At 51.2% G+C, this 279,030-nt stretch overlaps 9 protein-coding genes, 1 long non-coding RNA gene, 2 other non-coding genes and 1 pseudogene across 53 annotated transcripts; 5 read left to right on the forward strand and 8 right to left on the reverse strand.

The window, feature by feature from the left end:
• The first annotated feature begins 1,810 nt into the window (after window positions 1-1,810).
• Window positions 1,811-21,591, forward strand: DYNC2I2 (dynein 2 intermediate chain 2). Of its 2 annotated transcripts, XM_027035304.2 has the most exons (10): window positions 1,811-2,011; window positions 4,976-5,050; window positions 13,161-13,409; window positions 18,075-18,184; window positions 18,674-18,831; window positions 19,420-19,529; window positions 20,007-20,174; window positions 20,378-20,610; window positions 20,893-21,050; window positions 21,251-21,591. In XM_027035304.2, the coding sequence occupies exons 1-10, from the start codon at window positions 1,826-1,828 to the stop codon at window positions 21,487-21,489; spliced, it is 1,686 nt and encodes a 561-aa protein (XP_026891105.1). In that variant the 5' UTR covers window positions 1,811-1,825; the 3' UTR covers window positions 21,490-21,591. The 2 variants fall into 2 exon arrangements, with proteins under 2 accessions (XP_026891105.1, XP_026891107.1); XM_027035306.2 differs by lacking the exon at window positions 4,976-5,050.
• On the reverse strand, window positions 21,589-83,056 carry SPTAN1 (spectrin alpha, non-erythrocytic 1). Of its 10 annotated transcripts, none has more exons than XM_027035297.2 (58): window positions 82,911-83,056; window positions 71,359-71,598; window positions 70,020-70,145; window positions 66,151-66,291; window positions 65,647-65,793; window positions 64,082-64,215; window positions 63,782-63,926; window positions 63,550-63,704; window positions 62,764-62,899; window positions 61,847-61,948; window positions 60,850-60,987; window positions 60,298-60,408; window positions 59,527-59,604; window positions 59,257-59,412; window positions 58,818-59,022; window positions 57,941-58,122; window positions 57,358-57,601; window positions 57,042-57,164; window positions 56,270-56,487; window positions 55,344-55,436; window positions 54,837-54,971; window positions 53,622-53,770; window positions 52,502-52,561; window positions 51,198-51,396; window positions 49,150-49,254; window positions 48,705-48,728; window positions 48,132-48,167; window positions 46,165-46,212; window positions 45,299-45,390; window positions 44,869-45,013; window positions 44,580-44,761; window positions 42,575-42,674; window positions 42,217-42,414; window positions 41,972-42,118; window positions 41,181-41,284; window positions 40,933-41,095; window positions 40,507-40,521; window positions 38,549-38,680; window positions 38,234-38,371; window positions 37,114-37,218; window positions 34,705-34,913; window positions 33,892-34,012; window positions 33,552-33,673; window positions 33,056-33,188; window positions 31,355-31,453; window positions 29,244-29,403; window positions 28,554-28,630; window positions 27,792-28,001; window positions 27,196-27,492; window positions 26,659-26,771; window positions 26,218-26,235; window positions 24,936-24,998; window positions 23,640-23,694; window positions 23,041-23,237; window positions 22,820-22,873; window positions 22,593-22,739; window positions 22,359-22,506; window positions 21,589-22,054 (listed from the first exon to the last, which is right to left on the reverse strand). In XM_027035297.2, exons 2-58 carry the CDS (start codon window positions 71,593-71,595, stop codon window positions 21,929-21,931), a joined length of 7,497 nt encoding a protein of 2,498 aa, XP_026891098.1. In that variant the 5' UTR covers window positions 71,596-71,598; window positions 82,911-83,056; the 3' UTR covers window positions 21,589-21,928. The 10 variants fall into 10 exon arrangements, with proteins under 10 accessions (XP_026891098.1, XP_026891095.2, XP_026891099.2 ...); XM_027035294.2 differs by lacking the exon at window positions 82,911-83,056 and adding an exon at window positions 80,204-80,251; XM_027035298.2 differs by lacking the exons at window positions 52,502-52,561; window positions 82,911-83,056 and adding an exon at window positions 80,204-80,251.
• Window positions 83,057-92,472: 9,416 nt separating this feature from the next.
• On the reverse strand, window positions 92,473-123,145 carry GLE1 (GLE1 RNA export mediator). Of its 2 annotated transcripts, none has more exons than XM_015062373.3 (16): window positions 122,959-123,145; window positions 116,945-117,166; window positions 113,961-114,071; window positions 108,790-108,938; window positions 108,487-108,547; window positions 108,038-108,292; window positions 104,757-104,985; window positions 104,092-104,204; window positions 103,861-103,930; window positions 100,107-100,249; window positions 99,818-100,008; window positions 98,490-98,619; window positions 96,848-96,952; window positions 95,591-95,673; window positions 94,620-94,683; window positions 92,473-93,661 (listed from the first exon to the last, which is right to left on the reverse strand). In XM_015062373.3, the coding sequence occupies exons 1-16, from the start codon at window positions 123,055-123,057 to the stop codon at window positions 93,593-93,595; spliced, it is 2,094 nt and encodes a 697-aa protein (XP_014917859.2). In that variant the 5' UTR covers window positions 123,058-123,145; the 3' UTR covers window positions 92,473-93,592. The 2 variants fall into 2 exon arrangements, with proteins under 2 accessions (XP_014917859.2, XP_026891094.1); XM_027035293.2 differs by lacking the exon at window positions 122,959-123,145 and adding an exon at window positions 120,379-121,115.
• On the forward strand, window positions 112,603-112,979 carry LOC106966298 (60S ribosomal protein L37a-like; annotated as a pseudogene).
• Window positions 123,146-125,688: 2,543 nt separating the features above from the next.
• Window positions 125,689-160,927, reverse strand: ODF2 (outer dense fiber of sperm tails 2). Of its 23 annotated transcripts, none has more exons than XM_027035276.2 (22): window positions 160,863-160,927; window positions 158,843-159,076; window positions 156,927-157,017; window positions 155,888-156,004; window positions 155,483-155,608; window positions 148,561-148,731; window positions 147,496-147,656; window positions 146,586-146,715; window positions 145,870-146,001; window positions 141,649-141,720; window positions 140,064-140,135; window positions 139,826-139,942; window positions 138,997-139,182; window positions 138,481-138,590; window positions 136,782-136,917; window positions 133,439-133,549; window positions 133,231-133,335; window positions 130,939-131,097; window positions 129,520-129,620; window positions 127,592-127,754; window positions 127,043-127,168; window positions 125,689-126,591 (listed from the first exon to the last, which is right to left on the reverse strand). In XM_027035276.2, the coding sequence occupies exons 2-22, from the start codon at window positions 158,881-158,883 to the stop codon at window positions 126,403-126,405; spliced, it is 2,616 nt and encodes an 871-aa protein (XP_026891077.1). In that variant the 5' UTR covers window positions 158,884-159,076; window positions 160,863-160,927; the 3' UTR covers window positions 125,689-126,402. The 23 variants fall into 23 exon arrangements, with proteins under 23 accessions (XP_026891077.1, XP_026891075.1, XP_026891079.1 ...); XM_027035274.2 differs by lacking the exon at window positions 160,863-160,927 and adding an exon at window positions 160,173-160,326; XM_027035278.2 differs by lacking the exon at window positions 160,863-160,927 and adding an exon at window positions 160,173-160,300 and having other exon boundaries at window positions 158,843-159,071.
• Window positions 160,928-169,341: 8,414 nt separating this feature from the next.
• On the reverse strand, window positions 169,342-187,672 carry CERCAM (cerebral endothelial cell adhesion molecule). Of its 7 annotated transcripts, XM_053204534.1 has the most exons (17): window positions 185,165-185,715; window positions 184,202-184,468; window positions 182,971-183,065; window positions 180,611-180,836; window positions 179,615-180,528; window positions 178,094-178,204; window positions 177,802-177,919; window positions 176,642-176,776; window positions 176,334-176,538; window positions 174,510-174,629; window positions 174,098-174,174; window positions 173,887-173,993; window positions 172,936-173,068; window positions 171,198-171,325; window positions 170,854-171,057; window positions 170,205-170,460; window positions 169,342-169,893 (listed from the first exon to the last, which is right to left on the reverse strand). In XM_053204534.1, the coding sequence occupies exons 5-16, from the start codon at window positions 179,809-179,811 to the stop codon at window positions 170,205-170,207; spliced, it is 1,791 nt and encodes a 596-aa protein (XP_053060509.1). In that variant the 5' UTR covers window positions 179,812-180,528; window positions 180,611-180,836; window positions 182,971-183,065; window positions 184,202-184,468; window positions 185,165-185,715; the 3' UTR covers window positions 169,342-169,893. The 7 variants fall into 7 exon arrangements, with proteins under 7 accessions (XP_053060509.1, XP_026891057.1, XP_053060511.1 ...); XM_027035256.2 differs by having other exon boundaries at window positions 169,342-170,014; window positions 180,611-183,065; window positions 185,165-185,719; XM_053204536.1 differs by lacking the exon at window positions 184,202-184,468.
• Window positions 187,673-188,006: 334 nt separating this feature from the next.
• LOC113592932 (small nucleolar RNA U3) lies at window positions 188,007-188,223 on the reverse strand. Its single transcript, XR_003412934.1, has one exon. It is a non-coding gene; the product is annotated as a small nucleolar RNA U3 (small nucleolar RNA).
• Window positions 188,224-200,545: 12,322 nt separating this feature from the next.
• On the reverse strand, window positions 200,546-215,839 carry URM1 (ubiquitin related modifier 1). Its single transcript, XM_015062374.3, has 5 exons — window positions 215,758-215,839; window positions 211,547-211,617; window positions 203,322-203,403; window positions 201,954-202,002; window positions 200,546-201,616 (listed from the first exon to the last, which is right to left on the reverse strand). Exons 1-5 carry the CDS (start codon window positions 215,790-215,792, stop codon window positions 201,548-201,550), a joined length of 306 nt encoding a protein of 101 aa, XP_014917860.1. The 5' UTR covers window positions 215,793-215,839; the 3' UTR covers window positions 200,546-201,547.
• On the forward strand, window positions 215,499-225,586 carry LOC106966276 (uncharacterized). Of its 2 annotated transcripts, none has more exons than XR_008290909.1 (3): window positions 215,499-216,665; window positions 223,572-223,673; window positions 224,156-225,586. It is a non-coding gene; the product is annotated as an uncharacterized LOC106966276 (long non-coding RNA). The 2 variants fall into 2 exon arrangements; XR_003412870.2 differs by having other exon boundaries at window positions 215,500-216,719.
• Window positions 222,157-235,283, reverse strand: SLC27A4 (solute carrier family 27 member 4). Its single transcript, XM_015062375.3, has 13 exons — window positions 235,109-235,283; window positions 233,621-233,787; window positions 231,637-232,031; window positions 230,069-230,227; window positions 228,900-228,969; window positions 228,709-228,800; window positions 227,791-227,900; window positions 227,371-227,580; window positions 226,950-227,076; window positions 226,164-226,301; window positions 225,821-225,985; window positions 225,581-225,727; window positions 222,157-223,033 (listed from the first exon to the last, which is right to left on the reverse strand). Exons 2-13 carry the CDS (start codon window positions 233,779-233,781, stop codon window positions 222,876-222,878), a joined length of 1,932 nt encoding a protein of 643 aa, XP_014917861.1. The 5' UTR covers window positions 233,782-233,787; window positions 235,109-235,283; the 3' UTR covers window positions 222,157-222,875.
• Window positions 235,284-235,759: 476 nt separating this feature from the next.
• On the forward strand, window positions 235,760-235,851 carry TRNAR-UCU (transfer RNA arginine (anticodon UCU)). Its single transcript is given in 2 exon segments — window positions 235,760-235,796; window positions 235,816-235,851. It is a non-coding gene; the product is annotated as a tRNA-Arg (tRNA).
• Window positions 235,852-241,492: 5,641 nt separating this feature from the next.
• COQ4 (coenzyme Q4) lies at window positions 241,493-252,715 on the reverse strand. 2 transcript variants are annotated; one of them, XM_027035252.2, is made up of 7 exons: window positions 252,441-252,715; window positions 252,208-252,339; window positions 250,427-250,523; window positions 249,805-249,907; window positions 244,585-244,714; window positions 243,978-244,071; window positions 241,493-243,441 (listed from the first exon to the last, which is right to left on the reverse strand). In XM_027035252.2, exons 1-7 carry the CDS (start codon window positions 252,508-252,510, stop codon window positions 243,270-243,272), a joined length of 798 nt encoding a protein of 265 aa, XP_026891053.1. In that variant the 5' UTR covers window positions 252,511-252,715; the 3' UTR covers window positions 241,493-243,269. The 2 variants fall into 2 exon arrangements, with proteins under 2 accessions (XP_026891053.1, XP_026891055.2); XM_027035254.2 differs by lacking the exons at window positions 241,493-243,441; window positions 243,978-244,071; window positions 244,585-244,714 and adding an exon at window positions 245,765-248,931.
• A 195-nt stretch (window positions 252,716-252,910) lies between these two features.
• Window positions 252,911-264,518, forward strand: TRUB2 (TruB pseudouridine synthase family member 2). The gene is given in 9 exon segments (XM_015062376.3): window positions 252,911-253,043; window positions 253,639-253,770; window positions 255,451-255,525; window positions 256,667-256,728; window positions 258,355-258,436; window positions 261,983-262,055; window positions 262,593-262,729; window positions 263,789-264,030; window positions 264,032-264,518. Coding segments are annotated over 9 exon segments (1,002 nt in total). The 5' UTR covers window positions 252,911-252,928; the 3' UTR covers window positions 264,116-264,518.
• The last annotated feature ends 14,512 nt before the right edge of the window (window positions 264,519-279,030 follow it).

Here is a 279,030-nt window from a genome sequence, read left to right on the forward strand (position 1 = left end):
ATGGCCACCTGAGATTCTATACCGTGTGTCAGAAATACGCCGTTAAAGGCCTACTATACATTCTTTCTCAGATATTTAGTGAACACCTGTTGTATGGCATGACTTTGCTTGGAAATTTAGGTTGACCGCAGGATCCTACTATTATCATGGTAATATTATTATAAATGATGTGTTGTTGAATATCCTTGGGGCTCAACATCTGTGCAGACCTGTAATTGTTGACACAGGAAAAATTCCCGCAAGTAAGATTTCTAGATTAAAGAGGAGACTTTAAGGTCAAATTACCCTCCAATTAGATTTTACGAATTTATACTCGTACCCACTTCCTGTGTTTAGCTGGTCAATAATGTCCATTACTTTCTATACTTCCTTCTTTCATTCTTAAACCCTCTGCAGGCTGACTTTTGTTCCCCGTATTCCACTGAAATTGTTCTCACTAAGGTCATCAGATATCATCCAGAACGCCAGTTTCAGTGGCTGATCTATTTTCTGGCCTTATCCTCATTGACCCGTTTGGGGAATTTAATACTGTGGACCACTCTTCTCTTCCCGAAATATTTTCCTTGGTCAGGTAAAGCAGGTCCAGTCTTACTAGCCTCATTTTACAGCTGGGAAACCGAGGCCCAGAGAATTACCAAGTCTACTAAAGAGGACACAGCACTATTCAAACAGTGTTCAAATCTAGGCCTCTTGACTCCCACAGCCTTGAGCTCCTTTTTGAGCGTGGTTTTTGGAATCTTTGGTGACATGTGTACATTCTTTAGCGTTAAGAGGGCCTCACAAGGAGAATTTTGTCTGGTTCTTTTTGGAAGAAATTTCTATTGCATTCCATCCCCACCCCCCGCCCCCAGTGCTGTTAATCTAATCAGTCTTTATGGCCTTGGCTGGAACAGGGTCCTAAATGAGGACTCAGTTGTGTGAGGGGGGTGCAGAGTTGGTGCATCCCTGAAGAGTTCAGGGATAGAAAGAAGGCAGCGCAGAGGACCTGGCGGGGGGGTACCCGCCAAGAAGCCCAGAAGCAGGCTTTGTGGCCAAGCAGCAACCTGCGGGGGCTTGTGCGAACGTGTTGTGGGCTTTATTGGATGAGCGGCGCAGTTACTTCTCAAACCACTGGCACCCTCATGGGACTTAGAGCAGTTGCTTCTTCATAGAGTTGTTTTGAGCATTTAATAAGTTCAATATACATAAATCTCTGGGCTCTGCCCGACCGACGCACGACACACACCCAATAACTGGTAGTTACTTGGGTCTTTAGTTTCGATGTAACAAGCAGTCTTCTGTATTCGACCTCATTTGGGCCTTCCAATGATCCAACCAAACTCCCGATCCGCATAGGGATATTTTAAATCACCATTCTATCGAGGCAGAAACTACGGAGCAGAGAGTGAGCACCAGGCCTCGAAGTGGCCGCAATCTGGAGCGGGATCTGCTGGGAGCGCCCAACTTTTCCGCTGGGCACTCCCAGGCCCCACAACTCATCAGCGCACTCTGGTCGCAGCCTCCAGTCTTCGCCTCTGCGCCCGGCCGCTCTGCGCCATCTTTGAGCCTGGCACGGTGCCCCACTTCCGCACTTTCCTCCCGGGCCAGGGGTACCCGCACATGCTCAGGCGTGCCCCTCCTGGGGATGGAGTATCCAAAACTGGCCGGGTTGGTCACACACTGGCCAAAAAGAATAATTTATCTCGTTCTCTCAGGTCTCGGAGGTGGCCGTCTGACCCATTAAAAAATGGTGCCTATAGCCTCACCTCCCCAGGCTTCCGCTCTGGAGGCGCAGGGGCGAAGGTCATGTCGCAGTGCGCAGGCGCGACAGGGCGGCGCTATCTCCATGGCAACCCGCGCGCAGCCCGCGCCGTTCCGCCGGGCGGGAAGCGCGGGAGCTGAGGCGCTGGCGACAGGCGGGGCTGCGAGCGCCGGGGGGCCGGGGCGGCCGGGGCCGCTGCAGGACGAGACCCTGGGCGTGGCGTCTGTGCCCTCTCAGTGGAGGGGCGTCCAGGGCATCCGCCGGGAGACGGTGAGGGCGCGGGCCCGACTCGCGGCGACGCGGGAGGGAGGGCGAGGGTCCGTCCGCGCGCGGCCTCCGGGCCAGGTTCTGGGGTCCCCCCGTTTTATTTTTGTATTTTAACCCACGGAGGCCCGCCCTTGTGGCATACCCGTGCCAGTCTCCCCCCAGACCCAACAACAAAAGGGGTTTTCCTTAAAAACATCTGAAGACCCCATGTTTTGAAGGATTTTGTGTGAACCGCAGTTTTCAGGCGTTTTAAACTAACTTTCCTTTAAAAAGAAGAAGGAAGCGCATTTAAGGTCGAGACACACCGGTTTTCCAGTGGTTTAATGAAAAGCACACAAAACGAGGCTTTTTAGAGGAGGCAGGGCTCCCGGGTGCCAGGTCTTCTCCGGAGGGGTCTTTGTGCGGACTTTGAGGGCCTGCTGTGTGCCAAGAGCCGTTCTGGCGCTGGGGACCCGTCCGTGAATGAAGTCCCTCCTGGAGCTGACCTGGGGCCGTTTGCAGGGCAGCGACCATAGGCAACTTACGCAATTAAATTTTGTCGTGTGTCAGAGGGCGAGTAGCGCCATCATGGACAAAAGTAAAAGAAGGGTGCGGGATCAGAAGGACTGGTTTGGAGAGTGAGAGGGTGGGTGGGCCTCACCGAGAAGGCGACAGTTGAGCAAAGACCGGGAGGAGTGAGTGAGCCAAGTGGATACCTGAGGTAGAACCGCCAGACAGCGCAAACTGCAAGTGCAAAGGCCCTGGGGTTGGTGTCGGAGCAGATCTTGTGTTTTGAGGAGGTGGCAGAGCTGGCGAGGAATGAGAGAAGGGGGAGTGGTCCCAGTTGAGGTCAGAGAGGGTCAGGTAGTGCCTTGCAGACCATTGTAGGGATGTTGGCGTCCCCTCGGTGAAAATGGGTATGGGGGGGGGGGGCGTTGTAGGGTGCCGCACATTTACCAGAAGAGGGAACCGAGGCTTAGCTTGCTGCGCGAGTGACCCCATCAGCAGACCTTAGGTCCTCCCGGACACTGGGGAGTTTCCCAATGAAGTCTGAAGTCTAACTCTGGAAGACCGGTTTCTTGCCTCAGGCCAGTAGTGTGCCTGCGGGTCTCGAGCCTGGATTTGATCTACCTGGAAAGCACTCCCCACTTAACCAGGCTGCACAGAAATGGTTCTGGTGAAAACCGAGGTGGGTATTTTAGTTGATCTCCGTCCTTATCACACAGCTCTTGCTTGCTGAAGATTCAGGTTTTAGAAGACTTTAGGCTGGGAACCGCTGAATCCGTCTTTTTTTTTTTTTTTTCCTTACAGAGAATGAAATTGAGGCAGGTTCATTTTCTTGTAACTATAGCTTTAAGCTGTAAGGTTCTAAGAACTAATTCTAACACTGGAGGTGTAAGCTCTCATCTGTGAGGGTGGTTCCCTTGAACTAGCATCCCCTGTCTTGCTGAAGCAGATTTTTTTGTTAAGTTGTAAGAATTTTGCAAGGGTCAGAAGAAGGTAAACGGCTTTTTCCAAAATAGTTTTTTCTCTTTATAAAAGTTGTGTGTCCAAAATTGAGAAAAAATCTGGATATGCAAAAAAAAAAAAAAAAAAAAAAAAGTGGAAATAAAAATCACCCCATTCCCCAGCCATTCGACTTGTACGTGTTTTGTCTGTTTGGCCTCATTTAAAAAAATTTCTTTAAATGTTTATTTATTTTTGAGAGAGACAGAGTGTGAGCAGGGGAGGGGCAGAGAGACAGGGAGACACAGAATCCGAAGCAGGCTCCAGGCTCCGAGCTGTCAGCACAGAGCCAGATGCGGGGCTGGAACCCCTGGACCACGAGGTCATGACCTGATGTCGGATACTGAACAGACTGAGCCACCCAGGCGCCCCTGCCCCATTTTAAAAATAAAAACGGAATCACACTGTGCACAACATTTCATAGACCCAGTTTTTTCACTTAATACATCCTGAACATATGTCCATGTTTAAAAAAATTTTTTTTTTCTAACTTCATTTTATTTAACCAGTCTCTTTTGATGAGTTGTTAGGCAGTTTACATTTTTTTTTCTTATCAGTAAGTCCTGTGATGAGTGTTTTAGCTAATTTTTAAATATAGTTTCTTAATTTTTTAAAAAGTTTTTTTGGAAAAGTTGGACAGTGGTTTTTGGCCCATGTAGTGGCGCAATATTGTAATGTACCTCCATGTTCCATTGATGGATTTTTTTTCTTTTTTAATTTTTTTAGTTTTTTGTTTTTTTCAGATTTTATTTTTATTTTTTATTTTTTTAACTTTTTTTAAAATTTATTTTTGAGACAGAGAGAGACAGAGCATGAACGGGGGAGGGGCAGAGAGAGAGGGAGACACAGAATCAGAAGCAGGCTCCAGGCTCTGAGCCATCAGCCCAGAGCCCGACGCAGGGCTCGAACTCACGGACCGCGAGACCATGACCGGAGCTGAAGTCAGACGCCTAACCACTGAGCTACCCAGGAGCCCCTCAGATTTTATTTTTAAAGTAATCTTTACACCCAACATGGAGCTTGAACTCACGACCCCACGATCAGGAGCCTCATGCTCTACCAAATGAGCCAGCTAGGTGCCCCCCCCCCCCCCGCTTTTTTTTTTTTAATATTAATGGTCTTTGGCCTGACCTGGCTTTTCTTGTCATATTCCAATCTGTTTACAGAGGGATAGGGTCCTGGACTTTGGTTCAAGTCCGGGGTGCACACCCTCTTTAGGGCTTTGGGCCAGTCGCATGATCTCTTCTTCTGCAAAATGGGTCCTTGGTAGAATACTTCCTGAGGGGATGAATGGATCAACCAACGGAACCTGAGCCACCCAGGCACCCCCTTGTGAGGGGTTAAATGAGATTGTGGATAAGAAAACAGTTTGAAAGCCTAGGGCTGCTCGGATGGCAGAGGAGTGTCAGGGACCAGTCCAGCTGCCTGAGATAGAGGGTGCCTAATCATCCCTCCTTGCTCATCTGCGGTTTCTCAAACCAGATGGTTGACACTGGAATGTCCTGGAAACTCCTGAAAAATATGGATGTCTGGCTCCTAGCTGTTCTGGCTAAATTGGTATGTGTTGTGGCTTGAGAATCTGGTTTTATTAAAGCTCCCCAGGTCGTTCTGATAGGTAGCAAAATTTGAGACCACCAATTGAATGCATCCTCCTTTCCAGCAGCAGCATTACCTTTCTGAAGCCAGCCCAATGCTGACCCTAGGAAAATGTGGGCTGTGTTTTTTTTTCATTTTTTAAAAATTGTGGTGGAGAGCCTGACTGGCTCAGTGGGTAGAGCATGTGACTTTTGATCTCAGGGTTGTGAGTTTGAGCTCCATGTTGGGTGCAGGGATTACTTAAAAAACAAAAATTGTGGAAAGATACATATAACAGAGGGACACCCGGCTGGCTCAATTGGTTGAGCAATCGACTCCGGCTCGGGTCATGATCTCACAGGCTGTGAGTTCGAGCCCCGTGTCGGGCTCTGTGCTGATGGCTCGGGGCCTGGAGCCTGCTTCGGATTCTGCGTCTCCCTCTCTCTCTGACCCTCCCCTGCTCGTGCTCTGTCCCTCTCTGTCTCAGAAATAAATAAACATAAAAAAAATTAAAAAAAAAAAGATACATATAATAGAGGGGCACCTGGCTGGCTCAGTCAGTTGAGCGTCCGACTTTGGCTCGGGTCATGATCTTGCGGTTGGTGGGTTTGAGCCCCGCGTCCGGCTGTGTGCTGATGGCTTAGAGCCTGGAGCCTGCTTCGGACTCTGTGTCTCCCCGTCTCTCTGACCCTCCCCCGCTCATACTCTTTCTCTGTATCAAAAATAAATTTAAAAAAACATTAAAAAAAAAAAGTTTGTTAAAAAAAAAATTAAAAAAGGGGGGGAGCCTGGTTGGCTCAGTCAGTTGAGCGTCCGACTTCGGCTCAGGTCATGATCTCGTGGTTTGTGGGTTCCAGCCCCGCATTCGGCTCTGTGCCCACGACTCAGGGCCTGGAGTCTGCTTCCGATTCTGTGTCTCCCTCGCTCTCTGCCCCTCCCCCACTCATGCTCTGTCTTTCTCTGTCTCAGAAACACATAAACATAAAAAACTTTTTAAAAAAAGGTACATATAATAGAAATTTCCCTATTTTTTTTAATTTTTTTTTTAACGTTTATTTATTTTTGAGACAGGGAGAGACAGAGCATGAACAGGGGAGGGTCAGAGAGAGGGAGACACAGAATCTGAAACAGGCTCCAGGCTCTGAGCTGTCAGCACAGAACCCGACGCGGGGCTTGAACTCACGGACCGCGAGACCATGACCTGAGCCGAAGTCGGACGCCCAACCAACCAAGCCACCCAGGCGCCCCAGAAATTTCCCAATTTTTAAGTGTACAATTGAGTGTGTCAAGTACATTCACAATGTGGAACCATCACCACTATCTGGTTCTGGAACTTTTCCATCCATGGAATGCATTTTGACATTCAGGTCTGTGTCCCTGGGACTGTGAGCTCCCAGAGGGCAGGGAGTGGGTCTTGTGTACTTTTGCACCTCCCGGAGGCACCCAGGAAATACTGGGTTGAATAATCTTCTTGTGTGCTGACATCCCACATAGGCTGCGACTCTCCTCCCCTGCTTGGAGTTCAACTAGCTGCCTGCCCACCGGCTCTTCCTTGTTCCCAGGCTGCCTCTTCGCCTTGGTGGCTTCTGTAGCCAATGTCACCCCCTGCTGGAGGGCGTTTGTTTTGAACCTGGGTCTGGCCTGTTACAAATTTTCAAGGAGAATTAAATCCGTGGTTCCCTACCTTTGGGTTTGCTACACAGTTTCCATACTAGATTTTTTTTTTCAAGGGGCATGAGAGCACACTGAAAGACCAAGACGACACCAAGGTAGTCAGCAGTAATTGCATCTCCAAGGTTGTGTAGCCTAACGCATCTCTCAACTTCCATGGAAACGTCTGCGATTGTCCTCTTGGTTGGCTCTTGGCTCCACGCTCTTCTCTGAGTAGCTGTTTGTTGCCCCGATATACTAAGAGGCAAGTTCACGTGAACCGGAGATTGTTCCGTTACTCTGCGTTCTCAGAGGCCTCTGGTGAGACAGTTGTCCCTGTATCCCACCACGAAACCCACTCAGCTGGAGGCGCCTGGGGGGCTCAATCGGTTAAGTGTCCAACTTTGGCTCAGGTCACGGTCTCACGGTTCATGAGTTTGAGCCCCGCATCGGGCTCTGTGCTGACGGCTCCGTCTGGAGCCTGCTTCTGATTCTCTGTCTCCCTCTCTCTCTGTCCCTCCCCTACTCACACTGTGTGTTTCTGTCTCTCTCAAAAGTAAATAAATTAAAAAAAAAAAAAGGAAACCAACCCACTCAGCTCAACTTCGCATCTAAGACATTCCTGTCTCACCTTGTCTGCTCATTAGCTGTGAATTGTGCCTCACACCTGGGTCAAATTGTGGTGCTCGCTCATGGGGTTTGCAGTGTGGGCCCAGAGACGCTGGCTCAGGCCGGAGTCCTCTCTGCTCCCATCACACCTGGGTTCTCATCAGGTGTGTGTGCAGGACTTGATGGGGAAGGGGGTGGAAGGGGGGGAGGCCTTGGGGGTGACGGCCACCTGAGGACAAGGGAAATTCTGGGGAGGAGGATCAGAAGTGGGCCCGCTGGATGTGGCAAGGTGACAGCGACAGGCCACACGCACCCCACCTGCCCAGCAGCGTCCTTCAGGTGGGCTTAACAGCGTCCCTCAGCCTCCTCATGCTCCCTCAGAGCATGGTCTGTGCTGTGGGGGTGGGGTGGGGGCAAGAGGCGATGGACTCTGGGCTGTGGCCCTGGGAAGCATACAGATGGGTGAGACCCACAGGTGGGGTCTGAGTAACAGCCCTCTGCACCTGCAGCCTCAGCATCATCCGGGGGCTTGTTCACAAAGCACACTCTCGGCCCCCCTGCTGGAGGTGGCAGCTTGTGTTTTAGCAAGCTTCTGAGGGATTCTGGGGCCTGCCCGTTGAGAAGTCAGGTCTAGAATGTCTTTGAGGTCCTTTTGCACTCGAGTCAGACGTGCTGGCCCAGGCTGGTTGATGAAATGAGATGCTGTGTGCCGCTTCTATTTGCTGGTAGTGGTTAGTACCCAAGGGACTGATGGGGGCTTGGCTTCCCTTTGCACATCATCTGAGACCTTCAAAGACGCATTCTCTCTGGATGGCGATGTTCCTCAGTCATAGGACACATCTTAAAAATAGGTGTGTTTCACAGATGGCCTGTGTATTTAATCTAGTTTTCCCCTGAAGAGCTATTATTAAACAATTGGAATGTTTTATAAACAATACATTGTAGAGTCGAGGAGATCTAGAATGTATAAAATTAAATAATCTCTGTACCCAGCATGGGGCTTGAACTCATGACCCCAAGATCAAGAGTCACGTGCTCTACTGACTGAGCCAGTTTGGCACCCCTAGAATGTATTTCTTTTTAAGAGTTTTATTTATTTATTTTGAGAGATGGAAAGAGAGAATCCTAAGCAGGCTCTGCACTGTCAGCCAGGCACCCCTAGAATGTGTATATGCATGTATGTTATGTATGTATGTATATATGTATGTGTGTATTTATTTATTTATTTACTTATTTAAGTTTATTTATTTTGAGAGGTGAAAGAGAGGGAGAGAGAGCCCCAAGCAGGCTCCATACTGTCAGAGTGGAGCCTCATGTGGGGCTTGATCCCACAAACTGTGAGATCATCACCTGACCTGAAATCAAGAGTCAGACACTTAACCGACTGAGCCACCCAGGTGCCCCTAGAATGTATATTTTTAGTAAGAAAGTGACTGTTCTACTCATGACTTTGAAGTACTCATGCCTCATAGTGATACCCCCTGAATACATTTTTCTGGCTGGCTGGTTTCTGAATGACTGAGTCACACATGAGGACAGTTAACCTGACATTGGTCAATCTCAGTCTGAACCTGAATGCAAGGCAGAGCCCAGTATTCTCTCAGCACACCCCTCGGGGGGGGCCTGGGGTGGTGGCTGATCACCTGACCCAGTGGGGCCGTTTCCTCTGTCATCACCAGTGTTCCTGAAATTGATCGGCCAGTCCTAGATGCCAGCTAGAGGCCTATTATTTCAGAAGTGAGGTGTTGAGGGGTATTGACCTGGGAGTCAGGGAGCCTTCCTAGGGGTCAGTGTAGGACTCTGATAGCAAGTGACAGAAACCAGCCCAAACCAGCTCCTGTCAAGCACTTCTCTTCAGGATGCCGGGATGTCTCCTGGGCCTCTGAAGGTGCAGCTGGTCCTGAGGAATCTAGGAAACTTTGGGGGTCCCCCACCTCTCAACTCTGATGTTACCATGTATCCCCCGAGGCCTGTCTCTGCTTGTCTCCTGGTTGTGGCCCTGGCTAATTGTTGGGGCCAACGTTTCCAGGTTTCAGTTCTAGGCATATGCCATCTTGTTAAATCTGTCTCTGTTGTGAATTTCCCTGAGAGAGCTTGATTGGCCCAGCCTAGGTTCGCGTCCACTTCTCATCTAGTCAGAAGCTACAGTCCTGGTATTGGGATACATTTGGTGGCTTGGGTAGGAGTCCTGACATTCTGGGTGTCTGCAGGCTCTCCTGGGGGCAGGAGAGCTGGGCTCCCACACTGGGTTCTGGTCCCTGAATCTCACTGCCTTCCTCTCTGCTGCAGGTCACTGGGACTTCAGACTCCACAGCGTGGTGACTGGTGATCTTGGTTTGGGAATTGTTCTGTTTCCCTTGGCCACACCTCCCAGTGTGATTAAAGTCTGGTCCCAGTCCCTCCTGTAGTACCTCTGCCTCTGAGGTGTGGGAGCCCAGCATCCTTAACACTCCTCTTCCTGACCTTGCTGAGGCCCAGGAAGCAAGGATCTCATTCTTCCCTGACTTCTTCTCTGATGTCTCAGAGGGCTTGTTATGGGAGCCTCAGTCCAGCCACACACTGCCTGGCACAGAAGGTACCAGTCTACACAGGGTATCCTTGGGCAAGCCCTTCCCTTCTGGAGGCTTTGGGGCTTCATCCCCAGATGGGATGGGATGTATGGGACGGATCAGGGTCGGGCCAGATAATCAGATCTTGAACTATGGGAACTACTTAGTTGTCCCAGAGTGAAAAGAGAATAATGATAGTAGCTTCCTACCAATTCACAGAAAAAATTGTGGGTGCAGCGTGTCATTGGTTTTAAGTTTTTTTTTTCCTCTGTGAATTTTCCCTAGTGTTTTGACATTTGTCTTTTGTCTGAATAAGCAAGCAGCAAAGAAATATTTAAGAAAAAATTTTAATGTTTATTTATTTTTGAGAGACAGAGACAGAGCACGAGTGGGGGAGGGGCAGAGAGAGAGAGAGGGAGACACAGAATCAGAAGCAGGCTCCAGGCTCCGAGCTGTCAGCACAGAGCCCATCGCGGGGCTCGAACCCACAAACTGTGAGATCATGACCTGAGCTGAAGTTGGACGCTCAACCGACTGAGCCACCCAGGCGCCCCAGCAAAGAAATATTAATGGAAGTAGATGGAAAGGTAACAGCTTGCTATCTTGTGGACATTTTTGTCTTAGATTAAGTCATTGGGGTAACATTCTTTTAGAAACTTTTTCTGAGTTTATCTGATGTGATGAGTGTCCAGGATGTTAGACTGGGTGAGAACACCATGGCTGAGGGACAGTTTCGTGTCACAGGTCAGACTGCCTGAATTCAAGCCCTACTGTGATCACCTCTTTGCCGTGTGGTCTTGGGTGAATTACTTCTTTGTGCCTTAGCGTCCATGTTAGTAATGCAAAAATAGGAGTTTTTTCATAGGGTGGTTGTGAGGATGAATAAGATATGGGTAAAACTTTTGGGACAGTGCCTGAGTTAGCACTTAGTAACTAACACTCTCGCCATCGTTGTGGCTTCTGGAAGTTTGATTTTCACCCAGTCTCTTAGAATTTTGGCTCAGGCTGTATACTTTCTTTACTTTCTTTTCTTTTTCTTTCTTCTTCTTCCTCCTCCTCCTCTTCTTCTTCTTCTTCTTCTTTTTTTTTTTTTTACATTTTATTTATTTTTGTGAGACAGAGAGTCAGAGCACGAGCAGAGGAGGGGCAGAGAGCGAGGGAGACACAGAATTTGAAGCAGGCTCCAGGCTCCGAGCTGTCAGCACAGAGCCCGACATGAGGCTCCAACCCATGAACCGTGAGATCATGACCTGAGCTGAAGTCAGATGTTTAACCAACTGAGCCACCCAGGCGCCCCAGGCCTGTATGCTTTCTGATCCTCATGCCCATCCACGAATTCCTCAGTGGGCACGCTCCCTTGGTGGACCCCTCCAGTGCTGTGGTTTCAAGTCACGTCTCTGTCGGATGTTCTCCAGAGCCTCACGCCTTGCAACCGCCCTCGGAAGCCTCAACGCCTCCGTGTGGATGGGAGGCATCTCGGTCTAAACGAGGCCCAGGAGAATTGCTTCCGTGTTCTCTTTTCCCAGAATTTGCCATCGCATTCCACTGGTCATCAGACCTGTCCTCTGCTCCTCACTTCTTCCCGAGCGGCCAAAAAGGCATGGCCCTGCTTACAACCCACTCAGGCCACACCTTGTGGCTCTCAGACACCTCCTGGCCTTGCCCTTTGCTCAGGCCACCCTCCTTACCCACTGTGGCCAGGCACGCCACCTGCTGTCCAGTCTCGGAGCACGGAAAGTTTTCCACTGCAAGGTTTTGCTCTGGCCTCCCCCTCCCATCTCTGTCCAGGCCCCTCCTCTGCAGCTCTCCCCTTGTCCTTCGCACCTCAGCCCAAGTGCCGTTTCCCCAGAGACCTCCCTGCTGTTCCCTTCTCTCCCACACATCTGCTGCACTTGGCACCATAGGTAGTTGGTGGGTATCTTCTTGTTCGTGTACCCCCAACCCCTGTGGAAGCTGCTCGGGCACAGGGATTTTGCACATTTTGTTTTCTGCTGTATCCACAGTACCCAGACAGTGCCTGGCAAGTGGACACTCAGTAAATAATGTGTGTGTGTGTGTGTGTGTGTGTGTGTGTGTGGTGTAAAGGAAATATATGTAAATAGTATATGTGTAATACATATAGTCTATGTGTGTATACAACATAATACATACAGTGTAGTGGAGATAGATATATAAAAATATATGTACATATATCTTGTCTAAATGGGCTTGTGCCGTGTGCCAAATATGTGCAAAGTGCTGTGGGTATAGAGATCAGACAGGGTTCTGATGCCGGAGGAACTCCATTTAATGGGAGGTGGATAAGAAAAGACAATTTAGTGGAATGTGATGGGGAGCGTGGGGACAGGTGTTTCATGTACTAGGAAGAGCTGCCCCTGTGTGGGGCCCGCTCCCTTCCTTTAGGCTTACTAGCACTGGCCTAGTGCACAGCCCTGCCCTCCCAAGCCCGAGCCAGGTGGGGGAGGTGCACAGGGGTTCCGGGTCTCGCCGTTGCCCTGCACGTTCAGGTGCCTGGTGAGGGGCTGTGTAAGCAGAGCCTCTTGCAGATGACGATCTGCTAGGCCCCCTCATTTGATAAATGATGGGTCCTGTCCATAAGAAAGGGAGGCTGGTAGTTCCTTCCCTGATCTGATGTCTATCCCTGTGGCCAGCTAAAGAGGGGACAAGGAATTGGAGACAGAGGGCAGGGTGGAGAAAAGAGGCAGCTGGGAGAAGCCTGCCTTCTTTCTACCAACTAGCTCATCACAGACTCACCTGCTTCCTTTGATCATGGGGGCACCTTGGAAGGGGCCTGCGAAGGGAGGGAGATGCTGGTGGCCAGGTCTGCGATGCTTCCCTGTGCTGGTTGGGATGACCACTGCTGGCTGTAATATTACAGGATTCTTATTGTTGTCAGGATCTTCAAAAGGGCACTCCAGCATCCCCTCCAAATGGTGTCCTAGTGTCACCGAAAGTCCTGGGTCAGGCTCTTACTGGATCATGTTGACCACCCCTGAACCACTCACTGTGGCCCAGTGCACATAGGAGGGTTGAGGGATCATCTTCACCCATAGCGCACAGATCGGGCTCCTCCTTTGAAAGATGGGCCAGTTACAAGAGCAAAGGGACAGACTGGGGCAGGCAGGATGACCAGAGGCCCATTGGCCCGAGGGTAAGCAGCAGCGCGGGAGGGGTGCTGTTTAGTAGGGGGAACAGAGTGCCCAGGCAGGCGGTCACTAGTGACCTGGGTTGACTGGTGACCACTGACCGCTGACCGGTGACCACTGGGTTTTGATTTTCTGCAGAAAAGTTGCCAGACGGCAAGCATTGCCACTGCTGAAGCGTCTGTCCAGACCCGGAAGCATGCGGATGCTGAGGTGCAGACCGAGGTCCCTGCACCGGTCAGCGCTCGGACTGTGGCCCAGCACGACAGCCCCAGGCTTGCAGCCTTTCTTCGGAGGGTGGAGGCCATGGTTATTCGAGAGCTGAATAAGAACTGGCAGAGCCACGCTTTTGACGGCTTCGAGGTGAACTGGACAGAGAAGCAGCCAACGGTAGGGAACTGCAGCCTGGGACGCCCTCCTCCTCTGCCCCAGCTTGAGCCTCGCCCGTCCCCGTTTGAAGTCCTCTTAGGCCAGATGCTGTTAATAGCAATAATAGTAACTGCGTTCATGGAGGTCTTACTTTTTGCCAGGTGCTGAGCTGAGTTTTATGAGAGTAAGTCATCGAGCCTTCTCTGCTGTCAAGAAGTAGTTTGTGGTTACCTCCATTTACAGCTGGGGATGGGGAGGCTCCTGAGTTGAAACGATTTTTCTGGGATCACATGGAGCTAGTGAGCAGTAGAGGCAAGGCTTGAACGTGGGGAGTCTGACTCTGGACCAGACTTTGTCCACTGCTCGGCTGTCTCCCCTGGCACCATGTGGTGAGGGCTCTCTGTGCCATCTCATTTACTCCTCAGCACAGCGGCATGAGGCGGTACTTGGATGACCTCTGTTTTATAGACAAGGCCCAGAGAGGCTAACTGACTTGTCCACGGTCACCCAGCTGTAACGGGCCAGGCTGGGATTTGAGCCCTGGTCTGTCTGGTTTCACTGCCATGCTCTAGTGACTTCAGTGTCTCTGAGGCTCAGCTCAGAGTGACCCTGTACACTTAGGTGTCCGGCCGCACAGGCAGGCTAGGCTTTGAGATGAATGGGGGGCTCTTGGCTTTTGCTCCGTGCTGGGCCTCAGCCTCCCCTGTGGACAGACTGCTCGCTCACGGCTGCGGGCCCTCGACTGGGGAGCCTTGGAGTTCTGAGCCAAACTTTTTTTTTTTTATACAGTGCTTTCTTCCTGTAGAAACAGATGAGTAACTATGTATTCAGAGGTCATAGCCCTGTTCTAGCCCCTCCCCCTCCTCTGCCCTCTTCCCACCAAGTCACTGGAAGGCATGGGAAAATCAGTTTGAGGGAAGTCCTCAAACTCACTCTGAAATGCAGTTGCCGAGGCCATACCTCAGTGGGCAGTCACTGACTCCTTATAAGCCGGGCACAAGAAGGGCTCAGGGAAGAGGAAGAGCCCAGCATGTTGTCTCTCCTTGCCATTGCTTGTGCCCCCCGCCCCCACCGCCCACCACCCAATTTTACAGAGGTTAAGCTTTTGTTCTTTATTATTAGCACGTTCCCACATTTCTATGGATTAACTTGGTCCAAGTGTGTGTTACTTTCTCCCCCTTTAAAAAATACGGTTTTTTCCTTTAAAAAATTTTTTTTAATGTTTATTTATATTTGAGAGAGAGGGCGAGAGAGAGACAGACCATGAGCAGGAGAGGGACAGAGAGAGATGGAGACCGAATCCAAAGCAGGCTCAAGGCCCCGAGCTGTCAGCACAGAGCATGATGCGGGGCTCGAACTCACAAGCCGTGAGATCGTGACCTTAGCTGAACTCGGACCCTTATTAACAGATTCAGCCACCCAGGTGCCAAAATATCTGTGTTCTGACTACAGAAGCAATGTATGTTCATTATAACAAGTCCAGAACATATACCATGTAGACAGTGGGAGGGGACACTTTGTTCCCACGCCCACACGCCTTTAGAGTCTTCTCTGTGTGACACTAACACAAGCATTATTACTAGTGTTGTCACTGAGAACGTTTTAAACAAGTGGAAAGCACTGTACGTTTTCCTGATGACCTTTCTCACTTCGAGCTTTCCATGTCAGTTCCTACAAAGGTGCTGTAGGCGTCCCAGCGGCTACACTGGGTCCCACTGCACGGACATGTCGTCCTTTATCTGAGTCCCCTGTGGGTGGACGCCCAGCTTCACTTCTAGAGAGGTATCCTCCAGAAGCGGGAGGGTAGGCGGGAGATCAGTCTGCACCCTTTGAGTGGCAGCCTGGTGAGCTGGCCCTGGACAGCCCCACATGTTAGCGGTGCGCGAGCATTGGGCAGAGGAGGGTGTTAGCAGTTTGCTGTTACATCACATCGACAGCGAGTCTGTCCTCCCACTTCTTGTTTTGCATCAGTTCTTTGTTGATTCCCTCATGATGGAATTACTGTCTTGGGGTTTTTCTCTCTACTTCTGTCAATGTGTTGGCCTTGACATTTCATCATTGTCCTTGGCACTGCTGTAGTAGCTCTGGAAGGGCTGGGATGCTGCTCTTAACGAGAAACCATAATGTTAGAATTCTAAAATCGGTGGGACAACCTTGTGGAAAGCTTAGAAATCGGAGACAAGGAAGAGACCACCCAGGGTCTCCCACTGGAACCGCCGACCTCCTGGTTCTGTTGTTTCCTGCCTCTTGTTTCACACGTGTGTTGACAGCTGTGAGTCACTGTGGCCAGCCTTGGGGTCTTTTCTGGTCGGGAGCAAAGCCTGTTCTGTGTTGTCAGGTTGCTACGGAGACTTCACACGTGTCCTTTTGAAACACCTAATTGGAGCCTGGGTGGCTCAGTTGGTTGAGCATCTGACTAGTGATTTCTGACTGTTGGTCTCATGGTCATGAGATTGAGCCCCACATTAGGCTCTGCACTGAGCGTGGAGCCTGCTGGAGATTCTCTCTCTCCCTCTCCCTTTGTCCCTATTTTGCTTGCACACGCTCTCTCTCGAAAAAATAAAAATAAATAAAAATAAAATGCCACCTAATGTTTCATCCATACACTTTATTTTTTTGAGCCGAGTTTATCCAGGTGTGTTCTCTGTGCAGACAGTTCACCCTTTGTGCCGGTCTGAGTCTTTTTTTTTCTTTTTTCTTTTTTTAATGTTTATTTGAGGAGGGGGGAGGAGAAAGCAAGCAGGAAGGGAGGGGCAGAGAGAGAGGGAGGCAGAGGATCTGAAGCAGGCTCCGTGCTGACAGCAGAGATCCTGATGCGAGGCTCGAACTCACGAACTGTGAGGTCGTGACCTGAGCCGAAGTCAGACGCTTAACTGACTGAGCCACCCAGGCATGGCCATGCCATTCTGAGTCTTGGCCAACACGTGTCTGCCACAGTGAAGGTGTAGAGAAGTCCCTTGTCCCCCTGCTTCTCCCACGTTGTAGGTTTATCTTCAGATTTTAAAGTGCACTGGGTATAAGCAGTGGGTTGCAGGTATACGTGGTGTTGTGACAAATAACTTAATGTCTGTGGTGCCTTTCTGATGTACACTTTAGTTGAACATGATGTAAAAAAGTGCACAAACCTCAAGTGTCCAGGCCTGTGGCTTTCCAAAGTAAAACATTTCTGTGGAGCCAGAACCCAGATCAAGAAACCGAATGTGATCAGACCCCAAAGGTTTGTTTCCTTCCTTTCTTTCCCCTTCCCTTCCTTCCTTCCTTCCTTCCTTCCTTCCTTCCTTCCTTCCTTCCTTCCTTCCTTCCTTCCCTTCCTTCCTTCCTTCCTTCCTTTCTCTTTCTTTCTTTCTTTCTTTCTTTCTTTCTTTCTTTCTTTCTTATTTTTCCTGATGTTTATTTATCCTTGAGAGAGAGAGATACACAGCATGAGTAGGGGAAGGGCAGAGAGAGAGGGAGATGCAGAATCCAAAGCAGGCTCCAGGCTCCAATCTGTCAGCACAGAGCCTGGCGCGGGTCTGAACTCAACAAATTGCAAGATTATCACCTGAGCCGAAGTCAGATGCCCAACTGGCTGAGCCACCCAGGCACCCCCCCAAAAAGGTTTTCTTGAGTTCCCTCCACCTCCTACCACACTTGACAGCTTTTTTTTAATCTTTAAAAAATTTTTAAGCAATCTCTGTGCCCAGCGTGGAGCTTGAACTCACGACCCTGAGATCCAGAATTGCATGCTCCAGGGACAGAGCCAGCAGGGCGCCCCTGTAAACGTGTGTGCTCAGTTCTCTTGGGCGTGTACCTAGGGGCAGAATTGCTGGGTTGTGTGGTGCCTCTATGTTTTAGCTTTTGAAGACCCACCAGACTGTCTCCCCACCGTGGCCTTGCCGTTCTCCGTCCTTGCTAGCCGTGTGTGAGGGTTCCCACCATACAGCTTTTTACACGTTTTAGATTCTTTCCATCGGGTAGTTTCTTTATATGGAGCCATAAGGTCGAGGAGTACGCAGCTTTTCACAGACGTTTTGATCTGTGTGGCACATCCCCTCCCAGAAACCTTGGGCTGACCGCTCACAGTGGCCAGCACTGCCAGCCTTTTCATTTGGTGTGCCAGGCTGCTATGGGCTGAGAGGGAAGCTGCCAGAGGTTTAAAAAAAAATTTTTTTTTTAATGTGGTAGAATATTCATAAAATTGTAACCATTAAAAAAATTGCTTTAATGTTTATTTGTTTTTGAGAGAGAGACAGAGTGCAAGCCAGGGAGGGGCAGCCCAGAGCCCGACGTGGGGCTCAGACTCACGGACCGCGCGATCATGACCTGAGCTGAAGTCGGACGCTGAACCGACTGAGCCACCCGGGCGCCCCAAACTGTAACCATTTCCAGGTGCATAGTCTAGTGGCACGTACAGCACCATCCAGTTCCAGAAGCCAGAGCTTTTAAAACTGTGTACAGAACAGGGTCTTACTCTGAGCCAGAACCTGGCATCTGTCTCGGTTCGTAAGATCCTTTCTTCTGGGTTTCTGGAAGTATCCTATTTGGGGTGGTGTTGGGATGAAAGCTCTACATTTCCCTCCAGGACCGGGCAGTGGACCTGGGTGGCTTTGGAGGTCCAAGCTTGTATGTCGTGTTTTTTAGGTGGCTACAAGGCCGCCTGTTGGGTGGCTCTGTAGCTCAGGGCTAGGGATGGTTTGTCTCTTTCAGGTCATGTGTCTGCACACCCTGGGCTACCCCGCAGCCCAGGGGCAGGGTCTGCATGTGACCAGTGTCTCCTGGAACACCACCGGCTCCGTGGTGGCCTGTGCCTATGGCCGGTGAGTGGCAGCAGGGGTGGCTGTGGGGCAATGGGAGGTCCTCAGACTCTGGTTTAAGCCTCTTTCTCCCTGTCTGTGTGGTGAAGGTTGGCCTGGAGCTTGGCCATTCTGGGAGTCTTTTTATTCTCGAGGCTGCCTAGGCACCAGGTTGGCTGGAAAGAGCAGCAGAGGGAGGGGCTTAGAGCCCATAGTCCTGGTGCCCACCCGCCAGCATAGGGCAGTGCGCCCTGGGCCTGCCCCCTCTTCTCCGTGAGCCATTTCCTGATGGGCCACAGTTCCCCCACCCTGCTATCGTGTGGACCCATCTTGGTTCTCGGGAACCCTTTTCTAGAGAAGGTCCTGCCACTGTGCTATGGAGGAACCTGTGCCACTACAGCACCCAGAACGGATCTGGGGGCGGTGGGTGGGTGGCGGGTCTGGTGCTAGGAGCAGGGCAGGGGCGAGATCCTGGCCTCGGGGCAGAGCCGGCTCAGGCATGTCCCTGTGCAGGTTGGACGACGGGGACTGGAGCACACTGAAGTCCTTCGTGTGTGCCTGGAACCTGGACAGGCGAGGCCTGAACCCCCAGCAGCCGTCAGCGGTGGTGGAGGTGCCCAGCGCCGTCATGTGCCTGGCCTTCCACCCCACGCAGCCGTCCCATGTCGCAGGTGAGCCGTCTTCTGCTCCCCACCCTGTGCAGGGTGCCCACAGGGGAGCTCTCCACTGGGCCCTAGGCCCCCAGGCACGGCTGGGGCAGGTCTGCTTGGGGAGCAGAGCCCTGGGCTCAGGTGAGGATGCCGTGCCAGTTGTGGAGCGTGGAGGAGGAGGATGGGGAGGAAAGGGGGGGGGGGGGGAGGAAGAAGGGGAGGGGGAGGAGGTGGTGGGGGCGTTGGCGGGTCCTCGCTGAGTCTTGGTGGGGTGTGGGCCATGCAAGGGTGCAGCCTGGTCAGGACTCGAGGCAGGGCGACATGGGCACCCTCGGGGAGCCATGGGTGGTGACAGGAGCCACACGTGTTGGGAAAGGGGTTGTGCGGGAGGGCACGGCAGGGTGCCGGGCCTGGAGATCAGCCTGACGGTGGGTGGGTGGGGGCACAGCAGGCCGGAGTGGGGGGAGGGCAGGACTTTTCCTCCCCCGGGCGACTCTGGGGAAGCGGTTCCCCGTCCTTGCACCCTGGGCGGGCGGGGCTGGTGCTGGGTTGGGGCACCAGGTTGTTGCGCGTGAGTCAGCTCTTGTCCGGGCGCGCTTGGTCCCGCAGGCGGGTTGTACAGTGGTGAGGTGCTGGTGTGGGACGTGAGCCATCCCGAGGACCCGCTGCTGTGGCGCACGGGCCTGACGGACGACACGCACACCGACCCTGTGTACCAGGTCAGAGCAGTGGGCCGCGGTGGGGGCGGGGAGGCACCTTCCCCTTCTCCCTGAGCTGAGTGCTGCTGTCGCTGGCCTGCTCCTTGAGGTGAAACGGAAGAGAGGGGGCCTGCTCGCACAGCCACAGCAGGTCACCAAGGAGTTGGCAGTTAGGGACAGAGGCCTTCGGCATTCTTTGGCATTCTTAGCTCCCCGGGCACGCCCAGGCCCTGGGCCATTCCCAGCTCCCCCAACTTCCGAGTGGCCATGTGGGGCTCCCAGCTATCCTGGCGTCTCAGGGAGGGAGCTCGGAACCCTCGGGTCTGCCCCCAGGTGTGTGAGGCGGTTCCGGGCCTCCCCCAATTCCCCCTTTGGTTTTCCCGCAAGAGAAGGGGTAGTTGGGGGATGAGGGTGACCGCCGGTCTTGCTGGGAAATGGGGGCAGCCTGGGGAGCAAGCAGCTCTTTCTTGACCTTGGTCCTGTACCCTGTTGTCCCAGGTGGTTTGGCTACCTGAGCCCCGGCACAGCCACCGCTTCCAGGTGCTGAGTGTGGCCACGGACGGGAAAGTGCTGCTCTGGCAGGGGGGCGGGGCGGGCCAGCTGCAGCTCACGGAGGGCTTCGCCCTGGTCGTGCAGCAGCTTCCGAGGAACACCAAGCTAAAGAAGGTACGTGGGGCCCCAGCTGCCGCCCCCGCCCGCCTGCCCACCGTAGGACCCCCGCAAGTGGGCCTTGGTGGGTGGCGGCAGGCGGCACGGGCAGCGGTGCTAGCAACTGAGGTCCCGTGGCTCCCGCTCGTGTGACCGGGCTCTTGTGGGACTCTGACCAGATTCCCTTGGCTCTGTCTGCCCTGCCATTCATTTCTCCACAGCCTCCCCGGGGGGAGACCGAGGTGGGTGCTACGGCGGTGGCTTTCTCCGGCTTTGACCCCAGCCTCTTTGTTCTGGGCACGGAAGGTGGCTTCCCGCTCAAGTGTTCCCTGGCAGCAGAAGAGGCCGCTCTCACGCGGATGCCTAGCTCTGTGCCCTTGCGGGCCCCGGCACGGTTCACCTTCTCTCCCCATGGTGGTCCCATCTACTCTGTGAGCTGTTCCCCCTTCCACAGGTAGAGGAGGCCACAGGGCACCTGGCACAGGGAGGGTGAGGAAGCCCCATAGAGCCGCCTACAGGGCCTGTGGTCTGGCCTGGGCCCAGGTCTTCGCTATTTGAGCCCTCCTACCCGGCGCTCGGGTGGTTGGCTCCCGGGGATTGGCCCTTCTCTCCCTAAGGGGATTCCCAGTTTGGGGGTCCACGGAGACTTTTCAGGAACGTGACAGCCCAGGGGGAGTTGGGCAGGACACCCGGTACTCATCCCCTTGCCTGGCTCTCTGCCCTTCTTCCGGTCCAGGAATCTCTTCCTGAGTGCGGGGACCGACGGCCACATCCACCTGTACTCCATGTTGCAGGCCCAGCCCCTGGCCTCCCTGCAGCTGTCCCACAAGTACCTGTTTGCCGTGCGCTGGTCCCCAGTGCGCCCCTTGGTGTTTGCGGCTGCTTCCGGGGAAGGTAGGAAATAGGACGATAGGCTCAGATCCATTTAAGTGATACGGGCCCAGCACGTACTTGGAATTCTGAGCTGGGGAGAGGCAGCAGGTGGGGGAAGGAGGGCTAAACCAGGTAGACTTCTCTTGTGCCGTGAGTTTCTCTTCCTGGGTGCACAGGCCACTGTTCTGGGCCTCTTGTCCCATGATTCTCTCTCCCTGCAGGTGATGTGCAGCTGTTTGATCTACAGAAAAGCTCCCAAAAACCCACAGTTTCAATCAAGCAAACCCAGGATGATAGCCCGGTCTACTGTCTTGAGTTTAATCGCCAACAGACTCAGCTCCTGGCTGCCGGTGACGCCAAGGGCACTGTAAAGGTGTGGCAGCTGAGCACCGAGTTCACTGAACAAGGACCCCGGGAGACAGAGGACCTGGAGCAGCTGGCAGCAGAGGTGGCCACCTGAGGACAACCGGGGTGGGGGTGGGGGGTTGGGGGCAGGAGCAAGCTGCACCTGAGCTGAGCTCTGGAGTTCCGACAGAGGCCGAATGAAGACAACACGAGCTTCTGGGGGAGTCAAGTCATTTATTTGTCTTTCACATGAAAACAAAAGGGAGGGGAGAGAACAAGAGGGGATCTGGCCCGCCGCCGAGATTGCCGAGTCGGAATGGGGCAGCGGGCTTCACGAAGGGAATCTGGGTCCCCACGGCAACGGGGCAAGTGCGACTTGACCGGAAGCGGTTTATCGAAGCACCATTTTCTACTAAGTCTTCTCCCAGGCTAAGCGGACTTAAGCTCACATCGGAAAGTAACACTGGAATATTTTAAGAGCACAGAGAGGAGGTGTCATGCAGCAAGGCAACGGCAGGGCGGGCAGCGTGGGCCGGGCGGAGCAAGGAGCGGGATCAGTTCACGAAGAGCGAGCGGGTGAACTCCACGTAGTCGAAGGCGGTGGGGAGTTCGCGGCCCTTGCCATCCACGTAGGGCTTCATGTGGGAGACGCAGTAGTCGGCTTGTTCCCGAGTCAGGTTCTGGAGGGGAAGGGACCACACCTGTCAGTCCAGTCCGCTGACACCCGGGGGAGGTGCGGACATCGGGAATGTCCCTGCCCAGAGACCACAGCCACTTCTAAGAGCCGCTTCAGACAGGTCTGGAGTGAGTTTTACTGGTAAATGGGGATAAAATGCCTGCACCCAGAAGAAGAGGGCTCAAAAGGGAGGTTTGTTAACTTAGACTCATTCTGACCCTGACCCTGACCCCGGGGCAATCTCAGGCTTTACTTTCCAAAGGAAACCTCAACCCTTGCCCCCAGGGTAGGGAAGCAGAGCCCCAGACCTGGTATAGTTCCTCCTTGGTCACGTAAGGCTTTCCCTCGGAGCTCAGGGCCCGGAAGGCGCTCTCGATCTCCTCGCTGGATTTGACGTTCTCCGTCTCCCGGCTGATCATGAAAGCCATGTATTCTTGCAGGGAGACGTGGCCGTCCCTGGGGAGGAGCGAGTGCAGTGAGCAAGGGGGGGCACAGGAGGAGCCGAAGACCGAGCTGCCTCCAGCACCATCCCTATAGCGCACCTGTTCGGATCCACAGTGTCTAGGATTGCCTCGAACTCGGGGTCTGGCTCCCCTTCCTCCACCATGGGCAGGTCATAACCCAGGGAGCGCAGGCAGGACTTGAACTCCTGGTGGTTCAGCCGGCCCGACTTGTCTTTGTCAAAGTGTCTGTAGTACAAATGGAGGACTGCTCAGCACCCAGGCCCCGGTGCTGAGCCCGCCTGCCCGGCAGGGGAGGCCATACTCACTTAAACATCATGCTGAATTCTTTGAGGGCCTCCTCAGTCACTCCTGTTGTGTTCCTAAAAGAACAGAATGGAGTTAAGGACCGGACCTTCCACCCCATTTGGTAGGTGGCGCGTTCTGCTCCATCCCCATAAAATGATGGGGGGGGGGGGTGGGGGTGGGCCTGCGGTCAGGTAGCTGAGACCCCCGCCTCCTCCCTTGCTGCCAGGCCTGGCTCAGGTACCTGGCCTGGATCTGCTGCTCCAGGTTGTGCTGCATGCGCATGCCCAGCTGGTCGAGCTGGTCCCACTGCTGGGCCAGGCCCACGGTGCTGTGCTCCGTGTACTTATTGTCCAGGATCAGGGCCTCCTCCATGGCTGCCCCCAGGTCCTCAATCTTCTTGAGCTGACTTCTCATGGCTCGAATCTCCTGGTGCTTGCGCTAGAGAGGGGGAGGCAAAGGTACAGGGGACAGGGGCTCTCAGCTTGGCGTCCAGGCCCAGGGGCCTGCTCAGCAGCCCTCCTGGCCTCACACCCACAGGGCCGTGCGGAATGGCAACGGCAGGATGGTGTGAAGTGAAATCCAACAGCCTCCATTAAGGGAAGGACTTCAGTGTCGGTCACAAGCCAAGAAAACTATACACTGAGAACCAAAGGACTCTTTCAAGTAAGACACCCGGCGGCAACCCTCAAAGACAAATGACGGGGCTTGGGGCTGCTTTCTGCTAAGAGAAAAAGGGCACCTAACCAGCCTAGCTTCATGCCTGACTTGGAACCACATGGGCCTACTGGAGAAGGCTGCATAGAGGGTCTGAGCCTGGCCAGGAGCCGTAGGGGCACTTACTTTGGTAGCTTCCAGCTGGGATTCCAGGGTCCCCGATTCTTCCACCATGCAGGACCTAAACACAGAAGCACAGTGAAGCAGGAGGACCTGAATGGGAGCTTGAATTAACTATCCCCAGTTAACAGTACCTGCTATCTTGATTTTTTTCTTTTGGAATTTCTTTTAAGAACACGAAACGTGCTACTGGCAATCTTTTTCTAAGTGGCCCTGGGAGCCGTGGAGGGCAGGTAGTATTTCTTCTGTTTCAGAGACTGCCAGCTGGTGCCCCAAGGTGTTGAGTCACCTGCCCAGGGCCAGCTGGTGGGCCAGGGCTAAGCCCCGCCCATCCTGCTCCCAGGCTAGGACCCTTTCTCATGTGGCTCCTCAGGCCCAGCCAGGCTGTGACATGGCACCTGACCCAAGCTAGGCCCTCAAGGGGCACCTTAGGAACTGCGTCGAAATCCCCTCAGGAGATGACAGAGGGGCTGCAGGCCTGACAGCCTCTGCAGTCACTGGGGAGAAAGCCACTCTGTGCGACCCTGCCTCCTGCTACCCAGGAGACCTTCAGGAGGAGGAGGCTGACAAAAGGAGAGCCACCCCCTAGAAATCCCTGGGGCCTCTTGCAGGTTCCTGAGGAGGGGAGCCACATTCTAGGTGTGACAGCAGTGGAGGAGATGCAGAGGACCCCTCAGACACGAAGGCGGGGTGCTAAGAGATCATGACCAGATACGGGTTTTGAAAGGGATTCTAATTCTGCCCAAAGGGGAGAGGTGGCTGTGATCAGGCTCCATGACACAGGGCCAGAGGCTTCCAGGGCCCAGTTCTGAACAGCAGGGAGCAGGGAGCCTCCATCTATCTGACATTACAGTGTGAGGTCACAGAAGGCCATCAGAGAACGAAGACAAGTTAGGGTTACGTGCGGGGACGAATCACACTGTGCGCATGTCCTTGGGGGGGATTTTAGCCCAGCCTCCCCGGCACCCACGTGTGCCCCAACCTACCCTTTCAACACCCAGCGAGCCAGGCTTAGCTCTGAAATTTCCCCAAGTTCCTAGTGTTCGAGCAAGGCAAGGCACCAGGCTTCCTCCTACCCCAGCAGGTCAGACTCACAGTCACGCCATGTCCCCCAGAGAAAAGCAACACCCCCAGGACCCAGGGGCAGGAGGCTGGGTGCCGGTGCAGTGGGAGGAGGACAGACCCCTCCTTCCCAAGCGGCCGAGGGCGGTGGGTTAGTCAGAAAGCGGAGCCGCCTGGGGAAGTCAAGAGTGCATTGGTAAAACCACAGTGAGGTAAGAAGAGAAATAAGAGGAGAAAAACCTTCCAGACAGATCATCCCCAACTTCATACTGATAGACACGAATGACCCGACGATACGCTATGCTAGTCAAAGAAAAGAAACCAAATGAATACACCGAAGGCACGGGCAGGCAAGAGCAGACCGAGACAGACACGCGCCACAAGGCCCAAGCTGGCAGTGCACAGGCGGGGCAACCTGGCGCCCAGGCAGGGACCTGGTGGGGCTGCGCTGCCGGGGAGGACAGGCGGCCTCAGGGCAGCTCACACTGCGACCAAGCAAGACGGGACAGGGCTGGGGAGGAGCCACGTGGTAAGGGGAGCAACGGCACCCACGGAGACAAGACCAGATTGGCAGACACAGCCACAGGGCTGGGGAGGGGAGCGGATGTCAGGCGGCTAATCAACTCCAGCTAGAAGCTGCAACCCCTAAATCCTGACCCCCTCTGCCTCCAGCACGGGTAGCTGGGTCAGCTGGTACTGGACCTGTTTCTCCCATTACCATACTTACACACCCCAACTACCCGTCTGTAGAACCCCTGGAATGCTAGACTCCGCCACTGAGGTCCCCTCAACCCTGGCTTTACATGGGCCTGGGGGAGAATGCACAGGTGCTGGACCCAGGCAGAGGCTGAAGCCTCAAGGAGAGGCCCCTCCCAGTGCTGGGCGGGGCCACCCTGCTTCTCCCAGGGCTCCTCCCAAGCCCCGCCTCTCCACCTCCGGGAACCCAGGCACTTCTGCCTCCTCTGAAGGGGCAAATGATGCTATGCCCCTTCCCCTGGGAAAGCTGTGGTATGGGGCACTGGGGGAGGGGCCAGTGCACAGCTGGGAACTCACTGTACCAGCCGAAGCTCCTACTTCGTGACCATGACCCCCTAGGAGCTAAATCTGGTCCCACCGGACACAAGGGGAAAAGAGGCAGAAAAGAAGTCCAGTAAAATCCCAATGGCTGGACAAGCACTGGGACTCTCAGAGGCTTTGGACTCCAGCTCTGGCCCTCTGGCTTGGTCACATTCCCTCCCTGAGAGGGCCCTTGGAATCTGAACAGGAAGGTGGGAGTGGCTCCCCTCCCCAGACCGCAAGCTGTCAAGGACAGTGGGCTGTGAGGCAAGGCACGCACTCCTTGGAGGGGGACGGGGACAGAGGTGGGGCGAGGGCGGGACAGGGGAAGTGCAGCCCGCCTTGGGCAGCAAGGCCCATCCTGGGATCCTCTGCAAGCCAGGCCACAGGGGGACAGAGGGCAGGGGACAAGCACAGGAGACACAACCACACCACGAGCCCGGAGAAATAAGAAGACAATATTAACCCATCGAGGAGATACGTTCTGTGCAGATGGGATCCAAGCAGCCGCAAGACAAGGTGGTGTCCAGATAGCAGCAATCGGGAGGTGGGGGACAGAGAGAGACACAGGAAAGAAAAGAAAAACAAAAGCAAGAACATCAGTACCTACACTGCACACGACCCTGTATCGTGAGTCCCTGATGTGCTGCTTAGGACCGACTGCCCACCACGCACAGTCCCACCCAACCCAGGACACCCCACAACTCGACCTTTGGGAACTCCGCCCACCCCTCTGGCTGGAGCCGGCCCAGCATACGCCCCTAACCCTTCCTCCCTCCCTCCCTCCCTCCCTCCCTCCGTCCCTCCCTCCCTTCCTTCCTGCCAGAGCGCCTCCGCCTCCGGGGTTGCCCACAGCGTGCCCTCCCCTGGAGCGGGGGATAGGGACGGGGAGCAGGGGCGACGGCACCTGGTCTCCTGGATCCACTGGTGGAATGCGTTGGCGTGCTGGGCGAACTCCTGCCGCAGCTTGTCGTTCTCCTCCTGCCGGCGCTGCTCCTTCTGCAGCTCCAGCTCCCGCTCCTAGGCCCAAGCGGAGGGGACGCCGTGTTACCGGTGCCCTCCTGCCGGGACTAGCTCCGGGGAGGGGTGGGGTGCCCTCGAGACGGACCAGAGGCCTCAGAATTTCAGTTTTCTGAAGCCGAGTATGACCAGAGACCATTGCGCTGGGAGGCAGGGAGGACTGGATGTTGACCTCAACCCAAAGAGGGAAGCCGGCGGACATCTAGGGAGCCCAGAACCCTCAGTTCCCTGGCTCCTCGGAAACCACCCCCCCGCCCCGCCACCCCCACGAACTCCAGCAAGAGGTGAGGGGAAGGCACTGATGGTCGGCCTCGCATGGGCTGCTGGCCGGCACCTGCTCCAGCTTCTGGAAGTGAGACCGACCCGCCAGCCCCCCAAGCCCTCGAGCTCGGGCTGACGGCTCTGGGCGGGGCGGCAGCGGCACCTTGATGATCTTCTGCAGGTTCCTCCACGTCTCCTCCAGGGCCTCCATGGTGAACCACGTGTAGGGGTTGGAGGCCACGCGGAAGCTCTTGATCTGGCGGTCCAGCTCGGCCAGCTGGCTGAAGTCGGCCTGCGCAGAGCTGAGGGATGAGCGGAAGGCGTCGTGGGCCTCCCGCAAGGCTCTGATCTCCTCCAGGGAGTTGCAGCGCACGGGGTCGGTCAGATCCTCCTCGGCGTTTTCAAACCAGCTGTTGAAGGCAGATGCCTTTTTGGCGAAGGTCAGGAAGAGGTCTTCCACCTGGGAGCAGAGCAGCCCAGCTCAGCACGGCCTCGAGGCTGCACGAGCCACGCTGGGGCCGGAGGCTGGGAAAGGCAGGTGTGCTTCTGGGCCGTCCGGGTGGAGCCGGTGCCCCCGCTTCTCCAAAGGCCTCCGACTTCCTCCCCTCACTGCACGTGAATGAGCAGCAGCCGCGGAGGCAAAGGTCCCCTTCTGCTAGGTTCAAGCCGACCCCAGGCCGCATGCAGAACGTCTGTGCGGCCGGCGGGCTTGCCCTGCGCGCCGGGCCGGCTGGGCTCCGCAGGGGCCCCGCCGCTTACCTTGCGGAAGTGACCCTGCGCCTCCAGCAGCTTCTTCTTCCGGGTGGCCGAGTTGGCCAGAAGCTGGCTCCATCTCTTCATGAGGGAGGCGTGCCGGGCCTCGATGGCCTTTGACTGAATGTGCTTGGCGGCCAGCAGCTGATCTTTGAGGGCAGTGATGTTGGCGATGCCCTCCTGCTGGAAGGCCTGCAGGCCGGCGTCAAAGGTTTCCTGGAACGAGGAGCTAACGGTAAGCCAATCTGTAGGGTTGGCAGGGACGCTGGAACCCACCCTTGCTGGGGGCCTCAGCGCAACGGCACCAGAGCCTGTCTCAGAGTCCGCCCAAGCCAGACTGTCGGCCCAGAGTCCCCACCTTCTCCTGACAGCCTCCTGCCCCACGGGCAGATTGAGGTGTGGGGCTCCCTCTATGTGCCCCGCTCGCCCCACGACCTCTGCCCGGAACGAGCGCCTGCCTCCCCACCTGACTGCCTGCAGTTTACCCTTGGTGACCCAGCTGAGCCGCACCCCTCTGGGAAGACCTTCCCCATCAGCCCTGGCTTTCTGGCACCCAGACACCGCTGGGGTGTTAAGTCCACAGCACACCCTGCCGTCGGGCCGGAGCACGGATGCCTGGTCTGGAAGCTCCCCGAGGACCAGAGCCGCACCCTGCTCACTGCTGAGCCCCAGGGGGTTTTCTCAGTGAGAGCTGCAGAGCACCAGCCGCCTGCAAGGACGCGCTATCTGCACACATTTCGGTCGGGCAACAAACGGGCCAAGACTGACCTGTTTGGTAAGGAGGGTCTGCACGGAAGACAGGTCGCGGCCATAATCGTCCGTCTTCAGGCTGTTCTCCTTCTCACCTGAGAAACCAAAAACGAGAAATAGGCCAGCCTTCTTGGTACAGTGAGGTGAATTAAGAAAACTGAGGCACGCTGTCACCCTGTGGATGTTTAAATCCCAATAACGCTAACAGCGGTCTCTGACCCCATGTCAGCCGGTTCCCACCTCCCTGCAGCCAGGCCCGTTCTCTAGCCGGGCCGGGACGAGGTCCTTCCAGCTCACCCTGGATTGTGGTTCAATTGTCGCTTAAGTGACAGCAACCACCAGGGTCACACGGGTCCCAGAGTCTGGTCCCCTCTCGCCCAGGAGCCGGACTGCACCCTGGGCCCGGGCAGCTAGGGGACAGCACAGCTGTGTGTCTGCTGCCGTGCCATTTTGTTTGTGCTGTGACGCCTGTCACTCCCTCCTGGGCTAAGGGTTTTTGCTTTGTTAACCCTTGTGCTGACCCACGGCCCCCGCCCTCAGCCTCAGGACACGGTGTCTTCTCAGACACCCCTGCAATAGATCCGTTTCTTCTCTGGAGAAGAAAACCAACTGCTGAGGAAACAGATGAGCTACGGCCCTGCAACAATCCTCCTGGCTGGGGAGGACGAGAAACTTGGGGCCAGGCTGGACGGGCCAGCGCTCACTCACCGATCCAGGACTCCACCACGTCAGCCTTCCAGTTGAACTGAAGGAAGGCCGAGTTCTCATCAAGCTTTGCCTTCCTCTGGGCAGCGGCTTTCTCCAAGTCTGACACCTTCCCGTTCAAGCCCTTCATCTTTGAAGAGATGTTCTCCTCATGGTGATTGTTCTAGGCCACGGAGAGAAGGCACAGCCTGGTCGGCCTCACCCCCGGCCGCAGCCACCACACCCGTACCCTCCCTGCCCGCGAAGGCCCTCCAGGCCGGTGAGGCGGGCCGTGCGCCCCGCTGCCCTCCTCCGGGGGGAGGTACGGCAGGGAAGGCTTCTCCACGGGCAACACGGAGTAAAAGCCTTGAAAGGGGAATGCTGGCAATTCCACTCACAGGAAGGAGTTCTGAAGAAACACTGAGGAACGTGCCTAAATGTCACAATGATGTATTTGTTAGTTTGTTTTTTTTTTTTTTTTTTTTTTTTTAAGTAAGACTTCACACCCAGTGCAAAGCCTGAACTCGTGACCTTGAGATCAAGACCTAAGCTGAGACCAAGGGTTGAATGCTCAACCGACTGAGCCACCCCCTAACGAGGGAACCCCTCGTTAGCATTCTTGATAGCAAAAATGGAGAAAAAGCACAGATACTTCCAACTTACTACACATCCAAAAAAACGGCTACTACACACATGCAACAAAAACAACGTTCAGAGGGGCGCCCGGGGGGCCCCGTCAGTTCAGCATCGGACTCCAGCTCGGGTCATGATCTCACAGTTCATGAGATCGAGTCCTGCGTCGGGCTCTGTGCTGATGGCTTGGAGCCTGGAGCCTGCTTCGGGTTCTGTGTCTTCCTCTCTCTCTGCCCCTCCCCTGCCTGCACACACTCTCTTTCTCTCTTAAAAATTAATATTAAAAAACAAATAAAAAACCCAACAGTTCAGAAAAAGCGGACACTGACAATTCTTGGGCCCCAAACACTCAGATTTAGTCTTGGATAAACTGCATTTGAAACCATACACAAGTCAGCATAAAACGTAGAGAGAAACTCAGGGAGGAAACAAAGACTGTTGCTGACAGCAATGCACCAGGCTCCGCTGGAAGGCTGCAGAATATTCGCAGTCACGGCCCAGGCCACAAGAACAGAGAACACGCAGCAGGGCTGCGTGTGCGTGGAGATCGTCTGCAGGTCTCATCTCTGTTCATACGTGGTATGTTTCTGAAATCAGCTTTCCTGTTGTTAGTTTATTGGCTCATAAGCGCAAGGGAGAAAAGCTCTGCAGTGAGCACGGACTTGAACATACTGCTACCTCCTACGGACCGGATCCCTAGTCTCAACCCCAGGCTTGGAGCAAATCCCGTGACGAGAAATCTTATCTACTTGTTGCGTTTGCAACAGGAAGCTACAGCTGTTAAAAGGTACTTGTCTCGTGGTACTGAACATCTGTCACCGCACCTAAGTGATCGTGTCACTAAGTCGCGACCAATGACAGCACCGCGCCTGGTCTGGAGCGCCAATACGCAAGTGACCTGACTTCACTGCTGGTGAGAAAGCCCAACACCCCTCCTGTCTGCCCTCCCTCAAGGGCTGCCGGACCGAAATAAACCTCGTGATTTTAACACATTTGTTTCTAAAACATCCTGGACGCAGCCAGGCTTCGCAGTGGGACATACATCGACCGAACTGGACCTATCCTATCCAGGGGAGGCTGTACGTGTGGAGGAGTCAGGGAGGTGAGGCATGCAGACCTCACTGGTGATCCATCCTTCTGGTGGCTTTATTTTTCTTGCATTTTCTAGTACTTCTGTAAAGAGCTTGTACCTCCCAAGAAAAACTAAGAGAGCCGCTACGTGGGAATGCCAATGTCGCAGAAAGACCATCAGGGATGCTTCTCTGCTTAACAGAGGCAGGGAATGTAAATGCTGTAGAGTAACTTTACCAACTGGCTTCGGAAAGGGGGAGAACACCCGACCAATCATATAACCCTTCTCTTCTTTATGGAATACGGGAATGGTATTGCTACCAGTCTCTATGCAAAAACCTTTCTTGGGGGAATATTCCAGCAGATGGACTTTGTGCGGGCATGCATCCCTCGTGTGGAAAATGAACATTTTACAGGCAGGCCAGGCTCACCTTCTTAACGAGGTCTTGTCCGTTACTGCAGACGTCATTCACACGGTCCTTGTGCACAGTGAAGTCTGTCTCAAAAGCTTCATGCTTCTTTAGTAAGCCCTGGAGTGGAAGCAGAAAGGCCAGCTGCTGAGGGCCTGGCATGTGCCAGTACCGGGCAGGGGGCACAGAGCACAGAGCTGTAAGCCACCTGACCTCACATGCGTCCCAGTCTAGCTGAAGGCTGAGGACACAGTGACCGATGTTAACAGGTAATTATAAAGGTGGTAAAACCATGATGTAGCAAGTAACTGGCAGCGCAGGCTGAGCTTGAGAAGGGACGTCAGGGAAGGCCTTACTGAAGGGGTTAACTCCTGCTAATCAACCACTACAGCGTCCCTCTTCCCCTTACAAGACCACACAGAAAACACTAAACCCAACACAAGCTTAAGACACACCCAACCAAATGGGGACTCTCAGGCTAAGGTTTCCCCTGGGTTCAGCTCCTAAGCGACCTTCCAAAGTCTCCCTCCCTCGGTACAAGTGAAGGGGCGGAGACAGGGCCTCTGCACGGGCCGGGACCGTGCAGAAGACAGACAAACCCTTTCCTCCGTCTAAACCACCCAAAGAGGACGCCCCCTCTGAGAACGTGGCTCGGGGCTACCCAGACTCTTGGGAACGCAAACTCTGTCTCCACGGCTGGTGGCCCAGATCCGGGAACTTCCGACCAGAACGTGTGGCTCCTCCCAGCAAGAGGGGAGGCGTTTATCCAGCCCGTGGCCCTGGCCTGCTTGCCACCATGTGGCGTGGATGGTGTCATGTGATGCCTGGGGCTAAGCCTCGAAGCTTCCACCTCTGCCACTTTGAATGCTGCCTATGGCAGCTGGGCAAGGCACCTGGAGGGAGGCGAAAGGAAGGGAACAGAGATGTGCCAGCCGCCAGGGACACTGTCGTGGTTCCTTGGCCCACAGCCCCCACCTTGGGGCTGTGTGAGGGGCCCCACTCGAAAGTGGTACAACCACGGATAACAAGCCACTGCTGCCTGTATGACTGTGACACGGCCACAGCCACCCGTGTGCTCAGGGTGTGGGCTTGTGTGTCCCCTGAAAACAAGGGCGTCCTAATCCCTGGCACCTATGAACATGGAACTGAGGTCTCTGCAGATGCAGGTATAACCAAGTTCACATGAGGTCACTGGGGCGGGACCTAATCTAGCAGGATTTGTGTCATTTAAGAGGGAAATTTGGGCACAGACACAGCCGGAGAGAAAGCCATGGGAAGACAGACACAGAAGGAAGAGCCACGTAGAACAAGCAGATTGCAATTCTACTGCCAAGAGCCAGCCAGGAATGCCAGGGAGAAGCTAGAAGAGGCAGGAATGGGCCTCCCCTAAAAGTTTCAGAGAATGAGGTTCTGATGCACCTTGATTTCAGCCTTCCAGCCTCCAGAACCACAGGCCCATAGATTCCTGCTGCTGTACGCCCCAAGCTGAGGGCCCCAGGGGACCAATGGGCACCAATAACCCGTGGAAATGGGGCCCCCTGACCGACCATGGGGCTCTGGTCACCAGGCCTGGCGGCCAGGGCAAATTTGTCCAGAGGGGCAGGGTCTCTCGCATGAGGTGGGAGGACTAAAACCAACCAGCGAGACCGTGACTGCTGGCCGAGAGCTCTCCCGGCGTGAACACAGCCACTGAACAAAGCAGCAGGCGCCAGCTTCTCTGACCTGGATCGCAGCAAGAGTGTCTCCGTAATCCTCACTGGCTACCAGGGTCATTTTCTCATTGATCCAGGCTTCTTCCTCCTCCACATTGGCTACAAACTGCTGATACTCCAAGGACTCCTCCAGCCGCTGGCCTCTGATTACAGGAAACGGAAAACAATCAGCCATTGCCACTAACTTCAATCCTGATAGCTAACGTCTGCTTACAAATATTCACACGTGCGGGACATAAATGGTTCCGTCAGGCCCTCTGCGTAACATGCAGCAGAGATAGTGTTGTTCAAACGTGAAATTTGGGAACCACGTGCTGGGTTCAGATCCACATCAGGGGACGAGCTGAGCACGGGCCTGTCGGAAGGGGCTCTGAATGAGCCAGCTGTGGTACTTGCACACCCAAGAAAAAGGTCCAGGAGGTGGCAGGAGGGCCCAGAAGCTCTGAGCCCGGCCTTGCACGCTGCACCCACATGCGGGACACGCGCGCCTTGCTCTGGCCGCTGACCTGGCTGCCGCCAGCTGCTTCAGCTCCTTCCAGTGCTCCACGAACTGGGCCAGACGCTGCTGAATCTCCTCCTTCCCAATGGTGTTGTCATCAGACAGCTTCTTCCCAGTGTCCAGGACACCCTGAAGGGCGAGAAGGATTAGATCAACAGCTATCATCTGCTTCTAGACGCATCCAGGAAAAACCTCAGCATCACATCCGCAACTTTCTTCCAGGTTTGGAACGAGGGGTCATAAACACCGTAGGCCTCAGTGAAATGAATGAGAGCAAAAGATTTCTCTGCACGTCCCCAGGGCCCATGTAGTCCCCGCCACCGTCTCGGCCGGAAGAGGTCCCTCACCTGAATCGCAGGCTCGTGTGCAGCCAGTTCTGCCTCCAGCCGCTTGTGCTTCTTCCTCAGGTTCTGGACGCCTGTTAGGTCCCGGCCGTAGTCCTCGGAGCTCACCAGCAGCTTCTTCTCCCTGGACACAAACAGGCACTCTGCACCTCCCTGTCTTCAGCTGGACAGGTCGGTCGCGAGCTGTGAACCTACATACGCTACGGTGTCCTCTGCCTACATTTACCCCTCTCTCCACAAAAATCCTTGCCAGCGTCCTGGGAGACGAAAGCCTCTATTTCCCAAACGAAGAGTGTCCACGTATGTATCTAGGAGCACCTACGCGGTGTCGCCCTGTCAATCCTACTTCACCCAGTGTGCACACATCACACGTAGAAATACATAAAGATACGGATGGAATTTTTTAAGGAAGCGAGGAACAGGAGACAGGATTTTGTCCTTAAATAACGGTGTGTTTACATAAAGCTACAGCAACGTTGTGACAGGGTAGGAATGACAAACAAAATCCTTCCTTCAAGGACTGATCCTGCTGGGCGATCAGGCTGTCGTCTCCGGAGGGGCAGTGGCCAAGTTCCCCAGGGATCCCAGCGCAGCTGTGAGGTGCTGCCACCACCCAGAGGCCATGGATGACCCTGTCACAGCACACCTGGGTGCCAGGAGAGGCCCGGCACATTCTGCCCCACTTCCCCGGAGAGGGTGAGACCTTGTGGCCAGGCGGTCCGGACACCTGCCCCGCCTGTGGCTCCCAGTGCCCGCCACCCGAGGCTCAGCGGGCGTCCCGGAGGACTCAGAATGGGAAGCCCCAGGGACACGTACTTGATCCAGGACTCCTCATCATCCATGTCCCGGAAGAACTGGTGCAGGCGATGGGATTCATTCAGCTTCGCTCGCCGGGAGGCCGCCATGCTCTTGATCTTCTGGAAACGACCGTTGATGGTGTCCCGCTTGTCCTTCACTTGGGACGTGTCGAAGGCGCTGCTGGTCATCAGGCTGTCTGCTTGGCTGTTCAGGTCCTTCAAGCGATCCTGGGGCAGGGGGCACAGCAGGAGGGGTGAGAAACCTGGGTTTCCCGTGACCATCTTCACAGACAGATTGTGCAGTACCGACGATGCCAAAGTGCAACACGTGGGGCCCTGGGGCTCTAAGGGATCAAAACTACTTTTTTAATGACACAAAGACACTTATGCGCCCCTTTCGCTGCGTGGATGTTTGCACCACGATACAACGGTGGGGGAGAGGGGGGGCGGTGCAGACGCCTCGGCTCAAGGCCGTACCAGCAGGAATCCCATCCTTCCTGGGCACGCGCTTTCCCTTAGGGGCATCCTTGTAAAAGCAGAAGTTGTTAGTGTCATTAAATATCCATCTTGGAGTACAGGCCACTTTTAACGTCCTGTGTGACCAAATACTTCTGCCACGTACTCCGGCTCGAGGACCGTCCTGCAAAGGAGCACGTGTCGTGAGCCCAACTAGCTGCTTTTTCACAGGCCGTCATTTTCATGCAAAAGAACGATGACCAGCAAACCACGATCATCCAGACGTCGGTATCTGACAAATACTTGTCGAGAACAAAGCAAACACTGTCACTTTCGGGAAGACGGAGTTTGCTGTGACTGATAAACCCGAACTTTCATGTGAAAATGAGGATTCCAGTAGCTGCACGTTCACCTCCACAAGCTCGACAGCTGCTCGATCTGTGAAGATTTTCCCGTTGAGACTGGCTTTGATGTTAGCAGACGGCACATGTGATATCACATAAAAAAATGTGCCAGCGTTTAGAAGTCCTGCATAACTCAGAATGTTTTCCAAACGATTTTGTAACATCACGCGTGGGTAAAAAACAACAACAACAACAAAACCAAAAACCAAAAAAAAAACCTTTCTAAGTCCAAGATGGACCCATGGATTTTAATATTAAATGGTATGAAACACTGATCGATAGAGTTTCAGAGTCCACTTTGCAACTCACCTTTACACAACTAGCATGTACTGAGTTTGGTGTTAGAGTATCTGTCATCACCTGGATTAAAACACCGTTCCCTTCCCTAACTCCCTGTGGGACGCTGTGTTTGCCCCGTGTCTGACACACTCCCATAAACTGAATTCAGAAGCAGCTACAAGAATCCAGCTGTACTCCATTAAGCCGGACATTAAAGAGATTTGCAAAAATAAGGCCAGTGCCCCTCTTCTGTTTTTTTGGTTTTGAAAAATATAATTATCATCCATAAAGCATGTTACTCATGTTAGGGGCGCCTGGGTGGCTCAGTCGGTTAAGCATCTGACTTCAGCTCAGGTCATGATCTCACAGTCCGTGAGTTCGAGCCCCACGTCAGGCTCTGTGTTGACAGCTTGGAGCCTGGAGCCTGCTTCAGATTCTGTGTGTGTGTCTCTCTCTCTCTGACCCTCCCCTGTTCATGCCCTTTCTCTGTCTCAAAAATAGGTAAATATTAAAAAAAAATTTTTTTTAAGAATGTTATTCGTGTTAATTTTTCATGAGCTCATTATTACTTTAGGTAAATAAACTCGTTCTCAGTTTTATTCTTTTTCATTTTGAAATAATTACAGACACACAAGAAGCTGTAAAAGCGGTACAACTTCTCCACCTGATCTCAGCCAAAGGGCCGAGAAGTGATAAAGCAGTACAACTTCTGTCTGTCCCTCATCCAGCTTCTCCCCACGGTAGCAGCGACCACGGCATGCTAGCAGAGCTGGGACGTGACCCTGGCGCCGTCCACGGGCCTTCGTCAGAGTTCACCAACTTCATAAGCGTCCACGTGTGTCTCTGGGAGTGCAAGTACCTTCCACGTAATTGGACCCTACGTGCAGATTCACGTAACCCAAAGCAAGAGACATTGTTCCGTGAGCACAAAGGAACTTCTCTGTCCCTTCCTCGTTTGCTGCACCCCACCCCTGTGCCTAACTCCTGGAGACTGCTGCTCTGTTCTCCATTTCTGATTTTGTCATTTTGAGGATGACAAAAAGCCCTTGAGACTGTTTTTTTTTTTTTATGTAACTTTTAAAACGTGATCAATAACAACAAATATGGACAGACAAAACCCACATAAACTTCCCAGGGCACCTTCAATCATAGTGCTGGGCATAAAATGGCCCTGAGGCCACACGCCTGAGATCGAGGCTTCAGCTGCCAGACATCACACTCCTTCCCCCAGTGTGCCAGTTCCAGCACAGCTGTGTCCCCGATAGGGTGCCACCGCCCCCTCTAGTCACCTCATGGGCAGATATGTCAGCCTCCAGCAGCTGGTGCTTCTTCAGCAAGTTGTTCACAGAGGCCAGGTCTTTGCCATAATCCTCAGATGCCAGAAGGGCCTCCACCTGGGGGTGAAACACAAAAGTGGGGGCTACCGTGTGGTGCCCAGCACTATATGATGCGTTGAGTGTTCCGGAAAACCCAGGACGCCCGGCTGTTTGGCCACGTCTCTGGACAGCTGCAAATGTGTCAATCACAGGTTACTGCTGTTACAGCGACTCTGCTTGTACCGGCCCGTGCGGCCTGACTCCTTCTCCCTCCCTGTCAATCAAATGCAGATTCGAGAGCCTAGGACTTGAAATACTACAGCTATAGGGTCATGGAGCCTTCACCGAGGCACAGGGGCCAAGTGAACAGCAATCCCACCTCGAGGAACCTCCCCCGAGGGAAGAACCGGCAGGAGGAACAAAGATTAATGTACAAAGGCGTTCAGTGCAGATGTCCCACCACAAAGCCGGGAACACCTGAGTGTCCAACAGCGTGGGAATGATAAAACCACGGCACAGCTGTGATGGACTCATGCAGTTATTCCAACGTTTAAGAAGACTTTGCAGTGATTTAGAATAGCACGCCCAACACGTACTAACGAGAAATGACATCGTGAGCTCCACTATATATAAAAATACAGCTACGCTAATGTTCACAGAAATACATACAGATGAGAGACAGATGTTACTAGTGGTCTCTAAAAAGTTTGATTTCTTTACGCTTCCCTTACTTCCCGAATTTTCTACCAACTCTGGCCTCCTGACCTAACTGCTACTGCTTTGGTTTCTATCTGGGCACAGACTCATCAGGGCTGCCAGCCACAGAGACCCCATCGTCACTGTCTATCTGCCTTCCCTACAGAGAGGAGTGAGCTACAGCCCAGTTCCCACCACACACAAACTCTTCTTGTCGCCTTCATTCTCTCTGCTAATAAATCCCCTAAAACGCACACCTCTTATCTGATAATGAAGATGTCTGTGAAAAGGGGCACCAGGGGAGCCCTGCCCTTTCACGGTCTGGGGCTTACTGACTGGCCCGTCATCCCAAACAACCAGAAATCCTCCAATGGTGGGAAGGAAAACCTGCCATTACCTCGGACAGCCAGAAGTCAAAGTCCTTGATTCCGGTGTTGAAGTTCTGCTGCTTGTTGGCCTCTTTCAGTTTCTGGCTCTTTTCAGCTGACTTCTGCACCAGGAACTGCCACTGGTCTGCTAAGGCCGCCAGACGGGCCTGGGGAAGAGAAAGGAGCCATGGGAGATGCTAAGCCACGGAGAGCAGCGCCCTCTCCTGAAGCCGAGTGACTGGCGGAGAGGGTGCCATTCTCCCAACGTTCGCCACCTGTAACGCGCACAACTCAGTTTACGCACTTAGGACTGTGTTTCAAAGTCATCGTCACACCCACCATACCTTGACAGCGTCCTCGCTGCCAGCACAGGCCCCGCGCTCGATGAGGGAGTTGCCGGTGTCGATGACACCGCGGATCCGGTCGGCGTTGGCGTGTAGCTCCGCCTCGAAGGCCTGGTGCTTCTGGTGCTTGCTCTGAAACACCAGAAAGACCGCCTTTCAAAACCAGGTCCTGCTCGGTCGCTTCTTTTTCAGGGATGAGGGATTGTCAGGAAGAAGGGAAAGTGGTAGAAAGCTGAAAGAACTGGGGGCAAGTGACGTTTTTTAGTGACGGCAGACACCAAATTTTGGACGTATTTTAGGGCTCAGTGTTGGGACTTTGGCGGAAGGTCTGCGCCAGGAGAAGAAATGAACCCGCTCAGGAGTAGGTGAATTGAGTCAGTTCTTAAACCAGCTGGACTGGCTATCTGGGAGCGAAGTCCTAGAATTATATACTTTTGAACATTCTGTATAAATCAGCAACAGGCAATTGCAACGTTTCATTTACTCGGACATCAATTTCTCTCCACGGCTGTCTCCTTAGCGCACAGAGCATCTAACAGATAACACACATCTGGCCCGCTCCTCCTGCAAGGCTGAGATCACTCTAGACGGTCAGGCGGACCCTCCACTGACAGAGAAGAATCCATAGCTGCTGTAGGCTGTGGCTTTGCTGCCCTCTCACGAGGTAGCTGACATTAATCAAAACTTGTGAATACAGTCAACATCCAAGCTTGACAGTAGCTAGCAATTTATTTTTGCTAGGAAAAGAGAGGGCCGGGAGAATGACGGGCTCCTGATGCTGGGGCTGGAAGGGAGTATTAAGAATGCACAGAGAGGGGCGCCTGGGTGGCTCAGTTGGTTAAGCGTCTGACTCTAGATCTCGGCTCAGGTCATGATCTCACGGTCTGTGAGACGGAGCCCTAGGTCAGGATTCTGTCTCTCTTCTCTCTCTGCCACTCCCCACCCTCTCAAAATAAACAAACAAACTTAAAAAAAAATCCACAAAGAAACAGAAGGTCTAGGAAACACCACAAGGAACAGTGCAAGGACACAGCTGTGGCACAATTCTGGGTGAGAAAGGGAGGGTCCAGGGGAAGGTATTATTTGGGGGAAAAAACTAAAACACAAAAAAACAGCACGGTCGGGGAAGGATTCTGCATCAAATGTTTCATTTCAGGGGCAGGAACTGTCAAAGGGTGGAGCCGCTGGGCTGGCGCAACGCGGCGCTAATGTCGAGGTGGCTCCTTCACGGACTCCGGTGCCTGAGCCCCCGCTGAGACCGAGAAGGGTCCAATCCCTCCTGACCTCAGTCCAATTCCCCTCTTCTGTTTCTCGCTCCCATCACTCCTCAAACCGCACCTATTCTGTTTCTTCATTGCTTCCATCTGTTCACAGAGACATCTGAGCTACATTTGGACTGAAAAATCCCCTTCACTAACCCCCTGAGTAATCATGTCCCCCTTCTTCCTTAACCTCTCACCCCTGGTCCCTGTTAGATTTGGAAACAGATCATCTGCTTCTATGTGGCTCTTTAACTGTCCCTCTCCAGGGACCAGCACCTGTGGATGGCAGCTTGGGTGCGTCAGAAAACACACTGCACTACAGACTCCATGCTCTCGGCCTCCAAGAACCGTGAGCACGAGTCTACACAGACAAAGCTGATTATTATTATTATTTTTTTTAAAGAAGTGCCTCTGGAAAGACAGCGGTTAACTACTGCCCCCAAATCAAACATTGCACAGAATGTGCCTAAGTGACACATGGGGAGAGGGAAGGGGGCGCAGGGCTGCAGGCTCATTAGAACAGAGAAAGCCACATCCCACAGGGACACCTGATGGAGTGTGATGGATCATTAGAAACGAGAAGCATGGGTGAGGAGACACGAGTGACTGCGTGTGGCCACAACAAGGATCTACGCAGAAGGACACAAACACTGGAGCGCATTTAACTAAAACTCTTTTAAAAAATTAAAAACTTACCAGCAGCTTGGAAAGCTACAAAAATAGATTAAAACAACAAGAGTTCAGTATACTGAGGTGAACGCACATCTCAGCCCTTAAACAGCAGCTCATTTTGCTGTCACACTTCCCCTGGGAAAGCTCAGCCTTTGGGGCAAACAAGAGGGGACCCAGCAGACTTTTCAGAGCTGACACGGGGCTTCAGAGCCTTCAGAGCTGATAGGCTTCCATGGGGAAACATGAGGAAAGCCCTTTCTCACGTCTGAGAGTCTGGTGACCCTCTTCCACTGGTTCAGCTTCTTAGAATAATTTTCATCGGCTCCAGCACAGACATAGAACTGGTTTTCTAGGCACAACCTCCTCCTCAAGACTCCTTCTCTAACAAAACCTACCCCGCTCACTGACGAGGGCCATCGCAGAGACGAGCGGCCGTTCGGACCCGCTCACCTGGATGTTGGTGGGGTCCTTGTATGACTCATCACTCGCGGTCTGTAATTTCTCGCTGATCCAAGCCTCGATCTCATCCACGTCCCGGCTGAACTGCTGGAGTGTCTGCGATTCTCCCAGCTTTGATCTCTTCTCGATCATCTGGGCTTTGAGGCGTCGCCACCTGACCAAGTGAAACCGAGCCCAAAGGTGAACCTCCCTCAGAATGGGACAGGCCGGGAGGCCGGTCAGCACCATGCGACACCCACCTGTCCAAAACCTCGTTGCGCCGACTGGAGATGTCGCCCTTGGCATAGTGGCCGGCGGCAATGAGCTGGTCAGCAAAGGACTGGAGGGCGGCGATCTTCTCTTCCTGGCGGCAAACAAAGGCGGGAGGTCAAGGTGGGTGGGACGGCCCAGCCTGGCCCGCAGGTCTTGCAAAGAGAATGGTTACTCTTGGGTGACTGGGAACTCGCTGTGGCAGGATCAGAATACACTGACACTTTAGAAGGCGAGTAAAAGGCCAGAAGAAAGCTTGATTTCGACCATTACGAGAGTAGAGTTTAACTCAAGAAGACGCCAGGTCACACTGGGGACAGGAGCTACAACACCAGAGAATGTCACACACAGAATCAAACTGGTGGGAAAAAGGAGTCAGATTTCAACAAGACGAGTTATAAACCAAGGTTCCTGTCTTCCTGAGTTGTTTCTGTTCACGCATTCTTTCCTTACTACACGTTATAAGTTTCCTCTCTGTGGCATCCCCATTAAAACCTCAGAAATACCAGAATTTATATACCTAAGTTTTAAAAACCATTTTTCCGTGTGTCCTTTTCCCTGGACCATACAGGTATCTGTTGGAGGTGTAGAGAGAACGGTTCTTCCTTTGTATATTCGATGTCAAGTATTCCAATTTAAGGCAGGGGCCAAAACTGTGACTCACCCAAGTCAGTGACTAGTTTTTATTCTAGTCGTTATTACAGAAAGGAAAATAAGCCAACAAAGAGAGACGACCATCTGGAAAAATCTACATTTAGACCTGAAGGTACAAAGGCCTCACCTGCACATTAATTGCTTTGTCGAAGTCCTCGTGTTTTTTGATCAGAGCCTCCACGCTGTCCAGTGAGTCTCCCTTGTCCTCAGTATTCAAGAAGGCCTCCCGGGCGGCCATCCAGTTCTCAGCTTGCTCGCAGTCCCGATGAAACAGCTACAGAAGGGGAGGCAGGTGGGAAGATGGGGCCTCTGGCAGTGAAACCCCGGCCAGAAAGCCCGTGGCAAACAGGGCGTGATGGCCCTCACACGTACCTGCAGTTCAAGGCACTGATCCAACATCATCCTGCGCTGAGCCCAGGCCTTCTCCAGACCTGCACGCTCCCGATCGAGAATATCCAGTTTCTCCTTGACCTCTGGGCTGGCATAGTGCCCATGAGCCAACAGCTGCTGCCCAAACTGCTCAAATGCCTGGAAAGTGCCAGCCCTGGCATCAATTTCCGTTCGGTGCTCCTGCCAAGAGGAGGGAAGGGGTTAGATAACCCGCTCTAGATGCCCACCATCGTGTCAACCACCGACTCACAGTGAAGGGTGGTGCTGGTGGCAGAGGCAAGGTCTTCCCGGCCCTGCAGTGCTACCTCCTTTCTGCTGCTCGGCCAGCAGGTCCACCTACCTGGTGTCGCTCCAGCAAGGCTTCAGCTCCGGTGACATCCTTGGCGAGCTCGTCTGAGGACACCAACCCTCGTATTCCATTGATCCAAGACATGAGGTCCCTGGCAAGCAGACCCACAGAGAAATGGCTATTACATTACCTGGCAAGTAGGCTTTCTGCCCAGGAAAAAAGAGCCACGCCACTCTGGTCTCAGAACATTATTCAGGGTGAACTAGTTAACCCACTGAATGATTATTCAGGGCTAACTAGTTATCTACGAACTAGCCAATCTACTGAATGGCTAACTAGCTCATCTACATCTCTGGGCATATTTCAAATCCTCTTGTTCGTCTTACCGAGACATTAAGAAAAACTGAAAGACAAAAAAAAAAAAAAAAAAAAATCAAGCGTTCCTCAGAAGACAATGAACGAAGTTTGTAACTCAGATCTTCTGTTTCTGCAGAGGAACAGGTTCTAACAGAGACAACAGCTATGGTTAAGTTTTCCAGGTGAAATCACTCTTCTTTGAGTCCACAGCTGTCCCAGGCCTCTGCACATGCTGAACCCAGGTTCTTACTGATGTCCGCACACGAGGGTGCAAAAATCAATGTGTAAAGGCACAGGTCCTAGGCTTCCTTCGATAAAATACACCCACAAGAGGCAAATCCAGAGAGATGGAAAGCAGACTCAAGGAGAGGGGAATGGGGAGTGATTCCTCATGGGGTTTGGGGTATTCGTCTGGAGTAGTGCAAACTGTCAAAACTACAGAGAGCTGGTAGTGGTATAATGCTGCAAACACACTCATTATCAACGAACTATATACGCTTTAGAATACGTAACCGTATGGGGGCATCTGGGTGGCTCAGGTCATGATCTCATGGTTAATGGGTTCAAGCCCTGCATTGGGCTCGCTGCTGTCAGCTCAGAGCCTTGAACCTGCTTTGGATCCTCTGTACCCCTGCTTTGGCTCTCTGCCCCGCCCCCACCAGTGCATGCTCTCTCTCTCCCTCCCTCTTTCAAAAATAAACTTAAAAAAATTGTAACTCTATGTTATGTGACCTTAGCCTCAAAAAAAGAAAAAAATAAAAAACAAAAAAAACCCAACTCCTGCCAGAGAACTGCCTGCCCTCTCCTATCTGTACAGAGGAAATGCCTAGATAAAATACACATGTACACGCACGCAGGTATGTGTGCAAGACCCTCGTGAGCACAAAAGCATGCCACAAAAAAAACACCTGTCCTGAATGGGTGCCAGGGACCAAGTCATAGATCACCCACCAGTGGAGCGCTACGTAGTCTTAAGACAGGTCCCAGGTCATGGGAGATTCTGCTAGACAAGTGGTCTGGACTTTTCAAAACCATCAGGGTCATCAAAGTGCAGAGGGATACTGTTCTAGGTTAAGGAGACCATTCTATCACTGCAACAGTAATTCTCAACTGGATCCTGGACCAAAAAATAAACCCTGGCTACTGAGTACACATTTGAGACAACGTGGAGAAACTGGACGCGGACCGGATTCAATACTGCTGGACTGGACTGGGTTAGACCGTGGGGTGGAGGACAGATGTGCGGTGAACAGGAAACCCTTGTTTGCAGGAGACACAGGTCCAGGCACTTAAAGGTAAAGAAAGGGCCACGGATTTGCAACCGCCTTTCAGGTGGGCCAGCAAGACAGAGTAATGTGTTTGGAGGTTAAGCCCAAGTCGTAAGAACTTCACTGGTGACTACAGATGAAGGATGTCATCCATGTTCACTGCTTCAGGCTATTTTTCTACAGCCTTGAAATTTCTCTAAATAAAACGACTGGAAGACACTAAGGTACATCTCTACTCTGAAAGATTCATCTGAGGAAGAAACAGAAGAGGGTCTGGCGGGAAATGGGGGAGAGATGGCGTGCATGTGCACATCCTAGACCGGGAAGCGGACACTTATTTTTTGACTTGCTGTCATCTGCTAGTTTGAGGGCTGCACATCAGCCACAGAGCGCTTTCCCAACGAGCACACCAACGCTTCTCCGCTCCATACCGGAAGTCACTGAGGAAGCGTTGTAGGTCATGGGAGTCGCCCAGCTTGGCCTTGCGCTGGTCCGCGCGCTTTCCCAGGCTGCTCCATGCCTGGTCCAGCTCGGTGCACTTTTCCTGCAGGTCCTCGGCTGACTCGGGGTGGGACTGGATCAGGCGCTCGGCTGTCTCCCCCAGGGAGTTGACCTACGGGAACAAGGTGGAGGGATGGCAAGTGAGGGAGCCGTGCTCTGCCTGGCGGCAGCTGTGCTCCATCTGGGGACAAGACAACAGAGGGCACTGCCACCTCTCACCTTGTCGCCAAGAGCCGCCAGATCTCTCTCGAAGCCCTCGTGCTTGCGCTGTAGGGCCTGGACGCTGGCCAGATCGTGGCCGTAATTGTCTGTGTTGAGAGCCTGATTCTTCTCTTCAATCCACTCTTTGGTTTCATCGGCATCTCTGAGGGGAGACACACAGGCAGTTAACGACCGCTGAGCACGGCTGCCCCGAGTACAGGACGAGACAGGAAACGGATTTAGCTGTGGTGCCTAGACACCAGTGGCTGCCATGAAAAACTCTAAAAGAGCAGAAGAACACACGGTCATTCGCTCACTCGCTATTTACCAAGCAGTCTACCCCATGACACGTGTCCCAGATGCCAGAGCCCAGATAGCGATCAGATCCAAGTCAGCCAGCTTAGGGACTGCCAAGGTCAACGCTCCCCCAGCCCTGCGCCGCCCTTACCTGTGGAACCTCTGCACCTCGTGGGCGCTGCCCAACAGCTGGCTGCGCTCCTCGGCCAGCTGTTGCAGGGACCGCCACCGTTCGTTCAGCTCCTGTGGGAGGACACGGTCAGCTCAGCCATCCTCTCCACCATGGGCCCAAGCCAGGCTCACATGGGGGGCAGACAACCAAAGCGCCGGGGCCTGGCTTGCGAGGAAAGGGTGGAGCCCAGATGGTCTCCCACTTCCGACCTTCCTGGCTAAGTAGGTTAGCAGACACCACAGCGCAAGTCCAGAAGGGAAGGACCTCGCCAATGTCAGCCACGTGTGATGGCGAGAACGCTCTGTGAATATCTGACCTAGGATCACCCCTGAAGCTGCAGAGACACGCAGCCGGCTCATCTTCCCTCGCATCTCCCGGCCTGGTGCCTGCCACGGAGCGACTGCTTTGTGAGCACAGCCGTGTGGATAGATCCCAGAGCCTACTTCCCCCGGGCACCGAGGGCAGGTGCACCGCAGGCCGCGGCAGCCCAAGAGGGGCAGGAGCGTGCAGGGCCCGGTGCTGGAGGAGACCAAACACCGTGGGGACCAGAATGAGGCCAAATGTCTCCTGTAAGGAGGCAAGGGAGACATTCCCTGCCTTCCAGACACTACACTTCGTGCAGCTCCCAGCCCCGCTACAACCGAAGGGAAGGCCGACTTTCCCGTTAAAACCTGGCGAGTTCTTGACCAGGAAAGCCGACCACACCGCCCTGCTGTGTGAGGAGAGTGGACATTTGCCCAGGACACACTCGGCCCCAGGAGAGTAACAAGTGCTACAGATGTAGTCAGAAGAAGGAAAACAGTGAAGGGAAGCGGGAGCCGAGGGGGCTGGCCGTGGTCTCTTACCTTGATGGAATTAAAGGTGGCCACGGTGTGAACCATCAGGCGAGCAGACTATGGAGGGGAGGGAAGCAGAAGAGCAACACTAATCAAGTGTCCGCCAATTAAGAGACAATTTTGAGAAGTGCCATTAGGTCCCGATTATCAACCAAAATTATCTTTAAGGGACACTGTCAAAATTCTGAGCAGCCAGTGGAAACGCATAAAGCACGACGTGATTAAGTTCACTTGCTGAAGAGTTAAGACGGTGAGTGGTGACAACCACCATTAAAACAGCGGGCTGGCGTTGGGGGTGGGGGTGGGGGTGGGGGGAGGGGGTGCCTGGCAGGCTCCATCAGTGGAGCTTGGAACTCAGGACTATGAGTTCGAGCCCCATGTTGGGAGTAGAGATTACTTAAAAATAAAACCTTAAAAAGAAATAAAACACCAGCTGGCTGGACAGAAAAAAGAGCTCAAAGACTAAGTATTCGTGTCTTCTTCCTGTTCATGCTACAGAAGAGTCCAGAAAACACCCAATTTAACAAATGCTGGCAAATGAGACTGAGTAAATACACCAAGAACTTCATATCTCTTCTTGGCTACTGGGCTGCTGTTCTTTTTAACAGTGTCCCCTCTGAACAAAGGGCAACAGCCTTACCAGATTTAAACAGAACAAAACAGTGAATTAACTATCTTCTCATCAATGTAGAAATCAGATGCCCCTTGGGATCTCAGAGCCCACTTACTTTTGTCTGAAAGAAACCCCCCATTACAACGCCTGTAACCTTCAAGTATGTTGGGAAGAGGACAGGCCAGACTGGGATGCAGGTTAGTCAGGCTCCTTGGGTGTTCCTGGGACACACCCACATGACACTTCCAACCAGTGTGGGCGCGTACAGGGTTCAGAGGACGCCTTTGTGTCTCCAATCATTTTCAGAAATGGAAGGATTTTCTGGTTAATTTTAAATTTTTGAGGTGGCATTGACGCTTATAAAGCCATCTGAAATACACTTCTGCAAAAAATACCTGTTACCAGGAAACTCTGCCAAGGGTTAGACAGGTAAGGGTGTTGCCCCGTCACATCACCACTGATCATATATTGTACAGAAGAACAATTAAGGCTGAGAAAAGGGGAGAAAGCTGAATCAAGGGGAAAAGGTACTCTCCCCGGAATATGGAGCCTCTTCAATGAGCAGAATGATCAGGGCCAGGGGGCCAGAAGCAAGAGACCCTAGTCAAGCACCCTCCCTGCATCTGTTGGGAATGATGTCTACTGTGGTTGGTATGTCTTTTTGTTCCTCCTTTTACATCTGTCTGCAGCACCTGGTATCTTCCAAGAAGCATTTCGTAGACCACCAGGGAAAGTGGCTAGGCAGAGGTAATGTCCTTGTTCCTGTTCTGGCCTTGGGGACTGCAATCCTGTGGGTGGGGCCACACCTAACTACACGGGGTCACCTCTGCAAAGTTTTTTCTGGCAGCAACATGGGTCATAAATGCCATTGTACTGAGCTTTTCCATGGAACACTTTGCTCCTCTAGGTTAAGGATCACATTAAAAAAAAATTTTTTTTAATGTTATTTTTGAGAGAGAGAGTGAGAGAGAGTGAGAGAGAGCAAGACAGTGCGTGTGAGCACGTGCGCATGAGCCGGGAAGGGGCAGAGGGAGAGGGAGACAGAGTCTGAAGCAGGCCCCAGGCATTGCACTGTCAGCACAGAGCCTGATGTGGGGCTTGGAATCATGAGCCACAAGATCATGACCTGAGCCAGAGTTAAACACTTAACCAACTGAGACACCCAGGAGCCCCAAAGATCACATTTTAAGACCTGACAGAGTCAAAGAGTATAAGGAGAGGATCAAAAAGAAACCACCCCAAACAAGTCCAGAAATGACCAAAGACTCCCTAAATACTCAGAAACAGACCCCCCGGAAAAACACAGAAAGTAGCTCTGTTCCTGAAAACCTTAGGAAATGATCATTTGCAAAGGGGTTCTCACCTTCCATGGGGAGGCTGTCTTTGAATCCGTTTCATCCTATTCAGTGGAGGAAGCAGAGTTAGACAGCCGTACAGGGCAGCAGGAAACGACACACCCCACCCTGTGCTGCCTGAGGCGGGGGTCCCCAGAGCGATTAGCCAGGGTGGGATTCCCTCTGGGATCCCTGACTTATTGCTGGCTCATAGCACTCCACAAGGCCGCTTAAGGGAAACGAAGTCAACAAAGAGGAGAGGAAAATTCTAGTCGTTTATGGAGTGAACAGAAATGAAGAGAATGAGGAAATTTAATAAGAAATCCACCAACTTTTCTGTGTCCTGGTCATAGGATTCCCTTTGAAAAAGGCTAATAAACCAACCTGAACTGTTGTGAAAAAGTTTTAGAAAACTAAACAGAAAAATCATTTTTATCTCTTGGAGAACGGAAACAGAAACCGATTTCTGCTATTCCCTTCCCACAGAGTTTTATAAACAAAAGGCATCTCTGAGGTTCAGGGACAGAAATCCTTAAGCGGCTCAGGATTATATTCTTCCCGGGACCTCATCCCCATCACGATCACGTTCCACACAGACTCACCCTGGGCATCGCGCCATACACCTCCTACAAGGGGAGAAGGAAATAACTTTCACTGTCACGGTGCACACACACCTGTCAGACCCGGACACGAGGAGAAAATTATAAAAAGACACACAAAGGCCACAGGCACTTCTTAAGAGTCTAACAGACCAAGTGTCTGTATTTAAAAACTTTTCCTCTGGAAGGGGTGACTTTACTGTTAAGGGCTACATAAACAGTAAACAACCTTCACGACATTAAATGGGCATGTGGAGAAGACAGGAGCTATTTTCCCCACTATGTGAAGGGAAACACATTGGTTTAGGATGGCAGAGGGGACCCAACCACGCCCTGGCTCCACCTCTGTGCTGGGGGGCATTACGGATCGAGGGTCGTGCTAGGAAGGGACCAGAAGCAAACTGCTTCCTGCCAGGAGCACGGCCTCCGCGCCAGCCCGGACACTCGCCTGTTGCTGTGCCGCCTGCACCTCCTCTGCCATCAGACCTTCCGACTCCAGGTCTTCAGCCACCTTGTTAATGTCCTTCAGCCGGGACTCATTGGCCTTCAGATCCTTTAAAGCCAAAACCACAATAACTAAGACTCCACGAGTAATTCAAAAGAGAAGGCGGGCAAAAAATGTTCATAAGCTATGGGTCGAACCTACAAATTTCTGGTTAACGGGTATCCTATGAGCTAGTTTTTCTATTACTTGGGCAGTCACCCAAATCAGAAATCCTGACGGTCACTATGAAGGAAGCCAGAAAATAATAGGGCGTTGGGAACGGTTGGTCTCAAATTTGCTACATTAATTGTAGTTCATAAACCATTATTCTGTCTGAATGGAACTCTGCTTTTACTTTTTTTTTTTTTTAAGTTTATTTATTTATTTTGAGAGACAGAGACAATGCCAGTGGGGGAGGGACGGAGGGAGAGAGAGAGAGAAAGAATCCCAAGCGGGGTCCATGCTGACGATCCCTTATGCAGGGCTCGAACCCACGAAATCATGAGATCGTGGCCTGAGCCGAAACAAACAGTCGGATACTTAACTGACTGAGCCACCCAGGAGTCCCCATCTTTTATCCTCCTTTGGAGGAGAGGAATGTGTTTTAGTTTTTTTTTTTTTTTATAGAAATTATTTATTTGGGAGACGGCACGTGTGCATGCCTGCAAGCAGGCAACCGGCCGAGGGAGAAGGAGAAAGAGAATGCCAAGCAGTCTCCGCGCTGTCAGTGCAGAGCCTGACTCACGGCTCAATTTCATGAAGCCTGAGATCATGACCTGAGCTGAAAGCAACAGTCGGACACTTAGCCGACTGAGCCACCCAGGGGCCCCGAGGGGATGTGTTTTTAAAATGTGATGAGGGGCGCCTGGGTGGCTCAGTCGGTTGAGCATCTGACTTCAGCTCAGGTTACAATCTCCTGTCTATGGGTTTGAGCCCCACATCAGGCTCTGTGCTGACAGCTCAGGGCCCAGAGCCTGCTTCGGATTCTAGGTCTTCCTCTCTCTCTGCCCCTCCCCTGCTCACGCTATGTCTCTCAAGAAAATTTAAAAATGTTAAAAAAAAAAAAAAAAAAAGTTAAATACGATGAAATTCTGATGTCAGCTCCTGTGGGAGAAAAAGCCCCTCAACCCACATGATCTGGTTCTACAACTCTTACACTGAGGAGTAGACACACAAAATGCAGTTTATGCACAACGATGGAATTCTATTCAGCCCTAGAAAGTCCTAGAATGTTGATACGCGATACAAAAATGAATCTGGAAAAACATTACGCTCAGTGAAAGCAGTTAGTTGCAAAAAGTCATATAACGTAGGATTCCACTTATACGAAACGTCCAGAGCATGTAAATCCAGGGACAAAAAGCAGACTGCTTGCTGCTACGGGCTGGGGGTCACGGGGAAGGACGCTCCGATGGGTAGACAGTGTCCTTCTGAAGTAGAGAAGGTAACAGTCGTCTAGCACCACGACGTGCTATATGCTTCGGAACTGCACACTTCAAAACGGTCAACTGTATGCTGTGTGAGAATTTTATGCCAATTAAAAAAATATTTCTAGAGGGCGCCTGGGTGGCTCAGTCGGTTGAGCGTCCGGCTTCGGCTCAGGTCATGATCTCACAGTTTGTGGGTTCGAGCCCCGTGTCGGGCTCTGTGCTGACAGCTCAGAGCCTGGAGCCTGCTTCGGATTCTGTGTCTCCCCCTCTCTCTGCCCCTCCCCTGCTCATGCTCTGTGTCTCTCTGTCTCTCAATAATAAATAAATGTTAAAAAAAGAAATTAAAAAAAAAAAACACTTCTACACGTTTTGGTATTTTACGTCCCAAGACATTCTTAGAAAAAGTAGAAAAAACCGCACGTGTTCCCTTGAAACTAGACTGAAACAGTTTCAAGTTTTTCCAGAGGGCTACACACAGCTGGCAGGGCACAACCTGTGCCACGCCGGTTCCAGGAAACTACAGTCACAGACGCAGAGAACCGAGTCTCCGATTTTTCAGCTCAGCTGCAAGACCTCCCGTACCTTCTGGAAGTCGTCAAACTTCTTCTGCAGCACCTCGACCTGCTCCAAGTCGGCGCCCACCTCCTCGCTGGTCAGAGCCGCCTCCTTCTCGTTGATCCACTGCTGCAGCTCGTTCGCCTCGCGGAACAGCATGAACCGCTTACAGCTCTTCTCCAGCATGCCCTTGCGCTTCTCACCCAGCTCCAGCAGAGAGCGGTACCTGGGTCATCGGACAGGGTGACAAGAGGGGGCAAGGCAGGCAGTCAGCTTCCCGTGGAGACTAACCTGAGGGCAAGTCACCGGGTGTCTCCGAGATGAGGGTCCGAGGCCATGAGTTGGTAATGACGGTGCCCAGGGGACAAGGCAGCAGAACGCGGATGAGGATGAAGCCCCCGGGGCCCCACACCACAGCCTCAGGGATGAGCGCCACGCTGTTCACACCTGGGTGGCTCGGACAGCCCGGCACACTCATCCCGGGGCCAACGTCACGACCACAAATGACTGGGACCCAGTGTGTAGCACGGTAACACAGGGGTCATGCGAGCAGAGCTGAGAGACGAGATGAGTGTGCTGAGCACAGCGTATGCAGGGCTCCCGCTCCGCTCTGACTCTCTGAGCAGCCCCTGGCGGCGGGCAAAGGCACACCGAACTTTAAAACAGCCTCACGCGGGACGTCAGCCTCTCCGAACAGCAGGCAATTTCTAAAGCGGTATCTCTATTTCTTGGAAAGTTTTGCCAACTTCAGAAGGAAAATTAGGTCGAGTACAGAGTATCTGTACCACGTCGACAGGTGGAAGACTTCTTCAGAATCAAAGAATGCTCGAACTCTTGCGAGCTAAAACACAAAGGGCTGAACTGCTCACTACCTTCGGAGACGTGCAAATGACAAACTTAGTAAGACTAAGGTAAAGCTTAAAGAAAAGCTACCATCACCATCAAATCTAAGCTTCTCAAAGTGAAAGAAAAAAGCAATGAGCTACCGAGAATCAGAGCACTTTAAAGGGAGGCGTTTCGTTCCTAGTAGGGAACACTCCGGCACCGGCCTTTGGGCTCGCTGCCGATAGTGGCCGCTCCACCACCCAAGCCATCAGGGTGTCGGAGAACCGACACCACTCTGAGCACACAGCTGCACACAGAAGGGGCCCGGGGAGGCAAGCGGCCACCGACGGGGCACAGCGGCACCAAAACCTCTTTCCTAGGAGCGCAGCTGCTGCAAGGCCTCACAGTCCCCCCCACCTCGTCTTTCTGGATGAACGAGTGCCTCGGAAAGAAGCGGCAGAGGGAGAACGGGCACGGGCGCTCGGCAAGGCCGCCCGCCTACTCACAGTTCCTGCACCTGCTTCATACGCAGAGACACACTGCCGGCCTCCTTAGTTATGCGCGTCCTGCACGGGGGCACAGCAAAAGCATGCACGAGTTAGTGGGATTAATCCACGGGAAAGGACAGCGGCAGCTCCGACTCGTGCCAGGATGCTTCAAGTAGGGGCAACTGAGGCGTCCGTCAAAAGCTCTCAGAAGCAAGCCAGGCCACGAAGGACATCAGTAAAGAAAAAGCCGGCAAAGTAAATTAGAGGGGTTAGTTCACCTTCATTTTCCTGAAAAATCTGCTGTGTTTAAGGCAGACAACTTTCCTGTCCTGGCAACACCAGTCATGTCACAGAGCAAGGCCAGGGGGACACAGGACTAGCATGAGAAAGACCTGGACTGAGAGCTTCATAGGCTCCTCCAGTCACGTATGGGGCCTGCTGCTTTGCTCCCACAGTTATGATCCAGGCCCAAACTGCTCTCTTGTCTCCATAGTAACAGAAAAGGTCTGGAAGTAGACAAATAACTGATCTTTTCAGGGATCGCCAGGGTCCCCAAAATTCTGTTGTCCTAAACTCTAGCAAGACATAGCTTCTGGATATTTTTCAAGTGTCCGAAACCTTAAGGTCATCAGCTGAGCGAGACATGCCATACGGGAGGGACACAGGTCAGTATGGGGGCTTAGCTAGAAGACAGGACGGGACATTTTATAAAAGATAACCTCCACCTCCAAGCACAAAGCACGAGAGAGAGCCGCTCTCTCAACAGCCTTTTAAAAGGCACAGAGTTGTAGGGGTGCGGAACCTCTAAAAACCAATCCAGAGCATATCCCCAACTGGAGGACAAAGGTTAAGAGAGTAATGTTTAGAAAATGCTGTTTAGGAAAAGACTCTTACAAAAGCCAGGAAAGAAACAAAACCAAGGAAAATAAAGGTATCGGTCAATGGTTTGAGGTCCAAATAGGACACTGGAGGTTAAAAGTGACTTGGGGACAGTGGGTAGAAGGTGTCCCGGGTACATGCGGGCACCAGAATGGCCGCTCCAGAGCCTCCAGACGCCACCTAAAGCTCGGCCTGTGTGGGGTGTGAACTAAGCCCCAAGTGACCCCGGGACCTCTGTGGTCGCCAGCGTGGCCCTTACTGGTGGTCAATCTGCTCCTGGCGCACGGCTATGCTGCCCTGCTCCTCCAGCAGGTTCTCGCGGGAGGCTGACTGCGCGGGGTCCAGCTTCTTCACGTATGCAGCCGGCACGAAGCCCTGGCGGTCATTCACCTCCACCTTCCACCAGTCCTAAGGAAACAGACGGAGAACTGAAAGCAAACTCCCGAGAAAGGGAGGAGCCAAGGAAGCCTGTGTGCGCGCACGTGAACACGACGGCTCTAAGCGTGGGAAGAGGATCCTGTGACCGCGGCAAAGTCACTCCGCACAAGGACGGACCTGCCGGTCCTTTGTGACCTGCCGAGCATGGAGTGGGTCCCCAGGGAAGCCGCAGTGACACCCAACAGAAAGGACACCCTCCTGTTAGACACGCCAGAATGGCACTGACGCTGCAGCCACTAGCCACACGTGACTACGTCCATTTAAATAAGTTAGAGTAATAACCACTTGCACCAACAGCTACCGCAGAGCCAGCACACACACAAAATGTCCACCGTCATAGCAAGTTCCCCTGGATAATGCTGCTGGGTAAAGCAGAGTCAGACCAGAAGGTCGGTTTAGCGTCTGCAGAAAAATACAAATCACCGGGTTTTTTTTGGTTTGTTTTTCTCAAACTCTCACGATTAGGGTAAACTGGGGGTGCAGGAGTAAGGGTCCTTAACAATGGCTGTGGACATTTCTCTAGCCTTAACTAAGACCTTGTGGGAATTATCAGATGATACATGGAGCACCAGGCACTGCACTTCAAAGCCACTGTCAAACCAGCACAGGTCAAGGGAAGAAGGCTGATGAACCAGGAAACATCAAAACATTTGAGCAGACAGAGCCTATGGGGTAATGCCACAGTGCTCTTCAACTATCTGCTGTAGCCACAGAGTCTAGATTAAGAACCAACAGTTCTTAAAAGGTCCTGAAAAGATGTGGCTCTAAAGAGAGGGAATTTCACCTCAAGGTGTTCAATCTTGAAGCCAAGCCATTCTCGAGACAGCTGCTTTCGGGCATTCAGGAAGATGGACAGATTAACCCTCGGGATCACACACGGGGTGAAGCGGTATCAAGGGGGAGACCGACTGGGAGGCTCTGGTCTCCTCGAATTCTAACCCAGCCATATTTTAGACACGACGACTCACAGACACGCAGCTGAGCAAAACCGGTAGTACTCGTGGAAGGAAACGCACAACCACTTTCGATGCCTTGCCTTGTTGGTGCTGTTGAGTAAGGTGAGAATATCCCCTTTCTTCATGGTGACCTCCCGAGGGCTCTTCTCCTGATAGTCGTAGAGAGCCAAGACCAGCTCCTTCCCGGTCTCATCATCCATGGGGGCCACTTGTTGCTAAAAATCCAAAGGAAGGGCACACACGGTTAAAGGCTGTCTGTGGCGTGTCACCGGAGTCCACAACAGACTCCAACTTCAATGGCCATACCAAATTTACCACATGCATATTTGAGAGCTCTTCTCTGAAGCTATCAGTAAAATCTGACCGACCCCAGAACTTAAGCTGTTGGAAATCTTTACTCATTTTAAACTGTTTACGCATCTTTGTGTCACAGGACTTAGCAGTGAGGTCACAAGAATGTGACCTACGACTGACACATCTGCCGGAAGTGCCCAGGCCCTTCAATTTCCTGCGCGCGCCCCCCCCCCCCCCCCGACTCCCCACCACCCCAGGCAACCGCTAACTGCTGACACAAAAGCCCGGCTCACCCGGCATGACTGAGCCTGGTCCCGCAGAGCCTGAATGCTGCTGCCGTAGGCACTGAGATCCGACATCAGAGCTTCATGTTTCTTCAGTAGAGCCTGAAACCAAAATCACACACTGTGACCATGCACAAGGAACCAGGGCGCCCCGTCCTTGCTGCCTCACCGACCTACCATCCTCCCCGGATAGCTGGTTCATTTACACGGGGATTTGATCACCTCCTGCTCCATACTTTCCCTCCCCATTTCTAATAAACATCATATTTGGAGAAAATATAAATTGGGACTTGTAGTATTATCTTTTCTCCCTGCCCCTGCATGACCATGCGGTCCTGGAAAAATACAAGGTCGATAAAGCACGGTATGGTGCACTTGGTGGCTCCCCCACCCACCTTAAGAAACAAACACTACCAACAAACCGAAGCCTGCCTTCCTTGAGGACGCTCCCCTCCCTCGCTACACGTAGTGCTTTAGCATCATCTACCACCACCACCCCTTCCAAAACTCTTCAGCTGTCCCCACCCCCATCTTCTGGGGGAATCCTGTATAGCACATGTCACCATTCGACTCTTCTGGGTTTTGTGAAGACTGGCAAGAAAAGAGGTAGGTGCTGGGGCCGCACCTAGACCTCTACGGATAAAATCTAAGAGTTTCGCTCAAAAACACCCACTGCTGGCAAAAAGATACGCCTGTGTATGTACGTGTGTACATGCGTGTGGAGAGCCAGACAAACAAGAATGGCAAAACGCTCGCAGTGGAAGGTAGGGACGGGAGGTCCCCTCTCTCCTTTGGCAAGTTTCCATAGTGGAAAGTACAAAATACTTTAAAACACACTAAAGAGCCAACGATGCAGACGCTGCACCTCCCACACACTGGTCACCTTCCCCACGGGCCCCAGCCCGAGCCCCGGCAGACTCCCCACACGCGGTCACCTCGGCTGAGTCCTCATCCTTCCCGTAGTCGGTGCTGCCCACGATGGGCTCCTTCTCCCGCATCCAGGACTCGGCCTCGTTGGCATCGGCAAAGTACTGCTGGGCCTGCAGAGAGTCTTCCAGGTCCTGCCGCCGCTGGGAGGCCTTGGACTTGAGTGACTCCCACTTCTGATTCAGTTCGCTGAGCTTGGCTTTCACATCTTCCGCAGCAAAATGGCCTGGAAGGCAGGCAGGGGAAAGGAAGACCACGCAAAGGAGGCCGACATGACGCCGGAGAAAAAGGTCCTCCGGGTGTCCACGGCACCTCCGCTACATCACTGTGGCAAGCCAGGCCCCTTCGTAACCCCCAGTTTTAGGAGAGGCTTGGGTCCCGGACTTCTAAGTAATTTGTCCAACTTGTGCATCCTCAAGCCTCCAGCCATCCAGATCTCTATCTGGACCCTACGAAGCAGGTATCCCAAGCTGGCACCAGTGATATGACTGTAAAGACCTAACTAACAACAGTAGCCCCCCCAGTCCTCAGTCACTGAGACACGTGCCAGGCTGTTCCACACTCCGTCCCACATGATCTCACTCGCTCCTCGCAACTATTACCCGCATCTCACAGGTAAGACATTCGGATCGAGAGGGCAGGGTCTAGTCAAGGTCATATAGTGAGAGACCGGGGATGGTCCTCAACCCCACAAGCCCAGTCTGACTCAAGTCCATGCACTTAACCGAGGAGCAAACAAAGACCAAAAGCAAAGCCACTCCCTGGGTGATAACCGCTTACCTTCTTCCACCATGGCGTTCCCCTTCTGAGTCACTGCCTTGATGCGGGGTTCATGCCCAGCAATTTCTGCTTGGAGGGCTTGGTGTTTCTTCAGCAGATTTTGGACTCCAATCAAATCTTTGCCTGAAAGCAGAGACCGCTCCCTGGTCATCCAAGCCATCGAGAGAAAAGTCAGCCCTGTCGCTCTTTAAGATTCCACTGGGGTTCCAAGTTTACCTTAAACTTGACCCTCCTTGCTCTGATATGCACCTCCTTTACGCTATGAGGGTAGGGCCCTTTCTCAAACTTGAATCTTACCTCAGGGAGCCAGACTGACCTCTGTTGGTGGACGCGGCAATGGGTTCTTTCTCCCGAATCCACGTCTCCTCATCCTCAACGTCACGGAACAGTTGCTGCAAACGCAGAGAATCCGCCAGCTTCTGCTTTCGGGCAATCATGGGTTCTTTGAGTGCCTCATAGCGAGCCACGAGGGCTTCCTGCTTCTTTTTGATGTTTTCAGCATCAAAATGGCCAGCATCCTGGAACTGGCGGGCCTGAATGGTGATGCCATCGATTCGATCCTGGAAACAGGAAGGGACAGAGTCGTGAAAGCTTGCACCAGCATGCTCTGGTCTGACTCTTAACTTCAACTGTGACTCGGTCACATATGAAGAAAAACCAACACAGGTGTCTTCCCAGCCTGGAGAGTAATCTTTCTGCCTTCTCTTTCCCTCATCTTGGGCTCCCAGGAAACTCTGAGGGAGGAGTTTGATTTGAGAACAAGAGGGAATACACAGGGTCACCTAAGAAAATCAACACCTTTTATCCCTCAGAAAAACAGCAGGGCCTAGAAATCGCCTGCCGTTTCTCCAGCTTCACCACCACCAGCGGCCCAGGCAGCAGCCCCCGGGTCCCACTACCTGGTGAGCAGCCACGTCAGCCTCCAGCAGGGCATGCTTCTTCTGGAGGTTCTGGACGTTGGTAAGGTCTTTGCCATAATCGTCCGAAGCCAGATGACCTTCCACCTCATACAGCCACAGCTCAATATCTTCGACGTTGCGGTTGAACTGTTGCTGCTGGTTGGCCTCGCGAAGCTTTATCCCTAGTCAAAGGAGCAGGCATGATTGTCCACCTGTTAATACTGTCCCCCGCCAGTGCTGCTCACTGACAACGGTACTTAGTGAGGAGCTAAGGGTCAGGGTTCCAGTCACTGCTTCACCCCCACCACAAAGGTAAAAACAAAACGCAGACTTGGAAGTCCTTTATTTTATTTGTCTATTTTAAATATTTATCATGAGAGAGAGAGAAGAATGCACTTGGCTCGGGCGTACACTGGAGAAGTGCACAGAGAGAGGGGAGGGGGAGGGAGAATCCCGAGATCCATGAGATCACGACCTAAGCCGAAACACGTAACTGACTGAGCCACCCAGGTACCCCCAGAAATCCTTTAAAAAGCATCCTAACCCCCATGAGAGAAAAGCTTTCAAGAATTATTAAAAGCCCTTGGCTCTCAGCCGAACTCCGATGTTCGGCGACAAGGACCAGTTAAGGGCAGGTGACCACATCACTCCCTCTCACTCAGGCTCCCCCACTACCCAGCACGTCAACCACATTTATCACATTAGCAAAGCATCAGGATCGCAAGCAAGGAACTGCTACACGGGAGAGGAGCGCGCAGGCCCGAGGCTGCCCAGCTCACCCGACCTATGTGGTTTGTGTCCCTACAACACGTCACCAGGAAGGGACACCTAACTCCCCAGCGGCCCTCACACTATCCGGGGAGGCTCCTTCTCTTACCTTTCAGTTCAGTGGCTTCCAGCAATTTCTTCCACAAACTGATGACCTCATTCATACGAGCTGCTACTTCATCCTTGGCATAGTGGTTGACATCAATCAGCTTTTGCCCCGCTTTCTCCAGGGCGTCAATGCGGCTCTGGTTGGCAGAGAGCTCAGCCTCAAAAGCCTGGTGCTTCTGTACTTTTCCTTGTAGGTTGGATGGGTCCTGCCAAAAAAGGAAGAAGGGGGTTCTACCTGGAACCCGAGTATGTCAAACTACTCTGTATTACCTTCCTGCTTCTCTTTCCTGGCAGGGGGCAGGGTGCAGAGAACGATAAGCTTATGTTAAATCGTGTGATTTTCAGAGCTCCTGATTTCTTTCTTTAGCCTCAATTTATCTTTGAGAGCTACATTTAGCTTCCTAGCCAAATGCTACAGCGCAATGCTGGCAGAACATTACTTTATAAGCTTCATCTGTGGCGGTTTTCATCTTCTCGTTGACCCAGCTCTTGAGCTCATCAGAGTCGCGGAAAAACTGCTGCAAGTGGAAGGAGTCTGCCAGCTGGGCCCGGCGACACATGGCTCTCTCGTGCAGGGCATTGCGGCGGCTCAGCAGCTGGAAGACAAGGGGCCTCATGACTCTCCCGTTCCTGCTCTCCAGAGACTTCTTCCAGCTCCAGAGGTTACACGGACAGGAGAGTGGGGACGGCGCGGGGAGAACGGAACGTACCGCATCTCGGCGGGTGGCCACGTCCTCCATTGCGTAGTGGTTGTTCTGAATCAGCTTGGTTGCAAATTCATCCAGTGCCTGGAAGGGAAGAGTAAAGGGCTCTTCACCAGCAAAAGCACGCGAGCACACAGCTCGGCCGCAGGAGCAAAGTAACTACCGTACAGGTCACAAAATGCTCTAAACCGAAACACAGGTCTAAGGTTTGCTGTGACAACATTTACCCCTCAACTTCTGAGTTTCTGGTTGACGTTATTAGTCAGATACGACAATGTTATGCTAGCTCCTTTCAGGACGTTCACTGCAGCTGATGTCATGACACATCTGATGTGACTGGACGGGGGTTCAGAACGGGTTAGCAGCCTGTTTGCAAGGGGAAAAATACCTCTTACGTGAGCTCCAACCACTTTTATTTATTTTTCTCAAGCTTTTATTTTTAAGCAGTCTCGACACCCAACGTGGGGCTCGAGTTCACAACCCTGAGATCAAGAGTCACACGCACCCCGACTGAGCCAGCCAGGCGCCCTGAGCTCCAAGTACTTTTAGTGAAAGGTAAATCTCAATGTGGAAGTTTACGCATCAGGGAAAGATCCCATCCCATGAGCGGAGGCAGGCCTCCCACCGGACCGTGAGCCGCCACCGTGAGATCTGAAGCCCCTACAGGAGCGCCTCTCACACAGATCCTCCGCTGCATCTGCGCAGAAACCCTTGAGGAGAACGGATGCTGGGCTGACTCTGAGGACCACCAGAAGGAACGAGAAGAGAGAGTCTTACTGTAATCTTTTCCTCCTGGGCGCTGAGGGACTTCTCGAAGTCCTCGTGCTTCTTGAGGAGCGCTTCCACACTATCCAAGGAGTCTCCCAGGTCTTCGTTCAACAGGAAGGCCTTGTGAAAGAGAACAAAAGCACTCAGGGTGACACCCTAGCCCTTTCATCAACTAAGGCTAGAAAGCAAAGGATATGCTGGCCAAAATACGAAAAGGAAGGAAGGAGATGCTATAGCCATAAAACTTCTCAGCTCTCTTCCACAAAGTCTGACATCCTTTTAGATTCACTCAACATAAATTCACCAATAGTGTGAGTGCTAAGTCCCAGACCCAAAAAAAAAAAAAAAAAGCCCTCTTCGGCAAAAGACAATTCCACAGCAGCAGACTCCTGTCCAAACCTGGGGCCGGTCCCGAGGGTCAGCCAACCCCAGCAGTGGGAGCAAGGCCGGCACAGCCGCTGGGCGCTCTTCGTCACGGCCTCGTCACCCGACTCACAACGGCAACATGGGCACAAGTCAGCCCCCCCCCAGGCAGCGCGGCGGACGGAGACGACGCGGTACCTCCTGCTTGCTCATCCAGTTGTCCACCTGCTCCGTGTCGCGGTAGAAGAGCTGCAGGTCCATGCACTGCTCGTACTGCTGCCGGCGCAGCTCCCACAGCTCCAGCAGGGCAGCCCGCTCCTCCGCCAGGACGCCCAGCTGCAGGGAGGAGGGGACACAGAAGCCGTGAGGGAGGGTGGGTCCTGCCGTGGCCCCCTCCCCCACCAGGCCAACAGAAAGGCTGCCCTGGAATTTCTAAGCCTCGTGCTAATCTTCCGGCCTCTCCTCTGGTTTGCAAAAGGGGACGAATTGCATTCACTTGTGGCAGCCGGCTCACGGGAAACCACACAAATCCTGAGCAGTTTAGGCTACATAGGAGGCAAGCGAGTTGATCTAGAATTAATTTACTGCCACGTTATCACAGGTGACTTAAGATCAAAATGGTAGGTAAATGTTAGGTAGAAGAGAAAGGGCATCTATCCAAAGGCAGGCAGTAAAAATGGAGGAAGGACTCTCAGCTGAGAAATGCCAACTCGGTGCGTCTTCCCATAAAACTGGTAAATTCAGGAATGCCCTAGAGCTTATTTTTAAGCTCCAAAGTTGACAATAAAGTGTCTTTGATTTCAAAGACTCTTTTTAGTCTACGCAGTATTAAAACAGCATCATCATCTTAATGTTCCTCAGGTATCTTTACACTCAGATGTTGTGAAACTTTGAAATTATATACGCTTATATGTATAATTTGAAATTCATCTCTTTCTTATTGGCTCAACTCCCTGCTAGGTCCCCTTCAGGTAGAAAATGTACCATAAACATCCCAAATAAATGGAACTTTCTTTCTCTAATCAATCACGATACTACAAATAGGTCTTCTTCTTCGGTCTCTTAAGAAACTGCCCTTGAACTTCCTGGCACAAGTTCTACGTCAGCTTTCTCGCACACCATGGTGAATGCAGCCTGGATGCTCATGGGTGGATACCAGCTTTCGGAGACTCTCAAAGAACCTCTCCTCTGTTACCTTCTCCCGCACTTCATCCGAGGCATAATGCCCAGCAGTGAGCAGGGCCTGTCCAGACTCATCTGCGGACTTAAAGCTGTCCTCGTGAGCATCGATTTCACCCTAAAGGGAAAAAAGGCATAATTTATGCCTGGCAACTGATAAAAGAAAACAGAGTGGTCGAATTTTAAATCGTTACAAATCAGAACATCCCATCTCCAACAAGCAGCAGGGTCAATGATGAGGCCAGGTTCCCTGACACCGGTCGGGGTTACCAACCATGAGGGCACCGTTTACTGAGAAGCCTCTTTGCCACTGGCTTTTCAGGCCACCTCTGTCCAAGCCTGCCATGTTCCCACACGATTAAGGGTCCGAGCCCTGTCTTCTGTTCCACTGTCTCTCTGCCCTCACGGTGCCGGATGGGCGGATTTCTCAAAACCCTCAGTCTCACAAACCTCAAGATCATGACCTGAGCCGAAACCAAGAGTCAGACACTTAACCGACTGAGCCTCTCAGGCGCTCCAGAAACCTTTCTTTTTAAGGTAAAGCCTATCAAAATCTCATAAAACTAGTTTTCTGTGGAATATACTTTGGGGAAAAAAAACAGAGTAAGAAACTTACACCAAATATGAAATTCAGCATTTAAACGAAGACAGTGTTTAAGATGGTTATGACTATTGTGCAAACTACAGCACTCTATCTTGCCAGGGCACAGCCCTTCATTTTCACAGACCACAGTTAATTTCCCAACATTTAACCCTCTTCACCATGTATGAGAAGCCGGCAGAGCCAGGCTCCAAAGGCAAAATCAACAATAATCCTATGGAGGGAGCCAGCTGTGAACAAAGTTTCAGCCACTCTGACTACAAATGAGAGTGATCAACCGATGCATTATAAGCTAAAATGTCTTTCCTTCTGAAAGATGTCGGAGATGCTACCTTGTGCTCCTGATGCCTGTCGAGCAGGGCTTCAGCCCCGGCCACATCATTGGCGAGCTCGTCTGCATTGATGAGGGCTTTCATTTCAGTCACCCAGCTGGTGAGGTCGCGGAAGTCAGCAAGGAAGCGTTGAAGCCTAGGCAAATCCAAGAAGAGCCATTAGATGTGCCACGTTCCCAGTGGAGAGCCCAGGATGGAAAATGCCTTCCTAAAGCTTCGAAGTCTACGTCCTCAGAGGCCTAACAAACCATGAAAACCCTAATCCTGGGATACAGAAGATTCTTCCATCTAGACTATAAAGGAAAATGAGAGAAGGCTGAAAGCAATCCTTTGAAATTTGGGTTCTGTCCATCATTGTAATTCCCCAATCTGGTCCCTCATTTCCAACCTCCTTGGCATTCCCAAGTTTGAGCTCTGGTTAGTAATTAGCATTCTTTCACGCCCCAATGCTTGATTTACTCAATTTTAGTGGTATATTTCCCTGGTGCTCCAATCACTAAGAAGAGATTCCCACTTCTATTGGTCATAACACAGCGATAGAAGCCGGAAGGATATTCATAAAGTCATAAATACTACGTGTGCGTGCGCGCGCGCACACACTACAGAGTTGCCAGTCTCCAAATGTAACACGGGTAGGAAAGTCACTGGCACTTTCTTTGCACAGGAACTGGCAGGTGTACAGCAGCCCTCTCTCAGTGGGTAGAAGTGATCCCTAACCCCGCCTGCCCTCTTCTCTAAGAGGGGTCCAAAGGCGTGGGTCGCTGAGCCCCAGGGAGTTCTTCCTACCTGTAGGAGTCATTGAGGCGGGCATGTCTCTCGGCTGCCAGGGTCCGGATCTGCTCCCAGTTGGCAATGAGCTCCTCCCGCTTCACTTGAATCTGCGCGGCGCTCAGAGGGTGGGACTGCTGCAGGCGGTCGGCCTCGGCACACAGGGCTTTGACCTGGAAACACCCTCCATCAGACAGCGCTCGTGCCCCTTGCTAACTTCTCTGTGGGACCGGCTACTTTCAAAACCTACCTTGTCCTCCAAAGCAGCAAGGTCTCTCTCCAAACCCTCGTGCTTCCGCAGCAGAGCCTGAACGCTTGCCAGGTCTCGGCCAAAATCGTCAGAGGCCATTAACTGCTCCTTCTCCTTAATCCAGCTGATGGTCTCGTCCACATCCCTATGGAATGGAGGCACCGGCGCAGCCGCTTACGGCGACTGTCTAGGGCTGGGAGTGCCGCCCAGGCAGCTCCAGCATCTATGTGGCACATGCCACATATCCACCAGGCCCCCCAGGTATACGCCCATGCCCAGCAGCCCTCTCTGGCTCGGTACCTGTTAAAGCGCTGGACCTCAGCCGCCCCAAAGAGCTTCCCCTGTCGCTGAAGGGCCAGTCCCTTCAGCCGCTGCCAGGCCGCGTTTACTTCATCCTGCTTGGTCTTGATGGTCTCCTCCTCAGGGTGCTGCTCCTACACGAGGGAGAACACAGACCGGCCTGGGTCCTGAGCCCCGGGCTCCTGACAAGTGTCTGCTTCAGCAAACCTTCATCTTTCTGAAGAAACACTGGCCTTGTGTGTGAAATGGAGTGAAATTTGTTCAAAATGAGCTTCCGTTTCTTCTTGTATAAAAAGGGGAGAGCCATTCTCTGTCCCTCCGAGCAGTGCGGACAGTCCATAAAGCGGTTGCGGGCATCAACACCTAAAACCTTCATGTTAACACATACCTTAACTGCAACTTTATGGTAGCTTCATCGATGCACCTACGTCCAATGCACCTGGTGCTGGAAAATCTGTCACCTCGGACACTCGGGAGCCTACCGAGCATTCCTGTCCATACACACGGTCTTCAGGGTGTGTTCCCGACTTCAGACTGGAGCTATTTCTTTAAAAGTACCCTTCCCCATGAACTACATTTTGGTTTTTGTCTTGACAAAAATGTGAAGTAATAAATGAAGCATTTTGGGGTTCTGGGATCCATTTGTGAGATCTTGGGCTTGGCCTGACTGCTCTTGTCAGCACGACCCTGGGAGGCCCCAAGATTCTGGGGCAGGGGGTAGGGCAGAGTACATCTCTCGCTGTGGAAGGATGAGGTGTTTCTGAGGAGTGCTGGCTCTTCTTTGGCACTGGCCAGAAAGGCAACAAGTACCAGCCCTGAAGCAGATCCATAAATTTAAGATTTATACCCTGCAAATCAAATCTCCCTGAAAGCAGAAAATCCAGTTCCTACTACTTGAAGCCCCTGGAGAGATTGCTAAGGAGAGATTTCCGCTTCTATTGGTCATAGCGCAGCAACGTTAAGACAGAAGAATATATATACATAAAGTCATAAATACTATGTGTGCACTCTGGCGCCTGTAGCAGAAGCCAGGGATAAAGAAGCAGCTCATGGGAATGCACACGTAGGCAATGGGGAAAGGCTGCACTGTCCCCTCTCGATGGCTCAGAGCCACCAGTGGAGAGCCTATTCATTACAAGGTTCCCCAGGCTCCCAAGAGAGCCCTGGGACTTCACATCAAAATCAAAAGGAAAGGAAGAGAGCAGTCAGGTGTCAGTGGACGCCTGCCAACTCTGAGAAGCATTCACCGCCACACCCTCACCTGACAGCCCTGGACGCCCAGCTTCAGCAGCCCCGTAAAAGCATCGCTGAGCCCTACCCGAAAGTGGGTGGAGGACACAGATGAAACGAACTCGGCCCTTCCTGCCCATGGCCACAAGTTAGAAAGCAGCTTCTAACTCAGGAGTAAGCAGAATTGCTGCCTTATCTAAACAAAACTCTGAGACACGCTTTCCAAACCGTGCTCACACAGGACTCAGGGAACTGATCACCGAAATTTTCTTCTGGGAACACCGGACAATTAGTATCATGATGGGGGAAGAAGCACGTGGTGCTCTGCCACCTACCTGAATGAGTTTGGCAGCAAACTGGTTCACTTCATTAACTCTTTCTTCATGGGCAGCCATATCTGTTTGAAACTCTTCAAATTTCTTCTGTAAAACCTCCACGTGCTCCAGGTCCTGGCCCAGCTCCTCAGAAGTCACGATTGCTTCCTGCCCGGGAACCAACAGAGCCAGAGTCACCAACTGACACTCGGTAACCATGGCTCCCACTTATCACGAGCGAGGCCCACCGGGCTGGGCCACGTTAGCTTTTGTGGATGCAGTTTTCCGTGTCCTTTGTGATCTGAGCTCCTCTTCCAGTTAAGTGGTTGAGCTCAGGGCATGTCAGGCTGAGCCTCCGGGTTCAGAGTTACAGAAGGGCGCGCGCTGTGGAGAGCAGCCGGGGCTGCGGCAACCCCACCACCAAGCGTCTTCCGCTGCTCACTCCAGCCCTCAGCTGGGCACACAGACACTCCTCCCGTGCTCTTGCTAAGGCTGACTCAGCAAACCTTCCTCCTGGAAACGTACCTTGTCATTGATCCAGTCCATCACGTCCTCGCACTCCCGCAAATACTGCACCAGCTTCTGCGCCTGCAGCAGTTTCACCCCCTTCTCCCGCATCTTCTCCAAGAGAAGTTCCCACTGGCGGTGCAGCTCCATCAAACGGGTCTGTGGGTGAGAAAAATCAGCCCCAGATCCCTATGGGATCTGGCTCCTCCACAGACTTCCCGCAGGTCAGAAACCTCACAAGTCGGAGGTTGGAATACATCTTTTAAAAGATAATCCCCCCCCCACCCCAAAGATCATCTCCGAAGGAAGAGGAAATCTAAGTTTGAGAACGGGAAACAGCATCCACTTCACAGTGGTTCGGTAGGTCTTAACAAAATAGCTGACCTTTCACAGGTGGATTTATTCTAGTTTACTTCAGGGGAATTATTAATCATCATCAACTATTATATAAATAATATATGTAAATAATACAGAAATGCATAAATGATAATTATGTTATTTATAATTGTTATTAGTAATCAAATCATTAAGTGAGATTCCTGGGTCGGAAAACTAGTGGGGGAGGAGAGATGAGGAATTAACACAGAAATAACAGAAATCACTGAAGAGTTACTATGAATTTGCAGAGGTAGAGGGAAAAAATAAAACGAGAGGTCTTATGGGCATCATGAATGCAAAGAAACAATGATGAGGCACAAATAAATAGGAACACCTTTTCATATAAATTAGAAAAGATGGGGAGGGGGTGCCTGGTTGGTTCAGTCGGTTAAGCGTCGGAGTCTTGATCTTGGCTCAGGTCATGATCTCATGGTTCGTGGGTTTGAGCCCCATGTCGGGCTCTGTGCTGACAGAGCAGAGCCTGCTTGGGATTCTTTCTCTGCCCTGCCCCCGCTCATGCACACACATGTGCTTGCTATCTCTCTCAAAATAAATAAACTTAAAACACGCACAAAAAAAGAGGTCCTGAAACATAATCAGCAATGAAAAGGATTCTTGGCAGAAAAGGTTTTGGCACTTCTGTGAAAAGACTGTTTGTGGTACATCTCAGGTAAGGTTCATTTCAAACCTCACCCAAGTGGTAGCCACAGGCCCAAACATATTCACTTCCCAGCATCTTTGGGTTCTCACTGCAAGTCCTAGTAAGGACGTGTCAAGAACTGGGGGGGAATTGATCATGCGTTCAAGCTGAGGGGACGCTTTCTGGTATCTAATCCAATCTTAATGTATTGACTAAGCCTCCCCCAAGATACTGGGAATTTCCGTGTTAACACTGGCAGACACAAGGAAAACAAACCACAAGGGGGGTGGACACTCACAGGAGAGAAATCTGGGATCCACCCATTGTTGAGATGCCCCTCCCAGGCAGCTAAAAACTTGAAGGCCAAGGGGCAGCCAACATGGGTGGATTCTCTTAGAAACAAGGGTGTGGGTTTCATGTAAAAGGAGAAAACAGCAGGGGAAATAAACACACAATTCACTTCCACCACCAATGGTTACGAAGAAGCCCCGCCAAGGAGAAGGAAGTGAAAGGCATTCCAAGGCAGAGGGGAAGGAACAGGCAAGCAGCAGCAACTCAACACTCCACCTACTCGGATGTGGGACCCAATGTGGGTGGCGGTGACTATGGGGCGCCACGCCGTCCGGTACGGTGTGAAAGTCTAAACCGGCGACAGACAGGTTATCCAGGACATAGAAGCAATCCTCACCATCCACCCCCGCCCCCACGTTAGCCTGCCTGCCAAATGAGGTTACTGAATTATGGGGCCAGATGAAGCACCAAGCCAGGATCACCATGGGAACTGGGAACAAGACAGCAAAGATTAAATGAAAGCCCTTTGCTCAAATTAAAAACAAGACCACCGAAGGCTCACCAAAAAACCTCACCCCCTAAGTCAATGGTCAGTCTCCCACATGTTTCATGTTCACGCTCTCAGGTAAAGAACTAGGACAGGCCCCGCTCCAGGGCTGGAACAGCCCTCCTGTTCCTGGTGCATCTGACCTCGTAAACACTGCAGGCTAGAGAGCCCAGATTCTCAAGCGCACCGCAGTTTGGGAACAGGAGGGAGCAGGCAGGCAGGGGCACTTGGGAAACACTGAAAGCTGACAGGGTGGAGAGGAAATCCTGGTTCTGACTCGGGTGGCTTTCTCAACAGGGGCATGAGAAAACAGCAGGAGGCAGAGGCAGCTGGCAGAGAAATTAAGGAAAGCGAACAGGAATGAAATATAGCTTCGAAAAATAAAGCAAATAGTTGTCAGCAAAGAAAGGCGTAGATTGGAATTCCAATTCTGTCGCCTACTAGCTGTGGGATTTGGAGAAGTTACTCAAACTTCTCTGAGCTTCAGTTTCTTCCCTTCCATATTGCGGGGATAAGGGCTACCTAGGGAGCTTCTAGTCAAGATCAGAGATTACATACGTCAAGTCCCATGGCAAAGTGTTTGCACATAAATGGCTACTCAACAAACAGTAGCTAGTAGTACTTTTAAATGTTGCTTTAATAAGATCTCCAAACAGGGAGGAGGGTATTTACTAACAGAGCAGAATGAAGTGAGCTTTGGGTCCCTCCCTCTTCAGATTAGCTACTATAAAGTCAAACACTTGATCTATTTCTCCTGTTCCCTATCTGTAGCCTGGTTATACTGCTGCAGAGCAATGCCACGCACTCTGAGAAAACAACTTTTATCCAGGAAATAATAAGGCATGCCACTTTCGTTTACCATAAGACTGTATACAAAACAGCGGGAAAATGAGCAGGAAGACATTTGTACTTAACGGCAGAAACACAGACGACATTACCCAAATGAGTCGAATATAATTAAACAGCTGGTCATATGGCATTTAGAATTTACTCTTATTTCCTATTTACAATCATTACTAGTAGTGATTAACTATTAATAATAAGCTAACTGCAAGTCTTCAATATGAGACTGCAGAGTATGTCAGTGCAAAAGAGACACTAAGTATTTACTATTACAAAACCACTAGGCCAGACCCCAGGGGAACGGAGGCTCTACAGGGGGTCAGGAAACAAGCAGCAGAGGATGTGACACTTCTAGCCGGGCTTTTGGATGTAGCTTTCATCTAAATCTTCAAGACGGCCTCGACTGGTAAGGACTGAAAAGGCCAGTCCCTCCATGGAACATGACTTTGGATAACAAAGAACACACACAGACAGGTATGACGTTAAGTCAGAAACAGTTAAGAACATCTGGTTCTGAGGAACTAAGCGTGCGTACTTCACCCTCAAGAGGTTTGCTTTCCCTTTAATACCCTGGTATTGGAAATGGCAGAGCAGGGAAGGATCAATTGTTGCCCCAGCTCCAGCGAACTGGTACCAAACAAGTCAAATCAAAGAACGTGAGGACACCTGCTTCAAAGTTGGCTCTATCACCATGGTCACCAGCAGGTGCCACAAGTCTCTGCTTACAGCTGGACCATAAACTCAAAACTTGCTCACTAGATCTCAGCAAACCAAGATCCAGACATCGAGTTTTGCCAATGGAGAACTTTATAGCATCTGTGAGTAATCCTACTGATCTTTCTGTCTTGATCTCCAAATTCACCAACTTCCCATCTAATTACCATCTGTAAATTTAAGTTTAATTTATGTAATCTTCTCTAAAGTATAATCGCATTCTAATTTGTTCTACAAAAAGAATTATTTCCCCACTGAGCATACACATACTTGTTTGTATTCACACTGAATCATCGTATTACAAAGGCAAGATTTGGGTAACTCCTTTCAGAGACTTCACAAATTCTTTTAAAAAGCTAGAAAAGTCTTTTTTAGAAACCCTAACTGGCATTTAATCCACACTCTTCCGCCAACCAGACAGCCACCCTTACCAGTACCAGATGGCCACCCGTACCAGGCACTACTCCTACTCACCCTTATGGTTTCAGACGCAAAATGCCCTTCTGAGATCATCAGGTTTCCAGTCTCATCCAGTTTAACAATGGCTCCCGAGTTGGCCTGCACTTCAGCTTCGAAGGCCTGATGCTTCTGAAGCTTGCCCTGTTGGTGGACCATGAAGTGAGCCACAGCTGCAATCACACAGCATTCACCATTCTGCCCCCAACCCAGGCCCCCTTATTCCTCCCCTCCTGAATCCAACTTCCTCTAATTATGGACACTCATCATTCCCCTCATCCCCTCACCTGCTCAATTACTCAAATACTCTCACCTCATCTGTACTGGCTTTCTGGAAGCTTGGCCACCAAGGACCACCAACTTTGCATTGCCTACTTCTACGGTCTACCAGGAAATTAGTCCTTGTGTGAACATCCAATCTCCTCTAGAAATACAGAGCCAGGGGTGCCTGGGTGGCTCCGTACCCAACTGAGCGTCCAACTTCGGCTCAGGTCATGATCTCACAGTTTGTGGGTTCGAGGCCTGCATCAGGTTCTGTGCTGACAGCTGGGAGCCTGGAGCCTGCTTTGGATTCTGTGTCTCCCTCTCTCTCTGCCCCTCCCCCCACTCATGCTCTGTCTCTGTCTCCCTCAAAAATAAACATTAAAAAAAATTAAATATAGAAATATAGAGCCACATCAACAACTTTCTCAGCACATACGATTTGCCCTTGAATAATAATCCTTCTGCATTCACTCATGACATGACACTTTCTCTTCTTAGACTAGTCTGGTAAAGTAAGAGAACCGTGCTCTCCACTTGATTAAAAAAAAAAAAAAAAAAAAAAGTCTTTCACCAAAACCAATAAGGCTTTGTCCTTTTTTAAAAAACAACTTCACTGAGGCATGACTTATGCCACAAAATTAAGCAACAATTCAATGATTTTTAAAGACTTGTTTTTGATAAGACTTACCAGTGAGTTGCTTAAAGAGATACCTAACTATAAATTTCCACCAGCAACACTGTTAGTATAACTTTCTTAAAAACACATATTCTAAGAGATCAACCCAGACCCTCCCTGAAAAATGGTGAAGGATCACCAAAGGTTGCAAGGCAATGGTTTGAGAACCATCAGCTTGAAGCATCCAGAAAAGATAACTACCTACCAGATTCCACAAATGCCTTTAGTGTATACAGTATAATACCTACTACACCAAGGGTTTTTCAGAACAGTGAGTCAGTCCTGACTTATGTCTGATCTACATTCTTCTTGCTGTCCAACCTCTCAAGGTCATAATTAAATGACCTTGGGTGATTTGGGGGCAAAAACATATGAACTCTTGAATTCTGGCAAGAATCTCAGGGAGATGAGACGCACCTGCAAGTTGGTTGGGTCCTTATAATTCTCATCAGATGCAATCTGAAGTTTCTCCTGAATCCATTTCTCCAGCTCCTCAGCATCTCTCTGGAAAAACTGGAATCGGTAAGAATCTTCAAGCTTCTGGCGCCTAAGGGTTGAGAGCTCCTTGAAGCGGTGGTATCTGTCGAGGACCTGCTGCCGCCTCTCCTGGATGTCCTCTGCTGTTTCCAGCACTTTAACCCCACTTGGGTCCATTTTCTGAAAAGACAGAATGCCCTGAAATAAGCACTACGAGACCAGAGTGGATTTAATGGAATCAGCCTCTCGGAAGGCAAAAATTCTCAGACAGCCCATGCAGATGAAAAAAAGTAATCCGTCCTCAGGATAGAACAGTGAGCCCAGATTCTATTCCTTTGTAAAAATTGGTCATCTACTGGCCTGCAACACCTGCCTACATGGCTCCCTCGGAGGATGTCTAACCAATACCACAGTGAAACCCAGCAAAAAATACAACCGGGAGAAATAGAGCTTACCAGCAATTCTACAAGGGCTTTGAGAATTTAAAGGAAATACCAAATTGGTACTCAAAGGATATACTGAGGGGTGCCTGGGTGGCTCAGTCGGTTGAGCATCCGACTCTTCATTTCAGCTCAGGTCATGATCTCACGGTTCGTGAGTTCAAGCCCTGTACTGGGCTCTGCGCTGACAGTGCAGGGCTTCCTTGGGACTCTCTCTCTCTCAAAATAATTAAATAAACCTTAAAAAAAAAAAAGGAATTATTGGGACACCTGAGTGGTCCAACTCTCGGCTCACGTCACTGGCCTCACTGTGGATTCAAGCCCCTTGTTGGGCTCTAATGGCACAGAGCCTATTTGGGATTCTCTCTCTCTCTCTCTCTCTCTCCCTCTCTCTCTCTCAGCCTCCCCTGCTCATTCTCTCCCTCTCTTTCTCTCAAAATAAACGAACGTTAAAAAAGAAAGAATTACTGAAAAAGCCATTCAAAAGTCCTTTCATCTGGTCTCTGCATTCTATCCTGTGGAGATGAGAAAGAATTTACTCTTACTTAAATCAGTTTTTCTTTCTCTCCAGTCTTAGCCTGTTACTCAATGAAGAAAAGGGTGTTACAAAGTAACCGAGTCCTTAACATCAATAACCAATAGAATTTACCTAGTCAGAGTCCCTGATTTCTCAGTTACTACGTCTTCCTCAGGCTGCCAGAACGCCTGAGCAGAGAACAGGTTGCATTTCCTGTGAACGTGCACAAAAGAAACTCATAGTGCATCTTAAAAATAAGAGGGGTAGTGAGAAACTAACGTAAATGGTATGTTAACCACACTACAGTTTTAAAAAAATGTAGGCTTAAGTCACAATGCTTGTGTTCAGTATATTTTACAGCAATGGGTGCTTTATCTACGTAAAAAGATTAATAGCAATTATTAAACAGGTAGTCGTACATCTCGATCTGAATCTGATGTAATACTAAAAAACAGAGAAATCTAAAACACAAGAAGGAAAAGGTGTGGTCAAAGGTGCACCCTGCTCTACTCCCGCCTACTACTGTGGACAGGACACTGCAAGTTCAGCATCAGTTTCAAGTTCACCACAACCGCAGGCTGATGGAGGCAGCACTCCCCATAGCTCTCAATTGGCTCCAACTTCAAATCCCCAGATTTCTGGACACTGTCACCAAATCTTTATGTCAAAAAGAAAATCTGGCCTATTTATGGGCAAAACCCAGAATATGCTATCCATGCTCATCAGGAGTAAGCCTCTAACCGACGGACCACAGAGGGAAAGAGGTACAGACCCAGAGCTTCTAAATGTGTCTGTACCACGTGACCTTGCACAAGTCACTTTCCTATGCCTCAGTTTCCTACAATGACCAAAATGAGGCATTCTCAGGATGTTTCCAAATGTAAAATTACATTCTACCAGAAAGTTCAGTTTGGTAAAAAAAAGCAGACCAGATAAACCTTTTAGCCTCTCTGGCTACTGTTTCATAATTTATACATGGGATAAAAACGGTTGTTGGTTACTCAGGAGACATTGAGAGCCCTCCCTGTTCACCTGGCCCGGCTAACAGGAAAGGATAAGCAGCCTGAGGGTTAGGCATGGAAGTCAGTGACAGTGCCCCCACCATCCAGATGGGAGGTACACAGCACCAGCGAGATGCAGGTGAGGTCAAAGTTTCCAACTCCTTAGGAATTAAAGCAGCCTCAAGAGGTGGCGAGAAAGCACTGTCTGCACCTGATCACCTCTGAGAACTACCTGTCTATTAAGACACCATCTTCCTAACAGGGAGAACAGGAGGGGAGTCTAGCCGTGTCACCATCCCTTCCAAATTAGTCTCCATGTAGTGACCAGTTGTTTTTGTTGTATTATGGTTTCCCCCCAAAGTCTGATTTATTTATTTTACTATAAAGAGAAGTTTATTCTTTGCCAGTCACTCCCATGCTCTAAAACCTTTTATGGCTCCCTTCTGAGGGAAGAAAAAAGCCACTGCTTTAGCAGGATGCTCTAATCTGGCCCCCAAAACGTCTCTCACCCATGTCCCCTACCCTCTGGGCATACTGAAGTATTCTTTCTCCTCCAAATACAGGATCCTCTCCAAAGATTCCCAGCTATCTTTCCAGGCTTCTTTTGTGTAGAATGTTCTGTGTCTCCTCTGCCCAGATAACTCCTATTTATATCTCAACACCCAGCCGAAATGAGCAAGCTGTACAATCTTGCCTCCTCACCAAGCCATACTCAATGCTCCCTCCTTCCCTCTTCTCAGATTTAATCACACTTTCTGCGGATTTACAAAGCACTTGTATATACTTCCCGCAGTATAAGCAGACCGACAATCTAATCTTCGTATCCCCGATTGCTGGCACACACAGCCCATTAAGAAATGGTTGCTGACAAATGACCAAGTAGATGCTGAGTGCTGTAGCTGCTACACAGATCTGGATTCATTTGTGAAGGGTGGGGTGGAGCTCTGTGATCTACCCAAGTTACCTGTCCCATACTGTGAAACGGGAATCCCACCCAGATAAAAGCAAGATCTGTGACAAGAACTGCAAAGGATGAAGCCCCACAAGTAGGTGTCAACCTACTGAACAAATGGGAGTTTCTAATCTTGGACTGAGCACGTGGCAGGGCATTGTGAGAAATGAGCTGGTCTCTTCACTCTGGCAGGGTGAGCCCTTGGTGAAACAGCTCAAGAAAGCAGTTCGGTTCCCTCCCTCTCTGTCCCCCTAGCCCCACTCGCCCTCTTTCTCTCAAAATAAATAAATAAACATTAAAAAAAAAAAAAAAAGGAGGAGGGGCCTGGGTGTCTCAGTCAAGTGTCCAACTCTTGATTTCAGCTCAGGTGATGATTTCACGGTTCGTGAGATCGAGCCCTGCATCAGGCTCTGCACTGACAATGTGGAGCCCACTTGGGATTCTCTCCCTCGCTAAATAAATATTTTTTTTTAAAAAAGGAGGTAGTTCTGTTATCATCAAGAGATAGCTGTGTCTGAAAAAAATATTTTTGATCCTTAAAACCAAAACCTGAGGGTGACAGTAAAAAATTAAATGTCTGCTCGTAGTGGAATTTCTGTGACAATACTTCATTACAAGGCAGTTCTGGTTCACACTGCTGCCTTAAGAATCTTAGCCTCTTCAGGGGCACGTGGGTGGCTAGTTGGTTAAATGTCCAACTTCAGCTCAGGTCATGATCTCACAGCTCGTGAGTTTGAGCGCCACATCGGGCTCTCTGCTGTCAGCCTGTCACCGCAGAGCCTGCTTCAGATCCTCTGTTCCCCTCTCTCTACCCCTCCCCCACTTGTGTTCTCCCCCAAAATCAATAAAATATTAAAAAAAAAAATCTCTTTGGGAGAAAGCGGACTTCTGGCAGGGATCTTGACAAGGATCACTACCATCACCAGCTACATTTACTAGAATGTAAACGTGACTTCACCCACTCCCCTGCATTGTCTGCTCCAGCCAGATCTCATATCAAACTGCCTGACCAACCCCAAGTGACAGGCCCTGCCAGGGCCCACGTCCCAGCTCAGAAGGTCTCCTTAGGCAGGAATGTCCTCTCCTACTCCCAGCTGCAGCATTTAACACCATACAAAGCTCTCCAAGTCTAAAGCAATGACCTTGTCTTCTCTGAAGTCCTAAATCAGAAGTCCTCACTGCCTCCATGCTCCTCTTAAGAGCACCCTCAACATTCTGCATCGTACTTAGTGTTTTCTCTCTGCCATTTTTCTAAGTTCTTTAGGAAATTTAGCGTTCCTAAGGAACTACAGAAAAAAGACCTTATTGGGTGGTTCAGTTGGTTAAGCAACCAACTCTTGATCTCGGCTCAGGTTATGCTCTCACAGTTCTCGAGATGGAGCCCCATGTCAGGCCCTGCACTGTCAGCACAGCCTGCTTGGGATTCTCTCTCCCCACCCACCCCTACCCCACCATGTGCACCTGCACTCACTCTCTCTCTCTCTCAAATACACTTAGAAAAATAAAAAAATAAAAAGACCTTATATTCCTCTTACTTTGACCACAAAACTGGGCACACATTAGAGCCAATAACATTCTGAACTTGCAAACAGAGAAACTGTGGTCACTTCATTATTAAATAGGCGGGAAGACACAGGTCATCTAATAACCAAGTCACGGAGCCCATTTAGGCTGAGCTGGGGTCCTCTGGTTCCCAGACTAGCATGCCAGAACAAGAGATTCTGCACATGATTGGAGCCAGCATAAACTTTACTGGTGGCTGTTTGGTTATTAATTCCTTTCACTATCTCTCATCTTTTCCATCACCACTTTGGAGGGAAGAAAGGAAGAGAATATATTAATTATTCAAAAAATAAAAATTGGGTGTCTGGCTCAGTTGGAGGGACATGGGGCTCCTGATCTCGGGGTCATGAGTTTGAGAACCACATTGGCTGTAGAGATTAGTTAAATAAAAAACGTGGGGCACCTGGGTGGCTCAGTCGGTTGAGTGACTGATTTCAGCTCAGGTCATGATCTCATGGTTGGTGGGTTCAAGCCCCGCATCAGGCTCCCTGATGTCAGGGCAGAGCCCATCTGGGATCTTGTCTTCCTCTCTCTCTGCCCCTCCCCCACTCATGCTCGCTCTCTCTCTCTCTCTCTCTCTCTCTCTCAAAAATAAACATTTAAAAAATAAAAACCTCAATTCCTTATTTAAAAAAAATTGATTTTGCTTATGTGAGACTGAGTCTTAACTTAGTAGACAATTAAATTAGTGTTAAGAATTTATATACTTCCTTTGCTCTTACCCTTTGGGAAACAGTTTAAGATGGATAAACTAGCAGGAATTTGTGTCTAATTTGCTTGCTCACAGAATTTTTTTGCAAAGAAACTTGCCAAAGAAGGTGTAGTTTTGTATAAAACCACCACGTTGCACGAGTTCCTGCAAGATATCTAAGTCTTCAGATTAATGTCTATGGTGTGTATCCTGCCTCTTCACACACAGCCTTCACTGCATCTCTAAAATCCTTTAGCTGCTATGGAAATTTCTAAGAAATCACATTGGGGAGGAACCCTTCGTGATGAAGAAAAGAATCCCCAGCACAATGCTGCCAGGGTTCCGCCGAGGCAAGTTGCCCTGCTTGGGTCCAGCTCGCTGATTTGACCCTACCAATCCAGGGAGACAGTCCAGTGAGGCCCTGCTGAAATTAACCAACCTAAAAGGCCCTCTTTGTCACCGCAGTGAAGTAGAACAAGTCAATTCTATACCAAGTGCTTTGGTCAGGCAATAATGGACTTTTCTTTCCCGCAGATCAGCTGACGTCAGTAGGTGGGAGCTCTGCCAAGCCACCACTGGCTCTCCCTGGGGAGCTGGGCATCTGAAAGTCATCAAGGCTCTCCCACTGCTGTGGGAGGTCAGGATTCTCATTTGCATGGTTACAGGAGCCTAAGATACTGAGTTATTAAGAGCTTCCCCACCCCTTAGCCTGATAGGGAGCTGTCTCTAGTTTATCTACAGAAGGTCCAGTTTCTTTGCTCCTAAAAGGGTCATCTCCATTGATTATATTAAACACGGGGAAAATGTTCACATCACCAAGAACTACTGCCACGGAAAGATGCGACAACCTCTCACCCAAAACTATGTGAGGGAGTTAATGGAATTCCTTGGGACCCTGCGGATGCACATGACATTCCCTCCAGGACTGAGGCTGCACTGCAGGAACCCCACCCCTGCCCTGAAATATGCAGTTGACTGATAAGGCAGACTCCACAGAGAACGTTCCAGGCCTGTTCTCAGCCGTAATGGGATTAACGCCTTTCAAGAGCTAGAAAGGAAGACTTTGGGAAACGTGCCATTAAAAAACAATCTCTAACCACACTAGCCTATCTATCTATTCCACTAACTGCCTAAAAACCCACAAAAAAACCAACTCCCTAAGACTGCAGTGGACTGTTTATCTCAAACCAGCCTACCAACTCTGATTTTGCCAATCAGGTCTCTGTCCACAGAGAATAAAGGAGGGGAAATGAAGTGCTAAATGTATTCTCGGTATGCTCAAGGACAGCTTCCCATTGAAGACAACCGAAGAAAAGGTCATATTTTCGCAAATATTCTGAGAAGACTGAAGGTGTGGACTATTTATAAATGCTGCAATGCAGCAGTCAGAATGTTAGCTGCATCATTCAGCAAGAAACGTGAATTGATCTCAGGGGATAAAACAGGAATTACAACTATGTCCTCTATTGTAATAAATAAAAAGAACTTGTCAGCATTCTTATAATACTGCCAGATCTGTGGGAAGAAAATGGGGGGGGGGGGCTAAAGATATGAATCTTGGGTAGAAAGTTCTAGTTTAATCCAAAGATAGAACACGCCTGAGAGTGACGCCTCCTATCTGACACAAATTTACATGTATCATCAACTGAAAATGGATTTCTACAAAAGAGCTGAGACACTAATTAACAACCCCGTCTTCTTGCAAATGCCAAGAGACAGCTGTCTGAGGCAGTTCTTGGTATTTAGGGAATTTTTAAATGCCTTGACCTCATCTACAGAAGCTGCGAGGCGATCTGTCTCTGGGGAATGTGAGAGGCAGGAGGGGAGGATGACTGCAGACAGAAAGGTTCTCAGGCCAAAGGGCAAAGGCTTCTGGCTCTGAGAACCCGGCACCTGCAGTGAGTAGTTTAGAGACGCCCTCACAAGGCTCTTGGAGAGTGAAAGAATTCAACACGATCTCTCTGTGGATCCCCCACAAGAGAATAAACCCATCGTGAAGATGAGAGGAGTCACTAAGACAAAGCACTGGGGCCTGCCACCCAACGTGCTGGATGTAAGAGGCATTTGGAAAACTCCATAATAAACTCCAATTTCACCAGATACACTGTTCTGCAAGGAAAGGCATTTGGGGGATGAAGGGGATGAACAGATCATTTGGCTCTGTGGGGAAATTCATAAACACCGCCTAAAGCGAAAGGTCAGAAAAACCATTCATCAGATTTACTTTTGTTGCTTAGTCAGAGCTCAAAGGTGCAGAACCGACAACACAGGTTTTTTTCCATGGCTTGGAAAGCCAACCTATTACCCAATGTTACATGTGCAAGGCAGGACAGCCACATCCATAGATGTGGAAATTCTCCGGAGAGCAACCCACCAAAGAACTGTTTAGCACCTATTAACGTTTTATATCCAGTGATTTTCAGATCAAGCAAATGAACTCAAAACCAGTTGAGCTGCAGATTTTAGCAGCAGGTCTGATGGTAAGCAGAGAGAGAAATAATACACAAATGAAGAGTTTTAACCATGAATAAAAACAACAAATATTTCTGCTTAAGCCACATTCCAGTCAGGATTGTGGATTGGCACATCAGCCTTCAGATTGATTAATTCATTTCAACTCATTAGCGCATTTCTGCAGAGGTGAGCAGGGACTTCGCTTTCAGAAAGCAAAAAATTCATACTGCATTGCATCAAAATCCAGAAATGCGGAGCAAAGTTAAGAAAACTTACTTCTGAATGCTTCCCCAATACTATCTCGTTGCTACTTACCTCTTAACCTGTAAAATTCAGATGAGAGGTATTTAAATGCAAAATATTATTACCAACAGTCAAAACAGGAAAAGGTTGTAACATGGCCCATTTTTATAAACCTCATTTCAGCAATTCACCGGTGTGATTTATAAAAGGGCTTGCCTTGGATTTATCACCCATAATCACTAGAAATGTGCAAAGTTTTTATTTCTCCTTAGGGGTTATCAAGACTGGAGTTTTAAGCATTTTTCTTTTTGAGAAAGGTCCAATTTAGCAAACACTCAAAAACTGTACACAAATAAGACATATATAGTGAGTTTTTTAGATGGCTTTTTTTTTTTCTGCCAAGAAAATGCAAGCTCCATTTCATTACAAGGATTGTGACAGAAAAAAATAAGTCAATGGGAACAGGAAACAAACCCAAGTTTACGATATTTGTCCAATTTAAAGACGCTACTTTCACTACACGTTTTCAGATCATCCCCCCTGCCCCCAATATCTAGGATAATCTGTTTAGTCCCTTGGTTCTTAAGAACCAAGTAACCATCAATTAAAAAATCAGCAAACGCTACATGCAAACACCAGTAGGGTGAGAAGAAATTAATATATTCATGCCTGAAAGAGAGGAAGGTAAAAAAACAGGAGGCTTTGGAAATTTCAGAATCAATTGACTAAGACTTCCGAAAAAAAAAAAATAGAAAAAAAAAAAAACACCAAACCCTAACCAATTTACTTAACAGAAAGGTCATGCAGGCAGGGTTTTTTCTCCCTCTCTTTGGATCATTCAACTTTTCTGGACACAGATGTGTCTTCACTGCAAGCCAGGCAAAACCGAAAAGGCAACACGTTTGCTGCATGCTGGTCAAATACCTGGACTCTGTGCTTACGAAACGATGACAACATGATGGAGGAATGTGGAGTCTAAAGGGAGGGGGGAGAGCAAGATAACAAGCTTCTAAGGGCAAACTGAACAACGTAATTTCAAAATGGAGAAAACAGACCATTAGGAACATATGAAGACAAGGAAACCCCAAATTCCCACTGTCTTCCCAGCACCTTGCTCATTGTGGAGATTCTGCATCCCACCGGGGATCTAAAATGGGGTCTTAGCAGTTCCTATTTGTGGAAATATGCTGCCTTGGCCAAGTCACACCCCCGCTCTGGGCCTCAGTTTCTCCACTTTCCAAATAAAGTAGTAACACTGACTGTGCTTTCTAACATTAAACTCGCCCTCCCCAGATCCCACAGTCCAATAAATTGAGACTCCTAGGACTGGCAGATACCTAAATCCCTTTTCATTCAGCATAAGAAAACAGCATGATTTCAGGACATCAGAGACAAGAAAGAACTCGAGCTATAGAAATCTGACTTGGGCCTGGTTTACTGGTGTACTCCCAAGACACTTATTTCCTGTTCGAAACCTAGGAGAGGAATATGCAAAAAAGGTGTGACGGAGGTAAGCAGCACAGCTGCTCCAGGCCGGTGGCCTCAGGCGGCAGCCGCCCGCCCGAAGTGATCATGGGCTCTGGGCTCCTCCTCTGCATTCCCGGAGTCAGCACTTGCCATCAGGGCCGTGCATTCTTCTACCTACTCTGACCACAGCTGCAGCAGCCCAGACCGCATAGCTAGCAGAGTCCTTGCATAGCCCACGGAGGATTGATTACGAGGCCGGCCTCGTGCCTACCACCCTTCGTGCAGGTTCGGCAATGCCAGGACTGTGGACTGCTCCTGACATCCACCGCACGGGTTCGGTTCGGTAGGCAGCCCCTCCCCTTGGGATGAAGGCAGGTAAGGCAAAGTAGAGCAAATTCTAACCCAGGGAACCAAAAGATAATACTTAAACACCAGCTCTCCCCACCTAAACCTGTTCATCAGATTATTTGACAAGCTCATATCAGAGCCTGTGACAGATTAGATTTCTCCAATTGTTAGATCAGTACAAAACACACTGCCAAGACCAAAAGCATATTCGAGAATGTTACTTAGCTGATGGATTACTCTAAGAACTGCCTCACACCTGTCCAGCACAGGGCAAACCTTCCCTCCGAGGCTTGTCCCTCCATGGAGGTCCCTAGGTAACAGCTAACACACTTTGAGGGTCCCTTTGAGTAATTATTGGCCCAGTTACTAAAAAAGGCTTATTGTTAATTTCCTGCAGAGGCCCTTTACTGCAGCATTTTTCCCTTACAGCACATTTTTAAACTTTGACTTCAATTTGACCTTTGAAAATCTAAGACGTTAGTGGCAACAAAAGGGAAAATGACTAGCTTAAGAAGTTGGAACCTTGGCTCAATAGCTTCATACAGCTGAGTGTTCCCACTGCTATTCCTAAGATTTTGTTTCCTGGCTGCAAGACACCCCCCCACCCTTCCATCTTTGATACATTCTGTTTTACTTAGGTCCAATTGCTATGACTCCGCAATTTCTCAACACATTATTAAAATACTTCAGATAGTCTCTCTTCTCTACCAGCCATGATGGTTAAGTTTTTCTAAAATACCATGATGAAGACAGAACAAAGAGCCTACGTATTTTAGAATCTATTATATAAAAGAGGTCTGACAAGGTGTGGCAATTCGATCATCTGGATCCAGCTTTCTGGGCTCTTGAGGTTTTTAACTTAAAACATATGCAACCCTTAACCTGAACAAGCCCCTTATTTAAAATGTTTTAACCCAATACATCAAAGAGACTCCGAAAGGCAATTTTCTTTAGGAAGCACATTACCCAATTCGCAGGGCTAGCTTCCAAACAAAAGGCTGCTCTATCATTCAATACTGGCGTGGCTGCAGAATTTTTGACAAATAATGTAAGGTGCTCAAATCGAAAGACCCGGTGTCGGGTGCGGCAGGGGCAAAGAACTCGTAAGCTGTTAAGTTACTGGATTTGAGTCTCACACAAAGAAAGCGCCGAATCTACCTGTTATTTACAAGCAAATCACAACTGGGTAGGGAAGAAACGTTTATTACAAGGAAGGAATAGGAGATGGCCAGTGTCAGACCTTTCTGCGTCTAGAGAGAAGGCCAAGAATCGCCATATAGGATGAAATTAAGGTCAAACAGCCCTTTCCTCTATGCTCTTGGCTCTTCCTCCATCAAGGGTTGGGCCGGCACCGCCGTGGGGACTCAGGAAAAGGAGCTGAAGTCGCTCCCCACCCAGGAAAGGGACTGGGGGCGCTGGGGGAAGCGCTCTGCAGGGAGGGGGATGGTGACGATCCGGCCAGGAGCCCCCGCCCCACCTGCGGCAGCCGGATGGGGCAGGGCGGGGCCGCAACCAGGCTTGGGGGTGGGGGAGCGGGACGGACCCGATGGCCTCGTCCCCCCTCCGCCCAGTCAATGACATTCCAGCGGCCCGCGCCCAGGCTCGGCCGGGCGGCTCCTCCGCAGCCCACGCTCCACGGGCGGGTCGCGGCCCGCCAGCCTGGCCCCCGCCCGTCGGAGGGAGTTGCGAGGCCGGCCGGGCTCACCTGTCCACGCGCTGGCCCCGCCCCACCCCACGGGCTGCCCCGCTCCCCACCCAGGGGTCTGCGGCCCTCAGGCCCCGCTCCCTCCCCGAGCTCCCCAGCTCCCCCTCTCACCGGCTCCAGGGCGGGGTGAGGGCAGTAGGTGCGCCGGTCTGGGGGAGTGGGGGGGGGGGGGTGCTGAGGGACCGACGCGCCTCCGCGGCCTCCCGCCTCGCCGTTCGCTCCGCAGCGGGTAGTGGCGGCGACGCGCGCGCCTCGCTTCTTTTATAGGCGGCCACGCGCGTTCCGGCGGCGGGCGGGCGCGAGCGCGGGGGAAGCGCCGGGGCGCGGCGCGAGGGGCGGGGGCGAGCGCCATCCGAGCTATGGGGGCGGAGCTCCCGCCAGCTCGCTTCCCGATCACGCGGCGGAAAGGGCCGAGCGCTCCCGGAAAGAGCCGAAGCACCGCTGCGGGGGAAGAGCCGAGTCGGGGGATCGCGGCGGGAGGATGGGAAGGCAGGGCGCGTGCCAGGGGTGGGGGCCAGTGGTGCAGTGGAGTCACTGCCACCGCCCCGGCGGGCCGAGATGCGGCAGCCGCCCCGCCCTCTCCGCACCTCGGATCCTCCAATCCAGCCCCTCCCCGCCCTGCAGAGAATCTTCGGCACCCCACCCCGCCCCTCCGCCCCTGGGAGGCCTTCCAGGACTGCAACGAAGGGCGGGGCAGGAGCCGTCGCTGCAGTCTGGCAGGGGATGCTGCGCGCCCCGGTCCGAAAAACGCCCAGTCCCAAAGGGCGAGGTCACCCACAGGATTTTCATTCTCTTGCCCCCTTTCCCTAGAAGAAGACTGAGGCCGAGACCCACCCAAGTCAGCCGACTCTGGTGGGGGCTGGGGTGCAGAAACCGAGGATAATTGGGAGCTCCAGGTTTGAGGCGGTGGTAAGAAAAGGCCAAATCGGATCCTAAAAAATAAAGACTAATTTGGAGATTAAGTGTGTCATTTGGGATTTGGAGAGATAATAATTTCTTTTATTCTTACCGCAAAAGCTTTCTGACAGGTCACGGGTGGAATAGGATGCATTAGTCGTATTTTATTTTTATTATTATTTTTTATTTTAAGAGAGAATGAGGGGGAAGGGGCAGAGAAAGGAAAAGGGGGCGGGGAGAGGAGAGAGAGAGAGAGAGAGAGAGAGAGAAAGAATCCCAAGCAGGCTCCAGCCTCAGCAAAGAGCCCTATTCGAGGCATCACAGGACCCTGGGATCATGACCTGAGCTGAAATCGAGAGTCCCTCGCCTGACTGAGCCACCCAGGAGCCCCGTTAGTCCTATTTTATAAATAAGACATTAAAGTTCTTCTGGCCACAATTAATTGAACTTTCCTTATGTACCAGGTGCTATGTTAAGCATCTCATGTTACCTTTTTTTTTCTTTAATCTGCAATAATTTTATGAGGTAGGTATTCTTTCCCCATTTTATAAGTGAGCACTGTGGCATGGAAACTAGGTCTCTTGCCCTAGGTTAGGCAGTTAGTAAAAAAAATTAGGATTTGGATCCAAGCAGTCAGAATCTTCTTTTTAATTTTTTTTTAAATGTTTATTCACTTTTGAAAGACAGAGAGAGAGCACTAGTGGGGGTGGGACAGAGACAGAGGGAGACACAGAATCCAAAGCAGGCTCCAGGCTCTGAGCTGTCAGCATGGAGCCTCATGCGGGGCTCGAACTCACCAACTGCCAGAACCTGACCTGAGCCGAAGTCAGACACTTAACTGACTGAGCCACCCAGGCGCCCCAGAACCTTCTCTTAAACCGTATGCTCTGTTGCCTTCCCCTAGGAAAGGGGGGCACTGCGATGATGGATGCCGAGCTGCTAAAAAAAGATAAACCAAGAGGATTTCTGGAGTTTCTGTTCCTTACAGCCTTAGCTGTTCAAGGGCCTGGCTCTAAACTCTGTTGTGTAGCCCAAAGTCCTCTGCTGGGAAGCCCTTTCCCCACCCCCACTCCAGTGACAGCTGGGCTGCAGCCATTGGGAGTAACACCCAGATCATTCCTGTGCAGTCAGGCAGACCAGGAACCCTGCAGTCCGGAAGGCCTCAGCCTCCTGGTTACCAAGCAGCCCTCCTCTTTAAGGAAATACAAAGGCACTGGGCATTGCACCAGAACTTGGGCCCAGGCCCAGCCCTCAGCTTCCTGGTCCTCTGCAGTTTGGTCCTTCTTCCACTGTGCCTGGGATCCACAGTCTGGTTTCTAAGCTGCCCTGCTGTAGCAATAGGAAAAATTCTCCTGTCCCCTCATCCCATCAGAATAGAGAGAAAAAAAAGGAGTGGCCACACCCCAGAAGCAGCTTTGCAGAATCTAGAGGAAAAACGTAGGAGCTAAGAGGCATTTCCTGCAATCTTCTATATAGAGAAAACAGGACTGGGTAACTCCTCCCTGGGGTGTGCGTTTCTGGAACAGTTGATGGCGTCGACAGCCTCTTCTCCAGCGGGTAGCAGCAAAATGTTTAATCACATATTCAGCTCTGGGTACAAAATGGCTTACACAATCATAGCTCTCCAAAATTTCTAAGACCTTCTCCAGCAAGGAATGGATCTCAAGGCCGTGGGCAGGGGCTATAAAAAGGGAGGATTTTTCTTTTAAATCACTCCAGCCTTCTGGTGAAATGGGGGTTTTGTTGCTTTTACCAGATGCAAAACAGATTTGAGAGCTTTGGTATTAGTACAGAAACTAAAATCTTATTCGTTGATCCTTTGTCTGATCTGAGACATGGCCAAAACCCATTATCTCTGGCCCTCTACACGTCCCACTCACTTACCCACCCCATTCTGCACTTGGCACTGGAAATGAGACATTGCAAAAGCCATTCTTTATGTGTCCTATTGTCTGCCTACCTCACCTCCCACCAGTTTCACCAGATGCCTAACACTCTGTTAGGTGTAGGGAGAGGGAGGTGACAAAGCAGATAATGGCCCTCTTTGTTTTTGGAGAGAAACTCCTTCAGGGAAAAAAACCAACAGAAAACAAAAACAACAACAAAAACACTGGACGGTATAGCAATCAACTCCATGTTCTCAGTGACCTCCTGAACAGCAGGGGGTAGGGACTGAATTCGGAGCTTTTTCTATTCCCCCAGTTCTCTAAAGGTTTGATATGCACCCTACACCTGGATGCCAGGCAGTCCCAATACCTTTTCAATTCAAGAGGTCAACTGATTGGAAATACACAAAATGTAACCATGTTTTCACTCGTTCCAGCCATGGAAAATTACTCGCCCAGTCTCCCTGGAGAATCTCCCTCTGCTTCCCTCTCCCGGTCTCCATCTCTCCCTCCCAATCTGCCTCCCCCTCCACTCGCAAGGCAGTCACCAAGCACCAAGCACTTCCACTATTTTTCCTTCCCGGAAAGGTATTGACTGAGAAGTTATGCGGGCAAGTGAACTGCACTTCTTTCCAGGTGACATTCTGCCTTGTCAGAACTGGCAAGGAGCACAGTGAGTGGATGAACACAGAGGACATTATGCTAAGTGAAATAAACCAGACACAAAAGGATAAATACAGCATCACTCCACTTACTTGAGGTCCCTAGAATAATATTTATAGAGACAGAAGGTAGAGCAGGGTTTGCCAGGGGCAGAGGGGAGAGGAGGATGGGGGAATGAGTGTTTAATGGGTACAGGGTTTCAGTTTTACAAGAAGAAAAAGTTCTGGACATGGACCACCATGACAGTCAGACATCAATATGCCGGGGCTCCTGGGTGGCTCAGTCCGGTGTCCAACTCCGGCTCAGGTCATGATCTTGTGGTTCGTGGGTTCAAGCCCCATGTCGGGCTCTGTGCTGACCGCTCAGAGCCTGGAGTCTGCTTAGGATTCTGTGTCTCCCACTCTCTCTCTCTGCCCTATCTCTCTTAAAAAAAAAAAAAAAATTTATTAAAAAAAAGAGAAATGGCTGAAATGGTAACTTTTGAATGCTGTCTATTTTACCATAATTAATAAACAAAGCAGAGATTCCTGGCTGGCTTAGCCAGTGGAGTGTGCAACTCTAGATCTCAGGGTTGTGAGTTTAAGCACACATCTCTACATTGGGTGTAGAGATTACTTAAAAATAAGACCTTTAAAAAAAGAAAAGAGGAGCACGTGGGTGGTTCAGTCGCTTGAGCATCCAACTTCAGCTCAGGCCACGATCTCACGGTTTGTGGGTTTGAGCCCCACATGGGGCTCTGCACTGGTGGTACGGAGCCTGCTGGGGATTCTACTTCTCCCTCTCTCTCTTCTCCTGCCCCACTCGTGCTCTCTCTCTCTCAAATAAATAAATAAACTTAAAAGAAAGAAGAATGCTAATAATTGTAAAAAATCGAAAACAACTAGTCACCAACTGAAAAATGGTTCATTCTGATTCGTAAGTTCAACAGACCATATTGTGATACAGTTCACACTGATGGACCTGAAAAGTATCCAAGATATTACTGAGTGATGGCAGGTTTCAGAACAACATGAGTACCAAGTCTATTTGCTTAAGAACTATATTTGCATAAATGCGTACATACACAGAGAGAACTGAAGAAATGGTCACAGTGGGTACCCAGAATAAAGGGATTTTGGGACATTTTATTCTCATTTAAAAAAAGTCTCTATTATAGGGGTGCCTGGGTGGCTCAGTTGGTTAAGTGTCACAGTTTGTAAGTTCAAGCCCCACATCGGGCTGGCTGCTGTCAGCATGAAGCCCACTTTGGATCCTCCCCTCTCTCTCTGCCCCTCCCCTGCTCATGCTTTCTCTCTCTAAAAATAAATAAACTTAAAAAAAAAAGAATTAAAAAAAATTTTTTTTAACGTTTATTTATTTTTGAGACAGAGAGAGACAGAGCATGAACGGGGGAGGGTCAGAGAGAGGGAGACACAGAATCCAAAACAGGCTCCAGGCTCTGAGCGGGCAGCACAGAGCCCGACACGGGGCTCGAACCCACGAACCACAAGATCATGACCTAAGCTGAAGTCAGCCACTTAACCAACTGAGCCACCCAGGCGCCCCAAGAATTGGTTTTTTTTTTTTAAAAGCTCTGTATAGCTTTAAGTATCTGGATCGAATACAGTCTCAAGATACTTTCTTGACTACCTTTACCTCCAAGTAAAGCATTTCAAAAAGTGTTTTCCCAGAAATACTAGACCTGAGAAGCCCTGGAAAAAGGAGTCCCACAGTCAGTTGGGGAAACACTGCACACTCCTGGAGGTTAACAATCCAAACAAACATAGTTACCAATAAGTCTGGCACAAGAAAGTCCTTTTGTTTTTTCCCCTTTATTATCTAAACATATTATAATGGAAGATTTCAACGATAAATCTAGTAAACAGGACAACGAACCTCCCTATGCCCATCACCAGTTTCAACAAATACCAACGTTTGGTCTTTCTTATTTTTTAAATTAATTTATTCTTGAAAAAAAAGAGTGGGGGAGGGCAGGGAGAGAGACAATCCCAAACAGGCTCCACACTGTCAGCGCAGAGCCTGACATGGGGCTCAAACTCATGAACCGTGAGATCACGACCTGACCCGAAACCAAGAGTCCTCTGCTCAACTGAATGACCCACCCAGGTGGCCTTGCCGTTATTTTATTCACAACTCTTCCTGGTTTACCTTCAGCACAGTCATTCCCAAACTTCTTTGACACCCTAACTCTTTCTTAGAATCCTGCACGAAAAATTCACAGGGCAAAGCTGACCTAAATGAAATGGATCTATCTTCCGAGCTCCCAGAACTTTTAGCTCAAACCAGAGCTCTCCCAAGATGTAAATCACATCCTCCATGAATTAAAATCCTACTAGGGCGCTTGGCTGGCTCAGTTGGTTAAGCTTCTGACTTTGGCTCAGGTCATGATCTCGCAGTTTGTGAGCTCAAGCCTCACGTCGGGCTCTGTGCTGACAGCTCAGAGCCTGGAGCTTGCTTTGGATTCTGTGTGTCTCTCTCTCTCTGCCCCTCCCCTACTCATGCTCTCTCAAAAATAAACATTAAAAAAAAAATTTCTACCAAGTCACCTATTTCACTTTAAGTAGGAAGCATTTTGCAAAATCTATTCATTCAACTTTTCACCCTGCTTATGAGATGCTGGCTTCAAGGTAACCATCACCACAGCCCTGTTCTCAGGATTGTAGGTTCTAGAGCTTGACTTTGTCACTTCATCAGAACTGTACCCATGACTTTTGTTTGTTTGGAGTTTTGGGGGGGAGGGGGAGGTTCACCTTTTACCTTTTCAAAAAATTTAAAGTTTGTTTATTTTGAGAGAGAGAAAGTGTGTGCGATCAAGCATGAGTGGGGGAAGGGCAGAGAAAAAGGGAGAGAGAATCCCAAGCAGGCTCCGCGATGCAGACACTGACTTAGGGCTAGAATTCAGAACCGTGAGATCATGACCTGAGCTGAAATCAAGAGTTGGATGCTTAATTGACTGAGCCACTCAGGCGCCCAGCTTTTTTATTTTTGAAATAATTCCAAGTTTACAGAAAAGTTACAAAAATAGAAGGAAATCCCATATACCTTTCACACAGATTCCCCCCCATTTGTTAACATTTGGACACATTTGCTTTATTATTCTATGTATGTATATACTTACATACACAGTAGACATATATTGTCTACCTGAATTGCTTAAGTTGCAGACACATTTACTTACTCCCAAATACTTCATGAGTATTTCTTAAGAACAGGGATTTTTTTTTTTTAATGTTTATTTTTGAGACAGTGTGAGTGGGGAAGGGGCAGAGTGGATCCAAAGCAGGCTCTGCACTGACAGCAGAGAGCCCGATGCAGGGCTTGAACTCACAAACCCTGAGATCATGACCTGAGCCGAAGCCGGACACTCGACAGACTAAGCCACCCAGGTGCCCCAAGGATATTCATTTTTATGACCACAGTATAATGATCAAAATCGGGAAATTGATCTTGACATAATACTACTGCCTAACTCATAGACCTTATTCAAGTTTTGGGTGCCTGGGTGGCTCAGTCAGTTAAGTGTCCGGCTTCAGCTCAGGTCACGATCTCACGGTTCATGAGTTCAAGCCCTGCATCGGGCTCTCTGCTGTCAACCCGGAGCCTGCTTTGGCTCTTCTGCTCCTCCCCCAACAACTAAACATTAAAAAAAAAAAAAGTAAGACCTATTTAAGTTTTGCCAATTGACCAAGTGTCCTTTATAAGACACAAAGATTTTTTTTTCTGTTACAGGTTCCAATTCAGGATCACGTACTACATTTAGTGTTAAGCATCCTGAAGAAGCTACAAAAAAAATGTTTCTTGAATATATCATCTGTATAAATGCTATTTTTTTTTAAATGGGGCCTAGGGGTGCCTTGGTGGCTCAGCCAAGTAAGTGTCTGACTTGGCTCAGGTCATGATCTGGCTGATTCACAAGTTCGAGCCCCATGTCGGGCTCTGCGCTGACCGCTCAGAGCCTGGAGCCTGCAGCCTGCTTCAGATTGTGTGTCTCCCTCTCTCTCTCTCTGCCCCTCCCCCACTCACACCCTCTCAAAAATGAATAAACATTTAAAAACAAAAACCAAAAAAAACGGGATGTGAGAGGCCAGGCCTGTTGAGGCACTGTATGAAGCTCTGCGGCTCCCTTGGCTGTCCTAGCACTAAGACAGAAGACACCCAAACCTAGTTAGGTCACTGCTTTCATTGCAGGACGCTTGAAGAGTAGGGGAAGGAACTCTCCAGAACAATTCCATTCTTCTATCCAAGGGATGTGCAGGCGTTCCCTCCTGTTGGAATTTTCAACTCATCATCAAATTTGTTTTAAAATGATGTAGGGACATGGGGCACTCAGGTGGCTCAGTTGGTTGAGTCTGACTTCGGCTCAGGTCACGATCTCGAGGTTCACGGGTTCGAGCCCCGCGTCAGGCTCTGTGCTGACAACTTGAAGCCTGGAGCCTGCTTCGGATTCTGTGTCTCCCTCTCTCTCTGTCCCTCCCTGGCTCGTGCTCTCTCTCTCTCTCTCTCAAAAACAAATAAACATTAAAAATGACGTAGGACAATGATACAACAAAAATATGGGCAGTCAGCCTGAGAAATGAGGTCAAGCTTAAAAGGAAGCAAGCAGGCAAGTGAGTACTTGAATTTAAAAACTGGATGCAGGCCTTAGTATTCCACTCAGAGGAATCTGATGCTACTGGCCACCAGGGGTTGCATCTATCAGCTGGCAATCAGTATCTCTGAAGGCAACACTATCAGAGTATCAAAAACCTGGCTTCCCTAATGCTCTCCTTTCTTGGTTTACCATCGAGAACCTATCAGGAATTCCAAGCATCAAGTGACATGTGCAGGACTGTTAAACATGTCTGGAGAAAGAACATTCAAATAACAGGAGAGGTGTTTTCTGTGGACTAGTGGATTCATAGTGAAACAGCCTGGGGCTTCTGCGTGGCTCAGTTAGTTAAGTGTCCGACTTCGGCTCAAGTCCTGATCTCATGGTTCATGGGTTTGGGCCCCGCGTCGGGCTCTGTGCTGACGGCTGGGAGCCTGGCACCTGCTTCGGATTCTGCGTCTCCTTCTCTCTCTGCCCCTCCCCTCCTCGTGCTCTCTCTCAAAAATAAATAAACATTAAAAAAAATTTCAAAGTGGAACGGCCCTCAGCGATCATTTTGGCCGGTGATTTTTTCACCTTTCACTTTTGGAGCTTTCCCGTATATGATCGTACCTAGGACTGCAATATAGCTCACATATAGCCAAAATGCTGTGGTACAGAGGATCACGGGATTCTCTTAGGGCTCCACATAAAGCCATGCAGACTCTCTAGGCCCCCTGCACCTTGCGCTACCACGGATTCGTGGTTCTATTCCAGCAGATGGCAGTAGCATCTTGAAGGAAGGGATGCCTTTTTAAAATCTGCACATGGGGCGCCTGGGTGGCTCAGTCGGTTAAGCGTCCGACTTCAGCTCAGGTCACGATCTCACGGTCCGTGAGTTCGAGCCCCGTGTCGGGCTCTGGGCTGATGGCTCAGAGCCTGGAGCCTGCTTCCGGTTCTGTGTCTCCCTCTCTCTCTGCCCCTCCCCCGTTCATGCTCTGTCTCTCTGTCTCAAAAATAAATAAACGTTAAAAAAAAAAATTTTAAATCTGCACAAAGCCTCCCTATGTTGACCTTGACTATAGGGCCGGGCCCTGTCCACTCAACACTAGGTCAGTGCTCCCTGACCTGTTTCCTGTCATGATACATAGACAATAATGCCATCTGTAAAGCACAGGTAAGAGGGCAAGTGCAAATAACAACTGGCCTTGGGGGCTCCGCCCACCTCAGGCCCCACAGGCGGAGACCTGTGCGGACACACTGGCTGGGAAGCTACAGAGCACTGAAAACTGCTCATCTCATGACTAATCCCCGTCGTGTGTTTTTGCAGGGGTGGTGATCCTGAGGTTCAGAGAATGACCCACCCAAGGGCACAAAACCCAAAAGTGAATTCACCAAGTCTTCTGACACCTTCCCCAGAGTTCATTCTGTTGTATCCACATGAAAAGACTTCAGTACTTTTCCATTTCTGCTAGATGAAACAAGGTCAGGTACATAATTCCGGAAAAGGAATGACAGAAAGAAAAATCTTCCTAGGTGAAGGTCAAGAAGACAAAATAGGGAGGAACATATACCATTCTATAGCTAGGCCTGTGCCTGACCATGTACACAGCTATGTACACAGCTCAGGGCAAAGGAAATTGGTCACATCAACCAGCAGTGGGTTTTTTAAAATCAAGCTTTATTACTTATTTTTTGGCACCATAGTCAACAATTCATAGAGTGTGTTACTTCAAGCCACTCAGGAGTACCAGGGAATACCCCCACTCCCCCAAAACACATCCCCACACACAACAGGTGGTACAGAGGGGTATATCCCTGCCTCTGCACTACAAAAGACAGTGAGTCTTTTGTAAAACAAATCTCAATTCTCATCCGAACAGCCGGGTTCTGAATTTCTGTCGTGGCTTTATTCAGGCAAATCTATCATCATTCTTCATTCAGGACATGTAAACAATTATAAAGCAGTTCTCAGTTCCTCCCGAACACCTTCATTTAACCCCTGAATCATTGCCTGTAGATGCTTGGCTCTTGTATAGTGTTGCAAACCCATCTCAGCTCAACTTAATTCAAATTCAGAAACAAACAAACAAACAAACAAACAAACAAAACCCCACACTTGCTCTGGCTCCTGCACCCCTAGTCCTTCAGGGGGCAAAGTCCCAATTAAAAGGACAAACAGTGCTTCCTGTTCAATATAACATGTATCAACAGTCCTAATCCCGGATGCTAAACTATCTCTGATACAATTTGGGGCTTAATCCACGTCTGCATCAGGCATTTCCTCTGAATTTACGATTACTCCACAAGCTGAGAAAACAAAACCACCATAGCCCAGACTTTCATGTAAGCATTTGGGCCTCAGCTATTAACCTGTACTCTGGGGAGGGGCAGCAGGGCGGGGGAGTAGGCGTGGGGGGCTTACTTCAGCTCAGAGGGAAATGGTTAAGGTACCACCTACTTTCTGAAAGACAGCAGAGACAAAGGAAATGAAGGAGGAGACCAAGAACTAAACACCTCACCATATTTGTAGAAGTGAGAAAAGCCGATTCCATTTACTCTGTCATGTGGATCCCTTAAGGACTGTCCAACCTACGAGAGACCTCCTAGATTCTGGGACCCCTGAACGATCTCCTCTCCTAGTCATGGGTACAAATATATAAAAGCACAGGTTGGTAGATTTCTAAATCTGATATGACTTCTCCCAAATGCAGCTGTTTTCAGTTGCTTTATTATTGTCCCTCTGCAACAGAACAGAGATGGTGGGCGCCGGGGTGCCATCAGGAACGCCAGAAGGAGGAGGTCAGAAAGCCCTTGGGGACAGGAATCTCCTTGCGCTGCAAACATTTCTGGTCAGGGAAAGATGGAGAAAACAATGATTTTCTGGTAACGTGCCTTCCCACAATTACCAGCTGGAAGCTTTGAGGGACAGCAAGCTTAAGTCCCACGGGACAGTGGTCAACACCGGGAAAAGACCAATGGCGGTGCAGAAGACTTCTCCTTCTGTATGAACTGCAGCAGAGGACAAGGGGAATGCTGCTGGTCATGCTGCCCCCGCCTCGTTTCCCAGCGCCCGGCCTTGTCCTTCATGACCCCCGTTTGCCCACTCGGGCTACTGGAAAGTGGAAGTCAGTGGGCTGTCTTGGCAGACCCACCAGAGGCTTCTACGGTGTCTGTCATACTTAACCTCTTTAAAGAGGGTTTCAGCACTGAGAAACAGGGGAGGAGTCTGGCTGAAAGTGCAGTCTCTTGTCATAGAGAAAAAGTGACCAAATTTCCCAGTTCCCCTGGCCAGACACTGAGAAAGGAACCAGGATGTTTTACAGGCCAGCCTGTAAAACATGTATCAGCGAGGGGCGCCTGGGTGGCTCAGTCAGTTAAGCAAGGTCATGATCTCGCGGTTCTGTGGGTTTGAGCCCCACGGCAGGCTCTGACAGCATGGAGCCTGCTTAGGATTCTCTCTCCCTCTATCTCTGCCACTTCTGTGCTCATGCTCTCTCTCTCAAAAATAAATAAATAAACTAAAAAAATCCCGCAAAACAAAAACATGTATCAGTGAGACCAGATTCATTAAGGATATTTTATTCATCCCTTAGGATAGCTTCCCCACAGGCAGTAGGGACAGTGACATCTAGGATGATGAAACAGCAACCCTTAAGGTTAAGGGGAATCCTGGACAAAAAAGTAGGGTTCAAAAAAAATAGGAAGAGACTGTAATCCGAGAGCATAGAGGTCCAGGACTTGTCAGAGACAGGCGCCTTCAAGGTCAACAACAGCTCGAAACATGTTGATCTAAGGACCTCTTACCTCTAAGAACTGCTTGAGGCGTATGAAGGAACCCATCTGTCCTGAGCTTGTGATGGCTTCAATCCTGCAGGAAGAGGAAGACAATATGCAAGTGACAGCTATGATTGCCCCGTCCCTTTTAGAGGAGTTAGGGGCACTGCCGATCTACGGGAAGCGGGAGAAGGGGGAGATCAAACGACTTGGGCAGAGGTCTTTTGGACCAAGGATGCTGTCATTCTTCCAAATGGTCTCAGCCTTCTTTTCAAACCAGGGGATAAAGGAGAGGACGTTCCTTTCCAAGATCTCTGTGAGCAGACAGGATAGATGCTGCCAAGGTCTCTCCCCCCCCGAAATGCCAGTGTTGAGAGGAATGAGAAGGGCACCCAGAGGCGGACGCCATGACAGTCAAGCAAACTGGCCGACAGATCAGTTTCTCCAACTGATTAAGGGAACTTGACTGTTTGGGTTTAATTCACGACCACATGTAATCACCATCCCTGATTGGCTGGGGGAGTTTGGAAAACAGAGTTAAAGACATGTCAGGTATCTGAATCCAGAATCTTCCTAATTCATTTTTTCATTTAGCCAATAATGTTTAAGAAACTCTCACTAGAGTTCAAAAGCACTTACTCAAATATCAAAAAGAAGAATAGGAGAAGATGTCACACTTAATACAATGGTCTTTTTTTTTTTTTTTTTGAGAGACAGGCACAGAGTGAGAGAGGGGGAGGGGCAGAGAGTGAGGGACACAGAATCTGAAGCAGGCTCCAGGCTCTGAGCTGTCAGCACAGAGCCTGACGTGGGGCTCGAACTCACGAGCTGGGCTGTGAGATCATGACCTGAGCCGAAGTCCGATGCTCAACTGACTGAGCCACCCAGGCGCCCCAATACAACTGTTTTTAACAGAGTCAAACCCAGAGGCACCCAAGGGTATTCGACACCATGGGTTTTACTCACTGAATCCCGTGGTGTCTGTTCAATAGGTCACATACCTGGGGAAGTAGTCCTCTTTGATGAGAAGTATCATCTTCCAGAACTGTACCTGGTACTGCTTCATGAGGGCATTCCCACACACCTCCAGGGGAAGACAGGCACCATCAGAGAAGAGAAGGCAAATTCACACTCACCCAAGAGACCCAAAGACCCATAAAGCACACCAGCCCTTTGCCTTTCCCTCCTACCAAGAGTTTCAGTCACAATGCCACTTAGCTAGCTAAGCAAGGGAACAAATGGAAAGACCCAACCTTCTTCTGAAGCATTTGCCTGTATAGGACAAAACCTCCGTGAAATAAGACAGCCAAGAAACCAGGTATTTTCACAAACCAGAGAATGTGAGTCTAACTTAATTGTTCTTCTTTGAGTCTACTGAATGGAAACCTTTCCAAAGGTGCGGTGTTCCTCCCAACCTTAGTAAGCAGGGCACCACCATGTTCTCAAATTTATTCATGGTCTCTGCTCACGTCCTGTGACTTCAGAAGCTCCAGGGTGACTGGAAGCATTTGGCATTATAGGCCGGATGGCCCACATCTGTTATGGTATGTGTCCTAAGCCTTTATCCTTTAAGAAATGTCTCCTGTCCACAGAAACCCTTACCCTCACTCTACAGTGGTGGCCCTTCATAGGCAGACAGGACCATATAGAACCTTCTGGATGAAGGAGATATGTGGCCAAGGCTAGTTGATCATATTTGCTCTCCTGGGAATGAGGGATTACAAAAGTGAGCCGCCAGTTCCATTACACTAGGTGACCGCACTGAGGCAGAGGGCTATAGCCCAGGATGGCCACCTTCTCCACCGTGCAGAGATCTAGAGAAAACTGGCCTAAGGAGCAAGAATGAGCAGCCTACGGGAAGAGCACAAGAAGGACCGTGTGGCCCCAAAAGGACTCTTGGTACCCGGTGACATTCTAGTTCCTAGTTCCAGGCCCACATGAGAGTCAATCATACATCCTACCCTTGGTTCTGGGAGTCACTTCTCTATCCTTGAAACGAACATCCCTTTTTGCTGGTGCTGGGATGTATAGTTTTTTCTTTACAGTGAGAACACAACCACACAGAGAAGGAAAACACAGTGGGAAGAAAACCCAAAAGCCAGGTTTGTCTTTAGCACTTGGGAAAAAATGTGTAAGACAGGATCCTAATGCTGTTCACCGATAGCCTATTTCCATGCTGCTTCCCGATTCACGCCACGCAGTGGCACAAGGCTGCTTCAACCACTGTCCCCCTCTCGTGTGATAACTGCATTACATACCTCCAAGAAGTCAAAGAGGAGAGTGGCTGTCACATCTGACAGGGGCTCCATATTTAAGATTTGTGCCAACCAGCGCCAGCCATGATTTAAGCCGTGAGGGTGAATCTGGGAGCGAAGACACTTGGTCATGATTTGCTCTCCTTGTATCCGGAGATCTAAACTCCCAAGGTTATCATCCAGCCATTTCTAAGTGACATGAACCCCCAGATCATCTCAATCAAGCAAGGCCGCAGGGCAGACACAGCACACGCCGAACAAATTCTGTTTTCAAATGTCCCAACACACCGGAACCCACACATTGCCTACAGGATCCCTTCAGTCCACATCTGACAGTTCTGGTTTCAGGGAGTCCGCTGACCAACAGTTATCCATACAGATGTTTTATTTATTATTCTTGGGACCTTTAGCACAGAACGTGGGACACAGCAGGTACACAATAAAAACTTGGATTCAATCAACTTACATTCCCTTCTCTTAGGTCTCTGAGTACATTAACTTCTCCATCTCTAATCTGTATCCTTTGAGAAAAGCACTAGGCTGGCAAGTCAAAGACCTGCACGCCAGCCGTGGCTTTGTCACTGACTATGTCACTATAGCTCGCTGGGACTCCATCTGCTCATCTGTGATGTGAGGCACCAACCAGGTCTAAAATGACAGTGACGGGGCACCTGGCTGACTCAGTCGGTAGAGCGAGCGACCCTTTTTTTGTTTGTTTGTTTGTTTATTTACTTTTGGGGGGGCCTGGCTGGCTCGTCAGAAGAGCATGTGACTCTTGATCTCAGGGTCGTGAGTTTGAGCCCCACATTGGATGTAAAGATTATTTAAAATAAATATAACTTTTAAAAAAGTGTTTATTTTTGAGAGAGACAGAGCGTGAACAGGGGACGGAGAGGGGCAGAGAGGGAGACACAGAATCGGAAGCAGGCTCCAGGCTCCGAGCTGTCAGCACAGAGCCTGAAATGGGCTTGAACTCATGAACCATGAGATCATGACCAGAGCTGAAGTCAGAGGTTTAACCGACTGAGCCACCCAGGTGCCCCAGAGCGAGCAACTCTTGATCTCAGGGTTGTGAGTTCAAGCCCCACGTTGGGCCTAAAGCTTACTTAGAAATAAATAAATAATAAAATGACACTGTGTCATTTTTATTTTTATTTTGAGAAACAGCACGAGTGGGGAAGAGGGACAGAGACAGAGAATCTGGAGCAGACTCTGCACTGAGCGCGGAGCCAAACGTGGGGCTCGATCTCACAACCCGTGGATCACAACCCGAGCCGAAATCAAGAGTCAGACACTCAACCGACTGAGGCACCCAGGTGCCCTGACACTGTCATTTAGACTCACTCCATCTAATAGAATCTTCTATAGAACCTTAATGAATGGTTTACAACAGACTCTCATCTCACAGACCCTCTTATAACCTCAGTTCTTTAAAGCCTCAGCTGACTCAATCACTGAACAAAAGGTTCTGATAGTCCAAAACTTCCTAATAGTTAACATCAACTTCCCTAGAACATACCTAGGGAGCGACAATACATCATCATGTAACCAGACTGCCCGCTTGGCAAGAAGGGCAACAGTCCCTGTGGACAGAATACACGAATACAGTCTGGCCCCTCTCTTGAGAGCAAGTCTTTTCTACCACCTGTTGTCGGCCTCCATACGGCCACCGGAGCTGGATGATGGCGGCGTAGAGTCGGATCATCCCAGACATGCGCTTTAGAAAGTTGTCCTGCTGTTCCACTTTGGAGTCTTTCACTTGGTAGCCAAGCGTCCTGTGTGGGAAGAAAAAATTCAATGTGACAAGGCCAAAGTGAGGGTGACAAATCACTTATTTTTTATGGCTCAAAGAAACAATCTAGTACTATTACATTTAGCATTATTATTAGTATTGTTACTTTAAATATTTATTTATTTTGAGGATAGGGAGGGGCAGAGAGAGAGGGAGAGAGAATCCCAACTAGGCTCCATGCTGTCAGCACAAAACCTGACACAGGGCTCAATCCCACAAGCTACAAGATCATGACCTGAACCAAAAGTAAGAGACGGTTAATTTTGGGGGCGCCTGGGTGACTCGGTGGGTTAAGCATCCAACTTGGGCTCAGGTCATCTCACAGCTCATGGGTTTGAGCCCAACATCGGGCTCTGTGCTGACAGCTCAGAGCCTGAAGCCTCATGCTCTCTCTCTCTCCCAAAAATAAACATTAAAAAAAAATTTTAAAAAAGAGTTGGACACTCAACCAACTGAACCACCCAGGTGCCCCTTATATTATTATTTTTTTTAAGTAAGCCCTAGGGCCCAATGTGGGGCTGGAAATCACAACCCCGAGATCAAGAGTCGCAGCCTCTACCCACTGAGGCAGCCAGGCACCCATTTTTAGCATTATTCTTCTTATATGATTACATATCATAACCTCTGCAGAAAACTTTGTTTGCAAAGCACACACATCCACAATCACATCTGTGCATCATCACATAAGCCTTGTGAGGTAAACTCACAAATTTTTTTTTAACATTCTGTTTTTAAGCATTGTCTGCACCAATGTGGGGCTCGAGTTCACAGCCCCAAGATCAAGAGTTGCACACTCTCCTGAAGGAGCCAGCCAGGAGCCCCAAACTCACAGGATTGATGGATGTTATGACCCCCGTTTGCAAATATGTAAAATGATGCTCAAAGAGCTTACATGACTGCCCCACTTTGCAAATGTATTAAATGATGAAGCAGGGCCAAATTCTAAGACCCCTCCCGCCCCCTAATTCTAGATCCAATATTCTTTTCCTTAAACTATATTGACTATTGCAGCTGAATCCACAAATTCCCAAAGCAGCGAGTTTGCATGAAAGACACTGGATTCTCTGACAGAAAGTCAAGGTACATATGAGGAGTTGTGAAGGGAGGGAGAGCAAACCCCAGTTCTCTCTGTATTTTATTCAGACCCCGGGGAGAGTGAGTGAGGAGAAAAACTACCTCACCTCTGGTAGTCTTCCAAAGCCATTCCCTCCTTGAAAGGTGGGTAGAAGGGAACTGAGTAGGGACACTTCCTGTGGAGATGTGCAAGAATGAGGTCGCCCACTCTGGGGTGGAGCTCCCAGATCCCAGACGCCACAACCGCAATGGGGAATGCCGCTTCGTGGTGAGAGGCCACCTCCTCCTCTCCTTGTTTCTGCGGGAGCAGAGACGGGACCCCTTGGTTACTCTGGAGAGAAGCAGAAGGGCTGCACACAGGCCCATCCCCATACCTCTGGTTACAAAGTTTCTCACCACAAACTTCTCTGCCAGCTTGTACTGGACAAAATCCAGGCCCTGTGGGTTAAGTGTGACGGACACAGAGCGCCCGCCAGACTGAACTGGTTTTCCGGAGAGCAGGTTGTGGATCTTGTCAAAGATCTCCTTCAGCTTTGAGCCTGGGTATGACAGAGATAAAGTCAGTTAAAAGATTCAACTGCAGGCCACGCTGCTTCTCATCACTGCAGTAAGAAAGCCTCTATGAAAACCCAGCCGGGCAGCCCCACACAAAGTCAGAGTCTAACGTCAAAATACTGTTGCAGAAAAGTACACAAGCAGGTGTAGATTGTCCCGGATGCAGGAGTACAGAAGGCATGGTACTATTTCAAAGGAATTCCTTATTTGGGAATGAGTGGGAATGAGCAAATTCTGAAATCGACATACCAGAGAGATAAACAGGATGGACATAGCTGTTAAATGGCCACAGATCCCATGGGCTACAGCTGGCGTCCCTAAAGTAGTCATTTGCATCTCTAGGAAAACCGTTCTAAAGGCTCTTCCCAGCTCTCAGTGACTACCCCCTCCTCTGGGACCTGCCCTCCATCCTCAGATGCACAGAAGCGGGCTCCTGACGGCTATATTTGTATTCCGGATCCTGTAAGCCCCAAGCCCACACTGGCTACAGTTTGATTAGGAGTAGACCAGCTGAGCCAATCAGCCAGCTCACAGAGTCATGTCCTGGAGGTGGCTGGCCCTGCAACACACACGCTCACGAACACCGGGGACTTGCATCTGCCAAATGGACCAAAGACCAGTGGTCTACCTAATAAGAGATGTACAGAAGGAAAATGAAAGAAAAGGGTCTGAAGGTTTCTAGCTCCTGAGACCTAGCCCCATTCCTGCCAGTAGATTCTGAGAAACACCCCTTTATCTTTAGATTAAATGTCTTTTTCTTTTTTGGCCTATGCAGATCTGAATTGGTCTCCATTACTCAAAACTTAACGAGCTATCAAAATAGTAGCACCCACTCCTGCTAAGTCATACTTCAGTACTACTTTACTGATGGTTTCAAAGGACCCCACTGGCCAAATTCCCTGTCAATTCCTTCCTCCATGCCTCTCCACCCCAACCCTAGGGCTGGCATGGCCTCCTACATCCCATATGCCACACCAGCACCAAAGAGATTAAATTCTGCTCCGAATCTAACCACTGCCTTTAAAGAGGCAGGAATTGGGGCGCCTGGGTGGCACAGTCGGTTAAGCATCCGACTTCAGCCAGGTCACGATCTCGCGGTCCGGGAGTTCGAGCCCCGCGTCAGGCTCTGGGCTGATGGCTCAGAGCCCGGAGCCTGCTTCTGATTCTGTGCCTCCCTCTCTCTCTCTGCCCCTCCCCCGTTCATGCTCTGTCTCTCTCTGTCCCCAAAATAAATAAACGTTGAAAAAAAAAATTAAAAAATGAAAAAATAAAGAGGCAGGAATGAGATAATTTCTTTCCCAGTCATTCAGCATGTACTGAGCACTAACTCTAGAGCAACTCTGCATCTGGCTCTTCAAAGACTCACAGTGATGGTGCAGACAAAGGGAACATAGTCAAGAAATATCCAGAAAAGTGAAGACCAGCAAAACTAGAGCCTGATTGGATGTGGAGAATGAAACAGAGAGAGCAGTCAGGGGGAGGACTCCCACGGTTTCAGCCAAGGTGCCGGAGTTGCCAGTGGTGCTCTGGTTCCTGAGAGCAAACAGGGGAAAAGGAGGCATAAAGGAGGATGGGGAGTTGATGTCTGCATACCCTGAACGTGGGGTAGGAGAGAGACACTGGCAGACGTCCCCCAGGGGCCAGAGCGAGGGGTTCTGAAGCTCTGAGGAAAGAGAGCACCAGAGGGACACTGGGGAGCCACCCACACAGAGACAGCATCTGAAGCCCTGAGGGTAAGTGGACTGGGAACCAAGGGTGACAGCAGACTCCTGGGAAGCACCTCCAGTTAGGGATTAGGGTGGGGACAGGAGACTGAGGAGCCCACAAAGGAGAAAGGGAGGTGGCAAGAGAACCTGGAAATTCATGTTGCCATGGAAGCCAAAGGAACAGAGTTCGTAGAGAAGGGAATAATCACCAGGACCAAAGAGAAACCTGAGGAAGGCTAGAAAAGACAGATCTTGAACCAAAGGAAACATACTTTAGGATGTGAGTAACTCAGCATGTTTAAAAGAAAAGGAGCCTGTAAAAGGGAGTAATTTTGCAGAAACCAGGAGATTAGGTGATAAGCGATGAGGCAAGTCTTGAAGGGGATGGGAGAGCAGGGAACAAAGGCAGAGGCAGAAGGGGAAGCGTGCACGGACAATGACTCCCTCCACATGCAAACACAGACTAAGAGGCAGGGGTACACGTGTGTATACTTGGAAAAGGCTGGCATCTGAGTGTCGCATCTGCTGGATTTTCCCGCTGAAGGAGGAAGCAAAGTGGTCTGTGGTTGGCTGAGGGGTCAGGACTGGGGACAACCCTAAGGACAGCAGTGAAGGGGAGGTAAGGCTATCAGGTCAACCTCGCCCCTGTTGCTTTGCCAGCAAAGGAAACAGCACTTTAAAGCCCAGAGGTGATATGCGGTTATTGATTTATACCTTGTCCTGATCCAGACAGAACCAGCAGGGTGATAAATAAGTTCCATCACAAGGCCTCTTGTGGGCAGGAATTATAACTTTTCTACGCTTTCCCGGCAACAAGTGAATTAGGGCAAGCGGGACCCATGCTAAGTCAGAGCAGCTTTTCAGCTGTTCGTGCTCCCCAGCCACTGGGCAGCATGGCCTGCAATTTGGAGGCTTCCACATCTTGAGCTCTACAAAAACGAACCTCTGCTTCTGAACGAAGAGGAAAAAAGGGACTTCCCCCTGTCTGGTTCTCACTCTCTAAAGCTCAGTCTCTGGAGAGAAAAGGAATATGTTCTAAAGTATGAAGGCAGGTTTAGGGGAGCCTGGGTGGCCCAGTCAGTTAAGTGTATGACTTCAGCTCAAGTCATGATCTCACAGCTTGTGTGTTTGAACGCCATGTCGGGCTCTGTGCTAACAGCTCAGAGCCTGGAGCTGCTTTTGATTCTGTGTGTGTCTCTCTCTCTGCCCCTTCCCTGCTCACACCCTGTCTCTCTTTCTCTCAAAATTAAACATGAAAAAAAAAATATTCAGGCAAGTTTCGAGCTTGGATAAGCTAATGGCTCATGTTGTAGAACAAAAGCAAAGAATGTATGTTACATCCTAGGCTCCCTGAGTGATGTTTTCAGCAGTAACTTTTTTTTTCTAAATATGGATTCTTGTGATATATTTTTTTAATGTTTACTTTATTTGAGAGAGTGAGAGCGCAAGCAGGGGAGGGGCAGAGAGAGGGAGACAGAAGATCTGAAGCAGGCTCTGTGCTGACAGCAGAGAGCCCAATGTGGGGCTCGAACTCCCAAACTGGGAGATCATGATGTGAGCCGAAATCAAGAGTCAGACCCCAACTGACTGAGCCACCTAGGCGCCCCTTCAACAGTAACTTTCAACTTCAGGTAAGACCCTTCTTAAATAATTTACTGTTGATATACAGCTTATTTATAAATCAAGTCAACAAACACGTAATGATCGCCTTCTACATGTTGAAGAGGAAACAAAAGAGAGTAAGACATAACTTATACGTGCCTGACCCAACGTCATGTCATTTGTTGGAACAGACTCTGTCTACGGGAACCTTACGGATGAGTAGATGTGGAGTCGTACAAAATAACAAAGTGAAGCGAAGGGCCATGTTCTGAACTCCTCTGACCAACCTGCAATGGTGGAGATTTGGCTCACTGGGATGGTGGCAGCTTTCTGGAGGTCCATCTTTACCTTTTTGGCCTGCCAGGAGAGAACAGTGAGAGGGCAAATAGTGTCCGGAAGAGTTGAGTAGATGACAGCAGGATTAGGGAAGGTGACGTGCTAGCAAAATTCCTCTGGGACACGGGGCTGTTCAGAGCACTCCCAGGCCCAGACAACTCGCAACTTACAGCCCTCCGTACCTGACTGTCTTTGCTGTTGGTCAGCTCCTCAAAGGCCAACACGCACTGACTGGAAACATCCTGCAGCTGGTGGTACCACCGCATTGTACTGTCTTGTACCTTTACTTGGAGGTCTGAGGAAGAGAAGAGAGGCTCTCGTAATCGTACTCACTGAACACTTCACGTGAGCCAGGCACTGTTCTAATCAGCTGATATAGGTATTAATGGCTTTCAAGGACCCTAGGAAGTAGATACCATCATTATCTTCACTTTCTACATGAGGAAATAGGCATAGAAAGGTCGATTTGCCAAAGTCGCATTGCCAGGAAGTAGAAAAACCACATTCCCATGGACCTGGCTCTAAAGCCAGCATTCTCAACCATTATGCTCGACTGATTCTCTTACATATGCAGTGAACATACACTGCGTAATATTTATTTTAAAAAGAGCAGCAAAACCTGGGATGACACATCTACTAGAATTATACAGAATTTCAAATCCTCGTGGCAAGTGCTGGAAGTCAGGCTCCGCATCAACCAAACTGAACGTAATTCAGTAAACATACAGAGTTTTACATTATGTTAACAGTTCCGGTAAATTGTCCTGAAGCTTAACACGATATTCAAACATATTCTTGTCTCCTTTCACATTCTGGGCTAAAGGACCGTATCCACGCCAACACCCACCTTCATTCTGTTTCCCTCCTGGACCCTGGCTGGGAGCTGGGGTCTCTCTGTGGACCTCTGGCCCCTGCTGCATGTGTGAGTCTTGCCGCTTTACCTGGGCCTCCAAATCCTGCCTCCTCTTGTCCTCACTGGCCCTGGCGATCTCCTGCTGCAAGCTTGTAAGGAGGTCCCGCATTTCCTGCAGGGCTCTCTCAGCCACAGCCTGGTCCTCTGCTGTGGGAAAGCCGTTCTGTCAGGGTGACAGAGACAGAGCTTAGCGTCTATTCCCCAGGCACCTGTGAAGCTGAATCACAGCTCACACAATACATTGCTAAATTGGAACTGTTGCACCCAATGGAGTACCCACATTCAACATGCTGATACCTACTGCGTTCCTGTCCTCTTAGAGGTAATACTGATTAACCATCACATCCACAGAGTATGGATTTTTCCATGCTCTCACCAACAATGCTGGGATAATTCTTTAAAAGCTTGTGACAACAGTCTAGATGAAAATGATACCATGTTGGGGCACCTGGGTGGCTCAGTTAAGCGTCCGACTTCGGCTCAGGTCATGATCTCGAGGTTTGTGAGTTCAAGCCCCACGTCAGGCTCTGTGCTAACAGCTCAGAGCCTGGAGCCTGCTTCGGATTCTGTGTCTCCCTCTCTCTCTGCCCCTCCCCTGCTCATGCTCTGTCTCTCAAAAATAAATACACGTTAAAAAAATTTTTAAGAGCTCGGAGCTTTTTACTCTTGGCTTTCTAGGTAGACAATCATATTGTTATCAAATTACATTTCCTCAAGTATTTCTCCTTTGTCTTATTACATTTTATTGGCTAAAACACATTAATGACATCAACAATTTGTTACTATTGTAGCAACATGGTACATTTTTATTTCTTTCCCAATTTTAATGGCATGTCTAAAACGTAGTCTATGTTTTTAATGTTGTTTTGAGAGAGTGAGAGAGACAGAGACAAAGAGAGAATCTCAAGCAGCCTTCACGCTCAGCAAGGAGCCCAAGATCACGACCTGAGTTCATATCAATAAGACATTCAACTGACTGAGCCTCCCAGGTGTCCCTAAAATGTAGTCTTAAATGGATACATAATCTATCATGTTCATGAGAAACATTTTTTTTTAAGTTTATTTTGAGAGAGACAGAGACAGCACAAGTGGGGAGGGGCAGAGAGTGAGGGGGAGAGAATCCCAAACAGGCTCTGTGCTGCCAGTGCAGTGTGATGTGGGGCTCAAACTCACAAAACTATGAGATCATGACCTGAGCTGAAACCAAGAGTTGGATGCTCAACTGACTGAGCCACTCAGGCACCCTGGGAACACATTTTAGTTTTTAATTTACTATTATTTTTTAATAGGAAAGGATGTAGAATTTCAGCATATACTTTTACAACATCTAACAAGACAAACATGACTTCGCTCCATTAACCTATTAGTGAAATTAAGTTCATGAAAAGACTTCATAACAATTGATCCAGCTTTTCATTATCCTTAGAATAATACCTCTTTGGTTATAGCACATTATTGTTTTGAGGCACTGATAAATTTGACTTATCATTATTTATTTATTTATAAATGTTTATTATTTATTTTTGAGAAAGAGAGAGACAGAGCATGAGCGGGGAGGGGCAGAGATAGAGACACACACACCGAGTCCGAAGCAGGCCCCAGGCTCTGAGCTGTCAGCACAGAGCCCGATGTGGAGCTCGAACCCATGAGCAGCAAGATCATGACCTGAGCTGAAGTCGGACGCTTAACCAACTGAGCCACCCAGACGTCCCTACTCATCTTTTATTTAGAATTTCTGCTCATAAATGAGAATGCATATAAGCCGGAGTGACGTTCCCATTTCTTTCAGTGTGCTATTTTGTTAGAATATGACCACCAGGATCGTAAGACGAATCGAGAAGTGCTGCCATCATTTTGTATATTGCCCTACAAATGTGTTTTGTAGTTTTGCCTGTTAACTCAACGAGGCCCCCCAGTTTATTAATTAAATAAATTAATTAACTACTGTGTACATCTATGTATGTAGGCAGGTGGGTCAGCAGACTCCATGCTCAACGTGGGGCCCAAACTCACAATCCCAGGATCAAGAGTTGGATGCTCCACTGACGGAGCCAGCCAGGCACCCCTTCATTTATTTCTAAAGATTTTATTTTTAAGTAATCTCTGCACCCAACGTGGGGCTTGACCTCATGAACCGTGGGATCATGACCTGAGCCGAAATCAAGAGTCAGACACTTAACCAACTAGACCCTCCACTGACTTTTTAAAACAAAAACTTGAAAAAAAAAAAACAAAACGTGAATTGGTACAACTTTTGGGTAAGAGTCAAGAACCTTAAAATTATTTCAGTAATTCCTTTTCTAAAAATTTATCTCAAAGAAATACAAATAAGACGTATATAGAATGGTATTACTATAGTGCTATGCATGGTAGTGAAAACACAGAAACTTAAATGTTCAACATTAAGCATGTCTTTTTCTATTGTTTTTTGGTATGATTACATGTGGGAAGTATCCAATTCCACATATTCATCAAATACCGAATATCTGCCATGTGTTGTGGCAATACTTGGCACTTTTTAACACTGCTTTAACTAAAAACATCAGGGGCACCTGGATGCCTCAGTTGATTAAGCGTCCAACTTAGGCTCAGGTCATGATCTCCCGGTTAGTGGGTTCAGGCCCTGCATCGGGCTCTGTGCTGACAGTTCGGAGCTTGGAGCCTGCTTCAGATTCTGTGTCTCCTTCTCTCTCTGCATCCCCGCCCCCCCCCCCCCCCGCCCTGCCTCTCTTAAAAGTAAATAAACATTACAAACATTCTTTAAAAAAACAAAAAACAAACATCAAAATATTTTTAGTGATTGTAGTAATTATGTGTTCAAAATACAATGTTAACTGGAAAAAAGCTATACACATTGTTGTAAGGTTTCAATTTTTACCATAGCACACCAGGTGTTCAACAAAATATTACTGAATGAACTAAAGTATTTTGCAATCAGAATAAACAATTATTTGTTTAACCTAAGATAAGAAACTCTGGATATATAAAAGTCCACTTTGGGGTAAGGGTAACCCCCCACATGCACACTCCTTGTCAGGGAAGAAAGAGAAAACGCTAATGGTGATTATTATCTCTAACAAATGATCTTGCTATTTTCTACAGTAAGCAAGCATTATTTTTTTTTTCCAGGCACTCCTTTTAAATCAGAAAACAAATCTGCACTAAGACTGTCCATTTCCGAGCCAGAAGACCAGGTCGCTCCGAAGCTCGCTCACCTCAGAAGTGGCCCGGATGATCCCCGAGACGAGGCCGCACAGTTGGTTGCCCCGGGTCCGGAAGGCGGACAGGTCCACCTTCAGCACATCTTTATGCTGCTCAGAGGCGTCCAGCTGCTGGTTGAGGTGCAGCACCTCCTCCTGCAGGCCATAGAGGCCCCGCAGGCGGACCTGGCCCTCTTCCTTCCGCAGCCGCTCCTGCTCCACCTGCTTCAGGCGCTGCTGCTCAGCCTCCCTCAGCTTCAGGTTGAGAATCTGCAGGAGGGGTTGTCCGGTTACCTCCCAGGGGCGCCGGGCCTTCTGTTTCTACATTCCCCAAGCCCCGGGTGGGCTACATATTTTACAGATGGGCCCCCCTCTCCCCAGCAGGTAAAGAGAGTCACAGGGAGGCAAGACCCGGGTTAGAGCCACACCAGGACGCACCCACAAGAAGTCTCCCAGGCTCTGACCTTTGCTCTGTGACGATGCTCAGCTTTTAGCTTCTCTTGGTGCCCCAGGGCTTCTCTGGAGCTGCAGGAAGAATGGCAGGAACATCAGGGATGCTTCCTGAAACTGTCTCACCTTACCTCTCCTAAAAGCCTCCCTCTCCTTGCGACACCTTGGTTACCTCTCCAAGGCTGGGCATTTTTCTAGGTTATGAGCTTCACTGGCTATTTTATTTCGATATTTAAAGGCTCAGTAGGTCAACTCTTTCCCTTGGGGTCTCATGCTGGGACAGAGGTCGGGCTGAGCACACGGACGTTCCCGCTCACCTCTTCTCCATCACTTCCCGTAAGTCCTGGAATTCTTTATGATGTTTCAGTTCCTTCCGTTCATCAAAGCGCTTCAGTTGTTCAGATGCCATCTCAGAGAGGGCTCGCACCTTCCTCTCCTGCTCCTCTTGCCACTGCCTCAGGCCCTCCTGAAAAGAATCAGCACCTGCTCTCTGCAGCTCTGTCGGCACCTTGCTCATTTACCCATGCGGAACATCCTCCCGTCTGTCCTTAATTCCATCAGAGATAGTCAAGGGCATGGAACCAGCTGCTTAGTTCGCAGAAACCATGCTCACGTCGCCTCTCCTCTCCGAGTGGATGTTTACACCTGGCTGTTTTGGAAAGTTCTCCCAATTTGCCCCTTGCGACTCATGTCACTCCAGTATCAGCTAGGAATGGACAGGTATTTACCATCGTGGTGTCAAAGAGCCCCGTGCTTTTAAGCCTCCATCCTGTGTACTCTGATTTTAGAGTAATCAACAGAAATACTCATTCTAATTCCATAAACATGCTATACACATTCCTATCTACTCCTTTCCTCACCTTATCATCTCTGCCTACATTTCCTCCCCCACCTCCACTTAGGAAAGTCCCCTTCCTAGATTCCTAAAGGTATTCCATTTACTATTCATGACAGTATTCTCATTTGGTCTTTAAGAGTGATGTGACATTTTAACTACTAAAATTTAAAGGGTATATATCCTTTGGCACTGGTTTATTTTTAAGAATTTATCCCAAGGAAATACTGAACGTGTGTGCAAAGATGTATGAACAAGGATGCTCACTGCAGTCCTGTCGATGATGGCAGTAAATTTAAAACAATTTACATTAACTGGGGATTGACTACACATATTATAGTAGGTCAGACTAGAGAACACTCTGCAGCCTTTGAAGAGGACAAGATGCTATATATGCTAGCATGAAGATACGGCAAAGTACATTGTTAGGATGTCACATTATTCTATTTTAAAGCTTCCAAGGGTGCCTGGGTGGCGCAGTCGGTTAAGCGTCCGACTTCAGCCAGGTCACGATCTCGCGGTCCGTGAATTCGAGTCCCGCGTCAGGCTCTGGGCTGATGGCTCAGAGCCTGGAGCCTGTTTCCGATTCTGTGTCTCCCTCTCTCTGCCCCTCCCCCGTTCATGCTCTGTCGATCTCTGTCCCAAAAATAAATAAACGTTGAAAAAAAAAATTTTTTTAAAGTTTCCAGTGCAAGAAGGCAAAGTGAATACAGCATCTATAACCTCTCCTCCGAGACTCCGTTTAAATATGAGTTGGGAAGGGAAAAAGGACTCAACAGCAGAACGTGCATGGGATTGTCAGAAGGGAAAAATTTTCACCATGCTTCTGGAACACAACATTTCTGTGGAGGAGTGTGAACTGACAGCAGAGCTGGGCAAACGTGAGGGTGCGTGCAAACACAAGCAGACTACGTCTCTCAGGGAGAGAACCAAGCTACCAGAACCTCAAAGAGGCTCAGGACTGGGCAATGCCAGATCTAAAACCAGGTGGGGTTCACGGGGCTGAAAACAGAGATATCAGCTGAATGTTTTCAGACGAAACAGTCAACTCAACTCTCCACCCCACCCCCCCAACCCCCCTCCCCCCGCCTCCTCCCAAATCATGAGATCAGAACAGTCGGTAGCCAGGCATGTGTGCTGTAATGATTTTTTAAAAACATCTTTTCGGGGCGCCTGGGTGGCTCAGTCGGTTAAGTGTCCGACTTTGGCTCAGGTCACGATCTCACGATTCATGAGTTGCGCATCAAGCTGTCTGCTGTCAGCACATAGCCCACTTTGGATCCTCTGTCCTCTTCTCTCTCTGTTCCTCCCCAACTTGCACTCTCTCTCAAAATAAACACTGAAAACCTCTTTTCATGTGCTTCTTTGTACCTTTGGTAAAGTATCTCTGTTTTTTGCCCATTCTGTACTGGATTTGTTTTTACTGTTGTGTACTGTGTAATGATTTAAAAAAAGAGATCTGCACAGGGGCACGTGGGTGGCTCAATCCATGAAGCGTCCAACCCTTGACCTCAGATCAGGTCATGATCTGACAGTTAGTGCGTTCCAGCCCGCATCAGGCTCCATGCTGACAGAGTGGTGCCTGCTTGGGATTTTCTCTCTCTCCCTCTCCCTGCTTGCATGCTCTCTCTTTCTCAAAATAAATAAATAAGCTTAAAAAAAAGAGAGAGATCTGCACATTCTCTGACCCTCCCACCTCCTCCACTTCAGCCCCTCATGACTGCCTTGGCTAAGAGAATGTGGAAAAGAGAAATAATGTTACATGATTCCTGAGACTAGGCCACGCAGCTCAGCTCGCAGCTCGGGCAGTATCTCTTACAATGCTTGCTCTTGGAACCCGACCTCTGTGCTAGGAGGAAGCTCCGCCACATGGAGAGGGCAGATGTTCCAGCTAAGTAACTCCAACAGCTACACAGGTCAGTGAGGAAGCCTCTGGAAGAATTCCAGACCTTGTCACTGCAGCCACAGAGACCCCAAGTGAGAACTACCTAGTTGAGCAGGTTGACCTCCAGAAACACGAAGGACAGGAATGAAATGTCAGTTGTGGCTGTAAGCCACAAGTTTGGGGGCGATTTATTACACAATCATGCATACATACTCCCAGCCAAAAAAACAGAGAGTTCTTCCCTACAAGAAAATGAATAAATTATCCAGAGATAACTGGATCAGCTAGTGTGGAGGCCGGTATTCCAGAACATATACCCTAGGAATTCTGACACTTAGGAAGTTCAAAATCATAATAATTTTGTTCCTGACAATGCACCTGGAAGCCTTGGTCCAACCACTGGTAAATAAAGATCGTTAGATATTTGAGGAAATTCTATACCCTAGAATAATGAATCTAGAAAAAACAAATTATTTCAAGGAATACAAATCTGAAAAAAACTTTAGTATGATATGAAATGAGAATTAAATGCTCTGAAAAAGGAACACACGGAGAAGAAAAAGCCCATGAAAGTCAAATATATAATTTATTTTATTAAAAAAAAATTTTTTTTAATGTTTATTTCTTTTTGAGAGAGAGATAGAGACAGAGCATGAGTGGGGGAGGAGCAGAGAGAGGGGGAGACACAGAATCCAAAGCAGGCTCCAGGCTCTGAGCTGTCACCACAGAGCCCGACATGGGGCTCGAACCCACAAACCGTGAGATCATGACCTGAGCCGAAGTCGGACGCTTAACCGACTGAGCCACCCAGGTGCCCCTAAACACATAATTTAAAAAACAGGTAGGTACATAGTTTTTCAATTAACAATGGAAGGATAAAATTAAATCTCTTGGAAAAGAGAAAAAGACAAAAGGAAAATGAGAGGAAGGATAAGAGAAATAGGGAATTAATCTAGGAGATCCAATATCTGACTAATAAAAGTTCCTAAAACGAGAGAAAAAAAAGGCAATGGAGAGGAAGAGAAACTAATCAAAGGGGAAAACTTTCCCGAAGATGAAGGGCATTAAGTGTTCAGCTGAAAAGGACTCCCCTAGCCAGGACCTGAGCATTCCTCACCATCCACCTTGCCAACACCCAAGAGGAAGCAACCAGACCCTTTCACTCAGAGTAAACAGTCTTCTACCTACATTTTACTTATTTCTCGTTTACTTCGATCTTTCCTCACCAGTACAGAAGCTCTGTGAGGGCCTGAATCCGCGTCTGCTTTGCTCACTGTTTTATCTAGACCTAGAATAGCGTCTAAGCGCTCCATAAGCACGTAAGTGCTCGGTAACTATTTGTTGACTCAATGAATGAACAAACGAGGGTAGATGCCAGAAGACTTTCACATTATAAACTCACTTGATCTGTGGAAATTTTTACAAAACCATGCGTTGTCTTTCTAATTGCAAAATCATAACGTCAGCTCCCTGGGCTCAGGCTTAGTTTGAGGCAACATGGCTAACGGCACCAGGATGGTTGGAATCCTCCATAAATATGGGAGCCATCATGGTGCCTCCCTCAGGAAAATGGTGAAGAAGACTGAAATAGGCCAGCCCGCCAAATATACGTGCTCCTTCTGTGGCAAAACCAAGATGAAAAGACAAGCTGTGGGGATCTGGCATTGCGGTGCCTGCATGAAAACGGCAGCCGGCGGTGCCGGAGCCACACGGCCACTTCTGCCGTCACAGCAGAGTCTCCCATCAGACTGATGGAGGTGAAAGGCCGCAGAAGCTACGCCACCTGAAATACAGCCAGCCTATAATAAATGGGTTCGTTTACATAACAAAATTACTTTGGTCTGTTGTTAAATTCATTAATTAGATATTCTCACTTGTGTTACATTAGTTTTGCTCTCTCAAAAGACCTGAGAATTAAAGTCCTTCTAATTTTTTTGAGAGAGCGAGCAGGGGAGAGGCAGAGAGAGAGAGAGAATCCCCCAGTGCAGGGCTCGGATTCACAAACCGTGAGATCATGACCCAGAATGAAATCAAGAGTTGGACTCTTAACCAACTGAGCCGCCCAGGCGCCCCTAAAATCCTTCTAATTTTTATTGGAAAAGCATGAAAAAAATAATAAAGTCAAATAAATTATTAAAACAGAATTAACCTTTCTTCAAGAGGCTGTTAAGATCCATCTTCTCAGTATAACCTTATCTGACAACCCCAGATCATCTTCCAATTCTGGAGAAGTAAATAGAAACCGGGAGAGCCTAAGTAATTTTCTCAAAGTCACATGCAACACGGAAGAGCTAGGATGTGAACCTGATCTATCTTCCTTCAGAGAGCTCACTTTTTTTTTAATGTTCATTCATTTTTGACAGAGAGAGACAGAATGCAGAATGGAGGGACAGAGAGAGAGAGAGAGAGAGAGAGAGAGGGAGGGAGGGGGAGAGAGAGAGAGAGAGAGAGAGAGAGAGAGAGAGAGAGAATCTGAAGCAGGCTCCAGGCTCTAAGCTATCAGCACAGAGCCCAATGTGGGGCTCGAACCCACAAACTGTGAGATCCTCACCTAAACTGACGTTGGATGCTTAATTGATGGAGCCACCCAGGTGCCCCAGAAAGCTCACTCTTAAATGCTACGTTACACTATCTCCCCAACTGAATCAGGAGCTACTAGCATGTGGGGCACAATGATTAGCACGAGGTGGGCATTCATAATGCCTGAAGAACTGTATTTAAATGTGGCTGCCGTGGGTCAAGCCTACCCTACTTCATGGGACACTTACTCTTCCTCTCATTCTGTGCACCAGCTCATACATCCGGATGCAACCTTCCACTTTGATCCCCCGGGAGGACTGAAGTGCCATAGGTTCTGCATGCTGGGACTCATGTTTGTCCTATACAGACAGAAAATGGAAAAATTAAGCATTTAAGATGGTAAAGTTGATGCTACCCCTTCTACATGAAAACCACATCCCTACCTATGAACAACCACCCAGAAGAACAACAACAGAACAATTTAGGTTAGAACCAGTGTGCTTGTCATGATATTGATCTTGTTCTCATTGTTTTCCGTTGTAAAGGGAATAATAATATAAATTACATTTATATAATAATATACAAACCAATAGATGGGTTATTTCTCTGCACAGTTTTAGTTTGCTTTGTTTTTTGGCTTGCTTGTTTTGATCTGCCCGGCAAATTGTTCCCCATTCTTCTGGTAAGAGTCAATGTGTGCTGGAGTGGTTTGAATGGAGCCATCCCAACCCACATCCCCAACTGTTCCACCCTCCTTCAAGGGGTAATCATGAGACCAGCCTACCGCTCAAAGTACTCCATCCCCCTGTGCCAAGCTAGGCCAGACTCCATCTCTGAACTTTTCTGATGGAGTTATCTGGGAAGGCTTTCTACCTCTGAGGATGCTAATCTAAGAAGATGTGTGTCTACGGTCACTAATGGCCATCTTGCCACATGGAGTCTATAAGAAGGATGGAACCAAGAAGAGTTAAGCAGAATTGAGGGGACAGGCAAAGCCCCGTAGGTGGGTCGTTGGATCAAGTCAAAAATAACGTAAAGCAGAGAGAAGCAGAAAGTATATTGCCCGGATCTAACCGATTCTATATGCATTCACAGACTTACTAGTCATGTGAGCTAATTAATTCCTTTTTCTCTTCCGTTTTGCTTAAGCTAGTTTGAACTGGGTTTCTCTCAAACCCCCGAAAATTCCTAAATGACACAATAATTCATTATATAAAGGCATCTAAAAGTTTATTTAAACCTCAAGAATGAGGGGTACCTGGGTGGCTCAGTCGGTTAAACGTCTGACCTCAGCTCAGGTCATGATCTCATGGTTCGTGAGTTCGAGCTCCACGTCCGGCTCTGCACTTAAGGCTTGGAGCCTGGAGCCTGCTTGGGATTCTGTGTCTCCCTCGCTCTGCCCCTCCCCCACTCATGCTCTGTCTCTCTCTCTCTCTCTCAAAAATAAATAAACATTAAAAAATTAAAAACACAAAACAAACAAACACCTCAAGAATGATGGAATTCTCTCTCTGGAGAGGACATCAGCAATTTGGCCCAGTACCAGGTTTACAGATGGAGACCGAGCCCTGGGGAGGGAAAGATGACTGCCTGTGGACATGTCACAGCACTGGCATGACTGGAACTGAGAAGCACTCATAGAAATTAAAAAAAAAAAAAAAAGTGTTTTTTAACTCTATAAAAAAATAATTAAAATAATTCTAATTCACAGAAGTTGTGAAAATTGGTACAGAGAGGCTGATGCACTCTTCACTCAGTCCCCCCCCAATAGTAACAGCCATAAATACAGTAAAATATCAAGAAAAGTAAACTGATGTTGGTACAAGCCACAGAACTTCTTCAGATTTTGCCAGTTGTACAGGAATTCATTTGTGTATGTGTATCGTTCCATGCAAGTTTATCTCATGCATAGATTGGAGTAACTGCCATCATAATCACGATACAGAACCGCCCTGTCACCACAGGCGTCCTATGCCACACCTACCTCCATACCCCTAATGTGTTCTCTAGAACACTCTTATTTCATGAATGTTAAATGGATGGAATCATACAGTGTGTTCCTTTATATTTGTATGCAAATGAACTACTTCTGGAAGGATTACTCCCCATGCCCCAAAAAAGAGAAAGAACGGAACTCCACCAGTAACAATTTAACTGCTTTTAAGGAAGAGAAACAAGCAAAGGCAGGGACAAAACAGAGTAAAAAAGAGTAAAAATGCATTTTTTTTCCACAAATCACAATTTTTTTTTTTTTTTTAAAGAACTAATGATAAGGTACATCTAGACAGCAGGTCTAAACTTTACTGTAAGCCTCCAACAGCCAACCAAAAAGGGAGACCTCATGAGTTAAATGCATGCAATATTCGTGAGAAAAAAACAATCCAATTGCTGAGGAAATTCATTACTATCACTGGTACTAAGAATAGAAGGGAATCTCTCTCCCCCCTCTTCATAAAGGGAACGCTGTGGCGTAGTAAATGGCATCTTTAAAACAGCTACAAGAAGGAGCCACCATTATTTTCCCCAGAGTAAGGTCACTGTTGTATGACAATCTTAAACACTTCAACTTTTTTTAATTTTTATTTTTATTTATTTATTTATTTATTTATTTATTTATTTAACATTTTATTTATTTTGAGACAGGGAGAGACAAAACATGAACAGGGGAGGGTCAGAGAGAGGGAGACACAGAATCCGAAACAGGCTCCAGGCTCTGAGCTGTCGGCACAGAGCCCGACACGGGGCTCGAACTCACGGACCGTGAGATCATGACCTGAGCCGAAGTCGGCCGCTCAACCGACTGAGCCACCCAGGCGCCCCTACTTTTTTTATTTTTAAGATTTTTATTTATTTTTAAGTTTTTTAATTTTTTAAATTTATTTTGAGAGAGAGTGTGTGCATGTGTGCAGGGGAGGGGCAGAGAGAGGGGGAGAGAAAGAATCTCAAGCAGGCTCCATGCTGTCAGTGCAGAACCCAACGTGGGGCTCAACCTCACAACCCTGAGATCATGATCTCGGCTGAAATCAAGAGTTAGACGCTTAACAAACTGAGTCACCCAGGTGCCCCAAGATTTTTATTTTTGAGTAATCTCTGCACCCAATGTGGGGCCCGAACTCATGACTCAGAGAGCAAGAATCGCATGCTCCCCCACATGAGCCAGTCAGGGGCCTCTTAAATACTTCAACTTTTCAGCCACCACTGCCTCCGATCTTAAGCTAATCACAAACCTTACCTCGGCTCCATCTGGTGTTGCTGAGGAAACTGGTGAGAAGGCAGGGGTTCTGACGGGAGATTTGGGAACACAGGAAGGTTGTTCAAGGTCTGAAGTGGATCTGGAGGATTCTGAAGTCTCAGAGGATGGTTGATTCTCTTGCATGTGGGGTAAGACATGGTCTACCACCCATCCGGAGTAGGAAGAGAGCTTGGGAACAGACCTACATTCTTCCAAAACATCCTAGAGAAAAGAAGAGGGTGAGGCCCAACTTGCATGTAACTGATCTAAGCAATCAAAAATAATTTTGTCCTTATAATCCACTACCTGCCTCACTGAAAACTCTAAGGCCTAAATACATACATACATACATACATACATACATACAAAGACCCAAACTAACTGTACTAACAATTAGAGATGAAGAGAAAGTAGTTTCTTCATAATGACCAACTCCTATCCCTTTTTTTTTTTTTTAAGTTATTTATTTTTGAGCAAGAGAGAAAGAGACAGAGCACGAGTGGGGAAGGAGCAGAGGGAGAAGGAGACACAGAATCCGAAGCAGGCTCCAGGCTCTGAGCTGTCAGCACACAGCCCAACACGGGGCTCGAACTCATGAACTGTGAGATCATGACCTGAGCCGGAGTCGGCCACTTAACGGACTGAGCCACACAGGAGCCCCATGACTCCTATTCTTTTAGAATATCAGACTAAATAACTCTAACCACAGAAAAAGGAACGATGCACAAAGATGGTCAATAAAGCATATCTGAAAGCAATTTAAAACATCAGAATGGAAAAGGACACGAGGAATTTTGAAGTAAACTACAGTATACACAATCAGTGGGATACCGGTCATTTAAAAGCATGGATTGTGGGGGGGCTTGGGTGGCACAGTTGGTTAAGCATCTGACTCTTGATCTCGGCTCAGGTCATAATCTCGTGATTCATGGGTTCGAGCCCCACATCAGGCTCTGTGCAGATGCTGTGGAGCCTGCTTGGGATTCTGGCTCTCCTTCTCTCTGCCCCTCCTCTGCTTGTGTGTGCTCTCTCTCTCTCAAATAAATTAAAAAATAATAATAATAACTTAAAAAAATGTAAAGTACAGATTCTGAATCCTATTTAACACCATACTTAAGATTCAATTTTTTTCCAGTCATTGAAAAATAATTGACATATATCACTGTGTAAGTTTAAAGTGACAGTATGATCAGTTGATTTACATATATTTCAAATGATTACTATAGCAGGTTCAGCTAACATCCATCTTCTACTATAGATACAATAGAAAGAAAGAAGAAAAAAGGTAAAAAAACTTTCTCCTTGTGATGAGAACTCTTAGGATTTACTCTTTTTTTTTTTTAATTTTTTTTTTAACGTTTATTTATTTTTGAGACAGAGAGAGACAGAGCATGAATGGGGAAGGGCAGAGAGAGAGGGAGACACAGAATCAGAAGCAGGCTCCAGGCTCTGAGCCATCAGCCCAGAGCCTGACGCGGGGCTTGAACTCACGGACCGTGAGATCGTGACCTGAGCCGAAGTCGCACGCTTAACCAACTGAACCACCCAGGCGCCCCTCTTAGGATTTACTCTTAACTTCCTGTATATCACAGCAGTGTGAGCTATAACTACATTGTACATTACATCTCCAGTACTTGTAAGTAAAAATTTGTGTCTTTTCATGATCCTCCATTTCCCCTTCCCCTGAGATTCAATTTTAAGTGAAAAAAAAAAGGGTATAAATAAATATCTACAATTATATAAAAATAAAAACAAATGCTAATACACTATTAGACATTAAGGAAATATTCTAGAGGTTGTGCTTGGGTAATGAGAGACATATTTCTCCTTGTTCTAATTTTCTAGATTCAATTTTATTTATTTATTTGTTGGTTTGTTTGTCACGCCCAATGTGGAACCCAACACAGGGCTTGAACTCATGACCTTGAGATCAAGACCTGAGCTGAGATCGAGTCAGACACTTAATCAACTGAGCCACCCACTTGTCCCTCTAGATTTCATTTTTAAATGAACATGTTATAATTTTTAAATTGAATATAGTATATAAAAATAGGCATAGAAAAGGGGTCACTGATGTAAAAGCCAATGGCTTAAAGCAAATGAGATTTAAAACAGAAACACTATAAAACAAGTTCTAGACATTCTTACCAGTTGTGTGTGGTGTTTTTTTTTTTAATGATTTATGTTTATTTATGTATTTAGAGAGAGAGAGAGCAAGCACGAGTGGGGATGGGGCAGAGAAAGAAGGAGAGAAAATCCTAAGCAGGCTCCATGCTGCAAGTGCAAAGCCTGTCAGGGATCCCAACGCAGAGTTCGGGGCTCAATCTTGAACCATGAGATCACTGAGACCATGACCTGAGCCGAAACCAAGAGTCGGAAGGCCCAACCGACTGAGCCACCCAAGCGTCCCTCAACTCTACCAGTTAATCATTATCTCTGTATATCTGGCATACAGCACGAGGCGGGAGGCACAGACAGAGAGGGGGACAGAGGATCTAAAGCAGGCTCCGTGCTGACAGGAGTGGGCCCAATGCAGAGCCCGAACTCTCGGACCATGAGATCATGACCTGACCCGAAGTTGGACAGAGCCAACGGACTGAGCCAGCCAGCTGGCCCTGGCATATAGCACTTTAAACCAGAGCAGCTTATGCCATTTAACTACAGTTAAAATATACAGCCATTCTGGCAAAGTTTACTCCATGTCAGGAAGATATTACCAGGAAACATGGAGACACGGTATGATAGTGACCAAGAGGACTGAGTTTGGAACCTGCCTTTCTTAATCTGAATTCCATCCCTGCATTCCACTCACCTGTACAACTATGGGCAAGTTACTTCTAAAATGGAATCATAAAGGATCCACCTCAAAAGATTTGGGAAGGATTAAATGAATGACAGCTATAAAGGGCTGAGAACAATACCTGGCACATAATAACTACCCAGAAACTGCAAGTTATTTATTTTACCTAGGTGAGTGGTTTTACAGCAGGATCAATTTTATCCCCCAGCAGATAGCTAGCAATGTCCGGAAACATTTTTTGTTGTCACAACTGGGAGGGTGCTATTGGCATCTAGTGGGCGGAGGCCAGGAATGCTGTTAAGCATCCTACAATGCAAGACATCCTACAACACAGCCCCTCATAACACAGAAGTTATCTGGCCTAGCCCCAAATATCCGTAATGCTGCGGTTGAGAAAGACTGATCTAGATTCTAGGTACATATCCCACGTGCAATAAACAGATATTCAACCCGTGGAGAAGAATCTGGACACAGAAGCAAACAGGTTATATGCACATTTTATAAAGTAATGAAACTCATTTTCAAGACATAATAGAAATACTGTTGAGCCACACCTTTTTTTTTTTCTCATTCCTTACACCAAAATACATTCCAGGGCCAAAGATTCAAATGTAAAAAATAAAACCACACATACCCAAAACACCATAAACAGGGGTGCCTGGCTGGCTCAGTCAGTACAGCATGCGACTCTTGATCTCAAGACTCATGAGTTCAAGCCCCACACTGGGCGTGGAGCCTACTTAAAATACAAATTAAAAGAAAAAAAAAAAAAACATAAACAGAAAAAATTCCAACTGACAAACTAGAAAAAATATATGCAATACATGTCACAGATAAAGGGCTACGGTTATCCTTAATACATAAAGAACTTGTAAAATCAGGGGGGAAAAAAAAACCCAAAAGAAAAATATAAATAGCGTGGCACCTGGGCGGCTCAGTGGGTTAAGCGTCCAACTTCAGCTCAGGTCATGATCTCGAGGTTTGGGGGCTCAAGCTCCACGTCAGGCTCTGCGCTGACAGCTCCGAGCCTGGAGCCTGCTTCGGATTCTGGGTCTTCCTCTCTCTCTGCCCCTCCCCCATTCGTGTGCATGCACACGCGCGCGCTCTCTCTCAAAAATAAACATTTAAAAAAAAGTAAAAGAAAAAGAAAAAAAAATACCAATAGCGAAAGACATAAACTGTCAATTCACAAATATATAAAACTGGCTCGAGGGGCACCTGGCTGGCTCAGTTGGTAGAGTGTGCAACTCTTGACAATGGGGTCGTGAGTTCCAGGCCCACACTGGAAGCCTACTTAAAAAATAGAATGCTATATTGGGGCGCCTGGGTGGCTCAGTCGGTTAAGCGTCCGACTTCAGCTCAGGTCATGATCTCGCGGTCCGTGAGTTCAAGCCCCGCGTCAGGCTCTGTGCCGACGGCTCAGAGCCTGGAGCCTGTTTCGGATTCTGTGTCTCCCTCTCTCTCTGACCCTCCCCCATTCATGCTCTGTCTCTCTCTGTCTCAAAAATAAATAAACGTTAAAAACAAATTAAAAGGGGTGCCTGGGTGGCTCAGTCAGTTAAGCGGCTGACTTCGGCTCAGGTCACGATCTCGCGGTCCGGGAGTTCGAGCCCCGCGTCGGGCTCTGTGCTGACAGCTCAGAGCCTGGAGCCTGTTTCAGATTCTGTGTCTCCCTCTCTCTGACCCTCCCCCGTTCATGCTCTGTCTCTCTCTGTCTCAAAAATAAATAAATGTTAAAAAAAAAATTAAAAAAAATTAAAAAAACAAATAAAAAAATAAAATGCTATAAAATTGGCTCCTGAATATATGAAAAAAAAAATGTTCGATCTCAATAAGAAGAGAAAGGCATTGCAAGACCATACCGAGATCTCATTCTTACCTATTAGACAAGCAAAAATTAAAAGTATAATAATGCAATTCTGTTGATGAGGCCGCGGGCAAAAAGGCAAGATCATGCATTGCTGACTGGAAGGCAATTTGATGCATCCGTTGTGGGGGGTGGGGAGACATCTATGTTTGGCTTCGACCCAACGACCTCAACTCTCAGAGTTTATCCTGAAGTCGCACTTCCCACAGAATGGAAACACTCACACACCAGCTTACGAGTAATGGGTTACAACTCACAAAACAGTGACCCATGAGTACGCCGCGATACAACCAATTAATTAAACAGGGGAGAAAAGAAAGCTCTTCCTTACAGGAGAATGCCAACTGGCAAACATAGAAGGAGTGGCTGACATTCAGGAAATGCCATTCGAGTACCTCACGAGAGTGACTGATTCAGGCAGAAAAAGCGAATGCCAACGACGGAGGTTTGACAAGGAAACCTCGATGCAATCTTGGATTACCTCCCCACAAGACACTCATCAACCTCAAAAGGAAAATCCATGAATTTTAAGTGCAGCTATCTGGCAGATAACAATGCGAGCAGGTGATCAAGGTCAGCATCGCCAGTGCTGGGAGAGCTTGCAGTATATGCGCGCTTCCCGATATGACTGACACAGCACAGCAACATTTCTCAGGCATTCCTGCCAGAAATGCAAAACGTGAGTCTACACCAGCCAGACCCATGTCTGTACGTATGGTCTGTATTCCCTAAAATTGTCAGAGATATAAAAGATAGGGAAACGCTTTTAGAATGGTTTCCCACGTAAGTCTAAAGAGACAAGACAGCATCCTATCTGTAGCTAATTACCAGCAACTCGGGTACTGTCTATGCCTTAATCCGTCTACATCCCTACATTCCTGTGGTCAAGTACATGGCTTTGAAAATCCTCGAGAGCGACCACGCCCCCATTCAACTTTCCAAGTCCGCCCAACGTCAATCTAAGATTTTGGTCCTTTCAGCAGGTTGGGCCCTATTAATCGTTCACCGCTAACTCTGGACCTCGCAGCACAAGAGACGGGCGGTAAATCACCTGACCCTGAAAGGGTTGCGTTGACGACAGCATAGCTGGGGCTGGGGGTGGCAACGAAGCCTTTCGACAGAAGAGCACCTCTGAAATTATGGGAGCTCGCTGAAAGGCTAGAATAGGCAGGAGAGGGCGGAAACTCTAGGACGGGGTGATGCACACACACAAGAGTCGAGAAACTAATGCGGGTTGTTAGAAAGAACGCACGTGTTCACAGCGCCGGCCGAGCCAGGGGCTAGGGAACAGCAGGGTACCACCGCGAGCAGACGGAAGGGCACCGCCCACTCCGGGGCCCCCCTCACCTCGCCCCGCAGCAGCCAGTCGCGGTGGTAGCAGAGGCGACCTTTGTCGGAACTGCGCAGCGCCTGCAGGGTCTCCCAGCAGCGACCCTCGGACGGCATGGCCGGCCCTGAGGGAGCTCTTCAGAGGCTCCGCTTGTGACAAAACAAGTCCTCGAATCAGCCGCCCGGAAACGGGCGCTCGATTCCGCTTCCGGGGCGCGCACGCAGCCACGCAGGGCAACCCCCGCCCCTAACGGCTGCATGGCTCCGCCTCCGGCGCCGGGCCTGGTAGCCAGCGCGCTTGCGCCGGCAGGGGTTGGTCCCTGAAGCTCGCTTGCTTGTACCTGGGAACCGGGGCTTCTGAAGGCTGGAGACTGCGGATTGCAGAAAGCCCAGTATGTGTTGATGAGGATGTGGAGAAACTGGACCATTGCTGATGGGCTCTAAAATGGGGCAGCGCGGCAGTTGCTCAAAAGGGTAGCCTTACCACTGACCCAGCAATCCTACCTCTTTTTTTTTTTTTTTTTTTAACGTTTATTTATTCTTGAGACAGAGAGAGACAGAGCATGAACCGGGGAGGGTCAGAGAGAGAGAGAGACACAGAATCTGAAACAGGCTCCAGGCTGTCAGCGCAGAGCCCGACGCGGGGCTCGAACTCCCGGACCGCGAGATCGTGACCTGAGCCGAAGTCGGCAGCTTAACCGACTGAGCCACCCAGGCACCCCCCCCCCAGCAATCCTACTTCTAAGAATGTATATACCAAGAGAAATTGAAATGTGCATCCACACAGAAATTCGTAGAATGTTCCTAGCAGCATTACTCGTAATAGCTAAAAGTTAGAAACACAAATGTCCACCAACTGGTGAGTAAATCAAATAGGGTGTATTCATACAATGGAGTATTATTTGGCCATAAAATAGAATACAAAAGCGTGCTACTACATGGATAAATCTTGAAAAACATTATTCTAAGTGAAAGGACTGGCCACAGTATTGTTGGATTTCATTTTTGTTAACATAACCTTGGAGACTTTGTTGCTCCCAGGGGCTGTGCGGAGGCGGGAGGGGGGGTGGCTACTAACGCCTATGGGCTTCATTTTGTGATGAAAATGGTCTAGAACTGGATAAAGTTTATGGCTGCACAGCTTTGTGAATATACTGAAAACGACTGAATTACACACCTTAAAAGGATGAATTTTCGGATCTGTTTGAGGTAGAAAATAACATAAACATTTAAATTTTTTATTATCTTTTTTTTTTTTTTTTTACAAACTCTCTGTACTGTTTGCAATAAATTACTTTACATGGGGCGCCTGTGTAACTCAGTTGGTTGAGTACCTGGCTCTTGATTTTGGCTCAGGTCATGACCCCAGGGTTGTGGGACTGAGCCTTGTGTTTGGCTCCATGGTGTGGAGCCTGCTTGGGATTCTCTCTATCCCTCTGCCCCTCTTAAAAAACAAACAAAAAACAAAAAACAAAACAAAAAAAGCTTTACAAAGGAAAATACAACATTGTTGAGAGTCTAGCGATAGACTCCAACAGAGGTGTTTCCCACTAGCGGGGTAAATAGCAGTGCCCTGCATGAGGTTTTCATTGGTTTGGCAAAAATACAAATGAGTTATACAGACATGTACCACATTGGTGTAAGTTTGCCAACTTCCCTTTCCTGGGGAAGGTCTTTTTTTTTGGAGAGAGCAAGCAGGGGAGGGGCAAAGTGAGGGGACAGAGGATCTGAACCAAGCTCTGCCCTGACAGGCTGACAGCAGCCAGCTCGATGTGGGGCTTGAACCCACAAATCTCAAGATCATGACCTGAGCCCAAATCAGACGTTCAACTGACTGAGCCACCCAGGTGCACCTTGGGAAGCTCTTACATATGCTGTAAGTTCAAGTCCGTTGATCATGAAGGCTGTGAAAACAGGCTTGGTTTTTGTGGCAGTGGTAGCTGATGCTTGTTTTTGCAGTGATCTCCCTTGGCAAAATGAAAAGCTGGAAACTACAAATGTCCCCAGAATTTAAGGGGGAAGGAGGCTTCCGGAAGCTGGATGCCTATGTGGGGCCCGTTGCCCTTGTGGACATAGGGGAAGTCTCTGGAGTTTTGTCCTTGAGTTAGAGTAGGCAGAACAAGACTGCCATCGCCCGGATGGCAAATACCAGCTAAAACAGAAAGGTTGGGATTCAGCACAGCACCCCATTTGTTCACCTCTCTAAAGAATATGTTGTTCTTTCTTTTAAATATAGGGAAATGGGAAGAGCACAGAAATAGCCCATCATCTTATCATTCAGAAACCAACTAACAGGGGCGCCTGTCTGGCTCAGTAGTTAAGCATGCAGCTCTTGATCTTGGGCTTGTAAGTTCGAGCCCCACGTTTGGGTGTAGAGATTACTTAAAAATAAAACCTTAAAATAAGTAAATAAGATCTTTAAAAAAAGAAGCCCAACTATCATTTTCAAAATAGTAATATATACACATCTTATCTCCCTCCATCCTATCCACTCCTAAAGTGCCCCTCCACCCCTGCCCCACAGACACTGAGCCAAGCCTTACAAAGTGTGTTTCCTCCAGTCATGTCACAGGATTATGTGAAGAAGGTGCACAGGGAAGAAAGAACCGACCTGGGCCAAAGTGAAATGAGAAGCCTCGTGTCCCATGTACCAAGTACTTGTTTACTGGCTCTCCTGCACCATTGTCTGTAATCATTTTTAGAAAAGGGATGGGGTGGGTAAAAGAAATCATCCAGTGGAGTCTTACATATTGACTAGAAAAGTTTTTTGTAAAACACAACACACATTATTTCCAGAATAAAGGCATTCCATAGATACAAATCTAGCAAACAGAAACACAAACCAATGGGATTGGGATTATACTTTTAAAAGGCCACTGGACACAAGCCCTGCAGTGTCTATTGTGAAGTGCTCAGGGGCAAGTGGCCTTGAGGAAACTTGGGTGTGAGATTTCCACCAGGCGTGGGAGGAGGGCCTTGGGGAAAAACACTGTACCCAAACAGCAGGTGAATGTGCTCACAGCCCAGGAGGGGTGGTGAGGACCTCTGGCTAACAGCTCCTGCTGGTGCTGGTCAGAGAAAGCCCAAGAGAGAGATTCCTCAGAAGAGGAGGGCTATAAGGGGACTGGAAGAAAAAGTCCAGTCCGGACATTTGCTCAGGAAAGGAAGGAGCAAAGTCATGGTGAGTTAAAATCTGGTACCCTAAGATCAGTAGATTTAAGGCCTGTCAAGGTAATTAAAAATTTCCATCAGGTGACTCTATCAGAGAGGAGAAAACTGAGTGGTTCCTGTTTCACCCCCCTAGTGCTTTAGGGACTTTTCTGGAGTTGGTAGCTAAGACAAGATCCTGAACACACTTCATCAGTGGAAGAGAGAGGAAAGCGGCAGGCTTTCCAGCTGTGGCTTGGCCACTCTTCAGTTCCCAGGACATCAGTTCGGGCTCCTGGCCCAAGACTGGCGGGCTTAGGTGGGAGGAGATCGGGAGCGGATGGGAGAGCTGGTGAGGAAGGTAGTGTAGGGACTGTCCCCAAACACGTTGGCATAAGATGACTTGAGGAACTGGACGTAGTTCTGCATGCTGCGATTGGTGCTCTCCGACTGCTCCAGGCGATCTTTGAGGTCTTGCAGCCGGCTCTGGTAGCGACGGTCAGCCTATGAGGAGCAACAAAAAAGGAGTCAAGTGTGTGAAATGTCCAGGGCGGATCCCTAGAGACTTGGTCAGGGGTTGCCAGGAGCTGAGGGCAGGAGAATGGGCGTGACTGCTAATGGGCACAGGGTTTCTTTCCGAGAAGAGTCTAAACTTAGATTGTGGTGGCAATGGCGCACCTCCTTGAACACACTAAAAAACACGGAATTGTACCATTGAAAGGAGTGAATTTTATGGTATGTAAATGACATCTTAACAAAGCTGTTGATTTAAAAAAAAAAAAAAAAAAGGAATCTGCCTAGGATATCCCTAAGGGATTGGAAAGTGAGTTGAGAAAAATCAAACCATGTCATATTCCTAAAAACCTCCATGAAACACCTTGCCCTGCAGGCCCCAGGAAGCTAAAATCTCAGTCCACTCCCTTCTCTCCGGCCCCCGCCCTCCAGCCTGACTCACGTCGTCTCGGCTCCGCCGCAGCTGGCTGAGCTCCGTCTTGGTCCTGCTCAGCTGGGTCTCAAGGTCCAGGATTTTGTTCTGGGCAGCTCGCTCCTTGGAGACTGCATGCTCCTTGGTCTGTTCCACCTGCCCAGAAGGCATGGAGGTGGGGCTGGCTTACCTGACACGGGGAGCACCTGGCACCCGGAAGGCTGAGCCACTCCCACTCTGGTCTCGCACATCACTACGGATGGTTCTCTGGTGCCTTGTGGCAGGAGCTAACTCCAGGGACTTCTGCAGCCCACTTCACCTGCCCTTTCCCCACACCCCAAGAATCATCACCTAAGCTGTGGAAAACCTGGCTGAGTCCCACGCAGGCAGCAAGTGAATGAGCCATCATGATCAAGTGCCAAAGCCTTTTACAGTAATTGCTCATTTGATCCTTGGGACAAATTCCCGAGGCAGGTGCCACTACTGCACCCCCTTTTTTAGATGGGGCAATAGGCTCTGAGAGGTCAGGTGACTTGGCCCAAGGTCACAGAGCTAGTTAGCAATGGATTCAAGACTGACCTGCCTCCTAGCATCTTCGATGGCGCTCTCCAACTGCCTGGCCAGGCTCCCACATTCCCGTGTTTTCTCCTCTAGCCGCAGCTGGGACTGGTGGATCGCTTCCTCCCTCTTGGCAATCACCTGTAGGAACTCGATATTCTGGGCGCTGGTTGCCTCCAGTTTCCTAGATGGAAGCACTTAATCAGATCTGGCTCGTACCCCGACCTGTCCTGTTCCACCCCGCCAGGAGGCTGCCAGCCACCCCTGGGCTGGGGGTCTCATCATGCCAAGAGTCTCCAAGGAACCACAGGAATAAACCAAAGAAACCTGCTGATCAGCAAGGCAGCAAGCAGGGAGCCGAGAAGCCAGGGCAGCTCAGGACTGTGTGGAGAGTGGGCGGGCAAGCACAGACGAGCATGCCTGTTGTTAGTAACACAGCACCTTGCAGCTAAGGAAGGTGGGCGCCACCATTATCCCCACTTTACAGAGGAAGAAACTGAGGCACTGAGGTCATTGGCCCAAGGTCAGCACAGCTGGCAGGTCTGTCACCAAAACCCATGCCCTCAACTTGTGCTCACTGCTGCCCCCTCAGCAGAAGGACATCAGCTGGTACCCCCTCTACTGCTTATGTGATCCACCGTGGGGTCGCAGTGACTCCTGATGGGCACACGTGGTCCCCACTGCAATTCCAGAACACCTTCCAATTGAAAGTTCTGTAAGTCCTGCTGAGTCCAGCTGCATGTTGGAAGCCAGGGGACCAGAGCGGAGCCTAGGAGCCCAGCCCAAGTCCCCACATGCAGGCTGCACGAGCCACCTGGGCAGCCAGAGCATCCCAGGGCCAAAGGCCTTGCATCTCTAACTAAGGCTCCAGCCCTCATTTTACAGATGCTAAGAGCTCCAGAGGAGGACAGTCAGGGGGCCTATGTCGCAGCTTTGCCAGATACCAGCTGTGTCACCCTGGGCAAGTCACTTAGCCTCTCTCCATGCTCGGTTTCCTCATATTCAACATTGGGATAATAGCAGCTAATACACACTAACTATATGGTGCATTTTTCTGTGCCAGATAATGCGCTAAGGCCTTTGAGGATTATCTCCTGGAAGACTTTCGATAACCTCATGAGCTAGATTGTTACCCCTACCTTGATCCCTTTCTCAAGGTGAGTAAACAGAGGTTCAAAAGGGTTCAGTGATTTGCTCAAGATCACAATGCAGGTTAAGTGGCCAAGCTGGGACCCAAGGCCAGGACTTCTGACTCCAAAAGCTGTACTCTTCACCTGACTGCCTCTAATAGTCCATAGGTAAAAGAGAAAAATCAGATCAGAAAGGTCTTGGGGATGGGGCGCCTGGGTGGCTCAGTTGGTTGAGTGACCAACTTGAGTTCAGCTCAGGTCTTGATCTCAGCTTGTGGGTTCGAGCCCCGCGTCGGGCTCTGTGCTGACAACTTGGAGCCTGGAGCCTGCTTGGGATTCTGTGTCTCCCTCTCTCTCTGCCCCTCCCTGACACATGCTGTTTTTTTTTCTCTCTCTCTCAAAAATAAACATTAAAAAAAAAAAACAGAAAAAAAGAAAGATCTTAGGGAAGGATGATCAGAAATGAAGAGCAGAATGAGGCGGGGGGTGGGGGGGGGGGGCACGGGAATGCCCCCTCACCGCCTTATATTGGTCCTGCTGGTTTACTCGGGTGACGTGTGCCTTTTTGGTAGGTGGAGCCTATGGGTGGTCTGAACTTGACCACACTGTTCTGGAGCATCCCCCGGTCAAAAGACCATCTTCCTCTCTCCCACAATGCTTACCACTGCAATGGAAGCAGCTTTTCCTCTGGGGTCTGCCCAGTACCTTCTAGGGCCTTGAGTCCCTCAAACACTTCTGCACACTAAGCCCAAAGCAGCTAAGTGGCTGAAAGTCTCAGGTCCTAGGAAGAGGACAGAGATGGGACCAAGTGCCTCTAACCTCTCCAGTTCATCCACCTTCAGACTCAGCTGTTTATTTTCCTTCTGGGAAGCCTGATGTTTCTCTCTTGCCATCTCCAGCTTGTCCCCCTGATGTTCGATCTAAAATGACAGGAACACAGACTGGTTTATGAAGGAACTTCCCTGCGCAGCCCTCCCTTCCCCCTAGGACCTGTCATCCACACCCAGGAGGGAGACACGCTGCCCTCAGCAGGCATCCAAGTCTCAACGCACAACCTGGACGAGAGAGGAGAGTGGGGACAGGTTAGGCCCGACTCCCGTGAAGGCCTTCCCGCACGTAGAGAAGCCAGGTTTGATCCCGAAGAACCACGGCGACGCTTTCTTGATCAGGAGAGGCCACTCAATGGGATCCGGGGCAGACATGAGAAGGCAGAAGCAGATGCTGGGCTAAACTGGCCCACACGACATGCCACAGAGCGTTACCAACTACACTGTCGGCACCGCTGATTTCATTCTCCCTTTAAATGGGGACAAGTACAGGCAACAGGAAACCTATCGAGTCTTTCAGGCTGGCAAGTTTGAGAAGTTATCCAGAGGGCTGCTGTACACAGAAGCTTCAGATATCAGGCTCTCGAGGCCCTGAGAATACTCAGGTTCAAGGGCAGGCAGGCAATTTAAGAGGACTGCGAATGTGGGCTTGGGAAGCAGGTGTAACTGGCTGAGTTCCAAACCCTGGTCACTAACTCTCGGCTCTGGGACCTCAGGAAATTAGGCCTCTATGCCTTGGGCTGCTTTCTGGAAAACGGAGAAAAAGAATATCCACACCTCACAACATTCCTGGGAGAATTACGGGGGAGAATACTGGCGCACAAAGTCCGTGCTCGAAAAACGATAGCTACTTTTGTTATTACAAGGAAGGAGGTCAAAACAGGGGGAGGGCCTCGCCCAAGGTCCCACTGCAAACGAGAGGCATGTAATTTCTTAGACTGTAGGCAGGATGCCAGTAACCCAGAGGCAGACTGCTTCTGGGAGGAAGGGAGCCCTCTTTCTGGACAGAACCTCAGGCAATGGACCTGGTAAGAGTCGGGAAAGGCAGCTGGAGCAAGAGAACGTTGGGAGAGAGAACATCCCCCTCTCCCCCCAGGCTGGGTGTCTCCCCCTGGGGGTGTGGCCGAGCACTGCAGCAGAGCATGAAGGGCAGAGGGACTGGAAGCACAGGCTGGGGGGCGGGGCAGCAGCGGAGAGTGACGGCTCCTATAACTACAATCACTTTGTGCAAACACAAGGCATTTGGCACACCAGACTTTTATTTCACAGCACTGATGATCGCTCACTCCTTTCAGAAAGCAGCAGCCAAGAAAAAGGAAGTGGTCCTCCCTTGGGGGGGGCGTGCAGCTCATCTTGGTAAGCGGGCCCCTGCTCTGGCCAGTTCGTGGGACCCTTTCTGCCAGTCCCTTACCCGGCTGCGCAGGTCTGATATGATGGCTGTGAGGTCGATGTTCTTCCTCTCGTAGCCCTGCAGCTGGTCCTGGCACTCTGCCAGCTTAGCCTCTGTGATCTTGAGGATGTCAGGCAGCTGCTGCAGGTCAGCCAGCTGGGACTGGAACTGCCTACGGGCCTGCAGTGGGGAGAAAAACCCACGTTGGGAAGGGCCCCCGCTGCCTGTGGGACCAAGCAGAGTCCTTTGGAATTAGGGCAGGGCTGCCGGCGGTCCCCAGAAGAGGATCCTGTGGGACAGCAGGAATGTGGCCTGCCCTCCCCACAGGCCACTGGCGGCGGCAGGCTCTTCTCCAAGGGACACAATGGGCCCTAACTTACCACCTGAGCCTGCCACTGCTTTCGTCATTGAATAACAAAGGCAATCACGTAGCAAATACCAGGACCTTGTTACTGTGCTGAGAGCTCCCTGAATTACTCAATGAATTCATACAACAACCTATCAGCTTGGTGCTGTTGTCCCAGTGGAAGGACTCTAAGGATCAAGGGAGGAAAGTCATTTCCCTAAGGCTGCTCAGCTAGAAACTGATAGAGACAGGGGCGCCTGGGTGGCTTAGTTAGTTAAGTGTCTTGATTTCCGCTCAGGTCATGATCTCACAGTTTGTGAGTTTGAGCCCCACATCGGGCTGCATGCTGACAGTGTGCACTGACAGTACAGAGCTTGCTTGGGATTCTCTCTCTCCCCCTCTCTCTGCCCCCCCGCAAATAAATAAACATTAAAAAAAAAATAAAAAAAAACAACTGGTAATAGAGCCAGGATTAAGGTCCAGTCTAACTCCAAAGCCCCTAGGAAGGCAATCCCAATGCTACAGCTCAGAGGAGAAGGTCAGAACTCTCTGATTTAGCCCATCCCTGTATTAACAAGGAGACTGGGGGCACCTGAGTGGCTCAGTCAGTTTAGCAACTGACTTTGGCCTAGGTCATGATCTTGTGATTCTTGAGTTCGAGCCCCACATCGGGCTCTGTGCTGACAGCTCACAGCCTGGAGCCTGCTTCGCATTCTGTGTCTCCCTCTCTCTCTGCCCCTCCCCTGCTCAGGCTCTGTCTCTCTCTGTCTCTCAAAAATAAATAAATGTTTAAAAAAATTTTTTTTTAACAAAGAGGCTGAGGACCAGATGGGGCAGGGACTTGCCCAAGGCTATGACACAGGTTAGTGGCTGGGCCTGGACTACTCAGTCCATCTCTAAAGGTAACAGTAATGGGAATGCAAGCTGGTGCAGCCACTCTGGAAAACAGTATGGAGGTTCCTCAAAAAATTAAAAATGGAACTACCCTACGACCCAGCAATGGCACTACTAGGCATTTCTCCACGGGATACAGGTGTGCTGTTTCGAAGGGACGCATGCACCCCCATGTTTATAGCAGCACTCTCGACAATAGCCAAAGGATGGAAAGAGCCCAAATGTCCACTGATGGAAGAATGGATAAAGAAGATGTGGTACATATAGACAATGGAGTATTACTCGGCAATCAAAAAGAATGAAATCTTGCCATTTGCAACTACGTGGATGGAACTGGAGGGTATTATGTTAAGTGAAATTAGAGAGTCAGAGAAAGACAAAAATCATATGACTTCACTCATATGAGGACTTTAAGAGACAAAACAGATGAACATAAGGGAAGGGAAACAAAAATAAAAACAGGGAGGGGGACAAAACAGAAGAGACTCATAAATATGGAGAACAAACTGAGGGTTACGGGAGGGGTTGTGGGAGCGGGGATGGGCTAAACGGGTAAGGGGCACTAAGGATTCTACTCCTGAAATCATTGTTGCACTATATGCTAACTAATCGGGATGTAAACTTAAAAAAATTAAAATAAAAAAAAAAAGATAAAGGTAATAGTAAGATGACCCCTTTGTCTCTAGGGATCCAAGCTGTCTCTAAAAGAATAAAGTTCTTTGGGGAAAGGGGAAGGAGAGACACATCTTTGGGTTGGTGCAGAACAAAACAGGCATGGCCAAGACCTGGCAGATCTTAGCATCTGAATCCACTTGGATTTGCTCTAAGCAGGGGAGATTATTTTAAGGAAACTGAAGAAGAAAACCAGGAGGAAAGCAGCAGCGAGACAGCGAGAGAGAGAGAGAGAGAGAGAGAGAGAGAGCAAGAGCAGGGAGAAGGCACATACACAGTAGTGTGGACCAGCCCAGCAAGGAGAAAACTCAATTTTCTGGTCGAAATCAAGGAAGCCCAGAGGGACAGACTGGCAGACCCAGGACTGGATGGCGGAAGAAAGCAAGGAAGGGGAGCAGTACCGCTTCGATCTCTTTGTTCATCTCATCTTTAAGGATCTTGTTCTCTTTGTCACAGCGTTCTAGCTGGGCGGCCACTTCATCAGCCTCCAGTCTGGTCTTCATCACCTAGGAGCCGCCAAAGCATTGGGCCGAGTTTCAGTGAAAAACACCTTTCCACCCGACCCTTCCTGGGAGAGGCCTCCTGGCTGACCTCGCGCAGACCACCTACCTGACTCTTATAGTTGTCGATCATCCCTTCATAGTTCTTAACCGACGCCTTCAGCTGCTGCACCTCGATGTGCGCCTGATTGAGCTTGTCCTCCATCGGGGCGAAACTAGCCTAGAAGGGGTGCCTACTGAGTAACCCGCAGGAAGCTTCCCAGAGCAGACAGCCATCCCACCCTCACCTCCCACTGCAAGTGGCCAGCCGGGGGAAGCCCTGACGCCTCACACCCACACCCGAAGTCAAGGTGCGCCAGGGCAACTCAAGTGAAGAAAGAACTTGACCATTGAGCGATGGGGGGCCTAGGGGCACCGACCTCCCACACAATCAAAAATGCACATAGAACTTTTGACTCCCCCGAAACTTAACTATTTCTAGTAACCTACTGTTGACCGGAAGACTTCCCAATAACACATAGTCAATTAATACCTGTTCTGTATGCTAGATGTCTTAGATACTGTACTCTTACAATAAAGTGAGCTAGAGCAAAGAAAACGTTGGGGAAATCATAAGGAAGAGAAAATACACGTATAGTCCTGAACTGTATTTATCCAAAAAAAAATCCGCATATAAGTGGACCCATGCAGTTCAAGGGTCAAGTGTAGATGCAAGAAAGCGACCCCTGTGTTTTCTTGTTCTTATTACAAAAGCAATACATAATTGTTAAAGACTATGGAGGTAAGACCAAGGAAAACTAATTGTGATGCATGATGATTGCACCAAGGGATGCCTTGATTTATGGCTTTCTGTCAGTAGCTGAGTACTTTTTTTTTTTTCAGCAAGAATGGGATTGATTATATTGTACTTACTGCTTTGCAACATGCTTTTGCAAGTAACAACGATGTTATACCTACTTCTCAAGTCAACAAATGTCCTCCTACAGCCTAAATGTTCACCTCAGTAGATGGAACAAAAGAAATCATTGTATATCAATACAGTAAAACAATATGCAGTCACTGAAAGAGATAAAGCTAAAAAACAAAACAAAACAAAACCCAAACCTGACCTAAAAAGATATCCGTGAAGTATGGTTGAATGAGAAAAGCAGGCTGCAGAATAATGGGTACGTATGTGTTTGAATGTCTATATTAGTATTGGGGGAAAACAACTGGAAAAATACCTATGTACAGTTAAGGAAGAACAAGACTTCCGCGTCACATTTGTGCACTGTGTTAAACTTCCACTGTGAACTTTGTAATCATCATCTAAGACAACAGACTCCTAAAAACATTATTTTGAATGGCCACACTGTGTTACGCTTCACAGACACACAGACTGTAACCAACCCCCTAACCACTTGTTAGGCTTGGAGGCTGACTTTCATTTCCCCAGCAACCGCCCCTCCCCACCGAGTGGCTCCAGTGGGAAAGGCTGACGGTACCAAGTGTCCCCGAGGAGTCACGGAGCAATTCTTGCCTTTCACACATCCCTGACGGGAAGGTGAATTTGTACAACTGCCTTATTCTGTGGTGACTTCTACCAAAGCCGAATTTATGCTCACTATCTGATGACCCGGCAACTCTACCTCAAGGTAGAATTTAATTTACAAATTCTGGGTGGCTCAGTCGGTTAAGCATCCGACTTCGGCTCAGGTCACCATCTCACCGTTCGTGGTTTGAGCCCCGTATCAGGCTCTGTGCCTGATATCGGGCTCTCTCTGCCCCTCCCCTGCTCGTTGGCTCTGTCTCGCTCAAAACATGAATAAACGTTAAAAAAAAATAAAAAAAAAAATACACCAAACAGGTGCACCCAAAGGTACACGAAGATATCCACTGACAGTAGAATGGATAGATCTACTGTGGTGTGGTCGTGCAACAGCAGACCGGACAGCATTAAGAATGAGACCTGTCACACGGCACAGATTGCTCGCAACCATAATGCTGTATGAAAGCCAGGCACAAAATTCAAAACCAGGCTAGCTAACCTGTGGTGACTGAAGTCAGGATAACGGTCACCTTCACAGGGGGGCTTATAAGCAGGTGAGGTCACTGGGGTGCTAATAAGGTTTGGGTCAAGGTGACTGATGGACAAAAATGTGTTCACTTCATGAAAATTCTAGAATGTGTGTACCTTGCCATACGTCATACTTCTTTTAAAATCAATCTGAACAAATAAACCAGTAAAAAAAAAAAAATTAATCTAGGGGTGCCTGGCTGGCTCAGTCGGTTAGGTATGTGACTCTCGATCTCAGGTTTGTGAGTTCAAGCCCCAAGTTGGGTGTAGAAATTACATAAAAATACGGGGTGCCTGGGTGACTCAGTCAGTTAAGCATCCCACTCTCAGTTTTGGCTCAGGTTATGAGCTCAGGTTTCGTGAGTTCGAGCCCCACATCGGGCTCTGTGCTGATGGCGCAGAGCCTGCTTGGGATTCTCTCTCTTTTTCCTCTCTCTCTGACCCTTCCCCACTCACTCTGTCTCTCTCTAAACAAATACACTTAAAAAAAATTATTTTAAAAAAGAAATTACATAAAAACAAAATATTTTAGGGGCTCCTGGGTGGCGCAGTCGGTTAAGCGTCCGACTTCAGCCAGGTCACGATCTCGCGGTCCGTGAGTTCGAGCCCCGCGTTGGGCTCTGGGCTGATGGCTCAGAGCCTGGAGCCTGTTTCCGATTCTGTGTCTCCCTCTCTCTCTCTGCCCCTCCCCCGTTCATGCTCTGTCTCTCTCTGTCCCAAAAATAAATAAATGTTGAAAAAAAAAAAACCAAAATATTTTAAAAAATAAATAAACAAGCCCACATGTCATTGTCCAGATCAATTAATAGGATCCAACCTGGCTCTGAAATATGAACCTTGGTTCAGGTGCCTCTCGTCCCTGCTGTGCTGGGTGTATAGCAAGTGGTTAAAAGCCGAAACTCCAGAACGAGAATCGGCTTCAAATCCAAACTCCAACACTTCCAAGGGCAAAATCTGGGCAACAAACCTGACCCCTCTCGAAGCCTGCTTCTTTATTCTATAAAGCAGAGACGACCACCCTATTATCAGGAGGTTAAAGGGAGAGTGGATACACATGAAGGGGCCAGCAGCCCCCCAGGTGTCAGTGTCCTCCTCCGATGGCTGAGTGTGCGTGTTAAGTGTCTCACATGCATTGCCACATTCTCACCAGGCACCCTTTCCTCCTGCTAAGGAAAACTCGGGGACAAAGGATGAACCGTCTAACCCGGGGCCTGTACTAGCAAGAGGCGGTCAGGACTTGAATCCAGGCCCGACTCCGGCGCACGCCCTCCTAATCAGGCTCCTGCCTCCAGGCCCCCTGAAGAACCCCGGGTCATCCTTAGGGCCCCATCGAGAGTACCCCACCAGCAGCGCCACTGTCCTCCACCCATGGTGCCAGCCTGCTCTCACGACAGACCTTCAGCCTCTCGTTCTCTAGCTTGAACGCGGAATACTCAGCAGTCTGCCGGTGTAGTCTCTCCACCAGGCTGTCCCGATCTTCCCGCATCTTCTCCTCCAATGTTTGTTGTTGGTTTACAAGATCTGTCACCCGGCTGGGAGGTCGCAGAGTGAAAGCAGACAAAGAGAAGCAATTGCATGGGTTCTGAGGAGCCAGGTCTTTGTGTGACGTGGGCCCAAGGGTTCCTCCCCAGCCAGTCCCATCTCTGTGCCCTGTCTGCCACTGTGGCGTTCCCACGTACCCCACCTCTTCTGACAGCCTTCAGATTGGTCTCCCATTCCACCCCCTCCAAAAGCCTTCTGTGTCCTGATCCTCCCATGAGGCCAAGACACTCCCTAAAGACAAGAACCAGAGACGGGGTCGCTTCCCAGCTCTCCATGGCACCCCCTGGATCTCAGTCCAGCAGGTCTTAAAGTCAGGACAGAACTCCGAGCCTGGGTGGTCAGGGACACCCCCAGACATTACACTTCCTTGTTCACAGGTGTGAACACTCGCCTAGCACGGGTGGGGACTGCAGTGAATGTGTACGGCACGATGGGAGAGAAGCCAACTGCCCCTGCCCTCGCTCCCTCCCCCTTCCCCTCCATCACTCATCAGGGCTATAATCCAGTAACGGAGGACTGTGGCCTCACAGGAGCATTCGGGCTCACAGATCCAATACAGGCATGTGCTCTCAGTAATGATCAATTACAGTTCATTCGGCAAATATTTGCTAAGCACAGACTAGGCCCAAGCAAACATATCCTGTTGTTTTACCCGGCAATCTCCTCCTCAGCCTTAAAAACCCAGTTCCGGGATGCCCGGGTGGCTCAGTTGGTTGTGTCCAACTTCAGTCAGGTCATGATCTCACAGTTTGTGAGTTCAAGCCCCACACCAAGCTCTGTACTGACAGCTTGGATTCTGCTCTGGATTCTGTGTCTCCCTCTTTCTCTGCCCCTCCCATCCTCCCTCCCTCTCTCTTTCTCCCCCCCCCCCCCTCTCTCTCTCTCTCTCTCTCTTTCTCTCTCAAAAATAAATAAAAACATTAAAAAAATCCAAAAAACCCAGTTCAGACTTCCCTTTCTCAGGGCATCTCTTCCCCAATGCCTCTCATCTGTATCACATGTCCTTCTACCTTCACTATCTGTAGATAATGAGTAGATGCTCAATAAATATCTTTCAAACGAACGAACACATGAATATAGGTGACACTGAGGACGTTTGAATGGTCACTGGTGCCTAGTGGCGAGAAAAGTGTGAGTTCACTCCCCGGCAACTTTAGGCCATTTTGGCCTCCTACTCTGACCTTCTGAGGGCTGGGCAACACAGCTGCCGTTTTACTGGGCAGACGATAGAGAGAAGACATGATCCACCCACCCCCACCCCCCCGGCACAAGAATGAGGACACCAGTGTGCATGCCCAGTTCCCACACTGTGCACACCGGGACCCAGCTCAGCCCGGGGACCGGCAACAGACTTAGCCCTGTGTGAGCAGAGAGTTCTGGCCCCTCCACGGCCCCCGCCTGGGCCGCCACACCTCAGCCCAGTGCGGCCCCTGACTGACGACACTACAAGGCAGCCGCGAGGGCGCTGGGGCCCCCCTCAGGCTGCCAGGCTCCTTCCACCCGTCTGCCTGCTTCCGTCATCAGCCCATGCACCGTCGCCTAAACGCACGTACTCATTCAGGACGATAATTTCCAGCTCCAGGTCTCCCTTGTCTTTCACAACTTGATTGTAGCGGCTCCTCCATGATTCCAGAGTGGATAAAGCTTCAGCGACATAAAGATCCTGGCAACATGGGACAACAGGGCCCGTCAGCCTGGGGTCAGCGCTGAAGCCGAGGCAGCTGGGGGCTGGGCTCACCCTGGACGACTCTTCACCCCTGCAGTCCCTTTGCAGAGAGCACCCAGGGTGATTACGTGAGCCCAGCGGCAGCTTCTCGATTTCTAGCCGTCACATGCGCCCTACTCGCAAATCCTTCCTCAACCATCATTCCCACCCACAAAACTGACATAGGCTAAATCCCCTCTAATCTCTCGTCTCCAGCCAGCCAGCCAGCCAGCCACCCGCTTTCATCCTTTTACCCATTTACTCACCCCCCGCCCCCCGGCTCATTCACCCTTCCACTATCACCATCCCTCCGCACCCCCATCGCCGGCCGCCACCCCGGCCGCCCTCAGGGAAGGCCTGCCACCTTGTCAGCAAGTTGCACATGCAGCTGCTCAGCATATTCCTCACTCTTCTCAGCTCGTTCCTTCTGGGCTCGGATGGCCTTCTTTAAGGTTTCTTTGTCCCGGTCCCCCTTTTGCTTTAATTCCTTCAGTTGCTCCATGATGGCCTCCACTTCTGCCTTGTGCTGGTTCCCACTGCGCTCCAGGTTCTGGGAAGGAAGGGCCAGGAAGGGTCGGGGGAGTGGGCAGGGGGCAGGAAGAGACAAGAAAGGCAGAGACGGAGGGCAGAGACGAGGAAAGGGGACGAGCGAAGAGAGGGGATGGGGGACAGGGAAAAAGAAAATGGGTCACCAACTGCGTGGGGCCTTAGGGCTCTCTAAATGCAGGCCAGGGATGAGGGCCATTCCCAGCTCTCCGTGGCACCTCTCTGGGTCACTGAACCCATCGGGTCTTAATGTTAGGACAGAACTCTTCCTTCAGCTCCCAGTGCTGTGGTCAGAAGGATCTCTCACTCACTCAGCAGACCTACGACCTCAGAGGGTCCCTAGCTCACACAGGCAAGCCGCAACTGAGACCGTTCCCTCCCCCGGGTAGTTCAAAGACCCAAGGACCTAAGGGATTAAGTGACTGGCTCAGGGTCACGGCACCAAACCCGGTCACTCCTGGGAAGGGCACCCAAGGCCTCCGGGGTCCACTGCTCTTGCCACTGTCCCAGAGTCTCTCTGAGGCAGAAGTGCCTTGGCAGCAAGTGCCCCATAAACCATTAAGGCAAAGCCTTACTGAGTGTGGCTCACCGCCCTGGGACTGCCATGTCCCGGCCCCTCCTTTTCCACCCGTGGGGCCAGCAGGTACCTTGATCTGCATGCACAGGCGACTGTTCTCTGCCTCTTTGCACCGGAGCTGGGCCTGCAAATGCCCCCGCATAGACTCCATGGATTTAGAAAGCTCGGACGCTGTCTTTGCTTGAGCCTTTGGAGAGAGAGAGAAAGTGGCAGAGCCAGCATTTGAACCCAGATTTCCAATTCCAGAGTGCATTCTCCCCACGAAACTCTACTGGCTCATAAGGAGGAGCAACTGTCAGGGATGGTACCTTCTCACATTGTATTTCCTGGAGAAGTTCTTCTACTTCCTTGTCCTTGTCTTGCAGTAGTAACAGCAGGCGCTAGAGAGAACACACACTGTCATGAGCTCCCTGGGAAGAGCAAGGGAGTCAGGCCCAGGGGGGACAGCCACTCCTGTGAGTGCCTGGGCAACAAGGCCCAAGATCCCGACTGTAACTGCCCATGTCACAGAGACCCTGGCAGGAAGCATCCAATATCTGTATTGAACGTTCAAGACAACAAATACGTATTGATCTTGCAATTTAAGATAAAGTAACGTTAGGGGTGCCTGGGTGGCTCAGTTGGTTAAGTGTCTGACTCTTGATTTCGGCTCAGATCATGATCTCACAGGTCGTGAGTTCAAGCCCCGTATCAGGCTCCATGCCAGGCATTCTTTTTCTCCCTTTCCCTTGGCTCCTCCCCTGCTCACGCTCTCTCAAAAAAATTTAATTAATTAAATTAAATTAAATTAAATATTAGTCATGGGAAACAATGAAAAACAAAACAAAATGCTAAATTAGAATCCCCATAATCCCCCAGGCAAAGAGAACCACTGTTAAAACACATTAAGAAGTCTTGGGGCGTCTGACTGGCTCAGTTGTGCATCAGACCTCAGCTCAGGTCATGATCTCACGATTTGTGAGTTCGAGCCCCGCGTCGGGCTCTGTGCTGACAGCTCGGAGCCTGGAGCCTGCTTCTGATTCTGCGTCTCCCTCTCTCTCTCTGCCCCTCCCCTGCTCATGCTCTGTCTCTCTGTCTCTCAAAAATAGTAAACATTAAAAAAAATTTGTTAAAAAAAAACACATTAAGAAGTCGTATGCAAAAATGTTCCTACAACATTTACCATAATGTGATTAAATCTTCTACACCTTTTGAAACAGCAAGTTAAAGTTTCAATTTACTGATGTATCATAATTTGGTTCCTGGCCTCTCAAGCTGGAGATGCAGATTTAGGGGTTATCCCCTTCATGCTGAATCCCCGACTGTCACCTTCGGAGAGGCCTCGGGGGCCGAGCGCCCAACCTTGGGAAAGATGGCTTTCATCCTCCTTCTCCCTTGGGAGACTCGTGTGGGCATTAATACCTCAAATACTCCAAAAGGTCTTGGGAGTTAACATGGTGAATTTTTTGTGCAGTTTCCCGATTTATGTGACCACAGATCACTCCCTGCTTTTGTTTCTGGCACCCATTAACATCGTCGAGGAACTTAGGGTTCCATGGACCAGCCTTTGAAGCGTGCTTCCTTGGGAGAGATTCCCAGAACTGGAATTGTTGAACCAAAAAGTCTACAATCCATAATGCAAATAAGGAAATTCAAGTAACAGACTGATGGTTAGTAACTCCATCAGCACGAGCAGCATCCCTCAGGTTGGGTGTTCAGCTTGGTGGTTTCAAGCTTACAAGTGATCAACTAGACAAGCCCAGTGGAGCAGGCAAGGCAGGGGACATCAGCCCATTTTACAGATCAGGAAACTAAGACCCAAAGAAATGTCAGAGCGAGGCTGCCGTGTCCCTCCAGCCCCTCTGCGCACTGTCGCCTAAAACCCACTAGATCCGCCAGGGGGCGCTGTGTTACCGCTTTCTCTGAGTCCGCCTCCGCCAGCCTTTTGAGTAGTGCTCCTTGTTGCTCCATTAGCCTTTCGGAATCCTTCAAGGGAAGGCACACAGGTCGTTAAGCAATGAACCCAGATGCCTACATCCTATGGATTCTTTCCCTTTTCCAAAACTTACATTTTCCAATTATAGGAATCATAAATAGATTGCAACCTCATTATAAAATAATCACCCTCATCCACCTCCAAACCCCACCCCATTGTTACTAGTTTGATGAGTGTCCTGCCTATCCTTTCTCTACACATTTATATATAGCTACACCTAGAGAAATGTTATCTCTTGGGGGGTTGGGATGCGAAGGGATTTATGAGTGATTTGACCCAAATGATAGCATATTGTATTTTTATGCTACAACTTGGTTTTTTATAAAGAGCTTGAGGGATGCCTGGCTGGCTCAGTGGGTGGGGTGTGCAACTCAATCTCGGGATTGTGAATCTGAGCCCCATGTTGGGTGTAGAGATTATTTAAAAATTTAAAAATCTTAAAAAAAAAAAACAAACCAACAGCTTTATTGAGCTGAAAATTCAGATACCATACCCATTTAAAAAGCACAATTTAGGGGCACAATTTAGGGGCTCAATCGGTTAAGCTTCCAACTCAGGTCACGATCTCGTGATTTGTGGGTTCGAGCCCCGCATCAGGCTCTGTGCTGATAGCTCAAAGCCTGGGGCCTGCTTCAGATTCTGTGTTTCCCTCTCCCTCTGTCCCTCTCCTGCTTGAGCTCTCTCTCTTTTCTCGCAAAAGTAAATAAATAAACATTTTTAAATAAATAAATAAATAAATAAAATGCACAATTCAATGTTTTTTGGCACTTTCCATTATTAATTTTTTAAATTGTGGTAACATATCGCTAACATAAACCATGCCATTTTACATTTGGTTAAGTGTAAAATCCAGTGGCATATATAGTATATCCAAATATTGTGCAACCACCACAACTCTCCAGTTCCAGAACATTTCCATCATCCCAACGGAAAGACCTGTTAAAACACTCTCCTTTCCCTCCTCCCCTAGCCCCCTGCAGCCACTAATCGGCCTTCTTTCTCCAACCGGCCACTGCATTTTTAACCTCTCCCCTTGCACAGCCTCTGGGCAAGGAAGCTGTTCCCAGGTTGCATAAATGCAAACACTGTAGCAATGTACTGTGCTGGGCCAGACGTGTACAAAGTGTCTCTCTCTAGGGTGGAGAGAGGCGGCATGCCTGGGCCAGAAGGTCTGTGATCTGCGGCAGCTGAAATGACCTACAAAATGCCTGCACGGATTTGCATGGCCACGGGCAGGAGGAGGGCCCTGGGTGGCGGCCAGTCTTTCCAGCAGACTCCTGCTGCTTTAGCTTGCATTTCCCCCATCACTCATAAGTTTATCAGCCACTGAGCTCCCTCTTCTTCCCCGACTGCCTGCTCACACCCTTGCCCATCTCTCCCAAACAGGCCGTGTCTGAGAACCATCTCTACTCTTCCGTAGAAGGGGAGGGGGCTCGGCTCGCCTTCCCTTTTCCTCTCAGGATCACAGGTCCCCTTCACAAGCCATGGCAGGGCTGGGAGTGGAGAGAGGCCAGCATCATGGTTTCTCCAGCAACAGGAAGAGGCAAAGAACACGGGATGAAAGTTAAGGCCTGCAGCTCCTCTCACTGTCCTTTACGCCGTGTCCTCCGAGCCTCCAGGGGGACACTACACAAACGAACACACAACTCTCACCAAATCCCCCATTCTAAGGAGCCATGGACTATGACCACCCCCATTTTAGAGAGGAGGAGATCGAGGCTGGGAGAAGTGAGGTGAGCTGCACGACATCACACAGCTGGAAATGGCAGCGGTGGGCCCTAAGCCAACCGACCCCACAGCCAGAGCAAACTCTCATCCACTGAGCATCCCGAGGAAGCACAGAGATGGGGGGTACCGTCCCAAGAGCCATGGGGGCAGGGGGAGAGGAGAGCCCAGACTCAACAGAGAGTAGCCGCTGTGGGTGGGAGTCCAGATTAGCTAACCCTTCATCTCCAACGGGAGATTCTGGGATTCTAGGACAGTAGAAGCTAAGGGGTCAAAAAGGAGACAAATTGAGTAGGAAGAGGTTTGTCTGGAGGCCCCAGTCCCAGGACAAACAGCAGCAGCCCCTACCACACCAAACAGCTATCATGTGCCAGGCAGTATGCCAATCCCCCATCCATGTCCTCACGTGATACCACGTGGAAGACGCTATTCCCATTTCGCAGGTGGGAAAACTGAGGCCCAGAGAGGTTAAAAATTGTCCAGCCAGGAACACCTGGTTGGTTCAGTTGGTTAAGCCTCCAACTCTTGACCTCAGCTCAGGTCATGATCTCACGGTTTGTGAGTTCAAGCCCTCTGTCAGACTCTGCGCCGACAGCACAGAGCCTGCTTGGAATTCTGTCTCTCCCTCCCTCTGCCCCTCCCTCCCCCTCTCTCTTTCTGTGTCTCCTCTCTCTCAAAATTAAAAAAAAAAAAAAAAAAATTGCCCACCCAAGCATATTGAGCCAGGCATTAAACAGGTATTAACTATTTTGAGAGTAATTTAGCTATAACTAATAAAACCGATAGAAATATATTCTAGAAACTCTCAAATACACCAGGATAGTATACATGAATGCCCCAAATAACAGTGCTTATTTAATAGCAAACAACTGAAAATACACCTCCATCAACAGAAGAAAGGATAAGTTGTGGAGTAGTCATAAAATGGAATATAGTGAAATTTAGTGAAATATAATGAAATATAGTGAAAATTAACTATCTTAGGTCTCAGGGACAAAACCGGATGAATCTTATAAAAATATTGAGTGAAGGGGTGCCTAGGTGGCTCAGTTGGTTAAGCGTCCAACTCTTGATTTTGGCTCAGGTCATGATCTCATGGTTCGTGAGTTCAAGCCCCACATCGGGCTCTGGGCTGACAGTGCAGAGCCTGCTTGGGATTCCCTCTCTCCCTCTCTCTGCCCCTCCCCCATTCTCTCGCACATGCTCACTCTCTCTCTCTCTCTCCCCCCCTCAAAAATAAATAACATTAAAAAATATTTTTTGAGTGAAAAAAGCAACTCAGAAGAACACATATGGAACAATATCATTTATGTAAGGTTTGAAAACATGCAAAACAATACTATATGTTGCTCAGATATATATGTAAGTGATAAAAAACTATCAGATTGGAGAGAAAGGATCCCTCTGATAAGCTTATCATCAAAGGAGACATTTAATGACTCAGACAAGATTTTGTTTGGAAGCCTGGTCTGTGAGCACACTGCTTATATTCCTTATTTTACATACTCATTGGGGGGCACCTGGCTGGCTCAATCAGTAAAACAACAACTCTTGATCTTGGGGTTGTGAGATCAAGCCTCCCATTGAGTGTGGAGCCTACCTTGAAACTAAATAAACAGGGGTGCCTGGGTGGCTCAGTCGGTTAAGCATCGGCTTAGGTCTCATGATCTAACTTCAACTCAGGTCATGATCTCGCAGTTAGTGAGTTCAAGCCCCACATCAGGCTCTGTGCTGACAGCTCAGAGCCTGGAGCCTGCTTTGAATTCTGTGTCTCCCCTCCTCTCTGTCCGTCCCCCGCTCATGCTCTGTCTCTCTCTCTCTCTCTCAAACATAAAATAAACGTTAAAAATTTTTAAATTAAAAAAATTAAATAAAAATTTAAAAAATAAACACAATGAATTAAATACTAATTTTTAAAAAATAAGAAGTTCACAATGCTAAACATAAAATAAAATAAAAATAAAATAAAATAAAATAAAATAAAATAAAATAAAATAAAATAAAACAAAACAAAACAAAAGACACTATGGTCTCTTTGATTTGAACCAAACAGGAAGATGGCTGTTTTTGCCATCAGTCTTTTCAGAATCATTTGCTAATATAGAATATCTTTCAGAGACCATCTTTTAAGAAAAGTGCAGCCCTACCGTTGGTACTAATCATTACCCGTCCTCCATTTAACCAGGGGCCGAGCCCATCCCGGACTCCTCAGGTCCTTCCTGAGCCACCAGGTCCAGCTTTGACAACCAAGGCAGCACCCATCAACCGGGGTGCCCAACACTTCACGTGAACGTCTCGTCAGGTCAGGCCAGGCACTGATAGTACGTTCATTTCCCAGACGAGGAACAGGGGGGACGGAGGCTCCGAGCAGATGGGCCCTTGGTGCCACAGGGTGCGGCTGAGTCCAAGCTCACCTCTTTGCAGTGCTGTTCCCTCAGCAGGTCTCGGAGGGTGCGGTTGGTCTCCTCAAACGTGCTCAGCTTCTGCAGGAGAAGTTCCTTCTGCCTCGTCAGGGTGTTGATGTCCGTGCAGGTCATTTGTTTCTCCTGGAAGACAGCAGGCAGTCTTACACGGTGCCAGGGGAGAAGGGAGGAGCCAGGCCCCTTTTAAGAGGTGCTGGTGCCAGGAAGCCCAGGTGAGAAGCCCAGCGCTGTGTACAGGGCCGGAGCAGTCAAGGGCAGGCTTCCCAGAGGAGGTGGGCCTGCAAGGATGGGGCAGGAGCTGAGAACGACAAGGGACAAGGGCCGGGGTGCCCAGCATGGGCAAGTGCAGTTAAGGCAGACTTCCTGGAAGAAGTGGAGGAGGAGGACGACACCTGGTGGCCGATACTCGCGGGAATCAAACTGTGGCTGACACTTGCAGCAATCAGACTTAGGCCTTGACTCACTGTGATCCCAGGAGACCCATGATGAGGTCAACTCAGAGCCCCTGGCCACCAGAGGTCATCCTCGGGGATCAGGCCCCAGAAGTAAGAGTGGGGGTGGGGCTCGAGGAGTCCAGTGTGCCCTCCCCTGGCCTGGAGATGTCATAAAGTCAGCCTGATGATGGCGTACAGACCCCTCCCCGGCTTGCAGCTTGCCCCTTTCTGGGCCCAGTCCCAGGGCTGAGTGGTTCTCTGCCTGCCACCTACTGTCTTCAGCTTCCCAATGGTGTCCTTCAAGGCCATGACTTGCTTGGCAGCAGCAGCCCCATCCATTTCAGCCTCTACCAACTTGGACATGAGGCACTCCTTCTCCTGCTGGAGGTGTTTCTTCTGAAGCCTGGGGCCAGAGAGAATAGGGCTCTGTGAGCCCTCCCAGGCCGCAGCCCACCCATAGCTCTGGGCTCGCCTCACAATGCCCTGCGAGGCTCATCTCCTGGCCAGGGGACAGTGGGGGAGGGGGAGGGATGGCCCCTGGGAGGCCACCTGGGCCCCACAGCAGCGCCTTCACATCAGGTGACGTTATGGCATCTGTGGCCCTGCTTGCCTCTTGGTCATTAGCATCATCTCTGTCCCTGGCCATTGCCACAGCCTCGAAGCCACCACCGTCAGATCCGCTTCTGAGCCTCTCATCCACTCTTCACACCGGAGCCAAGCCTGGCCGCACCGCGCCCTGCTTTGAACACCCCTCCACGGCCGCTCAGTGGAAACCCCTTCAAGCGACCGCTAAGAGCGGCCCCTGCCAACCTCCATGGCGCCCCTTGCCCTCTGCCCGCCCCCTCTCCTCCTTCCTGCCTGCCTTCCATTTCTCAGTTGCAAACTCCTCCGTAGGGGCTTTCACTCGAGATCCAGCATCCTTTCTTCCCCAGCACCTACTGCCCACCTCCCCTAACTACTCTGCAGGACTCTCCCTAAATGTTGCTTTTTCCGGAAAGGCTTCCCTGCCCCCGCTGCACTCTATGGGGGTCCTCGTCTCCCCTCACAGCATGAACCACGGGCGCCATAGGGTAGCTAGCCGTGTGACTGCCGGACAGCCGTAAGCCTGGGTATGCTGTGACCCGGGGGCAGCACCCGGGCCCGCCTGGTGGGAGGAGCACACTTTGGGGCAGGGCTGCCTTACATGGTGAAGTCCTTCTCCTCCTTGATGCGCTCGATGTTGTGCCTCAGCACCGTGTTCTCGTGCTCCGTCTCGGCCAGCTCATGGGCCACCTCCTCCAGCTCCTCCTTCCGCTCCTCCAGGAACCTTTTGGCCATCTGGCGCTCACCTTTCTGCATCTTGACCTGTGCAGGGGCACGCAGGCAGGGGCCACTGAGGGGAGGTTCCTCCTCCGCACATCGCCAGGCCCATCACTTTGGACCAGAGAAGGGCGCCTCCGACTGACAGACACATAGGTCACTTAGGTCCACTTGGCTGCAACCTCAGTTAATCATCCCACAGACTCTCTGGGCGGACGCTACTCATCTCGTTTCCTCATGACAGAGAAAACCGAGTACACAGAGCCTAAGTGACTTGCTGGTTGGGGACAGGGCCAGGATACAGACCGTGGTTCGGCTGGCACACCGCAGGAGAGATGTCACAAAAAGGCCCACGCACTGCGGGCTGTGGAGAAAGGGCTTGCCAGGTGGCCAGCCCCAGGTTCCCCAGGAGGGCCCACGGGCCCCAAGTGCAGGGTGGGGGATTAAAGACACAGGCCACTTTAGCACTCGAGACCCGAACTTTACGCCAGCTCCGCCACCCTCCCGGTTGGGGGCCAGGGACTTCCAGGTCGTTTCCAATTAAGGGCATGGCCCACCAACTGAGGACAAACTTCCTTCACCTCTTTGGGGCTTTGTTCTTTTTTAAAACTTTTGTGTCAACTGGGAAACAGAGGTCCCAGCGTCCCAGTCACTTCGTCTCCAAAACGGGGACAATAACACCACCGGCTTCATTTACTGTTGGGCCAGATCAAACCAGGGCTTCCGTACAGAGCACCAGGAGGGTCGGGGCCACGCCTGGGCTAAGCGCTTGATGGAGAGGGGTCCCAGGTTGCCCCGGCTACCTCCCCAGTGGCATCTAATGCCCTGGGGCAGCCTGCTGGGAAGGGCAGGAGGCCTGTGGGCAGGCAGCCTGAAGGAAGCGGTCACCAGGACCCGCTGCCCTTCACACCCTCAGGCCAACAGCTATTTTACCCCCTACCTCCCTCACCTCAGACTTGAGACAACCGACCGCGTTCATTAGACTGTCAATCTTCTTATCATAACGGTTCATTTTACAGTGACCCGAGTCGTCATCTTCTGTAGAGAGGTCACTTAACCGCATCACCGAGACCAGCTTTTCTGAAGATGGTGGCGTGATCTCCAGGCAATGAGGCGGATTCTGATGCAGAGGAGGGAGAGACACATGAACTCATAAGGCAAAGCCACAGCCATCAGCTCCAGAGCCACCTGCTTGTCCAGGGGAGGCAGGAAGGGCTAAAATGCCGAGGGCCGACCACAGGGACCTCAGGACGGAGAGCACACCGCGCCTTCTCGATGGACATTACCTACCCCTGTTTACGTGATGTTTCTGAAGATTTTCTACCAAGAAATAAGCCTGTGTTACAATGTCAAGTTTAAAATAAAGGATAGAACAAACTGACACAAATAGTCACAATACCCAAGATGGCAAAAGTTTGGGGCAATAGATGTTTTCATATACCAAAGGCAGAAGTGAAGTATGTCAAAAGCCTTTTAAATGAATATGAATGCATGACAGTGGACAGTTGCAGGTACCCCACATCTGCTATAAAAGGCACTCTAGGGACGAGTGGGTAAATGTGATGTGGACCAGATATATGATAAGAAAAAAAAAATTTTTAGGACTAATCATTGTTATTTTGGTTACGCAAAAAAAAAAAAAAATTATTAGAAACACATACTGAATACTTGAGGGGTAGAATGGTATGATGTCTGGAAATATTTAAATACATCAGCATAAAAAACATATTTTTTAAACAAAATGCAAGTGCCCCCCTGAAAAGATTATGTCAAGCTGTATGACTCTTTGCTTGTAAGATTCCAGGAAGAAAGACATTATAATCTGGGAGCCAGGGTTTCCATGGGTTTTGATATGTTCAACTTGACTCAGTCTCCGGGTTTATTCTGGTGCATTAAGTACTTGCTATTTCTTATTATTTGTTCAGTTCTGTGCTCCTTTTAAGCTCAAGTGCCAGATATCAGGAATAAAAGTATTCAATACTGAGTATAACTCAGGGCGCCTGGGTGCTTAGTTGGTTAAGCGTCATGATTTTGGCTCAGGTCGTGATCTCACGGTTCATGAGACTGAGCTCCACATGAGCACAGAACCTACTTAGGATTCTTTCTCTCCCTCTCTTGGTCCACTCCTCCCTCAAGCACATGCTCTCTCTCTCATTCTCTCTCAAAAATAAAATACACGTTTAAAAATGAAAAAAATAAAATAAGAGTATGACTCTAATACCAGACAAGTAGGACTTTCAGGGTACAATTTTAAAAATGCATGTGGGGGCGCCTGGGTGGCTTGGTCGGTTAAGTGTCCGACTTCGGCTCGGGTCATGATCTCGCAGTTCGTGGTCTGAGCCCTGCGTCGGGCTCTGTGCTGACCGCTCAGAGCCTGGAGCCTGTTTCGGATTCTGTGTCTCCCTCTCTCTGACCCTCCCCCGTTCATGCTCTGTCTCTGTCTCAAAAATAAACGTTAAAAAAAAAAAAAATGCATGTGCCCTTTGTCCCAGAAATTCTATTTCTAGGGACTTATCAAGAATGTCTAAGAATGTGAATCAATAGTTAATATCAAGGCAAGGATAAAGATAAATGTATGACAAGATAGTATTGGTTAAATACATCGTGGTACAAATATACCCACAATGGAATACTGTCTTTAAAAAAAAAAAAAAAGCAAGATACAATATAAATACAATCAGAGTGTGTTCAAAAAGAATACACTAAGTAATCCCACTGTTACAAAAATCAAAACAAGGAGTCTCTTCGTAAGAAAAGATCAGGAAGGCTTCCACCTAGAAGTTCCAAGGCGGTCAGGCACCTGTGTGGTTAAGTCAGTTAAGTGTCTGACTTTGGCTCAGGTCGTGACCGCTGGGTCCATGAGTTCAAGCCCTGTATCAGCCACGCATTGGGCTCCCTGCTGTCAGCACAGAACCAGCTTCAGCTTTGGATCCTCTGCCCCCTCTCTCTACCCCTCCCCTGCTGTGCTTGCATTTGCTCTCTCCCTCAAAAAAAAAAAAAAAAAAAAAAAGTTCCAGAGCTCTTCTCAGAGTGTTGGGATCACAGGTGTTTTTTTAACTTTCTTTCTTGTGCTGGTTTGGATTTTCTAATTTTTCAACAGTGACTGCAGATTGCTTTTTTAAGAAAAAAAAGTTGGCAATATTTAAAAGGAGGGTAATACGGGGCGCCTGGGTGGCTCAGTCAGTTGGGCATTACACTTTGGCTCAGGTCATGATCTCATGGTCTGTGAGTTTGAGCCCCATGTCGGGCTCTGTGCTGACAGCTCAGCGCCTGGAGCCTGCTTCAGATTCTGTGTCTCCCTCTTCCTCTGCCCCTCCCCCACTGTGCTCTGTCTGTCTGTCTCTCTCTCTCTCTCAAAAATGAATAAATGTTAAAAAAGTTTTTTACAAATAAAATAAAAAATAAAAGGAGGGTAATAGGACAATATATAGTATGATAACAATGGTATTTTAAAACCCAAAAGTATGCATAGGAAAAAGTGTGACAGTAAATGTACCAAAATATTAGCAGTCTCAGGAGGGTGGTTCCCCACAGGGGTGGTAATGACAGCATTAGGACCAGAGGGGAGCTTCTGGGGAAGCTCATGATGATGTGGTTTCTTAAGTGGTGTGGTAGTTAGTTACACAGATACAGTCAGTTTGTAAAAATTCATCAGTCAAGCAGTATACTTCTGATGTGTGTACTTTCCTGCACTTTTTAAGAAAAAGCTTTTAAAACTTAATAGCAGTCACATTAAAGTAGTAAAGTGACAGGTGATGGTTTATTTTTCTGAATTTTCAACTTTTCATAACAAAAACAGATCACTTTTAAAAATAGGGTAGAAGGGTGCCTCGGTGGCTCAGTCGGTTGATCGTCCGACTTCGGCTCAGGTCATGATCTCACAGTTTGTGGGCTCGAGCCCCACCTTGAGCTCTGTGCAGGCAGCTCAGAGCCTGGAGCTTGCTTCGAATTCTGTGTCTCCCTCTCTCTCTGCCCCTCCCTAACTCACATTCTGTCGCTCTCTCAAAACTAAATAAACATTCAAAAAAATTTTTAAAAATAATAAAAATAGGGTAGAGAAAAAAACCCACACCTCCTTTCTCCCAAAGGCAATCAATCTTATATACCAGAAGGGGTTTTAAAAAAATCGAACAAGGGGGCACCTGGGTGGCTCAGTTGGTTAAGCGACCGACTCTTCATTTTGGCTCAGCTCATGATCTCACCGTTGGTGAGATAGAGCTCCACATCGGACTCTGTGCTGATGGCGTGGAGCCTGCTTGGGATTCTGTCTCTCCAATCTCCCTCTGCCCCTCTCCCATGCTCACTCTCTCTCTCTCAAAATACATAAACATTTTTTAAAAAATCAAACAAGAACCCCCACGTATACACAGCAGCTTCTGGGGTCCACATCCAGCTCACCCCACATTTCCTTTCTCGCTTGCCCATAATGGGAAAGGTCAGGCTGGGTCTTCCCAGAAACACAGAGTACCACTGGGAAGGAGAAGGGCACTGGCTCAAGGGGACATCATGAAATACAGCTGCTGAGACAGAAGTCACCTCTCTGAGCTCCTCCATTTCTAGGATTCTGGGGCCCCAGAACTGAAAGTAGGCCAGGGGGGACCACAGGTCCTAGCAACCTAGGTCAGTAGGGAAGCCAGTTTCCATAGTGGCAGATCTTTAATGTAGACTTCAAAAACTACTAAGTCTTCTGTTTTTTAAAAAAGCATTTTTAATTATAAAACATAGTATGCTTGTTATAATGAAATTCAAGCAGACAATAAAAAATAAACCTTTAAGGTTTATTTTTAAACCTTCAAGGGCCCCCCAACCCCAGAGGTGGTCACTGCTTACTACTTTTTATTTATCTTTCCAGAAAATGTTATACATATACAAACACATGTATGTACACATGGATACAGACATCCTGTTTTTTTCTTCTTTTTAAGGTAAGCTCTACGCCCAACATGGGGCTCGAACTCAAGACTCCAAGATCAAGAGTCACATGCTCTGAGGCATCTGGGTGGTTCAGTAGGTTAAGTGTCTGACACTTGATCTAGGCTCAGGTCATGATCTTGAGGTTCATTAGATCAAGCCCTGAATCGGGCTCTATACTGACAGCAGGTATTCTGTCTCTTGCTCTCTCTCTGCCCCTCCCCCCGTCACTCTCCCTCTGTCAAAATAAACCTAACAAAAATAAATAAATAAATAAAGAGGGGCACCTGGGTGGCTCAGTCGGTTAAGCACCCGACTGTGGCTCAGGTCATGATCTCCCAGCATGTGACTTCGAGTTCGCGTCGGGCTCTGTGCTGATGGCTCGGAGCCTGCAACCTGCTTCTGATTCTGTGTCTCCCTCTCTCTCTGCCCCTCCCCCACGTGCACTGTCTCCCTCTCTCTCAAAAATAAACATTAAAAAAAAAAAAGTCACATGCTCTGCCTACTGAGCCAGCCAGGTGACCCACAGATGCCCTTGTTTGGACAAATAGGGCCAAACTCCACCCGCTGTGCAGCTCCGTGCTTCATGATCATGTATGAATATCTACGTCCATCACTGTAACAGTTGTATGGTATTCCACTGCATGGATATATCACAATTTAACCAATACCCTCCTGATAGACATTTAGGTTGCTTCCAAAATTTCTTTCTTACAAACATCTTTATACATGATATCTGTACTCATGTACCCCAGCTCAGTCGGTTAAGTGGTTAAGCGTCCAACTCTTGATTTCGGCTCCGGTCATGATCTTGAGGTTTATGAGATCGAGCCCTGCATCGGGCTCCATGCTGACAGCAGGGAGCCTGCTTGGGATTCTCTCTCTCTCTGCCCCTCCCCTGTGTGCTCTCTCTCCCTTTCTCCCAAAATAAACTTAAAAAAAACCCAAAAAACAAAAAAATCCCTACAATATCAATTCCTAGGTATAAAACTACAGGATCCCTGGGGTGCCTGGCTGGCTTAGTCAGTGGACTGTACAACTCTTGATCTTGGGTTCGTGAGTTCAAACCTCACACTAAGTGCAGAGATTACTTAAAAATAAAAAAATCTTAAGAAATATTTTTTAAAAATAAAACCTAGCATCAATGTTTACATACGTGCCCCAGAACTGTTAAATGATTTCACCAATCCTCTCAAAACAGTATAAAAAAGTTTGCTGACTTCTCCTACCCTTGCCAACATATCAGTAAGCTTTTCAGTTACAGTATATTCCATTCAATAAAAATGACAGCTTGTATTTTAAAACATAGTTGTTTTTCATTTACATCTAACTGATTAGTCAGGTACATGTGGTAAAAAATGGAAGACAGCGTTTTAATTCCAAGCTTTCTTTCCCTCTTGTTTAAAAGGCATTAAATTTTTTTTAAGTGTATTCATGTATTTATTTAACTTAAAAAAATTTTTTTTAATGTTTATTTTTTTATTTTTGAGAGAGACAGAGTGCAAGAGGGGGAGGGGCAGAGGCAGAGAGGGAGACACAGAATCTGAAGCAGGCTCCAGGCTCTGAGCTGTCAGCACAGAGCCCGATGCGGGGCTCGAAATCACGGACCAGACCGCGAGATCATGACCTGAGCTGAAGTCGGACGCTCAACCGACTGAGCCACCTTATCTAATTTTTTTAATGTTTGTTTATTTTTGAGAGAGAGAGCGTGCAAGTGCTAGTCGGGGGGGGGGGGGGGGGGGAGGGAGACACAGCAGCCTCTGTGCTGTCAGTACAAAGCCCAAAGTGTGGGGCTCCAGAAGCCAAGAGCAGGATGCTTAACGAACTGGGCCACCCAGGCGCCCTTAATTCCAATCTTTCTTATGTAAATACACACACACACACACACACACACACACACACACACACACACACAAACACACAAACACACACACTGGTTAGAACACTTCTCATTTACTCCCTAGAATACCCCATTCTCCCTTTATCTCTTAGGGAAAACTGATAAATCAGGGAGTCAAACCCATGAAGCAGGACTTCAGAGTAATTACTTTCACTTTTTATTTCTACTTTTAAAAGTAATAAACTATCAAAAACAAAAAGAAGTAACAAACTACCAGCAAAAGACTGTTTCAAAATGGCAGGCATCATCTGGAAGCAGCCTCAGGTCCTTTTTACCTGCCCCAATAATGAGACCTTTGTCTAAAATGCAGCCAAAAGGTCTTGTCTCGTCACTGACGTTTCTTGTTGCAATTGACTAGAATGTAAGCCTAAGGAGGGTGCACCTGCCAGTCTGCGGCTGTCACCCCAGTGCCCGGCAGTGTCTGGCCCAAGTCTCGATAAATGTCATGCCGCAAGAATCACTGCGTGGATGGATGGATGGATGGACGGACACGCAAAACACGTTGAGGCACGGCTAAAAAGAGGACAGTAATTCTCTTGGCACCTTCACAACTCATACGGAAGGCAATGATTAACCAGTTCCAGAAGCAGCCTGGGGGACAGCTGTGGAATACACGCATAATCTCTCGTGGGGACTGCCTCGAAAGAGGCGGTGCTTTCTTAGATAGGCACATTTCTGGTACACGTTTAAGTTACGCTTCAGATACGGTCCCAGTTACACGGGAAAAGACGTGGCTCCACACGTACAAACCAGAGAGGCCAAGGGTGCACCCTTCAGCATGAGACAGCCCTGAGCCCCAACTGAGGCTCTGCTGCTGCTTTCTCTGGGACTTCACCTCTCGGAACCTTGCTTTCCTCATCTGTACATTGGGAGAGCAAGACCTACCACACTGCAGTCTTGTGAGGACCCAAGAACATCATGTGCCTTCAGGGTTTAGCAGGACCTACTGGACCTACTGGACATCCCTAAGAGCTACCGCTGACCCTGAATCATACCGAGTTTGAGGCCTGCTAGACCCTGACCAGTCCGAGAAGGAAAGCCTGAACGAGAATGAGCCTACCTCCCACTTGCATCCCACATGCCGGGCGGATGATTTTCCAGGGGGCATCCAAGGTACCTTGGTTTTCACCCGGACACTCCGCCGCACATTCACGGTGTCCCCTTTCATTCCGCGCTTATGAGATTTCTGTGGAAAGGGACAAACCCAGGGTCACTTCCCCACACAGCCGGCCGTGGTGTCACTCTGGTGGCACCCACTTCCAACTCCGCAGGGGAGCCTCTTCTGACTAAGGCTGCTGCTGCCGTTTCTGGATCAAGGGCCGCCTACCTTCTAAGCAGGCAGCTGACCTCTGAAAGCAAGCGCATCTGTCTCGGAAACCTTTGGAGTTTGAGGCGCGAGGTGGCCGGGTTGGGAGGTGGCCCCCTGCTCCACAGCCTTAACCTCGCCCGGCCGGCAGGCTCCTACCTGGCTGCTGGTTGCTGATGGTTTCGGGAGTTTTTTTATGTGGACGTGGACAGGAGTGTTCTCATCCACGTGAACATGTAAGGGGGGAGTTGAAGAGCGGTCCTTCATGGTTCGCTTCTGGCAGGCGGGGGAGGACAACACAAAAAAGGTTGATCTGTGGATGAGTAAACGGGCATAAAAACCAGAGCTCAGAGCCTCTGGGGGCCACCGAAAGCCTAGCCAGCAAGCGAGCAGGACAGCTACCAATTACTGGCATGCGGGCAGGAACGAAGGCAGCGGTGCTGTTCCCGCAGGCTGCTGCAGAGATCCCAGCTGAAGACCACTGGGAAGATCTACGTCCACTCAAGAGAGGGGTCTGCCAGACCCGCACGTTCCGCAGAAGAACCCGAACCCAGCCCCAGGGTCCTCAGCGCTGAATCTCCATCCAAGCCTGCTGGAATGCACAGCTTTTCTTCAGACTCAGTGTAGCACAGTGGGAGAGGGCAGGAGAATCCTTCTGCACGGTAATCTGGGCGGGCAGATTAGCGCAGGAGACTCACAGAACGGTTAGAGCACAAAACAAATCAGGCAGCAGGCAGGTGAGAGAGGACGACCACAGAAAGCGATAGGAAATGCTGAGATGAGAAGGTTGCATAGATTCTGAAGAAAATATAAGCAGGGCAGAACCCCCAGCTGCACACCCCTTGCCATCCCCCCCCCCCGCCATCCCCCCAGCAACTATCCCTTCCCCATTCTTTGACTTTTTTCTTTTCTTCTACTTCTTCTTTTTTTTTTTTTTTTTTTTCTTTTTGGAAGTTTTCTCAAGCTTTTTGGAACTGGGAAGGATTAGGTTAAGACAACCTCCTCACACCCAGCAGCTGGACCACAAGCAAAAGAAAAAAAACCATCCCAGTCAATCAGCAGGACAGGCATGAAAGCACCCAGCAGAGCGAGGGGCCACAGTGGTGCCAGCAGGGAAAGGCAGGTACTGGAAAAGGTGTGCAAAAGCATTGGTGGTGGGCCGCAGACCCGAGGGCTGCTCCGTGTGCGCGTCACCTACCGTCACAGTCACACTGGGCGCAACACAGGGTGTCCGCAAGACCTTTTTCTGCGTGAGACTTGTTACTCCGTTCTTCCCACACGATGGAAACCTGCACCCAGGCACAAGAACCAGATTGTAAGCGGAAAAATACGGCTCTTCTAGTTCTTAGATCTCCCGAAATTACACACAAGCTTATGACTAGGAGAACCAGTCTGGAATCACTTGGCTCCCTTTACACGAGCACCAAGCACGCCTGGTGTGCCTGGCAGCGGGATGGAAACAGGGGGTGATGGGCATTCACAGGGCTGACCCTGTAACCTGCCACTGCATTGCACATATTGCGACCTTTTGCTGAAACGCCCAGCTGTCATCCTGTCTGTCGAGTGGCAAAAAGCAGGCGGCACGGGAGCCACGGGCAAGGTACTAACTTGGCCAAGGACGAAAGTGCTCAGGGACTGTGCCTAGAGCAGAGGCAGCCCTGGAAAAATGCTCAGTGAATGACAGACATAAAAAGAAGCAGGGGAGTGTGTGGATGGCTCAGCTCACCAGCCGACTCTTGATCCCAGTTCAGGTCAAGATCCCAGGGTCCTGGGATTGAACCCCGCATCGGGCTCCGAGCTGAACATGGAGCCTGCTTAAGATTCTTTCTCTCTTTTTCTCTCTCTCCCTATACCCCTCTACCCTGCTTGAGAGCTTTCTCTCTAAAAAAAAAAAACAAAACAAAAACAAAAACATAAAAAAAAAGACAAAAACAAAAACCCAGCAGGCCCAGGAACAAAGTCACTGTGACTCAAATTTCATAAAATTAACAAACATTCAAGTAAGATGAAGAAAAGTTACTATTTCCCCAAATATCCCTCTTTCTACCTTTTTTTTTTCCAACGTTTATTTATTTTTGGGACAGAGAGAGACAAAGCATGAACGGGGGAGGGGCAGAGAGAGAGGGAGACACAGAATCGGAAACAGGCTCCAGGCTCTGAGCCGTCAGCACAGAGCCCAACGCGGGGCTCGAACTCACGGACCGCGAGATCGTGACCTGGCTGAAGTCGGACGCTTAACCGACTGCGCCACCCAGGCGCCCCTCTTTCTACCTTTTAACGTCTTGAAAAGCAGGGTTATTTTTGTTTTAGAGAGGTTTTTTTTTTTTTTTAATAATATGTGCAATTCATCCTGCTTACACATAAACAACCCCATCACCAGATTTGCAAATATAAAAAAAGTTTAATCTCCAATATTTTGCAGCAGAGCGTCTGAGTCAAGAAGGCCATGACGGAAAGGGACTTGGAAAATTCATTTGATCCATCCCACTACCTCCTGACAGCCCCAAAATATGGCTTCGCCCTCCCCATCAATACTTCTGGGAAAATAATGTAACCTAAAGATGCAACATAAAAATTCTCGGGCACTGTAGCATGCATCTTGCTGCACGTCTATTACGCTTTGATGAAAAAGAAAAAAAAATATTTATTGCGCCCTACTAGTCATTTGGGCAAGGAATACCAAATCTGAGTAAGTAGACAGGTTTTTTCCCCCCTCCTCACTTAAAAGCCAACAGATTTGGGAAATCTCTCTCCCTCATCAGGCTTGCCATGCAATCACCTGGATTGCATCGACACCTTGTTAACTGACAAATCCACCTCCCACATCATTGTTATTTACATGCAGCCCTCTTTCAAAAAGGACCTGCATGCCTCCTACTCCAACAATGGTGACCCTGTTTGCTCCTGGGAACTGGGGCACCTGGGGAGGGAGGGCAAGAGGGAGCCAGAACTGGGATGGCCTGCCTGCACTTTTTTCCTCCTTCCCTTTCAAAATGATTTCTCAATGTCTTGGACCAGACTTTCAATACACAGAACAGGGAAGCTGGAAAGAGAAGCCCCCGGTGAGCCTGGCCTGAGGGCCCCTGACCACCTTTCCCTGCCCTTCCGCAGTACCTGGGGGAGCCGCCTGAGGATGAGGCAGACATGCTAGGCATCAAAGCCGCAAAGGTGGGCAATTGGGTCAGCAGGCTCTGCTCAGGGGGACCCAGAGGGGCTTGTCAATAACAATCTCAGGGGCCCGGCATCAAACGTCCTCTCTGAGGGGAGGAGGGTGGAAGCCTTGGGGGTGGCAGTTGGATGAAAACTTGGGAGGCGCTCCTCTACTGTCCAAGTCGCACAGCAACTGTCCTGCCAAAGTGGGGGGGGGGGGGGGAGATAGGAGAGGCTGAGCGACTTGCGGGGCAGTGCATGGACGGCCGGTAGGTGGGTAGGGGGCGCGGAGGAAGCTCCCCTCCCTGGGGACGGGCGAGGGGCGGAACTTCGAGGACAAGGACCACCACGCCCAGGCCCCATCCAGGAGTGGTGGGTGGCAGTCAAAGGGAAAACCTGAGGTGCTGGCTGGCGTGCGTGGAGGGCGAGAACCGCCAGGTCCCCAAGTGGGCCCCAAAGGGCCGGAATCCGAGAAGGGAGCTGGAGGGATATTCCGGGCGGGGCCAGGGCAAGGGTCTCCTAGGAGAAGGGGGCGTTCCCGGCAGAATAGAAACCCGGAGAGGACCAATAGTATTTGAAGGCGATAGGGGCGGCAGCTGCAGGAGAAAGGGGCGTTCGGCGACAAGTGGGTACCCCCGACGGCGAAGGGAAAATCCTCCCGGGCGCAACAGCCAGCGGCCGCCAGGACTTAGTATCCGACTTAGAGCGGGTCGGACGCCGGGTGGTGCAGGGAGCGGGATGGGACCCCCGGGGAGGCCCCCTGGGCTGGTGATCCCGCTCCCGCGGGGTTGGGCGGCAGGGAGACGGCCCCGGGGAAACAGCACTGCCTACGAGGCGCGGACAAATAACTGCCGAGCCGAGGCCCGCTGGGAGGGAGAGGCGGCAGGGGCGACGCCCACCGGCGGGCAAGGGGCGCGGGGCCAGCCTCCGACGGCGGGGAAGAGACGACGACCACCCACCAGCGGGCAGGAGGGGACCAGTTTCTGCCCATAGAGAGAAGGGCGAGGCCCCGCCGGAGGGCGGCAGAGGTGGGAGTAGAGTCCCGCCGGAGGCCAGGTCAGGTGGGAGGCGGCCGGCCCGCCCGTTAGCCGGAGGAGGAGAGGGCCCGCGCCGGGGGGCGGGGCGGGGGCCACATTCTGACGGGAGCGGGACGAGCGCGCCGGAGGGCTGGAGGCAGGGGCGGCCGGGGGGGAGGGGGAGCGGCGGGGGCCATCCCTCCCTCCGGGACCCAGCCCGGCGGCGGCGGCGGGGCGCCCCGAAGCGCCCGGGGTCCCGCCTGCCGGCGGCCTCTCACCAGGAGCGACACGGCTGCGCCCAGAAACGCCTCCTTATGAAGTCGTTGAAGTCGGAGGCCAGGGCCGTGCCATGGAGACGCCGCGGCGGATGCTGTGCGGCTCCCGCGGCTGCTCCTCCCCGCTTCCGCCTCCTTTTCCGACACCCGGTCGGCAGCTCGCCCATTGGCCAGTTCAAACCCCCCCAGGAGCCTCTCGGGTTTCGCCATTTAGACCCAGCCCCTGGCGTCACAGAGATGCCCCGCCCCACAGGAAGCTCCGCCCTTGTCTGGGCCATGCGTCCCGTCGCCGTGGAGACGCGCGACGCCACTAGAGGGCTTTGCCGGGGCTTGCCCCGCCGTTCAAGGCCCGGCTGGCCCTCCGCCATTTTCACCCCGTCGCGGCCCCCGTCGCCGTCCCCCTCGAGTCCCCTAACTGGAAGGAGCGTTAAAACTCTACCCCGGGCCCTTTGATACGTGTTGGGAAACTGGGCTCCGACTGGGGACACAGAACGAGTAATCGGCCGGAGCGACGCGCAGCTTCTGACATCCAGCCCCTTCAGTAGTCCGCTGGTGGCGCACACCACCCAGACTCTGATATCTCGCCCCTTCCCACAGCTCCTCCTCTATCCTTGTCCAGACCGGAGGAACGGGCCGCGTCCCCCTCGCTCCTCACCGCCCTCCTGCACACTGGGCGCTGCTGTGTGTACAGACCTACTTCGATGAGGTTCTCGCTGGGCCGCCATCTTCTCGACTATGCTTCACTGTGGAGCAATCAAGGGGGGCTGTCACGTGGCTCACCGCGCCGCCCTGGATTCTGGGAGACTTTAACATCCTCAGGCCAATCTGGCCTCGGTCGCTTGACGTCCTCATGTCCATGACTTTCCCTTGAACCTCAGCCATGCACCCTCAGGGTCACACAACTGGTACACGTGACATCTGAAATTCCAGCTCTCCACATAGTACTTGCTTTTCTGGCTTCGCTTTCATTTTCTTCGCATTGGCTAATGCCCACCATATTCATTCCCCGATGTTAGGGAGCCCTCCACGTCCATTCATCTTCTCCCTATTGAATAAATAACGGGTCTCCTGTTATCATTCAACCACCTGAGGTTCTGCAAGGATGAAACCCACACACCATGGCCTCCACCTTCAGCTGAGCCCTCATCACCACCCAAGATTGTTCCATTTGTCTCTAGATCCCTTCTCTCTCCAAGTGGCTTTACCAAACCTTTGCCTCTCCCGTCTCATATTCCCCACTCTCCTTTCTCATAGAGAAAAATAAAGCCATCAAGAATTTCGTCTACCTTCTCCCTACCTATCTGCACTCATTTTAAGTCCCCGCCTCCCCACCATCTTTTAGTTCCTCCCTTCAGAGGAAGTGATGTCCTTCTTGCTGCCCAAGGTAAACTTCTTACTGCCAGGCCTAGATCAAAGATCTCAGTAAAATGTCTCTTGCTACCCCCAGCACAGAATTGTTGGTCATTTCTCACTGCTCCCACATTCGCTGAACCAATATTAAGTCCCTGCTATGTGCTAAGCCCAGTTCAAGGGATGCTAGACCAACACACCCTACCTAGTCTTCAGGGAGCACACAGCCAACCTCTTGGACTTGACCAGATATCATGGTTGAAACTTTCCTCTCTCCACCCACTGAAGGATTTTGCCCATGTGATTTTGTCTGCTCTTCACCCTCTGAAGAGGGCCCTTCATAGCCAGTGCAGTTCTTTGGGGCTTTTGTGATGGAAAATCTGAGAATGGACAGAATTGAGAGGTCACCATGCGTGCACACACACACACACACACACACACACACACACACGCAGCACTGGGTGACAGGAAGGAGGAGGAGGAAATGCTTCTCAGAAGATTGGGAAGGGAGGGGTGAGTGGAAGGGAGACTGAAGAAGGGCACAGGAACCTCTGTAGTGTGTGGAAGATGTGGGATGGAGAAGAGAAGGAGCATATTTTGTTTTAATGTTTATTCATTTTTGAGAGACAGAGACAGACAGAGCATGAGCGGGGGAAGGGCAGAGAGAGAGGGAGACACAATCTGAAGCCGGCTCCAGGCTCCGAGCTGTCAGCACAGAGCTCGACGCGGGGCTCGAACTCACGGACCACGAGATCATGACCTGAGCTGAAGGCAGACGCCCAACCAACTGAGCCTCCCCATGCCCCTGAAAAGGAGCATATTTAAGAGTATAGCTGTGGTAGGGGGATCTATCCTTTTGTAGTGTTTGAGAAATGCAAGGAAAGAACTTGAGTTATTCTTATATTACTTTGTATTGCTGGACCGACGATGTTTTCTTTCTTTCTTTTTTTAATGTTTATTTTTGAGAGAGAGAGAGTGTGGGGGGGGGGGGGCAGAGAGAGAGGGAGACACAGAATCAGAAACAGGCTCCAGGCTCTGAGCTGTCAGCACAGAGCCCGACGTGGGGTTCGAGCCTCAAGATCATGACTCAAGCGGAAGCCTGACACGTAACCCACTGAACTACCCAGGTGCCCTGGACCATGTTTTCTGAGTGCAAACCACTTTGAGCCTGGCCAGCATTGACCACTTTTTTTTTATTTTTAATTTTTTTTTTAAGTTTACTTATTTATTTATTTATTGAGAGAGCAGGAGCAGGGGAGGGGCAGAGAGAAAAGGAGAGAGAGAATCCCAAGCAGGCTCTGCACTGCACCCAACCTGGAGCTCTAACTCACAAACCACGAGACCATGATCTGAGCCAGTCGCTTAACTGACTGAGCCATCTAGGTGCCCCTGACCACTTTTTTTTTAAGGGCAATACCCAGGGGTGCCTGGGTTCCTCAGTAGGTTGAGCATCTGACTTTGGCTCAGGTGATCTCTCATGGGGCACGCTGTTCTCAGCACAGAGCCTGCTTTGGATCTTCTGCCCCCCTCCGCCCCTCCCCCACCCACACTCTCTCTCAAAAATGAATTAACCCAGAAAACAAATAATCCAGTGAAGAAATGGGCAAAAGACATGAATAGACACTTTTCAAAAGAAGACATCCATCCAGATGGCTAACATACATGAAAAAAGGCTTAGCATCACTCATCATCAGGGAAATACAAATGAAAACCACACTGAGATACCACCTCACACAGTCAGAATGGCTAAAATTAATAACCTTGGCAACAACAGGTGTTGGCGAGGATGCAGAGAAAGAGAATCTCTTTTGCACTGTTGGTGGGAATGCAAAGTGGTGCAGTCACTCTGGAAAACAGTATGGAGGTTCCTCAAAAAGTTAAAAATAGGGGGCGCCTGGGTGGGTCAGTCAGTTAAGTGTCCGACTTCGGCTCAGGTCATGATCTCGTGGTTTGTGAGTTCAAGCCCCACGTTGGGCTCTGCGCTGACAGCTCCTGCTTCGGATTCTGTGCCTCCCTCCCTCTCTGTGGTTCTTCCCCACTCACACTCTGTCTCTCTGCCTCTCTCTCTCTCTCCCAAAAATGAATAAACATTAAAAAAAATTTTTTTTAATAAAAATAAAAATGTATGATCAAATAAACACTAAAGGAGCCACCATTCAGCTTTAAGAAATAAGAGATTAAAAATTTTGTAGAGGCACCTGGCTGACTCAGTCAGTAGAGCATGCGACTCTTGATCTCGGAGTCATGAGTCCAAGGCCCGTGTTGGGGGTGGGGGTACTTAAAACATCTTTTTTTTGTTTGTTTGTTTTAAACCAGTAGACATTATCTCAAAATGTTAATACGACCATTTTATTCTCCTTGTTCTATTTTTCCCAATGTCAACAACGAATGTGAGCTTCTTTTGTTAGTTAGAAACAACCACAGTTGGGGGAGCCAGCCATCAGCCCCAGCATTGGGCCCCCACCCTGCCAGCAGCTCACAGCGTAGGGAGACCCCTGAGTGTCCCCCACCCCCACCACCCCGGGCTTAGGCTCCAGCCTCTCCATTTGCCCAAGGGCCTGATTACCAGTTCTTTCCATCCAGGAGCATCTCCTCCAGGGCCCTGATGCAACTGCCACAGCCCTGCCCTGGGGAGAAGGAACCTGTGCTCCAGAGTGGGCTTGGCTTTTCCTTGCAAGTTTTGGGTGGAGCTGGGAGAGAAAATTCTCCCAGGCCTTATCAAGGCTTGCTCCTCTTAGACCCTTTGGCCAAGACCCTCACTGGCCCTGCCCCTCGGAGGTTGGATGGCCTCCAGTCTCACTGAGAGTATTGATTCTGCAGCTGTCCAAACCAGTGGTTCTCAAAGTCTCCACGCCAACAGCATCAGCATCACCGCGGAACTTGGTAGAGATGCAAACCTTGGACCCCACCCTGGACCTAGGGAACCAGACAGTCTCGGGATGGGGCTCAGCAACCTGCGTTTTAACAAGGGTGATTCAGGTATACTCCAGAGTCTGAGAACCACTTTCCGGACCCTCAGACTTGGAGGGCGAATCTAGTCATGCCTCTTCGTTTTACAGAGGAGGAAACTGCAGGATTTTAAGCAAGGAGAAGGGACCCGGCTCAAGTGGCAAAGGTGAAAGTGAAAGTTAGATGATCTGTTTCCAGAGACCACCCCCCACTCTCTTCTGACTCAGGCAGACCTCCTTAGCCCATCTGGATCCACTTTGTCACTGTCTGGAGGGTTGCCGTGAAGCCAGCAACCGTCAGTGCACCCTTCCCACTGTGCCAGGGACGGTGCTCACCTGCATGAGCTCAGCAAAGCCTCGCAACATCCAGTGAGCTCGGCATGAATGCTAACCCCATTTTACAGAGCTGAAAACTGAGGTGCGAGAAAGCTCATTACATTTGCCCAAGGTCACAGGGTTAGAAAGTGCAGACAGAACTCAAACCAGCTTTCTCTCCTACACACACACACACACACACACACACACACACACAGCCCCAGGGGCCTATGTCATGGCCAGCAGGAGCACACTGAGGTTTGCAGAGACTGCTGCCTTCAGGGAGGGCTCTTCCCCAGTGCTTACAATTCAGCTGAAAAACCAGCAAGGAGACAGAAATCTCCCTGAACGGGCAAAACAGTTGACAAACAGCCAATGCTCCAAAGCTAACTGCCATTTACTCAGAGGAAAGCCCTTTGTCTCTTGATTTGCAAACAATTGTACCAACCTTGCGGGGTGGGGTAGAGCAGATTAAAAGCAGTCCACCTCAAGGGAGTTATAGCAGTCGTGGTTCCTGCCCGCAGGCCCTCCTTCCCGCTCAGGTCATGATCTCATGGTTCGTGGGTTCAGCTTAGGTCACGATCTCATGGTTCGTGGGTTCAAGCCCCAAGTTGGGCTCTGCACTGACAGTGAGGAACCTGCTTCGGATCCTCGACTCTCTCTTTCTCTCTCTCGGCTCCTGCCCAGCTTGCACCCTCTCTCTCTCTCAAAAAGAAATAAACACTGAAAAAGAAAGAAAGAAACCATAATGTAACATATCAGGGAAGGTGTTCATGCTCAGTTTTGTATGAAACTTCCAAATAAAACATTTATACTGGTTAAAAGCAGACACAAGAGGCCACATACTATATGATTCCACCCACACGACGGTTGGGAAAAGGCACAACCACAGGGACAGAAAACAGATCTATGGTTTCAGGGGCTGGAGTTGGGAGGAGGGTACTGACGATAGGGGAATTTGGAGGGAAATGTACATATTCCACATCTTCATTGTCGTGGTGGTGACCTGACTGTTTACATTTGTCAAAGATCATCAAACTCAACTTTTTTTTAAAGCTTCTTTATTTATTTTTGAGCCAGGGGCAGGAGGGGCAGAGAAAGGGAGAGAGAAAATCCCAAGCAGGCTCAACGCTGCCAGCGGGGAGTCCGACACCAGGCTCAAATCCACAAGCCGATGAGATCACCAACCACCTGAGCTGACTTCAGACGCTTCGCTTCACCGACTGAGCCCCGCAGACGCCCCTCATCGGCATCGATTTTACTGTGTGTTGATTTAGCGGGAGTTCCCAGAGCAGTCAGCTCCTCGGAATCAGGAATCACCCGGGGTGGTTTCGTTCAGAAAGTCACGCCTCACCCACAGCCTACCTGGTGGTGGGGGGGGGGGGGGGGGCGGTGCAGAGGGAGTGGGATGAGTCAGTGATCTGCATTTAACAAGCTCCCCAGGTAACCAGTGGGGGGGGGGGGGGGGAGGGCGCGCGCGCGTGTGTGTGTGTGTGTGTGTGTGTGTGTGTGTGTGTGGTTTGGGGCCAGGACTTCTGGGTCAGGACGGGATTCCAAGCTTCCATCTGCAGCCCAGACCTGAACCCTGAATCCCAGGCTCGTACAAGCCAACAACCACGTGATGTCTGCACCGGAATCCTGACCAGCACCCCGAAACCAGCCCCACCCACAGTCTTCTCCATTTGACTTGATGACAGGTCCATTCCTCCAGAAATTCAGGCCCAAGGCTTCGACATCATCCTCAATTCCTGTCTCTCTTTCTTGTCATTTAGTTTTAATTTCATTATCCTAAACTTAGCCCTTGCACCAACACGGCCCCGAGGACGTGTCGTGAGAGCACGAAGGCACAGAGTGGTGCCAGCAGCTGGGGGCGGGAGGGGTGCCCTCCGGAGACAAAGCACAGACCAGCCTGTCAGCGCTGTCCACGCCCTGCAGTGATGATGTTGCTGGTCTTGCCATGCCTGGACCCGAGGCGCTCCATGGCTTCCACGACATCTGTGCCCTCTTTCACCCTGCCAAGGACCACCTGCTTGCCATCCCAGCTGGGCAGTGCAGATGAAAACCTGGGGACCAGTTGTGCTGCGCCCAGCATTTGCCATGGGAGAGATGTCAGGAATACATTCTCAACATCACATTCTCCCTGTAGATGGACGTTCCCCAGTCCTCAGAGCGTGCAAGTTTTCTGCTGTCTTGGGAACTTGTACAAACAGCTTGAAGGAGGTGCGGCCCAAGGGCTCAAGAGCACAGTGGGCTTGACCATGGCTAGGCAGCACAGGGAGGCTCTGGGTGTCCGTATCTGCAACCTCCTATCCTGCCTTAGAAATTCTGTCGGTTCTGCCTTATTACCACCCCACTGCTAGTGAACACCCTGGGCTGATGCATCATTGTATTGCAATGGGTTCCTGGCTCTCTGGGCCCACCTACAGTTTATTCTCAGTACAGTAGCCAGGGTGATCATGTTAAAATAAGTTAGACTGTGTCGTTTCTTTTTTTTTTTTTTTTTAAGAAGATTTTTTTTTTTTTAAGTTTATTTATTTTGTGAGAGAGAGGCAGAGAGATAGAATCCCAAGCAGGTGCCACACTGTCAGCACGGAGCCTGACGCAGGGCTCAAACCCACAAACTTCAAGATCATGATCTGAGCTGAAATCAAGACTTGGACGCTCAACTGACTAAGCCACCCAGGCACCCCAGACCATGTCGTCTCTTGGCCTCAAACCCTCTGGGGGCTCCCGGTTCCAGAGTAAAAGCCAGAAGGACCTCCAAGGCCCTCCTTGCTCTGGCTCTGACTTTGGCTCTATCATCTCCAGGCTCTGGCTCCTTCTTGCTCACTGCTCCAGGCACGCTGGCTTCCTTGCTGTCTTTTAAACCTGCCAGTCCTGCTCCTGCCTCAGGACCTTTGCACATGCTGTTCCCCTAGTCTGAAATGGGCGTCTTTCAGCTATCCCCACAGCTTGCCCCCTCACCTCTGAGCCTTTGGTCAAATGTGAACTTCTCAGACCATACTTTTTTTTTTTTTTTTTTTTTTTAATGCTTGTTTATTTTTGAGGGAGAGAGACAGAGAGTGAGCGGGGGAGGGGCAGAAAGAGAGGGAGATACAGAATCCAAAGCAGGCAGCAGGCTGCAGGCTGCAGGCTCCAGGCTCTGAGTTGTCAGCACAGAGTTGCTGCGGGGCTCAAACCCACAAACTGCGAGATCGTGACCTGAGCTGAAGGACACTCAAATCGACTGAACCACCCAGGCGCCCCATTCTCAGACCATACTTGATGTCTCCTTCCTCATTTTGCTCTACCACTCTCTAATATTTACTTATTTATTTTTGTCTATCTCCCTCCTAGAATGTCAGCTGCACCAGGTCAGGGATTTTTTGGCTACTTTTATTCACTGCTGTACCCCTAATGCCTGAACCTGGCCCATAAGAGGCCCATAATCTATGATTATTTTAATGAGCGAAGGGGACACCTCAAGCCTGGAGGGGAAAAGTGACTTGTCAAGGTCATAGTCATCTGAAATCAATGGCTTTCACTCTTGGAACGAAGCACCAATCCTATAGCTTTCACCCAAAGTCCTTCTCACAGACATTCCAGGTCCTGGGACCAAAGCCAGGCCAGCCGGCTAGATATCCCAGCCAGGGTAGAACCTAAGATAGCCCAGCCTCGGGGGGCGCCTGTCCAACTCTGCCAGGGCCCTGGTGCTTCCACAACCAAGTCAAGGAGCTGCCAGGGGAGAGGGGCTCCCCTGACAAAGGAAACCTAGGCATGCCAGTGCCAGTCTTGTGCTGGTGGAGGCCAAGGCAGCCATGGCCAAGGCAAGGAGCCACCGCCCTATGCCCTCCAGCTGCCTGAGTGCAGGCACTGGAGACGGCTGCTGGGCCCAGAAGCCTGACCCTGTGAAGGGCAGGTGGAGAGGGAGGAAGGCCAGCAGTTCTAAGCAGAAGAGCAGAAGACGCGGAGCTGCTGTGCGTAGCCCGGCAGCACAGGGAGGCGATTCCAAGGGCCCCAGGCTCCCTTCCCCATTGCTGGCTCCGTCCCAGCAGAGGGCGCCCCTGGCCCACAAGGTCCACATTCTGCTTTCTTTCGCCCTCTGGCGGCCACACTGGTTAGGGCCAGAGGGGAGTCTTGGACCGTTCCCACCTCTCCCAGGGGAAGGGTGGCACCTGCACAGGTGAAGATTCAAAGGGAAGGAGGCTCAGCAGCCCCGGGTCTGGGCGCACCGCCCCCCCCTGCCCCCCGACCATCAGGGTGAGGCCAGTGATGCCCACGACAGCCCCAAAGGGTGAGCATTCACTGTGGGCCGGGCCAGGCCATTCCATACCCACCCAGCCACGACACTTCCCTTCCATGTCCATTTCACCACCAGACTAAGACCCAGGGAGGGATGGCATCCACACCAGATCACCAGGCAAGGAGATGGTCATGCCCAGTCAGCCTGACTCCTCTTCCAGGCTGCCCTCCTCTCTCTGCTTCTCCAACTGCTCAGCCATGACACCTCCACATGGGCACCCTTGGTGGGAACCCTTCCCTCCCAGACCTCATGACACACAAAGAGGCTCATCCAGGAGTTAGACATATAAAGTGCACATACCAGCTGGCTTTTATTGAGGGCCTACCATGTGCTGGGCACGAAGTCTGCAAGGGCCCTCCTCTCACCCCCCCCCCCATACTTCCCACTGGCCAGGGGAGAGGGTGGGCCCAGGCAGGTGAGACCCAGGCGTCGAGTGGGGAGGGGACTGAGGTGGAGGTAGAAGATGGCAGAGGGGCCCCAGCAGTTGGGTCTGCGGGGAAGGCAGGGCTCCTGGTGTCGGCCCAGCTTGGAACTGAAGGCTGGGGAGCCCCCCACCTTCCCCCCACCCCGGATCCTGAGTCAGGAGGGTGAGAGGGCCTGGGAGCCCTGCCCTTTTGCTACGTGAACTTCGGGGAAGGGGACCCATCTCTGAGTGGTTTCTCCCCACGTAAGGTGGGGCCAGAGGGCAGAGTGGCTATGCCTAAGGTGACAGTCGGGTCTCTATGGGGTCTGTGGCTTCTGGTGGCGGCTCCTGCCAGCGATCTCCAGGTCCGCTCCCTGGCCAGCTGCGGCCTGCTCCTGAGAGCTCTTCTGGAGTCACTGCCTGGACCTGGTGGGACAGAAGGGGCGAGAAGAGAGAAAGAGAAAGAACGGGAGTGGGATATGCAGAGGCAGAGACAGGAGAAGACACAGAGAAGGTCCGAGAGACAGAGACAGGCAGGGAGAGGAAGCTTGAGGTGGACACAGAAATGCAGGGAGCCACACACAGAGACAGAGCGGGAGGGAGGGAGGGAGGGTGAGAGGGGAGAAGGCAGGCTGAGAAGGGGAACACAGAGACCCAGACGCAGTCAGCCTGCAGGGGAGAGAAAACCGAGGCACACGGCTGGGTGGGGGGGGGGCTCTTCCCAGCCCCGCCCTCACCTAGAGCTCGTCCCGAGGGTGGTGGGGGTGGAGACTGTGCCCGCTGCTGCCAGCCAGGTCCAGGGGGGGGCCACGCAGCGTCTTGTGAGAGCCACTCCAGCTGATGATGCGGCCGCTGTCATCGTCCCAGGGTGAGGATGTCTCCGTGTCACTGAGCCACTCGGCGTCCCCTGCGTAGTGGGTGGGAGCAGCGAGCAGGGGCCGCGCAGAGAAGGCACGCAGGTCCCGTGGCCAGAAGTGCGCCTTGTACTGCTCACTGTGAGGCGGGGGGAAGGCTCAGGAGGGCTGAGGTGGGGCCCCTGCCTGGAGCCCGGGCACCTCACCTGCCCGAAGCCCCTCACTGCCCTCCCCCTCAAGACCTCACGACAAATGACAGAAGCGGAGTTTCTGTCGTCTCCATTTTCCAGACGGGGAAACTGAGGCTCAGAACAGAGAAGTGGCTTGACTAAAAACCACACGGCAGCACAAAGTTTACACCTCGGTTGGTCTGACTCCAAAGCTAGGCTGGGCTACTCCTTGGTGACCTCGCATTAGTGACTCAGCCTCGCCAGCCTCAGTCTCCCCAGCCGCCCAGTGAGGGGACTTCATGCTTGTGGAGGTAGGCTCCCCGGGGTCAGGTGACCCTACCCTGCCCCCACCGGAGACTCACTTGGGGTGCTGGTCAAACATGATGGGTAGGAACTCGTCCACAGGCAGCATTCGGCGCAGGGGCTGGGAGGCCAGCAGCTTGCGAGCACCCGCCAGGCTCAAGACATATGCCAGCGTCCAGTAGGAGTACCCGGCCACCACCAGGTGTGGCAGCCCCCCCACGGCTGCCTCTTGCTCAGGGTTCACCTGCTTCCGGCCCAGGTAGCTATGGGCGACACCAAGGGGCCCGGGAGTCACTGTAGGTCCTAGGGTGTCAGAGGACCCCTTCCCCAGTTGCATCCCACAGGCCAGGCTCGGTGGGGAGGCCATCCCTCTCCCCTGCCCCTGGAGGCGCAGGCTGCCTACATCAGGTCCCACAGGAGCTTCTCTGCCTCCACCTCCTCCATAAGCCGCTCCAGTCGCCCCCTGAAGTTGCTCTCAAAGCGCACATCGTCCTCAAACACTAGGACCTGGGCCAGGCCCCTGGCAGCGACCTGTGGTGTGGGGGAAGGGGACACAACACAGGGGGAAGGCTCTTTAGATTCAGGCTGTCCCCTTCCACCTGCCTGACAATGACTGACTCTCCCTGGCCTGAGTTATATGCCAAAGGTTCAGCCCTGGCCATGTCAGTCACTCAGCTGCTCCAAAGCCTGCTGGGGCTCCCACCGCCTGGGGACTGAAATTCCAACATCTTGCTCTGGCATTCAAGGCCCCCCAGGCCCCCTCCCCTGAGGTAGAATCTTCAAGAGAATCATGACAGCCATCATAACCTTTGCTGTATTCACAGAGCGCTGCCATACCCCAGGGGCCACAGAATTACTGCTTATCCCAGGGACCCTCGAGAGGCAGGACACACGACGTCCCTGTACTGTAGTAAGGAGACGGAGACACAGGGAGGTACGACCACTTGTCCAAGGACACAGCCCGTAGCAGAACTGGGATCTGAACCTTCATCTACTGGACTCCAGGCCCAGTTCCTCACCAGGCCTCCTGGACTTTTCTGAAGAAAGACCCTAGCCCCCATGATCCCTAAGAAAAAGTACTTTTTGTAACTTCTGGAAATGTGAAAAGAACATGAAATCAGCACAGTCAACGGTGAAATAGAAATCACGTTCAGAGACAGTCTCAATCTGCTCAGAGACAGAGGGAGACAAACAGAAATATGAGCTCACATGCACTATTTTGGCTACGGTAGAAAATAAAAACAAGAAGCAGGCCTGGGTGCTGCCTCCTGGAGGGGGCACCGTCCCCTTGCAGGACCAGTCCCCTCATCCCTCCTCAGTGGCCAGGCAGTGACCTCTCATTGGTGCCCATACCGGCAGCCCTAAGCTGAGTCCTCCTGGCCAAGTCCCAGGCCTTTCTTCTTCCCACTTCTGAACATACAGTTCCTTCCTGCCTCAGGGCCTTTGCTCCACTGTTTTCCTCTGCCCAGAAGCCTCTTCTCACTGCCCTTCAATGCCACCCTGACTCCACATCAGTCCAGGAATCTAGGCTGGTCCACACTCTAGGACAAGCCTGTACATCTACCCTCCATGGCAAGCTTGGTTCTTCCTCGGTTTCTGTGCCCTCCTCTGGTCCCTGAGCCCCAAGAGAACCAGAAAGGCCTTTTTTTTTTTTTTTTTTTTTTTTGGTTTGTCTCCGTATTCTCAGAGCAGAATATCTCCTAGCACACAGGAGGTGCTCAACAGAGATGACAGAATGAATGAGATACAGGGATGAACACAGTTTAAAGCTGCAGGCCAGGTCTTGGGGCGCCTGGGTGGCTCAATCGGTTAAGCGTCAGACTTCAGCTCAGGTCATGATCTTACGGTTCGTGAGCTCAAGCCCCGCGTCGGGCTCTGTGCTGACAGCTCAGAGCCTGGAGCCTGTTTTGGATTCTGTGTGTGTGTCTCTCTCTCTCTGCCCCTTGCCCACTCACACTCTGTCTCTCTCTCTCAAAAATAAATAAACATTAAAAAAAAATTAAAAACAAAAAAGCTGCCGGCCAGGTGTTTAAAAATATATGAATTCACCCACGGATTCCCTTGGGTGCTGAGCACAGAGCAGTGAGTAGGGTGGCCCCGCTCTGCCTGTGGGGGGTGTGGGCCAAAAGGGGGTTCCTCACCTCCTCCCAGATGGAGTAGTGGCTGAGGAAGCAGCCCACCTCGCCCTTGGTCAGTGTGCGGCCTGAGTAGGGGTCCTGGTAGCCAGGGAGCAGGTCCACGCCGAGGCTCCTCATGATACTGCTGTTGAGGGTCCTGAGGGAGACGGGACTAATGGGGTACGGGGTGCCCGCCAGGGACCCATCCAGGGGCGCCTCGCCTGTGCCTGTTGGGGGCACCCTGGAGTTTAGTTTGAAGGAGATGTCAGCCTTGTTACTGCTTCATGTGGCCTGAAGCTGTCAGAAGATGTTCCCCAGAATGAATGTGGGGAACACGGTATCTACTCCTTGGGCAGACGCCCAGGGAAAAGATGGACATCCTGCCATCTGAAGGGCGGGGGGTGGGGGTGGGGTGTAAGTGGCAAACAGCAGTGGGCAAGTGCAGCCGTGTGACCTCTGGTTTCCCAGGGCCACATGACTGGCCCGCTCCCACCCCCACCCATCAGGGACCTAAGTCCAAGATGGAAAAGAATAAGCCTGATAATAATAAAGACGCCTAACTTTTGGAATACTTACTATGTGTCAGGCCCTGTGCAAAATCCTCACTGAGCCCTTACAAGTCCTAAAAGGGAGACACAATTGTCTGCCATTCACACAGCAGGGCTGAGAGGTGGCGGTAACTTGCCAGAGGTCACCCAGCTGGTAAGTGACAGAGCTGGAGCGCAAGCCTCGGGGCTCCAGATTCTGGGCCTTAACCACTGTACTCTCCTCCCTCCAGTAGGCTGAAGGAGGCCATCCTGTCCTATCGGGGTCTGCCCTGGGGTTCTCTATGACACAATGACTCAGGCCCTGTTTGAGTACCTCCTGGAACAGCTAACACTCAATTCATTTGTCTGCTCTCCCCATTCCTAGGGGGCTCCAAGGGACCACACTGCTCCCTCAGCTGCCCAGGGCCCCACCCCCAGGGAGACTCACCGGCCATCCACAGCATCCACCACGCGTCCAGATATCTCCATCTCCCAGAGCGAGCTTAGCATGCGTTCCCGGCGGTCGGGCCGGCGGGCCAGGCTGATGACAAAGACCTGGAGGAGGAAGGGGAGGTGGGTGCAGAGTCGGGGGTGGGTGCAGAGGGAGGGGAGAGGCCACCCACCTCTTCACCCTGCTCCTGTGGGCTGAGGGGACTTACCTCATCAAACCCCATTTTGCTGGGTTTCTTTGGGGGCCGGGACACGTGAGCTGAGGCCCACATGGGGGGCCCGTCCACTGCAGAAGAAAAGTACCCCCTAATCATGAATCCCTACTGGCTCTTGTCAGCAGTGACCCTGGAGTCCTAGCCCCCCACTTCATTTTTGCCCCCTCGGCAGAACACCCAGCAGGAAGAGCCCTCAGAGATCATAGAATTCACCTGCCTTCATTGTAGAGATGGGGACAATGAGGCCCAGCAGGGAGAAGGACTTGCCCAGAGACGAGGAATGAATTAGAGGTAAGGCTGAGACCCCAAGCCCACTGCCCAGTCAGGTCCAGGGCCTGGGAGAAGGGGCACAGGGGGTGGCAGGGAACAGTGGCAGCCGGCTAGCACCCCATCTCCCAGCCCTCACCTAGCGCCTCCAAGATCAGGTGGATGAAGTTGACCTTCTCGTCCTCCAGCCCCTGGTGGGATTTCACAGGCACGTTCATGTACCCATAACGGTGCTCGTTGCACACGTGGACCGCGACTCCTGTGGAGAGAGGCTGGGTGGGTGCTGCAGGCGGGGCAGGGCTCTCAGAACCCAAAGCATGTGTCTTCTTGGGGACTCAGTGTCCCAACCGTGGGGCTGGAGGGAGAAAGGGCTTTACTCAAACAGTATCTAAGGGACCCTTCTGCCGAGATGGTTTATTCATTCAACAGATGTGTCTAGAGTACCAGCTGGGTGCTGGGGGATGGTGGTGAGCATCCTGGGGAGGGAGGAGCAGACAAACTCTCACCTGACCACAGCCGTCGGGCCAGGCCAGCCCCACCCGCTAAAGCTCCCCCACCTATGCCCGTCCCTGCTACCCGCCTGGATCCAGCACCATCACCTTGTGCCCAGACCCCTCTAAGCAACCCCACACCTCCTGCCCCGCCCGCGCTGCCCTCCACCTTTTCTATTTCTTCAATATTTGTCACCTTTATTGTAATTACTTATTTCCCTTTTATCTCGTATGGACTGCGAATTCTTCAGCGACAGGCGCACAGTATTTACTTAAAAGTCAACCCCATGCCCAGCAGGGAGCACAGAGCCTGGTCCAGAGCAGGGACTCAGTAGCTGGGCGCCGGGAGCCTGAATGATACAGACAAAACCCCGGTACAAAATTCCTTCCAGCGGCTGCCCCTTGAAACAGCGGTAGCCCTGGAAAAGCAAGGGAACACTTCTGCTTCTCACGGATTCTCCATGACTCTGTTTTTCCTTCGCTCACTTTTTGCACTTGGTAAGATTTCCTATCTTGCCTGTCTGCAACGGACTCCACCAATACCCCTTGCATGAAAAAGCCAATTACCACACTTTCCCCTCTGGCCACTGTTGGCAGCCCGCTTGCTCATGTACGGCACTTCTGGATTAGATGGTCACTTCTCATTCTTCCCGAATTAGTCTCTTCTTAAGATTTTCTTTTCAACGCTGGTGTCTCTGTCTCACTCCCATCTCTGACTCTTTCTCAGGACTGGATTTAGCCCAATTCAGCCCAAACACTCTCCAGTAATTTCCATTTTAAAAATAATGCCAACATCAGAGTGTTCCTGGCTGCCCAATGTTCTCAGGCTAAAGACCAGATGCTTGCTGGTCAGGCCCACATAGGCTGGCCCCTGGCTCAGCCTGTACCATGTCTTCCTCACTTATTGGGGTCCTGTCACCTGCCTTCTTACGTTCCCTGCTACCACAGGGCCTTTGCACTTGCCGGTCCCATTGCCTGAAATGCTCTTTCTTGCTCTTATTGATGCTTTCCCATATTTTAGATCTCAGCCTCAAAGTTCATACCCTCCAGGAAGCCTTCCCTGACCAGATCTATTCTGGTCTAAGCTCCCTGAGCACCTAGAATCAAGAAACATTCCTTCCTGTCATGGCTGTGATTGCACATTGATTTGTGAGCTCCTTGGACTGACTGGACTAGAGGTTCCAGGAGGGCAGAGGTTGCCTGAGTTTACTCACCACTGTCTCCCCAGTGCCTGGCACATGGTAGGTGCTCCATAAACATTTGCCTAATGAAACAATGCATGAAAGTGCCAGGAATCCAGAAGAAGGACATCTAGCCTACTGGCATAGCGGGCTCAAGAAAGGCTACGACCTGGACCAACAAGAGTTTAACAGGATGAATTGGAGACTGGAGAAGGGTGTGCAAAGCAGAGGGAACAGCATGTGCAAAGGCCCAGAGGCCTCCAGGAATGCTCACAGAGAGCTGGTCCTCACCAGCAGCCTGGCAGGAGTAGGCGAAGACGATGATATCGTCGAAAGGCCAGGTGTAGTTGGGGTGAGGGGGGTAGAAGGCGAGTTGGGCTGCTCCCTCAGCCCGCAAGGATACCAGGAAGGTGGAATGGACCATGGGGACACGGAAGCAGCCCCGGCGTTGGCGGTTCTTGGTGGGGAAGTAGTCGGCTGTGCGGCGGTAATAGCCCTGGGGAAAAGGGTTGCTCTGAGCTATGACAGCGGCCCGTCCTCCCCAGAGCACTGCTCCCCCGCCATGGCCCACAGACCTGAGGCCTCCATCCCAGCCTTACCTGGGGGGTGATCCCACACCAGAAATTGGAGTAGTAGGTCTGGGAGTCCAGCATGGGGGCCACCACGGGCAGCCGCTGCTCTATCAGAAGCCTCAGTGTCTGGTTGTTGGTCAGAATGTTGTCTGTATCTGCAAACTTTTGGGAGGTGGCTGTCACAGGCCCCAGCCTTGTCTGGGCTACACCCCCAAGGATTCACTGAGTGGGATCCCTCTGGATTGCCAGAGACCCCATATATCTCCTGGGATCCGAAGGGTTTCCGTTAGAAAGTTCGAACCTATAAACAAGGTAAGTTTGTTTCTGGACCAAGGATCTAGTCTGGAGCACTGGTTCATGGATTGGGTCCAGGGATTAAACCTGAGTTGCTGATCTAAGAACTTTACTTAAACATTTTTTAAATGTTTATTTATATTTTTGAGAGGGAGGGGGGTGCCTGGGTGGCTCAGTCGGTTGCACGTCTGGCTCTTGGTTTCAGCTCAGGTCATGATCTCATGATTTTATGGGTTCAAGCCCTGCATCGGGCTCTGCGCTGGCAGCATGGAGCCTGCTTGGGATTCTCTCTCTCCCTCTCTATCTGCCCTTCCCCCACTCACACTGTCTCTATCTCTCTCAAAAATAAATAAACTTAGAAAAAAAATATATTTTTGAGAGAGAAAGAGCATGAGCAGGGGAGGGACAGAGAGAGACGGAAACAGAATCTGAAGCAGGCTTCAGACTCTCAGCTGTCGAGAGGGGCTCATCAGCTTAGAACCTGATGCAGGGTTCGAACTCCCAAACTGTGAGATCATGACCTGAGCCAAAGTGAGATGCTTAACTCACTGAGCCACCCAGGTGCCCCGTGAGAACTTTATTTTAGATCTGACCTAGGGAGTAGAGTCAAAGACCTACTCTGAGTTCTAGTCCAGGGAACCAGGCTCAGTTTACACTCTGGGCTCTAGGAATCTAGGCTCAGTATATACCCTGCAATCTGTCTCAGGGATCCAGGCTTAGTAGCTAATGTGAACTCAAACATGGGGATCCAAGCTCAATATCTGGTCTGGGTTCTGACCCAGGTTGCTAGCTGGAGGGTCCAGCCTACAGGTTTGTCAAGTCACAGCAAGATGTCTATCAGGGACTGATACCGCCGCCTGAGGGAAACTCCCATCGTAGCCAGGCTTTCTTACCAGGATGTAGTCAGCCCCCCAGTCCCTGGCAAAGGTCAGGGCTTCCTGTTTCAACTCCATCAGAAATTGGTGCCTTTCTTTGGTCCAGTGCTTGGGACCCTCTTCATCTGGGTAGGACCTGAGAGGGTAAAGAGACGAGATGTTCCCCTGGGGCAGGTACATGTGGTCCTCGTCTCTGCAGAGCAGTGGACAGAGCCCTGGCCTGAAGGCTGTGGCTTGGGGCTGTCCCCTTTCCTCTCTAGGTTATAGCTATAGCCCATCTCCCCAAGAACCTTGCCCCTGAGATCACCACCTGGGCGCCCCCTCAGGCCTCCAGACCACAGCTGCATAGTCATCACCCACAGCGGCTAGCCACTCCTGCAGCATCTGTGTGGTGTTGTCCGTGTTGTGGTCCGTGGCACACCTGGGGACACAGGAGGAAGAAGGGTGAGGGGGCGGAGCCACAGAGGAGCCAAACCCCGAGGCAGCCGTGACCCCTGGAGCACCAGCACCTGGGAGGCTAGACGACCCTTGGGTGCTGCAGCGGAAGGAGGTGTGCTACAGAGTAAGGCAAGCAGCCGGGTCCCAGTCACAGGTCTGTGACCCACTGCGGGACCTCAGGCAAGTCCCATCGGTCCCTGGGCTTCACTTTCTGCCTCTGTAACTGTAAGCTGTCCTGCGTGGCTCATGGGCTGAGACGACAGGATACGAATGCATTTGAAAGAAAAAGTACCTCAACTCTGAGGAACACACCTGCCACGTGCCCCCGATACCCTCCGTCCTCGCCAGGAGACAGGTCAGTCCCTTCCCCCTCTCAGGACTGGACAGAAGAGCTGCTGCCTCCCCTGCCCGAAAGTTGTGATAAGGACCAAGCCGTACTCTGAACATCCCCTGAGAAGGGCTGATGGGACGGAGCTCCCTTACCACAGAGCATAACCTCTCCTCTGTGGAAGGGACTCCCAGGACAGAGGGGGACGCAGAGGGCTCGGCCAAGACCCCAGGTTTTAGGCGATCCTGCCCCTTTAAGCCAGTTCCCCAGAAGTGAGGACTAACTACGTGTCACGTCTTGGCGGGGTGGGAACTAACTAACTCCCAAACTGTGGTCATTGTGGGCCGCCTCCCCAGGCCACGCTCCACCCCAAGCCCAACTTTGGTGTGTTGTGGGGGGTAGTTTGTCATTTCTCTCGGTTTATCCCCAACCTCAGCTTGGGACTCCTCCCTGTTCTGGCTTCCACAGACTGTGGCCTCTGATTCCAGCGCCCTGTGGGGACGGCTGGGGGAGAGATTCTAGGGAAGGGGCTCTGCCCTCGGATGGCAGGACCCACACCCTCCACAGAGAGGCTGGGACCTGCCCAGAGAAGGAGCAGTTCTGACCCCTCTGCAGAGCAGCATGGAACCAGACTGATAGCACCCTCACCTGCTCCCCAGGATCCCCCAGTCCTGCTGATCTCTGCCACGTGGGGACCCAGGGAAGGCCAGCTGTTCCTGTCTGCTCCACTCCAGGTCAAGCCAATCACAGGGCCCACGAGGCTTAAGTTTGGGCTCTGAAGCTAGGGCAAGAGGACCCCACTTAAACCCAGAGGAGGTCCCCATTGGAGGAGTAGGGGCCGGGGTGAGTGTTTCGGGGTCAACCTAAGTCCTCAGAGGTCAGTCCGCAGAGCCAAGGGGATAAGGGGTTCTTTCCAGGGGCTCGCGACTGCGGAGGGCCTGTCTGCCAGGGGAGGGGCCTGTCTGGGTGGTGTCTGGACGAACAGACGAGCCCATCTGGGGTGGAGGCTGTCCGTGGGACCCGGGGGTACATGCCCAGAGGGTGCCAATGCCCGGTCTCTCTCACCAGAGGGCCAGCCTGGCCCGGGGGTAGTCCAGCCGCTCCAGCGCGCCCAGGTAGTGGGGCAGTGAGTGCTCGGCATTGCGGGCCAGGATGGTAAGGACCACGGCGGGCAGCGGTGGCTCCACGACTCCCGCAGCCTGGAGCCTCGCCCCCAGCAGGAGCAGCAGCTGGAGCAGCGGGGCGGCGGGGGCGGCGCGCATGGCGGGCGCTCGGGCGGCGGCGGCGGCGGCAGCGGCCCCCGGGGCTCTGGCCCGGCCGAGGGGAGTGGGCGGTGCGGCCGGGCCGGGGCGGGGCCCGGGGCCGGGGCGGGGCCGAGACGGCCGGAGAGGGTGGGGGGAGCGTACCCCCGAAGAGTGGGCTCCCCCTCCCACCCGCTACGCGCCGATTCTCAAGTGCCCTCTCCTCCGCCAGGGGCAGCGGAGGACCAGGACCCGGAGACCCGCCGCACTCGCGACCCAGGGGCAGCGCCCTCCCGGCTGGGCGCCGGCGGGGGGAAGGGAGGCAGAGGGGAGGGTCCCGGGGGACGGCCTCCGAGCCGCCCCGGTGCCTGAGAACGCCCCACTCCGAAGCCCGGAGCGTTCAGCCCCCGGAATCCGGCTCCACTGAGCGTCCGGCGCCCCTGAGTCCGGAATCCCTGGCCACCCATCCGACCCTCGGACCCCAGTCGCAGCCCCGCGGGGCGGGACCGACCAGCAGCGGCCCTAGCCGGGCTCCCCGGTTCCCGCCCCGCCCCCGCCCCCGGGCGCCCTCTGGCGGGCCCATGCGGAACTTCTCAGACCTGCGCGGCGACTCCCGGCTTGGGGGGCGGGGCGGGGGTCCCCCGGCCCTGGGCGCGCCATCCAGCTGCGTCCCGAGCGCTGCGTCTTCCACGCGTCGTCGTCCTCGCCTCCGCCGCCAGCAGCGGCGGCGCTGCGGCCCTTTAAGAGAGCAAAGCCACTCTCAGGCTAAGTGTAGAGCTAGGGGGAACCCCAGAGCCCGCACCTTGACCCAGCCACGTACGAAGCAGGAGGTATAGCCTCCCCTGGGGCAGAGTCGGGGTCCTGAGGCCCCAGCTGAGATGGGAAGGGGGCTCCAGCTTCTCTTAGGAGAGGGCAGGAAAGGGAGGGGCCTGAAGGCACCAGCGGCAGGTTCCAGCTCAGTATCACTTTCTCTGGTCCACCTCTGGTCCTCCTCTGGGTGGGTTTGCGAGGAATGAATGCACTCCAAGCTTCTCTTGGCACGGAGCCTGGCCCCGGAAGAATTGCTGGGGCTGAAAGACAGCACTGGAGAAGAAGCCAAGCTCCCCTTCCATTCACCCCCCCCTCCCCACCGTAAAGGCCTACTTTCCTATGGCTCCTTTGGGTCTCCCTTCAGTCTCTTTCCAGGGTCAGGCAAGAGGGCTAAGCCTATACACACTAACTCTGCTGAGGGGGGAAGGGTGGGGAACCAGCAAGGAATGGACTTGCCTGAAGATGGGGCAAACTGGGGGGGCATTGAACCCTGGAGTCCTGGTCTCCAGCCCCACTCCAAAGCTTCTAGGTGGCTAGTGGTCCTACAATGAAAGGTCTGAAGTCCTCTGGGAGAGTCCCTTCCCTTGCATGGTAGCCTCTGGCCAGAAGGCACTCCCGGTCCCAGAATGGGGATTCCGTTTCTAAAAGGAAGCAGCGTGCCACTCCTCTCCCATCCTGGAGTCATCCCAGAGCCTCTGTCCATCCTGCTGGTCACAGGGGTTTCCAAATTCTTCTCCAGCCTCAGCTCCTCCTCCTCAATTCTCCTCCTTCTCCTCTGAATGCATTGACCCGTCCCATTGTCCCTCTCCTCTCTCCCCAGTCCATCAAGTGATCCAGCCTGTCACTGACTCCCTTGCCTGTGGGTTCTCCCATCAACCCTGTCCGGGAAAACCCTATAACCATCTTGCTTTTCGGCATGTTGGGGCTACTGCAGACAGGATTTCCACTCTCCACTGGACTCTGACCAGGCCCAACGGGCCGTTTCCCCTGTGCTGCTCCTGCCTCCTCTCCTCAGTGGCATGTCACAGCTTCTGCAATCTCTGCTCCAGGAGGATCTCCCTGATACTTTTTGGAGAAAAGAGAAGGCTTCACCTGGGAGCTCTCATTTCCAGGCTGCACACCTCCATCCCCTTCCCCCAAGCCTACCGCAGCTCTCACTGCCTGGTACCACGGGAAGAGGTACCCCCTCCTCAGGATGGAAAGGCCCTAAGCTCTAAATGCCCTTGTCCTTCCTGGAATCATCAGCCTCCCTCTCTTCTGGGTGCTTCCTTTGACATTCCAAAGGACTTGAATCTCCCCCAGTTTAAAACAGGAAAACACCAAGCTGTTTGCGGGCCCCCAGCCACAGTCTTATCTCTCTCTCTCTCCCTCCAAACCCCTTGAACGAGGATCTGTGCTTTGCTCCAAGGGTCCCTTCCTCATCTCCGTTCCACCAAACTGCTCCTGCCAAGACCAGAGTCCTCCTGGCCACTCCCCACAAAGGATATTACCTCCTCAACCAAGAAGAGGGTTCTCTTCAGCAGCTGACCACGTGGGCCACTCTGTCTTTCTGGAAAACCGCAAGTGTCTCCACTACCCATTTGGACCCACATTCTGTGTGTGTGCGTGTGTGTGTGTGTGTGTGTGTGTGTGTTAAACTCTACACTCAGGGGTAGGGCTCAGCCTTACAACCTTGAGATCAAGAGTCACATGTTCTGCCGACTGAGCCAGCCAAGTGCCCCAAGATTCCATTTGCTCAAAACAGAACTCTACCCTTTCCCCCCAACATCTCCCCCTCTGGTGGCCTCCCCAATTTAGAGAATGGTACCTCTGCCACCTGGTCCTTCAAGCTGGAGAGCTGGGTGTCACTGATGCCGCATCCCTCTTTCAACCTACTCCATCACCTCATCCTGGCAAAACCACCTCCTCAATATCCCTGGCACTTGGCCACCTGTTTCCTTCTGCTCTGCCGCTCGACTGGTGTACCAGTACCACTCACCTGGCCCACAGCATCTCCCAGAGACCTGCCCCCCACACTTTCTCCCTAAAAACCATTCTGCCCTCAGCCACTCTTTCTAGATGCCCTGGGTTAACACCCTTCAGGGACTGCGCACTGCCCTCAGTATAGGGCTCAAACCCCTCACAGAGCAGCGAGGCCCTGCGTGGCCTATGTGACACTTCTCTGACTCCTCTGACCTCCCCTCTCCTCTAATCTGCTCAAGCCGATTTGGACTAGGTACAGTTTTCCTGAACACTCCATGCTTTAGGACTGTCCCACATCCTTTTGTTTGTTTGTTTTTTCTCCGCCTGAACTTCTATAGGCCCTCCTGTCTCAGCCTTCAACTAACTTCCTCTGGAAAACCTTCCCCATGTCATGTCTGGGGGACTTACCCTGCCATGGCATCCTCTATAATCCCATTCATTCAGCAAGTATTTACGGAGCACATAGTGCATAAGACAATCTCTGCTTCTAGGGTGCTCGCATTCTGGTGAGGGCACAGGCAGGAAACAAACAAACTGATAAACCAATAGTTTCAAAGAATAGTAGTGCTATGAACAAAATAAAACCAGTTCATAAGAACAGAGAGTAGCTGGGGGCAGGGGGCAACATCGAGGTTATTTCAGGGCACAAGGGGAGCCTGCTCAGGCCAGTTCTAGCAGAAGAGTGTTCCACCTGGAGGGGACAGGTTGGGCCAAGATCCTGCGGGGGGAACAAGCAAGGAGGCCAGTGGTTGGAGCCCAGGGAGCAAGGGAGTATGGGAAGAGGTGAGGACCACCCAGGGCCTTAAAGCTGCATCAGGATTTTGGATGTGTTTTAAGTGCAACAGGAGGACACTTGGGAGTGCCTGGGGGGCTCAGTACGTTGAGTATGCAAGTTTGGCTCAGGTCATGATATCACAGTTCCTGAGTTCGAGTCCTGCATCAGGCTCTGTGCTGACCCCTCGGAATCTGGACCCTGCTTCAGATTCTGTGTCTCCCTCTCTCTCTCTGCCCCTCCTCCACTCACACTCTGTCTCTCTCTTAAAAATGAACACTAAAAATTTAAAAAAAAAAAAAAAAAGGAAGACATTGGAGAGGGTAAGCAGAGAAGTGATGTGATAATGCCTTAAAAAATTGCTCTGGCTGCCACGCAGAGGGTGGGCCAGGGGGGCAAGGAGGGAAGGAGGAGATCACATTCAGAGAGACAGATGACAGTGGGCAGAGAGCAGACGCACTATGGAGGCAGAGCCCCTGCCTTGTGGGATTCCATGCAGGAGACAGAGTGAGGAATCTGGGTGACTCGGGGCTTGCAGCTGGACCGGCTGGTGGGCTAGTTACTCAACGGGGAAGACCTGAAATGAAGCTGGTGGACTGTGACTCGAGGTCTGTCTGGACCTTCTTTCGAGCTGCCTTTTAGACTCCCAGGTGGGAAGATCACGTGCCAGACCCTCCTGGCTGTCAGTTCTGAGGCGGGGACCCGTCCATCTCGTTTACCATTTTATCCCCAGCCCTAGAGCAGGGCCAGCCGGACCTAAGGTGGGCTCTCAGTAGAAATATGGTGGGTCACGGACTGAGATGGGCTGATCATGCACCTGTACTTCCACTAATTTTTTTTGCCCCCAGATATAATAACAGGACATACTCTACAGAGGTAATAGCGGGCCAGATCCACAGAAATGCTAAAGCAGTGGTTGTCGGAACATGGTCCCCAGACCAGCCAGCATCAGCCGCACCTGGACATTGTTACAGATGCAAATTCCTGGCCCCTCCCACACCCACAGAGTCAGAAACTGTGGGAGCGGACGTTAAAGCCACAAGGCTGCCAGGCGGTTTTGATGTGGGCTAAACTTTGAAGCTGCTGTCCTATGGGGACTATGGCCTCATTCTCGGGGTCATGTAGACTCTATGCCTGGGAAAAAACAAAACAAAAGAAAAGATGGTTTGGGCCCTTCTTGCTGAATAGGTCCAGACCACCCTGGGCCAACATTTAACTGGGCTCTGGGCTACCCAGACCCCACCCGGACTCCCAGAATCCTCACACCCATCCCTCAGCCATTGTGGTTCTGGGCAGAGCCAGGTGGTGGCGCCAGCGCCTTAGGCTTCAGTCTGGCTTTGGGAGCTAGAGACCCCGGAAGAATTGTCCCCCTCCCCTGCGCCTTCTTCCCCGCTGGGAGCCTCTGCTCCAAGGCCTGTCCGCTGGCAAAGGCTTTGCACGATGGCCTTCATCAGGGAGAGGGGCGCTGAGGCTGGCACACCCAAGGTAGGGGCCGACCCCCTCTTCCTGCAGGTTAGGAAGGCGGGCTAGAGAAGCCCCCTTGGTCAGAAAGAACCTAGAGGTGTCTGGCCTGTGGACTTGGGGGTCAGAAGCCCAGGCAGGTGGCTCTGGTCCAGTGGACTCTGGTTACACCCGTGTTAACCCTCTGCCTACCCTGCCCAACCTCATGTGAGGTCTCAGGTGCTTCTTCCCTTCCAATGGGTGGGGGCAGCCTGGGGGAACCCCAGGGCCCAGACAGAGCCTCAAGGTTGGGGGTCCTCACAGCCTGGCAGCCAAGCAAGCTAGGAACAGGGGCCCACGGCAGGGAGGTTGCTTGGATGGAGCTCTTACCAGCTGCCAGCTTCACGTCTCCTGGGTTGGGGGCTCTCTGGGCCCCTGTCCTGCTTTGTGGCCAAAGGAGCCCAGCATCCTGGCCAGAGGAGGGGCCCATGCCCTGCTTCTGGTCCTGGGTGCAGCTCGGTAGACAGGAGTCCAGGAGACCCGCCTGTGCTCCTTCCTAGCTCAGTTCTGAGCCCGGTTCCAAGAGGACCCAGGGCTGAGTGCAGGCTCGACCCCCATCGGCTCCCCTGCCCCTCATCTTTCCTCTTTGAGGGGAGACTGAGACCCCTTGCCCAGCTGGAGTCGCTCTGCCCATTCTGCTTAGACCTAGCATACCTTGGCCTCTGCTCCAAGAATCCGCCCACACCCTCTCATCTCCAGGGGTCCCACCCAACGCCCACACCCACTCCAGAGGACCACCCTCTCCCTCTTGGCCATGCCCTCATCTCCCAGGACCCCAGATGTGGAGCTGTCCTCCTCTGAGGCTCTGCCTCTGTCCTCAGGAAGCTGGGGCTAGGCCAGCTGTTTTCCCCGGGTAGCCAGCTGTTTTGCCCATCAGGAAGCAGCTCTGTGAGAATTGTTGCTGTGGCTGGGGCTGCAGCGTGGCAGCCCCACTGGGCCAGGGCCTGGGAGCTGTTAACTCCTCTGGGCCCAGCCAGCTCCTTCCTACATCCACCACCCCAGCCCCCACCCCGCGGGAGTAGCCTGTTGCAAGACTTCCAGAGACCCCCCCCAAGAAGACCAAGCCTTGCTATGCCCACCCCCTCAACAGCTGCTAACCTGACATCCCCTCCTCTTATCGGAGCCTTGTCCTCAGGTGACCCCAGGTGAGAGGAAGTTTCAAAGGGACAAATTTGTTCAGAATAATAACAATAGTAATAAGAATAATAATAGCTATCATTAACTGCTGTGTGCCAGGCATTGTGCTAAGGCATTATTTAGTTTAATTTTCACCACATCCCTGTGACGTCGGGAATGTTTTCATTTTACAGATGAGGAAACTGAGGCAATGGCCAGTGTAAGTTGCTTGCAGGAGCCCAAGCAGAATTGGCGTTTGAAACTGGTCTGCCTGCCGCTATCCGGCCAGTCCTGGCGGTTCTGGAATCGCTGTTGCTGTTGCTATTTAAGTTTCTCCCTGAGCTCCTTGCCTGCCGCACTCCCCCCGACCCCACCAGGAAAGGTATCTGGGTATCGGTAGCACCATCTGTGAAATGGGATCACTGATGGGCGGAGTTACCACCAGCTCCCGGAGCCATGCCAGGCTCTGTGCTCAATACCTTCCAAGTATTTATTAGTAGATCATTCCTCTGGGTGGCTGCGGGTCAGCCTGGGCTAGAATCCCGGCTTTGCTGTTCTTGGCATCCTGGCTTTGGGCAAGTGACTTTACATCTCAGTGTCACGGTCCAAAACTGGAAAATGGACGTGAGAACAATATTCTGTGTCTTTGATTTTGTTGTGAAAGGATGGTGATAATGCAGGTGAGGTGGTTAGCCCAGCACCCAACCCAGAGAGGGGTGGGAAGTATCACCCCTTACTGTTGTGACTGCTAACCATAATCTGGAAGGATCTGAGTGGCCCACCTAGCACTGTGCACCCCCACACCCAGTAGGGAGCTGGCACATAAGGCTCTGGACCCTGGTCTGTGGAACCTCCCTCCATGGGGACAGCAGGCTGCAAGGGAGATACAACTTGCCCAAGATCACAATTACTGGGGTAAAGCTGTGGGGATCCCAAGGCCTCCTGCACTTAACTCCTGCACCCCTGTGGCCTTCCTTCCTGTGGCCCGAACCTGGTCTGGTGGGAGGGGGAGAAGGGACAAGGGAACAGGGACAATCCCAGGGCTGAGACAGCCCAGAAGGTGACTGGGCCATGGCTGGGTGGGATCTCAGGGTCTGGGAACGACCCCTCAGGAGGCAGTGACCCGTGCTCTCCCCCTTTGTCCTCTCCCCCCCTGCCCACCATGGGTCAGCTCCCTGGTCCCAGCCTAGACATCTGGAACTGGGGCAGACAAAGGACCGCGAAGAGGGACAATAACCTTCTGTCCATTTTCAGATGCCGGGCCGGGCCTGGCCAGGGCTGGGGGCCGGAGCCCCGGCGAGGCGGTGCCAGGCCCCCCGCGGGCAGCGGACAATGTTGGCAGTGATGGAGAGGAGGCATTTCAAAGCGTTTTGTTCCCGCTGACCCCCTCCCCTCCACATCTCGCCCCAGCTCGGGGTGAGGCCCCAGCCCCACCCCCAGCCACCCAGGCCCCTGCTCCTGGCGGCTTGGGGACTGGCCACATTCTTGACCTCAGGGGAAAAGTTTAGACTCTTGCGCCCTGGGCAACAATAACAGTGTCACAGAACTGATTTAGGGGGAGCACTTACCATCACAAAGCAGCAGACAAAGAGCCAGGGCTGAGAACGCGACGGCTTCTGCGCCTACTCCTCCAAGCACTGCGACTTCTCTCCTGGGCTCTGCCTGGACCAGACTGGGTGCCAGGGTGCTGGACCCAGGGGGCTCCCCGGAGGAGGGCCTGAGCTGGGGAGGGAGCGAAGGACAAGGGATGGGGATTCCACTGTGGATGGGGGGGGGGGCCTGGGAGCTCCTTCCTGCTCTGCCACCAATTTGCCAGGTGACCCTGAGCAAGTCCTTCCCCATTCTGGGCCTCAGTTTCCCCATCTGTAATGAGGAGGCTAAACTATAAGGCCCAAAGCATGAGGCTCTTATCTTACGAACAGACGGATTTCCATGATGATGGTGGTGATAGTGAGAAGTATTCACCACTTTATTCTGGGCATTTCACAGCAGGTGCCAGGCATGGTGATCACTAACCCCTTTCTGGATTTCATTTTTTTTTTTTTAAATGACAGAGACCACTCAGTGACATCCTCTCTCTCCTGCTCTCCCAAAGGAAGAGAAGGACAATTATCGATGGCAAGTGGCAGGTGCAGAAGCAACACCAAACGCTGGTTTCACATCCAGGAGAGAAGGCTGCCTCCTGCTTCTCTTGTGTTTTCTGGGGTTCCAGAAACTGGAGAAACTGAAACTGTCAATGACAGAGGATAGAAATGACCCCTGGAAACAGTCTTTTCATCACCTTTGATGGCTTAATACTCAGCAACCTCATAAAACAGGTGCATCATTAACTCCTGTTTACAGCTGATAGCTGATGCTCAGAGAGGCTGAGCCACTTGTCCAGGGCCACACAGCTTTGAGTCTGTGGAGCTGAGACACCAGGCAGGACTGGCTCACTTCTGATTACACCGCAGTGGGAAGGAGAGGGGCAATGAGGCAGCTGGACCCTGGGGAGTTCTGGGTGGGAGGGCCTCTCCTCCCAGGCCAGAAGGCTATGAATAAATAAATGTCTGATTACCCCCAGGGGGGATTCCACCCTTGGAGCAGGTGCTTTTAAAAACGAGATTGATTCTTGTCTGTGAATAGAGGTTGGCCTGGGCAGACACCCAGATGCAGGGGATTGGACGGAATGACCTCTGGTGGAGACCTCCTAAGAATAAGAAGCAGGATAGAACATTTAAGGGCCCCTGGCTCTGGAGCCAGGTTATGGGTTCCAATCCCCACTCTGATTTTTCCTGGTAGCGTGTCCATGGACGAGTTACTTCAACATTCTGTGCCTCGGTTTTCCAACCTGTAAAAGTGAACTCACCTTGTAGGAGTGTGGTGACCATTCAGTGAGGTACATAGAAGTCCTTAGAACAGTGCCTGACTCAGTGAGGGCTGCCTGTTTCTATTCAGTAAGATCCTTGCAGCTAAGTCCCATAGCCAGGGCACCTCAAGGTGGGCACTGCTAGGACCCTGTGGCAGTCAGTCAGCTGTTGACCTTGCTTTCCAGGAAGTGGTTGGATTTTGATTACAGCATGAGGGACTATGGTTAGACACTGCGAGCAAAGGGGACCTGTTCTCGGGATCTCTAAGGCAAAGACCAACCATGGCATTCCAGGGGCAATCAGAGGAGATTGTGACGGGGTGGCCCAGTCCTGGGCATGGTGCCCGGCTTGGGAGAGGACAGGAAAGGGAAGGAAGCCCTGGGAGGTGCTGTTCAGAGTCTGCTCCTCTCCACCCCTGAAATCCAGAGGGACCAAGCCGTACTCGGAAAGTGAAGGAGAGGTGGCCAAGCGTGGTGCCCAGGGTACCACCAGTACTGCCCTCGGGGTGCTAAGGGAGCCTGGTGGGTTTGAGTCCCAGCTCTGCCAACTTGGCTGTGTCACCCAGGATGAGTTGCTGCCCCTCTCTGAGCTCTTTCCAGAGTATTTTAGAATCGAAGTGATCAAAGGAGACCATCACAGGAGTCCTGCTCCCCAGACTCTAGCCCCTCCTGTCTCTCCATCCTCAGACTTCACCTCCAGCCTCTTCAACCATCCTTCCCTTCAGCTCCCCTCACCCAAGTGCCAGAGACGCACGCAGCACAGAGGGTGATGAGATGCACCACAGAGGGGGAGGAAAATGTCACAGATTCTTGGGGGGTGGGGGATGGTCCTAGCCTCCCCCTCCCTCACTTTCTGGTCATGGGGCCAGAGGAGAACTCACCTGGGCAGAGCATCTTGGGGTCCCCTCGGCCCGGGAGGCAGATGGCACTGCTGGGGCCGTCTCTGGCACAAAGTGACTTCCCACCCAGTTCCTGCTGCTGAGAAGGGCTGGTCAAGCAGGACTTCAGGTGCCAGACTGCCCTTCCCAGGCACAGATTTTCCTGGCATCTGCCGGGCAGTAAGGGCACTGGCTGGGGGTTGGGCAGTGGCGCAGGGAAAGATTCTGATGAAGGTGTCTCTTGGGGGGCTTGTCCACAGACCCTAAACCCACTTCCTTTCTGGATGCTGTGGGCCAGGGGTCCAGGAAGCCATGGGCTCTCAGGAGCAGGAGAGGGCTGATCGGGAGAGGCTGAGATGAACCTGGGCCCCTGCCCCATCCTACCTCACCCCAAAGAGGCCAGCAGGGCCCAGGCTGAGGTGTTTGCTTTTCCTGTCTCTACACTGACTCCATTCAGAGCAGACTTTCTCCACCCCCCGGCCTGCGGCCAGCAAGCCAAGGCACCAGGGAGAGAGATCACCACCCCCACCCTCCTTCCTTTGCACCCCCCAAATGCCATCTTCACTTCAGCGAAACGGCAGCTTCGAGGGCTTCCTGGTTTTTGAAGGAGGGCACTGCAGAAGTAGGGGGGTTGGGGAAGAGGGGGCCCACCCCAAAGGAGAAGAGGAACAGAGCACTCTGGAAGGGACTGGTCGAAGAACAAGAACGGGCTCCTAATGGAGGAGGCCTCAGGCAGAGGTGGGGCGGGAGGGGCACAATATGGGGAGCTACAGGCAGACTGGCCCAGGAGGCAGGAAGCGCCTTTACAGGCTGAGCCAGAGCCTCAGGCCTGGCTCCGTGCCACCAAGGCCTACAAGGCCTGAGGCCGACCCTGAGGCTGGGAGCTCCAGACTCCCACCTGAAACCCCTGGGACAGGGGCCCAGGCCAGGCTGTGACCTGGTCTGGGGCCAGGGGAAGGAGGAGGGTGAAAAGTTTCCCCAAGTCAGAAGGCCACGGGGGAGGCGTCTCAGGGGGTCCTGCTCTTTGCTCTCTCTGACTGTCACGTTGGTACATAAAGAGGGTAGAAAGGTCAGCTGTGGCCTTTCAGGTCTGTGGGAAAAACTCTGCCCACTTCCCTAATGCATATTTATTGGTGTGAGCCGCTGGGGTGGGAGGAAGCCCCCACCCCTGCCCGCCTCCCAGCCAGGCCAGGTTAGCACTAAGAACAGGCTCCATGTCACCGAAATCCTACTCTTTGTCTCCAGATTGGCTCCAGAGTCCTCTCCCTTCCCTCCTCCCCTTGGCTCCCCCCACCCCCCTTTGGGGTTGCCAAGCAACTGTGGAAGGGTAGCTGAGATATTTTCTTTATTACAAGCAAAAGCAAGACAGCATCATGGCCCCAGGAGGGGAGCAGGGTGGGGGCTGGGGAGAGGGCGTCCTGTGCTCCAGGGGGACCTCACTACCTCGGTGCGCTCTGGGCTCGGACAGTGGGGAGACTCAGAGCCCCAGAGAAAGTGGAGGATGGAAGGGGGTGGTGGCAGTGATGGGGATGGGTGGGAGCACAGATCCAGTCTACAGAAATGCTAAAAGAAGCAGTGTCAAGGGGCCCAGGAGAGCCCTCACCTGTCACCCACCAGCTCTACATCCAGGCCAAATCACTTCCCTTCTCTGGGCCTAAGTTTCCTCCTCGATGAAATGGGGATAATGACACGTATTACTATCTCATTTAATGCTCACATCAACACCAAGAGACATTTATTTTTCCCACTTTTACTGGTTAGGAAACTGCCACTCAGAGACAGGAAGTGACTTGCCAAGCACTTTTAGGTGAATGGCAGGTGAGACCCTTCAGCCCCAACTCTTTTTTAACGAATTTATTATTATTATTTTTTAAAGTACACATTTTTTTAAAAGTTTATGTATTTATTTTGAGAGAGGGAGTGCAAGTGGGGGAGGGACAGAGAGAGAGAGAGAGAGAGAGAGAGAGAGAGAGAGAGAGAGAGAGAATCCCAGGCAAGCTCCACACTGTCAGCCCAGATCCTGACGCGGGCCTCTAACTCATGAACTCGGAGATCATGACCTTAGCTGAAATCAAGAGTCATACGCTTAACCGACTGTGTCACCCAAGAGCCCCTTTATTTTATTTTTTTAAGCCCCAACATGGGGCTTGAACTCCTGACCCCAAGACGAAGAGTTGCATGTTCTGCCCACTGAGCCAGCCAGGCGCTCCCTGCAACTCTTTTTGCTCAAAACAAAGATTTTTTTTTTATTCGAGTGTAGTTACACACTGTGACATTAGTTTCAGGTGTACAACATAGTGATTCAATGTCTCTACAGTTACTCTTTGCCCCATAAGTGCAGCTACCATCTGTCACCATACAACAGCACTATCACAGTATCATCAACTATATTCCCTATGTTGTGCCTTTTATTCCCGTGACTTCCTCATTCATAACTGGAAGCCCGTACCTCCCACGTCCCTTCACCCATTTTGCCCTCCCCCCACCCCTCTCTCCTCTGCAGCTTTACTGAGATGTAACTCACACACCATGCAATTGCCCATTTAAAATGTACGCTGTTGGGACGCCTGGGTGGCTCAGTCAGTTGGGCGTCGGACTTCAGCTCAGGTCATGATCTCATGGTTCGTGGGTTCGGACCCCTAGTTGGGCTCTGTGCTGACAGCTCAGAGCCTGGAGCCTGCTTCAGATTCTGTCTCCCTCTCTCTTTGCCCCTCCCTTGCTCCCCGTCTGTCTCTCTCTCTCTTTCAAAAATAAACGTTAAAAATTTTTTTAATGGAATCAGGCAATAGGTCTCGGTCCAAACTCTTAACTTCCAGTGGCTTCATCCCCACGGCGTACTGGGGTAACAGAGTATCAGGTATCACGGTGGCATGGTTAACAACGTGGGCTTTGCAGTTAGACAGACTTGGGTCGAAGACCTGGTTCTGTCACTCAGTAACTCTGTACCTGGGGGGAGTAGCTTCCCGTCTCTGGGCCTCAGTTTCCTGGTTTGTAAAATGGGGCCAAGTGATGGCAGTTTTCACAAAGCTGTAGCGATCATGAAAAGTGCTTAGCCCAGCACCAGTGCTTAATATATGGTGGCTGTTGGGGCACCTGGGTGGCTCAGTCATTTTGGTTTAGCATCCGACTCTAGATTTCGGTGCAGGTCATGATCTCACCATTCAAGGCCCAGGTCGGGCTCCACACTGACAGCGCTGAGCCTGCTTGGAATTCTCTCTCTCTCTCTCTCAAGATAAATAAACTTTAAAAAAATACATATCTATCTATATGTATGTATACATATATATCCCTGCCTGGATAGGGCTCACATTTTAGTGGACAAATAAGACAACAGGTGAAGGAAGAGGATATGTGTGATGGAGACAAAAGCACAGCATGATGGGATAAAGCACCCCAGGTGGGTGGAGGTGGCTTTCATTTGGAAAGCTTCCCTGCCCTGTCATCTCCTGGAGAGGAAGTCTTTTTTTTTTTTAATTAAAAAAAAAATTTATTCATTTTTGAAAGAGATAGAGCACAAACAGGGGTGGGGCAGAGAGAGAGGGGGACACAGAATCTGAAGCAGGCTCCAGGCTCTGAGCTGTCCGCACAGAGCCCGATGGGGGGCTCGAACTCACAAACTGCGAGATCATGACCTGAGCCGAAGTCGGACGCTCAACCGACTGAGCCACACAGGTGCCCCCACCCCTTTTTTAAAAGTAAGCTCCACACCCAACGTGGGACTTGAACTCACGACCCTGAGATCAAGAGTCGCGTGGTCTACCGACTGAGCCAGCCAGGAACATCATCTTTTATGAACTGAAACATGCTATGCAAGGCGTGGGGGTTCTTAGGATCCCCTCTGGGTGGGGATGGTGGCCTGGCTTTGTTATTTTCTGAGAATGGGTAAATGTCAGGTTGTCAGCTCATTTATGCAGTCAGGCCACTTGGCCAGCACCATGCCGGAACACTGGCTGCTCTTCCAGAACTCTCTGTATAGGCAGGGCCTGGCCTGGGGAGGCACGCTGAGCAGTGGCAGGGCTCCTTCCTCCATCCTGGGGCCACCCGGAAACCAGGGTGGATCGCAGTATTTGGGGACAGGACTCCAAGGTTGGAAACATCGTGCACAGAGGTGCGGCCCGACTGCCCCGTCGCCAGAGCTGCTCCCTTAGGCACGTGTCTGCCACGCTCCGTGTCCTGGGCCTGCTTCTGAAGCGTGGAGCCCAGACTGCAGCATGAATCCTTTTCTAGCCCTACTTCAGCGAGCCTACCCACAGCAATGTCTCCTGCTCTGCATCTAGAACCTCAGCTGGTTGGCTACATTCATACTCTCAGGCAATCTACTCATTTCATCTCTCAGCCAAGTGTCCCAACAGCTGTTTTCTTATCCATCTGTCTGTCTATCCGCCTATTCATTTAATTATTACTCCAATAACGCATTCATTCCGTCATTCATTCAACAGACATTTACTGAGCATGTCCTTTGTGCTGGGCACAGTGTTTGGTAAAATGATAGTCCCGGGGGATAGGGCATGCCTAATTGGCAGTGTGGACAACTCTGTCACCTCTTTCCTGAGTGCTCATCTTAATAAGGGAGAAGGCAGAGCAGAGGTTAGGAACAGTTGAATGCATGCATAAGCCCAAACATGTGTCTGTGTGTGTGTGTGTGTGTGTGTGTTAGAAGGGAATGATAAAATGGTTTTTTTTTTTTTTTGAAGTTTATTTATATTGAGAGAGAGAATATGTGTGCACACGCAAGCCAGGGAGGGGCAGGAAGAGAGAGAGAGAGAGAGAGAGAGAATCCCAAGCAGACACGGGGCTCGATCTCACAAACTGTGAGCTCGTGATCTGAGTCGAAATCAAGAGTCAGATGCTCAACTCACTGAGCCACCCAGGTGCCCTGGCAATGGTAAAATCTTACTGCAAGAAAATACAAGGAGTGTTTGAGTCCTCCCAACACCAGAGCCATCTCTAGGGAGGCTGGACAGGCACAACGGCCCCATCTCACAGAGGCAGTAACTAGAGTCAGTCTATTGAACTCTACTTGCCCAAGACAATGCTGCCTCTTGCAGAAGACTCCTCACATCCTCCCTGTTGGAATGCATCCCTTGGTCTTCTATAATCCCCAAGAGCTTTGCTAATACTTCTGTGAAGGAGTTTTCCTTTGGCTCTGCTCCTTTCGTGGGGACTGGCTGGCTACTTGTGTGTCTGTCCACTTGTCTACCGGTCGGATACTTTTTTTTTTCCTTTTTTAAAGAGAGAGAGAGAGAGCGAGCAAGTGCAAGCAGGGGAGGGGCGGAGAGAGGAGAGAGAGAATCCCAAGCAGGCTCTGTGCTGACAGCACGGAGCCCCACGTGGGGCTCAATCTCAAGAACCATAAAATAATGACTGACGTGAGCCGAGATCAAGTGTCCTGATGCCCCTCGATGGATACTTCTGGAGAGGCAAGAGCAGATGGCCTCAGGCACCGAGTACACCTCAGATACTCACTAAAAGTTATTCATTGCCAGGTGACCTGCCTGAGGTCGCCTGCCTGTCAAGAACACGGTTTGGGACCCTGCTCTGCCATCCCCTAATCTCAGGCCACCACCAGCTGTCACCTGCAAATCAGCAGTAGTAGCTCAATGGGTCTCAGTCATCCAGCTTGCCCCATCGCCCGCCCCACCCCCATTGTCTACACAACAGCCCCAGCAAACCTTTAAAAATGTAAATCTGCACTTGTCAGACCTTCCAGGATCCCCGCTGTGTTTAGGATAAAATCACAAATCCTCCCAATGTCCTACAGGGCCCGCAGGGTCAACCCAGCTTTATCGGGCACTTCCTCTTTCTCTCCGAGCTCCAGCCACGCCGAATTTCTCTCCTTCCCACTCTCCCGGTTCTTTCTTGCTTGTTAGCCTTGGCCGTGCCGTTTCCTCTGCCTGGAACAGTGCTCGCCTCAGCGGCCTGTCGCCTTCACCTAACTCCCCACTCCCCGGGGCCTAGGGTCTCCTCCCCTGCTGGTCTGCCTTTGGGGACACTGCCCGTTGCTGAAGCCCTGACCAGCACACAGTAGGCATTCCAGAAATATCTTTTCAATGACTAGCGATAAGACCCTTCTTGGCTCCTCAGTTTCCCTGAGGATGAAGCCAACTGACCCTTCTCTGCCCAGGACGGATGGCTTTAAATAGCTCTGACATACTCCGGAGGTGGAAAATGCTGATTAGATTGTAGAATGTGGTTTTCCGAAGAGGCCTGGGAGTTCTCCGCTCGAGCAGAGACCTCTCTGGCCAGCTCCGTCAAGGTTGTGTTCCTGCCAGGCTGGGCTGGGGCTGGGGCTGGGGCTGGATTTTTAAGAAGACTCGGGTGTCTCCTGGGTCTCAGCACTTTGTGTGTGCATGTCCATCAGTCCCCTCGGTATCTCTGCTGAGTCGAGGCTGGAAGTGGCTGGGCACCGAGCTCCACAGCCCTGGGTTCCCGCTCTGGCTCCATCACCTGCCAGCTAGGTGCTACGGACTTCACTGCCGCCAGTCTCAGTTTCTTCATCTGTAAAGTGGGGCTGCTAACTACTTTCTAGGTTGTTGTGAGAAGTCCTTAAAAGTGTTTAGTGCTTGGGGCGCCTGGGTGGCTCAGTCGCTTGGGCGTGCGACTTCGGCTCGGGTCAAGATCTCACAGCTTGTGAGTTCGAGCCCTGCCCTGCGTCAGGCTCTATGCTGACAGCCCAGAGCCTGGAGCCTGTTTCGGATTGTGTCTCCCTCTCTCTCTACCCCTCCCCCACTCACGTTCTGTCTCTCTCCTTCAAAAATAAATAAACATTAAAAAAAAAAAAAAGGTGTTTAGTGCTTGGCACGGAAAACATTTGTTGTGGCTATTATTATTAGCAGACGGCTCATTCCCAGGAGCTGTCCCTATGAAACCCTGACTTCAAGTGCTACTCCCCAGAAGCCTTATTTTTTCAACTTTTTGTAAGAAACTCCAAGAAGTTTATGCGATTCGTGTTTAAGCCACTGATGGCTTAATGGACATCCAATGATGGGTGGGGGGGGGGGGCACTGTACGAGGCTCCAGAGGCATGAAGATTATTAGTAGGACCCACTTCTTGTCCCAATGAGAACAGACAAACCGATAATCCCAATCCAGTGGGGGGATGTGGTGAGGTGGCCCACAGTCCGTGAGGAAAGGAGAGGATTTCAGGGCAGAGGCAGGGATCCTCTGGGTGTCCGGGGGATGCCGGGGTGGATGGAGGAGGGCAGGATGTACGGGTGGAATGGTCACACACTCCCCACCAGGATGTGAGATTCATTGGGAAAGACAGGCTGAGCTCTGTGGGTGAGAAATTGGTATGTATTCCCCCAGCAGACTGAGAACCTTCTCTGTGCCAGACCTGGCTGGGCCGGGGGTGGGGGGCACATCACACCTAGACAGAGCCCCAGCCCTCCTGAACGGGTGGTGAGCTGTCCAGTGGAAGAGACATGACAAGACAAGCATTAATAGCATCCACACCCCTCTCGCCCTCCCCCTGCTCCCCCCTACCCCCCCTGTCAGAGCTGAGGTATCCAGGAGCCTGCAGGAGGTATCCTGGGAATCAAGTCCTTGTCCTTGGTCTGGGGAGAGGGCAGTCTCCAGATCCCTGGTGGGGGTGTGGTCTCTGGAGGTGGCATCTTCAGCCTGGGGGCTGGGACTGCCTGCCCTCCTCCCTTATCCTTCAGCAGAGCCTTTTAAGGGGGTGACCCTCTGACCTCCAGACTGTTCCCCCTCACCCTCCAGCTAGAAGTCCCTGGGGCAGCAGCTTAAAGAAGGAGGGCTCCAGAGGCCTCAGGTTTAGATGCAGATGGGAGGCCAGGGTTGGGCCTGAAAAGACTCTGGGGTCCCCTAGGCACTCCTGGGGAGCTCAGCCAAGGCCAGGGGCTCTGAGTCAGGTCCATGGGAGTGCAGCCCAGAGATGCGGGTGCCTGGCCCAGGACGAGGGAGGGGGCGATGGGCGAAAGGTTCAGCCGAGGGAGCAGGCGGGGCATTGGGAGTCTAGGACACAGAGTGGGGGTGGGAGGGCGAGGGGTCCGGCCGGTGCAGGGGAGGGGGGCGCCCCCGGGGAGGGGCACGCTATGTCTTTAAGAGCTGCCTGAGCGCAGGTTGCAGCTGCCTGGCCAGCCCGAGAGACAGCGGAGATTCATTACCCTCCGACACAATGACCATTGATGGCCCCGTGGCGTTATTCAAATCCAGTACCAATTGCAGCCGAGCCCCTTTCTCCGCGCCAGGCCCGTATTGTTGGAGCGGCCCACTAAAAGCCCGCCCCGGCCCCGAGCCGCCAGAGGCGCCCGCTCGGGTTCAGCCCTGCGCCTCGCCAGCCCGCCGGCTCCCAGCCCGGCTCCCCGGGCGCTGCAGGTGACCCGGCGGCGCATTCCAGCGCTCCCCGCCGCCCGGGCCACCGCCGCCACCGCTACCGCCGGCGCCCCGGCCGCGACTCAGCCACAGGGAAGCGGAGAGCGCCCGAGCCGGTGCGTGCGCGGGGCTGGGCGGGGGCGGGGACCCCACGAGTCCAGCAGCCCGCACCCCCGGGCTTGGAATCGCGACCCGGCCTCGGGGGCCCCTGCTTTCCGGATTCCCGGCGAGCCTGGGGAGCCCAGGCTGGGGGCGGGGAGAGGAGAGTTGGGGTTCCCCGGGCCTGACAGAGGAGATTCCCCCGACTCAGGGCGGCGCAGAGACCCAACGCGGGCTATTCTAGGGACCCCGGGCCAAGATCGAAGGAGACACACGCCAGGGGCGATGGGGATCCCCACGCAGGGTCGGGATCCGCGTGCTTGCTCGGCCACCTTACCGCGGGATGGGCCGCTGCCGCTGAGCGTCTGCGAGGTAGTGGGAGGCGCAGCTCCGGAGATCTCCTGGTCCGGCGCTTTTAAGAAGCCAAGCGGAACCCCGCACGCAGGAGACTGGGGCCCCGAACTCGGGGGCTTCGCCACTGATTGTCCAAACGCAATTCTTGTACGAGTCTGCGGCCAACCGAGAATTGTGGCTGGACATCTGTGGCTGAGCTCCGGGCGCAACAGGGGCGGGAGCCGCAGGGACAGAGCCCGGCGCGGGCGAGACCCCTCGGGGAGGCGGCTGGCTGGCCCCAGCGCGAGGATCGCGGCCCCCGGCCGGGCGCGCAAAGGAGGGACGCCGGTCCCTGCCACCAGCGCCGCCATCCTCGTCGTCGTCGTCGTCGTCGTCCTTCTCCTCCTCCTCTGCGGGTGACCAGTCGTGGATGGCGGGGGCCTCCAGTCGATCGCGTCGTTTTCCCCTTTTTCAAATTTCGGCCGGGAACGAAGCTGGCACGCCGCGGCGGAGCACGAATGTGGTCCGGGTAGCCCGCCCTCGGCCCGAGCCGCAGCAAGTCGGGGGCGAAAGAAGATGCCGGCGGAACGCGCTCGCATTTTGAATTGGTTTTGAATTGGTTTTAACCTAGCCCCCACCAATACACCCCAGACAAAAGAGCCTAAACCGACCCCTACATCCCAAATAAACCGACCCCTCCCGCCAGCCCCTCCAGACGGACCGATGGGCTGAGCCTCCTTTAGCCGCTGCAGGAGTCAGGAGTCGGAGAAGCGTCGGGAATGATGCGCTCCAGCCGGGCAATCGCCTCGGCTTTGGAAACAGAACTTGGACAAACGAATCCTTTTCATTAAAGACAAATCTTCGGAGATAGTGGGGTTTACTTATTTGTTTATTTCCTCACAAGTGGGGGTCAGGAGTTGCGGGGGGGGGGGGCGGCGGGGAGCAGTTGAGCGTTGCTGGGGCTGAGCCCAGGTCACCTGTTCCTGACCCGATGGGGGCTGAAAAAGACCCGAAATGCTGGAGAGCGCTTGGGCCAGTTTCGGCGCTGCTGCTGGCATTCCTCCCCGCAGGGAACCTGGTTTTCTCAGTGCATCCTCCTGCCCTACTCCTCAGCATTAAATGGGGGTGCCCTGGCAGAAGGGATATCCTGAATCTACTCTCCCTCTTCCCGGTGCAGGCAGGAAAGGAACACTACCGTCCAGTTTCCAGGACTTGGAATCCCAGGTGGGACAATGGGCCATTCCGGTGGGGCTGGAGGCAGGGAGGGACCTCCAGGTTACAGGAATCAGTGAGATCGTAGGGGGCCATTTCAAATCCCTTGCTCTGTTCCCTAACATGGAGATCCTGACCTCAGCACCTTGGGTGGGTTGGTCATACAGCCTTTCCAGACAGCACTTGGACCCCAACACTGGCCTTAACTCACACTCAGACCAGCTCCTACCCATAACCCCAACATGGCTGGCCCCCACCTATGCAACCCACGAGGTCTCTACCTCCAGAGCACTGGAAAGAAGCCCAGAAGCCAGAGGTCGTGTGTCCCCCTAGGCCTTGAGAATGATGTGCACACACATCACCCCCATCCCCAACGCTGCTGAGACAACCACTTGGCACTTTCATCTCCGAAGAATGAGAGAAATTCCACCTTAAACCATTGACATTCAATAGAAAGCAACGTTTTGGGTGGGATGATGTTAATGCCCTAATTTTTTTTTTTTTTTTTTTTTTTTTTTGAGGTTTCCCTCCAGCAAGGCTTTTCCTCCAGGTCATGGGAAGGGAGGTTCAGCAGTCTTATATGCCACCCCCATTCTGCGTTCTGGGGCTGCAGCTGGTGGGACAAAGCCTAGCCTCAGACAGACAAAGTAGAGAAGTGTCCTGGGACCCAGACAGGTCAGCACAGACTGGCTTTGCCATCCCTGTCTCCAGACGGCCATGTCGGATCACCCCCTCCTAGACAGCCTGTGTAGTCTGGGTTTCAACCCCTGCCCTCTGTTGGGTGAAGGGCAGCTCTGAAAGCCCTTGGCTGGGGCAGAGACTGGACCCGGGACCATGGCTGGGGGGATGTGGGGTGCCACTGGTTTCTAAGGATGAAGCGCCAGGCAAAGCTAGTAAACAACCTAGTCTTTTATTTGCCCAAGGCCAGCTGTTGCAGACACTGAGGCCCGCCCCAAGACTTCCAGAAGGGATGGAGGGAGGAGGGGCAAACCATCCTGCCTACCAGGTGCTGCCTGCCCCCATCCTGCTTCCTGCAGGAGGTGGGAAAGGAGATGAAGTCTGCATTTGTGCCATCAAGTATCAAGCCTGCTTTCAGATACTATAAATACTCAATTGCCACTGAAGAGGAAACTGAGGCACTCTGACTCCCCAGGCCGCTATCTGCCAGTTCAAGCTTTTGCCTGCTCTCTCTCTCCAGAATGGGCTGCAGGCAGCCTTTTGCTGGGGGAGGGTCTCAGGAGCCCATCTGGTGGCCTGTGTGTGTGGGGGAAGGCCAGCCAGGGTCAAGGGCTGGGGCTGGGGGAGCAGGAGGAGGGGTGTGGTTGGAAGAGCAGCTGCTGGGAGGGGGGGGGAGTCAGCACTGAATAGGGGACCCCAGCTGGGGTTCCATAATGGTATCAGTGGGGGACAGCCAGAGCCCTCTGCTGTCTGGATGGGGAAACTGAGGCAGAGACTCCTCCCATCTTTGAGAAGGGAGGGGCCTCCTATAAGCTATTCGGGTCCATTCCTCTTCTCCTCGAAGACGCTACAGCCCAGGAGTTGGAGCGTGTCAGTGGTCACTCAGTGTTCAGATTGAGATACAAGGAGTGGGAGGTGGCTGGGTCACCTGGCCACGGAGCCCCCTTCATGTTGTGACCAACCAGAGGGGCACCCTCCCCCACCTCAGCTGCTGGGAAGGTTGGCAGGGCTGAGCCTGCCCACCCCCACTCACGTGCCTGAGAAAGGCTCATTTTTAGCACCTGGCCTCTTTTCCCTGCCTGGAGGGAGCTCGGGGGACAGAGCAGGGAAGAAAGCGGCCAAGGGGGACAGGGAGACCTGGAAGCAGGGCCCCAGGGGATGTCTGATTGTTCTCTTCTCCCCACCCCAAGGGAGCCTGGGCACAGTGCGGGGCCCTCAGCCGCCGTGCAGCGTGGATATGAAGAGGATGTTGTCCTGGTCCTGCAGCTGGTAGTCCAGCTCACCCTGGTCCAGGAGAGAGAGGAGACTGTCAGGGCCCTTCTTCCAGCCTCTCCTCAGCGGTCGGGAGGGAAGGGGGGGGCCTGGATGCTTTGGGAGAGAAGGATAAAATCTACCAGAAAAACGGGTGCCCTGACGTTAATTTGCACATCTCCAGGACGGAGGAAAGCACACTTCCCCCAGCTACCCGTTCCTTCCTTCCCGGGACGGGAGACTTGAGTGGCCTCAGGTTGGAGGCCAAGTGGGACAGAGGACTAACCAGCCACCCCCTCTGGGCCTGATGAAAGGCCGAAGGCTGTCCTAGGGAAGCAGTGAGGGGAGGGATATCCCCCAAGGTACTGACCAGCAGTTCCCAGTCGGCATCGTTAACGAGCACCAGAATTCCTGGCCGCCTGTGGGAAAGAGGGAGTGAGGAGCAGGCAGTGAAGGGCAGGAGGCAGGAGGCAGCAGGGGTAGAGAGGCTGAGACACTTGGGCTGGAGGACGGTGCGGTGGAAGATTTTCCTCCTGAGGTTCTGATCGAAGATCACCCAGGAAGAGGAGGGGACACTCTGAGTCTACGGGAAACCAGGCCAGACAGTCATGGCCTTTGGGATGATATGGAAAACAGGTGCAAATTCCAGCACCACCTCCCAGACCTCAGGCAACTCACTTTGTTTCTCCTGGCATCAGTGTCCTCATCTGAAAATGGCCTAACTCACAGCCTTCCTCCCGGAATGTGCCAGATGAGATGGCATGATGCGTGTCCATCATGGTGACACTGGTAGCAGCATATTTTTCCAGGTGTCTCACCTCACTGTCCCAGGCCTCCCACATGCCCGTGCTGGAGAGGAGACTATCTTGGCTCTTCAGAATCAGGGAGGGCTGCCAGTGGCCTCCAGCACCCACATGCCCAGGAGCGGCCCTGTCTGGTGTAAGGCTGGGTAGGCTGATGTCTGGACAGGTATCGGTCTGGCTCCTGCTGGCAACAGCCCAAGGAGCGCAACTGTCCTTGGGGGCAGCTTCCGTCACCGCCGGACTGTGACCCGAGCCAGGGGTCTGAACGGCAGCCTTAGCCCCCCAGGGCGTGCTGGTGACCTCTGCTTCAAGGGGATGACTGAGTCCCACAAGCACCTTGCCCACCTCTTTTTCACATTAGGCTGGCCTTCTTATAGAAGCACAGCGACTTCTTGGCACATGGCTCCTTTCCCAGGAGGCCGGGCTAGGCCTTGGACAGGTATGGATGCTTTGGGCTAGGTGTAGGGGTGTCCCCAGTGAGCACAAATGTGCGTGTGTGCGTATTGTGTGCGTCCACGCATGTGTACACGTGCGCGTACACGTGTGCACACTGACTCCCTGGAATTCTAGACCTGTGCGCTCCAACGCACCTATCTGTGAGCCTCTATTCACATTTCCAGGGCTCAAAAGGCTCATGTGCTTAGCGACTCTACTGGACAGCACAGATACACAGCATTTGCATCATCACAGAAAGTTGTACGGGACGACAGTCCCAAATTGTCGGGGGATGAAAGGGACCTTGCAAGGGCAGCATCTTTTTCTCAGTACTTTCTGTATGGAGAGAATAGCTGAGGCCCAGAGACAAAGGGAGGATAAAGGGAAGAGGACCCCAAGAAGGCTGCAGGGGAACCCAAGGATAGGGGTTCAAACCTCCACTCCCCTCCCCGCAAAACCACCGCCTGCCCTCCTCGGGGAAGGAGGAGGAAGGGACTCACACGCTATCTCCCTGGATGAACAACTCTGGCCGCTCTTTTAGCAAGTTCTTCTTGATCCAGACAAGGAGGTTCCGGATGTCCCCTGGAAAGGAAGGCACAGAACAAACTATTGCCAAACCCCAATGATTTCTGGCCCTCAGAGCCTTGCCTGGATCAGAAGTGGACATGGGATTCTGGGGGCGTCTTTTCGACCAGGCTTTCATGGCCCCAGAACTTGTGGATTCCCAAGGTGAGGAAATGGGTTAGGAGGTTGGTGCCCTGCCAGAGAGGTCTTCAGAGAAAGTGGCTCTGCTCAAGACTTAAGGAGGTGACGGGGCCTCAAGACAGACAGCCGTAGGAACTGTCACATGTGAAAGGGCTGGGAGACAGGCCCCCACAAGTTCCGGAAGATGGTTCGAAGCTGCCACAGATAGGCTTCTGAGAGGGCCCTGAAGAGCCCCCTCCACCTTTCTCTCTCCAGCCAGTCCCAGAAGGGGGGATTCATCTTTGCTCTTGGAGGGGTCTGCATATATTTCCCTTTGTGAGGGAAGAAAAACAATTGCTGAGCCGATAACATCAGTTAATTTCCTCTGGCAGAGGGAGAGAAGGATCCTTCACCCGCCGGAGACGCTGACAAATCACTGCCCCATTGCCCCCACCTTCACAGAGCCCCCCAGGCCAGGGACGGCCACGCTGAAGAGGCAAGAGGTTCAGGATTGAAAGGGCCTTTCCTTCCCAGCTGGACACTGAGATCTGCCACTCTGGTTCTGGGACAGTCACCAAGCTCTTTGCACATCATGTGGAGGCTCAGAGCCATCTGTCCCCTGGGTCACCTCTCCTTTCCTAGGAACAGGGTCCCTGGCCACGGCACACTGAAATCTGGCTCTATAAACTCCTCAAAGCCTATGGCTCTCAAATATCCACACCTCCAACAGACTGTCTCCTAAGGCTGCAGGAGTTCCTTCTCTTCCCGAGACCACCTGAGAACTGAAAGTCCTGGGGAGACAACTGGTCTCTGGGAAATCAGCAGGGGCCTGGGGCTAGCCACCCCTATCCTGACTTAGTCTCTCAGAAGGGTCTGCTGTCCTGAACACATGCCTGAGACAAAGCTCCGGGGTGAAGCTGGAGAAAGGCCCAGGTAGTGCCTTGGTTTCTCTGCCTAGAACGACAGCCCTGGCACACAGGTGAGGGAAAATCGGCTTGGACAAGGAGAAGCTCAGTTCTGCCCCAGTCTAGGCCCAGCAGCGTGTCTCGACCCTGGCATCAGCCTTGGACAGGACTTTAAGGCATTCTCCCTGACCCGCGTGGGAGCCTTCTAGGAGGCAGGCAGGCTGCACCCCGGATGGACCCGGACACTCTGCTCCGTGCCAACTTCCCTGGATCGTATGCCAGCAGAGCACAGGGCCATGGGCAAAGTGTCCAATGTCTGAGGCTGCCGCCTTTCGATTTTAATTCCTGCTTTTACACAAAGCAGATTCGAGTCCTCATGGTCTCTGGAGTGGGCAGGGGATGGGGAGTGCAGCCTCCGACTAGCTGCAGTCCGTTTACACTCTGGCTGGGTTTCTCCCTGAGGCCTGGTTTCAGAGGTTTCCCCTTGGCCTCCATCTTGGCACTGTCTGGTGGGCCACCAGCCCATACATCTTGCTGCTGCTCGATACAGCCGCCGGGGTCTGACGCATCCATCAGCCAGCCATGGCAGGCGGGGTTGTGCCTGCGTGCGTGGAGGAGCTGAGAGGCACTGGGCAGTGCCTGGCCTGAGGGCCACCAGCTGTACCTCCACAGCCCTGGCTGGCCGGTACAGAACCAGGACCCCGTTGGGTAAAGGCCCGGGCTCCCTCCAAAAGGGGGGGGGGGCTCTGCTCCACCCTGGATAGGCTGGGGGGAGGGGAGAGGGCTAGTGGTCATGTCGGGGTCATCCAAGTGAAGGCACCATCATGGAGTCCCAGAGGGGTGGACTGGGGGGTGAGTCCGCTGTCGGTACGGGCTCATTTATCATGATGCTCCTCTTTGCTGATGTCACTCCCTCCCTCTTCTGTGCCCCCCAGGCCTGCCCACATTCTTGATAGCCTGTTTCCATGGTGAGGCCACCGTATTGTTCCCCCACGCCTGGATTTGGGGGTGGGGAGAGGTGGAACTCACAGCTCCCTTCACAAGAAGGCCTGCAAGGGCCACTCGGCCTGGCCTGAAACACACCCCCAGGGACATCTTGCTAGGCTTGCTGAGGCCCAGACAATATGCAAATAATCTCCAAGCCAGATGGTCGGCTTCCAAAGGCGCCCAGGGGAGGAGGAAGGGTTAAGCAGAGTCAGGGACTGGTGGCTCTGGGGAATCTTCGATCCACCTTCCCCCTCTATGTCCTCCTGCCTTCCCGCTCCCACGGAGGGCGGTTTCCCTCCTGGGATTTGCAAGGCAAATATTTACTGAGCAACTACTATGTGCCAGGTGCTAGGAAGACGGCAATGAGCAAGAAGGACACAGAGCCCGCCCTCATGGAGCTCACAGGCCAGCAGGGGAGACGGCCACCACTTATTCAATCAGTTGTGATAAATGCTATCTCTTTTGTGCGGGTGCAGGAAAACTTTTCTGAGGACGTTCATGTTGATGCTGAGGGCTCATGGATGAGTAGGGCAGGACGGGGAAGCATCCCAGGCAGGAGAAAGAATACACATGAAGACTTAACGGCGGGATGGAATTCGCAGGTTCAAGGTAATAGAACAGAGAAAGCAAGACGATCAGCAGATGAGACCAAAGCAGTAGCCAGGGGCCAGACCATGCAGGGCATGCAGGGGCCTTGAGACAGGTCTTCCCCGGAAGAGGCCTCTCCTTCCTCGTGTACTCCAAGTTTGCTCCATGGGTACAGAACCCACACTGCCTGGGCTGAGGCTCCCTGTTTCTCTGGCTACGCACGTTATCAAGATCCAGCTCAAATTCATGGCATGACCGTTAGGAACCAGAGTGTGTTCTGAGGACCTGGTGTGGCCACAGCACACAGCACACAGCACAGAATCTCACACACAGAACCCGCCTGAGATGTTTGCTGGACATGTGGACGACTATGGAGGGAGAAGAGGTTGGGAACACAGACAGTCCCAGTTCTGAGTTTAAACCCATTACTTCTTGGTCCTATGACCTTGGCCGTGGGATTCTCTGAGCCGCAGCTTCCTTTGGGAAATGGGAGTGGTAAGAACGCCTCACACAGTGGTCATCAGGACTGAATCAGACGATCCATATAAAGTTCCTGGCACGTCAGTGCCGTGACTGTTCTGTGATCCGGAGGAAAAACCCGTACCCTTTGCTCTCTCCCAGTGTCCTGAGCTTCCACAAGTTCTGGTCAGGCCCCTGGCACCCTGGGGATGTGCTCGGACAGTCTCGGGGGTGGAGTACAGTCAAGGACTCATCAGATAATGCTGGGACTGGCTGGGGTTTTCTGTAGGATCCACTGCCATCAAAAGCTGGAAAGGCAATGGGAGAATGGGGTAGGGGGCTGGGAGCAGTGAGGGGACCCCAGACACTGGCCTTCCCTCCACTTTATTATTTAAAAAAAAAAAAATATATATATATATATATATATATATATTTTTTTTTTTTAAGTAAGCTCTATACACAATGTGGGGCTTGAACTCATGACCCCCAAGGTCAAGAGCTCTACTGACTGAGCCAGCCAGGTGTTCCTTTCCATTTTCGATGTTCAGACCCCTAAGATGCTCCCAGGACAGCCCAGGTGGAAGGAATCACATTCTGAGGCTGTGGAGGCCAGAATGCCGGCATCTGATGGGCACCTAATACAAGGTCTCCAGCAAGGAAGCCTGGCCCGCCCATTTGGGAAACAGCAGTAATGGGAGCTGCTGCTCTGTGGCGGAGTGGTTAAGAGTTGGGGTTCTGGAGCTGGGGGACCCTGAGCTGCTGCTAGATGCCCTGGGAGGGCACCAGTTGCAGAGTCAGCCTGACATACGGGGACAGCGATCCAAACCCCAAAGTGCTGCCGTGAGGGTTCAGGCATAAAGGGAGCAGCAGGCCCTGTGGAGCGTCCACCGCACAGGACAATGTCCTCTGGCCACAGTGACTCAGGGCTCCTTATCCCCTTGGCTGCCAGACCCCTCTCCTGCAGGCTGTTGGCAAAGGGGCACCACACACTCCCCTCTTAGCACCTACGGAAGCTTCCACCAGGATTGCTCACCCAGTGGACCTGTCCTTGTCTGCGGACACTGACCACCCACTGTGGCAGCCCCTCCCTGCCACTGGTGTCCATCCTAGCTTCTTGGGCTGAAAGAGAACAATCCCAAGGTCTTATCTGCTCATGAACTCGCCTGCGACAGACCCACATCCAGCCTCTCTTTGATCACCTCCAGGGAGAACCTTGCCCCCAACCAGAAATCTATCTTCCTGACACTCGCACCCAATGAGCCTTGGTTGGTCCACAGGGACCACACCAACAAAAGTGGCCCCTCTTCCACACACCACTCAGTTCTGGGAGAGCCAGACCCCCTAAGTCTTCTCCTCCATAAGGTTAAACCGCTCCAGTTCCCACCAAGTCCACCAGGCTCCAGGCTCTTCTGGGAGCCCACCCCAGGCCTTAGTTGAAAAGGGAGAAGAAAGAGCAGAGATGGGGGGAGTAAAGGAGAAGAGAGGGTAGAGGGAACATCAGAGGGTCTATTTACAAGTGAATGGGGGTAAGAATGGAGCAGTTTGTGGGCTAAACTGGCCTCAGAAGGAGGTTTACAGATGTGCAGGGGACGCTCCTCATTGTTTAATTAAGCAGAAAGTGGATCTTTTCAAAAGCAATTTTGCACAGGGACTGGGAGGGGTTGGGGGAGAGGAGGGCGGTGGGGAGGGGATCAGCAAACAGGCCCCAGAGCAGAGAAAGGAACAGCTGGCCCCAGAGAGGCTGTGAAATGCATGCTAAGCAGTTTAAAGCGCCCGGGAGCTCCCTCCAGCTCCCTGGCCGGGCCACCCTGTAATACAAAGGCAGGGCAGAGGAAGAAGGGCAGGGAAAGGTGAGGCCTAGTGTCTCCTCCTGGGGGCCAGGGCAGGTAAGGCCCACATGGGGACAGTCTGTCTCCCCTGAAGTTTTGGGTTTGCTCCAGCCCACTGACCAACCACGGGCTGGGGGCCTTGCACCGAAGGAACTCTTGATGTATAAAAGCCAGCCCCCAGCAGCCACAATGTCCGAAACTGATGGTGCTACCAACCTCTGCCAATCAAGGCCTGCTCCACAGAGATGGCTGTTAGGAGGTCCCCTCTACGCGCATGACTTCTCACCAACACATCCCGGTTCCCAGAATTGTATGCTCAGATCTGGAAGCAACTTTCCCAGACTGTGGATGTCCGATGGATAGCCAGCTCAATAAAGACTAAATCTAACCCAACCTCCCGTTTCACAGATGGGAAAAAAGAGGCCCGTGGAACTAAGTGATCTGCAAACGCACACTGCCAGGGCTCCTCCTGCAAGCTCACCCCCTTTGGCCTTGCCCATCCTCTTTTCCCAAGTTGGCTCGGTTGGAAACTCTCCCCTGGCCCAGGACCCAGGGCCCCGGAGTCCCCTTGTTTGTGAGACTTGTCACAATCCATAATCTTATGGTTGCTATTTTCTCTGCTGGAGTCTCCAAGACCTGCTTGGCCAAGTTGCAGCCCCCGGGCTGGGAAGGCTGCCAGTCGACAGTGCTGGGCACAGGCTTGGGGGAAGAGTGAGACTCTGCTGGCGGCACCCGCTGGGCTCCTGTGTGCCAGGGTAATGTCTGGCAGCTGCCAGCCAGCTCCGTGGCTGCGGTGTGACCTATGCCTCTGGGCGCAGCAGGGCAAAAATGGGAACCAGGGGTAAAGATCCACTGCCAAGGGCCCAAAGGCTGAGTAAAGGGGCCATTTCAGTTTCTCTCCCACTTCCTTTTCGGCCATCCCAGAGAGGGGAGGACAGGCCCCATCGGCCCCATAAGCAGTAAATGGAGAATGAGAGATCAAACATCTGCGCTTAGCCCAGTCTCCCTATTTCTGTAACTCTGGACAGGTCTTTCTGTCTCTCTCGGAGATCTGGTTTTCTTGATAGATAATATTTACTATGGTCATTACACAAATCAAAGTAAGTAGCTGTTGAAGGCATGGATGAATGAATGAATGAATGAATGAATGAACAAAAAGTATCAAAACCAGAAAATACACTGCAAGTAGGAGAGGTCATATGGGTCAAGGGAGTTAGTGGCACCACGCAAGGCCTTTGGAGACCCTGAAGTCTGGTTCTAAATCCCAGTTCTGCCACTTAAATAACTGCACGGTGTGGACCTTGATGTCTCGGAGTTTGGGTTTCCAGTTTTTAAAACGGGAATGATAACGGCAGCTACCGCCTAGGAATCTGTGACAATTATTTGCACAACGACAGGGGTGCGGTCTACCACGCCAAACTCAGCCTGTGCCCCTCATCACACTGGCCTTTCTTCAGTTCCTGGACCACCTTGAGGGTTTTTACCAAGAGCTACCCCCTCTACTTGGAACGGCCCTCTGCACCTCTGCTCTCCCTGCCAATTTATGAGGCCAGCTTCTTTCTATCCTTCAGGTCTTCGCCTCAAAGTCACCTCTTTAGAAGCCTGCCCTTACCACCTGCTGGCGTTCAAAGCCCCTGTGTGTTCTCCTCATGCCAGTGCCCACCACCTGGGCAGTTTACATTAGGTGTTTCCCGGTTTGCTGCCTGCCTCCACTTCCATTATGCTCCATTTAGGGCGAGAACCACATCTGTTCTGCTCACCACCGAATACCCAGCAACTAGTACGGTGCCTGATACAAAGGGGGCGCTCAAAACCAGATATGCCCACCGCAACCGCGAAGGACTTCTTCCCATCTCTGGCACATGGTAAACACTCAGCCAGCGGATGAACGAAGGGGACTGGAATCACTCAACCTGCCATGCAAATGCAGGGGAAACGAATCCTAACCTGTGAGACTGTACTAACTTCCTGGCCAGGTCTTTAAGGCTGAATCTTTGAGAAGCTTCTGAGAGCCCCTTGTTCCCTCCCAAGGCTGTGTGGCCACCTGTCAAACTAAGGAACAGTCACCTTCATCTTCCCCAGTCTTCCCCCACCAGGGATGCACACGGTCCCCCAATGCCGACATTTAACCCCAGCCTCATGCCCGCTCCCAGCTCAAGGATGGCAGTGTCCTGTTCTTTGGTGGGCGTCCCCCAGCCTCTGAATGTGGCACACAGATCCACCCTGTGCCACTGCTCTCCAACCCAAGGGAGGGTCAGAGACAGCTTGGCAGCCAGTGAATTTGGGGAATTGTCTGATTCCTGGCAGACGTGTGTCCAGTTCCAGAAGAACCCTGTCAAACCTCATGACCATTTCTCGACGGCCCGCTTCCGTGAACCTCATTCCCCTGCCTCCTCATGTGACTGATCTCCCCTCCCCGCAGAGCCATCTCATCCCCAGGTGGAGACGGGTTCCCATTCCTGAGCGCTCTGTTCTGGCGAGGATCCACTGCCAGGGCTGCCAAACCCCTTGAGGGTTGCGGTGCCTGGGCCCCTGCCTCCAGGCTACCCCAGTATTTACCCAGCTGGACCCCTGTAAGTTACCTCTTCGACCCCCCTCCCCACCCAGTGTGAAGGCAGGGACCGGCTCTTCTTTACATGTCTCCCCAGTGCCTGGCACATGGTCTTCCACACAGGACATGCTCAGTGTACATTTGTTAAAGGAAGAAGATCAAGTACTTAAATGGACCAAAAAAACAAAAAACAAAAAAACAAAAAACCCCAACGACCCACTGTCTCCCCCTCAGTCAACCTTCCCCATCACACCTCCTTTCTGGCTAGATACTTTTCTCCTCATCTAAATCCTCTCACCACGTGAGCCCATCCACATGGCTCTATTTTTGCTGAAGGTGACCCCCTTCAGGAGGACGCCTCTCTGCTGCCATCCGGCAACAACAGAGATGCGCGCTACAGCTGTTAGCACGTAGGGATTTCTGTCCCTACCTCACATGTGAGAACACTAAAGCTCAGAGAGGTGAGGTGCCTGGCCTAAGGCTCTAGAGAGATTCAAACTTGAGTCTGTCTGAATCCAGAACCTGCATCTGTAAGGACTAAGCTATGCTATCTCCTTCCTACAAAGCTGGCTCATCCCAGAGAGGATGGTGATGCCTCCTCCTCCCTCTCCCCTCTCCCACTGGCCAGGGAAACCCTGCCCCTTCCCCCTTGCACAGGGCTGAGTGACCCCAGGCTCCTGCTCAGCGGCCCTCAGAGTGGGGCTCGGAATGCTCATACTCACAGGGTTCCTCCTGTCCAGGCAAGGTGACCTGATGCTTCTTTATGCCGTCGAACAGGAGCTCTGCGCCGCCTCTGCAAAGGAGGGCCAGAGAAAGACAGCCGGGTGAGCTCCTGCAAATACCTGGTGGAGACTGAAAACCGAAGGGGCTGGCATTAGAAGCCCAAGAGACGCACAGATCAAGGCTCAGGAACAGCTCGGGTACCAGACTGTGATGGGTTCTCAAATGTGACTTCCTAATGTGAAGTGGGTGCAGATAGTCTCTACCAATAATCAAGTACCCAAAATTTGCAGACTGTCATTTTTACTCCTCCGCTTTCTCAAGAGGCGGCTTAGCATACAGGTGCAGAGAACAAGCTTTGGAGCTGTCACCCTGAGATGGAGGCCGTGCTCCACCTCTGCCTGATGCCCAGACCTTGGGCATGTGACTCCATGTTCTCAAGCCTCAATCTTTCCATCTACAGAAGTGGTGAGGAGCCAGCATCAGGCACGGTGGAGACCCTGTGTGTTGAGGGGTCTCCTTGGGCCAGGGGAGGGTTTGAAATGCCCCTGCTTGTGCCACTCACTGCTGGGCCCGGTGGGCACACCACAGTGCTGGAGGTTGAGACTCCACTGGGTTTAGCAATAACTTTGCCATTCATAAGAATATTCTTCATCTCATTTCATTCTGAGGGCAGCCCAGGTAAGGAGGAAGGGAGGAAGACATTACTAGTTGCATCCGATGAAGAAGCAGACGGAGGCCCGGAGAGGTTAAGTGACTTGTCCACGGTCACACAGGCAGTGGCTGAAGTGGGATTTGAATTCCAGCTGGTTTCTGCTTAGGCCCAGCAGCCTTGGCAGGAAGAAAACAAGACTCCCCAAAGGTCAGAAAGCCCCTTGAGGGCAGACCTTGGCTCACTTCTATGTGCCAGCACCTGGCCAAGGGGAGGCTGGGACAGCAGAGATGCTCGGAGCCAAGTCCAGAAGCCAGGGGTTTATGATGCGGACACCAGGGCTCTTTCAATGCCCCACAGTGCTTCTTCCTCTGGGTCTCCTGATTCCCATCTCGGACTTCACGTGGATCTTAACTGAGAAGGCCTTAACAGACTTTTGATGGATGTGACGCTTCCCGCTACACCACCCTTTCCCAATTTCGGAGAACAGAGATGTCCTGAGACGGTCCACTGGGAGGCAAAGGCAAGGCAAGCATTGTCATGGGGGAAACATGGGGCGACTGTCATCCAAACAAGGTCACGCTTTGTTGATGCAGAAATGTGGAGGGGGAGAGGAGGCCCATCTGTGGCCGCGCGCAGGGCCATTTCAGCTGCAAGCCTGCACAGAGCCTCCATTTATCCCCTTCCAAGAGCCTCGTTCTCTTCTGGGTGGGGGCTGGCACATGCAGCAGCTGGGGTGGGGGAGGGTGACAGGCAAGGGGCTCAGGAGTTGGGGGTCAGAGAAGAGGGGTGGGAACTGGGGGCACTGGAACCCAGGCAAACAACCAAGAGCGGCCAAACCTGGTGGTGCCAGGCTCAGAGGCCAAGGCTGTTTTTCCCTTTGCAAGCGGGTAAGGGAGAAGCAGTCTGGCTCAGAGTGACCTGTCACCACTGGGTTCACTGGCCTTCAAGGGAGGGGCTGGTGTTTGTGCTGCCAGCACATCTGGAGGGGTGGAAGGTGAACGCCCAGCCCCTGCAGAGATTCGGGAGGCGGGCAAGGGGCCTGTTTTGACCCCAGAAGAGAACGAAAGCTAGATTTTCTTATGTCCTATAGGGTTTGCTGTTCAAACTCAGTTAAGGAATTACATCTAAAGACACTTCATCTTTCCCTTCACTCCCCAATTTGTGACAGGAGTGTTTCTTGGTACCAGTGGCTGGTATATACGCTCCTCAAACTGCCCTCACTTTTTCTAGCTTGTCTCTATCTGATCACCCCATGCATTTTTAGTTTTGTTTCTTTCCCTTTGCCTGCTGGAATGCAAGCTCGGCCTAAAACAGAGCCTGGCACATAGCAGGCACTCAAGAAGTATTTGCTGAATGAATGAAAATGCCCATTTCTCCTCCTTCTCTGGCCTCAATGGCATTGCCTCTCTTTGCCAACACCTACCAGTCTCAGGAGGAAGGATAAGAGGAAAAGGAGAGGGAACCTCACATCTGGACCTCAGGGACGCAAAACACATTTCTACCGCATACTTTGAGTTTTGTGTGACCTGAGAAAATGCTCCGCTAAGGACACTTCAGGTGGCAAGACAAAGGATGGCAGAATTGGTTCCTGACAAGATGAAAGGTATGAGAGGTCGTCTAGAGAGGCTCTCAAAGCAGGTAGAGACTGACAGGACGACATCTGGTCAGGGGCTAACCACACACTTCAAGGATCACTGTGGCACTCAGGAACAAAAGGGAGAGAATGATGGGCAAGGTTTCTTTGCAAATCTGCTCAGGTTCAGAGTGAAGGGTGAAGGAAGTCCGCGAAGAAATGGAGAAAATGAAGGAAAAGCCCGGGGCAAAAGCATGCATTGACACAAAGAGACATGGAATCTGGGTTTAAGATACACCTTAGGTATTCTTGCTTCCTGAGAAGCTGCAATTCTCATGGGACATTGTGGTGGTCAGCGGAGCTATTCAAAGATGGGTAGACTGCGGGAGAAATGTTGTGGGGCTCACTCTTGCTCTTGCGGGTAAGGGAGGCTAAGGCTAGCGATGTTTAGACTAGAAAAGGGGTAATTAAGCTGGTTTATAAGTTCTCGAAGGCAAGGACCATACTTTCCTTATAGGACTTCCCCACTGCTGCCAGCACAGTACCCGGCAGACGGAAAACATTTCTGATGAACAAAAACCAGGTCTGACTCAGTGACAATGAAAGGTAAGCTGACTGCAGAGAAACCTCGATACCGGTAGTCTGCAGCTTCTCCCTTTTCAGCTCTGCTGGGGCCTGTCAAAGTAGCAGGGATCTTCCTAGAACTTCCATGCTACGGGAGGGCTGGCGTAGGGGGCATAGCCGAGCCAAGGGTCGGTGAAGCAAAATAGTGAGGAGACCAGACCAGCATAGTTCTAATTGGACCCATGGGGCCAGACAATATTGTCAATTAAAATGCAGTTAACATTCATGAGACTACCCCTTCTAAGGGACAGAAACACTGAGCACTGGAGGGCATGGACAGAGTTCTATTTATCTTTGTATCCTCAGTGCCTGGCTCACTGCCTGGCACATGATAGGCACTCAATAATGACTACTGAATGGACTATCCAGTGAAGGGAAAACATGAAAGAAACTGAGGGCATCCAATGGAAGGAAAGGCATTTATGGGTAGAGGTTTTAGATTACCATTTCAGATTTTTCCTTTCATATAAGCCTTGGCTTGTTTACCTTCACACACACACACGTGCACACACACATCTAGTCCCAGCTTTTTCCATGTGACTCGAAATTATACCACCCATCTCTTGGGTCTCAGTTCCTTTGCCTTCCCTCCAAGCTCTGCAGTTTCTCTCAGCTCTGAAATCACACGACAAACTCGTTTGTAGGGGATAGAAGATAGTGGCTTGAGGAGACTTCCTCCCTGATGTGTGTGTCTTCAGCTATTGGGTGTGTGTGTCCCACTCCTGCTCCTCTTGTCTTGTGTGTAACTGCACTGTCAACTTATTCTCCTCCACTGTGCTATTTATTTATCCCCGTATCTTCGCCTGACTCAAGATCTGCAGAAGGCAATCAGCCAGTTTACTGAAGGACCTGAAAAAGGTTCAGGTCTGTTTAACATCCCCAAATCCTGGGAAAGAGAAGGAGTGCCGCCTTGGCCACACATCCCATGAGAAACAAGGCTCCAGGAACCGTGTAAGCGGAAATTGCTGCCCGAAGAAGAAATCTGGGGGTGAAGGGTAGTCCTTTTCGGTTCTAGGAGCTCAGATGCCAGACAAACGGGACTGGTCCAAAACGAGATTAGTAAACAAGGTAAGGAGGCCGCCTGCTAACGTCATGCCTTTTGAGTCCGGCAGGGCACGGGGCAACTGAGGAGTGCCCAGAGGACACCTCCACGCCCGGGCTTGCGCCTCTATTCCCGGACATACGGTCTCGTCGCCAAGGGAGACCGAGCCTCTCAGACTCTTCGAGGCGGGTGGCGTAGCTCTGGGAAGGCGCCAGGAGCCTCAGCGATTCGGTCGTGACAGGCCCCAAAGCAGAGGGAGGGGAGTTCCGGGCCCGACGACTTCAATCCATCCCCACAGTGCCCCAGCTCTGTGACTCACCCGAACTCCACCTCCACCGACAAGGGCGCTGCCATGTTGAGGAAGCCGAGCTCACAGGAAATTCCCTTAAACTTCCGGCCCTCCCGCCCACTTCCGGTCGCCACGAGCGGAAGAGGCGGTGCCCAGAGGGTCATCCTCCGCAGCCATTGGAGGAAGGCCGGGAGCTAGGCGGGTAGGTCGCGGGTCTCGTTAGGGGCTCATGAGTTGGTCACCTACCTTTCTGGGACGGGCCTCAGGGAGCTAAGTGGGCAGCGGCTTGTGCGAGCCACAGCTAGGCGGGGAGCCCGGGCATCTTTGCGTCGTACCTGTGAGCCACGTTACTGCTTATCTTGCAAAAGTTACAAGTCTGTCTTAAGCCCGCACACCGCTTGGGTGAGCCCGTCCATTCGTCTTGACTTGACTTGACTTGAATTATAAGTGACTACAAGTCTTTATTTCCAGCCCAGAAATCTCTCCTGAGCTATTGAGTCGCTATCCGGGCGCTCCTTTGGTTATCGATTTGGGTTTTACTCATTCAGCAGACATTTGCTGCACGTCCTCCGTGTACCAGGCATCTTGGTCAGTGCTACAGGTGCAGTGGTGAACGGGATGAGAAGGGTTCCTGCTTTTAGGGCACTCACAGTGTAGTGGTGGAAGCTAACTGTAATCAGAGAAACAGATCAATCATACTAATAAATAGAAAATCTCTAACTGAAAGAAGTGACCTGAAGTTATAGGAACTTCAAAAAGAAAACCAATTGGACTGGACACAGCTAAGCAATAAAGCTGAGTAACGTAGGTGGATATGAGGGTGGAGAGAAACCTCTGAAACATTCCAATGAGGAGGACAGAAGATGCAAAGGCCCTGAGTTGGAGACCATGCTGGGACACCAAGAGAGGAAAGTGGAATTTGGGGAGCAGAGGGGCTGGTAAGAGATGATGCTAGGAAGGGGGCAGGGGCCAAATCACACCTTGAGAGCCAGGTAAGAATTTCAGTCTCTATTCTAAGAGCAGTGGGAGGCTTTTGAAAGTTTTGGGGAGGGGGTGACATTAGAACTATACTGTAAAATACCCTTACTTGCTGGAGTGTGAATGGTTTAAAAAGAACAGGGAAGAAGATGGGAGACCGCTGGAGCCTGTTGCAAAAGGCCAGGGGAGAAGTGGAGTAAAGTAGATATACTGGGGTGTCTAAATCACAACACTTCCAAATTGAACTTAGCATTGGTAGCATGTGGGGGGGTAGTCTGAAGGTCAGTGGTGGAATGATATAATGGTTAAGAGCTGGGAGTTCAGCTGCCAGCTTTGTATCCAGTTCCCACCACTTCCTAGATGTTTCTTTGCATTAAGTCCCTTATCATCTTTGTGCCTCAGTTTCCTCATCTGTAAAATGGGGATAGTAACACCCCCTAACTCACAGGGTTGTAGCGAGGACTAAATGAGTTCTTGCCACAGCGCCTCCTTCCCTAAAACAGGCCCTGCCCTGTGTTCCCCATCTCAAGGATACCACTGCCACACTCTGAAACACTTAAGCAAGAAACTTTAGACATTGTTCTTAATTCTGTCCCATATCCAAATAGTCACCAATTTGAGGAGCTCCTGGCTGGCTCAGTCAGTGGACCATGGGACCTTTGATCTCAGGGTTTTGAGTTCAAACCCCATGTTGGGTGTAGAGATTACTTAGATTACTTAAAATCTTAAAAAAAAAAAAAAAAAGTCATCAATTTGGATTCCTCTCCTGAAGCTGATTTTGCAACCCCAAAATGTTCCACCGCCACCCCTGGCACCTGGCACCTGTACCTGCTTCTTCTCTGTCTGCCTGCCTCCCACCTCCCTCACTGTGGCCGTGACTTCACTGTAGTTTGACTCCGTGGATAGCCCTGAGCCATTCCAACGTATTAGGCACTGTTCCAGGGCACTGGCAAAGTGAAAACAAGTCAGACACAGCCTGGTCCTCAGAGCACGAAGGAATCCTGTGGTTAATGGAAAGGCCCCATATTCACCATGCTCTGTGGGTTGGTCACTTTCCCTCTCTGGCACTCAGTTTCCCCAATCTGTGAAGAAGGTTGGGAACCAAACGATCTAAGGTCCTTTCAGCAAAAATATTATAAGATTCTTTCACTAGACCCAACTCTTGCAGGGCAGAAATCTTGTCTGATTCATCTTTGATCCTTAGCTTGCAGTAAGGAGCTTTGTAATTGTAGGGGTTTGGTAAGTGCTTGTTGAGTGAGTAAGTGAACACCTTTCACTCCCCCGCTCAAAGTCATTTAATGGCTTCTCTTTACCAACAAGGTAAAGCCCTTGAGCCTCTGAACTCAGCTCACCTCTTCGAGAATTGAATATCCTCTCACCCCAGGAACTGCCACCTCTTGGGGCTGGAACATGAGAGCTAGGGAGCATTTGAAGGGCTTCATCCGTCTGACAAACATTCACTGAGCACTTTTTAAGTGCCAGGCCCAGAGCTGGTGCTGGAAACACAACAGTGAACAAAACCAACAGGTCCCTGCCCTCCTGGGGCTGTTGCAGGAGACAGAGATGTAAAAATGGACCTCACGGTGTGATCAATGTTATAAAGGGGGAACATGGGGCCCTGTGGGAGCTGGCGGAGCCCCCTAATCCAGCCCTGGGATCAGAGAAGGCTTCCCAGAAGTCACACAAGCCCAAATCCAAAGGGATGGTGGGAAGGAGATGGCACCTAGGAAGGCCAGAGGAGGCATCTTCCCATATCTCAACAAACGGGTTCCTCCAGCTTCTTACATAGTCCCAGAGATTGGGAGCTCACTTCTGGGTAAGTCAGCCCATTGTGTGAATGCCTGGGTCTCAGAAAGTCCTTCCTTCTGATCGCAAGCCTACCCCACTCAATCTCTTAATTGTAACAATATTAGTTCATATTCATATTCATTAAAAGAGCATTTATTGTGGGGCGCCTGGGTGGCTCAGAGGGTTGAGTGTCTGACTCTTGATTTTGGTTCAGGTCACGATCTCATGGTTTGTGAGTTAGAGCCCCAAGTTGGGCCCTGCGCTGACAGGACAGAGTCTGCTTTGGGATTTCTCTCTCTGCCCCTCCCCTGCTCATGATCTCCCTCTCTCACTCTCTAAATAAATAAACTTAAAAAATGTATTTAAAAAAGAGTATTTATTGAATGCCCACCTTCCACCTGCCAGGTGTTTACATGCACTACCTGATTGGCTGCTCACAGAGACTACTATTATCCCCATTTTTCAAATGAGAAAACTGAGGCTCAGAACCAGTGGTTTGCCCATGGCCCCTAAGTGTCTCATGCCCCCTAAGGCCTCAACCCCAGGTTGTAGTGCCTTCAGCATCACTGGCCCTCACTGCCTCCCATTGGGTCAGGCTCACCCAGATGCCCTCCCCTGGGATCTACACAGAAGAGGGGCTTGGGCCCCATCCCCTGTCTCCTCCAGCAGGCCGGCCAGCCCGGGCGGCGGCCTCTATCTCCTCAGAAGCTCCAAGGGAGACAAAGGCGGGGTCTGCAGGGGAGGCGAGGGCGCGGGTGCCCCCCTGCCTGCTGCCCTTTGTCTCCAGCCTGCTCCCCTCATGCGCCCCGGGAGGCTGGGAGGCGCCTCTCGCAGGCTTCCTCCTCCCATTCTTGTGCTAATTGGGTGTCAAGCTGAGATCAGTGAGAAAGAAATCCGCCCCGGCTCGGGTTAAACTGCCGCCAAAGATGAGGGCTGAGCCTGGAATATCATTAGGCTGGGAGGAAGCAGGGCCCCCTCCTCGGTGGGGGGAGGGGCCGGCCGAGCATTCAGGCCCCTTTGAAAGTCACTTGGTCACCCCCTCCCTTGCCGCCACCGCCTAAATGGGCCCCTCGGAGGTATTTAACCTTCTTCCCAGGAATTGAAAGTGATACTCCAAGCACTGGCCCGGTCGGCCACTTGCCTGTCCTGAGGGCGGTAGGACCTCCAGGGATGCTCGAGGCCGGCTCTTTCCAGCCTCTGCCGGCCCCCAGGCACTGTTGCAGATGGGAACACTGAGGCTCCAGGAAGGGGCCTTACCCCCAGAGCTGCCATTCGCAGGCTCTGTGGTCTTTGGAGAGACTTTGCCTCCCTGAGCCTCAGATTCTTCATCTGTGGAATGGGGGTAAAAATAGTAGCTGCTTTTCCTTACGGATTTAACAAACTGATGCACACGTAGCGCACTGCAAATCGCCTGGCACATAGGAAGGGCTCCATACGGTGTGGCCGTTAGCAAGTCGAAGGGAGTGGGTGTGACCCCAGGAGGGATGAGGGACCTCCTAGCAGAGCCCCCACTGTCTGGAAGTGTGCAAGGGAAAGTGCCCACAAAAGACTCATTTTTCATACTTTGCTTCAACCCTACTCCACACCGGATGCGCACTCCCCTGCAGCTTCATTGCTTTCCTAGACCTGCCCTGCAGGCCTTTACATGTTGCTGCTACTCCTGTCTGGGATGCTCTTCCCACTCCAATTCTTGGAGAACTCTTTCTTGAATAGCCTCTCTGACCGTGAAACAACTGCCTACCTGGCCAGCGCGCTGGGTTGGGTGCAGCTAACTACCTCACCGGCTGCTTCTTAACTCGCTAGCTCCCTCTCCCCTGTCCCCGGACAGTGGGCTCCCAGGTCTATCTTACCGTGCACCGCTTCTGCCCCTGCCCCCAGCAGGCCTTTAGACTCTGCTCCACAGATGAACTTAACGCGGTACTTTGTAAACCATGAAACAGCATAGAAATGTCAGGAAATGCCCAATAAACAGTAGCTATCGTTAAATTCACAAGCACATATTGAGAAGCTACTGTGCGCATAACTCACAGAGCCATGGTTGAGGATGACCAGAGGCAGATGGGAGAGCTCCCAAGGCCCTTCACTGGGGCGGGGGGGGGAGGGGGGGGTGGTGCAGAGGGGGAAGCAGTGTGGAAGTGGTAAACTCAGGCCTAGTCTGGGGTCCTGATACCTGTATATATATCCTTTTTCATTTTTTACCCCGTAACTGCTGTGTACTGAGCAGGTATTGGCACCAGACACAGAGTTAAGAGACCTCCAGGCACAATGCATTTTCACAACTACCCTAAATCTCTATTTGCAGAAGAACCTGAGGCTTAGCCTGGCAAATGGACTTGAGCACCTGCCCTTTTGAGCTGGAGGTTGTTAACCCAACCACCGCTCCATACTGCCTTTCGGTGACTGCGTTCAATCTCCAGGAAGCAATAAGGGCCCCTGGGTGGGTGGCAGCGCTATCCCATTGGAAAGTACTCACTACTAAGGGTTAGATACAAAGCTGTCAGCCAGGACCAGCCCATGGAAGTCCGACCCTGGGCCCTCAGAGACGGAGTGCTCTAGGCTGGGTACCAGCCTGGGGATGAGGCAGCCAGCCCCTCCTTTCTGCTTTTGGAGGCTGAGAAGGGCCAAGAAGGAATTCTCCAAGCTCTGCATGCCCTCTGCTGGTCACACTGGGACACTGCAGCCATGCCTACCACTCCCTCCTAAACCCCTCAACACCATTCTCCAAGGGCCCTACTCCAGCTCTGCCCCCCATTTTCCCCTGAGCAGCATCAGATTCCTCTTTCAAAGTCACTCCCCCAGGAGGCACCCCGGATCTCACCTTGGCCCCCCTCCACCCTGGCTGCCAGCTGCAGGTCTAGGGCGGGGCCCACAGTTGGCTCCACAGGCATTCGTGGAATGGAAGCTCTGTTGGTTTTCCCGTTGCCTTCTGCACCAGCAGGCGGGTGGGGCAGCAGGAAGCAAGAGGGGCTTGGGTTTGCCTTCCAGCGCCCTGCCTCCACTGCTGTGTGACCTCAGCAAATGACAGACCGTGGTGAGGGTTAAACAGTGAAGATGAAGCCCCAGGGGCACACATTGCCCACTGCCCTGGGGTGAGTTGGACCCCTTTCCCAATGGGCCACCCATTTCCAGCCTGGGTGTGACTCCAGTGATGGGGCCCAGGAGACAGCTGGCTTTCCACTGGCGCTGCTGATTGCTGCAGCTCTGGTAACACCGCTCCAGGAAGCTTTTTCCTGGACTCTGCCCCAGCTGGTCAGGCAGTCCTGCTCTGGCTTTTGCACAGCCACTGAACCCCTGGAGAAATGCACCCCAGGCAAGGCGAACAGCACAAGTGAGGGTCTGGAGACGGGATCCCATCCTGGGTTAGAGTTTTCTCCCTCAAAGGCTCTGAACAGCCCTTTCCTCAAAATGGGTCCCTTTGTTCTCTGAAATCCTCCTGATTACTCCCCTTTCACAGAAGAGGAGACTGAGTCACTTGCCCTAGGCCACGAACTCAGAAGTGACACGGCTGGTTTGGACTTTCAAGCTCACACTATTAAACACTTTGCCAACTCACTGAAGGCATCTTAACCGCTACATCCCTAAGTCGGAGTGAGTGGGTGGGCCGGAGGGGCAGGAGGTGGGGCCTGAGCAGGTAGGGTGAGCTCAGGTGGCACGCACACAGGCTAGGGGGAGTCAAGGCAGTTTATTGGCCCCTGAGTGACCCCCTCTACCCCTGCTCCTCTCATAACCGGCCCAGGACTGAGATGGAGAAAGTGACACAGACTGACCTACAAAGAGAAAGGTCCCACCTGAGGGGCAGCCAGGCAGCCACCGAGGAGAAGGATGGTGGCGGGGCGGGGTGGGGGGCTCAGTCCAGACTGCCTGCTGCAGGTCAGGGTGGTCCTCCTACCCTCCCTGAGGCGCAGGCAGTGCTGAGCGACACTGGAACAGCTCCAGGGCTAGGACCCTCTTCAGCCACCTGACCAACAGCCACTGCAGCCCCTGCCCACTCTGCTGGCTTCCCGAGTCTGGGGGCTTCTGCCCTGGTCCCATTTACAAGCTCCCTGCTTTTGGGGGAGTGCTTGGCGACCCTCCACCTGGCCCTGCCCTGACCCAAGACGTCCTCCTGAGGCACCCAGTCCATCTTAGCCTGGGGCCTAGAGGCCCCACCTGGCCTCGAAGACGTAATGCGGACATGAGGCTTTCACAGAAAGCCCTCTTGGGGGGCAGGGGGAGGTGGCAGTGAGTCACTTGGCAGTTTTGATGGGGAGGGGGTCAGCACCTCGGGGCGGAGGTGCTGGGCCCTGCTTGCTTTGGTCTGGCATCGCCCATGACCCCTCTGGGGTGGGAGCTGGGGCTCTGGATCCTGCACCCACTGGCCCTTAGAGGGACTCAGGGGCAAATCACAGCTTCTCCTCGCCTGCCTGGATGCGGGCGTAGGCCTCTTGGTCCAGCGGGATGTAGCGGCCCTTCCGGGTATCCAAGTAGAACAGTGGGTCTCTCACAACTGATGGGTCAAAGCCTTCCTTCCGCAGCTCTGTCTTCTGTAGCTTGAAGGTCCCTGAGGGAGCAATGGGGATGGATCAGAGGGTGCAGGGCAGGGGCCTGGGCCTCAGGAAGCTGCCCACCAAAGCTGAAGAGGGACAGAGAAGGAAGGCTGGAGAGAACACGGGAAAGCGGCCTAGAGCACGGTAGGGCCAAGCCCTTTACAGTTTGCAAAGGAGGCTCCAGTTAATTACATTATATCCTGCTTTTCAGAGCAGCCCTGGTGCAGGGGTGGGGGGGGGGGGCTGCATTACCCGTCTTCTTTTTGCAAATGGGGAAACTGACAACCAAAGAAGGGAAACTATCCATCTAAGGCCACACACACTGAGTGACAGCAGAGTGAGGACCAGAACTCAGATCTGGGCTTTGAGCACCTCCCAGGGAAGGGCCTGATCTAATTTAATCTGCACATCAACCCCAGAGGCAGGTGCTCAACACTCTTCTATGGATTCTACGATGCATGTCATTTTCAGCTTTTAACATATCTGAAGTCGTTTCAACAGGCAGCAATGTTTTCTCAGCACTCGTAATGTAAATTCCCCATCTCTCCTTAGGGGCATCACCCCTACAGGGCAGGAGAGACTGGCGCAGTGAGACACGCCCCCGGGGCCAACATCACACAGCTCATCAACGCTGGAACTGGGATTTGAATCCAGGTATGTATGACAAATTGCCCGATTCCTTCCCTCCCTGGACGCGTACTCCACCACCTTGTGGCTTGGCCATGTCTCCCAGCAAGAGCTGGAGTCTTTTTCCATCCCCCACCTGAACCCAAACTGGCCTTGTGACTTGCTTTACCAACAGAACATTCGAGTGCTGGGTCCAGGCCTCGAGGGGCTTTGCAGCTTCTACTCCCTCCCTCCTGGCAGTGCCTGACACCGGTGTGGTCTCTGAAGGCTGGGAAGCCACGCAGAACAGAGGGGAAACATCCCAGGAAAGCCCCCTGGGCTGGCACTATCCAGTAGGAGAGCCACTGGCCATACGAGACCACACACATTTAATTAAAATTAAGCAAAATGTCAAATTCAGTTCCTCAGTCATACCGGCCCCATTTAAAAAAGGGCTCAGTAGCTACGCAGGGCTAGTGGCTGCCATGCCGGTCAGCGCACATACAGAACATCATCATCCTCACACACAGGTCTGTTGGCCAGCGCTGCAGAACCAACCGGCCGGGAGCCAGACGGGTGGGTAAGGACATCATCCTGGCCCCTCCAGCCCCAGCTGAGTCACAAGCGATGGCAGCTCTTCCACTCCAGGGGGGGCCAGCAGCAGAACTGCTCAGCTGAACTTGACCCCAAATTGCTGACCCACCACTGAGAGCAAAAACATGACTGTTTTATGCCCTAAAGTAAGTTTTGGGGTGTTTGTGCTGTAGCAAACCCTCTGAAACCTGAGGGCTGACGGCTTCCCTGCCTCTCCTGCACAGAGAAGTCAGCTGTCACCCAAAACTCAGGAGCTCTCAGGCTCAGTCATGCACTGTTCAGGTGCTCCTAGGGGCCTACTACCTGGCAGGGGCCACCTCGGTCAGGGCAGGCCTTCCAGCAGGGCAGGGCTTGACATGATGAGCGTATGGGAGGTGGCCTGAGGCTGAGCAGGGGGAGAGTCCGGACAGGGCAACAAGCACTAAGGCAAGCTGGGGGCAGGACTGGGCAGGACCCCCAGACTTCCTGCCCATCAGGGGACCCGTCAGTGGTCCAACAGACAGAGGCTGGCACTGCCCTGCTATGTGACCGTGGACCCACCACTCACCTCTCGCCTGGACAACAGCAAGAGCCCCTCACTCGTCTCCCCACTCCCCTGGGGCTGTCTGCAGCCCTCTCCTGCACTCCACATGGCATTCAGAGGACTGTGTGGAACATGCACCTGACATAGGTCACTGCTCTACTCAAACACTTCTGTGGCTCCCTACTGCCTGGACATAGTCCAGGCCCCTCCCCAGCCCACAGAGTCTTCTGGTCTCCACTGACCTCTCTGCCCCACCTGACATCACTGCCTGCCCCCACCCCCCCTCCCTTGGCTCCAGCTTTGGGGGCCTCCTTTCCTTCCTCTCTTGGCCAAGTGCCGTCCTGTCTCAGGACCTGCCTGGAATGCCTCCCACCCCACAAACCCCGCCCTTTCATTCAGGTCTCAGCTCAAACATCACTTCCTCAGGGGGGCCTCCCAGGCACCCCACCCCCATTCATTTGCTTTTCTGTCAGTTTGATCTGTATTCTGTCCTTTCAATTTGGAATTCCGTGTCCTCTGCTGCCTCCCCTACCGCTGAACAGGCTTCAAGAAGGCAAAGGTCCCATCAGAATTTGTTACCTATATCCCCAAAGGCCTAGCACAGAGCCTGGCAGGCACATAGTAGGTACTCAGTAAACATTCGTCCCGCTAACGGACGTATGAACCTTCTCTCTCTGAAGGCTCAGTCCATTCACTTGTACACAGGGAGGTCTGCTTACCAACGACACAGCAATGCTGTGGGTAAAGGTCAAATGACAGCCGCCCGGGTCTCTCCAAAAGGAACCAAGAAGGGGCACAGGCCTGGGGCCTGTAAGCTGGAGCAGGGGAGGGGACATACCCGTTTTGTGCAGCTCAGGCAGGAAGCGCAGGAAGATGGGGCGGGCATACAGGGGCAGCTCCTTCTCCAGCAGCTGTGCAAAATGCTCCAGGTCACAGCTGCCAGCAGGGTTGGCCACCGCAGCCATTCCAGCCCGGCCCTCGGTTCCTGGAGGCAGCAGCACGGACCGTGAGGAGCTGGCTGTGCCCCCTGGGGGTGCCTCCCACCCACACCTGGCAGCTCCCACCAGCCCACAGATACCTGGCACCCCGACACCATACACTGCCACGTCGGCCATGTCCAGCAGGCGGCTGAGTGTGCCCTCTACCTCGGTGGTGGACACATTCTCGCCTTTCCAGCGGAACGTGTCTCCCGTGCGGTCTCGGAAGTACAGATAGCCCAGCTCGTCCATCACCAGCACGTCACCTAGGAGGGCGCTGTGTGAGGCAGGGCTGGGGCCGGCAGGCCTCACCAGACCCCGGGATCTTCTGGACAGGGACGGCTGGGACTGGGGCGTCCTGGGGCAGGTGTTCTCTGCAGGTGGGCGAGGGCCCCTTCATTCCTCTCCACCCTGCCCACCCCAAAGGGGCTGGTGCCCACCCACCGGTGAGGTAGGCCTGGTCTCCCTTTTGGAAGACGTCCTTGGCAATCTTCTTATTGTTGGCACCCTGGTTGAGGTAGCCGTCAAAGCGCCGCAGGGGATCCTGCTGGATGATGCGGCCCACTAGCTGGCCTGGCTCACCTGGGTGCAGGGAAGGGTTAGGGTTAGGCCTCCTCCACCACCAGCCCCCCCCCCCCCCCCCCCGCAATGTGCCCTGCATCTTGATTTGACTTCTGTTCACACTGCTTCCCACAGAAACGCTGCCCTGCTCCGGTGCGGGAGCCCGGAGGGCAGGGAGCTTCTCTGGGCGGGTCTGCGGCACATGGGCACTCAGTAATGTCTGAGTAACGCCTGTGAGATGGAAAGATGAACGATACAAAAGGGTGGCCAAGCACTATGGGGACAGCCTGACCAGGGCCAGCACTCCTTGGGCCCCTGGCTCTGTTCAGAGAGCGGTCCGTTCTTTGCCATACGTGACCCCCAGGGCAGCCGCAGGAGGCAGCGCCGCCATCAGCCTCACTGGCAGATGAGGGGACTTGGGCACAGAGCTAAGGGGCTGAGCCAGGATCAATCCCAGCATCCTCCACACGACAGTGAGTTAATTGACTGATGGGTAGAGAGGACAAGGAATGGAGGGACAGATGGATGAAGAAAGAGGACTCGTAGCTATAAGAGAAGAGCTGAGTGACAGCCACTGGTCAGAATAAGGGCTTCCCACTCACCCATCCCAGTCCCATCTCCCAGGCCAACCTCCCCTGCTCTGCCCACACTTCCAGCCCCGGGGCAGACCTGGCTGGCAGGGAAGGCAGAGGCCATTGGGCCCCCGGATCAGTTCCATGGTGTCCTCGTTGACTCGCACCAGCCGGATGGGGTACACAAAGGACAGGATGCGGCTGTTGAAGCCACATGCCCCCACCTGCAAAGGCCAAGACTTGGACCTGGGCTCTCCCGCCACAGGCCTGAGACTAGCCAGTGTTGGGGGGCCTGGCCCTCACACTCCCATGACTGCCTTGCCCTAACCGGACAGCGGAGGCTTTGGTGCCCACCACCCTCTGTGCTGGACCCTGCCCGCCCTAACCAGACAGCGGAGGCTCTGGTACCCACCACCCTCTGTGCTGGACCCTGCCCGCCCTAACCAGACAGTGGAGGCTCTGGTGCCCACCACACTCCACACTGGACCCTGCCCGCCCTCCACCGCCCCACTGCCCACCTGGCTGTCGAAGTTGCCCACACTGCAGTTACACTCGGTGGCCCCGTAGAACTCGGCCACCTGGGGGATGTGGAAGCGGCTAGAAAAGTCGGTCCAGATGGACTGGCGGAGGCCATTGCCGAGTGCCATGCGCACCTGGTGCTGGTGCTCCGCCTCCCGGGGCGGCTGGTTCAGGAGGTACCGGCACAACTCGCCGATGTACTGCACAATCTGTGGGTGGACCTGGAGTGAGGCTGGCCCGTGGCTGCTCTCACTTCACCTCCCAATCCTGTAGGCCCCGGGCCTTAGCCTCCCCATCCGAACAATGGGAATGTTGCCCCCAGTGAACAATTGGCCTTAGCTGTAAGACTGACGTCCCTGAGTGGGGCTGCTCGGTCACAAGGGGACAGGGACGGCTCATCCCCTGCCCTCCTCACTCACTGTGCAGTTGTACTTAATACAATCGTCCCAGAACCGGGAGGCTGAGAACTTCTTCCGGATCACCACCGTCATGCCATGGAGCAGGCACTGCCCGATTCCCACAATGTTTCCTGAAGGTGAAGGGATGGGCCATGGAGGTCTGGGAGCCAGGAGACCCCTCCCTCCAGAGCCTCCTCTTGTCCAGCCCGTCTCCTCAAAGGCCCTTCCCCCAGTCCCTCTTTCCTGTCCTGTTCCTCCAGCACTAATCATACCTCTCCCCTAGTCTTCCATGGCTCCCCAGTACCTCCCCAGTGTGGGATCAAGTGCATACTCCTTAGACTGTTCCCTGGGGCCTCTGGAGCTGGCCCCAAGCTCCTGCTCCTGTACCTGTAATGCTGCCATTCATCCAGGGGGGAACAAGCTAGCCCACCTGGCTTCTGCACCTCACATCTGCCTGACTTGAATGCATCTCCTCCAGGAAGCTTTCCTGGCCATCACTGGGCTCTTCTCTTGAGCTGAGCTCCTGCTACCTGCCTGTCTCCGCACTCACCATGTCATTTCCCGAATTAAAGTCAGGTTGGGGTTCCATCCTTCATCCTGCCTTAAATACACATCTGACTCTAAGCACCTTGAGGGCAGGAACTATATTTATTCCATCTCTGTCTTCCCTAAAGCTCCTAAGACCAAGCAGCAAGTGTGTGCACACCCATGAAAATGAACAGACTAACCCAGGTGTCCTGTGTGTTGCGGACACACAAGCTGTGAGGTTCACGTTGCTGTCTTCATTCAGAGGTCCAGTCAATGGCTACCTCTGAATTTTAACCCAGATTTGACTCCAAAGCTCATGTGTTTCTACCACAAGATGCTGCCTGCTGAGGGGGTTGGGGGGGCTCCTGAGGCCTGGGGTGCCAGAGACTGAGAGGAAGGGCCCAGTACTACCTGCTGAGTGGTAGAGGGGCAGGCAGTCATAGACAACGTCGTCCGGCCGCATTCGGAATCCGTAGTACACCAGGGCAGCCATGCGGTAATACCTGGAGGGCACAGAGTGTTCGGTGGGCCCTGGAAAGGAGGAAGAGAGGCCCCTGGGTCCCACCACCCCCAGTCCTCCCCCCAGGAGCCTTGCCCCTTACCTGCTGTGCACCACAATGGCGGCTTTGGGCATCCCTGTGGTGCCTGATGTGTAGATGTAGAAGAGCTTATCTAAAGAAAACAGACACATAAATGGCTTTGAGAAGGGACAGCACAGGGCTGGGGAGGCATTATCTGCAGGAAGGACAGTGCCCAGGGAACTTCTGTACCACAGACCACTTCTCCATCCCACCCTGTAGCCCAGGTCAGGGGCTGTCACATTAGTTTCCCCACTGGGCTGGGGGTTCTAGGTCAGGAACGCTGTGGGACAGCTGCACGCTGTGTGTCAACCATCTCATGCCCTCTGGATGCCTGCTGATGCCAAGGGCTGGACACCATGAGGACACCAGGCTGACCCAGACAGACACCCTGTCTTCAAGTAGCTTACAAAAGCACCGGGAGACAAAATCCACGTATGACAGAGATGAAATGACCGCAATGACAATGACCGGTTACTGAGCACTTCTTGTCACACCCTAGTTTTCCACTGTTATCTTTTACAATCTTCAAAGCCACTCCATAAAATAGGTTCCATTACCACCCCTGATTTTATAGCTGTGGGAACCGAGGCTCAGAGGGCAGCTCAGGTGCTCCGGGACACGAGGGAAGCAGAGGGGCTGCTGAATGTGCTCAGCACCAGCTCTCGCCCTCTGGGTGGCGCAGCAAGCTGGGGGTTCCATAGGGCAGGGTGGAGCATAGAGGAGAGGCTACAGGGTCAGACGGCTGCCTGGAGGAGGGGATGGGCAGGCAGGACAGTCTAGGGCAGGGAGAGGATCGCAGGCTGACAGGGGCCGGCACCAAACAGGTGCTGGGTGAATATTTAGAGGGTCTTGCCCCCGGTCCAACCCCAGCCGAAATTCAGACCCAGCAGTTTCTTGGGCTCCACGTGATCTTGCACATTTGGGCAGCGATGAAGGCTCGTTCAACAAGTCCAAGAATCAGGTTTTGTGAGCTCCCGAGTGCTTGGCACCGTGCCTGGCATCTTCAGCTCATTTAACCTTCAGAGTGACCCATAGTAACTGTGCCCATCTTCCCAGATGGAAAAAGGTAGGTGATATGACTCACTCCAGGTCACATGACAAGTCTGCAGGAGTATGCAGGCCTCCCGCCCTGAGGTCAGCGCTCTGTCCTGAGCCCCTCTGAGAACCCCTCTGTGGGGCAGGGGACTCACCTGTGAAGCCCTTGTCAGGGCTACTGGGCAGGTGCTTGGGGGCATCTTCCAGCAGGGGGTCCAGGTGCTCTGTGCCGACGGGCACCGTGCCGGGCTCCCAGGGGCCGGAGCAGAAGAGGCTGAGCGAAGGGTCCAGGCTGGCATGGATTTCAAAGATGGCTGTGGGGAAGACAGGGCTGATCAGGGGGCAGGCCAGGGACCCCATGTCCTCAGGACCTCTGCTTGTGTCAAGGCTGGCATGTCATCAGGGGAGACTGGCTGTGTGTGGGGGGCACGATGGTGAAGCACCAGCCTCATTGTAAGAAAGATACTGACAAGAGCAACAGCTCCCTAGCTGCTACGGAGCTACACGGCGGGCTCCTTCCGTGTGCTCTCCTGCTCACACAGCCCAGGTACCAACGGCAGCCCATTGTGTAGATGAGGAGACGAGGCTCCCAGGACGGCAGGGCCTGCTCACAGCTAGAATGACCAGCTGTACCGCACACCAAGGTCTGTGCCTTTACACACTGTGCCACGCTCGTGTGTGGTTGGAAAGGAGGCATGGAGGGGCAGAGGGTGGGAGCCTTCTCTCAGGCTCCCCTGTGCACTACCACGGTCCAGGTGCTCACCCGCACCAGGCACAGGCCAGTCCCGGCCCCCTCAGCCCCACTTCCTCGGTCTCCCTTTACATTTGTCCAACCCTCTCCCCTCTCCCTGCTGCATCGTTCCTCTCCCATTCTGCATTTCAGTCACCTTCCCTGGCCGTCCTCCCGCACCATAGCCATGCGGGACAGGGGACACTGGTCAAGCCCAAGATGAAATCCTGCCTCTGTGTGACCTTAGATGATCTCCTCACACCACTCGGAACCTCTGTCTCCTCATCTGTAAAGCCGAGACAGCCATCCCTACTTCACCAGGCTTTGTGAAGATTAGAGCTGCTTATTAAATTTTTTTTAACGTTTATTTATATTTGAGAGAGAGAAACAGAGCACCAGCAGGGAGGGGGAGAAAGGAAGGCACAGATTCTGAAGCAGGCTCCGGGATCTGAGCTGTCAGCACAGAGCCTGGCGCGGGGCTCGAACTCACGAACTGAGATCATGACCTCAGCTGAAGTTGGACGCTCAACCGACTAAGCCACCAGGCACCCCTAGAGCTGCCTATTAAAGCACCAAGCTCAGTCTTGGTCAGCGCTCCACACCGCGGCAAATAACATAAGCTCTGCCAGACAGCAGAAAAGAGATTGTTTCCATTTTATAGATGAAGCAAATGAGGCCTAATTACTCATAAGAATGGTTACCATCATAGCTGAGGGCTCACCTAGCATCAGCTACTTTGTTAGTGCTGCAGGCAAAGTATCTTCTTAAAAACAGTATGGGGTAGGTAGGACAGTGAGAAAACAGAGACACAGACATTTCCAGTCTCTTCCTCAGGATCTCCAGCTTACCAGTGGCAGAGGCCAGGCCATCGGACACCAAGGCTCATGCCCTTAACCTCTGAACCACATAGCCTCCCTCAGGCCCAGAAGGGGGCTGTAGTCTGTGCAAGATGCTGTGGGACTCCCTGCCTGACCCCACACCCCAGGGGCTCACCTGGAGCCATCTCACTGCCAAAGATGAGGACCTTGGCCTGGGAAGTGGTCAGGCAGTGGCGCAGGGCGTCCCGCCGCAGGTTGGTGTTGATGAGTGCTGCCTCCACACCCAGCTTGGCCATGCCCAGCCATAGGCCCACGAACTCGTTGCGGTTCTCCATGAAGAGGGCAGCCACGTCGCCCGAGGCCAGGCCCTGAGCCTGTAGGAAGTTGGCCACGCTGCTTGAGTAGTCATCCAGCTGGCGGAAGGTCCAATGTGTGTCTGTGCCCTCAAAGATCAAGGCTGTTTTGTCAGGGTGGCGCCGGACCGTGGAGGCAAACAAAATGGGCACTGTCCGCCGCTCCCGCAGGTACCGCCGGACCTTTGCCTTCACCTTCAGGAGCACTATGCCGCCGCTAGGTGGGAGCAAGCAAGGGAGCCGTGACCGCTGGGGTTGGAAGCAGGGTTCCCGACACCCTGGCCCAGGCTGCTGTCCCACGGGCCTGAGGCTCCTGAGCCCGATCACTTGCAACACTCCCGTTTCCCAGCACCTGTGTGCTGGGCACCATTACAGGCACCAGCCCACTGATGCCTCACAATAACACCAGGGACCCCCGGGGGATGACTCCCTCCTCAGTACAAGGGAGAAAGCGAGGCCCTGAAGCACCACGGCTCGCCCAGGCTGCGACAAGCTAAGATCACAATCTCAGTCCTCTCTGGCTCCAGAGTGTAACACCCAGGACCCTTGAAGCTCTTCTTGGAATCTAGTGTTCTGTCAGAGTCTTCCAAGATTCTGGGGCCCAAGTCAAAGTCCCAGGTCATCTGGGACCTCCCACAGCCCTGTACTGCAACCTCTCCAGACCACTCTCACAGTAAATAAAGGATAAGTTTGTGATTTGTTCGGTCTCCCTCCCTGTGAGCCCAGCAGGGGCTCCATCCTGCTTGCTCCCTGAGACCCCCCGGGGTCTCACTCAGTACCGGGCACAGAGCTTCACTAGGTGATGCGGAATCACTTGGCAATATCCCCTTTTCCTGCCCGCCACTGCCACCTCTGACCCCTGAACCCTCCTAGCTCCCTGACTTCTATGCCTATTCTGTTGTATAAGTACCACGTGCTAACCAATTGTGCCACTGGAGCTCCACTCTTCTATGCCTGCTCCCATCACCTGGAGGAGCCTTTTAACTATAGCTGTTTGTCCTCCAGGCCTCCCTGATTCCCCAAGGCTTACGCCTAAAGCCCTCTCTCCCTGCTCCATACTCTCACAGCTCTCTGCTACCGCCCCTCCTGCAGTGGCCGCTCGATACCTCCTTTTGCAGTCAATTCAGATGAGCGAGCTGCCTGTTCTGAGTGTGGGTCACTGTGCCGAGCACTGGGACACCACTGTGAGCAAGATGGCCAGAGTCTCTGCCCACACAACATTGTGAGTTTAGGGATTTACTGTATCACCTTCTCATCTCCCTGACCAGACTGAGCCGGGCCCAGGACTAGGTCTCCCTTGTTCCTCCCTGGGTCCCAGAGCCAGCCCGATGCCTCGCACAGAGCAGGTAGCAGCAGGTGTTTCTGGCACAGGACGGCCCTATAGACCCTACCTGACTTTCTTTGGGGAGCAGGTTCCTCCACGCATGTGTTTCAGGGCCCTGCTCTGACCTCTGTGCCCTCTTAGACTCATGCCAACCCAAGGTACAGGGTCCTTCCCACAGGGTTCCTCTTCATCATCTCACTAATTAAAACATGTCCTCAGGACTCTTTGTAGATGTCTTCTCAACACACCTGGCATTCAGTGCATGTCCTGGGCCCCTAAGTCTGCCCTAGGCTAAACAGCATCAAGTTAGGGAGATGCCCTAGGAGAAGACTTTCATCTTGGAAGATGGAGATACCAGGTACTACTGCTGGGGGAAGGAGGTAGAGCAGAGGTTCCTCCTCTGGGGCCCAGGTGCCCTGGTCTGGTCTGGAGAAATCTGGGGAATTAGGGAGACCCCAAGATGGGCTGGACCAAATACTCACAAGACATCACGCCTTATGGTCTTGATGAAGATTCGGACAAAGCGCCAGCCTCCAGATCCCAGGTAGAGGAACAGCAGGGAGAACCCCACTTGAGTCCAAGGCAGTTTCAGCACCAGCTTGGAGAACAGCAACACCCCCACCAGAGACGCCCCGAGCAGCATTGCGGCCTGTGGGCACAGAGCAGTCAGTGGAGCCAAATGTCTATGTCCCCTACCTCCTGGCCTAGGCAGCTACTATGATCCTAAGGGTCAACCTGTAGTGAGGTGAGGCTTAGCCATACTGAGTAGGCAGCTGAGGATGGGGTCCCTTTCCACAGCTGTCTTGAAACAGGCTAGAAGCACGGGACTAGAGATGAGTAATTCCATGGCTGAGATGCAGAGGCTAGATTCTAGCCCCTTAGTCCTCCTACGACTCTTCCAGTGACCTTGGGTAAGTTCCTTTCCTACTTTAGGCCTTAGTCTCCCCCTCTGTGCTATGGTGTAAGTGAGAATTGCTCTTGGAAGCCCTTCCAGCCAAAACAGGACAGTCTACCCTCCTGACATCCAGGATCTTGAACCAAAATGTCTTGGAGGGGGTATTAACTTAAGCGTCTCTGGCTTGACTCCTCATCCAAATACTCAAGGATGGGTCTTTGGGTCTCTGGATGACCAGGCCAAGCCACAACACCCAAAGGGGCAAGCTCCCCGGAAAGGGGCCTGGCGGAGTCTCTGCCCACAAACTCGCAGGGTGCCATGTTTCTGCTGGCCCACAGAGGGCGGCAGAGCAAACGGGTTAGAGCCTGGAGGTGCCTGAGAGATGACCGCCTAGAGGGGAAAGGTGATTGAGGGAGCACAAGAGGGCACTGAAGGCACCCCCTTACAAACACACTCAGCAAGCCATTTACATGCATCTTTAGGGATTGGGCTATAGGGGAAGGGGAACAGCTGACTGGACTGAGATTAGGAGTCTTGGGCTCTTCTCCTGGAGCCTTAGGGACTTGCTCAAGAGGAAGCAGATGGGACTCCGTTTTCTTGCAGGGTTCTCCGATTCGTGGGTGGGGGCTGAAGGTCACGGCTGTGATGTAGCCTGAGAGTCTCCAAGCCAGTATGAGGACACGGTCTGGACCACAGGGAGCCCTTACATGCCATCTCCCCCTTCTCCACGGGAAAATCAAAAGCCGGGAGGGAGACCAAACCAGCACTCCTAAATCCAATGCCAAGGTCTCTAAGGTCCTCAGACCTCCCAGAACCGGCCAGGGCAGAGAACAGGAACCCATCCTGGATGGCTGGGGGATGGGACGAGAAGGGAAAGGGATGCCGAGATACCTCGCGCCCCCGTCCCTGGTCACTGCGAACCGCCCTCGCCCCTAAGGAGCCAGGGCAGCAGAGCGCCCGGCAAGGAGACACAACAGCAGGGTGCGTCCCTCATCCCAGCCGGCCGCGCCACCTCCCCAAGACTCAGCCGGGCACATTCCCCGCCCGGGGACCCACTGGCCTGGCTTTTGCTCACCCAGCGTCGGCCCCGCCGCGCGGTGCCCCGTCCAGATGCGGCCTGGCTGCGGCAGCGGAGTGGGGAACGCTGGGGGCATCAGCCGCCCCTGGGCGCGCAGAGCCAAGTCTCAGCAGAGCTTTGCCGGCTCTGCGCCCTGCATGGCCCGGCCGCCCGGCCAGCCCCGCCTGCCGCCCGGCCCCGCCCGCCCGCGGCGCTCCTCCCCCGCCCGCCTCCTGCAACCCCAAACCGGCTGCGCCGGCCCGCAGCACCGCCTCCCGCGCCTTCCCTACGGCCGGAGAGCCGCAGAGACCGCGGCGACGCGCAGCTCCAACGCGCCGACGCCGCCCGGCCCAGCCCGCCCTGCGCGCGCGACGGCCTCGGGCGGCATCCCGCGCGGCACGCTGGGAGTTGTAGTCCGCGCCGCCCTGCCCGGCCCCGCCGCGGAGACCCCCGGGACGGGAGGAGACCCGCGGGCTGGGAGCGGGTCCTGCGCCCCCAGCCCAGGGCGTTCGGACGTGGGGGGAACACCCCCGCCAGCATCGTGGGCGGAGAATCCAGAGTCCGCGCGCAGACACGAGCAGGGTTCCGGAGAGGCCAAAGCCGCACCTAGAAGAGCGCTAAAAGGGCGGCTTAGGCTGAGGGGGTGAGCCGGGGGAGGTTTCAGTAGCCGGCTCTGTGGCGCAATGGATAGCGCATTGGACTTCTAGCCGATCCTTGGTGTGGTGATTCAAAGGTTGTGGGTTCGAGTCCCACCAGAGTCGAATTTTGGATACCTCCTCCCTCACTTTCATGTGGATATTTTACGGCCTTCAGTACCTTCACAAGTTTCAGAAGATCTGCAGACCAGAGGCTGGAACGTCTGCTTCTGGGATGGCAATAAATGTGACGTCAGGATTTCTGCCTAGGAATCCTTTCTAGCCTTGGTGTGTTGTAAGCAGTTTGACACACCTCGTGGTACAAAGGGTATGGATCTGAAGACCTGTACCTAACTTTGGCCTCGGACCCTGCAGCAAATCAGCTAACTTCTAAGCCTATGACTACATTTGTCATGCCACCTGCTGAGTCCTGGGTCACTGACCAGCTTCCCAGCCCTGTGTGGCACTGAGACCTCTGAAAACTTGATTCCTTGATAATCAAACATGTTGGGCGTCCACACTTCTTATCCTGAAATACATCCACTAATTCCTTAGTCCAGGAAGAAGTCCTTAAAGGGGGGGATGGGCAATTTTCAGGGAGGGCTCAAAAATGAAATGAAGTTTTGGTCTAATAATTACTTGGACCTATTTATTCCAGAGTATAGAGTGCATCCTTTAGGGGGACTTAGGTAAATTAAAGCTCCGTCTCCCTCGTGGGAGGCAGTGTGGTGCAGTGGTGATGGGCATTGGCATCCAACAGACATGGGTCAGCTTCTCAGCCGAGTGTTTGTTCAGTCTCCCTTCCTTCCTTCCTTCCTTCCTTCCTTCCTTCCTTCCTTCCTTCCTTCCTCCCTCCCTCCCTCCCTCCCTCTCTCTTCTTTTCTTTTCTTTTCTTTTCTTTTCTTTTCTTTTCTTTTCTTTTCTTTTCTTTTCAGATTTTATGTGGCTCCTGGGTGGCTCAGTCAGTTAAGCATCCATCTATTGGTTTCCACTCAAGCCAATGATCTCACAGTTCTTGAGATCAAGCCCTGCATCAGGCTCCTTGCAGACAATGCAGAGCCTGCTTGGGATTCTTTCTTCCCCTCCCCTGCTCTCTCTCTCTCTCAAAATAAATAAACCTTAAAAAAAAAAAAGATTTTATTTTTGGCAGGCACCTGGGTGGCTCAGTCGGTTAAGTGTCCCAATGTTAAAAAAAATTTTTTTTAGTGTTTATTTCTTTTTGAAAGAGAGAGAGAGAGAGAGAGAGAGAGAGAGAGAGAGAGGGACATTGCAAGCAGGGAGGGGCAGAGAGAGAGGGAACACAGGATCTGAAGCATCCTCCAAGCTCTGAGCTGTCAACACAGAGCCCGATGTGGGGCCGGACACACGAGTCATGAGATCATGACCCGAGCCGAAGTCAGACACCACCCAGGTGTCCCAATCATCTCGCTCTTGATTTTGGCTTAGGTCATGATCTCAAGGTTCACGAGATGGAGTCCCATGTCAGGCTCTGTGCTGACAGTGTGAGGCCTGCTTGGGATTCTCTATCTCCCTCGCTCTCTGCCCCTTACCTGCTCGTGCTCTTTCTCTCTCTCAAAAACAAATAAACGTTTTTTTTTTAATTTTTATTTATTATTATTTTTAAGTTATTATTTTCATTCCAGTTAGTTAACATATAGTATTCTATTAGTTTCAGGTGTACAATGTAGTGACCCAACACTTCCATACAACACCCAGTGCTCATCACAAGTGCCCTCCTTAATCCTCATAACTTACTTAATCCATCCCCCCACCATCCTCCCCTCTGGTGACCTTCAGTTTGATCTCCATAGTTAAGAGTCTGTTTCTTGCCTTGCCTCTCTCTTTTTTTCCCCTTTGCTCATGTTTTATTTCTTTAAAAAAAATTTTTTTTTAACGTTTATTTATTTTTGAGACAGAGAGAGACAGAGCATGAACGGAGGAGGGGCAGAGAGAGAGAGGGAGACACAGAATCGGAAGCAGGCTCCAGGCTCTGAGCCATCAGCCCAGAGCCCGACGCGGGGCTCGAACTCACAGACCGCGAGATCGTGACCTGAGCTGAAGTCAGACGCTTAACCGACTGAGCCACCCAGGCACCCCATGTTTTATTTCTTAAATTCCACATGAAATCATACGGCACTTGTCTTTCTCTGGCTGAATAACTTCACTTAGCATTATACTCGCTAGCTCCACCCATGTCATTGCAAATGGCAAGATGTCATCGTTTTTTATAGTTGAACAACATTCCAGTGTATATATATATACACCACATTGTCCTGATTCGTTCATCAATAGATAGACACTGGACTGCTTCTGTATTTTGGCTATTGGAAATAATGCTGCTATTAACATAGGGGTACATGTATCCCTTTAGAATTGGTGTGTTTTCTTATTCTTTAGGTAGGCAAACACCCAGTAGTACAACTGCTAGATCCTAGGGTAGTTCTATTTTTAACTTTTTGGGGAACTTCCATACTGTTTTCCTCAGTGGCTGCACCAGTTTGCATTCCCAAATAAAATAGTTTTTTAAAGTAATCCCTCCACCCTACATGGGGCTCGAGCCCACAGCCCTGAGATCAAGAGTCGTCACATGCTCCACTGAACTGAACCAGCCAGGCACCCCTCCACTTCTTTTTTTTTAATGTGTATTTTTGAGAGACAGGGCAGGAGCGGAGGAGGGGCAGAGAGAGAGGGAGACACAGAATCGGAAGCAGGCTCCAGGCTCTGAGCTGCCAGGGCAGAGCCTGAGGCGGGGCTCGAACTCACAACCTATGAGATCATGACCTGAGCTGAAGTCGGACGCTCAGCCTGCCAAGCCACCCAGGTGCCCCTCCACTTCTTATATATAAAAATGAGGACACACTGCTAGTGCTCACTTCCCAGAATTTGAGTCCGTGTTTGACGTATTTATTATTGTAATTTACAAGCTCACTGACCACAAAGCTCATGTAAAATCTAGACATGTAGATTATCTCTGATTATATCTGCAGGGCTTAGGAAATAACAGAAGCCCGATAAATGTTTGTTGAATGAATGACAGCGAGAGTGAATTGGAGGCTCTGATCTGATCCACACAGGATCCAGGGGTATAAACACGATCGTGTCCACATCATTTGCTGAGGTCATATACAATGTGGGCAAATGAGAGTTTGCAAGATGGCAGTGGTGACCAGCTCCCTTGTTCTCCTCCCCCTAGCCCGGTCACAATGGTGAGGCCAAGGCAGTACTCCACCAGACCCTGGGCCTGGCCTGTGGGGGAGATGCAAGGGGACATAGAAGGAACGAGACAGCCCGTCTTCAAGTTGCTGACAGTCTAGTTGGATACACCGGCAGGTGGAGATTAGATCACTAAATAGGTTGCCCCTCACCAACTGCTCACCATACCTCTGTCAACACCTACCACACATTATTATGACTTGTCTTCTTTGCTTTTCAGTCAGATACACCTGGGTTACACTCCCAGTCCCACCTGTGAGGCATTGGGCAAATCACCTCTTCTCACGGAGCCTCGGTCTCTCATTTTCTTTTTTAGATTTTAGTAAAAACATTTTTTTAATGTTTATTTATCTTTGAGAGAGAGAGAGTGTGTGTGTGTGTGATCTGGAGAAGAGGCAGAGAGAGGGAGACACAGAATCCAAAGCAGGTTCTGGGTTCTGAGCTGCCAGCACAGAGCCTGACACGGGGTTCGAACTCACAAACCACGAGATCATGACCTGAGCCAAAGTCGGATGCCTAACCAACTGAGCCACCCGGGCACCCCTTTAGATTTTATTTTTAAACAATCTCTACACCCAACATGGGGCTCAAACCTACAACCCTGAGATCAAGAGTCCCATCCTCTACCGACTGAGCCAGCCAGGTGCCCCCTCAGTGTCCTCATTTATAAAATGGGAATACAGTCATCATGGTCCCTGCCTCCTAGGGGTGGATAAGGACTCAAGGAAATAGCGCACGTCAAGCTCTCAGCATAGGGCGGGCATGTTGGAGGCCCTTAGCTGCTATAACCACTCAACTCCCCAGAGGGCGGGCGGATGCAGCTCTTTCAATCATTGCAGGACCCCCAGCGTTTGGCCAACACTCAGAAGGCATTTGTGAAATAGCTGGAGACCAGGGGGCTTGTGCATCGGGACACATGGACAGGGGAGGACCTTGTGGTGGGAAATGTGATTGGAAGGCCTTTGTGTGCTGGGCTGAGGAGTTTATCTTGGGGGCAGTAAAGAGCCATTGAGGGTTAGGAGGGTAGGAGCTGGGTGCCGTTATTTGTGGGACAGGCTGAGTTTAGGCTGACCTCACAGTGGGCTCCTTTCCACTGACATGGCCCCTGTCTGCCCTGCGTTAGAGAACGAACATCAGCACTTAAACTTCCAGACTTTTCAGGTAAGAGTTAGGACTTGAAGGCAATAAAGGTCCGGAGGGGACTACAGTGGTTTGGCCCCGGAACACAGTGGATGCTCACCTTGTAGATGCTTGGTTGCATTTGGCATCAGGATCTTTGGACTACGTAAGTCCGCCCACCCTGGGTGTGTGCAGAGTAAATGCCTCTGGCTTCGTTGTGTATGTGGTGACTTCAGAGGTCTTGAGGGATCTTCCTGGGACATGACCGCTTCCATTTCCTAAATGTTTACTATGTGCTAACACTACACATGCATAACGGCCCTGTTGTGGGATGGGTGTATACTCTCCCCGTTTTACAGGTAGGGAGCCAGAGGCTCAAAGGGGTGACAGGCTGCTGCAAGGGTGCAGTGCTGGTCAGTGGCAGGGCCATGTCTGTCTGTCCTCAGAGCCTGTGCCCCCAAACATGGCTCTGAAGCCAGCTACATATGGCTTTTTATCAGGCAGAGGGAAAGGGAGCTTTCCCTGAGCTGCCAGAAGGGGACTCAAGACCTGTCTGTTGCAAAACAAGTTCCATCACAGCCCAGATGTGTGACTTGAGGACGCTCCCTGGACCTGAGACCCATGGTCTTCACTGTGAAGTGAGGTGGTTGTGGGGACCAAATGTAGTTTTGCACATGCAGGGCTTAGCATCCGTGCTTTCCACTATGAAGCAGCAAGCCCTTACCATGTGCCAAGCACTGTTCCCAGTGGTGAAGGGAAAGAACAAGGTCCCTGCTCCCATGGCACAGACAGAGAACTTGTAAATAAATGAACAAATAAGGGGCCCCTGGGTGACTCAGTTGGTTAAGGGTCCAACTTTGGCTCAGGTCATGATCTCACAGTTTGTGAGTTCAAGCCCCGCATGGGGCTTGCTGCTGTCAGCACAGAGCCCACTTTGGATCCTCTGTCCCTCCTCCTTCTCTCTGCCCCTCCCTTGCTCTCAAAAAAAAAACCAAAAAAACCCACAAAAAAACAAAAAAAACCCCACATGTTAAAAAATGACATCTTTTCAGAGTGGTTAAGTGCCAGGAAGAAAAGGTGACATAGTGTGGCAAGGGGGAGGGAACCTCTTCAAATGGGTGGTCAGGGAAGGCTTCTCTGAAGAGGTGACATTTGAGCACAAATGTGAATGACAAGTAGTTGGCCATGTAATGACTAGGGGACAGGATGCTATTCCCAAAGGTAGGAAGAAGGGGTGCCTGGGTGGCTCAGTCGGTTAGGTGTCCGACTTCGGCTCAGGTCGTGATCGCATGGTTCCTGAGTTTGAGCCCCACGTCGGGCTGTCAGCACACAGCCCGTTTCAGATTCTGTGTCCTACCCCCCCCCCCGCCCCTCCCCTGCTACCACTGTCTCTCAAAATAAATAAACTTAAAAAAACAAAACAAACAACAACAAACAGAAGGCAAACATAGTTTATTGAGATGAAGAGTGGAAGTTTCTAGGTAGAAGTTGGCAGAGCCTTATGGGCTGTGGTAAGAACTCAGTAAGTGGTAGCTGTTGCCAGTGTATAACTTATTTCCAATCGTGAGTTGGTGCCACCCTAAGATCTGGAGACCAGACTTCATTCCCAGCTAATTGTGACAGCCAGTGCCCATCTCTTGAATGCTGTAAAGGCCCAGGCCATTCAGGCACCAGGTGGCTGGAGCAGGTGAACTCCCCAGCTGGGCAGAGAAGGCCATCTGTGAGTCAGGCCTTTCTCCCCCTAACTTGGCACTGTTGACTTTTACTGACCTGGGGGTAAGGGGTGCCTGGACTCTGGAAAGCCATGGAAACATGCTGGGTCTGGAAAGATGGCCTAAGCTGCAAAGAAGGATTAGATATAGAAAGCTCACCCTAATCCTCTCCTCTTTCTGCAGAAATTCAAAGAGCTCAGGACAAGGCTTCCCTCTTGGAAAAGGCCACTGTTCTGAGGTAGGCCTCCAGCCTCCCAGCTCTATCAGCGGGAGCCCTGGACTGGGACTCAGTCGGCACAAGGAAGGCTGAGGCGCTGGTGTGGCAATGTGGGGCCGGTTTCGGAGAGGCCCGTGGTTCCAGACCCAGCTCTGCTCCTACTGCCTCATTAGTAAAATGCAAGCAATAGTATGGCCTTTCTCTTTGGGTTGTTGGGAGGCATCAGTGCAATAATGCATCTCAATTGCTAACGCACAGAGTACAGCTGTAAATAAACTGTAACCCTTATTACCAATAGGGAAACTGAGGCATAGGAAACCCAACCAAGGAGGACACGTGGCCTGTGTTCTAGTTATTTCGGGCAATTCCTTGCCCATCTCTGGGCCTTGGTTGTCCTATCCACACAAAGGGGAGCTGGCTCCCCAAAACTCTCAGTGTTTCTCGTTCTAAAACCCAAAACAGGGTCACTCACTCTTCCGGTGATCCTTTCAACCTGCCTGTCCCCAACTCCTTGGCCCTGACCCAGGGAAAATGTCTGTGGCCATTCCAAAATGAATCAGCAGCCTCAGAGCTGCCTCCTCACCTGTGATCACAATGAGGATAATTGCCTTCTGTCCCCGGGCCCCTTCTCTGAAGCCCTCTTCTGAGTGTCACCTCACGAAATCCCCACAGTGACCCTAGGAAGTGGGTGCTGTTTTCATTCCCCTTTTACTGATGATGAAATGGGCTGACAGGGGGGCCAAGTTCCTCTGCCGGAAAATGATGGAGGAATTGGGAATCTGAGTCCCAGTCTGTCTGACTTTAGACCAAAGGAAACAGGACAAGTAGCTGAAGTTCAGGCTGAAGGGAATGTCTGCCCTTGGTGCTCAAAGGCCCAAGGCTGCTAGAGGAAGAGGTAGATAGTTGGCCTGATGGCAGGCTTTATTCAGACAGCAGACTCACCTGCTCCTTTTCAGGCCTTTGTACCTGGGTATAGCCCTCACTGCTGGAGCAAATCCAGCCTGGCCCTCAAAAAACCCTGGATGGCAAAGAGCAGTCCAGAACGGGGGCAGTGGACCTGAGACATCCCGCCCCCACCAGCCTGGATGACTGATTCCCACTCACACATGGTTCTCTTTGGGCAACTCCAGGCTCCCTCCTGGGTGGCCCTCAAGCCACTCAGCAGTGGTTGTAACAAATTATGACAAATGATGTCCAAGGGTCAGTGTTCAAAGAAAAGGAGCAAAGGTATGGCAAAAGAGTCTTCTGCCCCCAGGGGTTGAGGGTGGGCAGTACCTCAGGGCCTAGGCCAGGGCCCTGACAAGCATCGGGGGGTCTGTGATGCCCAGCTCCTCCCGTAGAGCCCTCAGGGGCTGCTCCCAGCGCCGCTCGTAGTACAGGTTGAAGACACATGGGGCTCTGCGCCCATTCTGAACTGCCCACGGGATCAGCTCCGAAACCAGCACCTGCAGGCCCCTGTGGGGCAGCAGAGGGAAAAGAAGACATAAGATCCCCAGGGCCAGGCACACTATGTGCCCAGAAGCTGATGCACATTTTCTCAGTTAACCCTCACAAACACCTTGAAAAGAAGGTAGTTATTATCTTCATTAGCAGATGAGGAAACAGAAAGTCAGTGAGGCAAAATCTTGTGCCCAAAGCTACATATTTTGAATATGCTGAAGCCCAGATTTAAATCAGGGGCTACCTAACTCCGGAAACTAACCCTGGATTTGCCACTCCTTCCCACCAGCCCCACCCTCGCAAGTCCATTGCTCTGACCCAACACTGAGGCCTGGCCCCAAAGCCCCTAGAGAGTCCTGTGAAACACCCAAACTTCATTCGTTGCCTTGGAGATCCTATGCCAGACCGGTTTCACCTTTTTGCCCCATTCCTTCTACCCTGGCTTCCTAGAGAACTCTGGGGCTGTCCAGGAAGGTGATATGCTTGTCCCATTTCCTGGAGCCCTGGCTCCTCTGAGTTCTCCCCCAACCCCTTGCCACTTGAGAACTTACTGGGTATGGAGTCGGATCGGTCCAAAGAGAGCACCCAGGATGCACATGGGCAGGCCGGTCTGGACAGCCTCAAACCACTTCACCACGATCTCCCCTGGGGGGCAGGGCGAGGAATGGGGTGGGAGGTGAGAAGGGCCCAGGAGGAGAGGCCATGGTGCTCGTGGAGGAGCAGAGCAAAGCACTGGCTCCTCTTTAATCTCTACCAGGTTAGCTGTGCCCAGTCCTGGTTCCCACTGGGCTTTGGAGCACTTGGCTTGGGTGCAGGAAAGGGCCTGGGGAAGAGCAGAAGAAGATAAGGGCTGGAAAGGAAGCTTGGGGTCAGTGTGCAGAGGACTCTAAAAGCCAGGGTGAGAAGTCCAGGGTGGTTCCTCCAGGCCTCAGGGAATTGCAGAGGGTTTTAGAGCAGGGAGCCCGGGTCAGCTTAGGAATCGTACAGGCAGTGGTTCACACACACACCCAAGATGTTCAGAAAGCAGGAAAACGAGGCACTGAGCTGGCTAACTGGTGGGTGACAGACCCAGGTGGCCAGGCTGGCTGGAACCTCCCACCTCACTCCACCCCACCCCGCCCATCGCCACTCTCAAGGCAACTGGGGGGGAGCACTCACCCAGCATGTTGGTGGGCATCCCCAGCAGGGTGTGGAGCATGTCGTGTACCTCCCGGTACCGTTGGATCACATATGCTAGTTCCTCATCGTCCACGAATCGGGTGGGTGCTCGGGTGTCTGGGGAGACCCTCTGACAACAATGACCCTCCCCTGTATCTCTTCCCAACTGTCCCCAAGGCCTAACTGGCCAACCTCTCTTTGACTGTGAACCACTCCCACCAAATTCATACCCACCAAAAATCTCTGAGGACTGTTTCTTTTCTTAAAAAAAAAAAAATAAATAAATAAATAAAATTTTTTTAAACGTTTATTTACTTTTGAGTGCGAGCCAGGAAGGGGCAGGGAGAGAGGGGGAGACACAGAATCTAAAAGAGGATCCAGGCTCTGAGCTGTCAGCATAGAGCCCGATGCGGGGCTTGAACTCATGAACTGTGAGATCATGACCTGAGCCGAAGTTAGATGCTTAACCGACTGAGCCACCCAAGCGCTCCCTCTGAGGACAGTTTCTGTCCATACCTGCCAACAGGGGAGTCTGCAGGCAGGGGATATAGTGGCACTGACACCCCCATGGCCTACCCCAACTCACACAGAATGTCTCAGCCTGTTGGAATTTATGGCAAAGAAGCTCCATGGGGTAGGAGGAAGTGGTAGTTGTTTAAGCGGATAGAGTTCCAGGTAAAAGTCCTGGAGGTTTCACAACAACGCGAATATATTTAACACTACTAACTCTCCACTTAGAAACGGTTAAGATGACAACTTTTTTTTTTTTTTTAATGTTTTATTTTTGAGACACAGAGAAACAGAGCATGAACGGGGGAGGGTCAGAGAGAGAGGGAGACACAGAACCCGAAGCAGGCTCCAGGCTCTAAGCTGTCAGCACAGAGACCGACACGGGGCTCAAACTCACAGACCGCGATATCATGACCTGAGCCGAACTTGGAAGCTCAACTACCTGAGCCACCCAGGCGCCTGTTTTTTTGTTTGTTTTGTTTTTTTAAGTAAACTCTACCCCCAACATGGGGCCCGAACTCCTGACCCTGAGATCAAGAACCACATGTTCTTCTGACTGAGCCAGCCAGGCTCCCCTGAGATAGCAACTCTCATGTTATTTCACCTTATGTTAGGTTTAAACCACAATCAGAAATAAAATAGGAAAAGAAGAAGCTTCCAAGACCCCTGATCCTGTTTTTAAAAAAAAGGTTTTATTTTTTCAAGTAATCTCTATACCTAATATGGGGCTTGAATTTACAACCCTGAGATCAAGAGTTGCACACTCTGCTGACTGAACCAGCCAGGTGTCCTGGCCCTGATCCTTCACATAAGCTGCTCCCAGCCTAGGGTACTCTCCCCCTAAACGCTCAGTTTCACCTTTACAATTTCTATCTATCCTTTATGACTTGCCTTATGTGTTCCTGCTGCAGGGAGGCTGTCTATGACCTTTGACCGATCAGGTCCACGTTATGGTCTCCTGCAGCATCCTGTATCTTGTATTGTGACGTAGTGAGTCTGCCCTTCTTCTAAACCTGGACTTTCCAGTACAGCAGCCACTTACCACATGTGGCCACCAAGCCTTGAAATGTGCTGTAGTGCGTATAAAATACACACTGAGTTTTGAAGACTTGGCATGAAGAGAGCAATGTAAAATCTCACTAATTTAGAAATAATGATTACATACTGAAATAATATTTTAGGTCCATTAGGCTAAATATACGGTAATATGCTATTAAAGTTAATTTCACTTGTTTCTTTCTGCTTTCACTGAAGTGGCTAACAGCAAGTTTAAAGCCTTGTATTGGCTTGCGGTCTCTTTCTGTGAACGGTGGGGTAGCAGCCTTTCAGCTGCAGAGGGCTACCGGCTGATTTGCTCACTGTTGTATCGCCAGGGCCTGGGTGAATAAACGTCTCACGAATACGTGAGTAAAAGGTCAGCTCCAGGCAATTTTCTGACCCCAGGCAGGGATGACAACTGTCCTCATCTTACCCACCCACCTCCTCAGTCCTCAGCAGCACCCATGCAGAACGGGAACAGTGTGGTGTTCCTGTCCTCAAAGCATGGTGTCAGCCTGTCCAGAGGCCAAAGGATTTGATGTCTTCGTTGCTTTTGGGGTTGCTGGCTGAGTGCCTTGGTCCGCATCTGTGACCTCATTGGGTCCCGGGTCCTAATCTCTTCTTCTTCTTCTTCTTTATTTTTTATTTATTTTTTTAAATGTTTATTCATTTTTGAGAGACAGAGCTCAAGCAGGGGTAGGGCAGAAAGAGAGGGAGACACAGAATCCAAAGCAGGCTCCAGACTCTGAGCTGTCAGCACAGCCCTGACACGGGGCTTGAACTCATGAACCGTGAGATCACGGCCTGAGCCGAAGTCAGCCGCTTAACTGACTGAACCACCCAGGTGCCCCACTTCTTCTTCTTTTTTAAATGTTTTACTTATTTTTTAGAGTGCAAGAGGAGGAAGGGCAGAGAGAGGGACAGGATCCAAAGCGGGCTCTGCGCTGACAGCAGTGAGCCCAGTGTGGGGCCTGAACTCTCGAGCTGCAAGATCATGACCTGAGCTGAAGTTGGATACTTAACCAACTGAGCCACCCAGGTCCCCCTCCTAATTTCTTCTACATGCCGTGTGAAGCTGAAGGCGATCACGGTGACAACAACTATATTTATCAAGTATCTACTATGTGTCAGCACTGTATGAAGTCCTTTACATATATCATCACACTGCACCCTCATGATCATCTGGCAGTAGATATTGTTATGAGCCTCAGAGACAGATAAGAGAAATGGGCTCAGAGAAGTTAAGTAACTTCCCGAAGATTACACAGCTAATCAAGTGGCTGGAACAAAGTCTGTTGGATTCCAAAGCCAGTAGCCTTAACATCCATTATTTATAAACCATGTTGAGTGCCCTGGCAATTAAACATTAGGTTCCCTTACCTTACAGAAGCGATATGAGGTTCAGAGAGGTCAAATGATTTGCTCAGGGCCATAGAGCTGGGAAGAGAGGTATGATCCTAACTTAGGCTACTCTTAACTCCAGAGCCCATGCTCAAAATCTTGACACCACAAGATGACCATACCCTCTACCAATGTCAGCCTCAGGGAGGGTAGCCTCACCTTGAACTTTGATATAAATCTCTGCTGGGACAAAGGTATTCCTTCTCATTCTGTGGGCTGCTGGTGTCAGTGCTCTACAAGTGTCACAATCTCTAGGGCTGTTATCACAACTAGGGCTGAGACTGGGCAGGGTGCCCAGGGAGGCCCTGGCAGTCCCATCCCCTCCACAGCAACAAGATGAAAGGCAGTCCCTCCCTGGGTGGCACTTGGGGAAGGCTACCCTGGTGGGTTTCCTACTGATGAAAGAACTTGCTTCCTGGTGAAATCTGAGCAGATGGTAGAAAATGGGGCAGGGGCAAGTGTCAGGAGAGTATGGGGAGCAGATTATTTTCTCAGGGACGATGATCTTCTAGAGTAGTAGGTTCTCAACTGCCCACCAGGGGATATTTGCAACGTCTGGAGATACTGGTGGTTGTCATAACTTAATGGGGTGCTATTGGCATCTACGCGTAGAGGCCAGGGAGGCTGTTCAACATCCTCGAATGCACAGGGCAGCCCCTACAAAGAATTAAGTGGGCCCAAAAGTCCGTAGTGCCAAGGTTCAGAAGCCTAGTTCTAGAGCAACCTGGAGGGCCATTTGACAGAGGTGCTTTGATGGGATGTGTGTATTTTGGGAGGGAGGGGTTGAGACAGGGAAGGTGGCCTAGCTGTATCCTAAGGCCCTTTTATAAATCAGGCCATGGGGCACCTAGGTGGCTCAGTTGCTTGAGCATTAGTCTCTTGGTTTTGGCTCAGGTTGTGATCTCACGGTTTGTGGGATCGAGCCCCACGTTGGGATTCTCTCTCTCCCTCTCTCTCCACCCCTCCCCCACTCGCTCTTATGCTCTCAAGATAAACATTAAAAAAAAAACAAAAACAAATCAGGTCATGTTACTACCCTAGTTGAAACCCTCCATGTCTTCCCATTGCTCCCATTATAAAATACAGACTTCTTCCCATGGCTGGCAGGGTCTGACCTGTCACCCACCGGCTGCCCCCCCCCCCCCCCCCGACTCCTATGTGGCCGCCTTGGTCAGTTTTCCTGTTCTGAAATACACAGGGCCTTGCACTTGCCAGGCCCTCTGCTCCTCCTCCTCTTCCGAGTCTCCTCAGAGGGGCCTCCTGTGACCTCCCCATCAGACATGGGCCTCCGACCCCGCCTCGTCGTCCTCTATCATGCTGACTGTTGTTCTCACCATCTGCGAGAATGGAAGCTCCACAACAGCAGGCTCTTTGGCAGTTTCGCTCTCTGTGTCTCAACTACTGAGAACAGTATTGGACATTCTAAGTAGTCAATAACTATTTGACCTGAATTTTTACACAATTTTTTTTTCTCTTATTGCTTTACTGTTTTCTTCTCCAAACCAGAATATTAGTATCTCAAGAGCAGGACTTTGTTTAGTTCACCATTATATCTCCAGCACCCGTAACCATGGATGGCACAGGGCAGATTCTGAACAAATGAGTGAGTTCCTCAGTAGCTGGGACTCTCCCCACCAGCTCCTTTCCTCCTTGCCTGGGGCAGAGAGTGTCACAACTTGTCATACCCTATCTCTAGAACTGGGGGGACATAGTACAGCAGTTGAGAGCATGATCTAGGAATGCCTGGATGGTTCAGTTGGTAGAGCATGTGACTTTTGATCTCAGGGTTGTGAGCTTGAGCCCCACAATGGGTGTAGAGATTACTTAAAATGTTAAAAAAAAAAAAAAAAGTGTGATCTAAGTATGAATACTGCCTCCATTTATACTGGCTATATGAAATCATCAAGTTGCTTAAGTGCTCTGAGTCTCAGTTTCTTCATCCATTAAAGGGAATAATAATAGGACATACCTGACAAGGCTGCTGGGAGGGTTCAGCAAGACCAGGTATGAGCCTGGCACCTGACATTCAATAAGAGAGTTTGGTTTTGTTTTGTTTTAGTAAGACACTACTAAATACTGGCCAGTATTATCCCTTGGAGTTCCTGGCCCATTTGCCTGTCCCATAGAAAATGACGAAGCCTTGGCACAAGGGACAAAAAGCACACCTGCCCGTGGTGGCCACTCAGGACTCCTTCTTCCTCAGGGCGTCACTCCCATGCCCTTCTCTGCCCTTCCTGGTGATTGTCAAATGCACAGAAGCTGGAAACTCACATTCACATCTAGGAAACGGAGATACTCTTGGCCAAGTGAGCCCTCAGGCAGACTACGGAGCTTGTCCAGGTCAAGGGTGGACAGTAAGATCCGCGGACGCTCCCTGCAAGGCAGAAGGCAGGACTTAGGTATTAGAAGTGCATCAGCAAAGGCAGGTGAGAGATCCAGTTAGAGCAAGGGTGTGAGAAGTGAAAGGGCAGAGAGCAATAATGGGGCCACAAATCCTACTGCAGGATGATGGCAGGTGCCGAGGAGATTATGACAAGCTAAGGCCGCAGTCTCTGCTTATAGGGGCACAATCTCGGGGGCATGTCTCAGATGTAATCAGGGTACTCACAAAGGGCACTGCAGGGCTGGGGGGTTATAGCTAGCCTGCTAGGAGAGCTTAGGGAAGGCAGAGGGCTCTGTGGCTGGAACTGGGCTGAGGCCACTACACTGCACTACCCACGGGTCATCACAGTGTTATGTGAATGGCGCCCATGGAGTTGGGCAGTGCGCAGCCTGGGCAGACATCCATGGCCAGTGCATCAAGAAGACCTCCCCAGAGGAACACAATGTGACCTCAGAGAGATCAGGATACTTAGAGAATTTCCTCAATCCCCCAAACAGAGTTGGGACCTACTGTAGGATCTGGGCACCCTCTGGATCCCTCTTCATTTGGTCCCTGAGGACCTTCAGGGCACGGAGTCCTGTGGTCTCCCCTAGGACCGCGACCATGTCTAAAAGAAAAGAAATGGGGACAAATGTAGGACATGATCTTAGGTATAAGTTACCAGACCTGATCTGAGCCTGTCTCCTACAGGATAAACTGAAATACAATCTATCTCTTAGGTACAAGGATTTGTTAAATATTTAGCAAATCTCCTTGCACACACTAAGTGCAAAATACATGTACCTATAATTATTACCATTGTTACTAATCTAATGGGTTGAGAAGGCTCTGGTTAGCACAGTGCTCTAAAGAGTTTACAAATCACTTTTACACCCATTATTACAACAGAATATCATGCCTCCATTGATAGGTGCAAGCTTTGGCATCAGAGTGCTAGGTTTGGGTTCAGCTGCAATCTCACTATTTAGGCTAACTTGTGCAAACTGCTTCCAAGCCTCAGGGTCCTATTTATGAAATGTGGAGAATACCTTTCTCATAGGGTTAATGTGAAAAATCAAGAACACCGTGTACATAGAACACTTACTTACTGCAGTGAACAACCAGAATAAAAGCTCGGTGAGCAGTTAGCATCATCATTTAAAAAAAAAATTTTTTTTTAATGTTTATTTTTGACAGAGAGAGAGAGAGAGACAGAGCATGAGGGGGGAGGGGCAGAGAGAGGGAGACACAGAATCTGAAGCAGGCTCCAGGCTCTGAGCCATCAGTACAGAGCCCGACGCGGGGCTCAAACTCACGGACCGTGAGATCACCACCTGAGCCGAAGTCAGACACTCAACCGACTGAGCCACCCAGGTGCCCCAGCATTATCATTTTTATTAGTAGGAGTAATAGTACTTTCCAGAATACTTAGAATCCTGAGAGGGAGGATAAAAATACTGTAGAACCCCAATATGTTTAAATCCAGCAAACACTGGGCATTTGTTATGTCAAGGCACAATCTAAAATACTGCTGAGGGGTGCCTGGGTGGCTCAGCCCGTTGAGGTATGATTCTTGATCTCTGGGTCGTGAGTTCGAGTCCCATGTTAGGCATACAGATGACTTAAAAAATGCTGCTGATACAGTGGAATAGGGCAGTCATGATCTCTGACCTCATAAAGTTTAATTTTTAGTGGGCTGTTACAATTTGACGCATGTTATTATAACAAACAAATCATCTATTTAGTGGAGAGGTTCTCAATGTGGCTGGATAACTGAATCTTCCGGGAAGTAGTTTATTTAAAAACGCAGGCCCGGGGCACCTGGGTGGCTCAGTCGGTTGAGTGTCCGACTTCGGCTCAGGGCATGATCTCACCGTCCGTGAGTTCGAGCCCCGCATCAGGCTCTGTGCTGACAGCTCCGAGCCTGGAGCCTGTTTCAGATCCTGTGTCTCCCTCTCTCTCTGACCCTCCCCTATTCATGCTCTGTCTCTCTCTGTCTCAAAAATAAAACATTAAAAAAATAAAAAATAAAAAAAAAAAACCAAACAGACAAAAAAAAAAAACCAAAACAAAACGCAGGCCCTTTTTTCCCCTCCCTTCCCTTCCCTTCCCCAGGCTTGGCCGGTCCAGACTGAGGTCAGGGTGGGATCCGGACATCTGCATTTTTGTGAACCTTGCGGGTGATGATGGGGTGCAGCCAGGTTTGGGTACCCCAGCCTAGTTTATTCTCCAGTTACCCCCTAGGAGACGGGTAGAGAGAGGTCGGCACCTGCCCAGGCTTCCCAGGCAAGGGCGTGAGCGGGCAGCCTTACCGTGGCGGTACGGGTTGTAGAGGGCCATTCCGGCCGAGCCCGCGGCCAGCAGAACCTTCTGCAGCGGGGAGGTGGGGATGTGCTCAGGGTAGAGCTGGCCGGCGCCATGGCGCACGCCTCGGAGCAGCACGTCTACAGGCCAAAAAAAAAAAGAAAGAAAGAAAGAAAGAAAAAAAGCGCCGCGGTCAGAGGAGCCGGGCGCCCCAGGCCTCCCTCTCGCCTCCGCCACTTACCTGCAGCCGGCCCCCGGTGCCCGGGGGGCGGGCGGAGAGGGCGCAGGGCAGCTCGCAGCAGGGTCGCCATGGCAGCGGGCACCCGCGAGCAGGGCCGGGTGGAAGCCGCAAGCCTTTCCGGGCGCGGAGCGCTCTGAAGTGCGTTTGGAGGGAAAAAATCGTAGTACGGCCAGCAAAGGGTCCTATCGCTAAGTATCCGAAGAAAACCCTGACGGCCTGTCCGCTACCTACGTCCACTAAAGCAAAACTCTCCCCATGTCGCCTCACTCCCAGAAAGCTTTCCCACGTGAGCCCCGCTGGCATGGACTTCAGCGCCGGCCCCTACTTCCCTCCCCACTGCGCGTTTTCCCCGAGGCCAATAAGAAGGAACCTCTTCCGGCTGCGAAACATGGCGGCGCCCAGGGTCAGGACACATTTGGGAACGGGACAGTACGGCACTTCCGTTGGGGTCCCGCTAGTCCACTAACCCGCGCCGTGGGCCTAGGGGAATGGGGTCCCGCCGCCTGGCGCTGGCGCGGCTGCATGGGCTCTTCGCGGTCTACAAGCCCCCGGGGCTGAAATGGAAGCACCTGCGGGACACCGTGGAGCTGCAGCTTCTGAAGGGTGAGTGCCTCGAACCGGACCCACAACCCCGCTCCGGTTCTCCCGGGAATCCATCTCCGCTTCTCATCCTTCAGGCAAAATAAAGTCATGTGACCCAGTTCCCCGGGCAGATCGCTTTCCAAATCGCTGGTTCTGTACACTCCCTTACTCCTCGCTTTCCCCCCGCGTTCAGATGGGTAAACAGACTCAGTGTTTGTTGTCATAAGTAGTGGAATCAGAATTTGAACCCAAGTCTGTTTCTTTCTCTTTTTTTTGCCTTTTCTCCTCATGTTTATATTTTTAAGTTGTTTTTATTTTAATTCCAGTATAGTTAACATACAGTATTAAATTGGTTTCAGGTGTACAATATAGTGATTTGACAATATAGTGATTTAACAATTTTATGCATTACTCAGTGCTCATCATGATAAGTGTACTCTTTATTTCCCAGTACCTATTTCACCCGTTCCCCACCCACCTTCCCAAGTCTGTGTTTTAACTGCTGCTATTTGCTACATCGTGGGCTTTCTCTTCTACATCTCCATTCTTCCTTGTTCCACCTTCCCCATGTGTTCAGACAGAACTGACCAGATATCCTTTACCTTTGTGTACTCAGGTGTCAATGCTGGGAAGCCTCCTGCTCCTGAACAGCGTGTTCGGTTCCTGCTGGGCCCCATGGAAGGCAGCGAAGAGAAGGCGCTTACACTCACAGCCACCAGTGTGCCTTCTCTCACCAACCATCCGCTGGGTAAGGCACCTTCAGGCCAGGGCCTGGGTGTCACTCCTCAGGTAATCTCTGCCCAGAGTCCGTGTCCCAGTCAGTGCTTAGATTCCTGTCCCGGATCCTTGAAGGGCCACAGCAGGGATGACATATTTGACCAGGGATTGGCCAGTTTTCCTGAAAAGAGCCAGATAGTAAATATTTTAAGCTTTGCAGGCTCAACTCTGCCATTGTAGTGCAAAAGAACCTGTAGATGGGACGCCCAGGTGGCTCAGTCCGTTGAGCATCAGTCAGACTTCGGCTCAGGTCATGATCTCCTGTTCATGGGTTCAAGCCCTGCATCAGGCTCTGTGCTAACAGCTCAGAGCCTTGAGCCTGCTTCAGATTCTGTTTCCCTCTCTCTCTGCCCCTCCCCTGTTCACGCTCTGTCTCTCTCTCTCTCAAAAAATAAAATAAAACGTTAAAAAAAAAAAAAGAACCTGTAGGCAGTATGCAAAGCAATGAGCCTGGCTGTGTTCCAATGCAACTTTATTTGTGAAAAGTGACATTTGAGTTTCATATAATTTTCCTATGTCACAAAATATTATTCTTTTGATTTTTTTGAACGATTTAAAAAAGAAAAAAGAAATTTAGCTCATGGGCCATTAAAAAAACAAGTTTGGGGATATAGCCTGTGGACTGTAGTTTGCTGACCCCTTTTAATTATTCTGTAATTATTCTGGGACTCCAGATGGCAATTGACACCCTCAGGTAGAAGTCCTAAGGAGGGAGTTTCGGACCCTTGGGAAAGAGTGACTTTCTTAGTCAACAGAGCTGCCCAAGAATGGAACTGGTTTCATAATGAGCTCTCTGTCACTAGATGAGATTAGAAAGATTGAGGGGCTTGTCCAGAAACCATTAAAATCCCTTTGACAGTGATATTTAATGACTCTAAAGTGTAACAATAACAAGTATGATGTACTGAGGATCCTCTCTGTACTGGATACTGTGTTAAGCTTTTACCAAATACCATCTCATAGAATCTTCACCACAATCCTATGAGGTGGGTCCTGTTCTCATTTTTTAAATGAGGAAACTGAGGCTCAGTGTTGACATTAAGTAACATAGCCTGAATTCAGTAGGCACTTAACCATCCTGTATCCTTCCCTTAGACACCTCTTGATCTATAGAAGGGTATATGCTTCTGACTCATTTCCTGTGTACGGTCTTTTTTTTTTTTCTTTAACAGCATTATTGAGATAGAATTGATATACAAAAAACCACGTATTTTAATGTATGTATTTTTGATGAGTCGTTCATTCTTTCACTAGGTATTTCCTGAGCACCTAGGTTCTCTGGGGGTAGAATTAGGAACCCACGCCCTGCCTTCAGGAACTTACCATGTCCATTTTCTCCCTGGGGTGGCCAGGAGTCTCCTTCTGCAGCAGCTGAGTAGGAAACTCGAGTCCCAGTGTTATGCCCAGTCCACTCAAAGCCTCTTACTGGGGGAGCGATGAGAGACAGAGTAACAAGCCCTTTTTCTGGGCCCAGGGAACTGAAGAAGTGGTTCTAGGCCCCAGAATCCATGGTAGGGAAGCCCGAGAGTCCACCCCCATCCTGGTTTGGGCTCCATGAAGCTACATTCTAGGAATGAGGTCACCATGCAGGCCAAAGTCATCCTGGAAGCTGGATTCATTGAGGAAAGGGTCCTTGTTTGTTTCTTTCCAGTCTGTGGACCAGCATTCACCAGCTTGAAGGTTGGCGTGGGACACCGGCTGGATGCCCAGGCGTCTGGGGTGCTTGGTAGGTGATGTGGTGAGCCTGGGGTGCAGTGATGTGGTGAGCCTGGGGGAGAACTGGGGAGCTACCAGGAACCCGGCTTACTTCCAGCCTGACAGCCATTTCTCACCATTGCCCTCCTCCCCTGATTCCTGCCCCAAGTCTGATCAGCTGCTGGAAGGGCCGGTGGGGGGTGGAGGGGAGGGGATGTCACAATTGCCCACCTTTATCAAGTGATTCCTGTATGTGACATGTGGTACAAAGCCCTTTGTGCACATATATTCCTGACTACAACCTTATTAGGTAGATATTTTATGATTTTATGAAGAAAAGAAGGCTCCAGGAACTTAGGTGACTTGGTCTGGGTCACGTGGCTAGTGAATGCCCCTCGTCCAGGGAGGGAAAATGGTCATCACTTGTGGGGGGTAGCCAAGCGCGTGACTGGCCCCATTGGCCAGGGTCTGAATGTCGCTGGAGCTGGACACACAAAGCCCTGAGTCATGAGCCATCTGTGCCCCCGGGGTCAGGCGGTGGCCACATCCTCCATGCACGATAGTCACAGTCCCCTTGTCTAACTTCCTGGGGCACAGGCAGGCAGACATGATCTCATGCTCCCTCTCCAGGAGTGAATGGAGGGTCATTCTCTCCTTCAGCCAGAGGGAGAAACAGCCAGAAAAAGGCAGGGAGTGGTCACAGTGCCCCTTTATTGGGCCCTTCCTTTGTGCTGATTTCTTCCTGTGCATTGCCTCAACCTTCACAACACCCGCAGGGATCAGATGGCATTTTTATCCCCAGTTTGCTGATGGGGAGCTTGAGGCCCAAGTAGGTTAAAGGACATGCTTAGAGCCATCCCACATTTGAGTGCAGGTCTGTGTGACTGGGCCAGTGGTCTCTTGCTTTTGAGCACATCAGAATCCCCTGGCGAGCTTACTAAGGATCCTAGGCCCCTCCTCTTCAGCAGTCAGAGTCAGTATGTATGGGTGGGCCCTGAAATCTGCATTTTCACATCTACGCAGAAGAGCTTACTTGTGCTCTCCTTGCCCCCCCCCCCCCCCCGCTGGCTTTAGTAGCATTGAAGGTGGGAGTATTCTGGTGGTGGCTGTAAGGGTTGGGGGGTCTCAGGGAAGGGGGAGCCAGGTGTGAGATCAGCCTTGCTGTCTTTCAGTGCTTGGCGTGGGACACGGACGCAGCCTCCTCACCGACATGTACAATGCTCACCTCACCAAGGTATGGGGGTGCTGGGGACAACTCATTTAGCCCCTAGTCCTTTCCCTGGGAGTCACTGGTGGGACTCTGAAGCCGAGAGGATTCTGTGGGGGAAAGGGCCCGGCCGTCAGCAGGCATTGTTTTATGGCCGTGTGCTGGGGGATAAGGATAACACAGCAACAGCTGTAGGCATTACTGCGTGCGGGCTGCTCTGTGCCGAGCGCTGCACGTGGACCCCTGTGGACTCCCTTGTGGATGCCTCACAACTTCCGCAAAAAGTGGGATGTAGTGTTAACCCACCTTACAGATGAGAGAACTGAGGCGTTGAGAGGGGATGTCACTTGCCCAGGGTCGTGCAGCCTGTAAGGAACAGAGCTGGGATTTGAACCTGGATCTGTCTGACACCAGAGCCCGATCATGACACCACTCCGTTCCGTCCTCAAGACTGAGAAGTGGATGTCACCGCCTAGACCTCAAGGAGTTTGTGTCTGGACTGGGGCCATGGAGTCTGGCATCATGAATGGGGACAGAGGTGCCGTGTCAGAGAGCCTACATTTTTAGTGGTTAAGAGCAGTTTTTGGAGCCAAATGGCTTCAGTTCAAAACTAGCTTCAAGGTGTCTGGTTAAGCGTCCAACTCTTGATTTCGGCTCAGGTCATGATCTCATGGTTTGTGAGTTGGAGCCCCATGTCAGTCTCTGTGCTGACAGCCCAGAGTCTGTTTGGGATTCTCTCTCTCCCTCTCTCTGTGTCCTTCCCCTCTCTCTATCTCAAAGTGTCCTTCCCACTCTATCTCAAAAATAAATAAACATTAAAAAACAAAACACAGGGGTACCTGGGTGGCTCAGTCAGTTAAGCGTCTGACTTCAGTTCAGGTCACGATCTCACGGTTCATGAGTTCGAGCCCTGCATCGGGGTCTGTGCTGATAGCTCAGAGCCTGGAGCCTGTTTCAGATTCTGTGTCTCCCTCTCTCTGTGTCCCTCCTCAGCTTGTACTCTGTCTCTCTCTCTCTCTCTCTCTCTCTCTCTCTCTCTCAAAAATAAATAAAAACATTAACAAAACAAAACACACACAAAAAACAGCTTCTACTCCTCTGCCAGCTCTGGGTCCCTGGGTGGATTGCTTAATATCTGTGTATCCCCCCTTCCTCAAGTCTATAATGTGAGAGATAATAGTATCTTCTCTATAGGGTTACTCAAGTTTAAATTAGTAACGGCATGCAATGTACTTAGCACAGGCACTTAGCACAGTCAATAAATTATTGTCACTGTTGCCATCCTCTCTGACAGAGGCAGCTGCACAGATTGTATTTGGAGGGGTGGGGAGAAGCCAGCAGGGTGCACTGGGAAGGACCCAGCATGATAAGTTGTCAGGTTTGTCTGGAGAGGAGTTATGCAGGCATGAGGTGGTCTTAGTAGGGTCGTCATTGTCCTTTGCAGTCATAGAAAAGTCTGGTGCCCTTCCCAAGAGGGGCAGTGAGGTGGCTGGGGGTCTCTGAGTGCCTGTGCTCCCTGAGGGGAGACCTGAGGACCCCCCCACCTGTGGCCTGTCTAGCAGGTTGGGGGTTTGAGCTGTTGGCTCACTTCCTTCCTCAGTGCTGAGGGAGAGCAGGGACACTGACCATATCTTCCCCTCCCTGTCCCTGCAGGATTACACGGTACGTGGCCTCCTGGGCAAAGCCACAGATGACTTCTGTGAAGACGGGCGGCTGGTGGAGAAGTCAACATATGGTGAGAGCCCACAGGAGCCCACAGGGCAGAGGGAGGAGCAGCTGTGGCTGCCTTTGCATTTGCTGTCCCTTGGTTCCTACGCCCTCCCCCCCCCCCCCCCTCCCCGTGCAGGCCATTCAGCCTCCCTCGGTGACTCCCAACACACTAAGTTCAGTCTGGCTGTTAGAGGGCTTTGGGCACATGATTCTGTCTTCCGTAAACAAGTGCCATGTGTTCCCCCTTTGCTTCCCCACCTGGCATAAATGTCACCTCCCCAGGGAAGCTCCTCTAACCCCCAAATGAACGAGGTGGACTCTCAGAACAATAATCGACTAATGATTCATGATTATTTAATATCTGTCTTCCCATTACACTGTCACCCGTGAGAACAGGGACTGTGTCATTCCACTCCTGTGGTTACACAGCGCAGAGCCTGGGACATGGGAGGTGCTTATTGGTTGGATGGATGGATGGTTGGAGGGTTGGCTGGTTGGATGGGGGGATGGATGGCTGGATGGCTCATTCTTTGCTTCTTACTCTCCCTGTGTTCTGACATTTTCCGTAGATCTAATTAATTTCTTATTTAATGGATGTTTTTTGAGCACCAGCCACGTGCTAGGTACTGGGGGTGGGGAGAGGATGTATGATGAGTCAGATGGGGTCCCCAGTCTCAGTGAACTCACAGTCCGGCAGGGAGAGCAAACACACACCACCACGTCACCTGGAGAGGATTAGAAACATGTGGCAAAGTAACACGATTATGTCTGTACATGTGGGTGTAACAGCATACAAAACACATCTAAAGATAACTAGCAAGTTGACACTTCTGGGAGAGAGGAAGGCAGAATTTGGAGGAGAGGGGAGGTGTTTGTTAATGCTAATCTAAATTTCTGTTTTTCATTTTTGATGTGTATTTATTTTTGATACATAAGTGGGGGAGGGGCAGAAAGGGGGGAGAGGACAGAGGATCCGAAGCAGGCTCTGTGCTGACAGAGAGCCTGATGTGGGGCTTGGACTTGTGAACCATGAGATCATGCCCTGAGCCACCCAGGTGCCCCCTAATCTAAATTTCTTAAAGAAGAAAGGCACCTGGGTGGTCAGTTGGTTAAGCGTCCAACTTTGGTCATGATCTCGTGTCGTGGTTCATGAGATTGAGCCTTGTGTCGGGTTCTGCACTGATGGTGCAGAGCCTGCTTGGGACTCTCTACCCCTGCCTGTTTGTGCGTGTGTATGTGCTCTCTCTCTCACTCTCTCAAAAAATAAATAAACTTAAAAAATTATTGTAAATTTCTTCTTCTTTTTTTTTAAATTTACATCCAAATTAGCATATAGTGCAACAATGATTTCAGGAGTAGATTCCTTAATGCCCCTTACCCATTTAGCCCATCCCCCTCCCACAACTCCTCCAGAAACCCTCAGTTTGTTCTCCATATTTATGAGTCTCTTATGCTTTGTCCCCCTCCCTGTTTTTATATCATTTTTGCTTCCCTTCCCTTATGTTCATCTGTTTTGTCTCTTAAAGTCCTCGTATGAGTGAAGTCATATGATGTTTGTCTTTCTCTGACTGACTTCACTTAGCATAATACTCTCCAGTTCCATCCACGCAGTTGCAAATGGCAAGATTTCATTCTTTTTGATGGCCGAGTATTACTCCATTGTCTATATAGACCACATCTTCTTTATCCATTCATCCATCGATGGATGTTGGGCTCTTTCCATCCTTTGGCTGCTGTTGACAGTGCTGCTGTAAGCATTGGGGTGCATGTGTCCCTTCGAAACAGCATCCCTGTATCCCTCTAGTAGTGCAATTGCTGGGTCGTAGGGTAGTTCTGTTTTTAGTTTTTTAAGGAACCTCCATACTGTTTTCCAGAGTGGCTGCACCAGCTTGCATTCCCAATTTATTGTAAATTTCTTAATGAAGATTTAAAAGTTTTTTATAACATTTATTCATTTTTGAGAGACAAAGACAGAGCACGAGTGGGGGAAGGGCAGAAAGGGAGGGAAACACCACAGAATCTGAAGCGGGCTCCAGACTCAGCTGTCAGCACAGAGCCCGACGCGTGGCTTGAACTCACAAACCGTGAAATCACGACCTAAGCCGAAGTTGGATGCTTAACTGACTGACACACCCAGGCGCCCTTTTTTTCTTTTCTTTCTTTCTTTCTTTTTTTTTTTTAAAGCGCCCCACTCTTGATTTCAGCTCAGGTCATGATCCCAGCATCATGGGATTGAGCCCTGTGTCAGGCTCTGTGCTGAGTGTGGAGCCTGCCTGCTAGAGATTCTCTCTCTCTCTCTCTCTCTCTCCCTCTCCCTCTTCCTCCACCCACTTGTGCTCTCTCTCTCTCAAAATGAAAAAAAAAAAAAAGTTAAAAACAGAGCAAATGAATGCTGGGAAAGAGACCCAGGTGCAGAGTGGCAGGAGCCAGGAGAAAGAAATGACAGGCTCCAGGGGCGCCTGGGTGGCTCACTCGGTTAAGTGTCCTACTTCGGCACAGGTCATGATCTCACAGTTCGTGAGTTCGAACCCCGCATCGGGCTTTGTGCTGACAGCTTAGAGCCTGGAGCCTGCTTCAAATTCTATGTCTCTCTCTCTCTCTCTGCTCCTCCCCCACTCATGCTCTGTCTCTCCTTCAAAAAAAAAAAGTGACAGGCTCCAGGAAGTCTTCATGGAGGAGGCTACATTTGAACTAGGCTATAAATGAGGGGGAAGGAAGCAGTGGTGGGTGCATTTCAGGTAAGGCAACAGGGTGAATAAAGCCAGACAGAAGGAATAAAAGGCTTAGTCCCTTCCAAGCTGGAAAGCCTTTGGTTACCACACCTGTGCCCAGAGCTCTGGCCTTTGGAGTCAGAAGTTGGCACCTGCCCAGCTGGGTCCCAGGATCGGCCTTCTAGCAGTTCATGAGCGTCCCCAGGCTTGGCAGCTGCCTGCCCTTGTCACTCAGTGGGTCCAGCAGGCAGAGCCCCTCCCTCTTCTTGCCATCTGTTTCTGCGTTGAGACAGATGGCACTCTCCCTCCCAGGGTCCCTGGCACAAGCAACCCTAGATCGGGGTTCAGGGGACCTGGCTTAGAATATTGGATAAATCTCATTTCCAGAAGAAACTTTTTTTTAAATGTTTATTTATTTTTGAGAGAGAGAGAGAGAGACAGAGCACGAGCAAGGGAGGGACAGAGAGGGAGACACAGAATCCGAATCAGGCTCCAGGCTCTGAGCTGTGAGCATAGAGCCCAGTGCGGGCTCGAACTTGTGAACCATGAAATCATGACCTGAACTGAAGTCGGACGCTTAACTGACTGAGCCACCCAGGCGCGCCCAGAAGAAACTTGGAGTGTATGAACCCCTTGAAAATGTCCTCACAATGCTGAGTTCAGATATAACTTTGTAAGAAGAGGGTTCTGGGCTTTCACAAGATTCTCAAAGGACTCTCAATCCTCTAAATGGGAACTCTGGGACAGAGGGTGCTCTGGGACACCCTCCAGGTTCCAAGGACAGGGCTGGTTTGGGGGGAGGGAGTTCACCTGTCCTCAGCAAGCACCTGTGTGCTGACCATCCCCCCTGGCTTTTCCAGACCACGTGAGCAGAGAGAAACTGGACCGGATCCTGGCCCTGATCCAAGGTTCCCATCAGAAGGCCCTGGTGATGTAAGTGGAGCCCAACCCACACTTTCCTGAAAGGGGCCCTTGAGGAGGTGCTGGAAGAGCAAGAAATGCCCACTGGGCTCCCTGTAGGCTTCACCCACCCTGGGGCAGATTCCATGCATCTCTTTGGAGCCCAAAAGCAGACTTGAAGCAGCCCTTCCTTCCAAAGCACGCAGAAGTGTTTCTTTGTGCCAGGCCAGCCCCTGGGGAGACCAAGGGGGAACTAGAGACCCCAGCTGGCCTCAGTGGGAATATATGATTTAGTGGAGAAGGAAGCCAGGAACCCACATGATATGATGTAGAGCCAGGGGGTGGGAGCAGGCAGCATGTGCATGACTGGAAGCTGGGGGGTGTGTGCAGAGGAGGGCAGAGCCTGTATCTAAAGATTGGAGGGGACAGAGAAAAAGGTGGCTGGAAGGGCAGGGAAGATGGAAAGAGAACGAAGAGCTTCAGGAAAGCTCTTTCGTGAGAGGGGGCAGGGCCGGGGGCAAACAGTCTGCCCAGCTCCCCACTCCACGCCAGTCCCCTTCTCATCCCCAGGTACTCCAACCTCGACCTGCAGACCCAGGAGGCCTACGACATGGCCGTGAGAGGCTTGATCCGGCCCATGAACAAGTCCCCGATGCTGATAACGGGCATTCGATGCCTCCACTTTGCGCCTCCGGAGTTCCTCTTAGGTAGGCTCCCCCAGGAAGTTGGAGCAGTGAGATGGGGCTCATGGGTTTACAGAGGCTGGCACGTACAGCCCCAGTCTCTGCTGGCTAAGGCTCCAGGACCAGCGTCCTTCTCTGCACGGGGCTGGACCTGGCCAAGTCACACGGCACACGGATCGAATGCTGTCCTATCTGCTGCCAAGTCACCCTTTAGAGCCAGCTTTTAGCGAGCAAGTTATACTCAGCAGCTCATTCCCGGATCTTCGCAGCGTTTCAGGTTTCAGTAAGCCAGCAGACGGCACCCTCACCTCCCCAGTCCTGCCCACCGCCTTCTCTCTGTCTTACTAACCAGGGCTCCTTTCCTTGAGTACCGACCAGGGCTCTCCTAGTACTAAGCACCTTATTGAGATTATCTCTCAGACTCCTCACGACCACCCATTTTATAGATGAACATACGGAGTCTTAGAGCAGCATTTCTGGAACATTAACCTGCCCACGAATCACCTGGGGGGGGGGTGTCTTTTTTTTTCTTTTTTTTTTAAGTTCATTGATTTATTTTGAGAGAGCATGAGCCGGGGAGGGGGTAGAGAGCAGGGAGAGAGAATCTCAAGCAGGCTCCACGCTCCGCTCAGCACGGAGCCCGATGTGGGGCTTCATCTCATTGGTGAGATCATGACCTGACCTGAGTCGAAATCAAGAAATCAACAGTCCGGAGCTTAATTGACTGAACCACTCAGGTGCCCACCCCCCATCCCCCCCGCCCCTTTTTGAAGTTTATTTATTCATTTAGAGAGAGAGAGAGAGAGAGAGAGAGCTCTGGCGGGGGTGGTGGGGGGGGTCGTGTCTTCTTTAAAGGCAACTTCTGACTCTGCAGGTTTGGGTGGGGCCTAAGATTCTGCAGGTCTAACAAGCTTTCAGGGCTGGCCCTTGGGCTACACTTGGAATGGCAGAGCCCTGGAGAACTAAGATACTTTGCTAGGGTTATCACCCAGCCAGGAGGTATCACAGGGTGTGGATCTAGATCAGTAGACACCAGAGGCTGTGCTCCCATCCGTGGGATCTGTTGTTATGTACCCCTGGCAGAGGTACAGTGCATGCACGAGACACAGAAGCAACTGCGAAAGTTGGTGCACGAGATCGGTCTGGAGCTGAAGACCACTGCTGTCTGCTCCCAAGTGCGGCGTACCCGTGATGGCTTCTTCACCCTGGACGACGCCCTCCTGAGGACCCAGTGGGACATACACAGCATCCAGAATGCCATCCAGGCCACAGCTCCCCGGGTGGCAGTGGAACTGGAGAAGAGCTTGAGGCCAGGCCTGGGCACCCCGGCAGCGCCCCAACCCTAGCTGGTCCTGGGACTCCAGGGGGCCGAGCTCTGCCTCAGGGCTGGAGAATGGTGCTGGGCATTGAAGGGCCAGGCCACTGGTGGGGCACTGGATGGAAAAGATAAGAGTTGTTCCTGAGCTGCCACTGATAACTGTGCAGAAAGCAAGAGTAGGGGGAAGCTTTTCTACATGTGACATAAAACTCAGAAGCTGTAAGAAAAAAGATCCACAGACTTGAAACAGTTGAAGAGGAAGAACTTCTTTGTGAAGGAAAAGGTGATAAACAAATGACAGACTGATAAAAATACTTGCAATGTGTTTAAGAATGAATAGCCATAATGTATAAAGAGCTCTTATAAAAAAGAAAGAGACAAGAAAATTGGGCCAATGGCATGAATTGTGTGTGTGTGTGTGTGTGTGTGTGTGTATGTATGTATATATATAATATATATATGTTCTATATACATATATTTTCTATATATATATATTATATATAATATATATTATATATATTATATATATTATAATATATATTATATATAAATAATATATATAATATATATATTATATATAATATATAATATATATAATATAATATATACAATATATATATAATATATATTATATATAATATAATATATATTATTATATATATTATAATATATATTATATATAATATTATATACATAATATTATATATATAATATTATATATATATAATATATATTATACATATATATAATATATATATGTATGTATGGAAAGAAATACAAGTGGCCAGTAAACCAGAAATGATGCTCAATCTCTCTAATAATGAAAGATTTACAGATGAAAATGATATGCCTTCTCCTTGCCTTTCAAAACAATAAAAAGAGAATATCCAGTATTGGTGATGTGAGAAAATGGGCAATCTGTGCTATTGGTAGGAATGCACAACTGTGTAACCTTTTAGGAATACTTGGTAGTATGTGTCAACACTAAGAACACTCCTGCCCTGAGACTCAGTGGTTACAGTTTCAGGAATCTGTCTTCTTACTCTGATTGCAGAAAATTGTAGGTACATAGATGGTCATAGCTGCATTGTAATAGTAGCAAATAGGAAATGTCACCATCCTCCATCAGCAAGGGACTGTATAAATAGACAAGGTGTATATAGGGTCAAAAGGCTCTCTATTCTAAGGGCGCCTGGCTGGCTCAGTCAGTAGAACAGGCAACTTTTTTTTTTTTTTTAATGTTTATTTTTGAGAGAGAGAGAGACAGAGTGTGAGTGGGGGAGGAGCAGAGAGAGAGAGGGAGACACAGAATCTGAAACAGACTCCAGGCTCTGAGCTGTTAGCACAGAGCCTGATGCAGGGCTAGAACTCGGGACCAGTGAGATCATGACCTAGGCCCAAGGCGGACACTTAACTGACTGAGCCACCCAGGCTCCCAGAACACGCAACTCTTGATCTCAGGGTTGTGAGTTCCAGCCCCACGGTATAGAGATAAGTCTAAAAAAATAAAATTAGGGTGCCTGGGTGGCTCTTCCAACTCCTGATCTCTGCTCAGGTCATGATCTCATGGTTTGTGAGTTCCAACCCCGCATCGGGCTCGTGCTGACAGTGCAGAGCTGCTTGGGATTCTCTCTCTCCTCTCTCTGCCCCTCCCCCCACCACACACTTGTGTGTGCATGCTTGTGCACGCTCCCATGCTCTCTCCCTCAAAAAAGTTTATTTTGAGGGAGAGAGAAAGAGAGGGAGTGAGAATCCCAAGCAGGCTCCGCACTTTGAGCACAGAGCCCGATGTGGGACTCGATCTTACAAACTGTGAGATCATGATCTGAGCTGAGATGAAGAGGCAGATACCTAACCCACTGAGCCACCCCAGGCACCCCGATAAATAAACTTAAAAAAAGTTAAATCTAAAAAAGGCTCTATTCTAATACTGTCAGGAAAATTACCAAAAACTGATTTTTGTAGCCCTTTTTTCCTTCCAATTTGGTTTTTCTCTAGGCTTTGGACACCTTGATCCCTTGTGAACAGGGTTTTTGTTTTGGTTTTGTTTTGTTTTGTTTTTTGGTCTGGCTCTCTTTTAACCTCTATCCATATAGATATTTCCCACTCACATTTGGGGTAGAAGGAGCAAGCTGGCCTCTGGCTAAGGTTCCAGTCTGGGCCTCAAAGGGAAACACTGCATGTCTCCTGTCCCTGCTGTCACCCTGGGAGAGGAGACCCCAGCCACCTTGGCGTCCTCACCTTCCCACGGGGGCAGCGCAAGCCTCGGCATGGTGCCAGGCAGGTGAGGCTCTGCAGGCTGCTGGCTGTGGGGCCTCAAAGAGCAGCTCCTTGACCTGTAACATGAGAATAATGGTTCTGCCTGTCTTGTGGGGTTGTTACACATGAAGTCATGGTGAGGTGCCTGCTGTGGGTAAGACCAGCGCTGTGTGTGCGAGCCATCCAGCCATCCGCCTGCCGTGGCTGCTTTCTTCGGAACGGTGACTTAAGAGAGCTGTCACAGAGTCAGGGGCCTTCTCTCCATCACCTCTTGTTTATCTGGGGCGATAATCAGCTGGGAGCTGGACAAACACCTTGGCCAGGTGATCAAGGTCAACAGCGACAGTGATAAAGTTGTTGCCGTTGCCTGTATGTCCTCTTGATGTGAGGTGATGAAAATGCCCCTTCACCTCTGTGGTCTTCCTCCCAATAACCCATGGCTCCAGTGTTCTGAGGACATGGGACAGATTCTGGCAGTGAGGCATCCTACGAAATACCTGACCAGGACTCCTCAAAATCATCAAGGTCATCAGGGCACCTGGGTGGCTTGGTTGGGCCACCACCTTCGGCTCAGGTCGTGATCTCATGGCTCGTGAGTTCAAGCCCTGCACGGGGCTCCATGCTGACGGCACAGAGCCTGCTTCGGATCCTCTGTCCCCCGCCACTCTCTCTGCCCTTCCCCCACATATGCTCTTTCAAAAGTAAGTAAACATTAAAAAAAAAAAAAACTTACCAAGGTCATCAAAAGTAGTGAAGTCTGAGAAACCGCCATAGCCAAGAAGAACCTAAGAGACATGACAACCAGATGTAATATGAGATCCTGGAACAGAAAAAGAGGACTTCAGGTAAAAATAAAGAAAATCTAAGTAATTTCTGGACACTAGCTACTATATAGTAATGTCTCAGTATTGGTTCGTTAATTGTAACAAATATACTAACATAAAGTGTTAAATAGTACAATAATACGGCAGAGTCCGTGTTGAGTATATGGGAATTCTCTGTATGTCATCTCAATTTTTCTGCAAACAACTGTTTAAAAAAAAAAAAAAGTCCATTGGCAAAAAGATCAGCCGGAGAGATCTTTGAGAATCCAGGTTCTAGCCCTAGCCCTTGGATTCTAAAAAAATCCTCCAGACTCAGTGGGTCTGGAGCAGGGCCCGGAAATCTGCATTTCAGCAAGTGCCTAAAGAATCTGATACCAGAGGTGTACAAACAGGGCCCCCCAGGAGCCAGCTGGGCATCGCCATTCTCTTTGAGTCCTCAGGAGCCAAACTGATGGCTACTTGAGAGCCATTTAAGAAGAGAGTAGCCAACGTGGGGCTCAGTCGGTTACGTGTTCAGCTCTTGATTTCAGCTCAGGTCGTGATCTCACGGTTCGTGAGTTTGAGCCCCGCATCGGGCTCTACGCTGGCACTGGGGAGCCTGCTTGGGATCCTCTCTCTGTCCCTCCCCGCCCACCCCCCTCCTAAAATAAGTAAACTTGAAGAAGAGAGTAGCGAACAGCCACAAGTGGTAGGGTTTGCCTACCTCACCAGGGCTGCCCTAATAAGGTGCCACAAACCAAGTGGCTTAAAGGGTAGAAAGTTACTGTCTTGCAATAGGCTGAACGTAGACGACTAGGGGTCCAAGATCAACCAGCAGGGCTGGTTCCTTCTGAGGGATGTGAGGGAGAATCTGCCAAGCTTCTCTCCGGGCTTCTGCTGGTTTGCTGGCAATCTTGGGTTCCCTGGCCGGTAGAAGGCATCACTCAGATACCTGCTTTCAAGTTCACACGGCCTTCTCCCTGCGGACGCACCTTGTGTCCAAATTTCCCCCTTTCCTAAGCACACTGGTCAGATTAGGTCCCTGCTGTGCTCAATATGACTTCCTCTTAACTAATGACATCTGCAATGACCCTGTTTCCAGAAACGTTCACGTTCTGAGGTACCAGGGGATTCGGACTTTAACATGAGGATTTGCAGGGACACAATTCGACCCACAACACATGGTAAGACATCCACCTGGGCTGGCTCAGTGCTCCTCAGAGCACTATTGTCACATGACCAGAAAACTCCCCGTGCTTCCCTCCATATCTGCTGCAGATTGACTGGGGCAGGTATGCTGTGGTTAGTCAACGCTCCCTTAGGAGCTCTTTGGTAGGAGTGTTAGGGATTAGAGCTGCTCACAGCCTTCCGTACCAGCGGGGGGTGGTGGGGAGGGCTCAGGGCCCCAGTGGATCTAGAAGGTGGCAAGCCAGGGTCAGGGAATCTAGCTGTCCCTACCAGGGCCTCTCTCCAGGGCTTTCAGCAAGCATCTCTCCTTCCCTTAGCCAAGTAAGAATTTAAACTTTTTATTTGATTGCACTGTATGTAAGAAGTCTATCTGGGGATGCCCTGGGTGGCTCAGTCGGTTAAGTGCCCGACTTCGGCTCAGGTCATGATCTCATGGTTCGTGAGTTCGAGCCCCTTGTCGGGCTCTGTGCTGGCAGCTCGGAGCCTGGAGCCTGCTGCGGATTCTGTGTCTCCCTCTCTCTCTGCCCCTCCCCCACTTGTGGTTCTGTGTCTCTCCCTCAAAAATAAATAAGCATTGAAATGTAATAAAAATTAAAAAAAGAAGAAGTATATCTGGATCTCATTCTAGGATTTACAAAGTTTGGGTCATTGGCCTTCGATTATAAAAGAGAAAAGTATCTCTCGGGAGTCCTTTGAGATGAGGACTTTGTCTCTTTCATTCGCCAGAGCCACACACCATAGGCTCCTGGGACGGGGTATGTGTTTGTCAAGGTTCTTCAGGGAAAGAGAACCAATAAGTGTGTATATATAGAGAGAGATTTGTCTTAAGAAATTTGCTCGGGTGATTGTGGAGCCTGTTAAGTCCAAAATCTTCAGGGTAGAAGAACAGGCTGAAGGCCCAGGGGAGACTTGATGTTGCCGGCTTAAGTCCCCAGACAGTCTGGAAACAGAATTCCCTCTTCTGTGGGGACCTCACTTTCTTTTTGTTTTTCCTTTGAAGTCCTTCAACTGATTAGATAAGGCCCGCCCACACTGCAGAGGGTAATCTGGTAAATCTACTGACTTAAATGCTAATTTCATTTTTCGTATGCCTTCACAGCAACATCTTCATCACAAACTTCATCACAACAGGATGTATCTCTTTTTCATTTAGGAACACAAAACATGCTCCGTCTGCAAGCTGAAATGGTCCAAGGGGTGCTGTAGGATTGACCACCTGGGTTTGGATACCAACCCTGCCCTTTCTTCAGTATGTGAAAGGGGCCAGTAGCTTCACGTGGGTGAGTCCTGGTTTCCTCTCCTGTCATGCAGAAGGGGTGGCAATGGTGCCTATCTCATACAGGGATGAGATGAGCCAAGATGAGCCAGGTGAGCAAATGCTTTGTGCCAGGCCCCGGGCTAAGAACGGGAGCATACCTGATCTCATTTAATCCTCAAACAGGCCTGAGGTTTAGGCGCTATGGCTACCCCTCTTTTATAGATGAGGAAACTGCAGCATGAAGAGGGCAAATGACATGTCCAAGGACACCCAGCAAGGGAGTCAGAGCCCGGGATCAGACGTGTTGTCCAGAAGACACATGCCTAACCACGACACCACCCTGCCTCTCTGCTGGTGGTATTGCTGCTTTTGTGGTGGTGGCTTACCAACTAGTCCCAGGCCTGGCACACAGTAGGTGCTTTGTAACTCTGTGCTTAAGGAATTGAATACCTCTTGTGATATTGAGATATCCTAAGGAATACATATTTGGGTCTTCCTCCCCGGCTCCTGGCCAGAGCACCTAAAACTGTTGTAATTTCCTAAGTAATAAAAGTGAAAGGAACATCTTTTGTCATTTGTAAGAAGCCCCATTTCAACCACACTTGCCTACTGAATGGGAGCTCCAGAAAACCCCTAAATGTTGTGGCTCTGAGAGCTTCCATGTTGGGGAGCACGTCTAGGTGCCAGGAGGGTGGCGCACCCAGAGAGGGCATGGAAGTTCCGCCCCCTTCCCCCGTACCTGGCCCTGCGCGGCTCTTCCATTTGGCTGTTCCAGTGTCGTATCCTTTACAATAAACTGGTCAACATAGGTAACTGTTTCTCTGAGTTCTATGAGCTGTTCAAGCAAACGATCAAACTTGATGAAGGGGTCATGGGAACTCCCGATATATAGCCAGTTGGTCTGCAGTCCCGGTGACAACCTGGGACTCGTGGTTAGTGCCCGAAGTGGGGGCCGGTCTTGTGGGACTGAGCCCTGAACCCGTGGGTTTGGTGTTAACTCCAGGCAGTGAGTATCAGAATTGAGTTAAACTGTAGGACACCAGTCCTTGCCCACCAAGAATTGCTTGGTCCGGAAAGTCCCACTCATTTGGTGTCAGAACTATTGCGTGTGCAGAGAAAGGAGGCGCTTTTCTCTTACCTGTATATGCATTCAGTATCGGTGTGTTGAATAAACGAATAACCCAAATGTTTAGTTTTTTTTAACAAGGTGGAATTATAATAGGCAGTGTGGCACAACTTGCTTCTTTCATGTGTAATAGAGAGTGACCATTTCTCCCTGTCTGTCCATCAAGTGTGGGTGCTAATTCCTCCAGATCCAGAGGGACAGGAAGAGGTACAGGAAGCCTCTGACCTTCTCCCTGCCTTGGGCTATTCCTGCCCATAGCACATTGTTGCCGTTAGGATGGGTCAGCTTTCCCCAAGGTCTGGGTTCCAGCCACTTTATCCGGAATTCACTCAACAAATATTTATTTAGTGCCCACCAGTTTCCTGATCCTGTGGTAAGCACCGGGAATACCTCGGTTAACAAGACGGCCCAAACACCAAGTGGAGATGTTAAAGGGGCAGCCTGAGAAGGGGTCATTTGAATAAAGAGCTGAAGGAGGTGAGGCAGGGAGCCAGGAAACTGTCTGGAGGAAGAAGCCTTTGAGGCCAAGGGAACAGCCAGTGCAGGTCAAAGAGTATCTGACTTATCAGGGGACAATAGGCCCTCTGTGGTGATGCAGCACCCAGATTGGCTTTATTGCCTGTGAATGAGAATCACCTTGAGGACCTTTGCACCGGAGGTGGGTGTCCTGTGTTGTCAGAAAGCGGGACCTTGGACCTTTCGCTTCATAATCTGACCGATAATCTGCTGGAGGGAAGATCCACCTCGATTTCGTCATCTACGCATTTTCTTGAACCTCACAGGGCTAAGAGCCAGGATGACCAGGATTTGTTTCTTCAGACAGGCCCCAGCCCCTCTGGGCCTTTCTTTTGACACTTCAGCCAATAACTTCAATAGAAGGAAGAAACTGGCTGCGCGCAGTGCCTTCCAGAAAGGCTAAACTGGTGCCATCACTGCAAATTATTCCCAGGGCCCAGTGCCCAGTGCCCAGCCTGGGGCCTGGGCATGTTTGGTGATCAATAGGTCTGCTGATTTGAAGGCAAGAGAACAGTGACATTAATAACAGCTGATGAAGTTTTGGGGTGATGGTGGAGGGTGGAGGGGGGTCCGGAGCCGACAGCCAAGAAAGACTTCTTGAAGACATCTTTGGTGCAAAAAGGTGATTTTATTAAAGGACCCGTGGGCAGAAAGTCTGCACTGGGGTCATGACAGATTACTGATTATATACCCTCAGGTTGCGAGGGGGTTAGGGATGGAATAAGTCTCTGAGGTATTTTGGAAGCAAGGTGTGCAGGACCTTGAGCTGTTGCTAGGGAAACGACATTTATTACTGTTTAGTAAAACCATAGTCATGGGACCCTTCTGATGTATATCAGCGGGGCATGTTACACTTGGAACGCGATTGTCTGCATATATCTTGGGGGAGTTGAGCTAAAGGAAGTTTCCAAAGGAATTTTTATATGTTAAAGTAGACTTACGGGTTCCTGGAGGGTCAGGATAATGTTAAGCCAAGATTTTCTTTTGCCTCTAGCAAAGTGTCATCATCGAGGCAACTGAGCTCCTAGAGGGAGGTCACTCTGCTGGTTTTAAGGACTTGTCAATGGGCTGTAGGCAGTAAGAGAATTTAATTTTTCGTTTGCCTTAGTTTCCCGCATCACCGTGGCAAGCACTTAAACGCTTTCCCTTTGTTCTTGGGTAGCCAGGAGTGTCCAAGGAATATCACACGTATTCCACCTGGTGTGTGTGGGGGTACTGTTAGCCTGTACTTTGCCCTCAACTTGCCCCAAACTCCCTCATCCACGGCAGCTATCATTTACTGTGGGGTTCTGATAAGCCGAGCTCTGCACTGAGACTTTCACATTCACCATCTCCATTGCTCGCACTCTCACCCCAGTATGAAAGATACTATGATTATTCCTGTTTTATGGGTGAGGAAGCTGGCAGGGAGCGTTTACGTCCCAATAGGACCCTGCTATCTCCATGACTTCTGCGGCAGGTAGATGTTACCCACCTCAGTTTAACCCGCATGTGTCCTGCCTCTCTGACCGCAGTCACCCGCACCTGTCGCAGGCTGAGCCGTGAATAGATGTCTGCTCCACCCCTCCTTACTCAAGCCACATTCACTGCCCCAGGCAGTCACCTTTCTTGCTGTTTAGCAACTCCAAGCTTCCACCTACCAACCCCTCTTAGATGGCCCCACCCTCACACCAAAATTCCCAGGCAATTTAATCCCCACTTTGCAGATGGGGACACTGAAGCACCAAGTGGGTAGAGGGTAGATAGCCAGTCAAGGGTAGACTCAAGATTTGAACTGGGTAGGGGCACCTGGGTGGCTCAGTCCGTTGAACGTCCAACTCTTGACTTCGGCTCAGGTCATGATCTCACCCTTCAGGAGTTCAAGCCCCACAGTGGGCTCTGTGCTGGCAGTGTGGAGCCTGCTTGGAATTCTCCCTCTTTCTGCCCCTTCCCTGCTCGCACATGCACCCTCTCTCTCTCTCGAAAATAAATAAACTTAAAAAAAAAAAAAAAAAAGAGGGGCGCCTGGGTGGCGCAGTCGGTTAAGCGTCCGACTTCAGCCAGGTCACGATCTCGCGGTCCGTGAGTTCGAGCCCCGCGTCGGGCTCTGGGCTGATGGCTCGGAGCCTGGAGCCTGTTTCCGATTCTGTGTCTCCCTCTCTCTCTGCACCTCCCCCGTTCATGCTCTGTCTCTCTCTGTCCCAAAATAAATAAAAAACGTTGGAAAAAAAAAAAAAAGGTTTGAATTGGGTAGTCTGACTCCAGAACCTATGCCCTTATTCCTTCTTTAACCATGGCCTCCCTGTTTTGACCTTGGCCTGACCTAGGCCCAACCCAACTGTACCCTGGGTAGGTCCCCAGTTGGATTTTCCTACCAAGACTTTGGAGCCAGAGGAGACACACATAATCTAATCTTATCTAAGAGTTGTGGTCCTGATAGATAGGAAACATGTGAAAATACACATTTCTGCATGTAGAAAATTCAGAATAAAATCAAGTAAGGCTTAGATTAGCTGGATCCAATCCAACGGTGAGGAAATCTGGGGGGCAGCAGAGGGTGTATGCAAATCTCAGAGGGGAAAATTAGATAACTGGGACCCAGATACATGAGCTGTCCCACCACCCCACTTGGAGTCCTTACTGGCACAGAGATTATGAAAGAGGACTCAGTGTGGCCTGTCAGGGCCTTGGGATTGCAGGGGACTGGAAAACCCTGAGGCATGCCCAAACTATCCGGTCAATATGCAGCCTCAGTGGGCTGGGAAAACCACCCCAAATCCCTTAGGGATTAGTAAAAAGTTTTCTTCAGTAGGTGTCTTTAACCTTGGAAAGGCCAGAAATGGGGCGCCTGGGTGGCTCAGTCGGTTGAGCATCCGACTTCGGCTCAGGTCATGATCTCGCGGTTTGTGAGTTCGGGCCCCGCGTCGGTGTCTGTGCTGACAGCTTGGAGCCTGCAGCCTGCTTCGAATTCTGTGTCTCCCTCTCTCTCTGCCCCTCCCCTGCTTATACTCTGCCTCTCTCTGTCTCTCAAAAATAAATAAATGTTAAAAAAAAAAAAGGCTAGAACTTAACAGTGATTGTTAAACGGTGCCAAATATATTAGCAACATGAGATTTGTAACTTCAGTTTTAAGTTGTACTATTTTTTTTAATATATTTTTTTAAATTTCCATTCAAGTTATCATATAGTGCAACAATGATTTCAGGAGTAGATTCCTTAATGCCCCTTACCCATTTCGCCCATCCCCCCTCTCACAACCCCTCCAGTAACCCTCTGTTTGTTCTCCATATTTAAGAGTCTCTTATGTTTTGTCCCCCTCCCTATTTTTATATTAATTTTGCTTCCCTTCCCTTATGTTCATCTGTTTTGTCTCTTAAAGTCCTCGTATGAGTGAAGTCATATGATATTTGTCTTTCTCTGACTAACTTCACTTAGCACAATACCCTCCAGTTCCATCCACGTAGTTGCAAATGGCAAGATTTCATTCTTTTTGATTGCCGAGTAATACCCCATTGTCTATATGTACCACATCTTCTTTATCCATTCATCCGTCGATGGACATTCGGGCTCTTTCCATACTTTGGCTATTGTCGAGAGTGCTGCTATAAACATGGGGGTGCATGTGTCCCTTCGAAACAGCACACCTGTATCCCTTGGATAAATGCTTAGTAGTACAATTGCTGGGTCGTAGGGTAGTTCCATTTTTAGTTTTTTGAGGAGCCTCCATACTGTTTTCCAGAGTGGCTGCACCAGTTTGCATTCCCACCAGCAGTGCAGAAGAGATCCTCTTTCTCTGCATCCTCGCCAACATCTGTTGTTGCCTGAGTTGTTAATGTTAGCCATTCTGACAGGTGTGAGGTGGTATCTCATTGTGGTTTTGATTTGTATTTCCCTGATGATGAGCGATGTGGAGCATGTTTTCATGTGTCAGTTGACCACCTGGATGTCTTCTTCGGAGAAGTGTCTCTTCATGTCTTTTGCCCATTTCTTCACTGGATTATTTGTTTTTTGGGTGTTGAGTTTGATAAGTTCTTTGTAGATTTTGGACACTAACCCTTTATCTGCTATGTCATTTGTAAATATCTTCTCGCATTCCATCGGTTGCCTTTTGCTTTTGCTGATTGTTTCCTTTGCTGTGCAGAAGCTTTTTATTTTGATGAGGTCCTAGTAGTTCATTTTTGCTTTTGTTTCCCTTGCCTCCAGAGACGTGTTGAATAAGAAGTTGCTGCGGTGAAGATCAAAGAGGTTTTTGCCTGCTTTCTCCTTGAGGATTTTGATGGTTCCTGTCTTACATTTAGATCTTTCATCCATTTTGAGCTTATTTTTGTGTCTGGTGTAAGAAAGTGGTCCAGGTTCACTCTTCTGCATGTCACTGTCCAGTTTTCCCAGCGCCACTTGCTGAAGAGACTGTCTTTATTCCTTTGGGTATTCTTTCCTGCTTTGTCAAAGATTAGTTGGCCATACGTTTGTGGTCCACTTCTGGGTTCTCTATTCTGTTCCATTGATCTGAGTGTCTGTTTTTGTGCCATTAAGTTATACTATTGAGTTCATTATTTCAAGAAATAGTGGGCGCCTGGGAGGCTGTCATTAAGCATCTGACTTCCACTCAGGTCATGATTCCACGGTTGGTGAGTTCGAGTCCCTTATCGCCTGAGCTTGTGCCCCACATTGGGTGAACACAAGCCCCACTTTGGGTGAGTTCTACTTCTCTCTCTTTCTCTGCCCCTCATGGGATTCCTCTCTCTCTCTCTCTCTGCCCCTTGCTCACTTGCACCCTTTCTCTCCCTCTCAAGAGAAAGAAAGAAAGAAAGAAAGAAAGAAAGAAAGAAAGAAAGAAAGAAAGAAAAGGAAGGAAAAAAGAGAAAGAAAACAAGAAAGAAATAGACTGTGTTTTTAAAGCCAAAGAAAGTGCAACTTCATGCACTGACTGTGCACAAAACATGGTCTTAAAAATACCAGCAACTTAGGGGTGCCTGGGTGGCTCAAATGGTTGAGCGTCCGACTTTGGCTCAGGTCATGATCTCATGGTTCTTGAGTTGGAGCCCCACGTCAGGCTCCGTGCTGACAGCTTGGAGCCTGGAGCCTGCTTCAGATTCTGTGTCTCCCTCCCTCTCTGCCCTCCCCCCCCTCAACCTTGTGCTCTCTTTCTCTCTCTCTTAAAAATAAACATAAAAATAAGACAAAACAGCGGCTTCATCAGCAAACCCACGGGCAAACGGTTTGCCGTTGCCTGTCCTGTTCCTGCGTGTCGCGGTAAACCTCTGGCAGCGGAAGGGCCAGCATGTGAACCCCACCTTGCACTGGGTATTTCGACCTCTGTGAAACCAGTCCACCCACTGTAAAATGGGGATTAAAACAACACCCGCCTGGTCATTCCCTAGTTCAGCCTTCCCCCAAGTACTTCCGTGGACCAGCCACTGCTCTGGCTCTGGTGCTGGTGTCGAAGGACAGAGAACACCCTTGGTTTCCCAGAGGGTACATCGCGAGAAGAGCAGGTAGGAATATAATGGCAGAAATGAGTGCCTGGAAGGAAATCAGGCAGAGTGGTGCAGCAGAGCTCCTGGGAGGATCTCTCTGAGGTGGTGACATAGAAGCCGGGACCTGGATGTCAGAGGAGCCCCCCGTGCAGACATCTGGGGGCAGAGCTGGGGGCAGAGCTTCCTAGACAGGAGCAGAGACACCGGGCCCTGCGGTGGTGTGGCCGGCCCAGACTGGGCAAATGGGAGAAGGTTGAGGATGGAGAAGGGGGCAGGGCCAGACGCCCCTGTGGGGCCCAGTCCTGGGGTGGACCCAAGTTTTGAGGGGCCTGAAGCTTGTGCAATTTATGGGTCCCCTAAGAAAAAGAATGAAGCTCGAGTGTCATTAGCTTCATGGTAAACCCTCCTCTGCTGTGTGTGTGGAGGCAGGTGTCTAAGAAATAGCGGAGAGTGCTTTTTTTTTTTTCAGGCTCAAGCTCTACTTTGTGTTTTTGTAAATAGTGTTTGCAAGTTCACAATTTTTGGTGTGCAGTTCGTGACAAGTGCATGCAGTTGCCCACCCACTCCCACCACAGTCAGGCTACCCACCGGCCCATCGCCCCCAAAAGTCCCTCACGCTGCCCCTTTGCAGTCAGCCCCTCCCCTGGCAACTCTAGATCTGTTTTCTGTTCCTATCGTTATATCTTTTCCAGAACGTTGTCTGAATTCAATCAGACAGCATATAAACTTTGGAGACTGGCTTCGTGTATTTGAGATTTATCCCCAGTGGACAGGTCAGTGGTTTCTTTTCCTTTTTATTGCTGTGCAGCTCCACGGCATAGAAATACCACCACGTGTTATTCTTTGACTAGTTAAAGGGCTTCTGAGCAGTCTTCAGTGATTATGACCTGAGCGGAAGTCGGACACTTAACCCACTGAGCCACCCAGGCGTCCCACAAAATATTTCTTAAATAATAACACTTGGAGGTAGAAACTACTACTTGACCCACAGGCCACAGAATGGATGTCATGTTAGCAGGCATGAAAATATAATGTCATTGTCCATCTCTGTCAGAGCTCTTGGGTGACCAGGTGCATTGTCAATGAGCAGTAATATTTTGAAAGAAATCTTTCTTTTCTGGGGCACCTGGGTGGCTCAGTCGGTTGAGCGTCTGACTTCGGCTCAGGTCAGGATCTCACGGTCTGTGAGTTCGAGCCCCACGTCGGGCTCTGGGCTGACGGCTCGGAGCCTGGAGCCTGCTTCCGATTCTGTGTCTCCCTCTCTCTCTCTCTGCCCCTCCCCTACTCATGCTCTGTCTCTCTCTTTCTCTCTGTCAAAAATAAATAAACATGTAAAAAAATTTTTTTTAAAAGAAATCTTTCTTTTCTGAGCAGTAAGGTCTCAACAGTAGGCTTAAAATATTCAGTAAACCATGTTGTAAACAGATGTGCTGTCATCCAGGCTTTGTTGTTCCACTGATGGAGCACAGGCAGAGTAGATTAAGCTATTCTTTTTTTTTTTTAAATTTTTTTTTCAACGTTTTTATTTATTTTTGGGACAGAGAGAGACAGAGCATGAACGGGGGAGGGGCAGAGAGAGAGGGAGACACAGAATCGGAAACAGGCTCCAGGCTCTGAGCCATCAGCCCAGAGCCTGACGCGGGCCTCGAACTCACGGACCGCGAGATCGTGACCTGGCTGAAGTCGGACGCTTAACCGACTGTGCCACCCAGGCGCCCCCGATTAAGCTATTCTTAAGGGCCCTAGGATTTTTGGAATGGTCAGTGAGCATTGGCTTCAACTGAAAGCCGCTGGCTACATTAGCCCCTAAGAAGAGAGCCAGCCTGTCCTTTGAAGCCAGCCATTGATTTCTCCTCTGTAGCTATGGAAGTCCTAGATGGTATCTGCTTCCAATATAAGGAAGTTTTGTTTTGTCTACATTAAGAATCTGTTGTGGGGCACCCTGGTTGGCTCAGTTGGTTAAGCATCCAACTCTTGGTTTCAGTTCAGGTCATGATCTCACAGTTCGTGAGTTCGAGCCCCACTTTGGGCTCTGTGCTGCCAATGCAGAGCCTGCTTGGGATTCTCTCTCTCCCTCCCTCTCTCTCTCTCCCCTGCTTGTGCTCTCTCTCTCTCTTTCAAAATAAATACATAAACTTAAAAAAATTTTTTTTTTAAATAAAGAAAGAATCGGCTGTTAGGGGCACCTGGGTGGCTCAGTCGGTTAAGTGTCTGACTCTTGATCTCGGCCCAGGTCATGGTCTCACAGTTCGTGAGTTCAAGCCCCGAATCGGGCTCTGCTCTGATGGCACAGTGCCTGCTTGAGATTCTGTCTCTCCTTCTCTCTGCCCTTCCCCCACTTGCATGCATGCATGCTCTCTCTCTCTCAAAAAAAAAAAAAAAAAAAAAAACTTACAAAAAA

Source organism: Acinonyx jubatus, chromosome D4 (assembly GCF_027475565.1).
Source record: "Acinonyx jubatus isolate Ajub_Pintada_27869175 chromosome D4, VMU_Ajub_asm_v1.0, whole genome shotgun sequence".
NCBI lineage: Eukaryota > Metazoa > Chordata > Mammalia > Carnivora > Felidae > Acinonyx > Acinonyx jubatus.

What these genes read in the sequence shown, in the direction of transcription:
- SPTAN1 (XM_027035294.2), bottom strand. Translation starts at nt 80,236, where the DNA reads ATGTTGTCATCGTTTCGTAAGCACAGAGTCCAG. An exon ending in CGCCTCAATGACTCCTACAG is followed by an intron (nt 62,900 to 63,549) that starts GTAGGAAGAACT and finishes GGATTTGCCTAG; the next exon opens with GCTTCAACGCTTCCTTGCTG. An exon ending in CCAAGGAGGAACTATACCAG is followed by an intron (nt 22,055 to 22,358) that starts GTCTGGGGCTCT and finishes CTTCCCCTCCAG; the next exon opens with AACCTGACTCGGGAACAAGC.
- CERCAM (XM_053204538.1), bottom strand. Translation starts at nt 179,811, where the DNA reads ATGCGCGCCGCCCCCGCCGCCCCGCTGCTCCAGCTGCTGCTCCTGCTG. An exon ending in AGGCCTGAGGGGGCGCCCAG is followed by an intron (nt 177,920 to 178,093) that starts GTGGTGATCTCA and finishes TTACCCTCTCAG; the next exon opens with GTCCTACCCAGATGAAGAGG. An exon ending in ATGTTTGACCAGCACCCCAA is followed by an intron (nt 170,461 to 170,853) that starts GTGAGTCTCCGG and finishes CCCGCCTCACAG; the next exon opens with TGAGCAGTACAAGGCGCACT.
- ODF2 (XM_027035268.2), bottom strand. Translation starts at nt 160,336, where the DNA reads ATGGGCGAGCTGCCGACCGGGTGTCGGAAAAGGAGGCGGAAGCGGGGA. An exon ending in AGGCGGACTCAGAGAAAGCG is followed by an intron (nt 140,136 to 141,648) that starts GTAACACAGCGC and finishes TGTTCTCTCTAG; the next exon opens with CGCCTGCTGTTACTACTGCA. An exon ending in ATGTGCAACTTGCTGACAAG is followed by an intron (nt 138,591 to 138,996) that starts GTGGCAGGCCTT and finishes CCATGTTGCCAG; the next exon opens with GATCTTTATGTCGCTGAAGC.
- SLC27A4 (XM_015062375.3), bottom strand. Translation starts at nt 233,781, where the DNA reads ATGCTGCTCGGGGCGTCTCTGGTGGGGGTGTTGCTGTTCTCCAAGCTG. An exon ending in CCCTGACAAGGGCTTCACAG is followed by an intron (nt 228,970 to 230,068) that starts GTGAGTCCCCTG and finishes TGTTTTCTTTAG; the next exon opens with ATAAGCTCTTCTACATCTAC. An exon ending in TGGGCAACTTCGACAGCCAG is followed by an intron (nt 227,077 to 227,370) that starts GTGGGCAGTGGG and finishes TGGCCTTTGCAG; the next exon opens with GTGGGGGCATGTGGCTTCAA.
- URM1 (XM_015062374.3), bottom strand. Translation starts at nt 215,792, where the DNA reads ATGGCAGCGCCCTTGTCGGTGGAGGTGGAGTTCGG. An exon ending in TCGGTGGAGGTGGAGTTCGG is followed by an intron (nt 211,618 to 215,757) that starts GTGAGTCACAGA and finishes CCTCCTTTGCAG; the next exon opens with AGGCGGCGCAGAGCTCCTGT. An exon ending in GCCTGGACAGGAGGAACCCT is followed by an intron (nt 203,404 to 211,546) that starts GTGAGTATGAGC and finishes CTTCCTTTCCAG; the next exon opens with GGGACATCCGGAACCTCCTT.
- COQ4 (XM_027035252.2), bottom strand. Translation starts at nt 252,510, where the DNA reads ATGGCGACCCTGCTGCGAGCTGCCCTGCGCCCTCTCCGCCCGCCCCCC. An exon ending in TCCGTTTCCTAGATGTGAAT is followed by an intron (nt 244,715 to 249,804) that starts GTGAGTTTCCAG and finishes CATTGTTGTCAG; the next exon opens with AGGGTCTCCCCAGACACCCG. An exon ending in CCGATCCGACTCCATACCCA is followed by an intron (nt 243,442 to 243,977) that starts GTAAGTTCTCAA and finishes GCTGCCCCACAG; the next exon opens with GGGCCTGCAGGTGCTGGTTT.
- DYNC2I2 (XM_027035304.2), top strand. Translation starts at nt 1,826, where the DNA reads ATGGCAACCCGCGCGCAGCCCGCGCCGTTCCGCCGGGCGGGAAGCGCG. An exon ending in GGACAGAGAAGCAGCCAACG is followed by an intron (nt 13,410 to 18,074) that starts GTAGGGAACTGC and finishes TGTCTCTTTCAG; the next exon opens with GTCATGTGTCTGCACACCCT. An exon ending in AGCTGTTCCCCCTTCCACAG is followed by an intron (nt 20,611 to 20,892) that starts GTAGAGGAGGCC and finishes CTTCCGGTCCAG; the next exon opens with GAATCTCTTCCTGAGTGCGG.
- GLE1 (XM_015062373.3), bottom strand. Translation starts at nt 123,057, where the DNA reads ATGCCGTCCGAGGGTCGCTGCTGGGAGACCCTGCAGGCGCTGCGCAGT. An exon ending in CGGGAAGTGATGGAGAAGAG is followed by an intron (nt 108,548 to 108,789) that starts GTGAGCGGGAAC and finishes TTCTTCCTGCAG; the next exon opens with CTCCAGAGAAGCCCTGGGGC. An exon ending in CGTATGGAGGCCGACAACAG is followed by an intron (nt 96,953 to 98,489) that starts GTGGTAGAAAAG and finishes CTTCGCTCCCAG; the next exon opens with ATTCACCCTCACGGCTTAAA.